Source organism: Acanthochromis polyacanthus, chromosome 1 (assembly GCF_021347895.1).
Source record: "Acanthochromis polyacanthus isolate Apoly-LR-REF ecotype Palm Island chromosome 1, KAUST_Apoly_ChrSc, whole genome shotgun sequence".
NCBI lineage: Eukaryota > Metazoa > Chordata > Actinopteri > Pomacentridae > Acanthochromis > Acanthochromis polyacanthus.
In genome coordinates this window covers 34,175,203-34,462,957 of record NC_067113.1, presented here as the reverse complement: position 1 = coordinate 34,462,957, position 287,755 = coordinate 34,175,203, and the positions used below count along the sequence as shown (strand labels likewise).

Sequence of the window (287,755 nt, the reverse complement as noted above, 5' to 3'; positions counted from 1 at the left end):
TAATTTTAATTTTAATCATTTTCACCTTTTTATTCGCCTTGTATCTTTGCAGCAAGTTTTCCACATTATTTCAGTAAATATTTGAGATATTTAAGTAAAAATAAAAGCTTTCCCGTATGGAAACAAGCAGAGTCCCATCAACTTCAGACATTGTCGTTTATTCCCCTTTTGTTCAGCGACAACAAAGAAATCGCTCATTTTTTGACTCCACATCTGGAAATTGGCATGTTTCCTGTCTTCATTCTCCGCCTCGGACTTCTGATATGTCGATAGTAAAAACAGCTGGAGGAAATCTTCATCCTCATCCTCCCTGCTGGAGCTGCTCTATAATTCATAAACTAAGTCCGGATGTTTTCCTGAGCATCTGCCCTGAAGCCTCCAGAACTACCTGAATGTTTATTTAGAAACCAGTTAGTAAGAAGGAGTCACCCTGTAAGAGACGCAAGAACTGGATTCTAATTTACCTAAAATTTATTTTAAAAAATAAATAAACTGAAGGGGTTAAAAACTGTCCACAAAAATGTTATATTAATACAAATGTTAGATTTAAATGAGCTAAAAAATACATAAAAATCTAAACTTTACAGATACTTTTTATTATTTGAAAGGAAAAACAAGTCTGTTAAGGATTTAAAATTAAAAGATTTTTCTCTTTTGTTAAATTATTAATCATATCTAATGAATATCCGGAGGAAAAAATATTGATTTTCATATTGACTGTAAAAACAAACAAACAAACAAACAAACAAAAACATGCAAAGCCAAATGTGTGACTAAAATTCCTTGTTTTTAAATTATTCCATTTTAATCAGGTCAAAATATAATTATTTTACAGATATGCACTGTTTTTTAATGTGTTTTGTTCCACTTGCAGCCACATTTTCGCCATTTTCCCCCCAGATTTGATCATTTCTTAGCTGTCAGACATGTTAAAGATGCGTCAGGCTGGAGGCTCAGTTCCTCCTGAACGATGTGACTCATAGAGTCTCCCAGAGGAGGAAACGTTGCTCAGGTTAGATCCTCGGTGGCTTCATGGCTTCACATCGAGCCTCCTCCTGCCGGCAGCCCCCCACCCGCCCTCCGGCTGCAGCCCGACAGGAAGCTGTAATGTCAGGAACGATTAGGACGGCGGGGGTCTCTGCTGTCAGGAAGATAACAGAGGTCTCAGATAGATCACCTCCTCCATGGTTCTCCTAAAACCTCCTAATTCTATCATCACCTTCAGGGGACTCCTCAGCCTCGTCGAGATCTGCATTTACCTTCTAGTGTTAGAAGATAAATGTAGTGTTAGAAGATAAATGTAGTGTTATAGGGTAAATGTAGTGTTATAGGGTAAATGTAGTGTTAGAGGGTGAATGTAGTGTTAGAGGGTAAATGTAGCGTTTAAGGGTAAATGTAGTGTTAGAGGGTAAATGTAGTGTTATAGGGTAAATGTAGTGTTAGAGGGTGAATGTAGTGTTAGAGGGTAAATGTAGCGTTTAAGGGTAAATGTAGTGTTAGAGGGTAAATGTAGTGTTATAGGGTAAATGTAGTGTTAGAGGGTGAATGTAGTGTTAGAGGGTAAATGTAGCGTTTAAGGGTAAATGTAGTGTTAGAGGGTAAATGTAGTGTTAGAAGGTAAATGTAGCATTTAAGGGTAAATTTAGCGTTTAAGGGTAAATGTAGCGTTAGAGGGTAAATGTAGTGTTAGAAGGGAAATGTAGCGTTTAAGTGTAAATGTAGCGTTAGAGGGTAAATGTAGCGTTATAGGGTAAATGTAGTGTTAGAAGGTAAATGTAGTATTAGAAGGTAAATGTAGCGTTTAAGGGTAAATGTGGTGTTAGAGGGTAAATGTAGTGTTAGAGGGTAAATGTAGCGTTAGAGGGTAAATGTAGCGTTTGAGGGTAAATCTAGCGTTAGAGGGTAAATGTAGCGTTAGAGGGTAAATGTAGCGTTTGAGGGTAAATGTAGTGTTAGATGGTAAATGTAGTGTTAGAAGGTAAATGTAGCGTTTAAGGGTAAATTTAGCGTTAGAGGGTAAATGTAGCGTTAGAGGGTAAATGTAGTGTTAGAAGGTAAATGTAGCGTTTAAGTGTAAATGTAGTATTAGAGGGTAAATGTAGTATTAGAGGGTAAATGTAGTGTTAGAAGGTAAATGTAGCATTTAAGGGTAAATGTAGTGTTAGAGGGTAAATGTAGTGTTAGAAGGTAAATGTAGCGTTTAAGGGTAAATGTAGCGTTTAAGGGTAAATGTAGTGTTAGAGGGTAAATGTAGTGTTAGAAGGTAAATGTAGCGTTTAAGGGTAAATGTAGCGTTAGAGGGTAAATGTAGCGTTAGAGGGTAAATGTAGCGTTTAAGGGTAAATGTAGCGTTTGAGGGTAAATGTAGTGTTAGATGGTAAATGTTGTGTTAGAAGGTAAATGTAGCGTTTAAGGGTAAATTTAGCGTTTAAGGGTAAATGTAGCGTTAGAGGGTAAATGTAGTGTTAGAATGGAAATGTAGCGTTTAAGTGTAAATGTAGCGTTTAAGGGTAAATGTAGCGTTAGAGGGTAAATGTAGCGTTAGAAGATAAATGTAGCGTTTAAGTGTAAATGTAGCGTTTAAGGGTAAATGTAGCGTTAGAGGGTAAATGTAGTGTTTGAAGGTAAATGTAGCATTTGAGGGTAAATGTAGTGTTGGAGGGTAAATGTAGTGTTAGAAGATAAATGTAGCGTTTAAGTGTAAATGTAGCGTTTAAGGGTAAATGTAGCGTTAGAGGGTAAATGTAGCGTTTGAAGGTAAATGTAGTGTTAGAAGGTAAATGTAGCATTTAAGTGTAAATGTAGCGTTTAAGGGTAAATGTAGCGTTAGAGGGTAAATGTAGTGTTAGAAGGTAAATGTAGCGTTTAAGTGTAAATGTAGCGTTTAAGGGTAAATGTAGCGTTAGAGGGTAAATGTAGTGTTTGAAGGTAAATGTAGCATTTGAGGGTAAATGTAGTGTTGGAGGGTAAATGTAGTGTTAGAAGATAAATGTAGCGTTTAAGTGTAAATGTAGCGTTTAAGGGTAAATGTAGCGTTAGAGGGTAAATGTCGTGTTAGAAGGTAAATGTAGCGTTTAAGTGTAAATGTAGTGTTAGAGGGTAAATGTGGTGTTAGAGGGCAGGATTCACTGGGGCTCCACAAGCACTAAAAGATGGGGAAAACCAGTCTTCTCTCCATGATGTCAGTAATTATATTGCAGATCAACTGTAGTACCTGTTTGGTCCACAAGGTGAAGCCTAGAAAATTTTCCACAATTTGCATCTTTGATGTTCTGCCACAGTTTTTTTTTTTTTTTTTTGTGTGTGTGTGTAGCCACACCAGTCTGTTAAAAATATCTTGTTATCAGCCACCAAGACACTTATTTCTCAGAATTAGCATTGTGGAGGTTTAGCTCGCAACGGATAAAACCAAATTCCCATCAAGCAGTATTGTGGACGACTTCTGTTTGAGTCAATGATGTTTTCTACAGATTATAAGAAAATTAAAGGGAAAAGATCAGTGTCAACTATTTACACTTAGTCTTACTTTTGGTCAGGTGTTTCACTTTTGTGTTGATTTTAAGGCTTAGAAATGAGACAAACGCCATCTTCTGCACATTAAAAGGCCATTTTCAGTAAATCTGACCTCAGTCTACATGTTAGTTCACAGAAAACCAGTTCAGATCCTAAAAATGAAGCAGAATCTTTGTCTGAACTGACCCAGTGTCAGCATTAATAACTTATTCTCAATGATGGTGGCTTCTGATGGATCAGAGTCGCAGGTTTCAACCTTCCAACCATATTCAGTTCTTATCAGAATGAACTCACAGAAAGACTTTGATATAAAACTTTAAATGAAATATGCATTTTTAATGATCATGAATATTTCAGCTGGGTATGTCTTGGTAATAATCAGCTTTAGTTTTTGGGTTTGTTTGGTCAAAGGTGACTTAGCATCGTCTGTGGTTTTCAGAGTTTCTGTTGTTTTTATCTAATCTGTGGTTCAACTTTGACACCACGTCTAATTTGTGATTATTTATGTCTTTTCTTCACTGCTGCCACTCAGTTAAAAGGTGAATAAAGCTCCTTGTTTGCGTCGTTTCACAGATTTCCCCCCATTTTTCAGGTTTATGTCAAATTTGGTGTGGACAATATGTCGAATTTTTGCTCTTTTTCTGTGATTTTCCAAAACAAGGAAAATCTGTAAAATAACGCTTGTTCCAAAAAATTAGCGTTAAAAATGGAGCAAAAGGCATTTTAATTTTATTTTTAAATTACAGTGCATTTTATCTTCATCTAAATGTAAAAATGACCATTTAAGTTAGATTTAAAAATAAAAAAATTCAGCGTTTGTGAAAGCCAGAAACTGTCAAACCAGAAAGACGATCCAACAACCAAACCTGGGATTAAAAGAGGAGAAACTCTGCGACAACAACAGATTGTCAAAAAATGACATGTTGCTAAATAATGTTCATTATTGCAGTGTTTAATTACCTGTTGAATTTAACAGCAATGTGTCAATAAAACCTGATTTTTGCAGCCGTTTTTAAAGCTCAAAGGTATGAAAAACATCGAGTCAGATAACTGAGTTCGATGACTCTGCCAACTCTGGTCGGCATTTTTTACACCTTTGATAACTCCTCAGTCACACGTGAGCGCTCAGATATTATCTAAAACCTCTACAATCATGTGAATAACGCCACTTAGAGCTTTTCTTTCTTCTCTAACCAGTGGGAAGTTCTGCTCAGGGCCCTTAATTAGCGGCTAACGAGTGGTTGCATCGTTAGGCTCCATCAAAGACTGATTATCCCCTCAGACTTGTTATTATGTTGATTACGGCCGTCGCTTTGTTTATGAAGAAAAGTTGCTGAGGGGAGTTGGGGACAGATTTCAATAGTTTAACCATCTGAACCCTTAAAAACCAGCCAGAGGGTTTGGAAAGCATGTTTTCTTTGGTAAAAAATGACCTAATTTATCAGAGTCGGGAACTGTAAAAACATAAACAATTGTTGGATTTTTAACTATTAAATGGTTATTTTAATAAAAATGAACCAAAATCTACTTAAAAAATAATAGAATCTGAGCTTAAAATCTTAATATTACATCTAAATTAATTTATTCTGCACTTGTCTTTTAAAATTGGAGCAAAATAAACAGTTTGCACCAGATTTTAAGTGTTCTTGGATGAACTGCAGGCAGTGCTTCCACAGAACACATGACAGAAAACCATTAAGGAACTTACCAGTAAAATGATCTATATAAATAAAAAATAATTAAGAAAATACTAAATAATTTCCATCAAGACTGAAAAGATTTATTTTATAATGTATCATAAATTATAGAACAATAAAATAATTAATATGAATTCGAAATACATTGAAAATATAATTAAATTAATTATCAAACGATTAAAATGTTTCATTCAAGATTAAAAAAGATTTAATTTAGATTATAAATTATGGAACTTAACAATAGCATTTTATTGTAGTAAAAAATAAAAACAATTCTAAAATTATTTGAGAAAATATAAATTATCCATTTTTTAATAAAGTATGTAATTGATTTTATTTTTTATTAGATTAAAATGTTAAGTTCTGTAATTTATCATCTAAATAAGATAAATCTTTTTTCAATTTTAACGTATTATTTTAATAATACATTTAAATGAATTAAATAATAATTTATCGTAATAATAATTTTTCTTTAATTTTATTTTTTTTCAATGTTATTTTATGATCTAAATAAGATAAGTATTTATCAATTTTAATGCAATAATTTAATAATACATGTATACAATTAAATGTGTCAAATAATAAATAATTAATAAATAATTATAATAAATAATAATTTCTTATATCTAAATAAGATAAATCTTCATTAATCTTGAAGGACATCTTTTAATTATTTCTCTAGTTTATTTTCTTTTATTTTTCATTGATTTTTAAAATAATTTTATTGTTATATTCCATCATTTATAATGCATAATATCCTTAATCCAGAATAATAAAGTTTAATCTTCTGTTTTAATGTATTACAATTAATAATACGGCAGTAAAATCATCTGTTTATAACGAACCGTACATTAGAACCACCATTAAAAAAGACCAATATTTAGTATATTTTATGATTTTGTTTATTAAAAAGATTATTATGAGTATTAATTCATCCTGGTACCAAAACAAAGAATCCAAACAGCAGCATCGACTGAACCCCAGTTCATGAACACGTCGTATTTCTTTGTGTTTCCTGTTTCATACGGAGGTGATGCACTCGGTGGTGCTGGTCAGACAGACTCCACAGTCACACCTGAGGGCCACCGGGTAGCTGAAGGTCGGGTCCACGTTCGGCTGGCAGTTTGGGAGTTTGACCGAAGCCACTCGGGTTTGATTGTAAGTACAAACCCTCTGATGGGACTCGATGAACGGGGGCTCCAGGACCGGCTTCTGGAGGCCAAAAAAACACAAAAACATCTTCAGACTTGAAAGATTATCTCCTCTACAGACGGAACCTTCTCACCAAACATCTGACAGTAATATTATTCTGTTTTTAACCGTTTTAACTCGAGTTTTTGTTGGCTGGAATCTCTTCATTTTAAGATATGTTTTTAAGTTCTAACTGGTCTGAATAAAGTTTAGTTGACTAGAAATTTGTCTGTCTGTCCAACCTGCTGAATCTTATTCCACCAGCAGGATAATTTCATTTAGAACAAACTTGTGAGAGCTGATCTTTTCTTCCTCTCCTGTTGGGTAGATTTATTCCTCCTCACCTCCCAGGTCTCGCAGCGCCCCCAGCAGGCGTCGGTGGTGACGTGCAGCCCTCCACAGCCCGGTTTCTTGGCCAGGAAGGTGAACTCTCGGACCGCACAGCCGACGAACCGCCGAAGGTTCACGGCTGAAACTCTGCTGCTGGTCTGGAGGCAGAACCAGAGCAGGAAGCAGCTCAGCAGCAGGATGGAAACCCTGGAGGTCAGAGGAGAGATTAGTCAGAGCTGAGGAGGAGGAAGGAGGTCAAGAAGGACTTCAGGAGAAAGGTGAAGGTAAAGAAGCAGCTGGGAGGCTTTAATTCACTGATTTGTACAAGAAGAAATAAGAATCTCCACCAGCCGGAAATTTAAAAAAGACATTTTATAGGAGGAATGAGTTTCTTTAACACAGTATTAAGATTTTCAACCCTGTCAAAAAATATTTGTTTACAAAAAGATTAAATAACATAATATTGTTTCCCCAAAATTGTGAAAAAAAAGAAATATAATAAGAAAATAATGGGATACTATAGCTTTCATGAACTGTAAAAAACTGTGAAAATAACTGAAAAATATTAAAAGAAAAAAATCAATTATTAAATAAATTATGTATGAAAATACAGATTTTGAAGTTGACTTTAGTTACAGTTTTGTCAGTTTTTTGTTTTGTTTTTTACTGTTAACATGTAAATTAATATTTTTTATCAATGATTTTACAAGATGTTATTTGTTATTTAACAAAGTACAAAATAATTAAATTAATTATCATTATTTTATTATTATATATTATTTTCTTTTTTACATATTCCTTAAATGTCTGAAACTGCAAACGCGCTTATACAAACACTATACGCCGATGGAAAGCTTAGATTCTCATGAATCCGCCGGTATAAACCACTTTCAGATGCGATTACCACAGCAGGTAATATAAACACATTTGTCCGACAAACAACGAATATTCATCCATCCGTTCTCTATACACGGCTTCAACGCACACAGTGCGACTCACATTTCCGGGTTCATTATTACACACAGATGAAAATATTCCACAAAAAACGGCCATAATCCAACCTTGGACATCCAGACGAAACAAGCCAGTAACATATTTTGTCCAAAACATGTCCTGAAGTCGGTATATAATCCACGAATAGGTCGTTTTTGAGGAAATGCACCTCGCGATGCCCGTCCAATATTCCCTGTACTTCTAGTCATATTTTTATTTACAAATAAAATATTAGCGATTTTTTTTTGTACTGAAAATGGCTGGAATTGACTGCACCTTATAGGGCTAATATACACTATTTTTTTTCTCTTCTGTAACAGTAAATATCTGTAAAATAGGAATATTTTTCTAGTTTAAAATATAGTAAAACTGTCTAAATTCTCTATCAAATACTGTAAAAGAACTTTTTTAAAAAGATATTTCAAGTTTTTCAGTTTTGACCTGCTTTTTTATAATTAATTAGCAAATTAAAACTCTTTTTATGTGATTCAATTTTTGATTATGAAACAAAATTGAACAAAACAGGCAAAATCTGTGTGATATTTGTGAGTAAAAGGCTCAAGAAATTACAGTTAGAGAAACAAGCAAAACCTACAAAGTTCTTTTTTTGACAGTGTATGTACTTCATGTTATCTCAGAAACTATGATTATTTGAGTTAGAACAAATGTTTACCATTTTTAATCCTTCAAATTCCTCAAAATAATTACACATATTTAATAATATTTTTGCTAATGTAAATAGAGTTAAGAAAAAAGGTGTAGTTTCACGATTGTACTTTGTAAAAGAACTTATAAACATTTATGTGTACGTGATTTAAAGATTTTTTGACCGTGTATAATCCGTAAACATCAGCAGTTTATATATTCTCTTTTTCTGGATTCACTCACCAATGTGTTGTTTTCCTCTGAAGTTCCATCTCAGCTCTGATTCTCAGTTGAATCGAACAGTAAAGCTAAAGTTTAAGCAGCTTTTTTGCCGTCTTCTGAGCAACCACGTTTACTTCTTAGCGCTCTGACAACTAGAACCTCGGTCCTTGTCGCTGCTCTGACTCTGCTAATGGATCTGACAGGACACGTCGAGGCTCTTTATCATCCGGTTCCATCATCCATCCTCACCTCTCCGACGCCCTGAATCCCCCCGAGGCTCCTCTACCTGTCGCTGCCCATCACATCCAGCCACCAGCCTCCATTAGCTTGATTAGGGAAAGACTCTGGCCTTTTGTTCGCAGTCGTTGGAATGGAAAAAGGGGGAACAACACCGTCAAACGGAGCTTCTACCTGAGTCAGTTAGCTCCTGTTTGCACATGCTCACTGCAGCGATTTCACCCCCGAGCTGGTGGAGGGTTCTGTTCAACAAAGTCGAGTCTTTCTGAGGGTTTAATGCAACATCTGTCAGACCAGAAAGACGGAAAACATAATCTTTTACAGCAGAGCGGTTGGAGGTTTGTAGGCGTCTTTAGTTGGTTTCCAAAACAGACGAAGGTTCCTCCGATGCACATAGAAAGTATACGCCCCGAGAAGAAGTCATCCATGTTTACTGTTTCTCAACATTGACTAGTGGTCAGTATAAACAAAAAAGAAAGACTTTTTCAAAAAGTGACTGCAGTCGTATTTACCTCCTTAAACTCAGTATTACATAGATGAACCTTTAGCTTCAGTTCCGTCTTTGATCCTGTTGGTCTCCATCAGTCTGAACATCTAAACACCTCAGTTTTACCTCATTCTTATTTCTAAAACTCTTGAAACTGTGTCTGCTTCCACTGGAATCATGGAGGGAACAGAACTTCTCTAATCCTTAGTTGTATTGAGGTCTGAACATAAGAACTTCCATCTTATTGTCTTCAAACCATTTCTGAGGATCTTTGTCTGTTTGCTTCGATTCATCGTCTGGATGAAAAACTGATCTTCAAGTCTCGGTTCTCTTCAGACTGCATCAGGTTGTCCTCCAGGATTTCTCTAGACTTTGCATTCATTTACCCTCTACCTTTACAAGCCTTCCAGGACCTGCTGCTGAGGAACATCATGATGTTGCCGCCACCATGCTTCACAGTGGCGATGGTGTGTATGTGAGGATGTCTGCCAAACATAACGTCTAGTCTGATGACCCAAAAAGCTCCATTATGGTCTCCTCAGACCAAAGATCCTTCTTCAGGTGTCTTCAGAGTCTCCACATGTCTTCTGGTGAACTCTAGTCCAGATTTACTTTGTGCTTTTTCCAACAGAGTCTTTGTCTTTGTCTCCATAAAGCTTTGACTGGTGAAGAACAGACAACAGTTATTGGATGAACAGTCTCTAACATCTCAGCTGATGGAGCTGGAACTCCTTCAGAGGAGTCATAGGTGTCTTGGTGGCCTCCCTCTCTAGTCTCTGTCTTCTCGGTCTCTGTTTTTGAGGACGTCCTGCTCTAGTCAGATTTATTCATGTTCCATCTTCCTTCCATTTCTTAATGATGGATTTAAGTGGACTCCAAGAGATATTCAGGAATTTGTAAATGTTCCTGTATTGTCTCCAAACTGATGCTTTTCAACAAACTTTTCTCAGATTTTCTTGGAGTGTTCTTTAGTCTTCATGGTGTATTTCTATCCACCAGAGACTGGACCTTCAGGATACATGAGTCTTTATACTACAATCACGGAGACACATTCACTGACCTCAGATGATCTTTATTTCCCTTAAAGGAATCATTTTAAAGAGTTGTCTTCTTCTGCCACCTTTTCTCATTCTTTCCATTCTGCCTTTCCAGTAACATTCAAGACGTATCTTCACATCTTCAGACGCATCTTTGTCGTGACAGTTGACAAAAGATGGAGAGCGAAGATGTGGAGATACAAAGGAGGTAGATGAACTGATTTGGTTGAATAAACACAACATATAGAAATTTCCTCCGTGAGAGGCCCTGAAGGCGGCGTATAGAACCACCGGAGCAGAACGGCTCTCAGTGAAATGAGTCTTTAAAAGTGAAGTCGAAAGTTGAGGCCAAGCAATTAAAGTTAGATTAGAGAGAACGCTGAGGAAGATGAGTCAGGGATGAGTTCACCCTGCTTCCAGACAGAGAATTACTGAACAGTGAGCGGGGTGTGGAGTAACACAGCGCTATAATTGGATTACTCTGGTGATTACAACGAGGTTAATTGTAATCCAGTACAAAGGGAGCAAAGCCGGGATTTACGCAATCCGGCTTTTCTGTAATTACTCCAGGAGTGTTAATGAAAGACTCTTTTCTTTTCTTCCTGTGAGGAAACTCATCGTCTTCATTAAATCCACCAACCGAACAAAAACCAGGAGCCAGGTTCACTTCTGAGGCTGGAGTTTACCGTAAAGACCTCAGTGAGGAAACAGAAAGTAAAAATGTAGTTTTTAACCTGTTTTTATTTCCATTTTTTAGATTCTAGAAGACATCAGTGAATAAAATGAAAGGTTTTTTTTGTTTACTGCAATTTTCTTGAACAATTTACTTTTATTCTGCAGATTTTTGTTAAATGACAGATAATAAAAAAGTATTAACTTACATCTTAAGTGAAAAATGAATAAAGTAAATAATTATATCTTTTTTTCAGGTGACATGTATTACGTATATTGTCAAAAAATGAATGTTTTTACTGTAATTTTATGAACAATTTACTGTTATTTTGCAGATTTTGTTAAATTACAGAAAAAAACTAATAAAATGACAGAATAATCTATTAATTTAAAGCTTAACCCTCGTGTTGTCCTAGGGTCAAACTGACCCGGATTAAAGTTTGAAAATGTGGGAAAAACAAATATTTTCACAGTGAAACTTCTGATGTCCACATTTTCAACATTTTTGGGAAAGTTTTGAAAATGTCTTGATGGAAAAAAAGAAATGTTAAAAAATGTTTCTGTAAGAACATTCGGAAAAATTCAACCAAAATCCAGTGAATTTTGCTGGATTTTGGTTGATTTTTTCCCCGAATGTTCTTAAAGAAAATATTAGAACCTTTACTGATATATCTATACATGTGGAATCACTTTAGATATTTTTAGGATTTTTTTTGAACATTTCTACTCATTTTAAAAAAAATATTTACAATTTTTATTTATTTTTTGCTGAAGTTTTGGATTTTTTTCAGACAAGGGAACAATTTTTTTGGTGACCGTAAATGAGGACAACTGGAGGGTTAAATCTACTAAAATGTCAATATTTACCAGATATCAGCATTACTTTCACTACTTTTTACAGTTACAGTGCTACAGCATTCCACCGTTTTTAAACATAAATATTTATAAGCATATAATTTAACAAAACATATAAAATTTGATTAAAAAAGTGGAAAAGGTTAAAAAATTCGGTTAAATACTAAAAAAAACAACATTATTTTCTTGCAGTATGGTGCTGCCGCGGTGATTTATAAATCCCAAAGCAGATAAATAAAATATACTAATTTAATAGTAGATATAGTGTGTAAAATAATAGAATAAAACAAGATTAATAAGAGATGATAAAGCTTTCTAAATTCAAAAGACCGGCCTAAACCATGGGACCAAACAAAGAGCATTTAGTGGGAAAAATCAGCGTAACTTCACTGCTTTTTAATCACATTTCTAAATGAAAGAATTCTCAGGTCTGCTATGTTGCTGCTAATGAAGATTTATTTCTGTTTGTGGAGTTCAGTTACTATACAAGCTTCTGATAAAATCATGACGAGCTGCTGGGCTTTGCCTGCAGACAGTAAAGCGATGCTGTGCTGACCTCTGCTGCTCACTGCTGATATTGATAATATAAAATAATAATAATCTGTGAGCAAACTATTGACTGACACAGAGATATAACTTCTCATAGAACATATTCAGGTTTGCAGAGGTTGATTTTGACATTTAAAGCGTTGAAATCATGCAGCATGTGTTCTGTTGTGTAGATGCTTGTGTTGAGCATCATACTTTAACCTTACAAGGGTGTGAATTACCTTTAATTAGCTGTATATCAGTGTGTGAAGAGAGGAGATCTAGTCCAGAATTTTGCAGCTTTAACTTGTCAGGACTAGGGCTAGACCCGAATATCCGAATATTCGTTCGCCGATCGGACGTCGGACGTTACCGGGCAGAAAGAACTTACTGTCTTCCCTCCGCCTTCGGCCCACATCGGCTCATATCGGCTCATCCCGTCGTATGATCACATAAACATATACACATATGTCTATGACATATACACATATGTCTATGTGACACCCCCTCCTCCCCCCAGACGAAAATATTCGGAGCTCGTCTCTTCCCTTCACCTTCGACCCACTTCAGCTCATCCCACCGTGTTCGACTCATCTCGGCTCCTTCATTCGTGTTTCTTACCACCACCCGAATGGCCGGGTGGCTGCTGACTCTGACGTCACGCTTCACTTCGTTGCATAAACACAAGACAAGATGATGAAGACCTCCGCTGTTTGGGAATTCTTCAGTTTAACTGAAGACAAAACAAAGGCAAAATTTGCACCTGGGAGACCAGATGAACGGATCCGAATATTCTGGCCGTCTCCACCACAAGCATGAAAAAACATGCTAATATAAGGTTGGCAGGGATTTAAAAAAATTATAAAGTATTCGACATATCAAGCTAAAATTTCACCCATATCTTTGTAAATAGAAATACTTTATGCTCAGGCGACTCAGAAATGGTCATGAATTTTAAAAATGGCTGCAGGTGGCGTCCATCTTGTGGTCCGCTACGTTAGCTTGTGGCTAATTAGCGTGCTAGCTTTCATATACTAGTGGCCATTTTGAAAAATGAATTTTCAAATGGCTGCAGGTGAAGTCTGTCCTTGAGGTCCAGAGGCAACCAAACAAAATTTGATAAACTTTTCTTTCGTCGAACACTGTAAAAGGAATTTTAATCTGTTTTCTTGTGTAAGGTTGTCAATATGCGATACCGAACATAACTACTTCATAACGTGAGCTATTTTCTGTGTCTGTGAAGCCTTTAAATTTTGTAAAGTTCGACCAATGCCTAAAAGTTTGCCACTGTAGCTCGTGGCTAATTACCTTGTTAGCTTTTTGTAAGAGGATAGCAAGTTCTCTGAAAGATGATGCAGTAGTATTACATTTTTATATCTAAATGTCATGTATACTAACAAGCATTTATTGTATAATTTCTTTTATTTTACCCTAAACAAAGTCAATACATTTTTTTAGAAATACAATTAATTTTCAAAATGGCATCAGGTGGCGTACATACTGAGGTCAACAAGTGGGCGAACCAAGACGCAAAAACCTTTCCATCAACAAAAGTGGGGTAATGTGAGTTTTATTCTGTCTTGTTTTTATTGTAGGTTGTTAATGTTTGATATATCAATTGACTGCACTCATTTTTAATGTTTGGGAAGCCGTTACTTTTTTTGAAAAGTTTGACTAAAGGGTGAATTGTTTGCTACGTAGTACAGTGGCTAACTAGCTTGCTAGCTATCGCCGACTAGCATAACAGATTCTCTAAAAGATGCCGTTATTGTCCCCCACCTCCACGAAGTGGAAAGGGGGGATATAGGTTTGGCCTCCGTCCGTCCGTGCGAGATGAAGGGGACAGCTTTTCTCGGAAACTATTACAGCTAGGATTACGAAATTTATTGTGTAGCTTCACACCATGGACACCTTGATCAAGTTCGAAAATGAGACCTGTGCGATAATATTTAACAGTTATGGCCCTTGATCACTATTTTGGATATAGACTCGTAGACCACATGTGGCGGGGGATATTGATGACCATGTCCTCTTGTTGTGTCTTAAAACTACTCTTTAGGTCTCTTGCTGATATTTTATATCTTGTAGTGCTTTTCCAGTTTTACAGAGGAGATGTCACATTGCCAGGTTTGGATGTTTTCCCACCATCTGCTATCATTTTATTCAAGCTAACTTCGGTGCACTTGTTGCGGCCGGACCTTCAGCCCAGGTGACGGCCACAAGTGCCAAACTGGAACGGGAGGTGTGGGAGTGTTTCTGTGACTTGAACCATGACTGGTTTCTATATTTAGAGCCGCACTGGGTTTCCTGCTCGGCCCCCGGTATGGCTCAGGCTTCTCCGGTGACAGTCTGGTCCGTCCTGCCCGTCCTGCGTTCTCCAGATCTGTCAAAGCCCGCTTCAGGTTTCACCGAACACAGCCGGACCTGCTCCTGCCCGGCGGAGCTCCATCTTCACCCGGACAAACACACCTCTTCTGCTGCACGTAAGTCTCTTTTTCAGAGTTATTATTTGCTTTTAAGTGCAGAATAAACGAGCAGCATGTGTGAGGAGTGCACCGGTTGCAGGCTGCGGTGTTGAGGTTCACATAATCCGGCTGTAATTGATCCCAGGTATCACCGGTAATGTTACCGCTGTCATCCCCGGTGTCTCCCCTCATTACAGCCTCCGTAAACCCGCAGGGCAGCCGCCTGTTGTCCGCCTCATTAAAAAGTCCTCTGGTCCTCCTCAAGGACTCATCATACTTGGCTGAGCTGATCTGAAAGCAGCAGCACACACGTGTTCCCAGCTGCTATTTTTGGGCCAAGACACAATCTGACATTCCTGCAATCAAAGTGAGAGCACTTAGTAACACTTCAAATGTACAGCAGCAACACAACAACTGGTGAAATGCAGTAAAACTGGCTTGTATTGGCTGCATGGTGTATTTTTTTGCAATGCACAGAACTAACTGCAAGTTTGAGATCATGCAAATGTGAAACACTTAACACCTCTTGTCTAAAAATGGAGTTTTTCCATTTTATGCCAGTAAAAAGTAACACAACTGGTTAAAAGTTGTAAAACTGGCTTGTATTGGCTGCATAGTGTATTTTTTGCAATGCACAGGACTAACTTTGCAAGTTCTTGTTAATGCAAACAAGCTAAACCTGGAATATTATCTCTAAAACAGGGAGTGTATCCATTTTATGCCAGTGAACAGCAACACAACAACTGGTTAAATGCCGTAAAATTGGCTTGTATGGGCTGTATAGTGAATTTTTTTTTGCAATGCACAGGACTGGCTTTGCAAGTTTGAGGTCATGCAAACATGTAAAACTTAACGTCTTGTCTAAAAAAGGTAGTTTATCAATTTTACAGCCATTTCAAGTCTCATTAGTGGGTATTTTTTTGCATCTCGTCTTGCTTTAGACTGTTATGACGGAAATGTAGCGAAGACACAAAAAATGTTAAATCAAAGGACTTAAAATGCATGACATCGACACAACTGGTTACATGTGGTAAAAGTGGCTTATTTTGGCTGCATAGTACATTTTTTACCTCTGAGTGTACGACTAATGTATGTTTTAGTGTTTACTGAGAGGTGATTTATCTTTTCCCTCACGAGTTGTTTTAGAGGCTTTTTTAATCTCCGTCTCATTTGAGGATTTCAGCTGAGCTCTCCAGAGACGATAACGGATCGAGTTTGTTTCAGACTTCACGGTTCTCCTTGATGTCGCTTTAAATGCACAGAATCTTGTTTGTACCTCGTGGTCATTGTGTTTTCAGATTTTTAGCGGCTGCAAACAGTGTTTGTGGTTAAAAAAACAACACCGAAAGTCGTTTTTTTCTGCCTTAGATGAGATTTTCTTTCACGCCAAAATGTCATTCTGTCGGTGGGGATTCAAAGCTGGAGTTTGTGTTTTTTTCCTGAGAGACTAATGCGGTATTTCTGCCATGTAAGCCAACATTTAGCAGCTTTAAATGCAGATACGACGCTGACACACTTCATCTATGCAGAGAATCCTTTTGTTAAGTCCATTGGATTATAAATACACACTGGTACGTAGACTAATGTGACCTGGTTTGACTGGTGTCACACTGAGGAATATCCCAAAGGTGAAAAGTCAGAAACATCCAGGAAAAACTGCATAGAAACTCACTGACTCCTGTTTTAAATTAAATGACGTCTTACTCCACTCTGATGGGGATTATTTACCATGTTAGAAAAAAAAAATCTGGTAAATTCCTGACGTTTGTTCCTTTGAAACCCTTTTTTTTGTTGAAATGTTCCTCATTCAAACCGGGAACCTCCTTTTTCTGCATCATTTGCAGCCGAGCATCCTCAGTTAACTTAATGTAATTCATCATAATGCTACATTATTAGTCTTTGGTGCATTTAGAACAGGCGTAACCTGTTTGATTCTCAATTTCTTTGTAGACCAGTACAGCTATCTGTATTTTCTATCCAAATATTTTATGTTTGTCGAAGAATCAGTGCAGTTTTAGTGTTTTTCTACTTCTTGAACAACCCCATGCAATGTTATTTTACACATTCAATGGAATCTGTGCACCATGGAGATTTTCTGCATGTGGCACAACATCAGCAGTATTTTTCTGTTAATGTTTCCTGCATTTTTTGCACAGTTCTCTTTGCTGCACTGCAAATTTCCTTGTGTGATCAATAAAAGATGACCTTATCTTATTGACAAGAGTTAAGACTTACACACTATTATGATATAAACACTGAACAAAATCAGTTTTTAAAGGGGTTTTGTTGCAGTTATGACATAAAAAAAATGTATATATTGAAGAAAAATTAAATTTTCCAACAAAATGAGCAATAGTGACGGTTTCTAAATGAGAAAAGATGGAGCTTTAAAACTAATTTTACACCAGAGGGATGTTATTATGAAGCAAGTTCAACATTTCCAGGTTTTTTTCTGTGTTAAAACACCTTTCTTTATTGATTTGGACGGGACAGTGCATATTAATCTCAGAAGTTTGCACAAACAGACGTATAAAAACAATATAGTGTTGCACCAGATATCCAACAAGTGGATTTAGGTCCGACTCTGTCCTATAATGAATGTGTGGACATCTCTTTAGTTTTTCCCCTGGGATGTGAAACCTGCACTTTGTCTTTATTATATCTTTAATTTTACCCTTATTGTACTTGTGTAATTGCTTCTTCTGCCTCATCTGCATGTCGCTGCTGTAAATTACCCTGGTGAGGAATCATTGAAGCTTATCTTCCTGCTTCAATTGCATAGATTAGTTTAATAGGATTCCTAATGTTCAGCTTAACAGGTTTTGTCGATAAAACCTCAGCTGAGAATCTCACAGAGAGACGCTTCTTCCAGCCGATTTAACTCCCAAACATCCCGAGGCTAGGAGAAGATCCACCTGTGTGCTAAAAAACTGTGACTGCAGGCTCCTCATACCTGCTCACACATTAATCTCTCTTCGGCTGCGCTTCGTTGCACCTGTGGTCACACCCACCTGAGATATTAAGAAATAATCAAAGAATCAAAGATAAATAAGAGTTGGATCTGTTTCCTGTGGATCTTTGGGGTGTCCAGCCCGCGGGCCAAAAATGGCCCCCCAGAGGTTCCAATCCGGCCCACAAAGTGTAAAAATTACAGAGAAGTTCATCGTTCGTTGTTGTTGTCATTTTGTCTCATGTTTTTGTCGTTTTGTTTCTGATTTTTTCGTTTCCTTTTTGCCTCGCTTGTGTATTTTTCTTATTTTTTTTCATTGTGTGTTTTAGTTATTCATTGTTTTGTGTCGTTTTGTGTTTTTTTTTTGTCTCGCTTGCGTTGTTTATCTACTTCTGTCGTTTTGTTTCTCACTTTTGTCATTTTTGGTCTCATTTTAGTCATTTCTGTAATTTTTTCTCTCGTTCTTGTTTTGTTTCGTGTCATTTTCTCCTTTTTTGTTGTTTTGTGTCTCGTTTCTGTAATATTTTATCTTGTTTTGGTTGTTTTTTTAAACTCTTTTCTTGACTGACTTTAAATGTGAACATTTTCAGAATGTATTTTTTGCACTGGAACACAGGAAACATTTGGAGTTGTGCTTATTTATAGGTTGTTGTTCTGTGATTTTACTTGTCACTTGAGATCGAATGTGGCCCCTGAACTAAAATGAGTTTGACACCCCTGTTTTAGACGCATTTTTCTTGATTTCTAGTGGCTGTTCTGATTTCCTTACTGTATATCTGAACCTCATTATTATACACGGATATTAAGATCCATCACGACAGCCTCCCTGCAGGATATTTGTCCCGTGTTGTCCTCCTCGCTGTTTGTTCGGCTAAATGAAAGCAGAGATTTGCTGCTCCCTCCTGCTATTATCATGTCTTTGAGGGCGTGCCTTTTAAAACTCGGTGTGACGGGTTCAACAACACCGACTCTGTTGACTTATCATGCAAACAAAGAGCACAAAGGGCTGCCGAAATCATTTAATCAAGGTGTTGTTGCACAGATATGCACAATACTGAGGTAGCATCAGGTCACGCCTCAGTCTGTACAGGAATGTGGAAAGTGTTGGTTAAAAATCAGCTGCACAAACTGGATGTTGGAGGGTTTGTTTGAACGCTTTGCGTCAGTATAATTCAGCTCCAGCTTGTTGGAATTGGTAAGTTTGACCTATTTATGTTTTTATAGTCGACTCCTGTATGATTTTTTTGCTCAAAAATGCAGAGAAATGTTAGATTTTGGAGAAATATTCTGTAAGTTTCAACCTGAAGACGACACTGAAGCTGCTTGTAGTTTTGCACATATAATACCAACATGAAGAACACCAGTTTTTGTGGTCCCATGAAAGAGTTTGTCATAATTTTGTCTTTATTGGGGAAAAAATGGAAGACTGGCTTCAAATACTTGCCATACGTCAAATTCCATTGATGTTAGAGCCTTGGAAGTTGGTGAAATGTCAACCAAAGACTGTATTTTTAGCAGGAATATAGATCCATCCATAAATACACACTTAGAGGAACTTTCTGGAGACACAAAACCACCTTGTATTGAAAATGTTGCACTTTCTATCATTTTAAAGGGTAGATATTTAATCACAATTGTCATTTTGTACAATTTTAATTGTTTTTGGACTAGTGTTTGTGGTTTTTGAACAAATTTCTGTGATTTTTTTTTTTTTGCACAAATTTTGAGTCATTTTGAATGAATTTCAAGTCAAAATATCTCAAAATTGGAACCTTGTTTTGTAATTCTTGCCACACATTAAATTCTACTGATGTTAGAGCATCAAAAGTTGGTGAAATGTCGACTAAAGTCTGTAGTTATAGTAGAAAAATGGATCTGTCTGTATGTTATCACTTACAGGAACTTTAAAGGGGCACAGAACCACTTTTGATTGGAGATTTTGCAGTTTCTATCATTTACAAGGGCCAATACTTAATCAGTATTCTCATTTTGAACAATTTTGAACATGGTTCAAGTCATTTTGGTGAAGTGTTTATGATTTTTTGACAAATTTTGAGTCATTTTGAACTAGTTTTAAGTCAAAATATCTAAAAACTGGAACCTTGTCTTGTAATTCTTGCCACACGTACAATTCTACTGATGTTAGAGCCTCAAAAGTTGGTGAAATGTCGACTACAAACTGTATATTTAGAGGAAATATGGATCCTTCCGTAGATACATACACTTACAGGAACTTTCCGGGGACACAAACCACCCTCGAGTGAAACTATTCCACTTTGTTCCATTTTGAAGAGCCACGATTTAAACATTTGCCCTCTGCTGGAGGAAATATGGACATCAGTATAATTCAGCTCCAGCTTGTTGGAATCAGTTAGTTTGGTCTATTTCTGTTATTTTAGTGAACTTTCTTTTGATTTTTTTGATGAGAAATGCAGAGAAATGTTAGATTTTTGGAGCAAAAAATGGCTTTAGACTGTACACGATGCAGTAAATGTCTGCATGCAGTCTTATGTTGTCTTGCTTTTGTGCCATGAGACGCATTTTACAAAGAAACTGAAGTGCTTTAATTAATTTGATTAATCTGTGGCTGTTGCTGTACATTCTCGCACAGTGCAGGTTGACATAAATGCGGATTTATTCTTTCTTTGATTGATTCGTTGCGTTTTTGCCCAACAGCATTCCAGTTCTTTGGTTCAGTATGTGCTCGGTTGCTTTTAGTGCTTTAATTTGTCATACTGAAAGTAGCTGGGTTTCCATTACATTTTTTCGCAAAATAAAAGCGATATTTCTAAAATTTCGACAGTGTATTTGCGCTTTGAACGTGTTTCCATTGAAGGTTGTTCTGGGCAGAAGCATCGTAACTCTCGTAAAATATCATCCTGCGAGATTTCACTGCAGGAAGATGGACGCCCAAAACCTGTTTCTATCTCCTTCTAACACTCTGCATTCCTCTGCTGTTTGCTGTCTAGTATGGCTGTGATGTTTTTCTCAAGAATAATGGCAAGAAAAGTCTCGGTCTCCTCTTCTGTCCACACGTACCGCGCCATGTTTACTCCGAGAGAACTGGTCATGTGACCAGGTACGTCACGTCCGATGACGTATAATTGCGGAAAAAGTGTTTCCATTGCGCTTTTGCGATATTTCTCAATATTGAAACGTCTGAAAAACCACCTCATGAGAGCGTAAAAACTTCTTAGCGATATTTTAGTCCTTTTTCGAAATTCAGGTGTTTCCATTACCAGTTTTTTATTGCGCTATGTACATTTTGCGCATATCTAAGGGTAATGGAAACGCAGTTACTGACAGGGCTTTATTTTGAAAGGGAAAATCAACTTAGAGAATCCCTAAATGTAAATTAGCGTGTTTATGCTGCTGCTGTTGCATTTTTATGAACTTTTCCTGATGCTAAGTTAATATTAACAACTTTCTGATGGGAGGACTCTTATTCTCTTTTGTTTTATGCTAACTAGCCATTAGCACATGTTATATCTGCCACTGTAACCATTCTTGACTTAAGGCTATGCTAACAGTTGCCAACAGTAGTTAATGTGTTTTCATTCCTACTAAAGAAATATTTAAACCTCTGGCTGCTTTCCAGATCACATACTTTCTCTTTTTACTTTCACTACGTGCTGCAGCTGTCACTACAATGTACTGTACTGTGTGACTGTTGAGTTAGTTCATGTCACTTATTTTGGTCAGAGTCTACGTATACGTTATTTGGAGCCCAACAGTTAAGTTCTGTAAAATATTTTGGGTGACCTTGGAAAATTGCAAATGTTTTCAGGCCACAATGTTGTTTTTTTCACTTCATTTAGAAGCTTCAGCAACTCCAGAAATAAACATCTAACAGCCATGAAATTTAACAAAGATACAGACAGAATAGTTTTCAGCAGATATGAATAATTAAACGGATCTATCATCGGACAAATTTTTAATTATTTGGCCCTTGAACGTGGTAGAAAATGCAAAATTTCCAATCAAGGGTGATATTGTGGCACCAGAAGGTTCCAGCAAGTGTATATAAACGGATAGATCATTATTATGACTAAAAATACAATCTTTGATATTTCACCAACTTTTGAGGCTCTAGCATCAGTAGAATTCAATGTGTGCTAAGTATGGCAAGACAAGGTTCCAGTTTTTGAAATATTTTGAGGTGAACCTTGTCCAAAATCACTTAAAATCCTCCAAAATGACTCAAAATGGGTCAAAATGACAATAATGAATAAATACTGGCCCTTGAAATTGAAATAAAGTCCAAAAAATTCCATTTTCAAGGACCAATATTTAATCGTTACTGTCACACTGAACAATTTTGAGTAGTTCTGGACAAGGTTCAAATCATTTTGGAGAAGTGTTTATGATTTTTGGACACATTTTGAGTCAGTTTCATGTCATAATATCTGAAAACTGGAACCTTGTCTTCTAATTCTTGCCACTCATCAAATCCTACTGATGTTGGAGCCTCAAAAGTTGGTGAAATGTCGACCAAAGACTGTATTTTTAGTTGAAATATGGATCTGTCCTTATATATACACTTATAGGAACTTTCTTGGTTCACTATACCACCTTAGGGGTCAATACTTGGTCATTTAGATCAAACTTGTGTCATTCCGGACAAATGCAGTTAAATTTTTGGGCAAATTTTGGGTGATTTGGTCAAATTTCATGTTAAAATATCTACAAACCAGAACTTGTCTTGTAATTCTTGCCACACATTGAATTCTGCTGATGATAGAGCCTCAAAAGTTGGTGAAATGTTGACCGAAGATTGTAGTTTTAGTAGGAAATATGGATTTTTCCATAGATATCTACACTTATAGAAACTTCCTTGGGGATGCAGTACCACCTTTCTATGAAACTGTTCCACTCTGTTCCGTTTATAAGGGCCATTATTTAACAACAACGTTCACTGCTGGAACCCTTTCATTTTTTATATCTGCTGGAAACTCTTCTGTCTGTGTCCACACTAAATTTCATGGTTGTTGGACTTAAATTTCTGGAGATATTAAACTCTAAAAATGGCTTTCCAGGCAGGAAGTTACATTTGAGCGTGAAAATGCTACAATTTACAAGTCTGAGGATGTGAAATTCTCAAAACTGAGCCAAATAAAAATCAAAGTTCTGTCTTATTTTGCACAGATTGACCCCGTTTCCTAGCCGAGCCGCGCTAGACCCATGTTCTGAAGGCACAAGGGTCTAGGGCCGCTCAACAGGGAGGGAGGCGGGCTAAAAGGTTGTCTTTCAAATCACTCTGCAGCAATTGGGTAGGTATACAACCAATCAGCGTAACGAATAGGCTGACGTAGTTCCTGGAGCGCCGGATTGTGGCTAAGTCCCATTAGCTTCCCAACCAGCAGAGCCAACTGGTATATTAAGGATTTGCCATATCCCGTCGGCATAAGTCCAAATACGTCTTTCTTCTCAATGAAACACTTCAGTGCCGTCCTTTGTTTATCTTTCAAGTTGAATTTTAGCTTCAAATCTTTAAGGGCTGTGGCCAAAGCCGAGTCAAAAGATAACTGTTTATTGTGCGCCGGTTGTTTCTGTCAGAATCGTCACGCCTCTGTCGTCACTTAGTTACGCCCGCCTTCTGACTCTACACTTCATGGTGATTGGTCCGGCCAGTTTTAGGAGCATCCAGCCTCGAGCCTTATGGAGGGTAACTAGACCCACCCTGGCAGAGAATTAAATTCGTTGCCGTGGGTTGTCTAGCGCGGCTAGGCTACCCGTTTCCTGCAGTATTTGCACAGCTGGGAAATGCTAATTCGTCGTATTATTGCTCCTTAAGCTTTGACTGTAGGTGGTGTGAAATGAGCTGTCGTCTGTCTGTTTGCTTTCGACAGCTTAAGATTGTTAATAACTAGAAAAACGGGTTGCTAATGGAGACATGTGTGACGCATCTTCCAGAAAATCCACACCAACATCCTGGTATTGCTGGTGCCCTACATTAACATCTAAACTGGGATAAACTAAGTCTTTTTCTGGCGTATTGTATGGTACTGATAGTGGAATCACCCTTTAGAGGTAGTATTTCGTATCTCTTCAGTGCTTGACTCCAGACTGCAGTTGTAAATAATGATCTGTAAATAGTTACCTGGATAAATTCATCTGTGGAGCACGTGAAGCTGCTGTTGTCTCCTGACGTCGCCCCTCCCGGAGGTTTTTCCACCGGCTCCCTTGTTTCTACTATTAGAGCTGACCGGGCTGACTTGTGACTTTGACTCGTGGTCTCTCTGGTCTTCCTGCTGCTCCTTCATTCCCATAATGCTCTCTTTATTTCACCCTTTTAAAGATAATTTCTGGCCCGTCATGGCTCTTCTGGGAGGATTATGTATGACTGTAAATGCAGTTTTGCAGAAATCTTTGCGTTTTCTTGTTGTTTCTTACCATTTGATGAATAAAATTGTCTGCTACGCTTTGTTAAATGAAACCTCTGTCAACATAACTGGTTTTAAAACTTGAATTACTCTTTATATTCTTAATTCTTTTCACTTTGGAGCAGCTGATTTCCTTTTAGCTCCGGATAAAACCTGTTTTGAAGCTTTACCCAATGTTGAACTTTATTCTTGTTTTGTCTGTCGTGTCTTGCTGGTCTTCCTCAGGTATTACAGTAGAAAACTATACTTAAAAACAGCAACAGCTGCCAACGATATGGAGAAAAGTAGGGATGGATTCAGGCGTGTTCGTAATAAACAGTTGGCATGATGAGTCTGCCCACAGTAGAAGCATTGGGGCTGCATTTTCCTGTTATTTCTGACCATTTGATCAAGAAAAATGTTGATTACAGTTGAGGAAATGAACAGGTGAACAGTTATTTTGCGTTAATCGTCCTAAAATGTGACCTCTGACCTTAAAAGCTGCAACTAATGATTATTTTTATTGTAGATTAATCTGTTGATTATTTTCTCAGTTGGTTGTTTGGTCTATAAAATGTCAGAAAATGGTAAAAAATAAAATGTGACTCAGTGTTTCTCAAAGCTCATGATGATAAATGTCTTATTTTGTCCAAAATTACATTCAGTTTATTGTCATCGAGGAGGAAAGAAACCAGAAAATACTCTTATTTAAGAAGTTTGAAACTGACAGTTTAGACCTTTTTTCTTTAAAACTTACCTGAATCAATTTATTCATTGTCACTTTAATGTCCGTAATCAATTATTGGTTGCAAACTGTCAAAAAATTCAGTAAGTCAAGTAAAAAATGGTGAGTGTCTGGCAGTGAGGGTGCAAAAAACATGAAAAATAATGGTTGAAAACTGTAAAGTGTTGGTAAAAACCCGACAAATATCTGTAACATAATTATGTTTTTAGTATATTTAAATACAGTGAATCTGTGTAATTTTACAGTCATAAATTTAAAAGGAAAAAAATACAGATTTTTGTTGTGGGCATTATTTACTTTTTTTTTTTGTCGTCAGTGTGTAAATTAATATTTTTTCTGTGATTTTACGAGTTATCTAGAACTCACCAAAACAGGAAAAACCTGGAAAATAACAGTATTTTTGTGCTATTTCTCACTTCTTAATATACATTTTTTAAAGTACTGCGACATATGTGTAAAATATTTGTATTTTTAAATACAGTAAAAATAGTTCAATGTTAAATTATTATTTATCAAAAAAATGCAGATTTTTGAAGTTTAAGCCTTTTTTCCATTTAAAAAAATGAAAGTTTAATAGGTATTTTCAGGACAAAATACTTCCCTACCTGCCTGTTAAAAAATCAATTGACCATTGTTCAGTCTTTATATAATATATAATTTTTCTGTCAAAAATGACAAATACATGGAACAGAATGAGATTTTTTTTTCCGTTTTAAATATAGTAAAAAAAGTAATTTTGCCATCAAATACTGTAAAAATACAAATGCTTCCTGTCGACAATATTTACTGACAACTGTTCATAAGAAAATTATGACTTTTTCTGCAGTTTTACTAAATATTATCTGTAACTTAAAACAATATCAACAACATATCAATAAAATGCTCAAAAACTACAATTAAATACTGGTTAAAATTAAACAAAAGTTTATTTTTTTTCCCATTACAGCTCGACTGATCAAATGACAACAATCAGATTTGCTAAAAAAGACTCGCGGTGGCGTACTGAGGATCGTCTGCCTTTACCTCGTAGATGTTTTCCTCCTACAGTGTGTTGCTTTTGGCCTGACATCTTTCTATACATACTGACACCTTTACAGAGTTTCTATTATTAGCTGTGGACACGAGGAACACAGAAGTAAAATCTGTTGTCTTTTCCCTGCAGTGTTGGAGCTGAATGTCGTGTTTATTATTTCCAGCACTTTCCCCGTGTGCATCACCTCCCCCTGATCCGTCGCTGTGCAGCTGACATGAAGCTTCGGATGGCTGGGATTCCTTACTGTAGTGCTTCCATCCACCCCCACCCACATACAGGCACTCGTGTCGCTTTATTAGAGCGTGTCGCGTTAACATGGCAGTGCTTCAGTGGTGGAGTTTTTAGAAGCTGCACGTGCTCAGTGCTGTAGAGGTTGAACCGCACCGTGACGGTAACCTTGGAATCAAATAGAGGAGTTTAAAGGCCAAACAGACCAGCTGGCTTATCAGATTATCTGATTGTACGCTGGTGTTGGTGGATTTAAACTCTGAACTCAGGGCAGTTTGTGGTTGTTTAACATCTTTCTTCACTGTGGCTAATTTTTTTTTTACTGCAGTATAATGTCCTGTTAGCCTAGCCGCGCTCGACCCATGCTCTGAAGACGCAAGGGTCTAGGCACGCTGGACAGGGAGGGAGGCGGGCTAAAAGGTTGTCTATCAAATCACTCTGCAGCAATTGGGTAGGTATACAACCAATCAGTGCAACGAATAGGCTCCTAGAGCGCCGGAAATCAGAGGATGCGGTAGTTCAGTGAAGCCTTATTTATACAGTCAATGGGTGAAGCTCAAGTATATTACAGACATGTTAACAGAAAGATTATTCAGAGTCGGTGCTAATGGAGCTCAACGACTGTTGTCGTTTTTGTTGTCGACCCTGGCAGAGAATTAAATTCGTTGCCGTGGGTTGTCTACCGCGGCTAGGCTAGTTGTTTCTGGTTGTTTCTGTCAGAATCGTCGCTTCTCTGTCATCACTTAGTTACGCCCGCCTTCTGACTCTACACTTCATGGTGATTCGTCGGCCAGTTTTAGGAGAATCCAGCCTCGAGCCTGATGGAGGGTAACTAGACCCACCCTGGCAGAGAATTAAATTCCTGTACCTCTGTAGATATAGAACCACCATGAAGAAGAATCAGTAGAAGATAAAACATGGTGTAGATGGGCTATTTGACTGGATGTATGCACATTTTTCAACCTAAACAAACTTCCTGTTTTTCAGTCATTATCATTTATCTTCACATTGAATCACGGTCAGATTTCAGCGTTAACATGTGTTTAAGGCAGCTAAAGTGGTATTTTATAGAATTTTAGTAGGGTTCTCATCCCTAATATGTAAATTAACTGAATAAAACCCCACCATAAATAACAGTGTATGCTCTTAAAGATTTTCAGTTATTTGTTAGAATTAGTTTAAATATTTGTCTCTTTTTGACATTGTTTCATTATAAAGCATTTTGTGCCTTTAGAAATTGAACCATACTGTTTGTTTTTTGTTTGTTTTTTGTTTACGGTTTTCCTTAGTTTCCTTTAAATCTCCTTTGTTGTCTAATCAATGCTCTGTGGAGACACAGACCCTACAATAGCCAAAAACTCACAAGTTTTGTTTTTTTTTTGTGCTGGTTTATTTTTTACAGAATCTTGAGCAAGTGGTTAATTGTGGGGTAAAATTTAAACAAGACATGCAGAATAAACAGATTTTTGATGAAATATGACATTTTTTAAGCTGAGATTGGGTCAAAAAGTTGATTTACAAACATTTTTCAGTTCTTACAGCCAGTCAGCTGTGATTTCAAGACTGTACTAAGAAAGCAGATGATTTTTATTTATTAATTTATTTTAACAAAATCTGGTCTAAATCTGGGCCATATATATATTTTTTTTAATTTTCATGAAATACCACAACTTTAAGCTTATTTTTGACTATTTTAATACAGTTTGGGCTGTTGAAAGAAGAAAAATCTGACAATATTTTCAGTTTTTGCAGCTTTTTGATCTCATAAATGGCATAATTTTGATAGTTACAAGAAAAAAATGTACTTTTCTTAACCTGCTGGTGGGTTTTGGTGCTCAGAGAGTTAAATATATTTCTTGTGGTGTGATTAATATGATATCATCATTTGGACCGGCAGCAAACGACTCCGTCTGAGATCTGATAAAGCTGTAAGAGGAGGAAGTTGACTTGTGATGATGAGGCGATACTATAACACTGCTGCTGCCCACCACTCATAAAATCACTGACGAGACGGAAGGCCGGCCAGCTCAGTCACCCCCTGAAGCGAATACAACAGTCTGTCTGATTAACCTGTAGTAATACCGAGCTGACAGTGGTGAGTTTTGACCTTTCAGATAATGTAAGAGTCGCTGTTCTGTTGTGGCCTCCAGGCTCTGCAGCAGCTTAATGAGTCAGAAATGTCCCAAACAGCACCTGTAGCGTCTTAAATGAGTGCAGACATGCCTTTTTTTGTACTGTTCTAGTATCAGAAATCATGTTTTTGTCTTGATTTGCCCAGTAACAGTTTGCATACGCTCTTTCAAACCGGCAGACTGCATGCAAAATCTGTGTCTGACTCCAGGCGTAGTTGAAGAATTTGCTGATCAATACTGAACTAAAACTGGATTTGACGTGCAGCAAATGGAAAATAAGCGCTCTAGAATTCACAGAACAGCTATGAAAGTGACAGAAAAGAAAGAATACGAGCCCATATAGAGCCGGTTTGAGCAGACAAGCAACAAAAATCACTTTTAGCCTTTACGTTTCTCTGTACGTGACCCTGTAGCATTGAGAAAAATGCAAATCAAACCACTTGAAGCTACTGTATAGTTTGTTCCAGCCTCCATTAAGACTAGTGAAATATATCCACAAGTTTAAAGTTTCCTTTGTGTTGTTTTGTCTAAAGTTTTTGTTGTTTTTATATATAGTTCAATGTGTTTTTATGAGACTTCTTTCATGCCTAAATGTAAAGCAACAGACTGTTTTCTCCCTCATGTCTGCTCCACTAGTTCTTTGTTTTATCTATATATGACTTTGACCTTAAAGGCTCACAGCACAAAGCTAACATGCTAATGTTACAACATAAAGGAAGCGTTAGATTTTGGTGAAATACCCTGACTTTCAGCTTATATTTTGCTATTTTTCGTGACAGAGGCATGCATGATGCATTTACAGACTGTTGGAAAGTTAAGTCTGATGCTATTCTTCATTTTTGCAGTTTTTGCCCTGTTAAACTGTGAACCCAATGCCATGCTAGCATGCTAATGCCACGACACAAAGGAAGCATTGGATGGTTGATCAATAATCATACTGATTTCGATTAAATATTAAGATTTTTTTAAACTTATTTTGTGGCTGTTTTTTTGATAAAGGCCCACACGATGCATTCACAGACCATCGGAAAGTTACAAATCTTATGCTGCACTTAATTTTTATAGCTTTTTACTTTTTGAAATTGTGTAATTTTGACAGTTTTTATGGCAAGAGCATGTGTTACAGCCTGCTGGTGGCTTTGTTTTAACACTATATAGCGCTGACATTTAATGCCCTCATGTCTGAACCCAAAGCTAACGATAACCTGCTAATGCTACAACAGAAAGGAAGCATTAGAAAGCTAATGAGGTGTGATACTGTTTAATTTATCCGTCATATCTCATCTATGTGGCCGTACAGACGAGTGAAAACACCCAAGCGGCTTCTCTTTGACCTGATCTGACATGTGCTCTGACATGTTGGTGCTCTGCTCTTTCGCATCGTTTTATTTTGGGCCCTCTCACCTGTCCGTCCTCCTAAACTGTCACGTCGCTCGCCCTAAGACGTCCCTTACCGTTTTTTTTCTTTTCTTTTTTCCCCCTCCATAGCGTGATTTGTGTCGGCGGGGACGTGTTTGGAGAGAAATCTAAATGTCACGCGTTTTTCTCGGTTCGCTTCTTCATATCCCAGAGCGAGACTGAACAAGACGCCGCACGGTCCAACAGCAGCTCTTCATGTAGCACTCTGATGGTGTCTCATTGCTCTGTAAAACTCCATAAACTCCCTCTGGACTCGGTGCTGGAGGCGTTTTCTGCCTTTTGTGTTGAGGTGTTGGTGGACGTTTGAGACTTCGTGTCTTTGAGCGATGCAAGTTCCAAAATTTGGGTCTTTGGTGATTTTTTTTTTTTTTTTTTGGGCTTATTTTTTTCTTTGTTTATTAATTATTGTTTTGTTGCATTATTAAACACCTCATGAGGGTTTTCAACAAATGTGGTCACAGCTGAGAGGTGTTGGTTTCGTAGTTACACGAAAAAGTTGCAGAGTTTTTAGGTTTTTACAGGATTTTGTTGTACAATTTTAAGGTTATTTTTGACTGTTTCTCTTGATGGCCACACATGATGCATTCACAAACCGTTGGAAAGTTAAAAAATCTGACGTTGCTTTCTGTTTTAGCGGTTTTTTGCTCTCTTAGATGGTGTAATTTGGAGATCACTGAGTCAGCGGTGGTTTCTTAGTTGCACTAGAAAGCTGCAGAATTTTTATTTTTTCACAAAATCTGCTGCACATGGTTTGTTTATGGCATACGTTTTTGGTCATTTTGATGAAATTTCAGAATTTTAAGTTCAGTTTTGACTATTTTTCTTGACAGACACATCATTTGAATCATTTATGGTTCCTTAGTTGTACTGAAAAGTTTCCAAAACTTTGTTCGTCTTTTAATGAGCAGGACTCTCATCAGACGTGTCCCAGTGCGATGTTTTAGTCTCAGAAGCTTCACTGGAGTCCTCTAACTTTGATGTTTTTCTTTCCAGATCGGTGAAATGCTGCTGGGAGTCTGTGGATGAGAAAATATGTCGTCAGACTTCTCCTACAGAGATGATGTGGGGGACCGGGGGTCCATCCCCCTCGACATCGACAACGTCCACATGCTGCTGCAGGGTCAGTCCCACTTCACTGCTTTAAACACTGAAATACAGAGTGTCTGACTTAACATGCAGTAAAATTAACTTCTCTATCATGAAAGAAGGGCAGGCACTCTATGTAGGGCCAGAAATACTGGTCAATTACACAAATTATTCATGTTTTATTCTTGTGTTGAATATATTATGCAGCTGCAGACTGTATATAAAAGATGGATGTAGCCTCCAGGTTTGAAAAGAACAAGGAAAAGCCTGAAATCTGCATTTCTTCTAAAAACAAACAAACAAACAAACAAAAAAAAAACAGCAGGAGCAACTCCGGACAGCAAAAAACTAAATTCAGTTAAAGTCTACATTCAAATTAGTCGATTCTCGCTTGATTTGTTTCCTCAGTAAGCATTTTTCTAACGAGTTTATGGTTTTGATTCGTATTTTTTTTTAGGTCCTCTTTAATGCAGCATGATGCCTATTTTGAAAATCATGGTCCCATTTAGAGGGAGATGTGGCAGCTTTCCACTGCATAGCAAGGTACAGACTTGATGAATTACAAACGGAAAACAGAAAAAACAACAATCCCAAGTTTCCTTTGGATTCCCAATGAGTGATGGTGGGAATGACTGAAAAAAAAAATCTAGAATGTAGAGGGAGGAAAAACCCTCAGACAGAACCAGGGCATCTGGCTCGACTGGTTGGGTGATGTGGGGACCTACCTCCTTCCTTACCTACCTACCTACATAGACATGTTCTGTTTCAGTAATCATTATTATTTAAATAGAATAATTTACCTCGGCTACAGTTAAAGCTGAACTGAGTGAGTGTTCTCTGTTTCTGGTCTCCTTTTTCTCTGAGAAAAGTCTGAGGTAATGCGAGTGTCGACAGAGTCTATTTCAGTTACCATGGCGACGTAACTGTTTAGCTTCAGTTGTGTTTCTGACTCGGGGGAGCAGTTTGATGACCTCGGCCCATTGTTGGCTCCATCTTGTTTCACTTTTATTCCAGTGTTTTTTTTTCTTTTTTCTGCTGAAACCGAATCTGTGAGTCATTTTGCAAAGAACCTTCCGGAGGCAGGAAGCAGGAGGGTGGAGGGAGATGATGAACGCCGCTCGCTCATCATCTCGCCGTCTCCCAGGGCGATTCTCCACGTCTGAAGCCAAACTTTGATGCATCGGGGCTGTCATCTGACTGTGCTCTCAATATTACGAGTTATCTTAAGATTTTGCAACTTATCTCCTGTTTAAGTTTTTTTTTAAACTCTCAGCCTGAGTCATACACTAATGTGGTTTGTTCTTATTAAATTATCAGTTATTGATACACAGAAAGTTTTGAAACTAGATCCAGTATTTCATTTCATCAACATCCTCCAGTTCCAGTGACTCACTTGACATTTTGCTGCTCATACACTAAATGCTTCTGGATTTTTGCAGTATTAATGAGACATTATAGTCTATTTTTGTAGTTTTGAGGCACGCTTTTGGTAGCCTAGCTGCGCTAGACCCATGTTCTGAAGACGCAAGGGTCTAGGACCGCTCGACAGGGAGGGAGGCGGGCTAAAAGGTTCTTTCAAATCACTCTGCAGCAATTGGGTAGGTATACAACCAATCAGCGTAACGAATAGGCTGACGTAGTTCCTAGAGTGCCGGATTGTGGCTAAGTCCCATTAGCTTCTCAACCAGCGGAGCCAACTGGTATATTAAGGATTTGCCATATCCTGTCGGCATAAGTCCAAATACGTCTTTCTTCTCAATGAAACACTTCAGTGCCGTCCTTTGTTTATCTTTCAAGTTGAATTTTAGCTTCAAATCTTAAAGGGCTGTGGCCAAAGCCGAGTCGAAAGATAACTGTTTATTGTGCGCCGGTTGTTTCTGTCAGAATCATCGCTCCTCTGTCGTCACTTAGTTACGCCCGCCTTCTGACTCTACACTTCATGGTGATTGGTCCGGCCAGTTTTAGGAGAATCCAGCCTCGAGCCTTATGGAGGGTAACTAGACCCACCCTGGCAGAGAATTAAATTCGTTGCCGTGGGTTGTCTAGCGCGGCTAGGCTAGGGTTTTGGCATTTTAAAGCCTAAATAATTAGCTAATTAGTGTACATAATCACTAGTTAAAGCACTTGTTGACTTACTGATTAGGGCCTTTTGTAGCCCTGTGACTCTGGAAGGTTTTTTTTAGAGAAACATCTCCTTGTATTGTCTTCCAAAACGTATTTGTTATATAATATTTACTGTTATACATCTGGGTTTAGTAACTGAAAGGAAAAAAAAATGACCCAGACCTAACTTAACTTTTTTCCACACAGCGCTGGTGTTACAGATGTTCAGAGACTCACAATTGTAGCATAAAACATCTGTTATCTCTAAAAATGAACACAAACAGCGCATTTTAACACTTTAAAAACACACAGACTTTCAGATTAACTTCTCCACTGGCAGCACTGGTGTCACCAACTTGCTCAGTTTCTGGAACATGGATTGGTCGCTCCTCGCCACTTTCTTTAGTGCAGGATTTGGTTTTATTCTACTTTGAATGCTGATTAATAACCTTAAGACTTGATATTTTCTCAATTGTTGGTGTATATTCAATCAAAAAGTCGTGTGGCTCTGTCTAGGGGAGGTAGGGAGAGAAGTAGGTAGGGAGTCGTGGTGGGTGGGTAGGTGGGTACCCATTCTACTTTGAATGCTTATTAATGGCCTTAAGACTTGATATTTCCCCTATTGTTGTATTTTCGATCAAACGCCATGTGTGGCTCTGTCTAGGGTAGGTCGGAACGTAGTTGGGTAGGCAGATAGGTTGGTAGATACTTTATTCATCTCCTTTGGGAAATTCACGTTACATTTCAGAAGAATTCTAAAAAACCAAGGGCAAATCATGGTGGTAGGAGAAACAAAGGTACACAACTGTGCTGATATTTTATAATAAAAAGAATATTAGCGAGTTTAGATACAGTATAACTATAAAAATGCTCATAAGTATATAGAAAGAATCTGTCCATCTTTCACTTCTTTTTGTTGCCACCCTCTGTCCCAGTCCACAGCACTCGATTTAGATGGTCGCCATTTGCGACTAAAAACCGATTTTGGCGACCAAAAATGACAAAAAACACGCTGGTTAGGGGCCCAAATATTTTGATTTGGGCTACTGACCTCCAAATCCAAGTTTCAGGGATGGCAATTTTCCGCAGATCCGCGGATTTCCGCCGATTTAATTTCAAATTTGAACACTTTATTGTCACTGATGTTAACGTCGTTAACATCTCGCGGACTCCGTCGGATCCAGAACCAGCCCAGAATGTGGTGGCGGCATCCGGAGGACAGCACCAACTGAGCCTGAGCACCGCGAACGGAAAGCACCAAGCCACCGGAGCTGTCATTTTTAACTCTGCGGGTCTGCTGACTGCTCTACCCGGTCACACACTGCTCTGACTCCCGGGCTGGCTAGCTATCCCCCGCTAGCTGCTCGGCTAACACCTGCCGCTCCTCGCCGCTCATCTGCCCGGGACAAACCGCACCTGTTCCGGCTGTCAACGTCCCAGTCGCCCGCCAGGAGCTCCGGACAATGCGCTGCTCATTCGTGGGTGACTTTTCACGGCCGTGGGGGGTTTTAAGGCACACTTTGCCAAGCGACCAGTGATAACTCGGCGGCTCCAGCTAACAAGTTGACGTGGAGGAGGAACTGGACCCCCCCCCCCAAAAAAAAAAAAAATGTAGGATTAATTTTTTTTGGCCACTAAAAGTTGATTTTGGCTTCTAAAAATGTCTAAATTGACGTATGTTGGTGGCCCAAAAAATGTCATTTGGGCGACCGGACCTCTCGGCCTTAAATCGAGCGCTGAGTCCATCTCTTATCTTATCCACACTCACATCTTATGAGCAGAAATCCAACTCAAAGTGCTTTACGGCACAATAAAAACATAATGAAGGACACCCACTAAGGATCTAAATTAATGTAATCAGAAATAGCAGAACATGAATTTTGTGAAACAGTTATCTAAACCTAAGTTCATATGATTTTTTCAGTCATTACAGGGTAGAGTTAGAAGTGTAGAAAAGTTTTGTTGTTAAATGAATTTTCTGTTTAGTTCTTTCCACTTGTTTCTCCACGTGTTCTCCAGCTTCCTCTTTGCCACTTTTCTCTCAGTCCTTCTCAGTTTTTGAGTTTGTTCTTGCAGATTCTCCACTGGACTATTTTTTTAGTGGCATGTTTTTTTTTTTTTAATTACAATCTTGTAAATGTTTCCTCGGCAATGTAATTTCCAGCTGGTACGACTTGTTAACTAAGAGCAGGAAAGTCATTTTTTCCCTCTGCGCTCATATTTGAAGTGGTAATGATGAAAGAATGCCTCTAAAAATAACCCACTATGAGCTGCATAATGTGTGAATACGGCCTGTACGTAATGTTTGCTTTTACTGGATAGGAAGGACGTTTCCTGGTGCACGTAATCTGCTCTTATTACCTTATACATTCAGTTTGATTTAATGCGAAACAGGTTCACAGTCGTTGAATAAAAGCACTAAAAATCAAATATGCTGCACGATAAATCAGAACACAGTATTTTGGCCTCACACGGTTAAACACGTGATTTACTGGGATTTGCCTCTTAGAATAACCGCCTCTGTAGATGAAATATTTGGTTTAACCGTGAGTAAATCTAACATTAGAATGGCTTATTTTCTAATCAAAGTGTGCAGTAACTGATGGAGACTAGAAGCTTCTCTGTGCACGATTAGCCTACCTAGCATCTACTTTAGCCTGCATATGAGACGTTGAAGGGGCATCGGTAAATTGTAGTGCTTGTTGATTTTTCAAGCGTTTTAAACAAAATTTAATGCATATTTTTGCCTTTCGGAGATATTTTGAATTGAATGTGATTATTTTAAGTCTTATTTTTATACAGATTTAGCAGCGATCCATTAATTTTAATGCAAAGGTGCAATAAATGCATTTTGCACCTTGTTGTGTAAATATTTGACACACAATGTACAATAACTACTGTCTATGCAAAACAACTATAACTCTACACTATGTATTATATTTGTATTTTCATAGTACAATGAACATTTTTGCATTATATGCTTATATTTTTTGACTTGCATTTATATTTTTAGTACAAATCTTTCTACTTATGTTTATTCTACTACTTAAATTTGAATGGAAGTAACTGTTATGTAAGTAATTTCTCTTTGCGGCTTAATCAAATATTTCTAATTATTATTTTGTTAAATGTAAAGGAGCAACAACAAAATTCTGTCCCTAAAATCAATTAATAATCATAATCTCAAAATTGAATAAAAAACAAAAGGATTAGGATCATTTTGTAAAGCCGACTTTATCGTTATAAACACATTTTTTAAAATTTTTATCAGTATTTATCAACTCTTTTATATAGAATCAAACAAAACTGCATCATTATTTACTGACAAAGACCATGAGGAAGCTTCAAATTCAGATTTTCAGTAGTATTTTTTAAAAATGAATTGCATTATTACCTTTTAAAATAAATGAACTGCATTATGTGACATTTTATTTCCATTTTTTTCATGTAAATGCAAAAACCCATCAAACAATATTATTTTATTGATATCTTCCTGACTTTAGCGTTTTAATTTCTACATGTAACATATAACTTCTTCCTGCAAATGAGCTCAAAACTTGATAGCTGTATTTAATTTGCATTTGAACCCAGGGGAACAAAATACTGCAGATTTAGACAAATTATTTAAACAAATCTTGACATCAGTGCAGTGATTTTGCAAAGTAGAAAGCATCAGTCTGTTTCTTCCAGTTATTTTCCTTCTTATCTCTCACTTCAGAGGCTTATTCATGCACAGAGGTTAAATGAGGTCGAGGATCTTCACTTTCAATCATCTTTATGCTGATTTTCCAGCTTATTTTAGCGTGAAGCGCTCGTGATGCTGCAGGACGACGAGCTGGTTGCAGGTCGAGTTCAGGCAGGTCTGAAGTGAAAGGAGGCGGAGCCCACCTGAACTCACCTGCTTCCCTGCAGGCTAGAAGTGCGAGGCTGTCGGCCGGTTAGACGAGAATTATTCCCAAACTGATTTCATATCGGCGGTTTCTGCAACCGTGGATTTGCAGCGTTCTTATTCTCAACAATGTGTTCGCTGGAGAGAGAAGTTTGGTTTAAAGTGATGTTTATCAGCGTTTACTGAGCTGGAATCAGCAGCAGGTTTCCCATCATGGGTGAGTTCTGAGTTTATTTTACTTCTCTCATTGACTTTCATTGGCTTAGAATCAAAGTAGAAGGTAGAATTTAGCGTAAAAGCACAGCAGAGTCTTGGATATTCTTCTCAACATATGAAAATCTTAACCGTAAGTGGACTGCTGCAGTTCAACATTAGATGTCCAGACACACCAAAAAAAAAAAACAGGGAAAGTGTTTAACATCTGTCACTTCAATGTTAAATATCTCATTTTAATACCATCATCAGCTGTAATACTTTTGCAATAAGTTCCTCTCAGAAGTGAAAAACATGTTTGTGTTTTTATCACCAAGCAAATCTAAAATCAAACACAGGCTTCTCCTTCTTTTGAATTTGCTCTTTGGGCCGGGTTGCGTTTTGGATTGGATTAGATGTAAATATTTAAACACCCAGCTTACTAGTGTAGTAAATACAACGGCATAGATTGCACTTTTCTTCTGCTGAACTCTTAGGGTTATCATGATGTGAATGACGGAGCATCGACCCAGATTTTAGTCTGACTCACTGGTTCTGGACTTCAGGTATCAGCCTTTCTAATTCCCTTTCACTGCGAGAATCAACAACCACCTCCAGAACCCAGCCTATATAGATTTCAAGTCTTGCAGTGGATTTTGATTGTGCAATGAGGCTGCCCTGTTATTCTTTTGTTAAATTAGCCTTTTTTTAACCCTTATATCGTCCTGCGGGTCAAATTCACTCGTTTTAAAGTTTGAAAATGTGGAAAAAAGTAACATAAAATCCACAGTGAAACTTCTGATGTTCACATTTTCAACATTTTTGGGAAATTTTTTTGGACATTTTTGGTGGAAACAAAAATGTTAAAAATGTTTCGCGACGGAATTATGTGAGGATTGGCGTTGGTTTGTCCGTCTGTTAGCAACATTACTCAAAAACAGACTAACGGATTTGGATGAAATTTTCAAGGAAGGTCAGAAATGAAACAAGGGCAAAGTGATTATATTTTGGTAGTGATGCGGCTTATAGTCTGGATCATTGCGAGATAAGTGTCACTTTCACGATGGCAACAAGTGATCGCTATGTCAGTGGACACATTCTATGTTGCCGTAATTTCTGATCATCAATTACTGATAAACAAATGGAGTACTGCGTTCTCTGGGTACTTTTCTTGTTATTATTGGCGTTATTCAGCTCAGTAGTAATACCAGGAGTCTCCAGCAGGAGGTGCTGTTCACTACAACACATAAAAACCATGAAAACGACTAAACCGACAAAGTCTTGGTGGTTCTGTAAATTGTCAGTAATGGTATTTTCCATTATTAAACATGTTGAGGTCAATCGGATTAATTTTAGGTTTTTATAGCAGCTATTAAAACAGCTATTTGCTAATTTGACACCTTCTAAAGCACCTTTTTGCCTCTCATTCGGCTATTCACACTCCACAGTTTAAAATAATTCTCCTGGCAAACACTCAAGTGTGTCACAGCTCTCCAGTTTCTTCTTCCTCTTGACTTGCCAGCTAAGAACTCTTAATAATTTCAAGCTGCTCATCGTTTCTGTTTGATTTGAAGATTAGTGATCAGTGACGACGTTAAACACCTCGGAGGGCTGTTTAATAAAACCTAATCTCCTCCTCTTCTCTCTCATCTCTGTTCGATCAAAGCAGATTAATTATAATCAGAAATCTGAGCGGTCGTCGGGGCTTCCTATGATTAAGAATAGACAGCAGAGGGACTGAAGCTGGAGGTGGCCTGCTGTGAAAGATATTAAGGCAGAAAATAGTCTGTAAAAGGTCCGTTAATGCATCTCAGAGGACCAGACGGCTTGAAGGAGGAGGAGGACTGGGAGATTGTTGGGTTGAAGTTCAACTGGATTTTAGTAATTCTTTAAAATCTGAGCAATGAAGCAGATGCAAAATGAGCTACGATAGTAATAATTTGAATATTTAGCTGTTTGTAGCTTGTAAATGGAGTTTTTAAGAAGTTTTGTGACAGTTTTTTCACCTTGCAGCAACTCAATTGAAAGTTTGAAGATGCTGCTTAAGGACAGATTGTTTCTGGAGGTATTAATCTGACAGCAGTGATATTTATTTTTATTTACATACTCTTTGCTGTTCATTGAGTCGGTTAGCTATAAGGCTAATGGAGAATGAGGACTGGATCATATGTGAGACTCTTCACTCTGTCACTGACCTGAATGACTTCATTGAGCTTTATAATGGTGAGTTTTGGCCACTTTACTCACTAAACTTCTGTTAACACACAAAAGCGTCTGCTAAATGAAACTGTAGAATTGTAGAAAGAAAAATCAGATATGTGGAGCAGGAAGTGAAGAACTAGTGTCTCGATACAGATCATCTGATGTTTGGAGATATTTTGCCTTTAGGGCAACTAATGTGTTTTTGCTCAACATAAATCAAGAGAAACTTTGGATTAATTTGGGTTTTTCTTCCTGATTTTTGTAAGATCCTCATTTTACTGTCTGAAATACCTTGAGATGATGAATGAATTTATATTAACAGATATTCAGCAAAGACAAATCCTATTCAAAGAATGTTCAATGTTCTGTTAGCTAGAAAAACTACAGAACTGCAGCACATGAAGGCTAGCATTGCTAACATTACCTCACCGAATCCACAACGACATCGTACTGTGTGAAACTGAAAGCTTCTCTGCTAATTTAACTCATTTCATAGCAAGTTTTGTAGAGTTTAATTTATATTTTGCTTCAGAGAGATTCCCTTTAAGGACCAGCTGAATATGACGCAAACATTTGTACTGGAATGTAGCTCAATCTCTACTTAAATGTGAACGTGCAGTAAACGTGTTCGATCATTAAATTCATAAATAACTAATAAGTAATCACAATCTGTATTCTTTAAAATAATGGTGACAGTCATTTCTGTGTATTTAAAAGTACTTTAAAGCTAAAAAAAGTGGTGTCCTAAATGAAAAACATGCAGAATAATTAAAAAAATAAACCATGTGAGATGCTTGTTTATGCATTTCTTTTACAGCTCTGTTTGTGTTGAGTGAGTTTCTGTGGTTTTATTATTTCACTGAGGCTTGTTCAGGCAAAACCGAATGCATCTGTTCAGGTTCCTGCCCAAACCGATCAGCCAAACCTTTGGGTGTTACCTAAAAATAAGAATCTGCTTCTGAATGCCAACGCTGTCATAGTTATGAATGCTTTGCTTGTCTCATAGGAGGTTTACAAAACTTTTACTGTCTGCTGTCAAAGTTTTACTGTTTCAGTGAGTTATACTGTGAAACCCGGAGCTGCTTCTTGAAACATTTTCTTACCTTATACACTTATTTATTTGCCATGCAAATGTGAAAGTGGTCTAAATAAACATATTTCCTAAGATTTTAGATGATGGTTTTAATGTTAGTGTTTTTCCTGCATCAAAGGCTTTTTGATGAGTTTTTGTCCAGCATAAAAAATGAAAAGAACTGTAAAAAAACCCATATTTTTTCAATCATATTTGTTGATTTAGGTTGTAGTTATGCAAACATGATGTAGTAATTATGTTATATAATATTAAAAATTGTATGTAAGTTTTGTCTTCATTGGTTAGATTCTCTTTTATAATAAAAATGGAATCCAATTGTTGAAGTTATTGCTAGTTTATAAGGAATTTAAAAGATCTAATGGCGGTAAAAGAGGCTAAAAATTATTCTGTAAGAAAAGTGAGAGAAACCAAGTCTTTAAAGCACAACTACTTCTTTCATTCTTTTGTTACGCAAGCATAATAGACTGTTTTGTTTCTTAAATGGTCTAAAATCTCAAGAAAATGCAGATATGTCTCGTTATCTTTACTTTACCTGAGGTGATTATGCTTACTGTCATGTTTAGTTGTCTAAAGGTGTAGTCTGAACCTAGAAATAGTTTGGTTATCGAGAGATTTTAATCAAATATTGATTCAAACAGATGTGACAAACTCTGGATGTGGTAATTTCTTAGCAAACAGTTGTTTCTGTAATTTGTCTGCTGTTTAAAACTGTCGCCAAACAGCGCAAGTGTCGCTGATGGTAACGTTAAAATCTGGGAGTGGAGCCAACTGTGTAAATAATTCATGTGCAGCATGGAGACCTGGAGGGTTTAATGTCAGAATGTGCCGTAACATAATTTAAAAAGCTGACTGTTGAATGTTTTTTCTTCTTTTTCTACAGTGGAACAAGAGCAGATTCAGAAGAGGACCTTCACTAACTGGGTCAACGCTCAGCTGGCAAAGGTGAGACCGATTAACCCGACAGTGTTTGTGATTCATGAGGACTGTAAGCTGCTTTATTAATGATAAACACATGAAGAAAACCTCTATACACCTGCATCATGTTGAAGAATTTGTCCACATTAGCAGGGTTTCAGACAAGCATCCCAGTTGATGATCTATAAAGCCATAAATTCCCCTGAAAAGCTGAGGGTGAATCAGCTCAAATAAAAAACACATAAAGGATTGCTGTAAGTCAATTATTGCCGTAAATCCGGTGAAAATGTGAACAAAGCCGTTGGGTGCTTCACAGTATCGATCAGTCCTTCGGAGAAGTCATGTTCCAAGTGTTTTATTAAATCTAATTTGACTTGCGTAGAGATCGCTGTCCTTTTCTTCAAAGCACTGCCGTCAGTGCACTTGGAAACCATAACGAAGGGCAAAAAGTTAACGAATGTAGCATAATCCAAGGTGGCGTACAACTGGAGAATGGAAACAAAGCCGTCTGACAGCGCCGTGTGACGACGTATGTCTGCTCTACTTGCCAAATGGTTCCAAGTAACCAGTTCTGACAAAACGCCGTAGGTCGAGGACCCCTTACACTTAAATTCAAATCATGTAAAACTGCTTTAATTGATCAAAAATATTACAAAACAAAGAATAAAACCCAACCATGCCATACCCAGCACTGTCACGACCAACAGGACTATTAATTAGTATGCTTCTTTGGATGTCTAATAAAAACCATTAAATTCACATTTATTGTCTTTATTATTCAATTACTTTTCATGTTTTTATTTTTCTCTAGTCGGACTGCATAAGTAGATAAAATGACTTAAATTTGACATGAGAGCAACTTATTTGACTCGTTTTAAGCAAACTTTTGGTCTCATACCTGTTTGAGCTGCAGTAACTGAGTGGAGACTAGAAGCTTCTCTGTGCACAGAAGACAAGTTGTTTTTACCAATACACGTGAGGCGTTTAATGAACATCTGTAAACTGCAGTTTGTACTGATGTAGCTTCAGAAAACAACTTAAACTTTAAACTGCGTTAGTCTCATTTTAGTAGAAGTTAATGCCATGCCTGTCGAAAACATTGAGATGTCACCAAACGGATAAAATCACTGATCTGTTAGAAAGGTTAGAACCAAAGCACGGATGGAAACGGAGCTGCTGCTGTCCAAACACAAACGTAACAAGTTAAAATGTTAAATAAGGACATTGTCTAAAAGAAACTTTTCCTGAGGAGGTGGAAATGATTCTGACTTTTCATGCTGCGTATGTCACCAAAGAAGAGCTGCCTTTGACCAAATCCCAAATCATCTAAAATGAATAAAACCTTTGTCTGCATCACTCACTTCCAGTGTTAATCCAATTACCAATTTATGAAGTTACTGACTAAAGACATAAGACTTAAAAGTGGCAATAAAACTTTTTAAATACACCCCAGTTATGTGTTGACCAGTTTATAGCAGTGATGTCACAAAAAAGGACAAATTTATATAGTTTTTGATGCAAGCATTAAACCTGAAGTCACAATATATCTATATATCACATCAATGCGAAATTAGCGCATACGAAGACAAATATTAACATGCAATTTAATGTTGATTAATACATTTTACCAAAAAAAATGATGGTGAGGTGCAACAAAATCATGTTCTGGTCCAGTTCTACCAGTGAAAGTCAATCTGGAGCCCCGAAGACGACTTTCATCATGTCAGTAGCTTGTATTTAAGGAAAATTTACCAAAAACATGAGTCGGCAGCCAACTCTGTTTCCGTTGGTCAGCTGTGAGTGTGACGTTGGAGGTGTTTGTGGCCATAAATATAGAACTGAGGAGCAAAGTTCACAGCTGACAGACAGCAACAGAAGATCTTAATGCTAACCACACCCCAATATAACCACCAGTACACGCCCCAATACTCCCCCAATACACCCCTCAATACTTACCCAATACGCCCACCAGACATCCAACCAGAGAGCTGACTAGTGGAGATAATTGATGATCCTTAAAGTGGTTTCTCACATTAGAGCTCACATTACGACAGAACCTCGTGCCACATCCAAACAGATTTTTTTTGGAGGCCTCTGAAATACAAAAATCTGCTTCCATTTAGGCTTTTGTTGCAGTAAATAAGAAAAAGCCTTTAGGACTAGTCTATAATGTTTATTTTGAGGGTTTTTACATCTAATAAAATCCTCTAAATTAGAACTTTAAGCATTACATTTTCAAATTGACTCCATTTATTAAACAGAATTGCTGATTTTTAAGTAGAAAATATCGTACTATCCAAATCAGCTGCACGTAAACAGTGTTTAAGTGCTGCTAGATGTCGTGCAAGGTGTTTATTCAAAGCCTTTTATGGAAGGATTTATAGAAGTGCTGAGATTTCATGGTTCTTGGAAATAAAAAAGCAATCATTGTTGAAGTCAGGAGGCATTTAAAACCAACTACAGTGGGAATAAGTGCACCAAACTGTCTTTGTAAAAGGAATTTTCACTGTCAGGTTAAAAGTTTAAAATATAGTTAAAAAAATACATTAAAATAACAATAATGTCGATTCCACTGCAGGATAAAACAGAATTTCTCCACAATTAGTTAAGCAAATATGCATATATTGGACAAAATGAGTGAAAAAATATCGACACATTAAAATAAAATAAAGTGCATCCTTTAAATTTAGTGTTTATTTGCTTAAATAAGAATCAGACAAGGTTTGCATCAACATAGATTACGGGAATGACCTGAAAACACTGCTAGTGCTGTTAAATGTGTTACTAAACATGCTGTCAGTAGTATAAATGATATATATTGAAATAAACAACATTAATCATCGTTGTGTGGACAAGATTTCCCTTCTTCTAAAGGTCATCTTCTCAGGAACCAACAAACAGTCGTGCTTTTATCTTCATTACCACACATCGAGGTTGGATTAACCGATTTAGATCACAAGGACCAGGTCGCAGCGCAAGTTAAATGACAAGCAGATTAGAAAAAGATATGGAACTCACAGATTTCATACAACACTTTGTCATGTTTTCTGAATAGTTTGTTGTCTAAAATTGTTACTGAATTCTTTTAAAGCCCTAAATCTGACATCAGAAATGGTTTCAGCTGTTTTCCTTCATCATGCCAACACTTTCTAAGACTAATAAATAAAATATCGTTGCTACAGAGGAGGCCGCCATGCATGATCGTGGACCTGTTCAATGACTTTCGCGATGGCACCAAACTTTTGGACCTGCTGGAGGTGATGAGCGGCCAGCGAATCGTGAGTCCGAACTTCATTTTTCACTTTAATAACATGTTTTCCAACAAAAAAACAGAAAGTTGCTCTGATTCGACTGACCGGTTTTGTTTTTCAGAGTCGGGAAAGAGGCCGAGGAATGTTTCAGCACCGGAGCAACATTGAGAAAGCGCTGTCGTTTCTGAAGACGAAATCGGTAAATGACACACTAAATGGTTCAGAAAACATTCAGGGAAATTATTATTCATTTAGTTAAACCATTACACAAACACTGATATAGCTTCAAGTCAAAAATACTGTGATTGTTGCACCAGATGGCTGATTTTGACATGAATTTGCAGCTGGTGTATCCATTTTTTTAGAGAAAATAATGAGTTTATTGATGCCAGAAACCCCAAAACCCAAATGTAAGCTTGAAAAGATGTAAATCAGAAAAGAATATCACCATCATAGCACAATTTTTGACAACCAGAAGCTGTACAACCATAAAAGTTCTCTGCCTTTAGCTTTTCTGATGGTCTGTGAACTTATCATGTGACATTTCTTTTGGAAAAACTAACCAAATTTAAGCTTAAAATTGTAATTTTTTAAAAATCAGAATCACTTTGTTCTACATGCTGATATTTGCAGAAATGATCAGAGGCTGTAAACATGGATAGACCCAGTCAAATATCTGAGCTGTACCATGTGGAACCTACTTTTTCCAGATTGGTAGCATCTTTGGGCACCAGGAACAATGTGTGACATATTGATTCCATTTTTTGTTCAGATTTTTCTAAAAGAATTAGGAATAACATGATTTATGACATTTTAACTTAACTTCAGAAAAACGGGAGCAAAAATCACCGAAAACTGCTTGAGTTTCAAACGGTTGCATTTCTTTAAGGGTTTGTTTTCTTTCTAATGTCTCAGAAGGGATTTTGTAAAAGTATAACATGTCTTCCTGTTTTGTCCCCAGATCAAACTAGTCAACATAAACATTCCTGACATCATCGATGGAAAACCGTCCATCATCCTGGGCCTCATATGGACGATCATTCTTCAGTATCACGTGAGTTTACTTTCCTTAAAAATAACACAAAAACAAACAAGAAAAGCAAGACAATAGTCAGCTGTTGCTATGCTAGTGATTAGACTTGTCCCAGGTGAGTTTGCAGTTTGCGATTTCACTAATTGCAAACATTAACGCCTTTAGTCTAAAGGAAGATTCGGAACACTTAGAGCCGTTTCATACACAGGCGTCCACTGCAAATTGGGATTTATGAGTTACAAATTGGTTTCACAGATGCAAATTGCTCATCATTCAGACACGAATTATCTGACATTTTAAAGTCATATGCTTCCTGCGTCTGGGGATTTTAAGCAAAACAGCAAGTTAGAAGAGTCTTCAATAAATGCTCACAAGTTTTGCCCTTTTGCTGCTTATCAACATTGGATCACCGTCAATATAGATCGGCATTTTGGACAAACATTTACTGGAATATGACTCTTTCATGGAAAGTGAGAGCCACTGTTGAATAAAAGCTTGACAAAGATTCATCAGAATACTAGTGGAGACTCGAAGCCAACTGGAACAAGGTTCCTTAGTTTGATGAGACCAAAATAGAATTTTCTGTCAATTAGACTACATGCACTTCACAAGGCAGCATCATGATGTGAAGCATGGTGGTGGCAGCATCATGATGTGAAGCATGGTGGACGCAGCATCATGATGTGAAGCATGGTGTTGGCAGCATCATGATGTGAAGCATGGTGGTGGCAGCATCATGATGTGAAGCATGGTGGACGCAGCATCATGATGTGAAGCATGGTGTTGGCAGCATCATGATGTGAAGCATGGTGGACGCAGCATCATGATGTGAAGCATGGTGTTGGCAGCATCATGACGTGAAGCACGGTGGACGCAGCATCATGACGTGAAGCACGGTGGACGCAGCATCATGACGTGAAGCACGGTGGACGCAGCATCATGTGAAGCACGGTGGACGCAGCATCATGACGTGAAGCACGGTGGTGGCATCATCATGACGTGAAGCACGGTGGACGCAGCATCATGTGAAGCACGGTGGTGGCAGCATCATGACGTGAAGCACGGTGGTGGCAGCATCATGACGTGAAGCACGGTGGTGGCAGCATCATGACGTGAAGCACGGTGGACGCAGCATCATGACGTGAAGCACGGTGGTGGCATCATCATGACGTGAAGCACGGTGGTGGCATCATCATGACGTGAAGCACGGTGGTGGCATCATCATGACGTGAAGCACGGTGGTGGCAGCATCATGACGTGAAGCACGGTGGTGGCAGCATCATGACGTGAAGCACGGTGGACGCAGCATCATGACGTGAAGCACGGTGGACGCAGCATCATGACGTGAAGCACGGTGGACGCAGCATCATGACGTGAAGCACGGTGGTGGCATCATCATGACGTGAAGCACGGTGGTGGCATCATCATGACGTGAAGCACGGTGGACGCAGCATCATGACGTGAAGCACGGTGGACGCAGCATCATGACGTGAAGCACGGTGGTGGCAGCATCATGGCATAAAGCACGGTGGTGGCAGCATCATAACGTTCAGTCTAATTGAGACCAACACAGGAAAATTTCTTGAACTGCAGCTTTTAGATAATTGATTTTACTTTGTAGAAATCAATTTTTACTTTGACATTTCTTGTAAAAAAAGTCAAATAAATCAACAATGATTCAATGTTGAGACACAATAGAACGCTAAAACTTTCAACAGGAGTGAATGTTTCCACTGTCTATATTTATATAGTGTATTTTCATTAATATGTGCAAAATTGACATTTAAATGTTATGAGTTAAAAATTGGTTTCACAGATACAAAAATCATTCATTTAGAATCATATATTTTATTAGCCACATGCTCCTTAGATTTGTGAATTCTGTGTAAGACACAAATAAATGGAAATGAGCAAATATATTTCCATTAAAAATGCTAGGTTGAAGACAAATAATATGCAAGTTCCATCTTAGATTTACCGACACAAATCAATCAGCATTTATTCATCAGTTGTGGTTCATGAATTCCAGATATGAAACATGTGAGGATGTTAGCTTAGCATTTAGCTCAGCTTAGGTTTCTCATGTAGTTTGTGTAAAATTAAGCTTCTGACTTCATGGATTCCCAGTTTCTCGTCTTTTCTTTCTCCAGTTTAGTTTACATGTTTGATTGTCTTAATATAAATGCCTGAAATGTGAAACGGAACCTGGTGTCTGGTTTTCTCAGATCGAGGAGTTGGCCAGCTGCCTCTCCTTCGACTCCCGTCAGTCCTCCATGGAGTCTTTGGCCAGTCTGGACACTCGGTCCACCCTGTCTAGTCGGTCGGCCAGCAGCAGCCCGGTCCCTCCCAGAGGTTCACCGCTTCACAGTCGCTTCAGGGTGTCGGCCAAGAAAGCTCTGCTGCTCTGGGTCCGAGAGCAGTGCCACAAGTAAGAGCTTTAGATGTGTTGGGTTGGGTCATTTCTGAATGTTGGAGCTAAATATTTCTGCCAAAACACTGACAAACATCTAGTATGATGTAAGGAGTTGATGCTTCCTCACAAAGGGAGCTTTTAGTCATTTCCACATAAGGATTTTACTGCATTTCTATTTTTATTCTCTCCTGTTCAGGTTAGTTTATTTAAGCAACAATATTTAGTTTTCATGCATATTTACGTCTTTTTTCTAAAGTGTTTTTCTTACCTGCTTCATGTCAGATCAGAGTATATTCTGTGTATTTTGTGGTATGAAAATACATTTTTGTTGCAGCACTACAGTTTCCCTTAAAAGAAAATGCTGTGAAGTTTTTGTGCACATAAATGTTTTAAGTTAAGTTTTTACTTCACTAAAATATTGTAGTCGGCTTATAATTCGCTAAAATCTGTTCTGTTTTCTGTTAACTGTAATTTTGATTATGGTTTCATTTGAATTTTTACTCTTTTACTGTTTGCCTGTTATTGATCTGAAAGCATTTAAGTGTAGGATGTTAACTTTTCTAAATTTGTTGATCAGCGTTTATCAGACTGCAGTCGCTCAATCAGACTAATATGAATTCCATTTATTATAGCAGTAATTAATCAGAGCAGAATCAGCTTTAATGGCCAAGTATGTACACAACAGACAAGGAATTTGGTTTCAGTTAAATTAGGTGATTTGTTTCCCTCAGAGCCGGCTGTACGATAAACGTCAAAGACTTCAAGGCGAGCTGGAGGAGCGGAGTGATTTTCCTGGCAATCCTTTATTCTCTACGACCCGACCTGGTGGATTTATCGAAAGCCAGAACCAGGAGCAACAAGCAGAACCTGGAGGAAGCGTTCCGCATCGCAGAGACGGAGCTGAGGATCCCCAAACTGCTGGAACCTGACGGTGAGGAAATGAACTTCAGTATTATTAGAGGGTAAATGTAGTGTTAGAGGATAAATGTAGCATTAGAGGTAAATGTAGTGTTAGAAGGTAAATGTAGCGTTAGAGGGTAAATGTAGCGTTAGAGGGTAAATGTAGTGTTGGAGGGTAAATGTAGTGTTAGAAGGTAAATGTAGCATTAGAGGGTAAATGTAGTGTTAGAGGATAAATGTAGCATTAGAGGGTAAATGTAGTGTTAGAGGATAAATGTAGCATTAGAGGTAAATGTAGTGTTGGAGGGTAAATGTAAGTTTAGAGGGTAAATGTAGTGTTAGAGGGTAGGATGTAGTGTTGGAGGGTAAATGTAGTGTTGGAGGGTAAATGTAGTGTTGGAGGGTAAATGTAGCGTTGGAGGGTAAATGTAGCGTTGGAGGGTAAATGTAGCATTAGAGGGTAAATGTAGCGTTAGAGGATAAATGTAGCGTTAGAGGGTAAATGTAGCGTTAGAGGATAAATGTAGCGTTAGAGGATAAATGTAGCGTTAGAAGGTAAATGTAGCGTTAGAGGGTAAATGTAGCGTTAGAGGGTAAATGTAGCGTTAGAAGGTAAATGTAGCGTTAGAGGGTAAATGTAGCGTTAGAAGGTAAATGTAGTGTTAGAGGGTAAATGTAGCGTTAGAGGGTAAATGTAGCGTTAGAGGATAAATGTAGCGTTAGAAGGTAAATGTAGCGTTAGAGGGTAAATGTAGCGTTAGAGGATAAATGTAGCGTTAGAGGATAAATGTAGCGTTAGAAGGTAAATGTAGCGTTAGAAGGTAAATGTAGCGTTAGAGGGTAAATGTAGCGTTAGAGGATAAATGTAGCGTTAGAAGGTAAATGTAGCGTTAGAGGGTAAATGTAGCGTTAGAGGGTAAATGTAGCGTTAGAGGGTAAATGTAGCGTTAGAGGGTAAATGTAGCGTTAGAAGGTAAATGTAGCGTTAGAGGATAAATGTAGCGTTAGAGGATAAATGTAGCGTTAGAAGGTAAATGTAGCGTTAGAGGGTAAATGTAGCGTTAGAGGGTAAATGTAGCGTTAGAGGGTAAATGTAGCGTTAGAGGGTAAATGTAGCGTTAGAGGGTAAATGTAGCATTGGAGGGTAAATATATTGTTAGAGGGTAAATGCAGGTTTAGATGGAAATAAAATATTTTCTTTGGAAATATACTTGAAGTTGTGAAACATGCAGCTGAACTGTTTGTGACCCAAATCATGTCTGTTGACGAAAACAGGGATTTAATCACAAGACAGTCATCCATTATGCCCAGTTTATGTCGTGAATTAATCCATTATTGATCAATAACGCTGCTGATTTTTGATTTAGAAAGTTCGTTAAACTTCTCACCCCCAACATCCTGCAGCAAATTGCCTTTTTTAATGTCCAACACCAGCATGAAAGCTAATGTAAACAAAGATTCAGATCAGAAAATGCTTATTGTTTGTGTGTATTTAGAGCATTTTTAAAGCTGCACCGCTCAGGATTAGTTGGCTGCTTTTTGTAAACACGACGTTTAAACTCGACTCCTCCTCGTTGGATTAATTATGAGACTGCAGCAGAGTGAATGACTGGAGGGAGCGGCAGAACAATGCAGTGAATCAGGGAAATAAAATCTTTTTCTTTCCTGATGTTTCACGGTGGTGACTTTGTAAAGCGAAAACCACACCTCGTTTAAAACCCTGCAGCTGAACAGAGCCTCGTCCCGTCTGCTAGTTCGGCCACACCTCGACGTTAAACCGACCTGCAGCTCCTTTATACAGCAACAAAAAACAGAGGAAGACGATTCAGTTTCAGTGCTGCAGAACTCATCACTTTTCTCAGAGTTTATATATGTTTGTCCAGCAAAATATAAATATAAAAGCTCAAACAATGCACCACAGCACTGAAAACCAAGTTTGGAGCAGAATTTCCTCGTCAACACCATTCACTCCTTTTAAGTCAAGAAAATATGGAGTTTAAGAACTAATTTTACATTTAAACTCATTGGTATTTCATGTGAAAACTGTCGTAATTACGGTTAAACTCGCCACTAATTTATCGTCCTCTATGCAGACGACACTGTCTTTAGAATAGCTAATAACTGGAAGAAGCTGAAATTCTTCTTCAAAATGGCGTCTTTGGAGGTTGAGTAGTTTTTAAGTTTTAAGATTTTTTTCAAGCTTCAAATGCATAGCTTACTTATTTTTTGACAGCATTTAAATCCCACTTGGATCTTTTTGTTAAAGAAAAAATCATGGAAACCACAGTTTTGAGTCACGTTGGACGAGTTTCAAATAATTTTTCCAGTTATTTTGGACAATTCTTTGGTCAATTTAGGTAATTTTCTGTTACTTTAGACAGGTTTCAAATAAGTTTTTGGGCAATTTTAGATTAAACTTTACACTAGAAAGACTTTACTTTTGAGACTCAAAATTGGGGTAAAAATTGTCCAACGTCGTTTTTTAGACAATTTTTCATTAAACTTTTGATGCGAGATAAACTCTAAGCTACTGCAACAATAAAATAAATGCAGCATGGCTCAGAAACGGTGAACAGAGGAACATTCAGCATGGTGAAACAGCTTTCTACAGCTGATGAGCAGAGACTCAAAAATCTGATTTTTTTTTTTAGTGTGACTTGTTTTTTTTATAACTTTTTTACATGTAATACATGCAAAGAATTCAGTCAGACTTCAAAAATAAGTACATTTAGCTTCATTTTTGCATCAGAACTTTCTCTTTAGCAACAAAAATATTGATATCAGTCAAAAAAAGTCTTCCAAAGCAAAACAAAAAAAGACTTTTAGATGCCTTTGACACATTAACAAAGGATTTGTCAGTTTTTTAAAAGATTTTTTTTAGTTTTCAGTGGATATGGAACACGGACGGACGTCGGCTCTGCATCGTGCATACATAATACATGCACGATGCAGAGCCGACGTCCGTCCGTGTTCCATGCTGCGGTCGGACGCTGATTTCTGTTGCATTGCGCGCTCACTTCCACTTTTGATGAAGTATCGTGCTCAGACGATTAGTCGACGAGTCTTTAGTTGCAGCCCTAGGAACAATATTGGTTTTCTAACATTTTGCAGCCTTAATCCAGTATTTTACTTGTATTTTTGTGTGATTTTTCTCCATTTTCTTGTTCTTCTGCTTACTTTTTTCCCTCCCAGATGTAATCCCAAATCAAAATCTTGCGCTAATAAATGTGTTTTTGCAAATTCTAGATAAAATCGACCCTCTCTTATCTTCAAATCCTGATTTTAATGAAATTGGGACGTTGTGTAAAACGTAAATAAGAACAGAATACCGTGAGTTGCAAATCTTTTTCAACCTATATTCAATTAATACACTACTTTGTCATGTATTCAACTGAATATAGGTTGAAAAAGATTTGCAAATCATCGCATTCTGTTTTTATTTACAACGTCCCACCTTCATTGGATTGGGGTTTGGTAGCTGCCTCATGAAACATGTTTAAAGAGCTTCTTTGTTATTTTTAAATGGTGACAAGCATTGGGCGCCATTTTTGTTTTGGTCTCTTGATTCAGGCCTCCAGGGGAGCAATAAGAGGAGTTTGGAGAATAAAAACGTTCCCTTCAGAGTACAAGGATGTTTGAATAGCTTCCTCGTCTCGTCAGCGGCTGTAAAACACACTTCTGTTCGGTGGTTATCGATCCTTTCATGTGTTTGGACTAAATGTGAATCTTTGTGCGAGGAGCCCGAGGGCGAGAGCGATGACGAAGCGACCCGGTCTGCTGACTCGGTGTCGGCACATAAAACCCTCGTTTGTTTTCCCTTTTCCGCCCTGCCTGTTTGGCTTTAAAGGCACCAAAAGCTACACCTCCATTCCTCAGATTCCTCTTTATCAAAACTCCACCTGCCTGTTGCTCGTGTGTTAGTCTCCAGTCTGTTTGTGATCATGGAGGACTGTGATGTTGATGCAGATGTGGACGTTCGAGACCCGGACGAGAAGTCCATCATGACCTACGTGGCCCAGTTCCTGCAGTACTCCAGAGACCTGCCGGTACCGGAGGAGGAAATGCAGGTCAGTATGGGTTTAAAAACGACTTCTGCTGTCACCCAGAATCCAAAATATGATGCTTTGTTTACATGTATTGCAGCATGCAGTCATTTAAAGGAGCAAATCTACAAAACAATCTATATCTCAACAAAGATGCAGATCTAAACGTTCTTCAAAGCTTTCTGGGTTCTTTACCTCTTAATTGCTCCATTTATTCTAAACTGTTGCCAGAATCAGTGTTTTTATGAGCTTTGTGTTCATAATTACACTCGTGTTCAGGCAGGAATCCTTTCAATCTGGTCATCAGCGGCTTGTTTCTGAACATAAAAACCAGCGGCGGTGTGTTCTGCAGTCAGACAATTAACAGATTGTTCTAAATTCGTGCTGCAAACTGTCATGTAAACACCGAAGGCTGCTTTGAAGATGTTTATCGCATAATTGTTTTCTGTTTTTCTACATGCATATGCAGATAAATCTATGCAGAATTTATAGTAACTCTCCGATTAAGAGATTTTTGAAGCCGTTTGGTTCCAATATTGAGATTTTATGCAATGAAAAGCTACATAATGTCATTTTAGCATCAAAATTGTGAAGTAAATTTACTCAAACATCACGCTGCAACATTTTTGTGGCTCATTCTGAAAAGAAACTCCACTCTATTCTCATTTTTTGTGACAAATCTACAAGAAAAGTCTGAAAAAAGCATCGTTTATCTTTAGTCCACAGATTATTTTGTTTATAACTTTATTTAAAAGACTTGATGTCAACAAACTGTGTGTGTTTTGGCTGCAACAAGGAACCAGTTATATGGAAAACTTTGAAATATTTTGACCACAACAAGGAATATGTTGACCAATAACAGGTTCTCTGTTGGCAGCGTTTTGTAATTTCTACCAGGAAATAAATCATTTAACAATTCAAGTCAGTCCAGTTTAAAGACTAACAAATTATTGAAGATGCTTTTGTAAGAGTTGCATCACGTGTTTTTTTAAAATTTTATTTGATTTTGGATGCAAATGCACTCCCCTACAATCTTTCTGGAAGGATTAATTCTTATAAATGCAATTATTATCCCCCCGCCACCACAAAGTGGAAAGGGGGATATAGGTTTGGCCTCCGTCCGTCCGACATGAAGGGGACAGCTTTTCTCGGAAACTATTACAGCTAGGATTACGAAATTTAGTGTGTAGCTTCACACTATGGACACCTTGATCAAGTTCGAAAATGAGACCTGTGCGATAATATTTAACAGAGTTATGGCCCTTGATCACCATTTTGGATATAGACTCATAGACATCACATGTGGCGGGGGATATTGATGACCATGTCGTCTTGTTTCAGTCGGTTTTCTCCAGTAGCGTGCACTAATCCAGTATTTCTGCGCTATCTACATGTGATTTCACTTTAATGTTTCGATCTTTGCTTCATTTCTTTGCTTCCCTTTTGCTTTTCTTCTGTGCTTCTTCCCTTTTTCCTCCCAGACTCAATACCTGACTCCACCTAAGACTCCTTCTCCCATCAACCTTCCCGTTCACTACACTCCCGCTATTTCTGCTTCACCTCTTCGACAGGTAGACGAAGCCGTCGCAACCTGCACCCGTTTTAATCTTCACCTTTCCTCTTCCTACTAATCCTCAAGAAATCGGTGACATGTTGGATGATAAACCTGTTTACATGATGACAGAACTCCCTGTGAAGTTAGATAATAGATGGATGGATAGAATACTTGTGAGACTCGAAATTGGATTCAAAATTGTCCAAAATAACTAAAAACTTGTCCAAAATCTTTCAAAGATTTTGAGTGGATTTTGCATCATTGCGGAAAAAATTCATGAAAGTTTGGACACTTTTTGAGTTATTTTGGACACATTTTAGTCTGAAGCTTAAATAAAGAAACCAATTTGATCAAAAAATAGTCAGCATGGCTCAGAAACAGAGAACAGAGGAGCAAGTTGATGAAGATACATTCATCATGGTGAAACGTCTTTCTACAGATGATGAGCAGAGTAGCAAGAGAGGCTGGAAACAAGAATAGTTAAATATCTGTAGCGTGTGGAGCCTCCTTCTTTTCCTTTACTTGTGAGACTTGTAATTGGATTCAGAATTGTCTACAATAACAAAAAATGTGTCCAAAGTCAATAAAAATTTTTTTTATCTTGAACAAATATTGAGTTGGTGCAGGCAAGATTTGTAATATATTGGACAGTTTTAAGTTGTTTTGGACAATTTTAGAGTTTAAAAAATAAACAAACGGTGAACAGAGGAGCAAATGGTTGGACGATGCATTCAGCATGGTGAAACGGGTTTCTACAGATGATGAGCAGAGTAGAGAGGAAACATCTGTAGAGGCTGGAAACATGGAAATGATCGATAAATAACAAAAAACGTGGCCAAAGTCACTTAAAAGTGGTCGTTTTGAGTCATTGCGGACAGGTTTGCCAGTTATTTTGGACAATTCTTGAGTCAGTTTAGGTAATTTAAGAAGATTTTAGGTATCCAGTAGCTCACTTATGTGGCATTTAAGAAAAAATAAGGACACCAGTGCACAAAAGAACATGCAAATGAGGTGCAAATCATGCTGGTTGAAGAAATAAGGTGCAACAGTTGTTTTAATTTACAGTACAGGTGCAAATTTGCTGTTTTTTTACAGTAAAAAAACAGGCTTTAAAGGTTATATGTGGAATTTGCTTTTGATAAGTAATGCATAGTTTTAGGAAGTAACAGTATGAAAACACAAAAACTGTAAATGCAAATGTTATGAATCATATCCCCAAATAATGAACAATAAATCCTAAATGTGATGCCACAGAAATTAAATTCAAGGTAGAAATGCTTTAGAAAGAAGAATGTCACAATCAAACTCCCACGCCTCCATCGCTGCTTTTATTTAAAGTTCGTTCTGCACGTTTGAAACCCCCTCTGGCTTCACCGCCTCATTACTGTCATGTCTCACGGCGTAAGTCGACGCCCACGAGTAGCTCTGCATTTTCACCGTCAGGTTGTTTATCTGTCGCTCAGAGCCAGAGATTACTGTCGGATCACGTGGCGGTTTGAAGCAGGACCGATCACGCAGCGATCAACTCGTTTGCCGTGTTCTCTGGGAAAAGATCCAAAGCCACGGCGAGGGCGTGTTCCTCTCAGCAGAGTTCTCATGGGGTGAAATAATATCTCCTCGTGACAGATCGGACAGAAACAAAGCAGCTGTTAGCTCAGGTTTCCAGCAACGTATCGCTGCACTTTTTAATCTGGCCCGAGGAGTCCTGCAAGAGTAAATATGTTTAAAAATAGAGGCTCTCGCTCCTCATAAGGGATAAAACTGGAACAAATAATCCTTAATACTGCAACACAAAGAGCTCCTTACACAGGAAATCTTTTGCTCAGCTTGTTTGGGCTGGTGCCTTTTGTTGACGGTGTTTTTAACAAGAAATTCACACTTGTTTGCATGTATTTTAGGAACAAATAGTCTTGGAAAGAGTAAACCAGCTCCTCTTCTGCTGCCCTTGCTTTGCCTTTATCTTTTCTACGTTCACTTGTAAAGTTTGTCTTTTTTTTTTTTTTTTTTTAGCTAAGGGGCTTTAAAGGCATTAGAGGAGATTTAATTTCCTACGACTTTGAACGTAGCATGCGCATATACAACCTCTCCCTCACCCCCCTCTAACCTCCCCCCTCTTAACATTTACGAAGAAACGCCCCCCCTCCAGAAACTTGCGTAGGACTCGTGAAGCTGTCTTTTACGGCTGGGTCCCCCTGGATCTTTATCTGCCATTATGTAAAAAAAGATGAGCAAAACAAGTCGCCAGCTAACTACGAAGCTATACCAAAGCAACACATACAGAAAACACGTAAGTCCAAGGCGTACGTAATCTACGTAACTAGGCCTGAGCCGGAAGATTTTTGATTGACAGGAAAGGGAGCAAACCAAACGCCTCGGTCCGAGCGCGTTGATTGGCTGATGTTTTTCAGGTCCTGCCATGTCCACAGTTATTTTTTTTTATTTTTTATTTTTTTAGAAACCATACATACAAGTCCACTAAAGGTCAGTATATTCATTTTATGTGAATCAGACAAATTAAACACAAAAAAACATCCTCCATAATGCCTTTAAGAGACATGTTTTCTTTAAAAAAAAATGGCGATATGACACATTTATCAGCTAGAAACTGTAAAAACAGAAAGAATCAGAAGTCATACATCAACTTTCTTATGTTCCTGAACTAATCGTCTGATTCCATCGAGAAAATTAACCAAATTTAAGCTTAAATAACTGATATTTGAACTAAATCGCTTTATTCTACATGTTTCATTCAAAAAATTGTCAAAAATAAAGAATTCTGGGTTCCTCACCACAGCTGAGGTGTTTCCACAAAGAAACAGAGGAAAATCAATCCTACTGAGGTTGAGCGGAGACTCAAAATTGTCCACAATGACTTGAATTTTGCCGTTATGAGCAAATTTTGAGCCATTTCGAACAAGTTTCAGGTAATTTCAAACAGCTTACGAGTTACTTTCTTTTGTTAGTTTGGACCAATTTTGTGTCAGTTTGATCAATTTTATGTTACCTTGGGCAAGTTTGTGTCTTTTTGACGAAACAAAAAACCATCCGAGGCCAATCAAATAAATGCAGCACGGCTCAGAAACAGTGAACAGAGGAGCAAGTAGTTGGAGATACATTCAGCATGGAGAAACATCTTTCTACTGATGAGTGGAGAGAGAGGATTGTAGCGGCTGGAAACATGAAAATACCAAATCGACAACATGTAGAGCCTCCATTTTTCCCAGTATTTGTAAGTAACTTAAATTTTTCTTGTCTTCAGGCGACTCCAGAGCGTAAAGCTCAAGAGGTGACCTGTTGGCTGGTTCAGGCCTACGACGAGCTGCTGGAGGGATGGGACTCCACCGCGGGAGAAAGCTACTCGGAGAGATACCACGTATGTTGGCGAAAACCGGTCATAATGTCTTCACTCTGCTGTTTAAGTCGACCTCACCTGGGCGTTGTCCTTCCTTCAGGTGTTTCAGACCTTCCTGGTGTCCTTCAATGAGCAGCGACGACCCATCATGCCTCTGTTAACGGCCATGAGACGAACTCCAAAACTGAGCGATGAGCAGCGAGCGCTAAGGGAGGCCTGGGACACGCTCACCGAAAAGGTTGGATCCCTTTACCCTTAATACAACTGTTATTTTACATATATACACTTAAACTGTTTATGCTAGATATCCCTATAGGCTTAAAACAGACGTGGTTTTGTTTGGGTGGTCTGTTGTGAAAAAGGTTGGGACATTGAGTAAAATCCTAATTGTCCTTTTGGCCGACCTTCCATTAAAAATCAATAGTTCCTTCCAACCAGACCTCCTCAGAATCAGCTGGTTCTTCATCTCCAGTAACTTTATTTAATGATCAGAGTTGTACCTTCATACTGTGAATATTTCCATAGAGGTGGATTCAGATTTATCACCTTTTTATGGACTTTTTCCATCATTTCTGAGCCTCAGAACTTCATCAGTCCAGCAGGTAGAACCATGACATTTAGGAGGAGAAACATCTGAGTTCTGGTAAAAATTGACACCAGATCAGTTTAAATCCATCCAGGTGTCACAGTGTAAATGGTAAAGCTGTTTATATGATGTCTATTAGATGATCCAACCATCGACATGCTGATATGAGCCTTAAAGTTTACCCAGAATGCATCAGAAAACAGAAACACATCCAGGAAACCGATGATTGTTTCTAGGACTCTGTGTGTGCTTAAGTTTTGTGAGTCTTTGGGACAATTTTTTCTCGTTGTGGGCATCTTTTGTTGTTGTTTTTGCCATTTTATGCCTGTCTTTTCCTACATTGTGTCTCGCTTTCCTTGTTTTGTGTTATTTTTGTTCTCGGTGGGACATTTTGATTGCGTTGCTTGTCTTTGGGACAGTTTCGTCTCTTTGTGACGTCCCAAAATATTGGTGCTCAAAGCTGGTTATTGAGAAAATGAACAGAAACCAGATTTAGGCTTTAGACTGACACCTAGATGGATGTAAAACTGATTTAGTTGGTAATTTTGTGTCTCCTTTTTGGTTGTTTTGTGAATCTTTGGATCCGTTTTTTCTCATTGTTGTAATTTTTTTGGTGTTTTTTGCCATTTTGTGTTGCTTTCCCTGTTTTACGTCTCGTTTTTCTTGTTTTGTGTCTCGTTTTTCTTGTTTTACATCTCGTTTTTCTTTTGTGTCTCGTTTTTCTTGTTTTGTGTCTCGTTTTTCTTGTTTTGTCTCGTTTTTCTTGTTTTTCTTGTTTTGTGTCTCGTTTTTCTTCTTTTGTGTCTCGTCTTTCTTGTTTTATGTCTCGTTTTCTTGTTTTGTGTCTCGTTTTCCTGTTTTGTGTCTCGTTTTTCTTGTTTTGTGTCTCGTTTTTCTTGTTTTGTGTCTTGTTTTTCTTGTTTTGTGTCTCGTTTTTCTTCTTTTGTGTCTCGTCTTTCTTGTTTTATGTCTCGTTTTCTTGTTTTGTGTCTCGTTTTCCTGTTTTGTGTCTTGTTTTTCTTGTTTTGTGTCTCGTTTTTCTTCTTTTGTGTCTCGTCTTTCTTGTTTTATGTCTCGTTTTCTTGTTTTGTGTCTCGTTTTCCTGTTTTGTGTCTCGTTTTTCTTGTTTTGTGTCTCGTTTTTCTTGTTTTGTGTCTTGTTTTTCTTGTTTTGTGTCTCGTTTTTCTTCTTTTGTGTCTCGTCTTTCTTGTTTTATGTCTCGTTTTCTTGTTTTGTGTCTCGTTTTCCTGTTTTGTGTCTCGTTTTTCTTGTTTTGTGTCTCGTTTTTCTTCTTTTGTGTCTCGTTTTTCTTGTTTTGTGTCTCGTTTTCTTGTTTTGTGTCTCGTTTTCCTGTTTTGTGTCTCGTTTTTCTTGTTTTACATCTCGTTTTTCTTTTGTGTCTCGTTTTTCTTGTTTTGTGTCTCGTTTTTCTTGTTTTGTGTCTCGTTTTTCTTGTTTTGTCTCGTTTTTCTTGTTTTTCTTGTTTTGTGTCTCGTTTTTCTTCTTTTGTGTCTCGTCTTTCTTGTTTTATGTCTCGTTTTCTTGTTTTGTGTCTCGTTTTCCTGTTTTGTGTCTCGTTTTTCTTGTTTTGTGTCTCGTTTTTCTTGTTTTGTGTCTTGTTTTTCTTGTTTTGTGTCTCGTTTTTCTTCTTTTGTGTCTCGTCTTTCTTGTTTTATGTCTCGTTTTCTTGTTTTGTGTCTCGTTTTCCTGTTTTGTGTCTTGTTTTTCTTGTTTTGTGTCTCGTTTTTCTTCTTTTGTGTCTCGTCTTTCTTGTTTTATGTCTCGTTTTCTTGTTTTGTGTCTCGTTTTCCTGTTTTGTGTCTCGTTTTTCTTGTTTTGTGTCTCGTTTTTCTTGTTTTGTGTCTTGTTTTTCTTGTTTTGTGTCTCGTTTTTCTTCTTTTGTGTCTCGTCTTTCTTGTTTTATGTCTCGTTTTCTTGTTTTGTGTCTCGTTTTCCTGTTTTGTGTCTCGTTTTTCTTGTTTTGTGTCTCGTTTTTCTTCTTTTGTGTCTCGTTTTTCTTGTTTTGTGTCTCGTTTTCTTGTTTTGTGTCTCGTTTTCCTGTTTTGTGTCTCGTTTTTCTTCTTTTGTGTCTCGTCTTTCTTGTTTTGTGTCTCGTTTTCTTGTTTTGTGTCTCGTTTTTCTTGTTTTGTGCCTCGTTTTTCTTGTTTTGTGTCTTGTTTTTCTTGTTTTGTGTCTCGTTTTTCTTTTGTGTCTCGTTTTTCTTGTTTTGTGTCGTCTTTCCTGTTTTGTGTCTCGTTTTTCTTGTTTTGTGTCTCGTTTCCCTGTTTTGTGTCTCGTCTTTCTTGTTTTATGTCTTGTTTTTCTTGTTTTGTGTGACATTCTGATTGTTTTGCGTATCTTCTGTCTGTTTGTGACATGAAACTATGATACATCCCATAATATTGATACTCAAAGTTTAAAAAAAAAAAACAGATTTAGTGTTCAGATTGTGGCACATGGATGTAAAACTGATCTGGTATCGGTTTATACCAGAACTCAGATGTTTTTCCTCCTAAAGCGTCATCTGTCTGTCTGCATTGATGAAGTTCTGAGGCCATAAAAAATTCATGAAAAGTCACAGATATTACCTCGACATACTCCAAGATCCTGAAATGTTTCATGGCTTCACTGAATAGACTAAAGTTGTTGTGTGAATAAAATCAGCTGATTCTGAGGTCGTCAGGTTGGGACTGTTCCAGATGTAATACATTTTAATTTTTCTCCACAGCGTGTTTCCTGTCTGCTGAAAGAGTTTACTTGTAATGACTTCCTGTCTGTGTTTCCATTCAGATCCGTGAATATAAGATTGAGTTGGATATGAGTCTTGCAGCTCCTCTGGACTCTGTGGCTCGCTGGCTGCTGAGGACAGAAGGAGTTTTAGGTGAAGAAGAAGGAGATCCTCAGGACCACGTCCGAGCTGCTGACGAAGCCAAGGAGAAGCAAGAGCTGCTCAAAGTAAACATTCACCACCTTTATCTATTAAAAAGTGTGACGTTCTTCAGGAAAAACGGGTTCTTCAAATAGAATTGACCAAATTTAGGATAAAATAACCTCAACTTATTCATTTGTTCAGAGAAAAAGATGAACAAAATGCTTGAGATCCAGATGTTTGTGCTGATGTTGCTGCAGGTTTGTTTGGAGGAGATGCCTCAGCAGGTGAAGACCTTCCAGTCCTTCCAGAACATTGACGAAGATGGAAACATGATGGTTCCTACAGACAAGATGTACGAACTAAAGACGAGGTCGGTTTTTCTTCTCAGTCTCTTTTTATTTACTGCAGACTTCTCCTAGTCATTTGTTGGCTTTAAGCGACATGTTAAAGAAATTAATAAAACATCAGAAATTACACCATTTTTCCACCAGAAGCTGTAAAAACAGAAAGAATCATGCTTCATAAATAGTTTCTTATGGTCCTTCCACCAATTGTGTGGATTCATCGGGAAAATTGACCAAATCTAAGCTCAGATATGTAGTATTTATTAAAATCACTTTTCTCTGCGCGTTTAATTCAGAAACTTGCTAAAAATCAGGTGAGGTCAGTCATGGTGCTGAGGTGCCATGACTGACTTCCCAATGATCAACAATCACGTGGCAAATATTCAGCAAATATTCGGCTGAACTGCGGTCAGTGTTTCCACTAAACTAAGAGAAGATGACAAGGGAGCCCAAAAGGACAAAAAATATGTCCGAAATTACTTTAAAATTGTCTTGTTGAACGAATTTTGGGTCATTTTGAGCAAGTTTGAAGTAATTTAGGACTGATTTCGAGTTACTTTTGGAGAATTCTTGAGTCAGTTTGAACAAGTGAGGAACTGCGAGAGAAAAATCAAAGCCACTGGATCAATAAATAAAGTCAGCATGGCTCAGAAACAGTGAACAGAGGAGGAAGATGTTGGAGATACATTCAGCATGGAGAAACATCTTTCTACTGATGACACGAAGCAGAGCCCTCATTTTTCACAGTTTTATTTAAAAAAAATAGCACTAAAAACGTTCAATTTTTGTATTAAAAAGAAATTAAACTATTGTTTTTCTCTCATTCTTTTATTCTGATTTAATTCTAACTGTGCACACAAGACGAGTTACCTGCCTTCTAGACATAATTGTGCTTTTCCCAATGAAGTTCAGGGTTTTAATATATTTTCTGCACCACAGGGTGTGAGTTAATTTCTTATCTGACCTGGAGCTGCTCATAATTTAAAAAATTTCTTAAGCACTGAAAAGCATCTCAAACTGCTACACGCCCAACACTTAAAAGTGCATAAGATTAAGTTTGATGCTCTCCAATAACGTAGCTTTTTGGCACTGTCTGAGGCTAAATGCTAACGTTTAACCCTCCGTGGACCAGGTTCACCAGCGTCAGAGTGACGTCCAAGTACCACGGCATCAAGCTGGAGTACCGCGAGCACCGGCACACGGTTCTGGACCTGTTGGGGCAGATCAGGACCAAACTCCGAGTCTGGAAAAGACCTTACATCTCGCCAGAGGCTGTCAGGGTGTTGCTGCAGGAATGGCATGTGAGTAATCCTCGTTTAGGTTTGGAGCACACCTCAATAACTGGGAGCGGTCAGAATGAAGTGGTTTGTTGATGCCTTCACACATGGTTTGATTTTGGGTAAAAGTCATTTGATATCGTTTTTTTGTTGGCGTGAAGCTGCTGGGAGGACTGCCATGAAACATTTGCTGCAGGAATTCATGATGCCAGAGGGTGAATTTAAACCTTCAAGTGGAGCTAAAAAGCTTGTCGGACTTACTGGGTGCAGACTTTGGGGATTAATCTACCATTTCCACCATGCTTTGTCCTCTCCTTCCACTGTTGACCTTAAAAACACAGTCTGAAAGTAACAGCCTACATACTGAAAATGGCAAGTCTTGACGTGGTACGATTTACTGTTTTCAAAATTCTCTTCACTTTGGGGAAAAACAACCCAAGAGCAGCAGCTTACAAGCTTAAAAGAGCAAATTTTGACATGAATCATACAGTAAAGCAGCCCTGTTTGGTTCTGTCAGTCAGTTAGCAATTGTAATATCAGCACTCACCTTTCAACGTGCAAAACAATTCCCACATCACTATTTTGTTGGGGCACCACCACCACATCCTGGGCTGAGCAACGCCTAAGACAATCGGGATTGGTTTGCTTTGGTGGTCACCGCATTAATAAAGTTTTTCTTGCAGCTCGGGCCAAATGATAATATATGATAATATACGATATGGCCAAAAAAATTAAATCTCGATATTTTTTTTAGTCATCTTGGACGATTACGATTTTAATCGATTTTTGTTGTTTCATTGCGGTCTGGTTGCTATGGCTAGTGCGAGCCATGCTGCACTCGTAGCTGCAGCACTCTTCCCATTCTTTAGGATGCCTCTGCTGGAGGTGCTGAAAGAGGTTAGTTGTGCTGCTACTCTTCATTTTCACAGTATTTTTGCAAACCTTGCACATGACTGTAGTTTGCTCTGTGTCAGTCTTGTCAAAGCCGAACCACTTCCATATAATCGATGTAACATGAGGCCCTTTTCTCGCGACCAACTCTTTGTCTGCTGTTCTGTCCGCCATGACGGGGGTGTGAGTGTTTTGGTGGAAGGAGATGAGAGGCGGAAGCAAATGCCAGTGCACAAGTCGTGAAAGGCAGAAGAAGAATCTGTATTGTTATATATTTAAGCTCGCCTCGATTTTACGATTTGGCAAATTTTCAAATCGTCAGGTTTTAAAAAGGCGAATTAATCGAGTTAATTTGATTTATCGCGCAGCCCTAGTTGCAGCTGTTGATTTAAAATGGTTTTTTCCCTGTGTGATGAGATCTAACATTAACTTAAAATCTTTTTTTTAATTTATTACAGGAGCTGGTGAACACACAGGAGCTTCCTTCTTTGTTGGAAGCGGCTCTTCGAAAGCTGAAGCAGATTTCTGAGAAATATTCGAGCAAATCTGCCCTCGGTCAGTTTCCTGCCACTGCAGGACCGATTAAATTAAAGCGTATTTACATGTTAAACCGCTCTTTTCTGTGGATTTTAAGGCACTGATGCTGGTGTTTTCTCCTCAGCTGCAGATTACCATCAGGTGAGCCAGCAGGCCAAGCAGCTGGAGGAGGAAACCGCTGCTGTTTTGCAGGAAGTGACGTCATCTAAAACCTCCATGAGTCGGGTTCTGTCGGCCTGGGACTCGTACAGCGACTGTCTGAGCTCCCTGCAGGCCTGGCTGGAACAGGGATCTGCAACACACCGGCATGGACACAGGCCAGAGGTATGAATGACATTTAAGTAGAAATATTTATTGGTGTGCCTGTGGCACGGCAAGAACATTTCATCACCTGGCTGGTTCCCCTCGTCTTTCATCTCTTAGGGTAATATAATTATAGTGACTTTGACTGATCAGACTGAACATTAACAAAGGTAAATCTTTACTGGAGCAGCTCTGAATTTGGAAGGATTTTTGTACAAGTATTTAAAAATCTCTCACATTTTACTGAGAAATACTGTATCTCCTACCTGCAAACTAGGTGGGAAAAAATGTAAGTATCAACCAGATTATTTAAGAGAATAAAGGGAAAATGTGGCTTTTAAAAAACTGAGCTACTATTAAGCTTTTTTGTTTGTCATTCTTGGAGGTCATAATGCAGCTTTTTATTAGTTCAGGCTAATGTAAAAAAAAAGGTAAAAAAACCCAATATAATCATTATTTGTGGTGAATGTCAGCGGGATGTTTGGTTTGATGATCCAAAGCTGAAGCACGGAAGGTTCTGTACGGTAATTGTAAATATGTTTTTAGGAATCCCTGGATCCATTTTCTCTGTTTCTTTGTTTTTTGTATAAAAAATAAGAAAAAATGTAAAAAAATGGCCTGGATACACACGTGGACAAAATTGTTGGTACCCCTCAGTTAAAGAAGGAAAAACCCACAATTCTCACTGAAATCACTTGAAACTCACAAAAGTAACAATAAATAAAAATGTATTGAAAATTAAATAATCAAAATCAGCCATCACTTTTGAATTGTTGATTAACATAATTATTTAAAAAAACAAACTAATGAAATAGGGCTGGACAAAAATGATGGTACCCATAACTTAATATTTTGTTGCACAACCTTTTGAGGCAATCACTGCAATTAAACGATTTCTGTATTTGTCAATGAGCGTTCTGCAGCTGTCAACAGGTATTTTGGCCCACTCCTCATGAGCAAACAGCTCCAGTTGTCTCAGGTTTGATGGGTGTCTTCTCCAAATGGCATGTTTCAGCTCCTTCCACATATGTTCAATGGGATTCAGATCTGGGCTCATAGAAGGCCACTTTAGAATAGTCCAACGCTTTTCTCTCAGCCATTCTTGGGTGTTTTTGGCTGTGTGTTTTGGATCGTTGTCCTGTTGGAAGACCCATGACCTGCGACTGAGATCAAGCTTTCTGACACTAGGCAGCACATTTCTCTCCAGAATGCCTTGATAGTCTTCAGATTTCATCGTGCCTTGCACACTTTCAAGACACCCTGTGCCAGATGCAGCAAAGCAGCCCCAAAACATTACTGAGCCTCCTCCATGTTTCACCGTAGGGACAGTGTTCTTTTCTTCGTATGCTTGGTTTTTGAGTCTATGAACATAGAGTTGATGTGCCTTACCAAAAAGCTCCAGTTTGGTCTCATCTGTCCAAAGGACATTCTCCCAGAAGCTTTGTGGCTTGTCAACATGCATTTTTGCAAATTCCAGTCTGGCTTTTTTATGAGTTTTTTTCAGCAGTGGTGTCCTCCTTGGTCGTCTCCCATGAAGTCCACTTTGGCTCAAACAACGACGAATGGTGCGATCTGACACTGATGTACCTTGGCCTTGGAGTTCACCTTTAATTTCTTTGGAGGTTGCTCTGGGCTCTTTGGATACAATTCCAACGATCCGTCTCTTCAATTTGTCATCAATTTTCCTCTTGCGGCCAAGTCCAGGGAGGTTGGCTACTGTCCCGTGGGTCTTGAACTTCTGAATAATATGAGCCACTGTTGTCACAGGAACTTCAAGCTGTTTAGAGATGGTCTTATAGCCTTTACCTTTAAGATGTTTGTCTATCATTTTTTTTCGGATGTCCTGGGACAATTCTCTCCTTCGCTTTCTGTTGTCCATGTTCAGTGTGGTACACACCTTTTCACCAAACAGCAGGGTGACTACTTGTCTCCCTTTAAATAGGCAGACTGACTGATTATGAGTTTGGAAACACCTGTGATGTCAATTAAATGACACACCTGAGTTAATCATGTCACTCTGGTCAAATAGTTTTCAATCTTTTATAGAGGTACCATCATTTTTGTCCAGGCCTGTTTCATTAGTTTGTTTTTTTAAATAATTATGTTAATCAACAATTCAAAAGTAATGGCTGTTTTTGATTATTTAATTTTCAATAAATTTTTATTTATTGTTACTTTTGTGAGTTTCAAGTGATTTCAGTGAGAATTGTGGGTTTTTCCTTCTTTAACTGAGGGGTACCAACAATTTTGTCCACGTGTGTATATACATCTGTCATCCTGATTATGCATTAAAGCACTAAAAATTGAGATAGTTCCTCCTGGCCGTTCACTAAAATTACCATTAATTAAAAGTTATCAAAATGAGTATTAACCACGCCTGACGTGTACGTCAGCGGGGTAACTGCATTCGCTTCAGTATCTGGCTGGGTATGTGTGTATGTCCGGTCAGATATCTCTGCAAGTGCTGCAGTCAGGATAATCAAACTTGGCACTGAAGATCGGTCTAAGGTCCCCTGCTCAGTTGTGGAGTTAGAGGTCAGCAGATCAAGGTGAAGGCCACAGGGGTCACTAAGCACATTTCTTGCATATTGCATCATTTGTATAGGATATACGTAGGATGATCAAAATTGATACAGAGTATCATGCATGGGCGTGGTTCTACCATCTACTGAGGGCTTTTCTAGTTTCCAGTGCATACGTATGATTCTAACTGCAAATGATCACAAATAAGACTAATTGAAGTCACGTTGTTCACAGAACCACTGCTGTACATTTACTGTGACAGTAACGTAGAACATTATGGACACAGACACAAAATTTATCTGTAATATTGTGACTTTTTTGTGTTCTTTTACAATGTCTAGTTGTTGCACGGCCTTAAAGAACAGCCGCTTGCACTTGAGACTCTTGAATCTTGACTCGGAAGACACATTTTTGTTTGCTTTTCCTGGAAATAACTAAAAAATTAGAAAATGATGCGAGTATGGAGTTAAAATCTGAACATTTGCAGAGTGAGCTGAACCTCAAATGTGTTAAAATTCCAAACCTGAGTGGTAATGGTGTTTTAATCTACCTCCACATTGTGAATGTTGTGGGTAAAATTATCAAAATTCCCCCCAAAAATCTGCAATCTGTTCTTTTCCTGTTAGTTCCCAATCTCTAAATGTTCCAAAAGGCTTCGTTTGTCTTTTAAAATCAGTAAAACTTTAACCAGATTTTGCATCTTGGACCTTTTCCAGGACCCCAGATGCACTTCACTGTTCCCCGTCTCTGTAATTTAACATCTCTGTGTTCGTGTTTTCGTTCAGGTGACGTCCGAGTCGGTGGACGAGTGGGGCTCCCGGCAGGCCCACCTGAACGAGGTCGGAAACTTCCTGATCGAGTCGACGGATCCTCAGACCAGCCGGAGCCTCGCCGAGGAGCTGCGAAGGCTCAACATGAACTGGGCCGAGTTCGTCAAGAGGAACACGTTTGTGAGTTGAAGAGTGAGAAAAACCGGAGAAACCAGACGGTGTTCGATCGATGACATTTGTTTGCTCTGTAAGCATTGAAAGTGTGAAGCTGCTGGCATTTTAATTCAAGGTTCACGGGTGAAGACGTGCCATCTTCAAGACGTCATGAACCGAGGACCTCCTGTACATACGCAAAATTTACTTTCTCTTGATATAAAGGCTAGTATGAAAAGCCTGCATGTATTATCTTATCACATGATGGAAGGTCTGGATAGCCAGGACTGTTCTGAAAAACAAAAACAAGGTACCGCATGCATGGCTAGCTTCTATAATGACAAAGACAAGAGCTTAAATGTAGAGATGATAAAATTACGCTGATAAAACCCCGGTGCTCTGAGGGTTAATGTCTCAGGCCTTTAGCATCAAAGCTGTAATCATCCCGTTTATAAAAATAATTCCCACGCGTTAAAACCAAGGAGCGGCTTCAGGTTTTAAATTAGTGCTCCACCTCCACTTTTTCTCTGCAGGTGATTGTGGGACTTTACAGCCTTTGAGAACAATGATTGTTATTGTTGTTTCATATTAGAGTTACAAATATGTCAATGAATCATCTGTGAAGGATGAAATCTGACTGTTGTGTTTGCAGACAGTCATTGAAATGCTGCTAGCTCCCATTATTTACTATAAAACTTAGCTTCTTGTGTTTTTTTTTTACTTTTTATTTTGCAGGAAGGCATGGCTGAGGCCGCCGCAGACGTCCAGACGCAGCCGCAGGACCTCCAAGCTCTGATCAGAGAAGCTACTCTGATTCTCAAAGAGCCTCTGGAGGCGATGGCAGCACCTCTACGCACCTACAGGAAACGATTACAGGTAGAACCAACAGAACCAAGAGCCAGACGTCCCTCTGTGAGAGTCAGTTTACGCTAAATGATTAAGTTTGACCTGACTGTTTGTTTTCTGCTCCTCAGTTCATCATGAGGAAGATAAAAGAAGTGGATCTGGAGGCTCTGAATCCTTCCCCTGAATGCACAGCGGATCAGTTACAGAAACTGAAGCTGGCGATACCTGAAGTATGCACATTTTATCTTCTTTTTAATGCTCAGCTGTGTTCATGAGAATTGAAGTTGGTGTGATTTAGGATAAGAAAAGATAGAACTTCAGTAGACGAGAAGGAAATTCTACTTTAGAAAATTACATAACACGACTATAAATGCAGTTTCTAATAGTAAAAACATAACGACATGTAAGTGCGATACATCACTGAAAAACAGAATTAAGTAGCTAAAATAAGACTAGACTGGAAAAATATAAAGTTACACTGACAGTGATACTGAAGTAGTAAAATAATACAGCACATGAAGATTAAATATTAAACAGGAAAGAGAAATTTTGTACATGGAATTGAAATATTTCATATGGAAATGAAATATTGCACACATTTTAATATTAAACAAGAAATTTGGATATTTCACATGAAAATTATCACACTTGAAATCAGAATATTGTACGTGAAATAGGAGTACTACATGTGAAATTGAAATTTTGCACAAAAGCATGAAATATTTCACATTAAATTGAAATATTGCATATGAAATTAAATATTATATTATAATTACCTTTAAAAACAGCATTCACAAAATGCTTTGACAGTCAAAACATGCAACAGACAATCAAGCAAGCCATAAGGAGACGAGGCAGAGCAGTCAAATAAAATAAATAGTAAAAATGATAACAAGTTAAATGAATAATTAGCTAGATTAGCAGATATCAAACAAGGGAAGTAGGCGGTTTAAAAACAAAAGAATAAGATTGAAGGTTAAAAAATTAGAGAATAAAAGAATTAGAGACGACATCACACCGAAGAACCAGGCAGCAAAAATTAAAATAAAACAGGAGAGAACATAAAAAATATACAGGACATAATACCAAATGGAACAGTAAAACAAATTAAGGCTAAAAGTAAACTTCACATAAAAGCAAGTCCATAAAAAGTGAGTTTTCAGAAGTGATTTAAAAGAAGTTACTGACTGCATATTGCACATTTAACTGAAGTAATGCAGATGTAATTTACAGTTTACAGATGTTTTGATGTTGTTGTTCAGATTTAGTTTTTGATGTTTCAGCTGCTCATACCTGCAAGAAAGGGCAGGAGGAGTTATACAGTTAGATGGTAGAAAAGACCTTCTGGGACATTTTTTCTTTTTTCTACAAAATATCCACTTGTACCTCCCATTTTTGAGTTCATCAGTTGCTTTCCAAACATTCTTCTATGGTAACCAGGTGATGCAGACCATGTTTGAGGCTGAACAGGTGTGTGCAGAGCTGCAGCACAGTGTATCCGGACTGAACAGCCGACTAGCCGAACTCCTGCTCTGGGAAACTGAAGCCAGGGAGCTTTACCAGCTGCTGAGGGCCGCAGGTCGACAGAAAAAACAACAGAGCCAGGACCCAAGAGCCCGGGTATGATTAGGTCGTCTAGCTTTACGTCCTTTCATAAAGAAGCCTTCACTAACCCCATGTGTTTCTGCAGGCCCTCATCTCCCGGGGTCTACAGCTGGAGGGTCAGGTGGTCACAGAGGAGCAGGACCTGCAGGTGATGATATCGACGAGTCAGAAGAACTCTCCCATCCAGTACCTCCATGCCACCGCCATGCAGGACCGAGTGCGAGCTGCCGTTGCTCAGGCGCAGGTTAGTCAACTTTTCGCAAACAGACTGCAAGGACACAGCCACAGAAAACAAGCATGGAAAGTTACTTTTCTCATCATGTAATTTCTATTCCAGGAAGCTGTTGGTATGCTGAGCAGCCTGGGTGCCAGAAGAGACCGAAGCAGGAGCCCTCCAGAAGCAGCACCTCCGTCTAAAGTCTTTATCCAGACTGAAGCAAAGCCTCAACATCTGCGACAGACAGACACCAAGCAGCAAACTTACCAACCTGAGGCAAAGTTAGTTCTTCATCACAGTCATGAAACCTTTGTGCCGAAGATAGTGGTGCAGGAATACCGAGAAGAAAAGATGCCGTCTCCTCCGATGCCATACAGCTACGCACAGGCTGTGACAGGGACCAGGACGAAGTCACCACCAGAAGGCTCGCCTCAGGCTTGGCCAGACACCGCTGCACAAAAACCACCAGAGACTGAGGAACAAAGAGTGTTTCCACAACAACAGCTACAGCAACAAGGACTTGGCAGACAGACAGAAACACAGCCAGGACAGCAGGAACTTAAACATGACCAACCACAGGTACAACAACGGGAGTATGTGCCAACACAACCACAACCAAGCCAACTCAAACAGGAACAAGAAGTGTTACCACAACAGCAGCTCCTGCAGCAAGGACTGAGCAGACAGACAGAAAGTCAGCTAGAACAGCAAGAACAAAGAGAACTCAAGCAGGAACAACAACGACGGCTGGAGCAGCAGCAAGTAAACATGAGCCAATATGAAGTCCAACAGTGTGTGGTAACTAACGTACAAGTCGAAACACAAGTTAAACAAACAGCTGAGCCCCACAAGCCAACTTTACCTCAACAACCAGCTGTGAAGAAAGCAGCTCTGAGTTCCCAGGAGCTTCAAAGCAGAAAGGCTCAGGCCGCGAAGAACCGGCCCTGGCTTCAGAAACCAGCCCAGGGGAAACAGAAAGCTCCATCTCCACATCCAGACCAGGACTCCCCTCAGGATCCAGTTCCGATTAGACAGATCCAGTCAAACAGAGAAACAGTGGCATCAGTTCAAGTGGCTTCACAACAGACAGCAACTGCAAGGCCACAACCTGAGGCACACGCAAAAACTACCAAGAAACTTCAACAAAAACAAACACAACAACCTAAAAATCTGGATGAAGAGCGGCAACAACAAAAGGAACAACAAAAGCAACTGGCTCAGCAAAAACAGCAGCAGCAGCCTAGTGTAAGACAAAAACAACCAATTTCAGATGCCAAAACTAAATCCCAGAAAGTAACTGTGAGTCAGTCCCAATCACAGACAAAGACACAGAACCAGTCACAACTTGACACGACGGTTCAGTCGGTTGTCCAAGTGCAAATGCAGTCCACAAATGTGACTCAGACTACTGCAGATAGCAAACAGCCACACATTCTTCGACAGCCTCATAGTCCTGTGAAGATGCAGTCCCCAACCCAACCACAGGCACAACTACAGCCCCAGTCCCAAACATACATCCCAGCTGGACCTCAGCAGTCTGGGCAGCCACAGGATCCTGCCCATAACCCCTCTGTTGCTCAAGTTCAGACATGGGCTCAGGTCAGACCTTCTTCCCCGATGCAGGCTCCACTGCAAGGCCAAATCCAAGCTCCTGCGCCAACCCACGTACAGCTTCGTACTCATCCACAGTCATGGGCCCCTGTCAGGCCCCCTTCACCTAAGCCACCAACACAGACCCAGTCGGTTAACATGGCTCAAACTCAAGGTCAGCCCATGGTTCAACCTCAAACCCAGCCTCAACCAAAGACACAATCTCAAATCCATGCCCAGTCAGTGGGTCTGGGTCAAACCCATCCCCAGTCCATGGTCCAGTCCCATCCCCAGTCCATGGTCCACCCCCAAGCCCATCCCCAGTCCACGGTCCACCCCCAAGCCCATCCCCAGTCCACGGTCCACCCCCAAGCCCATCCCCAGTCCATGGTACACCCTCAATCCCATCCCCAGTCCATGGCCCACCCCCAATCCTATCCCCAGTCCATGGTACACCCTCAATCCCATCCTCAGTCTATGACCCAGGCTCAACCTGTCGTCCAGCTACAAGGTCAACCTATGACCCAGTATCCCATACATGCTCAACCACCAGTCCAGCAGCAAGGCCCCATCTCCCAGGGCCAGTTGCAGTCTTGGTCTCAAGTTAGAGCATCATCCCCAATGCCTATCCAGCATCCACAGGGTACAGCACAACCTCAGCTTTTCCAGCAGGGTTACCCCCGGGGTCAGTCTCCATCCCAGCAGTGGACTGACAAACAAGAGCCACCAAATCAAGGCAGTCCCCAGCACAGACAACCCATTCCCCAACCATACCCGCAGCAACAAGGCCAAACTCCCCCTCAGGTGTATCCAGCAGTTCAGCCTGTGCCACAATGGGCCCAGCAAGCTCCTCAGATTGGGCCCCGTGGCTATTCTCACATGGGGTCTTCATATGGTCAACCTCAAATGCCGCCTCGGGCACAAACCCCACCCTGGACTCAAACACAACCCCAAATGAGGCCCCAGAGTCCCATGCAACAGCAGCTACCCCAGGTGGGTGCTTACAATATAGTTCAGACACAACAAGGCCAAGTTCAGCAACAGACTTGGGTTCAGGGACCCCCACAACTACAGTCCCAGCAATATCACCAGCAATGCGTACAAGTTCAGCATCAGGCTCAGGTGCAACCTCAGATGCCTCTACAGGCACAACCACTTCACCAAGCTCATCCTCAGCCTCAACCTCAGACACAGCCGATGACCCAAGCAAAACTCCATGCCACGGCTCAACAGCCTCAGTCTAGCCTCCAGTTCCAGAAACCCACTCCACAATCCAAACAACAGTCCCACCTCCAGGCACAACCGATGGCTCCATTGCCTACTCAGCTAAAAGGTGAATCAACTCCACAGCCAAAATCTCTGCCCCAATTAGCACCACAAGCAGAAGTTAAATCGCCAGCTCAGCCTCAGGTTTACTCACCAACCCAAACCAAGCCTGAGCCACTGTTCCAACCTTTCCCAGGAGCCCAGTTGTCACCAAAACCTATGGCTCCATCACCAAACATACCCAAGATTGAATCACCACAACAACCTAAGATACAGGCCCAAGCTACACTACAACCTGTGGCTCAACCTCCAACTCAACCCAAAGTTCAGTCACCAACCCAAACCAAGGTCGAATCACCACCACAACCCAATGTGCAGGTCCAGGCTGCCTCACAGTCTGCGATTCAAATGCCAACTCAACCCAAAGTTCAGTCACCAACCCAAGCCAAGGCCCAATTAGTGTCACAAACCAAACCTGAACCCCAACTTCAGGCTCAGTCACCACCATTACCCAAAGCCCAAACAACACCACAGTCCCAGGCTCAGTCACCTCCACAGGCCAGACTCCAGACCCAGCCACTTCCTCAAACAAAAACTCAAACTCAGCCTCCTCTCCAACCAAAACCTCAACAGCCCCAGACCATTGCCCTCTCTCAGGTCAGTGTGTTGCCTCAAACCCAGGCTGAGTCACCAGACCTCTGCATTGTTCCTCCTGCTCTGGCCCAAGCACCTCCCCAGGCCTACACAGAGGCCTACATTAAGGCCCAGGCTTTGGCCAGGAACGGCTTTGAGGAGGCCAAGGACTGCCTGCAGGCTCACATCCTGGAAGCTATCAATGTCTTCAAAGACAAACGCCTATCAACTGAGCAAGCATCAGTGAAAGAGGTAAGTACAATCACTGGTAGTGGCTATTGGTGCTTTCACATGATATTAAAAGAATAACCTGAATCAGTCTTTTTAAATTTAATGTTGTTCATGAAATTAGAAGTCTGTTTGACAACATTTCATGGCTAGTTGTCTTAGTTCATGTAAAGTGTCCCAAAATGAACAAGCTACCTCTTCTCTTTAACTATTACACCACTGAAGTACACAGATTTGTAAAGAACCATCCTGCACTTCTTAGTGCTTCAGTAGAGGACAGAGACTTCTTTTTGGTTCTTGAAGATGCTTTTTGCTCTCATACAAGAAGCTACTTCCGTTCTTAGTGACTGGTGGGGAGTCTGAGGTATCTATGCATGGTTCAAATCTTGTCAGCAACCGGTGTCTCACATGACATAAAGTGTTAAAACTGGTCAAACTGTTTGGAAAGAAGAAAATCTCAGGACTGCATTGTAAGTACTTGATAGGTGGTAAACCTACCCCTGTTTTTGGGATGGCTCTTCCAGTTTAACACTGGGCTTTTCAGTGCAGAAACTTGTGGCAGATAAAATAAGAATGATCTTGGAATAATTTTTTTTTAACCTCTCAGTTTCTGTTTAGTGTAAAATCCCAAACCACAGTGGCACCATACTGTTCTATGAGCACGTAGATTGTCCAATAATGTAGGTTTGCTATGTTACCCTGTATGGTGAGTTTTATGATGAAGAGGGCTTCAAGAGGGCAAAAATATGTCAGTCGTCAGTTTTGCCACAGTTTCCTGACAACAATTTGAGGAGCAAATTAGCACCATCAGTGACCCTTTCGCTAGCAGGAATTTCAATTTTGAAAATCTCCGTCTTCCACAGAAAGCAATTCACCAATGTTTGCTTCAATCCAGGTAGTCATTGACACCTTTGCAACAGTTTTTTAGGGTTGTTTAGATGTATCCACTCTGGAATAGATACTTTTTCTGCCACAAAAATAAGCCTGATAAAGATTCTGAAAGGGTTTTTGTTCTTGTTGTCGAACATGCACAAAAGCTCAGGCCGACCTAAAATTACCCCAGAGTTCTTGTAGTATAAAACTGGTCGTAGATAGTACCCTCAAGTCCTTTCTCAAACTATCTGGCATCTCTAAATAGAGGATGTGGTCTAAGGACTAGGGCTGCAACTAATGACGCGTCGACTAATCGTCTGAGCACGATACGTCATCAAAAGCGGAAGTGAGCACGCAATGCAACAGAAATCACCGTCCGACCGGAGCGTGGAACACGGACGGACGTCGGCGCTGCATCGTGCACATATTATGTATGCACGATGCAGCACGGATGTCCGCGTTTAGATACAGCTGTATAGTAAATGCTGACATCCGTGTTTACGATAGTGATTTCTGTTGCGTTGCGTGCTCACTTCCGCTTTTGATGACGTATCGTGCTCAGACGATTAGTCGACGCGTCATTAGTTGCAGCCCTACTAAGGACATGACTTGCCTGGTACTTATAATTCAGTCCTGAGATGCTTCCACAGGCAGTTTTCACACCATAAGCACCTTGAGTCTTGCGGGATGAGTATACATACCTACAACTGAGGAAGCCTTCTAAAATTTGAGGTGAAACATCTTCAAGAACCTAACAGGACCAAAGAGGTCAAGTTATCTTCTACCCACAATCTCAGATCTCTTGTATGTCTTCCGTGAACTGGAAGACATACAAGCATCCTGTATTCACATCTTCTCCTCTCTCTTCAGGAGACTCTGAGGACTCTTGACCCAGAGTTACTGGAGGAGTTCTTGAGAGCAGCGAAGGGCATGGAGGCCTTTTGTACTGCGTCACAGCTCAGAGACATGGAGTTCTTCACTCAGTCTGTCAGGACACAGTGGGAGGTTTGTGCTGTTGTGTAGGACTATAATTGCTGTTAATAGACAGGCGTGCACAATTGTTATTTCTTTGAGGTTCAGTTTATTAAAATAATTGCTTTTGCATATCTTGGAACCACAAATGGAACTCATTCTGTCTTCGTCAGCCTTTTCAAAAATCTAAATGTCAGCGAGTTGACACACATGTGAAGCATTTATACTGCAATCCTTTATGTTCTATCGTGTCTTTTGTTCTTTAAATTAATTTTATGTTATCTCCCAGGCCGTGAGAGACGAGATCTCAGGCTTTTTGCCGCAATTAAGGTTTGAAGTAACAAGGAAAGACTTTAACGCAGCAGCCCTACGGTGTGAGATGCACTTAAGCTCCGGCTTAGAAAACCAATCCCAGGTAGCTAAATTCCAAATGCTAAACTCATGGCAGGTGCGCTTCAAAGGATGGGCTGGTTCATCTGCTCTGATTCTTTTACTTTTCTTTCCTTCTTCTTTAAATGCCTTCGAGGAGACGGTTGGTGGGACTTGGTAACTTTTTTGGTTTCGGGCTTCCTTTTATAAGACAGTGCTGCTTTTGTTCGGTTGTGGGGAAAATACAAACTCGTCAAAGTCATGACCAGTGTCCTTAATAAAATATGTTTTAGTGGTTATATGACCACATGTTGAGTTTAGAGATAAAAACAGCATTCTTTTGGGTTTTTCCATCTCGAATCATCAGGGGAATTCTGCTCGACCAACTCTGATTTGCTTGAAACTTTTATCATCAGCTGTGAAAGTTGAGCTTTATTTATCAAACATGTTGAGGTAGATGTCCTTTTGAAAAATGTCGACCCACTTCTGTGATGGCCGAAACTGCAGATCTCAGGTTTACATGGATCAGATTTTGTTCCAATATTGTCGTTTTTGTGGGACCTACTTGCTCGATTAGCAATGCAAATTATTTTTTTGTGTTGTTTTTGTAACTAATTATTGCATATTAACCAGTTTGCTACATGTTTTGTTTTGTTATTGTCACTTGCAGTTAAATATAGTTCAGAAAACGTCACTAGTTGACTGCTTTTTGATCAGTTTTTTGTTAATCTGAGCTCAAAGATGAGACTTTTCCTGATGACTTCATTTTTTTTGGATAATTTAACTCAGCCATATTTTCAGATGACTTTATCTACTTGTCTAATATTACAGATTCTTAATTAATGACATGATGATAAATAACTGAACATTTTAGGTTTTCAACTTCAATACTTCTTGAGATATTAAAGTTAAAACAGCCTCAAATTTTAAAGTGGAAAAAACGCATTAAAAGTGGGTCGACAGGAGCTTCTAAACTTTCTAGTATTTTAAGCTAAAATTTCAGAAATACCTTTTAAAAACGCCACATTTTGTTTTGAAATTTCAGGCAAATCAGAGATGGTTGAGCAGAAATTGTTTTCAGGATTGATCGATTTTGTGTTTTTGGTGCAGTACATCTGTTCTCTGCTGCCATCTAGGGGTTGGCTTATGTGTTGCACTGTTCATGAAGCTATCTTTACTGAAAAATGTACAAATATGCACTTTATTTAATGTTGGATGCTAATAAGCAAATTAGGAAGGTTAAAATTCTCCTGTTTCTTTCATGGGTAAACACAAAGATTCTGAGTTTCAGTAGTTTTGAGTTAATTGATCGTCTGTATTCTGTATTCTGACTGTTTTCCGTGTGTCGACCTCCACCAGGCCTGTTTCTCAGCGGACTACTCCGAGGCCGGGCAGCACCTGGAGGCCCTGAAGGAGCTCTGCGACACCCTGAGCCCAGAGGACGCCCACCGCCTGGCCCAGACTCAGCTCAGGGAGTGTGAGAAGAGGCTGGCCGCCATCCACCGGCAGTTCAGCGGAGACCAGGAAGCCCCGCTAACGGACTCCAGGTAAGAATATAAATGTAGGTTTCTGAACAAAAAGTGAGCAGGTAGTCTTCAAAAAGCTGGAAAAGTCTAATGTGACGGGGCATTTAATCTGTTAGAGTCTAAAATTGTCTGCTTGTGTCATTTTCGCAACAAAATAAATTAAAATAAGCAAAAATATCCAAAATTCTTTTGGATGTAAAAATAAAAATACTGCACTGTTTCTTTTATGAGAAGAAATACTGAGACAAGTGTTAATATCACACGTATTTTATCTATATTGCTCAGACTGCATCATTTTTTCACAGATTATTATCTATGTTGCACCTATTTATATCTACATTGCATATATTTTATCTGTATTGCAGATTTTTTATCAAAATTGCACCGATTTGATTGATATTGCACATCTTTTTTCAATATTACACATAATTTTATCCATATTGCACAGATTCTATTGTCATTTCACATATTTTTATTTATATTGCACCAATTTATATCCATATTGGATAGATTTTTGTCGACATTGCTCATAATTTATTGATATTTCACAGGTTTTATCTATATTGTGCAGATCTTTTTCGATATTGCACATATTTTTATCTGTAATTGCACAGATTTTTTATCTGTATTTCACAGATTTGTATCTATATTGTAGATTTTAATTTACATTGCACAGATTTTTTTTTGATATTGCACAGATTTTATCTTCAGTGTATTTAGTGTTGGTAAAATTCTGATATTGCACTGATACTGGTTTATGTTGAGATATGATACTGATAAATATGTGTTGATAATTAAAGAAATGATAATTGCTTCCGTTCTGTAGGATTCCTGTTTCTTTCACGGAGGATCTGACTGCACTAAAAGAAGCTCCAAAACCAAGTGACAAACCTCAAGTCTCTGCTGAGGTACGGCTGTTAAAACCAACACCTCTCTACAGCTAAACTCCTATAATAACGATAGTAATAATCTATAATATGCTGCTGCTGTTTTTCCGGTGACGGTGAAGACGCTAACTGTGGAGAAGAAGGAGGTTGAAAAACAGGCGTCTGTAGAAGAAGTCACCAAGAAGGAGGCTTTAGACCGGTAGAGTTGCTTATATAGCCTTGGTATTGGAAGATATTGACAAAAACTGTCTTAGTGGCTAATTTTGGTGCTTTTTGTTTTATTCTCCAGATATGAGAACGCGAAAAGGACTCTGCAAACCCAGCTGGTTAAAAATGAGCAGAGCATCAACGAGGTTCCGTCTGACTCGGTTTCTCTGAAAGGTCTGCACACAAGACTCCAGGAAATACAGGTAAAATAAATTTATAGGTTTGTACATTTAAGCAGAAGCATTGTGTTTTTTTTTTCATGCACCGTCCTGTTTTGATCCCTCATCCACATTTAAGTTTATTTTGCTGAGATTTGTGTGTTTGTGGCTGTATCTTTTGATTTAAAGTTTGTTCTCCTCATCTGAGCCAAAAATCTTTTTTTTTTCCAGCAACTTTTACAGACATTAAGCTTATTTATGATCATATTATTAAAGTTTTACACAATGTACAACTGCACTTCAGGATTAATATCTCCACTTGCTTATTATTTCTAACTTTTTGTGACTTTTGTGACCCTTTTTCTAATTTTTTAATTTTTTTTAAGCATTTCTCTGTTTTAAAGTCTGATCGTTCTTGCACACCCTACAAAAGTCACTTTGCATTTCATTACACATACTGTACGAACATGTTTTATTCTTAAAAACACGATGAAAAAATGATTTTCTGACTAATGGAGTGATGATAACAAATGTCCCAGAGTTAAATATGTGTACAGGATGAAATAAAACACTGGAACTTTGAGAATTTTTAGATTTGTTTTCTGAAAATTAATGCATTCTTGCTAATAGTCAACTGGGGAAGCTTCATGTTGACTCTGTTCACCTGCAGGTTTTCCAATTAAATTCTAGTAAAAAACATGAATATGGATTAAATTAAGTTTAACTTCGTTTTTTTCAACCTGGGGTCTGTTTCCATATGTCATGTACATGTGAGTGATGGAGAAATGAATTTTCAACATAGCTCCAGTATTTAGCCAGGCAGGCAGCTTAGCAGCTCAGCTTAGCAGCTCAGCTTAGCAGCTCAGCTTAGCAGCTCAGCTAGCAGCTCAGCTAGCAGCTCAGCTAGCAGCTCAGCTAGCGAAAAGTATGGGGCAGCTGACCCCCCGCATCAAAGTCCGCTCTAACGTGCTTTTTTCCCCACACTGACCGGCTCAGATAGTCTTAATGAGTGTCCCACAACATACTAGAGATGAGAAGTGAAAGAAAACCTCCACATTATATGTATGGACCTTGAGTTTGTTAAATAAAATAAATAATAATAAGAAGAATTACCTGGTGATCGCTCTTTGTTGTGGTCTGTATCCAAATCTCAGGATGCTAGAAAGCAAATCTTGTTCCGAAATCGCGCGATAGCTTGCGCCAAAACCCCGGTGATGGCGCAAGCTATCGTGCGATTTCGGAACAAGATTTGCTTTCTAGCGTCCTGAGATTTGGATACAGACCACAACAAAGAGCGATCACCAGGTAATGTGGAGGTTTTCTTTCACTTCTCATCTCTAGTATGTTGTGGGACACTCATTAAGACTATCTGAGCCGGTCAGTGTGGGGAAAAGCACGTTAGGGCGAACTTTGACGCTGGGGGGTCCAGCTGCCCCATACTTTTCGCTAGCTGAGCTGCTAGCTGAGCTGCTAAGCTGACTGCCTGGTTAAATACTGGAGCTATGTTAAAAATTCATTTCTCCATCACTCACATGCATGAAATGACATGAAAACAGACCCCAGGTTGGAAAAAAACGATGTTCCCCTTTAAGCCTCTGGAGTTGATCAGACAACATCAAAATACACCACAACCAGCCAGTAATCATGAGTTAAACTCCTTTCTTGCAGTTCTTGAGGCAGGAGACGGAGTCTCTGTGGTCCGACTACACCAACCAGTGCTCCCAGTTGGACGGCGGCTCGTCTCTGGACCAGGAGAAGGCCGAGCTGCAGGACCAGTGGCGCCTCCAGCAGTCCAGCCTCCAGCGGAGAGGAAGTTCTCTGGGAGCTGCTCTGAGGCAGATCGACTCCACCGAGAACCACATGGTGGACTTCACCGACCGGCTGGACCGATACCTGCGGCAGCCCAAAGACGTCACGGCGTTCAGTCTGGCCAACAGCAACATCCTGAAGGACATCAAGGTCAGCACTCAGATGTATTCATGTTTGTTTAGCTTCATTTTAACCACAGATGTTACCTGTGCAGGTGTTCTGAGGCTCACGTTTATGAGAAGTCAAATGCAGATAAAACAACACAATATGTGTCATGAAAACAACTAACAACAAAGCTGTAAATACTCACATAAATACAGTACTGATGCAGCTTACATCCTGTGTTGTTTATTTTAGATTCATGTATTTGACAATGTGAAAATATAAATATAAGTAGAAAAATATGACCTAAAAATGTAAACAAAATATGTCCAAAAATATAAATATAAGTAGAAAAATATGACCTAAAAATGTAAGCAAAATATGTCCAAAAATATAAATATAAGTAGAAAAATATGATCTAAAAATGTAAGCAAAATATGTCCAAAAAATATAAATATAAGTAGAAAAATATGATCTAAAAATGTAAGCAAAATATGTCCAAAAATACAAATATAAGTAGAAAAATATGATCTAAAAATGTAAGCAAAATATGTCCAAAAAATATAAATATAAGTAGAAAAATATGACCTAAAAATGTAAGCAAAATATGTCCAAAAATATAAATATAAGTAGAAAAATATGACCTAAAAATATAAGCAAAATATGTCCAAAAATATAAATATAAGTGGAAAAATATGACCTAAAAATGTAAACAAAATATGTCCAAAAATATAAATATAAGTAGAAAAATATGACCTAAAAATATAAGCAAAATATGTCCAAAAATATAAATATAAGTGGAAAAATATGACCTAAAAATGTAACCAAATATGTCCAAAAAATATAAATATAAGTAGAAAAATATGACCTAAAATGTAACCAAATATGTCCAAAAATATAAATATAAGTGGAAAATATGACCTAAAAATGTAAACAAAATATGTCCAAAAATATAAATATAAGTAGAAAAATATGACCTAAAAATATAAGCAAAATATGTCCAAAAATATAAATATAAGTGGAAAAATATGACCTAAAAATGTAAACAAAATATGTCCAAAAATATAAATATAAGTAGAAAAATATGACCTAAAAATGTAAGCAAAATATGTCCAAAAATATAAATATAAGTGGAAAAATATGACCTAAAAATGTAACCAAATATGTCCAAAAAATATAAATATAAGTAGAAAAATATGACCTAAAATGTAACCAAATATGTCCAAAAATATAAATATAAGTGGAAAAATATGACCTAAAAATGTAAACAAAATATGTCCAAAAATATAAATATAAGTAGAAAAATATGACCTAAAAATGTAAACAAATATGTCCAAAAATATAAATATAAGTGGAAAAATATGACCTAAAAATGTAAACAAAATATGTCCAAAAATATAAATATAAGTAGAAAAATATGACCTAAAAATGTAAACAAAATATGTCCAAAATATAAATATAAGTAGAAAAATATGACCTAAAAATGTAAACAAAATATGTCCAAAAATATAAATATAAGTGGAAAAATATGATCTAAAAATGTAAGCAAAATATGTCCAAAAAATATAAATAAAAGTAGAAAAATATGACCTAAAAATGTAAGCAAAATATGTCCAAAAATATAAATATAAGTAGAAAAATATGACCTAAAAATATAAGCAAAATATGTCCAAAAATATAAATATAAGTAGAAAAATATGACCTAAAAATGTAAGCAAAATATGTCCAAAAATACAAATATAAGTAGAAAAATATGACCTAAAAATGTAAGCAAAATATGTCCAAAAATATAAATATAAGTAGAAAAATATGACCTAAAAATGTAAGCAAAATATGTCCAAAAATATAAATAAAAGTAGAAAAATATGACCTAAAAATGTAAGCAAAATATGTCCAAAAATATAAATATAAGTAGAAAAATATGACCTAAAAATGTAAGCAAAATATGTCCAAAAATACAAATATAAGTAGAAAAATATGACCTAAAATGTAAGCAAAATATGTCCAAAAATACAAATATAAGTAGAAAAATATGACCTAAAAATGTAAGCAAAATATGTCCAAAAATATAAATATAAGTAGAAAAATATGACCTAAAAATGTAAACAAAATATGTCCAAAAATACAAATATAAGTAGAAAAATATGACCTAAAAATGTAAACAAAATATGTCCAAAAATACAAATATAAGTAGAAAAATATGACCTAAAAATGTAAGCAAAATATGTCCAAAAATACAAATATAAGTAGAAAAATATGACCTAAAAATGTAAACAAAATATGTCCAAAAATATAAATATAAGTAGAAAAATATGACCTAAAAATGTAAACAAAATATGTCCAAAAATACAAATATAAGTAGAAAAATATGACCTAAAAATGTAAACAAAATATGTCTAAAAATATAAATATAAGTAGAAAAATATAACCTAAAAATGTCAGCAAAATATGTCCAAAAATATAAATATAAGTAGAAAAATGTTTTAAAAGCATAAACATGAATAGAAAAATATTTTATAGAAAATAAGTTGATGGCAACAACTTTTCCCTCCTAAATATCACCATCTGTGTCTGTAATGTATTTTATGCTCATTTTTGAAGTATAAAATCAGGAATAAGTTGATGGAAATCGTCGTTTGCAATCCCTTGATATTCGAGTATGAGTATGATTTTTGCTTTTTGTACAAACTCTTAGTGCTCCGTGGGGCTCATCAAACATCTTTTTAGAATAAGTTCTGACAAAACAAACTTTTAATTCATGTGACTGATGAATTGTTTGTTTGTTGTTTTTGTCTCTTCACATCATGAAACAAAGAATAGTGGCAACTTTTCCCATTTTCTCTTGCAGCTAGAGAAAGTTTAGTTTTTATTTAAGTTTTTTTAGTAGATGGCAAAAGCCTGGTTTTGTTTCTGTCTTTGACCTCTCCAAATTTTCTCCAAAATTTTCTTGCCACATTTCAAAACTTCACCTCAAATTCCCTTCATAGTTCTCAGAAAACGTCTGGTTCTGTTTGCTTATTTTAAAGTTTGTTGCTCAAACAGTTAAAAAACTAAAAATTACGTCAATAGCAGTTGATCACAGCGATATAAGTTGTTTTGTTTTTGCCCTTCAAACCTCAGATCACGTGGATGAAACACTTTTTGAAAGCCAAGATGTGAAACTTTTAAGCTTTATCATCAACTTCCACTTAAAAGTTTACTATTTCTGCTGTTGATTTGTGCGTTAATTTAAAAAGATAAAAAAGAAATGACCAAAAAATTGGTGATAAATCACTAAACTGTTGAGGAAAAGGGAGGAAAACTAACAGAAAACTGCAGAAATTTGCTAAACTTGATTAAATTAGATTCAGCTTTATAGATGCAACATTTTACTAACACAATAAAATAGTTTAGCATCTAAACAGAAATACACAAGAAGCAGTAAAGTACATTATTGACACTAGAAACAGAATTAACAGATTAATCTAAACATACAGGTAGAAATAAATAGTGGTTTAAACAATATGAGTAGTAGATTTAAGTGATCTTATTACATAAAGACTAAAGTTCTACGGCTATAAATAAAAACTGTGTGAATGCACGTAGTTTCTGTTTATCAGAAATCTTTACGTCTTTTATTCTGAAGGAGCTGGACGAGAACATCCAGAGTGAGCTGGACCAGTTGTCCCGCCTGGACCCAGAATCCAACGAGCTGGACCCCAGAGAGTGTTTCCCTCTGAGCCGGGAGGTGGAGACCCACAGAACCAGCCTGGACCAGCTCCGCCAGCAGGTCCGGAAGAGCGAAGCCGCCGCCCGAGCCCTGGACCGCTTCCTCATGTCGCTGCGTACGGTGGACGAGGACATCTCGGGGGTCCAGGGCGCCCCCTGCAGCGACGCCGCGGTGCTGCAGGACTGCCGCTCCAAGCTGGCCCTGATCCGGCAGAGCATCGACAGCCTGAAGGAGAAAGCCCCTCAGCTGGACCTGCTCCTCCAGGGGGCCCGGCTGACGGTGACCAGGGAGGGGGTCCCGGCCTCCTGCCTGGACATGGTGACGGCGCTGCTGAGGAGGCTGGAGGAGGCAGACGGCGGACTGGCCAGCCAGCAGAAAGGCCTCCAGAAGGAGATGCAGAGCAAGTCTCTGGGCCTGAGGATGAGGACGATGCTGGGAGAGATGAGGAAGCTGCAGGAGACCATCGAGAGCCAAGGACTGAAGGAGCCCACCATGCCGGCAGTACAGCACAGGTGAGTGATTATGTTGGTATATCAGTGATTCTGTTTCATTTTTATGCTTTTATTGTGAAGTTTTCTTGTTTGTTTAATTAAGATTATGATTTTTTTTTTTACCATTCCTTTTGCCCAAACTAATAACTTCACTCTTTTCTTCTGTGTTTACTTAAAAATGTTTTATAAGATTTTACAATAATCTGGTGTTTCTGTACTTAACGTGCTCTGATAATACACACGGTGCGATCAAAAATTACAAAATGTTTGCCTTTAAAAGTCAAAAATCATACTCGATTTAAATTAAGTATCTACTAATATATCACCCAGACTTGATTTATTTCAAAAATGTAACACAACATGCTTCACAGATTAAAATGGACAAAAATGGAATAAAACAAAACACAATACCGCCAAAATAACACAGGAAAAACAGAAACACCAGATTAAATAAAATGAAATAAACTATGATTAAATAAAATACTGATAAATAAGATATTACTGAATGATAAATAGATAGATAGTAAAGGGCAGCTTAAAGTCAAAATTCATGAAAATACATAAAAATGAATTAAGTGATACATTTGATGAGCTAAATATGAAGATAAGTGAAAAAAATCAAAATCCTAAATAGAATGATTCCCAAAAAGAGTAATAAATAAACAGAATCCCCTAATTCGATCAAAAATCTGACAGAAGAGATTCAAAACACCAAATGCTGCCAGAAATAGTCGTGTTGCAGCAATGCTCTGCTCCAAGTGCTCCTGCAGCACTTTGAACTCTTCCTGTATGTCCCACGATGGAAATATGTCAAACATCTGATTCAACTTTAATTTTCATTTTGGGGAAGAGGAAGTTTCACGGAGACAAATCCAGCAAAGGGAGCCGAAGGAAAGCAAGGATTGCCTCGCTGTGACCAAAAAAACCCACAAAATTATTCTTGATTTTTGCGCTGAATGTTCTACGTGAGACGCCTGAAGTTGGTCTCTGCGTTGTTCGTCTGACTCTGGAGGTGGAATTCATGATGCAGAATGTGAATGTTGAAGCTTTTCCTTTGTGGAAAAAGGTTGTTTCTTCTCCTGATGGTAGCCTGAAGGTTGAAGGAGATCCACGGTGAAATCACAAATGTGTCCCCACAAAAACATCTGAACACGCGTCCTGATGTTTGTATTCTCCATGAAGAGTCCCAGGACTTTATCTTCTGCAGGATTAAACCTTGAATTTGTAGACTAAAGTCTCTTATGTTGTGTTTTCCAGACTCCGTGCTCTGACAGATCTGGAAGGTCAGATTCAGGCTCAACACGCGGAGCTGCAGAACCTCAGAGAACTTCAGGAGAAACAAGGAGGAGGAGAAACCGTCCTGCAGGAGCTGGAGACTCAGTGGAGGGACACTCACAGAGCTTTTTCTGACGGGTAGGGTTGGGTCAAGAACAACTTTGACCTCAGATAAATAAAAAAACACCACCTGGAAACCAGAAACGCTGCCCTCAGCTGGATGAAGGCTGAAGGTGTCTTTGTTGTTGCAGGAAGAAGCAGTGCAGCTCTCTGCTGGAGCTGCTGAAGAAGTTCCAGACCTGCCGGAGTCACCTGAGCAACACCGTCCAGAAGGCCGAGCAGACCATCAGCGACCGGGCGTCGTACATGGGCAAAGACAACCTGCAGAGGAGCATCGCAAAGGTGCAGGAACGTTCACCTTTTATCTCAGATTCTCAACACAGAAACCCACCAACGCCGTACACAGCAGCAGGATCAACCTAAAGAGGAGATAAATGTTCATGTGTTTAAATTTGTGTGCGCTTATTTCAGGTTGGGCATATTAAAGAGGAGCTGGCAGGTCTGAGGGAGCAGATGGAGGAGATGAGGGGAGTTTGTAAGCAGCTGCAGACCGAACTGAAGAAGATTCCAGACATCAGCGAGACGCCGTTTGAAGCCGAAGCCGAGACTGTGATGGACAGCTGGCTGGACGTACGCAGCTTTTAATTTACTTCATTTTTATTACACAAAAACGCGGAAAAATCCACCTGAATCTGTGGGTTTAGCAGGGCCACGGAAGGAGCTGATAATGTTAGAATAATAATAATAATAAACTGTATTTCTGTCACACTTTTTAAAACAACAAATAAACGACAAATTCATTTATGTAGCACGTCTGAAAACCACCGGAGTGAACCAAACTGCTGCACATGTTATCAGACAGGCAGCAAAAAAGCAAAACACTGCAAACTTAAAAAAGACCTAGTAAAGCTAAATAAGATATTTATGTATTTAAAATATTAAAGCAGGCAAAAGCTGGTAAGATCAGTTTGTAAAATCGAAATATTAGACCATTAAAAGCAGCTGAAAGTATCAATAAAGGAGGAAAATTAGTTTGAAATGAAATAAGAACAAAAGTAAAATCAGATCACAGATAAAATAAGTCTAAAAATATCTAATTAGCGATGATCTAATTATCTAAATCAAAGCTGATGCCACATGGTTCCGACAGCTTTCAGTTGGATTCTTTTTTTTTTAAAGTTTTATTTCATTTTTATTGGATTGGACAAGTCAAGTTAATACAGTCTTCATTGTATATTTTGTTTACAATAATGAAAAAGGTCCTTATTTCTGTTGCTTTTCCAGAATACCCTTTATTGCATGAGAACGACAGAACTGTGGAGGCTGGTTTGTTCTGATCTTCACATCATGCAAAAAGCAAATAGAATTTCTAAATTTCACTGCAAATTTCTAGTAAATTTAGTCAAAAACAAATAAAAAGAAAAGCAGGTGAAGTGAGCTGGTTTTATCCAATTCCAGGTAGATCCAAGTGAAATCAGGCTTCATGGATTTTATATTCCCTGTTCTCTTTTTACGCTAATCTTTTTGCTCTTTTAGGGATAAATGGTTCTATTTCTAAGGTTTTTTTTTTTTACAATATATCACCCAAATTCATAATCTTGCATTTTAAATAAATGTTCACGCCAAATACATTTTTAACTCATTCGCTGCCATTGATGTCTATAGACGTCAATCATGTTTTTTGACTGGGGGGGGGGGCTGCAGGACAGTCTGTCGGAGAATGTCGGTGAAAATCCTGGAGTTTTGGAACGTGAGAGTGTTGCGCTGGGCCAAAAGAATGACAAAGACAGTGACCATGGTGGGGCGACGGCAAAAAGCACCGTTACTAACAGCCGCTGGTGATCAAAGCCGCGCTAGGTTTCGGTTTCTGTTTCACCACCACCGCTCTGTTGAGCTCATCTGACGAAGCCGAGTCAGATGAGTTTAGAGCGAGCACACACACACACACACACACACACACACAGACACACACAGACACAGACACAGACACACACACAGACACACACAGACAGACACACACACACACACACACACACACACAGACACACACACACACACACACACAGACACACACACACACACACAGACACACACACACAGACACACAGACACACACACACACACACAGACACACACACACACAGACACACAGACACACACACAGACACACACACACACACACACACACACACACACACACACAGACACACACACAGACACACACACACACACACACACACACACACACACACACACACAGACACACAGACACACACACACACACACACACACACACACACACACACACACACACACACACACACACCTAAAAATATTTTGTTTGTTTTGTAAGATATATTGTTCTGAACCAAAATGTTGACTTGTGTTGTGTGTTTGTAAATAAATGATTAAGCTAACAAAAGGTTAAAAAGTTGACCTCAAAATGCTTTTTCCGAGTTGTTTTTGTTGTTTCATTTGAGTAAACAACTGTTCAGTTGTGTGGGATGTCACTAAACCAAAAAATATTGGCATCAAAGTGATTGATGTGCCTCTCTGCAGAAAAAGCTCGTTATCTCTGTTTTTTGGTCAAAAACAGGTGTTTTTGCTGAAACGACCCTATGTTCTGCTGCCGATAACTTTAGAACCGAAAATGCTAGAAACAAACTTTTTTTCCTGATGAAAGAAGAGAATCTACACTTTCTTTCAATAGTTTCAATGTTTATGTAGTCTTAAAACTTGATATTCTGTAGATCTTGAAATATCTGTCAAAATTCTTAAAACTCTGGCAGTAGGGGCTCTTTGCTCTGAAAACAGCTGGCAGCCAATGGGTTAATATATTCATGGACATATTTTAAAAATTAATTTTAACTTCTGACAGAAAAAGTTACACCTCCAGAAGTTCTCCGTGTCAGTCTGACATTTGTGATTACAGTATTTCCAGCTCTGTTTGTGGAAAGAAGTGGAATTAAAAGTCAAATTTAAACCCTTGTTGGAACACTGTTTTAGCTGAATGTGACTCAGTGTTGCTGCTTCTCGGTGTTCTCAGGTAACGGAGAAGACGGACTCCTACATGGACAACCTCAGAGTGGGTCTGGAGCTGTGGGAGAAGCAGCTGATGCTGGGTGGGGAGGTGGACAGCTGGGCTGGAGCCAAACTGGCCACGTTCGCTGAGAGTCACCCCTTCAGCAACGAGCAGCAAGTGCTGGCCATGAGGGTGAGAACAAAGCGATGCAAAGAACGCTGCAGCTCTGTGGAAACACCTGTAACAGCTTTAACTAGAAGTAGAGAGAACTCAGCGTCTTCTCTGCAGTAAGAATGATGGAAATCATAAAAAAGACAAATTGAAAGTGCAATTTCTTTGATTACATGTAAGAGATATTTTACTACTTCCTACAGTATTTTTTACAGCCTCACTGCTAGAAACATGTTCCACCGTGCTGAATGTATCCTCCAACAACTTGTTCCTCTGTTCACTGTTTCTACATTGATTTTATTCATCAAATGTGTTTTGTTTTTATCTAAAAATAACTTGAAACCTGCCCAAAATAACAGAAAATTGACCAAACTGACACAACACTGGTCCAAAAAAGTCCAAAATAACTAATAAACTGCTCAAAACTACCTGAAATGTGTTCAGAATTGTCCAAAATTTGTTTAAAACAATAATGAGTCATTCTGGACGATTTCCAGTCTCTGCTCATCATCGGTACAAAGATGTTTCTCCATGCTGAATGTATCTCCAACTACTTGCTTCCGTGCTGCATTTAATTATGGATCCATTAGCTTTGATTTTCCTCAAAACACGACCTGCAGTTCAACCAAAACTCTGAATTTTTGTCACCAGACTGTTGGTCACAGCTGAGTCAATCATGGCTTTTTAGTTGCGACAAGAAGTGCAGAATTTTTTGTTCTGTACAGGATTTGATTAGATTAAAAGGTTAACTTTGGGGAAATGTTTAAATGAAACGTGTAGAATAAAGTGATGTGGATGAAATGTTACAATTTTAAGATTGGTTCTGGTTAATTTTCTGGACTGAAATGCATGTTTCACATGATAAATGCAATGATGATTCCTATTTTTGCAGTTTCTGGAAATGATATTAAAAATAAATAATAATTATCTATGCTTTTATTCTCTATTATTTTTGTATGCTTTACTGTTCTTTTCTAGAAACAAACTGTGGGTTTTGGGAAACTTCACTGCCATTTTCCCAACTTAAAGGCAGCTTTCATAATTTTTAAAACCTAATTTTTAGTGTTTTTTCCAGTGACACTTTAAGATCTGTATCGAACATGAGAGTTTAAATGTTTACAGTATAAATGTCGTTTTGTAGGACGAGATCAACGCCAACGAGGAGAACATTTCTCACTTCCACAAGAAGTCTGCAGAGATCCAGGAGATGCTGCAGAGTCAGGAAGCTCCACTGGAACTGCAGGTGAGTGAAAACATTTGTAGATTTTATTCTACGGCGTTCTCGTGTGTTTTTACGAGACTGGACTCGTCTCCTCTCTGTGGACCTTCTAGGTGATGGAAACCCAGCTGAGGAAGAGGATGGAGCAGGTGAAGGAGCTCTTCACCGACTGCACCGACGTCTTCGAGGAGCTCGTCGCCGTGAAGAAACATCTCTCAGAGAAGATGGAGCAGTGCCAGTCCGCCGTGGAGAACATCCAGACCTGCCTCAGTAAGATCGACGCTGCAGGACCGAGGGTGGAAGCCCAGATTCAGGTACGAGGCTGGTTCTTCTCCCACCTTTACTGACGATGCTTCCACCCACTTAAACGATGGTTAGCTTAGCGGTTTTACTCTCCAGGAGCTGAGCGACGATCTGGAGTCTCAGGAGGAGCAGGCCGAGGCCGTGCTGAAGGAGGTGGGGATGGTTTCCAGCGTGGCCAGTCCTCAGGTTCTGGAGGTTCTGGAGGTGGACTGCAGCCGGCTGAGGGAAGCCATCAACAGAACCAAAGACATGATCCACCTGAAGAGGGAGGAGCGAGACAAAGGTCTGCTCAAGGTTCTCAAAGGTTCGTGTTTGGTTTGAATGTCCGCTTTCAGAAGAAGCTACAGTGAGGAAAATAACAGTGGATGTTCTAGGAAGAAGTGATACAAAACGAGGTTCTGACCTTAACATGCAGTGGGTTTATTACATACGCTAAGAGTCAAAAGTATGGACATGTCTGCTCATTTAGTGTTTTAAAGGAGGAAGAAAGGAAGGAGGGAGGGAGGGAAGGAAGGGAGGAAGAAAGGAGGGAAAGAAGGAAGGAGGGAGGGAGGAAGGAAAGGAGGGAGGAAGGGAGGGAAGGAAGGGAGGGAGGAAGGAGGGAAGGAGGGAAAGAAGGAGGGAGGAAGGAAAGGAGGGAGGAAGGAAAGGAGGGAGGGAGGAAGGAGGAAAGGAGGGAGGAAGGAGGGAGGGAAGGAAGGTGGAAAGGAGGAAGGAAGGAAGGTATTAAGGAAGGAAGGAAGGTATTAAGGAGGGAAGGAAGGAGGGAGGAAGGAGGGAAGGAGGGAAAGAAGGAGGGAGGAAGGAAAGGAGGGAGGGAGGAAGGAGGGAGGAAGGAAAGGAGGGAGGGAGGAAGGAGGAAAGGAGGGAGGAAGGAAAGGAGGGAAGGAAGGAGGGAGGAAGGAAGGAAAGGAGGGAGGAAGGAGGGAAGGAAGGAGGGAGGAAGGAAGGAAAGAAGGAGGGAGGAAGGAAGGAAAGGAGGGAGGAAGGAAGGAAAGGAGGGAGGAAGGAAGGAAGGAGGGAGGAAGGAAAGGAGGAAGGAAAGGAGGGAGGAAGGAAGGAAAGGAGGAAGGAGGGAGGAAGGAAGGAAGGAAAGGAGGAGGAAGGAAGGAAGGATGGAGGAAGGAAGGAAGGAAGGATGGAAAGGAGGGAGGGAAGGGAGGAAGGAAGAAAGGAGGGAGGGAGGAAGGAGGGAGGGAGGAAGGAAGGAAGGAGGGAGGGAGGAAGGAAGAAAGGAGGGAGGAAGGAAGAAAGGAGGGAGGAGGGAGGGAGGAAGGAAGGAAGGAAGGAAAGGAGGGAGGAGGGAGGGAAGGAAGGTGGAAAGGAGGAAGGAAGGAAGGTATTAAGGAAGGAAGGAAGGTATTAAGGAGGGAAGGAAGGAAAGGAGGGAGAAAGGAAAGGAGGGAGGAGGGAAGGGAGGAAAGGAGGAAGGAGGGAAGGGAGGAAAGGAGGGAAAGGAGGAAGGAAGGAAAGGAGGAAGGAAGGAAGGTGGAAAGGAGGAAGAAAGGAAGGTATTAAGGAAGGAAGGAAAGGAGGGAGAAAGGAAAGGAGGAAGAAGGGAGGAAGGAAGGAGGAAAGAGGAAGGAAGGAAGGTATTAAGGAAGGAAGAAAGGAGAGAGGAATGAAGGAAGGAAGGAACGTAGGAAGGGAGGAAGAAAAGAAGGAACCTAAACCCAATCCAGATGGTTTGGGATGAGATGGACCACAGAGTGAATGCAAAAGGACCAACAAGAGCTCAGCATCTCTGGAACTCCTTCAAGACCGTTGGAGAACCATTTCAGGTTCTACCTCATGAAGCTCATGGAGAGAATAACAAGAGTGCAAAGCGGTAATCAAAGCAAAGAATCTAAAACATAAAACATGTCTGACTTATTTCACGCTCTTTTACTCCATAATTCAAACTGTTGGTTCGTAGTTTGATGCCTTCAGTCAGAATCTACAAAGTAAACAGTCATAAAGATAAAAAACCGTCACATGAGAAGATACGTCCAAACCTTTGACTGCTGGTGTACATGTTAAACTTTACATAAATTAAGCTACAGATGCACTCTAGAGAAAACCTCGGTAATATTCGTGAATCTTCTTGTTTTCTCAGATGAAAGACAATCCTTTGAGGGATGGTTCCAGAACTTACAGCTGGCCGTGAACGAGTGCTTCGAGAACCCTGAGACTAAAGCCGACGTGGAAACATTCGTACAGAGGCTGATGGTAAGTCGACAGGTGGATGGAGACGCTGTAGATCGTTGTTTGATGGATCCCACTTCACGTTTCCTCTGGTGTCCTTCAGGCTTTCCTGAAGTCTAAAGATGCAGAGCGACGTCTGGATCAGCTGAAGGATCATCTGCAGAGAGGAAACCAGCAGCTTCCTGCTCAGCAGCTGTCGGAGCTCAGTGATTGGCTGAAGGAGCAGCAGGAGGAGGTGGCCACGTTCAGAACCCACTGTGAGAACCGGCAGGAGCAGATGGAGGTGCTGCTGAACGACCTGAACAGGTAGGCATCGTTTATAGAGCCGTGCTGCATTTATTTATTCATCCAGTAGCTTTGATTTTCCTCCGTCTCTGTATGGACACTGCCTGCAGTTCATCTTAAAGCTTTTTTAAAATGTTTTTCTCATGAGTTAATCACGGCTTCTTAGTTGCACAGAATTTTAGTTTTTTACAGAATCTGTTCAGAGCAAACACTTAATTTCAGACATTTTTAAATGAGACATAAAATAAAGTGATTTTAATGAGATGTCATGATTTTAAGCTTAGACTCGGGTCATTCTCTTGACAGAAATGCACGTTTTTTTTAAGCTTGTCCTTCTCTTGTGGCACTTTCTCATGAAATCAACGTACAAAGAGTTCCTTTGTCTTGTAATTCGGGGATGAACAAAGTGATTCTGATTCTAATTTTAACTACAATAAGTGTTTTCTGACTTTTGTATCTCGTTGTTTAGTCTGCAGAAGCAGCACGACAGCTTCCGCGAGTGGCTTCAGCACAAAGAGAAACAATCTCTGGTGTCGGAGAAAATCAAAGCTCTGCTCAAAGAGCTTCAGGACGAGAGGTGAACTTCAGCATTCACACACACAGACTGAATGACTCCAAATAAGCTTAAAATGGCAAAAATAATCTTCAAATTGACGAAGAATTTGTTGAAATGAACTTAATATTGGTTTAGGATGACTAAAAATCTTCAAGTTGACTCAAAACTCGCCCAGAATGATGTAAAGTTTAAAGAAAATGACTCGATTGGTTTAAAATGACCAAAAAATCTTCAAAACGACTCCAAATATGCTCAACATAACTCAAGATTTGTTCAAAATGACAGAAAAATTCGATTCGAAACTTGATCACAAAGATGCAAAATTTGCTCAAAGCGAATCAAAATTTGTTTAAATTAACTTAAAATTGGTTCAGAATGACACAGAATTAGTTTAAAATGACTGAAAAATAGACAATACATTAGAAAGTATGATGCTAATGTCTGTACGGGTGGATGTTTGAGAGCTTTTTACTGTAAGGAGGAGTTTGTTTCTGGTTAAAACTGTCTGAACAAACTTCACACCAGGACAGAATAAAGCCTCAAACGGATTCACTAGATTTAGCGTTTATCTCCTAAACCTTCTGTCTGTTTTTCCAGCAGCAGATCTGGAACCCTCAGTGAACTTTTAGCTGCGGTTCGAAAACAAGGAGTCCGAGGAGAAGCTCTGCTGAAGGACGGAGATAATTTAATCCAACGCTGCAGAAACCTGGAGGCTCGACTGCAGAAACAAGCCGAGGCTCAGGACGTCCTGGAGGGAGAGTTGGATCAGTTTAACGTCCAGAACGACAGAACCAGAACCTGGATCAGCGACCTGATGAAACCTCTGAAGGCTCCAGGACGAGTGGAGGACATGAAGGACAAAGCTCTGGTTAGTGGACGGAGTTTACGCCTCATCTGGTCGATAATTACGTTAAAAAAACAGATTTAACCTTCACTTCTGTACTCTACTGTCTGTGAACTAATCAGGATTTTAATTTCTTCTCAGTTTTTTGATTCTTTGTTTTTATTTTTTATCAAATCTGAACTAAACGAGAAATCCACCATCTTTAACCAAATTATGTTTATTACGGGATTTTGATGTTTCTTTTCCATTAGTCTGACATTTTATGGAAGAAAAATATCCCCCAGAGTGTTTTTTTTCTTTACTGTGTTCACTTAAAGTTAGAGTCAACTCGCTTGTGTTTTTATGTGTTGGAATATTTGTAAAATTAAGTTTTAGAGGCTTTCTGTCATGAAGAAAAGTAAAATTTCTAAATCACCAAAGCGTCTCTTAGCATAGAAACAGGAATAACACTGGAAAGTATTCGGAAAATCATCAAATTTATCGATAAAAATACTCAAAGTTCAGTAAAATAAACCTCTAAATGTTAATCTTAGACGTCGTTTTGCAATAAAAAAAAGCTTTCGTCTATTTTTCTTTGTCTCCAGGCAAAATTTCACTAAAAACAAGGAAAGGAAACTTAGAAAACAACAGATTTATGGATTCGAAATGATCAAAGTTCAGTAAAATAAGCATCTAAATGTGGATTTTGGACTTAATTTTGCATTAAAAACAACACTTTTGCCATTTTTTTCTTCTTCTCCAGGCCGTCCTGAGCTTTTGACCTTCAGAATACAGACAGAAATAAGACTTAGAAGGTTTAAAAGTGACGCTAAAATGCAGATTTGTGGCTCAGAGTAGGAAAAGAAACAGATGTACAGATGCAGATACTCGTAAAAAAGCATCTGAATGTGGATTTTGGGCTTAACTTTGCATTAAAAGCTACACTTTCACCTGTTTCTCTCTCTGAATGTTTAAGTTTTTTGCCACCAGACCCTCCTTAGCTTTGACCTTCAGAATATTGACAGAAATAAGACTAGAAGGTTTCAAAGTGATACAGAAGTGTGGATTTCTGGCTCAGAATAGGAAAAGAGACTTAAAAAATACACATCTACTGATGCAGATGGTCAAAGTCAATAAAACAAACCTCTAAATGTTCATTTTAGGCTTCATTTTACATTAAAATGCCACTTTTTCCTGTTTTTCTCCGTCTCCAGGCCGTCCTGAGCTCCAAACCCGATGGAGACTCCAGACTGAGCGACCTGAGGAGACAGAGTGAACGTCTTTGTGATCAGGAGGATCTGGAGGAAACCAGGAAGCTGAAGGTCCAGCAGACGGTCAGAGAGGCTGAGAACCAGTGGAGGGAAACTCTGCAGGCTGCCGAGGAAACTCTGAGCACGGCCGAGAAACGAGCTCTGGTGGACAAAGACCTGGACGAGTTCCAAACCCAGAATGAGGACCTCCAGTCCTGGATCAGAGCCCAGGACCAGAACCTCAGGTCTCTTGGAGGCCACATGCAAGTAGAGGAGAAGCTGCAGGTAGCTCAGGTGAGTTTAATGAAGCTCGATAAGTTTCTTTCAGAATAAATCTGTATCTTAAAGCCACATCTTCTTCTTTTCAGTCGGTCCTGAGCTCCAGACCCGATGCAGAGTCGAAGCTCCAGAAGCTGAAGCAGCAAACCAAGACTCTGTGTGAGAACCAGAACCTGGAGGAGACCAGGAGGCAGCAGCTTCAGGACTCCGTCAGGAACACAGAGGATCAGTGGAGGAACGTCCTGCAGGCGGCCGAGCAGAACCTGAAGCAGGCGGAGAGCGAAGCTGCAGCCGAGCGAGACTTGGACGCTTTTAAAAGAGAAAGTGAAACGGTCCAGTCGTGGATCAGAGACCAGAAACAGAAAGTGATGGGACTCGGGACTCACCTGCAGTTTGAGGAGAGACTTCAGGCGGCACAGGTGAGATCAGGTTTCCTTATTCTGACTATTCCTTTAATGATGGCCGAGTAGTTAAATAAAATTAGAAAATGAATCTTTTTCTATCCCAGTCTTTTTCTGATTTTTCTGGTTTTTGCACGAAGCAAACATCTGCAAAGTCGTATTTTTAGTGAAGCTAAATACAGTAAAATGGTGTAATTTTATTGTTTCTTTCAAATAGCTGAAAAATAATGATGTTTTTTGTGTTTTAACGAGAGTAAAAAAACAGAAAAGTTACTACTATATAAGGACCATGTGTAAAACAATTCCGTATATTTATTTTTGGCTCATTTTCTACAGTCTACATTTTTGTCTTTTTCTGTGATTTTAATGGATTTTATTTGTAATTGGAACAAATTTGGGAAAATATTCTAAATTAACTTTCAAAAATAATCCCTAATATAAATGATTTTCCTGTCCAAACATCTGTAAATTAACGATACTTTTGCTGATTTAAACACAGCAAAATGGTGTAATTTTGTGGTCACGTAAAAAAAAACAAAAAAAAAACGGAATTACTATTTGTAAAAAAAAAAAATAAATAAATAAAATGTCAACATGTAAAATAATATATTTTTATATATTTTTACTATTTATACTATATTCATGCTTCGCCTTTTTTCGGAATAAAATATTTTGCTTTATTACTCGTTTATGACATTTTTATTTTATACTCTTTAGTATTTTATCTTTGATTGATTTTTAATGACTGCTTATTGACTCTTAAATTGACTTTTTATTTATAACTCTTGTTTTATTTATTTTTTTGTATTTTATGTACAGCGTCTTTGAGTTACTTGTAAAGCGCTTTATAAATCAAATTTATTATTATTATTAATTATCATTTATTACAATTTATTACTTAGAAAATACTTTCAACAGACAGAAAAAAAAACCCTATTTTCGTGATTTTTTTTTTAGGAATAAAGTTTTTTTCATTGCTGTTTTATCCCATTTTTTAAATTTTATTGATATTTTTATTATTTTATTCAATGCATTTGTCAGAAAGTACTGTCAACAGAAAGAAAACAGCAATTTATCTAATTTTTTAGGAGTAAAATGTTTTGTTTTATTGCTGTTTTATTCCATTTTTATCTTATTACTGTTTTTAATATTTTATTTAATGCATTCAGAAAATACTATCAACAGCCAGAAAATAGTAAAATGTTTCATATATCATTTATCAGTCAAAAGAAAAATGAATTGCTCCAAAAAACTGCAGCTAAAACTGTTCAGAAACCTTTGATAGTGTGGATCGTTTTTGTTTCACTGAATGTCCTGCAGCGTGGATCAGTCTCAGGTTTGTAATCGGAGTGAAGCGCTGCTGTTGGCGCTAACATTCCACATCAACTTTTTCTGCGTCTTTGCCTTCAGGCCGTCTTAAATTCCAAACCTGAAGCCGAGTCGAAGCTTCTCGACCTGACGAGGCGTTCTGAGAGTCTGAGCGATCGGCTGGACGACGCCAGGAAACCGGAGGTGGAGCAGCAGCTGAGAAACGCCGAGCTCCAGTGGACGGCGACTCTGCAGGCGGCCGGACAGGCGGAACTACGGAGTCTGTCGGACGACTTTGAGGCTCAGAGCAGAAACACTGAGTCCTGGATCAGAGAGCGACAGAAGAAGCTGCAGTCTGTCGGCGGCAACGCGGCGCCTGAAGAGAGAAGCAGCACGGCTCAGGTGTGTTCCAGCAGAAATACTGTGTGAAATCACAGCGTAATAACCTAGAAATAACTCCAGTTTACCCGTCGTTTTAGAGCAAAAAAGTACAATTCCGAACAGTTCTTGGTCATATTTTTGTAGCAACAGATAAAAACAAGAATCAGACGTAGATTTGAGCCAATGAAGACCGTTTTAAAACCTCTGATGTTCACAGGCATCCTTAAGAATAATTGTTAGTTACAGAAAAAGTAAAAATGTACAGAAAAGTCACATTTTAAATGATTCTCGTGTACATGTGGACGGGTTCCAGGTAGTAGTTTAGTTGGGTTTTGAGCACGATGCTAAGCTAAGAGAGCTAACACTAATGTTTAGTTAAGATCTTCTGCTTTTAAACCTCCTTCATTTGAAGAGTTCATTTGCAAAAACGGGTAACGCCGTTTTCAGAAAACTCATTTTTTTGATTGTTTACTTGAGATAAAAAAAATAACACTAATAATTTATTTTTTCTCTATTTTGTCATGTATTTTTCTACTGAGTCAAATCCACTCAACTTCAGTTTGATTCATATTATCTGAAGTAAACAATAAAAAAAATAGTTTTCTGAAAATTTATCAAAACAGAGTTCTGTTTTTGCAAATGAACTCTTCATTTACGGGCACCAAAAAATAGTGTTTCCTTGTCTGAAAAAAATCCAAAATTCAGCAAAAATAATCTCCAAATTTCTGAAAATTTGCAAAACCTTTACGAAGAAAATTTCAATTTTCCTTAAAATTTTTATTTTTTAAAAAATCCACCAAATTTGGCAAGAAAATTCTTGTTTTCAAAAAATGAGTGAGTCTTATTTTTTAGAAGAGCTTTACTCATTTTTTAAAAAAGCTTTAAAAGAATTTTCTTGCCAAATTTGAGGGATTTCTTTAATAAAACTTTTAAGGAATTATTGGAATTTTTTCTTGAAGGTTTTGCAAATTTTCATAAATTTGAAGATTTTTTTGCTGATTTTTTTTTTTTTTTTTTTCAGGCAAAGAAACAATGTTTTTTGGTGCCCGTAAAAATGAAGACAACAGGAGGGTTAACTAAAAGTCTGATTATGTAACTAGCAGTAGCTGTTTCATTGGATGAACGTTGTTGTTTTTGAAGAGCGTCCTGACATCCAGACCTGAGGGCGACTGTCAGGTGAACAACCTGAGGAGACGAGGACAGAGTCTGTGCAACCATCCAGATGTTGATGAAGGAAGGAAAGTCCAGGTTCAGCAGACGGTGAAGGACACCGAGGAGATGTGGAGGTCGATTCTGCAAGCAGCAAAACAGACGGAAGCTGCTGCAGGAACTGAGATCGCCCAGAAGGCCGAGAAGAGGAAGGTGGAGGTGGGAGAACGTCTTTAGATTTTAGCGTTTGTCAGTTAAGGTCGGGTAATAAAGGCAGCAAGTATAGTTACCTCTAAGTGTTCCTCTCTCTGTGACTCTGTTCTTTGATAGCTGTCGTTATTTTTACACCTCACCATTAGTTTTTTTCTGGGGTTTTTCAGCTGAAAGAATTCGATTCCCATCAACAAGAAACTGATCGCTGGCTTCAGGATCTCCGCCAAAACCTGGACTCTCTGGGAAACCAAACCACTGCCGAGGACAAACTACGAGCTGCACAGGTGAGCTGAGAGCTACGAGCAGGGAGGGCTGTGTTACAAGGAGAAATGGCAACAAAAGTGGAGCATTTAGCAGCTAAAGAGCAGATTTTTCCCTCAGGACCAAGAAAATGGTCAAAAAATGTTCATCCATGTTCCCTGAAGATGATAAATGTCTTGTTCTTTGAAAGATGTTCAGTTTACTGTCACTGGAAGGAAAGAAAACAAAAAAATATTCATATTTAGGAAGCTACAATCACATAAAAATGACAGAAGTGGTGACTTTCTTCATCTCACCCCCAGAACATAATGAGCTCCAAGCCTGAAGGAGACTCCAAACTGCAGAAGCTCAAGAGACAAAACCAGAGTTTGTCTGCTCAGGACCTCGACGAACACGAAAAACAAGAGCTTCAGCAGAAAGTGAGGAACGCCGAGGAGCAGTGGGCTAAAATCCTGCAGGACGCTAAGCAAGCCGTGGGCCAGGCTGAGCGTCGGTGCGCTCTGGACGGTCAGCTGAAGGACTTCCAAGCTCTGAAAGAAAGCACCAGAACCTGGCTGCAGGAGAAGCAGCAGAGCCTCGACTCTCTGGACAGTCAGACGGACCCAGAACAGACGATAAACACCGCACAGGTCAGTGTGAAGAAGAAAAAGGAAGGAAAGACATGCACAGATATGTCTGATATGTGTCTTATCTAACGTTAATAAAGTATATTACTGCAGGTGCATCTCATCTAATTAGAATATGGTGGGAAAGTTTAATATTTTTCCAAAATTGGTTATTCTATGTAAGGAAAATAAAACTCGACAGACATTTGCATGATGTTCTAAAAAAATCAACATGAAAAAGTCTCATAAAAAACAAATTTATGCAGCTAAATATGTAGGAAATCATGCAAGTGAATGAACTTAGATTTAAAAACACAAGAAAGACTAAACTGCATATTTAATGTTGATATTGACTAAATCTTACAACTTGAATACCTTTTATGCTATGCAGGTGCATCTTTTGTAATAAGAATGTGGCGGAAAAAGCAAAATATTTTTCATCAAACATTGCTCAAAGTGAGAATTATACATATTCTACACTAATTATACATAAACTGAGATATTTGAAGACTTTTTTTGTTTTACAGTTCACCAAAATATGTCTCAAAATATTAATATTTCAATAGATTCATTAAAATAAGGATTTTAATAAAAACAAACTGCGCTCTTTTCAGAGCTGCGAGGGAGTATCTAGAGGATCTTTAGTAAAATATTCCAATATTTGAGATTGGTTTCATCAACTGAGACGTTAAAGTCAAAGTTAGAACAAAAAAAGGCAGGAAATATTTCAGTTTTTGCAAAATGAGTCTACAAAATATAAAATTTTTACTTGGAGCAATGTCTGATGAAAAATATTGAACTTCTACCACCGTGCTTTACTTGATGATGACACCATGCTTCACAGAGATGCTGCCATATTCTAATTATGAGATATTAAAGGCATTCAAGATTTTAATTGGCAAGATTTAGCCATCATTAATATTAAACATGCAGAGTTTGGTCTTTTTTACTATGTTTTTGTGAGTCTTTTTCATAATGATATTTCAGAAAAAGTAAGCAAATGTCTGTCGTGTTTTATTTTCTGTGTCTGCCATCGTAACTGAGATTTATGTTTTACCTTTAGACCATTCTGAGCTGTAAACCCGAGGGAGACTCCAAGCTAACGGAGCTGAAAAGACAAAGCCAGAGTCTGTCCGACCAGGAGGACCTGGAGGACAACGCCAAACAGGAGGCTCAGCAGACGGTGAAAGACTCTGAGGAACAGTGGAAGACGGTTCTGCAGACAGCTGAGAACGCTCTGCAGAAGGCCGAGGTCCAGTACTCGCTGTCCAGGGAGCTGGAGGCCTTCAGTGCCCAGGCAGGAAGCACCAAAGCCTGGGTGGAAGGTCTGCGGAAACGGGCCGATTCCAAGGGCAGCGGAACTCAAGGCAGCAAGGCTCAGATAGAGGACAGGCTGAACACAGCACAGGTAATTCATTAAGTATAGAAATATGTACAAAATGTTGTATGCCAGAATGTTAGGCAAGTCCATTTAGTCTACTTACCGTGCCTTTAAAAAGTATTCACCTCTTTTTGGGAGAGTGGCAAAGAGGAAGTCACTATTGGAAAAAGCTCGACCCTCCGTGAAGCACGGTGGTGGCAGCATCATGATGTGAAGCACGGTGGAGGCAGCATCATGATGTGAAGCATGGTGGTGGCAGCATCATGATGTGAAGCACGGTGGAGGCAGCATCATGATGTGAAGCACGGTGGAGGCAGCATCATGATGTGAAGCACGGTGGAGGCAGCATCATGATGTGAAGCATGGTGGTGGCAGCATCATGATGTGAAGCACGGTGGAGGCAGCATCATGATGTGAAGCACGGTGGAGGCAGCATCATGATGTGAAGCATGGTGGTGTCAGCATCATGATGTGAAGCACGGTGGTGTCAGCATCATGATGAAGCACGGTGGTGGCAGCATCATGATGAAGCACGGTGGTGGCAGCATCATGATGTGAAGCACGGTGGTGGCAGCATCATGATGTGAAGCATGGTGGTGGCAGCATCATGATGTGAAGCATGGTGGTGGCAGCATCATGATGTGAAGCATGGTGGTGGCAGCATCATGATGTGAAGCACGGTGGTGGCAGCATCATGATGAAGCACGGTGGTGGCAGCATCATGATGAAGCACGGTGGTGGCAGCATCATGATGAAGCACGGTGGTGGCAGCATCATGATGAAGCACGGTGGTGGCAGCATCATGATGAAGCACGGTGGTGGCAGCATCATGATGTGAAGCACGGTGGTGGCAGCATCATGATGATGCACGGTGGTGGCAGCATCATGATGAAGCACGGTGGTGGCAGCATCATGATGAAGCACGGTGGTGGCAGCATCATGATGAAGCACGGTGGTGGCAGCATCATGATGAAGCACGGTGGTGGCAGCATCATGATGAAGCACGGTGGTGGCAGCATCATGATGAAGCACGGTGGTGGCAGCATCATGATGAAGCACGGTGGTGGCAGCATCATGGTGAAGCACGGTGGTGGCAGCATCATGATGTGAAGCACGGTGGTGGCAGCATCATGATGAAGCACGGTGGTGGCAGCATCATGATGAAGCACGGTGGTGGCAGCATCATGATGAAGCACGGTGGTGGCAGCATCATGATGAAGCACGGTGGTGGCAGCATGATGTGAAGCACGGTGGTGGCAGCATGATGTGAAGCACGGTGGTGGCAGCATCATGATGTGAAGCACGGTGGTGGCAGCATCATGATGTGAAGCACGGTGGTGGCAGCATCATGATGTGAAGCACGGTGGTGGCAGCATCATGATGAAGCACGGTGGTGGCAGCATCATGATGAAGCACGGTGGGTGGCAGCATCATGATGAAGCACGGTGGTGGCAGCATCATGATGAAGCACGGTGGTGGCAGCATCATGATGTGAAGCACGGTGGTGGCAGCATCATGATGTGAAGCACGGTGGTGGCAGCATCATGATGTGAAGCACGGTGGTGGCAGCATCATGATGTGAAGCACGGTGGTGGCAGCATCATGACAGCATCATGATGTGAAGCACGGTGGTGTCAGCATCATGATGAAGCACGGTGGTGTCAGCATCATGATGAAGCACGGTGGTGTCAGCATCATGATGAAGCACGGTGGTGTCAGCATCATGATGAAGCACGGTGGTGGCAGCATCATGACGTGAAGCACGGTGGTGGCAGCATCATGACGTGAAGCACGGTGGTGTCAGCATCATGACGTGAAGCACGGTGGTGTCAGCATCATGACGTGAAGCACGGTGGTGTCAGCATCATGACGTGAAGCACGGTGGTGTCAGCATCATGACGTGAAGCACGGTGGTGTCAGCATCATGACGTGAAGCACGGTGGTGTCAGCATCATGATAAAGCACGGTGGTGTCAGCATCATGACGTGAAGCACGGTGGTGTCAGCATCATGACGTGAAGCACGGTGGTGTCAGCATCATGATAAAGCACGGTGGTGTCAGCATCATGATGTGAAGCACGGTGGTGGCAGCATCATGATGTGAAGCACGGTGGTGGCAGCATCATGATGAAGCACGGTGGTGGCAGCATCATGATGAAGCACGGTGGTGGCAGCATCATGATGAGAAGCACGGTGGTGGCAGCATCATGATGTGAAGCACGGTGGTGGCAGCATCATGGCAGCATCATGATGTGAAGCACGGTGGTGTCAGCATCATGATGTGAAGCACGGTGGTGTCAGCATCATGATGAAGCACGGTGGTGTCAGCATCATGATGTGAAGCACGGTGGTGTCAGCATCATGATGTGAAGCACGGTGGTGGCAGCATCATGATGTGAAGCACGGTGGTGGCAGCATCATGATGTGAAGCACGGTGGTGGCAGCATCATGATGTGAAGCACGGTGGTGGCAGCATCATGATGTGAAGCACGGTGGTGGCAGCATCATGACAGCATCATGATGTGAAGCACGGTGGTGTCAGCATCATGACAGCATCATGATGTGAAGCACGGTGGTGGCACCATCATGATGTGAAGCACGGTGGTGTCAGCATCATGATGTGAAGCACGGTGGTGTCAGCATCATGATGTGAAGCACGGTGGTGTCAGCATCATGATGTGAAGCACGGTGGTGTCAGCATCATGATGTGAAGCACGGTGGTGTCAGCATCATGATAAAGCACGGTGGTGGCAGCATCATGATAAAGCACGGTGGTGGCAGCATCATGATGTGAAGCACGGTGGTGGCAGCATCATGATGAAGCACGGTGGTGGCAGCATCATGATGAAGCACGGTGGTGGCAGCATCATGATGTGAAGCACGGTGGTGGCAGCATCATGATGTGAAGCACGGTGGTGGCAGCATCATGATGTGAAGCACGATGGTGGCAGCATCATGACAGCATCATGATGTGAAGCACGGTGGTGTCAGCATCATGATAAAGCACGGTGGTGGCAGCATCATGATAAAGCACGGTGGTGGCAGCATCATGATGTGAAGCACGGTGGTGTCAGCATCATGATGTGAAGCATGGTGGTGGAAGCATCATGACAGCATCATGATGTGAAGCACGGTGGTGGCAGCATCATGATGTGAAGCACGGTGGTGGCAGCATCATGATGTGAAGCACGGTGGTGTCAGCATCATGATAAAGCACGGTGGTGGCAGCATCATGATAAAGCACGGTGGTGGCAGCATCATGATGTGAAGCACGGTGGTGGCAGCATCATGATGTGAAGCACGGTGGTGGCAGCATCATGATGTGAAGCACGGTGGTGTCAGCATCATGATGTGAAGCACGGTGGTGTCAGCATCATGATGTGAAGCACGGTGGTGGCAGCATCATGATGAAGCACGGTGGTGTCAGCATCATGATGTGAAGCACGGTGGTGGCAGCATCATGATGAAGCACGGTGGTGGCAGCATCATGATGTTTCTCAGCAGCGGTTCCTAAAAGACTCAAAGGTTGACGGTAGCTTGCGTTGTTAAAAACACCAAATTAAATTGACCATAGTTTAGTGTTGAAAAGTGAAAACCTGGCTTATGTACTTACAGACTGATCTGCTTTATTTTCTTCAACTAAAGAAAAGATAAAACACGATGAATGTCTTACTTTGGATTCATATCCAATAATATTTTTTTTTTCAGGCCATTTTGAGCTCCAGGTCCAACGGTGAGAATCAGGTGATGGAGCTGAAGAAACGAGTTCAGAGTCTCTGTGACCAGAAGGACTTGGAGGAGGACAAGAAGATGGAGGTCCAGCAGACAGTCAGAGATGCTGAGAAGCAGTGGAGGAAAGTCCTGAAGACTGCTGAAGAGACGCAGAGGTACAGAAAGATGGTTTAATATTTATTGTTTAACTAATGTAGAGCAACTTTAACTCATTTTAGGGCAACTTTTAGCTCATTTTAGAGCAACTTTAACTAATAGAGCAAGTTTTAGCTCCTTTAGAGCAACTTCTAGCTCATTTAAAGGAACTTTAACTCATATAGAGCCACTTCAACTAATATAGAGCAACGTTAAGACCTTTTAGAGGAACTTTAACATCTATGGAGCAACTTTAGCTCCTTTAGAGCAACTTTAAGTCATTTTAGAGCAACGTTAACTAATACAGAGCAACTTTAAAGCAAAAAGCATCGGACTTAATTCCTAAAAATCGTGTAAACCAGCAAAATAATCTGTTTTTCTGAGTGTCATTTCCTGCAAAGGATCAGAAATCAATCCGTAAAGATCTATCAATCCAAATATATCTGTATTCTATAAATATAAATGGTTTTCAGAGCATGTTTTTCCCATTAGGCAGCATGAGTTCTGAAATGCTGCTGCTGGTTTGACTTCCTGGATTTTAACGTCACATTAGAGATGTTTCTTCAGAGTTTTTACGACAAGATCGACCCGTTTCTTTCTTTCTTTCTCCTGCTGGCTTTAACCTCTTAATTTCCATCTTGGTCCCCTCAGACAGCTGCAGGGCCTCGTCCATCGTCTGGATTCTTGTCAGTTTCAACGAAGTCAGGCAGAAACTGGTCTGGCTGAGCTCCAGAAGCGGACGTCCTACCTGCCGAGCCTCTTCCCCTGGCCGGGTTTAGGAGAGCGACGGCAGGCGGTGGAGCAGGCCAGGACCCTGCTGGACCAGACCACGGCTCTAGCTCCGGTCCTGTCAGACGTCCGCACACAGGTGAGCATCTGCCTGTGTTTACTCCTGATGGGTTATTAAACACATACTGTACAGATTGAAGCATCTTCTGTGTTTTACCGTCTTCTTCAAGGCTGCAGAGCTGTTTGGAATCACGCAGGACCAAAGCTGGTCGGATCCGTCCTGGAAAAGTAAAGAGGAATGCATCCCTGTTCTGCTTAAAAAACTGACTGTAAGTTTACAAATATGTAGAAGCAACACATACAGCACTAACAGAAAAACAGAAAATAATAATAAATGTTTTTTTATTAACGATACGATACAGAAAAGTGCAGTGTTGCAGCAGCAAAAGGATTAAATACACAGAATAAATGAAAGTAATTTGAAGTTTATCACTTTTTTGATTCTCGAAGGTAAAACGACTGTTGATGATGGATCAACATGAAAAAAGGACACGTAAACAAAAAATATTGTGCAAATAAACATGCAAATTGTCCTGGAAGAAGAAATCAGCTGTAAAATCGTGCTAAAAATCAGTATTAAGAAGTCTAACTGCAGAAGAACAGTGACAAGAAATATTCTAAAAAGCAGATAATAATAATGATCATATAAAATGTGAAGAAATTAAAGCTTGTGAAATGGTCTTGGTGTCTTTTAAAGGTTAAATAAACTGTATTTTAGAAATATTTCTAAGAAAATAAAACATGATTGCACAGGTTTCTGCTGCTAGAAATTCTCTCAACATGATCTAATTTTACTCCTTATTTTTGTTCAGTTATGTATTTAGAACAGTATAATTTATATTATTACACTGAGTGTGTTCTCTTCTTTCCTTGATTTAACTTTTTTTAGTGAACTTTAAACATTTTGCAGCCTCAGACATAAAAATCTCCTCCTGTCCACTCTGACATCCTTTAGTTTCCCTTTTAGAAGCAGAACTTTTACTTGATATGAATCTGTTTTATCCGGTATTATAATGATAATAACTGGACTAAGTTCTTCCGTCTGCTGCTGTTTTCTTTCCTTCCAGGATGCGGTAACCAGCCTGGATCAGGGCATCCTGACGGAGCGTCAGTGCACCCAGCTGGTGGAGCAGCATGAAGCAGCTCAGGACTGGTTGAGGGAACAAGTTAAAGGTCTGGAAGCTCCTGCAGCAGATAGGAAGAGTCTGCACAGCGCCGTGAACACGCTGAAGGTCAGAAAAATAACACAAATACACAAAAAATACAACACGCTGAAGGTCAGAATAATAACACAAATACACAAAAAATACAACACGCTGAAGGTCAGAATAATAACCCTAGATACACATAAATAGACAGAAAATACAACATCAATGCACATAAATAGATAAAAAATCCAGCACATGCTGAAGGTCAGAATAACAACACAAATACACACGTAAATAAATAGAAAATACAACATAGCACTCATACAAAACAGGAATCTTTCATATATTTTATATTTATTAAAACATAATAAAGGTGTAGCTCAAAAAATTTGGAAAACTGAGAGAAGTTTTTTTCTGTAATTTAATTCCAAAACCAAAACCTTCATGTTTTCTATATTTGTCTTAAAACCTTTAAACGTTCAAATTTATGTGTGTATATATATATATATATATATATATGTAAGTAAAAACAAAAGGCAATTTTTTTTTCAGTTTATGAAAAAAAAATTTTTTTCAATTTTAATTCCAAAATGAAAATTTGCATTTTTTTCTATATTATATATTTTTTTAAATGGCAGAAAAAAAATTGTTTTGGAAATTGTGAAAAAGTAAATTTTTCCTTATCTATTTATTTTTTCTATACCTTACATATTTTGTATATTTATTATAACATAGGTGTAGCTCAAAATATTTAAATATCGTGGGAAAAGTTCTTCTTTTGTGAAGCACTGTCTCAGGGTTTTAATCACTGTTTGTGTCCTCCAGGCCCTGCTGCAAACGGTGGACCGGGAGCAGAGGGAGATGAAGGAGCTGGACTCGGCCAGAGACGTCCTGCTGGGTCTCTGTACTCCTGGAGGTCGGGACGCTCTGACGCTGGAGGTCGGCCACCTCCACGACCTCTGCTCCGACTCGGAGCAGGAGGTGAGGCGGCGTCTGGAGGCCTGCGAGGCTCAGCTGGAGGACCTGGACGCCCAGCAGGCCAGGAGGGCTCAGGGCCTGAAGGACCGAGCTGCAGCCCTGCAGTGGGAGCTCCGGTCTCTGGACCAGGCGCTGAGCTACAGCGAGCCGCTGAATAACATCGCTCAGCTTCAGCAGCGCTGGAACAGCCTCCAGGTTAGTCAGTTCTTATCCAAGAACACTGCTTCTGGTTTTAGTTTCCGCTGTTTGTTCACTAAATCTGAACAATATCAGGATTATTTCAGTTTTTATTTATTCATTCTGGACAATTTAAAGGATGAACTTAAAGAAAAGATTATTTTCACTTCCCAACTCGAATCAACTAAAAGTGAGTCGACAGGAAATTAAAAAGCATCATTTATCTCAGAATATTTGATATATCAAGCTGCATTTTCACTAATTTCCTCATAAATGTCTTTATTATATTTTTAAAATCCAGGTAAATCTGAGAAATTATTCTAAAAAATTGGAGATTTGAGATGGAATTTTCACATGTAAAAGTTACACAGATACAATTTCAAACCTCTATAATTTATGATAAAAATGATGATGATTTAAGATGTATTAACCCTTACAATGTTGTTTTCTGTTAGAACTGTGAAAAGTCGCTGAAAGATCTGGGTGTGAAAGTTGAGGATCTTCACCAGGAGGTAAAATCGTCGTCCAACGAGCTGCCAGCAGAAATCATCAGCTCGGTCGAGTCTTTATCCCAGCAACACTCCAGGTATCCCCCTCTTTGTTTTAACCACATTTGTTGTTTTGTTTGAGGTTTAAAGTTGTTTGTTTGAGCAGAAAACCGACAAACTCTGATGCATCTTTAACTGTAAGCAGATTTTTCGTGGCTAATTCTCAGCTGGCAATCCTGCATTTCAATTTACTTTTCAATTATTCCTACATGGCAGCAAATGCCTCAGAGGGTCACTCTGCCCTTGATCTGTTGCATTAAAACAGAGTTCTTTTATTTATAGCCTGTTTGAGACGTTCAGAGATTCATCTGCTCTCTTGAACTACGCAACACAAATCACATGTTCTCTACTGTCATGTTATTGTAATGTTAACCGTTTTTAATGCATTTTATGTTGTTCTTGACATGTTGCACTGTGGAAAATCTGTTGCATTTACAGTAAATGTGACTTCATCCTATCTGCAGCTTAAAATCCAGACTAACTGATCACCAGAACAGCTGCTCCACAAACACATCTGGCTGTCTGATCGACTGTCTTCAAGCTCTGCAGCAGTGGAACCACAAAAAACCATCAGAGTCTATTTCTTCTGTGCAGGTTATTTCTTTTAATGCTTTTCTGGCAAATATACTTCTTCAGTATCACCCTTATTCACACGTTGTCTCGTATATCTTCTGCTGATAAATTGCACTAAATGTTTTATTTCTGCATACAAAAGTATTTTTTTCCATATCTGGATTTATTAATGCCTCTCTTCTTGAATTGTGGTTGCTCAGACATTATAGATAATACAGATGTAAGAAGGACTTGAGATTACGTTAAAATTGAACAGTTTTTCCTCATTTCAGGTGAAGTTAGAAGAAGGTGCAAAGCTACAGAGTGGCCTGCAGGAGGCGCTTTCTCACCAGCAATTTCTGAAAGCCTGTCTGACTCCAGACATGTTTGAGAAACTAGAGAAGGAAGGTTCAGAGACACTAAAAGAAGCAGATGCACAGAAAGCTTCTCTAAATCAGAACTTAAAGGTATTATCTTGATTTAGTTTGTTTTGTTAAAAAACACATCAGTTTATCTTTAATGAACAGTTAATTGTGCCTTTGTTGTAATTAAAGCTTTTTTCCTCTTTTGATACCAGGAACTTGATCAACGCAGTAAACAAAAGCTGCCTGACATTCAGTCCTCTGATGTCCCTCAAGACAATCTAGAAAAGACAAATACCTCTATAGTGGCACCACCACGAAAGAACAAATGCTCACCTGAGAAAAAGTCTGAAATGCAATCAAATGTTTCCCTCACAGAAAAGTCTGAATCTACTGAAGAACTGTCGGTTTTAATTGAGACTGTTGAAGGTAAGACTAAATCTGTTGTGACAGCAGTCATGAAAGACAAAACAAGCACTGTTGTGGAACAAACCACAATTGTCCCAACAAAAAGAACATCTCAGAGTGAAACGTATATTTCAGAAACTGTTACAGAGCCAAGTTCTAGTGCTTCTCAAGAAACACAGATCAGAAGCGTTAAGCTAGGTGCCACAGCTGACCAGTCTGCACCTGTTCTTAGTACTGAGACTACACCTGTACCATCCAGGAGAAAGTCCAAGACTTCAGCTACTAAAGCAGAACCTGCCCAAACCAAGATGCAGTCTGAAATGAGGAAACCTATTACTGCTCAAACATCAGGAACAGGGTTGGAAGAAGCAACAGAAAAAGCAACTACTAATCTAGATGTCCCAGGAACAACCAATGCTGCAGGTGAACCCACCAGCAAACTGCAGGAGACAGTGAAGTCCTCTGAAGCTAAGTCAGTTTCTGAGCAAGCTGAGACCAAAGATATTGATGCAAAAACTGCACAGATCAAGGACGACTCTGAGAATCTCATGTCTCTCCCAACTCCAAAACCTGAGTCACCTGTTGAAGGAACCACAAGTGTGATGAAAGAACCCGAGTTTGTGCCTGGGCAAACAGAAACTGCTGCTTTGGAACGAAGTGAAGTTTTACCACCCAGACACAAGTCAAAGAGCCCAAAATTTCCCCTGAAACATCCCGACCAGCAGGCAGCGCAGATGAAGGAAGAACCTGAAAGTCAAACGTCTGTTTTGAGTTTGAAGGAGAAAACTGAGAGCACCGTTATGGAAGAAACTAAACTCGTACCAACACGAAGAAAGTCAAAGAGTGGTGAGCCTACCACATCCCAGTTAGTTGTTACCCAGAATAAAGCTACTGATGTGGAACCTGACACTCTAAAGTCTTCTTCAACTCCACAAGTGGAAAGAGAACCAACAGAAACTGAAACTAGTATTCTTGTACAAGACACTAAAGTTATACCAACCAGGAGGAAGTCCAAGAGTCTTGATGTTTTCACAGGTCCAGAGCCAGTGTCTCCTGTTGGTAGAGCTCCTGATGGGGAGCCTAAGGAAACCCAACAAGGAGGACCAGCTGCAACCACTGTTGTTGAAAAAAGTCCTTTTCTGCCCCCCAAGAGGAAGTTAAAGAGTACAGAAGTTCCTGAGGGACTTCAGATAAAGGACAATCGAGAAGGTCAAAAATCTTCTGTAACTGTTGTTACTCAAGAAACAAAGCTTGTACCCACCAGAAGAAAGTCAAAGAATGGTGACCTTTCTACAACTTCTGAGACAGTTGTTACCCACGTTGGAGCACCTGATGTGGAGCCTGAACAAAACAAGAAAGAACCTGCTGTTCAGACATCTGAAAGTACTGTTGTGGAAAAAGGTAAAGTTTCACCAACCAAAGCAAGGTCAAAAGGTCTGGAACTCTCTAGCAAGGAGGAAAAGCCTGACAATCAGATACCTGAAGCTGCTCTTGTAGAAGGAACTAAGGTTGTAGCGACCAGGAGGAAGTCAAAAGAAGGCCCTGGAAGTCAGAAGGCATCTGCAACTACTGAGGTAGTCACAGGAACAACAAAGACTCCTGCAGTGGAAAAAGGAAAGCTTTCACCAACCAAGAGAAAGCAGAAAGGTCTTAAACTTTCACCAGAGCTTACTACCAAGGAGCAGACAAACACCAAAGATAAGCAGGCCATTCATACGCCACCTTCAACTCCAGAGGGGATCAGAGCAAAGACTGACACCGCTGTTGTTGAAAAGGGAAAGCTTTCACCAACCAAGAGAAAGTCAAAGGGTCTTAAGCCTTCACCAGAACTTACTACCAAGGCGCAGACAAGCACTAAAGATGAGCAGGACCTTCATACGCCACCTTCAACTCCAGAGTTGGTCAGAGTAACGACTGATGCCACTGTTGTTGAAAAGGGAAAGCTGTCACCAACCAAGAGAAAGCCAAAGGACCTTAAACTTCCAGTAGAACTTACTACCAAAGAGATGACAAAGACTAAGCAAGAGCCAGATGCTCAGACGTCACCTTCACACCTAGAGGTGGTCACAGCAACAACTGATATCACTGCTGTGGAACAAGGAAAACTGTCACCAACCAAGAGAAAGCCAAAGGACCTTAAACTTTCAGTAGAACTTACTACCAAAGAGATGACAAAGACTAAGCAAGAGCCAGATGCTCAGACGTCACCTTCACACCTAGAGGTGGTCACAGCAACAACTGATATCACTGCTGTGGAACAAGGAAAGCTGTCACCAACCAAGAGAAAGCCAAAGGATCTTAAACTTTCACCAGAGCTTTCTACAAAGGAGTTGGCAAAACCCAAAGATGAGCCAGACATTCAGAAGCCATCTTCAACTCCAAGAGTGGTCACAACGCCAACCCATATCACTGCTGTAGAACAAGGAAAGCTGTCACCAACCAAGAGAAAGTCAAAGGACCTTAAACTTTCAGTAGAACTTACTACCAAAGAGATGACAAAGACTAAGCAAGAGCCAGATGCTCAGACGTCACCTTCACACCCAGAGGTGGTCACAGCAACAACTGATATCACTGCTGTGGAACAAGGAAAGCTGTCACCAACCAAGAGAAAGCCAAAGGACTGTAATCTTTCAGTAGAACTTACTACCAAAGAGATGACAGAGACTAAGCAAGAGCCAGATGCTCAGACGTCACCTTCACACCCAGAGGTGGTCACAGCAACAACTGATATCACTGCTGTGGAACAAGGAAAGCTGTCACCAACCAAGAGAAAGCCAAAGGACCTTAAACTTTCCCCAGAGCTTTCTACAAAGGAGTTGGCAAAACCCAAAGATGAGCCAGACATTCAGAAGCCATCTTCAACTCCAAGGGTGGTCACAACAACAACCGATATCACTGCTGTAGAACAAGGAAAGCTGTCACTAACCAAGAGAAAGCCAAAGGACCTTACACTTTCAGTAGAACTTACTACCAAAGAGATGACAGAGACTATGCAAGAGCCAGATGCTCAGACGTCACCTTCACACCCAGAGGTGGTCACAGCAACAACTGATATCACTGCTGTGGAACAAGGAAAGCTGTCACCAACCAAGAGAAAGCCAAAGGACCTTAAACTTTCAGTAGAACTTACTACCAAAGAGATGACAGAGACTATGCGAGAGCCAGATGCTCAGACGTCACCTTCACACCCAGAGGTGGTCACAGCAACAACTGATATCACTGCTGTGGAACAAGGACAGCTGTCACCAACCAAGAGAAAGCCAAAGGACCTTAAACTTTCAGTAGAACTTACTACCAAAGAGATGACAAAGACTAAGCAAGAGCCAGATGCTCAGACGTCACCTTCACACCCAGAGGTGGTCACAGCAACAACTGATATCACTGCTGTGGAACAAGGAAAGCTGTCACCAACCAAGAGAAAGCCAAAGGATCTTAAACTTTCAGTAGAACTTACTACCAAAGAGATGACAGAGACTATGCAAGAGCCAGATGCTCAGACGTCACCTTCACACCCAGAGGTGGTCACAGCAACAACTGATATCACTGCTGTGGAACAAGGAAAGCTGTCACCAACCAAGAGAAAGCCAAAGGACCTTAAACTTTCAGTAGAACTTACTACCAAAGAGATGACAGAGACTATGCAAGAGCCAGATGCTCAGACGTCACCTTCACACCCAGAGGTGGTCACAGCAACAACTGATATCACTGCTGTGGAACAAGGAAAGCTGTCACCAACCAAGAGGGTGTCAAAGGATCTTAAACTTTTGACAGAGCTTTCTACAAAGGAGTTGGCAGAACCCAAAGATGAGCCAGACATTCAGAAGCCATCTTCAACTCCAAGGGTGGTCACAACAACAACCGATATCACTGCTGTGGAACAAGGAAAGCTGTCACCCACCAAGAGGAAGTCAAAGGGACTTAAACCTTCTGCAGAACTTCCTAGTATAGATTTGCCAGAGAACGAGAAAGAAAATGAATCGATGAATGGCAGAGAGCAAACTGGAGTTATTATTTCAGAAAAGCCTGAATTTGCACGCACAAGGAGGGAGTCGAAGACTCTTGCAGACTCCAAAGAAGCTGAGAAAGAAACTCAAGGTGGAAAACCAGCTGTAAGTTCAACGGTGGCCACAGAACCAACCAAAACTGTTGTTGAAGAATCAGGTAAGCTTTCACCAACTAAAAGAAAGTCAAACGTTTCCTTAGAACCTATGAAAAAGGATGAGATTCCAACCGAGAAGGACTCTGACAAGGAGAGGTCCTCATCTCCTTCCACAGAGCGAACCAGTGTTGGTGTTTTAGAAGAAGCAAAGCTTGTACAAACTGCAAGAAAGTCAAATGATGATGAACTCTCTACAGTTCCAGAGTCGATCCCTACCCCTGGGAAGCTTACAGATGTGGAGACTGAATGTACCAAGAAACAACCTGATGGTGTGAAAACTGCAGTTGTGGAGAAAAGTGAACCAGTACCAACAAGGAGAAAGTCAAAGAGTCCAGAGCTTTCTGAGACTTCACAGATTATTGATGTTGCAAGTACAACTAGTCACATGGGCCCCGAACAAACTGAGAAAAAGTCTGAACATCCAGAACAGAAAGAAGAACTAGAGAAGTTTACTGTTCAGGTTGGCAGCACTGATGATATTAAGGACCTCCAGGGAAATAAAGTGGTCATAGTCAGTCTTGAGTCTGTCATTCAGCCAATTCAAGTGATGTCTTCCAAATCAGAGGAACCTAAAGACAGGTCAGATAAGGCCCCAGAACAAACAATTTCCCCGTCGACAGAAAGACATTTAGTCACAGTCTCTCAAACACAAGCACCTCTCTCTTCAGACACTACAGACACACTGTATGGACTGGATTATATCGACAAACTGTGGAAAAACACAGATGAGACTGAGAAGAGATATCTGGTCCTCGATCTGCCGGACGTAGGAGTCACCAGGACATGGGAGATAAAGTCAGATCAACCAGAGGCAAAGATTTTTTCTGAAACGGATTCTACTCAGCCTATCTCTGCTGTTTCCTCAGTGTCGCAACCTCCTCATGAGGGACAAGTAAGTCCATCTGATCAAGAAATTAAGAAACTAACTGAAACTATGAGTCAGCTGAGTCTGTCTCCATGGGAAGCACAGCAGAATACACTTAAAGAAGATGGTGTCCAGAAGGAGCAAACTATAGTGTCAACACAAGGCTTACAAGATTTCCCAGAGAGCCAGAGCCAATGGACTGTTCAGAAAATCATAACGGGGCCTGAAATACGCATTTTGCAACTAGATATAGAGGAGAATGTGACGATACCAAAGGAACCAATGGTAGATGTTGTCGAACCAAGTGTCCAGATTGTGTGCGAAAGTAAAACTGAAGTTCCAGACAATGTGACTCAACCAGACTCTGCTCAGCCCACTGCTCCTGCTTCAACAACTCAACCTCAGGCTGGAATAGAATTTATAGAAATCAGCTTGTATGAACAAAAACCAACCCAAACTCAGACTCAAGTATCCAAAACCAAGGTGGTCCAAGAACAGCATCCTGACATGGACAGTGCACCTAAAGGTTTGGATGAAAAGTCTGTTACGATGGAGGAAGCTCAAATGGAGCCTAAAGTGTGCATTCTACAACTGGATATACAAACCAGTCCTGAAGAACAAGGAAACACTTCTGTCACAGGAGCAAATCAGCCACAGATAGATGTTTTTGAAGGAGATGTCCAGACTGGAAGAGAAAAAGATAAGACCACTGATATCATGTTAGGGAAAGCTGCAGCTGAGGTGACTAAGATAATTATTCAAGAAAGCATCACTGAATGTCAGAAAGACTCTGCTCAGCCCACCTCGCTTGTTTCTGAATCACTACAACCATATGAGACAAAAGTTATAGAAATAAGTTTACCTGGACAAGACATAGTACGACTAAGCCAAACTGAAACTAAAATGGAGGTGCTGAAAACCACAGAGGTCAAGGAACAAGGTTTCTGTGAGGAGAAACCAGCACTGGGACTAGATGATGTACCCAAGAGCGTGGATGGAAAATCTGTTGAGATGGAGAGTGAGCCCAAAGTTCTTTATTTACAACTGGATATACCGACCATGCCAGAAAACAAAGATAAAACTACAGCTGATGTTCACCCCAAGAAGACGCAAAGAGTGGACGTGCAACAGATTAGCACCGAAAAGCCACAAAAAGTGTCTCAAAGTGATACTGCTCAAGCTCCATCTGCTGTTATTGCATCAGTGCAGCCAAGTAAAGCAGAGAAAATTTTTGCAGAAATAAGCCTGTCTGAGCAAGATTCTGTTGAACCAGAAACTGTGAAGAAAGTAGATGTCTTGAAAGCTGCAGAGGATAGACCGAAAGAGGTCAAGGATATCAGCATAGAGGAAGATGTTAAAGTCTCTAAAAAAGATGTTTATGATGCACCAAAAAGTCAAGAAGACAAGTCTGTTACTGTTAAAGAAAGAGCTGAAGTTCCAGTTTTAGAACCACAGAGACTGGCCACTGTACAGAAGTATGAAATCTTATCTATTGCATTACCAAAAGTGACAAAATTTGACAAAAATCAAACAAGTATCCAGATTGGAACGGTGACACAAAACCAAGAACTGATTTCTGCTAGCGTTCAGCCAGAAAAGACTGAGAATGTCGAGGAACTTGGTCACAAAGAATTTGTTGAAATCAGCAAATCTGAGCAAGACGCTGCAAAACCAGAAAGTGTGAAGAAGGTGGACATCTTGAAAACCACCCAGGATAGACCGAAGGAGGCGAAGGAAGATGCACCACAAAGCCTAGATGAAAAGACCGTCACTATGGAGAAAATCCACAAAGCAGCTGAAGTGCCTGTTTTGCAACCAGATAAACCAACGAAAGAGAAAGAAATCCCATCTGTTCCTGCAAGAAAGAAATCAAAGATTAATAAAAATGAAACTGATGCTGCAAAACCAGAAACTGTGAGTAAGCTGGCTGTCCTAAAAACCACAGAGGATGAACCCAAAGATGCCAAGGCACACAGCCTGGAAGAAGGTGCTACAAATGTCTATGATGGACCCCAAGGCCTGGTTGAACAGTCTGTTACAGCAGAGAAAATCTCCAAAGGGGCTGAAGTACCCATTTTGCAATCAGATGAACCAGCAAAGGAACAAGAAATCTCATCTGTTGCTGTAGAAAAGGTGCCAGAGATGGAAAAATATCAAGCAAGCATCCACCAACACCCGACTTCTGATAGCGTTCAGCCAGAAAAGACTGAGAAAGTCGAGGAACATGTTCACCAAGCATTTGTAGAAATCGGCACATCTGAGCCAGATGGTGTAAAACCAGAGACTGAGAGTATGGTGGACGTCCTGAAAGCCACAGAAGATCAACCCAAAGACACCAAGGATCACAGCGTGGATGGCGATGCTAAAGTTTCCACAAAAGATGTCCATGATGCACCACAAGGTCTAGATGAAAAGCATGTTACAGTGGAGAAAATTTCCAAAGGGGCTGAAGTACCCATTTTGCAATCAGATGAACCAGCAAAGGAACAAGAAATCTCATCTGTTGCTGTAGAAAAGGTGCCAGAGATGGAAAAATATCAAGCAAGCATCCACCAACACCCGACTTCTGATAGTGTTCAGCCAGAAAAGACTGAGAAAGTCAAGGAACATGTTCACCAAGCATTTGTAGAAATCGGCACATCTGAGCCAGATGGTGTAAAACCAGAGACTGAGAGTATGGTGGACGTCCTGAAAACCACAGAAGATCAACCCAAAGACACCAAGGATCACAGCGTGGATGGCGATGCTAAAGTTTCCACAAAAGATGTCCATGATGCACCACAAGGTCTAGATGAAAAGCATGTTACAGTGGAGAAAATTTCCAAAGGGGCTGAAGCACCCATTTTGCAATCAGATGAACCAGCAAAGAAGCAAGAAATCTCATCTGTTGCTGTAGAAAAAGTGCCAGAGATCGAAAAATATCAAGCAAGCATCCACCAACACCCGACTTCTGATAGCGTTCAGCCAGAAAAGACTGAGAAAGTCGAGGAACATGTTCACCAAGCATTTGTAGAAATCGACATATCTGAGCCAGATGGTGTAAAACCAGAGACTGAGAGTATGGTGGACGTCCTGAAAACCACAGAAGATCAACCCAAAGACACCAAGGATCACAGCGTGGATGAAGATGCTGAAGTTTCCACAAAAGATGTCCATGGTGCACCTCAAGGTCTAGATGAAAAGCATGTTACGGTGGAGAAAATGGCCAAAGGGGCTGAAGTACCCATTTTGCAATCAGATGAACCAGCAAAGAAGCAAGAAATCTCATCTGTTGCTGTAGAAAAAGTGCCAGAGATGGAAAAATATCAAGTAAGCATCCACCAACACCCGACTTCTGATAGTGTTCAGCCAGAAAAGACTGAGAATGTCGAGGGACTTGGTCGCAAAGAATTTGTTGAAATCAGCAAATCTGAGCAAGACGCTGCAAAACCAGAAAGTGTGAAGGTGGACGTCTTGAAAACCACCCAGGATAGACCGAAGGAGGCGAAGGAAGATGCACCACAAAGCCTAGATGAAAAGACCGTCACTATGGAGAAAATCCAAAAAGCGGCTGAAGTACCTGTTTTGCAACCAGATAAACCAGTGAAAGAGAAAGAAATCCCATCTGTTCCTGCAAGAAAGAAATCAAAGATTAATAAAGATGAAACTGATGCTGCAAAACCAGAAACTGTGAGTAAGCTGGCTGTCCTAAAAACCACAGAGGATGAACCCAAAGATGCCAAGGCACACAGCCTGGAAGAAGGTGCTACAAATGTCTATGATGGACCCCAAGGCCTGGTTGAACAGTCTGTTACAGCAGAGAAAATCTCCAAAGGGGCTGAAGTACCCATTTTGCAATCAGATGAACCAGCAAAGGAACAAGAAATCTCATCTGTTGCTGTAGAAAAGGTGCCAGAGAGAGAAAAATATCAAGCAAGCATCCACCAACACCCGACTTCTGATAGTGTTCAGCCAGAAAAGACTGAGAAAGTCGAGGAACATGTTCACCAAGCATTTGTAGAAATCGGCACATCTGAGCCAGATGGTGTAAAACCAGAGACTGAGAGTATGGTGGACGTCCTGAAAGCCACAGAAGATCAACCCAAAGACACCAAGGATCACAGCGTGGATGGCGATGCTAAAGTTTCCACAAAAGATGTCCATGATGCACCACAAGGTCTAGATGAAAAGCATGTTACAGTGGAGAAAATTTCCAAAGGGGCTGAAGTACCCATTTTGCAATCAGATGAACCAGCAAAGGAACAAGAAATCTCATCTGTTGCTGTAGCAAAGACGACAAAGACTGCCAAAGAAGAAAAAGTGACCGAAAAGTTGATTTCTATTGATGTTCAGCCAGGAAAGACTGAGAATGTCATATTTCAACAGGGTTTGGTTGAACCAAGCCAAAGGGATACTCCAGTAGAACCCTCTAAAACTGCACTGGAAAACCTCAAAGAGACCAAAGATCCTGAAGTTCAAGAAAAACAAGTGTTGACGGTTGACGTACAAGATGTACCTAAGAGCTTGGACAAAAAATCTGTCAAAAAGACAGAAATCGATACAAGTGCACAAGAATACAAAACTGTCACAACAGAAAAGAAACCACAAGTTGAATCAAGTGTTCAGTTTGAGACCGTTAAAGAAAGCAAAGGTCTGACTTTCACTGATGTTCAACCAGAGAAGTGTACAGCTGAAGTAGACGTGCAAAGAAGCTTCAAAGTCCAAACAGAAAAACAAGCATCAGATGCAACAAAAGGGAAAGAAGAACAACCACCAAAGGAGAAGATCCAGGGACAGGAAAGGGAAACTATCAGTGTAGAATTACCTCTGCAAGTGAAGACAACCACCGCCACCAGTGAAGCGAGGGTTGACAGTGTGACTGCGCCACAGGTAAGGCCTAACAGTGAACTTTAAACTTATCTCAAGACTAATTTTTAGTTGGTTTTTGAATGTCACTGGTCCTCTGATTGTCACGTTGCTTAACTGAAGCACCTTCCTAGAGAAAACAACTGCAAAACCTAATTTCAAGCAAAATTTTGGCTTTCCACGTTTAGTTTTGATGAACTGATGTCCCAATGGTTAACACCAATGTCTTACACTGTTTCTTCATAAATAGGATAACTTTTTTGTTCTTGTTTTATTAATAATTGTGCCTTATTACCTGCAGAAGCTGCTGTTACACATTGAGACACGTTTACAGCAGACAGAATGAGATCCTTTTTCTTGCTCCAGGGAAATCATACGTGTGCATCATTATTATTCATGATCTCCTGCACCTGCTTGTTGGAACATGTTGTGAAACATTCTTTAGAAACAAAGCGGCGACTTTTCAAATTCCCTTTAGAATTTATGTAAAGTCCTACAGTTGTCAAAAGATATACCATCAGTAGTTAGTGCTAAACATTTCTACGTTTTATGATGATTACATGCAAAGACAGTTACAGCTGTGCTTCTGAAGGTTTCAGAGCCTCGGGGTAGGAATATGAGCGACCTCATACATCATAGCTTTATCTGGCAATTCATTGGTAGTAACACCTGCAGGCTTAGAGTTCAAATGAGATAAACCTGTTTCAGACGGAGACAGATGGTTCTTTTCTTCACTCGTTGAAACTGTATGCATTAGAGCTGTCAGGTTTTTATTCCGTTAATGTCGGTGTTTGCTGTCCACAAAAGGAGCAGGTGTTCGGTTCTGACAGGACGTCGCCAGCGTCACTCCAGGCGCTTCGGAAATCACCGACTCGCTGTATCCCCGGTGAAATAAGCCATGTGGAAGGAGCGTCGCCTCAGGAACAGAAAGCGGATGTCGTAAAGTCTGAGAAAGTAGTTCTGGAGGCGCCGGACGGATCCGCCGTGAGGAACGTCTTCACGGAGATCCAGCAGATGGCAGGAACTGGACCCAACAGTCAACTCATAGAGGTACCACAGTTAATGTTTGTTTTCAACGCTGCCACGAGAAGTCACCAAAGTTAGAAACTCCTACTTGTAGAAACGTAACCCTTTAAACCCCAGGCAGCTTCTATGTCACATTTATATATAATATAGATGACAACAGAAAGTTCTGCACCTTTAAGGAAACAGAACAACTGTTGCTGGAAGTAGAGAGGACTCACAAATGTCTTTGGTGTAGATTAAATTCTATAAATCCTAAAAACAAACAAACAAGGGAATTCTTACAAAAACTAAAAATCTCCATCCACAGATGATAAAATACTAGAAAGTGTTGACTCTGCATAATATAGTTATTTTACTGCTATTTAATGTGTTTTTCTCTCTTCTCTGCTCATCTGTACAAAGATGTTTCTCCATGCTGAATGCATCTTCTAACATCTTACTCCTCTGTTCGCCGTTTCTGAGCCGTGCTGCTTTTATTTTTCTTACTAATTCTGGTACAAATGCTTTATTGTTGCAGAATTTTTAAATGAGATATGTAGAATTTGTGGATTGTTTTTCACAACGTTAAGCTCAAATTTGGTTCATTTTTCCCAACAAAGCTACACTTCACACATGATTAGTTCAAGGACTGCTTTGAATTAGAAAATCTATCATTTCTTTTTTTACAGCATCTGGCTCTGATAAATGGTGTAATTTTTGATTTTTTTTTTTTTAAAGAAAAACATTCTTGTAGGGTTTTGGGGTTCAGATGGGTTTAAATACAAAAGAAAAACAGTTTGAGAATAATGCTGTGATGATGGTTACCATCTACTTTATGATCGTCATCTGCCTTTCTCTCTTGTACGCTAACTAAATTCAATCCAGTTTATTTACAATAGAGAAAAATCCTTTATTTACCCAACAGTTGCAAAGAAACTCAACTGCTTCAATATCTCAACAGTAGTAAAGAAAAAAACTCCTTCCTGTTGCTCTGTTTATTAACAAATACACAGTGAACACACATTTATATTCTTAAATGGGCTAAAAGGACTAAAACTTGGATGATATTAAATTCTGTGATGGTTTTCTGACTATTATTTGATCTTCATTCTGTTGTGTGTCTCTTTATCTGCAGAATAAACCAGTGGAAGACGCTCCAGAGGCTCTGATTTCTCCCACCAGTGATCTAGATGTTCATCTCAGCCGGCTGGTATCCAGAGTCCTGAGCTGTAAGAGCTGCCCAGCCGAGCTGAGCCCGGCTGCCATGGCCCGGCAGCTGGAGGAGGTTCAGGTGAGGCTGCGTGACTCACCAGAGAAACATCAGTGATTTATAGCAACAGCTGGATTTGTAGGTACCAGTGATTATGTGCAGTAGGTTGGCTTAACATCGGTAGAAACGCCAAAGTGCCTCCAGTGGTAACGTAGCAAACACATTTGCCAAAAATAATTACACAACAAGCCCTTAATTGGAGTTTTTGAGACACACCACTCAAAGAAATGCTCTGTAGCAATCAGATAAACAGAGTAAACACGACGTCTCTGCGTTAAAAACAGCAGCTCTGAGTCACTCTGTTTGCCGTTTTTTGAATGCAGGAGTGCAGAGAAGCAGCCCAGGCTCAGGTGTCGTCGCTGTCTCAGGTGAGATCCGCTGATTCTGAGAGCAGCAAGGCTCTGGAGTATCTGGAGGACCAGTGGACCACCGCTGCTCAGGATGCTGCCGCTGTCATCCAGAATAAAGAGGCTCAGCTTCAACTGGTGACCGACTACTGCGACCAGATCCAAGCAGCAAAGACCTTGTTGGAGAACCAGGCGGCAGAACTGGAAGCTGTGAGAATGTAAGTGTTCTCATCAGGGTTTTCTTTTAGTCACTTAAAGATAGATTTTAAGGAACTGTAAGGTAGGACGTGGCGATAAACAATAAAAATGGTGATAAACGCTTAATTAAATGCTCCTTTGAGTCTGATGTTTCTTCACCGTTTCTCTTCCAGGTCTCCAGATCAGAGCAGCTCCAAGGAGGCAGAGCGACTGTGTTCCTTACAGAGGAACATGGAGGAGAACCGAACGCTGCTCGGAGAACTTCTGCTGACCCACAGTAAACTGATCCCCCTCCTTAGCCGGTCTGAACGAACGACTGCACAAACTGAGCTCAAGAACCTTCAAGACAAATGGAGAACCCTGGAGAGAACCGTGGAGAACAGCGTCCATCGGGCAAATGTCCATTCTCAGATCAGCAGCGGTGTTCTGGCGGAGTTGAAAAACCTGCAGGAACATTTGGAAGCACTCAACAAAGGCCTGAAGGCCAAGTCGCCTTCTGAGTGGAACTGTCAGAAGGTTCAGCAGCTGATGGAGGCGAACGCTGAGGTGAAAGCAGCCCAGCAGCAGGTCCTCCATTTAGAGCAGCTGTCGGAGGCGCTGGTCCCCAGTCCAAGGTGGGAAACGGAAGCTAAGGAGATGCAACAGGAGCTCCAGAAGGTCAGAGACAAGCTGAGCAGCACAGAGGAGCTGGTTTCCTCCCAAACACTGAACAGCAGCAGCCCCATCATGGAGAAGATCATCGTGGTGATGAGGGACGGCTTCGCCTGGGCCAAGCAGACCGAGAGCGACATCGAGGGCCGGAGGAAGAGGGTCGCTCTCCTCCCTGAGGAGGTCCACCGGCAGCTCAGAGACCTGAAGAAGCTGCAGTCGGAAGTGATGTCCAAACAGGGCCAGCTGGAGGTTCTGGTGGAGGAGGTGACGGAGCTCCTGCCACAGCTGGACCAGGCTGAGGAGGTTCCCATGGTTCAAGCATCTCTGGAGTGTTTGGTTCAACTCTCGCATTCCACCACTGAGAAGCTCTCCAAGGCAGAGAAAGAGATGGAGTCAGGACTTCAGACCAGGGAGAAGCTGTCAGAGCAGATTGCTGATTTAGACTCCTGGATCGTAGCTCATCTCCAGAGAGAAGCTTCTAGAAGCGCCGACAGCGAACTCAGAAGTCCTGCTGAGTTCGATCGCAGAGTTCGCCAGATCCAAGAAACCCTCAACGAGGCTGAGAAACAGGCCGCCGTCTGCGAGTCTCTTTTAATGAAGAGCAAAGACATCGCTTCAGAGCTCAGTGTCGCAGAAAACTGCAAACTCTTCGACAAGCTGACCAACCTCCAGGAGGACATCACGGCCATCAGCAGCTATGAGAAGGCCAACAAGGAAGAGCTGGATGACCTCCTCCAGAACGTAGATTCCAGCAAGAAAAACCTGGTCACGGTGGAGAAAAGCCTGAGGCAGATGTTGGTGGAGCTGAACAGGTACAGGTTCCCCATCACCAGAGAGTCTCTGCAGGCTCTGGAACCTTTCAAACACCTGATCCTGGAGCACAAGTCCCAGGTCGACCATCTGCAGCCCTGGATCCCTCAGGAAAAGACAAGAGAACTGAACTCGGTTATTTCTGAGCTTCACAGTAAGATGGTTCTCCTGCAGACCAAAGCTAAAGACCACGAGACGTACCTGAACCTGAGGCAGTGTGTGGAGGATCTACGGGAGAACGTCCAGGAGCAGGTTCTCCAAACCAAAGACGACAGCAGAGATGTGGAAGAAAAATATAAAACCTGTGAGACCCTCCTGGTCCAGTTTCCTCTGATGAAGATGTTGTGTGAAGAAGCTGGCTCCAAACTCCAGTCGATCTCCGCAGATCTTTACCCGTCACAGCTGACTGTGGAGCGCCAGAGGCTGAAACAGAACGAGGAGAGTCTGGACACCTGGGAGATGACGCTCCGCAACAACCTCAGCATCATCGAGTGGAGCCTGCTGAAGGACCTGGACCTGGACTCGGAGAGGAAAGCCGTCCAGACGTTCTTCTGGTGGTCCCAGCAGGAGCTGAAGAACTTCCTCGTGATGGAGCCGAACGAAGCAGCGATTAACAAAGAATACCGGAGAGTCCTGTCTGTGAAGAAGGCCGTGGAGTCCAGGATGAGAGCGGTGGAGGTTCTAGAGAAGAAGAAGGGAAAGAAACAAAGCTCTCGTCATCTGATGGACTTCAAGAACGTAGTCCTCGGCGAATGTAACTCACAAATGGTAAGTTTGTAAGAAAAGTTTGAGGTACGAAAGAGACGCATTCGAAGGTTAGTTTACTAAATAATTCTTTCTGAGAACTTCCAGATGTTGGATTATTAGTGTGATAAGACCAAGTCCAAGAACATTTCTGCAAAGATCAGGTTCAAATCGTTTGACTCCAGTTCAGAACCTGAGAAGAAAACGAAGTCAATCCTTCACCAAGACTAAGATCCTGATAAAAATTCAAATTATTTTTTCAAACATTTTAGACGTGTCTGCAGTACAAGAACAGGTCTGATAGGACAACATGAGGAATTATCAGCATCTCCAGACTTTTTTTTCTCCTGCCAAACATAATGCACAACCTTCTAAACCAAGCAGTGAAACTATAATAAAAATGTATTATATAGTAAAAAGTACAGAAAATCTTACGGTTTTAAAATAAAAATAGTGGGAGCTCAATCAGTTGTGAAAAACGTGTTTTTGTCTTTCAGGAGAGCATCCTTCAGGCCCGAGAGTCTCTGAGGAGCTACACCGGCACCGTTGGAGAAGCGGTGGACTTTCTGAGGGACCTGGAGGTCCAGCTGCTGCCTCCTCACGGTTCTGCTGGGTTCTGCTCTCAGAGTCTTCAGGGAACCCGGCAGGCTTTAGATTCTCTGCAGCAGCACTTCCAGACCCACGTGGAGAAGCTCCAGAACCAGGCGGCGCTGCATCCCTACCTGTCCCCACAGAAGGTGGAGCAGCTGCAGGAGAACATCCTCAGCCAGCTGCTGGTCCGCATGTCGACCCTGCAGGCGAAGGGTCACGTTAGACTGGAGAGACTCAGCAGGTACCAGGATCACAATCAGATTTATGATTTTATATTATCAGAGATGAATAAAGACTCCTACACTTTATTCATATCAGTCTGTAAAAGCGTTAAAATAAAAGAAGTCCAAACAGAAGGACAAAGACTAGAAATGAATCGATACGCCAAATAAATAACACAATTATTGTTATTATTAAACAATAAATAACATATTTGCATTTATAGGCAGATAAGATGTTACATAAAAGTAGATTAAGCTTTTTTTTTTGGCATTTAAATCAAAATCGTCTTATTTTGCACACATTTAAGGTGTTTTTTATTTTGCCTGGTCTGTCATGATAACAGTTTTTCATTGTTTAATGTTTATTTAACCGGGAAATCCTTTGAGATGAGCGTTTCTTTTTTTGAGAGGGAGCTTTTATAAAATCAAACTTGTTCTGATAATTCTGATTTAAATATTGAGGTTAAGTCCTTGTATTGTTCTTTATGATGTCTTTTACCGGATTAATTTGCATATTATGATTTTAAAACCCTTAAAAACTATATAAAATACTACCTTACTTGACTATAATACCTATGAAGGATGTCTGGCATGAAAATATGTTAATTCAGCGACAGGAAGCCTTTGTTCTGCACAGCTGTAAACAATATTGGCCAGAATGAGTTAGAAAATACTGAATTTGTACAAAAATCTATTATTATGCTTCATTATTTGGAAATATTTTATATGTGAATGTGAAATTAAAAGTGCAAAAAAAGTGACCAGTGCTTCTTGCTTTGAATTAGTTCAGATCCAAACTGCATATTTACTGTTCTGTTCAAAAAATACACTGAAAAAACTAATAATTAAGAAATGCGGTGGGAGTAATATAATACAAAAAACTCTAATTACACTGCAGATTACCAGTATTTGGTTATTAGTAATTATTGAAAAAGAAAAATGCACCACTTGCTAAAGACAAAATCCTTTAAATGTTGACATTTTCCGTCTTTCAGGTGTGCAGAACAGCACAGAAACTACATGAAATCCCAAGACGAACTCATCCTGAATGTGAAAACTGCAGAGAACCGACTCCTGCAGCTCATCTCTCAGAAGGTCACCTGTCTGGCCGACTGCACCGACCAGGAGACGAAGTACACAGTACGTAGAAATCTGCTTGTTTACGATATTACAGCTCTGGAGAGTCGTGTTTTTCATCTTTACTGACACAGTTAATCTGGTGTTTGTTGTCCAGGCTCTGTGTGAGGAGATGGAGTCTCTGCTGAGGCCTCTGGAGGAGCTGAAGGAGTTTTGTTCAGAGCAGAGCTGTAGAGGAGGACGGGAGGCCGTCGTTAGCACCCTCTGGAGGAGATTATCGAGGCTGCGACGCTGCACTAAGGAGTTAAAGATACGAAGCAAACAGAGAATCACTGAATGTGAAGACATCACAAACAGCGTAAGTAAAACAGGAGTACAGTCATAAAAAACAAGCTTCACCTGTCTGGGATCTGAGACATTTTCCCTTTTACTGAAGCCTCTTTATATATAAATATGTGTATAAGATGAGATGACACTTTCATCATCCCGGAGGAGATTCTTTTGCCAGATACTGCTCAGTAAAAGCAAAATGACATAAGAAATGAAGTGTCTAGAAAGAGAAAAAGCAACAACATAGAAGTACCATACATTATTGAAAATAAAATAACAGTATTTATTGAGATATAAATAACATTAGTAATAGACATGTTCAAATTCAGAGGCTGCATCCTTCATAGTATGGGTCCTTCTCATCCTTTATAGTACGAATCCTTTGTGTCCTTTATAACATGGATCTTTCTTCTCCTTCGTAATATGGATCCTTCACAGGATGCAGCCTTTTTGTTCCATTACAGCCCAGGAAATACCACTCCAATAAAATAAGAAATGTGTGGGCTCCTTGCTGTCAGGTGGAGAAGGCGTCTGCTGTCCTGGAGCAGGTGGAGGCGGAGCTTCCCGAGGCCTCCAGGGCGAAGCCGTCCACCGAGGAGCTGCAGGACCTGCTGCAGTCCTGGGAACAGTACCAGGACCGGCTGGACTGCGAACACAGAGCCTTGTCTGCACTGGAGCTGCGAGCTGCACGGCTGCTGGGAGTCCCCTCCCACCTGGAACAGGCTCCGCCCATCCTACTGTGTCAGCAGCTGCAGAAAATGCAGGGACGATACGGCAGGTAAGTAACACCTGGAAGTGGTTGAAACTCTAGCCGATCACCACAGTTACATCAGGGTTCATTTACATCACTTCCTTTGGGTTCAGGGTGAGTTGTTGCACCAAATGAATGAATTTAAGAGTTCCTAGGACTTGTTCTGATTGGTGATAGATTGGTTTAAGGTTGGTGGTAATGCACACTAGGGGTCAGACTGGCATTGTTTTGAGTAGAGTGCCTGTATATCAGAGTGGCGACAACTGGGGATTTGACGCCATTTTGTTTCCATTCACTCAATATGGGACGCGTAGCTCGAGGTGCACATTCACAAAACTACCTATTTGTGGATTGTTTACTGATTTCAAGACATGTTTTGGAAGAAATATTTTACTGGCTTGTTTTGTCTGGATGTCCAAGGTTGGATCATGGCCGTTTTTTGTGGAATATTTTCATCTGTGACTAGTTTTGAGCCTTCAAAGGTGAGTTGTGCTGTTTACATTATTTGCTGTTTGTTGGACAAATGTGTTTATATTACCCGCTGTGGTAATCACATGTGAAAGTGGTTTATACAGCCAGATTCATGAGAATCTAAGCTTTCCATGGGTGTATAATGTTTCTATCATCGAGTTTGCAGCTTCGGTCAATTTAGTAAAATACGTTTGCACGTTTGTATTTCATGCATCTCCATGCATGAAAATGGTCAAAGTCAAAATAACCACAACTGCCTAAAATCACATCAAACTTTTCTATCTGTCATTCACCCATACATCATAACATGAAAGTACATACATGGACTAACCTGGCACAAAAACGACGATGAAGTCGGTTTCCATCCCACTCTCCGGACTTTATTTTCCCACAGTTTCCTTCTTTCGCTATTACTGGGAAATCTAAACATGTGTAATCCCTTCTTTGATCGATTTGTGCACCCAAAGGCACAACAGCCCGTCATTTTTCAGGTATTTAGGAAGCGAAAAAGGACCTAGAATTACTCTCTGCGGTGTAAACGTTAACAGGAAAACCCGGCATTCATGAATTGGAAACAAAATGGCGCCTATAGATCATGTGACCAAAATTTTTTGGACCCATCATGTCGCCACTCTGATATACAGGCACTCTAGTTTTGAGGCATTATTGTGAAATTTAAGAAAGTTGTGATGCTTTTCCAACAATTTTTTACTGTTTTAGTCTATAAATAAACCCTCCTCATAATTAGTCTGCTGACACAAAGAAGTCAACTACCCATAATACCTGGTGCTCCTGGAAAAGCCATCGGTCAAAGGGGGTCGGACAGATGTTTGAGTTTAAATCCTCCGTAGGTTGAGCTCAATCATGTAGTTCCTGTTCAAATGTGTGTTTGTACGTTTGTCAGGGTGAAGCAGAGGAGTATGGAGGGATTAATGGCCACCAGGATGGAGCTGGAGGAAAGAGAAAAGATCCGAGAGGAGCTTCAGGGCGTCCGGGTTTGGATGGAGGCCGCAGAATGTGTTCTGGTGGAGATGGAGAAGAGCAGCAGCACTCAGCAGCTACAGGTGGGTTTGTGTAGATGAATGCTCCTCACACCTGCAGCTGGTTTACTGAAATTTAACAGAAAATAAAAGATCTGATGGTGAGTTTACAGCTAAACGGAGGTCAATTTTGACGAAAATATATACGATTTTTGGCCATTTTGAATCCCTTTTTAGTGAGTTTGGATCCTTTTTTGGTCATTTTGAATCTTTTTTTAGCCCTTTTGTGTTACTTTCTCGTCATTTTGAATCCCATTTTGTTATTCTGAATCACTTTAATTTTATTTTGAGTCACTTTTTGATCATTTTAAATTACTTTTTGTTGTTTTTGTGTCCATTTTTTTTGCCATTTGAATCAATTATTGGTCATTCGTAATAAATTTTGGGTTATTTTGAGTCCACATTTCGCCCTTTTAAAACCCTTTTTGATGACCATGGATTCATTTTTGGTCCTTTTGAGTCACTTTATGGTTATTTTAAAGTCATTTTTAATCCCTTTTTGCACTACTACTTTGTACTTCAAGCCTCATTTTTTCTGTCTCTTTGTGATTGAAAATAAGACTTTTATTATAAAACCAGCCACTCATGCACACACTGTCATCTTAGTGGACAGGAAACATTGGTTAAATTAAAATATTTCCCCACTGGGTGTCTCCAGGTCCAACTTTGGGAACCAAACCCACATCACTGAGCTCACAGTTTGTTTGTGTGTCTGCTGACCGTTGGAGTTGAAATAATGAGCCTCTAATGAGACGGGACAGTTTCATTATCCGAGCTGAAAAAACAATGATGTGTTTGTAGTCGGTGTAACGTCATCGGTGCTGCTGTGTTTATAGAGACGTCCTCAGTCTTCAGCTGATACTGTAAAGATATTTGGCTTGGTTTGGTCCGAACGTTAAAACAGTTAACTGCTCTCTGGAGTTGAATTTTTTCTCGTCGAAACGCTCCTTTCACATCCGCATCGTCCCGTCTCCAGGACAACTAAGGTCAACTATCATGTGTATGAAGTTTCTAATTACAGATGTCTGCAGTTTAGCTGCAAATATCCACAAATGAATCTCAATTCTATTTGTAATTACAGTTTCAGACATCAGAATTTAATTCCCCTCAATCTAACATCTACCTTGTCCTCTTTTGATTCTTAAGTTTGAACCGGTCAAGATCATGTTTTATAAATCCCTAACTGGAGCTAGTCAAAATGAATATTTAGCCTTGCTTGTTGACTGTGTTTAAGCGCCTATAGAGGCATTTGACAGCCACTTCACCTCTCAGATATGAGTATTGTGAGTTTTCAAGTGTGTCTGAAAACAAAGAAATAACAATGTGCTGTAAATTTCTACTGCTAAGCTCATCCAGAGGAGTTTGTGTAAAACAAGAGCTTCGTTCATCACAGATTTGTGGTAGAAATCTTCTAGAAATTCATCCTCAAGCTGATCTAACACAACAATAGTATATTTTTAAAGCAAGCTGGCTCCCACTTGCTGTAGTTTCTGATATAACTACAGATATGAAAGAATTTTATGTGGTTGTGAAGGAAGTTAAAAAATAAAAGACAAGAAAAGAGCATCTAGACTGTCTTTGGCCATGGATTGAATGTTATCAACCCCAGCAATCAACCAGACCTAGTTTGAGATTTTGATGAATCCATTCTGAGTTACAGATATTTTCCTGTTTTTGACTGATCAGAATAATGTGAAAGATATCTGAAATAACTAAAATGTTGTTTATCAGTGGTGTTAACTCCAAACTGTCAAACTCAGCTTTAAATGTTGAGTTTGACATTTTAGACTTGATCTTGTGTTTGTCTTGTTTCAAAACTTCAACTTCTTCTCTGGTAATGAATGTAGACATCGGCAGTTGTTGTTTAATTGTGTCCTAAAAGTGTCCAGTAAATATGAAGAGGTCTGAATCCAACCGTCTGCTTGGCTTCGGGCCCAGAGACCGTTTGGTTTCACCTCCATGAACCCAACGACCCAAAAGAATCGCTTCGCTCTTTGTCCTGAAACCTGAGCAGAAGCCAATGTCTCATCCAGACTTTTCCTCCCCTGAAAGACCCCAAACATCCCCCCATCAGTCCCCCATTACTCAGCCCTCCACTGGTACCAGACACCTTTTGTTCTGGTCTGTAAGTGGATCTTCAGGTGGCCTTTGTAGCCGAGTCATTTCATGGGAGAACACAAACACACTCCTGCTTCTGCACTTGTGAGGACACTCGTTGACATTATGTATTCCCTTTGGCTCTAACTGAAGTGTTTAACGGAACTGTTGACTGTAAAACCACATTTCAACCTTCAGTTAATCCTGTTAAAGAAGAGAGCACTGGAGAAAAAAATACAAAAATGTCCAGACATTTCTTAAAAGGTGCTGACTTGCTGGGGTGCTTTTGCCAACTAAAGAAGAACTTGGTCGAGTGAAATCATGCAAACTCTTCAGCCAGACAATTTGGTTGTGAGGATGACTTAAATAAGTTTCCGTCTACGTCATAGATGGATAGGTAGATAGATACTGAGGGAAATTCAAGATTCATCATTTCTTGTATAGCATGCTGTTTTTCAAGGAACAATCTTAGTCATTGTTCCACACACATAACATGCTTTACATATTCTTTTAAAAGAGGGTGAAGTTGACAATACAGAAGATAATATAGAGCATAATTGTCAGCAACGAAAGGCATTAAATCACTTCTTTGTTACAATAAGTAGACACTTCCGAATCTCACTTGGACATAACTGTTTTTCTACCAACGTTCATGATTTTGCCAATCATTTGTCACGTCTTTCACATCGTGACAGTGATAATAAAAAACTGTTTGAGCAAGAAGAGGTGTTTAACCAGCAATGAATACACAACTTTTATTAACTCTATATCTCATCTTCTGTCTTAGAGATTCAACTCTTTTCTCCAAATTAAACTCTTCTTGAATTACACACATTAGAGCTGTAGTGAACATTGAAATCCTCCTCTTCAACCAGTCCATTGGTCACACTGCTCAGTTTCAATCTAAGCCATCTTTCCTTCCATAAAATGATGATTTTTAAGTTCTGTTTTTCAAAGAACTATCTTATCTTCAGCAATTTCACCAGTTTTCTACAACAAAAAAACTCAGATTAAATTTCTTTCTGCTCTTAAACCAATTGAGTCGTCATATTAAGAAAAAAAGCATTCTCAGTTAATCTGTAGATGAACTAAATGTTCCACAGAGCACAGAGTTCGCTCAACCTGCAGCCTTTTTAGCCTAAATTAATTCTAAATCAACATACAAAGTCAGTCTCTGCAGCATATTAAGTCACTGTAAAATGGTTGTTTTCTACTGAAATCACTGGAAGCAGAGCAGCTGCACATTTTCATCTGATTCCTGAAACTATATCAACTGGGGATTCAGCACAAAAATGATGAAGACAAATTGGCTGCTGTTTGTAATGTTTAGACTTGACAAACTGATGATTTCTTTGACATATTTCCAGTTATTTTGGAGTCAGTTCCCAGTTAATGTTCATTCAATAAGTTCGACCGAACAGTTTCCATGACGTTGGACCGGTTCAAAGTTGTGAAAACGCGTTCCTTTGCTGCCAAAAATAGTGGATCAATCCTGATGAAGAGCTTTTCTTCATTAGAAATAACACCAGAGATTGTCCAACCAATGAGAACTGGGTTAGATGGATGATGACCAATTAATTGACTGGGACGATGCAGGCTTGTTTTGATAAAATTCAGTTCAGTTTAGTTGTATTCATGTAGCACTGATTCACAGCATGTCCTCTCAAAGCACTTTACACAGTGAAGACCACCAATTTTATATAGCGAAAGTGTTAAATATTCCCATTTTTCTAACACTTAGACTTTCCCAACAACATTCTAACATGGAAATGGTAGTTAAAAGTTTCATAAAATGGCCTAAAAACTCTGCAAAAACTAACATTTTCCAACTATATCTGATCTTTTGCAAAATGTCTGGATGCTCTGTATCATCTTTGCTGTCTGAAGCATAACAGATTTGCTTAATAAAGCTTCTCAGTGAACCAGTCCTCACAAATATAGCTACAAACAGATCACACCGGTCGCTCTCAGCTCTCTGGTGCAAACAAACCTCGTCGTCCTCCGTCCTTTGAACAACAAGCTCAGTTTCAGGGTGATAACAGGATGCTCCTCCCTGTACAGCAGAGCATCGGACGCTGTCAGGACCAGGTCTGTGTTAACTCTCACTTTTTACATCATTTTCAGTCTTTCCTTTTAAGATAATGTAGGTTGTTATTGTAAAGTAGTGGTTCAGTGAGGTGAATAGAGTTCACTCTTTAAGTATTGTGCAAATGAAGGGCTTGAAGTTGAAGATTCTGGAGTGAGTGTTTACTGCGGAACAAAGCACTGGGAGCTTACAAGCAGTTTCTTTGGTAAAAAGTGTAGATAAGATTAATGCTTTGTTCCAGAAAAATAAGATTTCTGCTGTTTACAATACTAAATTCAATCTTTTTCTTGAAAATACTCTTGCTGAAGTTGGTGAAAGGAGCGTTGATTCTAATAAACGTCAAGAAAATCCATGTATTGTAAATGTTGTTGTTACAAAGGATGTCCTGATCAGCTTTTTTTTGCTCCTGATCTGATCAATGATGTAATATTTAGCATCTTCCACGACACGATCCTGAGATAATACACACCTTAAGTATTGTAGATCAGTTGCAGTACCTGGTTGTTCCACCAGATGGAGCTCTTACTGTTTAATATTGTAGCGACCAGAGGAAGTGGTGACTTCTGTGTTGGCAAGAAGAGAGCATTGTGTTTTTTTCCTTTAGCTAGCCAATGGGCCCCATGACACAGACTTTTATGAGGTTTAAGGCGTGTGTTCATGCCACTACCGATCAATTAAAAATGAACAGGACGTCCCTAATTGTTGTTGTTGCTGGAAAATATACGAGATGATCAACAAGTTCAGACACTGAGGATAAAAATCAGAAACTGTACCTGATTTTTACATTTGGCTGCCGTTGTTGTCAAAGTAGCCTCCTTGTGCAGTGCTGCTCTGCTCCCAGTGCTTCTGCAACGCTTCCTGGAGCTCCTGTTGTCTGAACGTGTGATGAACCAAATCTTCTAAAACTAAACACAACCCTTCGACTTGAATTAGACTTTTTGGAAGATGACAGTCATAAGGAGAGGGCATCTAGAGAGTGACGACTGCTTTTGTGACTAAAATAATAGTTTGTCTTTAGAGCATCCACAAACCACCACATTTTATGTCTTTCGCACCTGATGTTTGCCTTACAATGTTGACAGTCCAACTCTGGGGGACAAATTAAAAGTGCACAGCAACCAGCATGCTCCAGATATTCCTGAACTGACACCTGTCTATAGTTGAGTCCAGTTCCGAACTTGGAGATTGCAGCTCTTCCATTGTTAAGCTGCTGTTTCTTCTCCTGATGGCAGCTGCAGACCCTCCTGTGGTCACCATGAGGATTCTCCACATGAAAGTTGGATCATCCAGCTGCAGAAAGTGAAGTTTTCTCTCTTTGGAAAGTTTGAACTCCATGGAGAAATCACCAATGTCCATGTAGAAGTGGTTACAAGAAGCAGTTAAAGATGTTGACGATATGGCGTCTCCCCTGACTCGTAGCGGTTACTTCCACAGGTTGGAGATGTCTAGGTTGTAGTGGTGCAACGGATCATCATTGATCCGTGATCCGTTCGGATCGACGTCATCGGTTCGGCACACACATGACCCGCGGATCGATTTCTGGAAAAAAAAACAAAAAGTTGTGCTCCGTCCGCACGCAGCTTGTGGTGAGTGGAGAAAGGAAGAGGGCAGATATGGCGAGTAGGGCTGGCCCGAAAACTTTGCTTTCGTTTTGTCTTCAGTTAAACTGAAGAATTCCCAAACAGCGGAGGTCTTCAGCATCTTGTCTTGTGTTTGTGCAACGAAGTGAAGCGTGACGTCAGAGTCGGCAGCAACCCGGCCATTCGGGTGGTGGTAAGAAACAGGAATGGATGAACCGAGATGAGCCGAACACGACGGGATGAGCCGAAGAGGGCCGAAGGCGAAGGGAAGAGACAGCTCCGAATATTTTCGACGTGTATATGTCATAGACATGCTGAAAATGATCCGATCCGTGACTCTTGATCCGAGGACCGATCCGATCCGTTGCACCACTACGAGGTTGCGTCTTTTATTTACAGGATCTTTTCTGTCTGTGCTTTCAGGACCTCTACAGCCAGCTGTGTACCCAGAAATCTTTACTGCAGCGCATCATGGAGAGTCTGAAGATGAAGTACTCGGACATGTACTCTCTGGTACCAGTAGAGGTCGACAGCCAACTAAAGGAAGTCACAAAGTCACTGCAGGAAGTCGAAGTAAAGGTACACAAGACTTTAACTCTCAGAGAAGGAACTGCTGACGTTTTATCCTGTAGACAGAATGGGGAAAAAAGGCTGTTTCCTGGTGTAATAACTGTTGCTGTCTCTGATTGGTCGTTCAGGTGGGCGAGGCGGTGTCCAGGAGTGGTCCGGTCCATAAACTGGGAGCGAAGCTGTCGGAGATCCAGGCCGGTCTGAGATCAGTTCAGAACCGACTGGAACAGAGAAGTCCAACGGTGATCGAAGCAAAGGTCACTCAGAAGGTACATAACAGTTACCGTTTATAAAGTTAAAAGTATTTTAAGTGTTTTTCTGCCGTCCTGTCTCCGCAAAGTACATTTTGGCATCAGAATAAATGAAATAATCACCCGTAAATCTTCATTTGTGTGTTTTATTTCTACTCAGCGTGTCTGGGACGAGCTGGACGTCTGGCATTCCCGTCTGGCCGCTCTGGAAGTCGACCTGCAGGACTTGGAGAAGCCCGAGGAGGCTTTAGTCCTGACGGAGAGGCTGGTGGAGGTTCAGCAGCATCACTCTTTACTGGCCAAACAGGCGGAGCAGAGGACGACGTTACTCAGCAAGGTGAGTTTTTACATCTAAAGGTTTGTTTTCTCTCTAAATATCTGCCTATTTATGGTTTTCTCAGGCAGAATGAAAAGCTGTGGAGTCTCCAAATGTGTTTGGTGTCAAACAACAAAGACATAACGACTGTTTCTGTGCTTTTAATTAATGTTTATTCGTTTGGTGGCCTCAAATATCACAGCTCAGTAAAGGAGTGTGAAAGCTACTTTTTCCACTCAAAAAGGACTTTGTTGGGTCGTATGTGTTGTGAGTTGTAATGTATTTTCACAGTTAATATTCTGTTTTCTCTCTTGTCCGTCATATTTAGACTCAAATCCAGAGTTTAAAAGACATTTTTGGTTTATTTTAATCTAGAATTTTTTCCATTAATGTGACAAATACAATCGGTCATGTTAACTTCACACGCTACGACTTTGTTGTAGAGATTCAGGGAAATGATTAACTGCACTGAACAGCTTGTGAACAGCATTTAACAGTTATTTACAGTTTGTTTTTTTAAAAATCTGACCCAAAGGAAGCACAGAACCGCTTAGAATGGACATTTTTCTAACTGCATGAGGCATCTCCAGCATTCAGTAAGCTTTCTACCTCCCAAACTCAGCTCTGAAAATGTAAAAGTAATGTTATTTTGGACAATTTTAGACTAGGAGGAAAATAAAACTACTTTCTACTCCTTCGTGGTGGTTCTGTTTCCATTGAGGCGCGGGACTTTCTGAAAAATGAACCTCAGTGACGACAAAACCAGAAATTTCTTTGGTCCTTCTCATAACTGGTAGCTTTACAACAGAGATCAGGCTTTGTGTGGTTGTACTAAAAGTGTTTGTCTTCAGATCCACACGTGGCTCCAGGAGCATCAGGAGATGATCAACAGCTCTAAAAGTTGGATGTCTGAAGCTCAGTCGTGGCTCGCTGCTCCCTGCACCTACACCTCGGCTAAATGTCTGGGCAGCCACGTTCACGCTCTGCAGGTCGGTACGCTGCACCACGGCACATTTCCACACTGCTTTTTCACATTTTTAAACTAAACTAACGTCCTCTGTTTCTTGGTGTACAGATGGTGCTGGACGACTCGGCCCAGATCCGAACCACTCTGCAGAACTTCAGCTCCGTCCTGAAGGAGATGTCGCAGGTTTGCGACGTCACGACTCTGCAGGAGCAGCTGGTGGAAGCCGACCGCCAGGTGGCCGACGTCCAGGACAGTTTCACGGCTCCTCTGTCTCAGCTGGAACATGCCGCTGCCGTGAGTCTTAATATTCTAGTTCTTCATCCGTGTGCTCAGACTGTTCTTTACCTTCCTGAATGTGCTGATTGATTTCCAGGAGGTGGAGGCCATCGAGAGTGAAGTCAGGAAGATGGAGAGCGACGTGGCTGAGATCAAGACTTTACTGTCTTCTCCTGAATCTTTACCGAGCCCCAGAGAGGACAGCCTCAAGGTGAGTTTGTCTTTAAGTTGTTCATAGTTGTGAGCCAGGAATACAAAATAAAGTGCTGCTAACCATCTTTTTCTGGTTTTCTTGATGTTTTTTTTTTTTCCACAGACGGTTGAACAGAGGATCCAGTCGATGAGGAGGACAGTAGCTGAGATCCAGAAGTGCAAACCAGGACTCTGTCTTCCAGAAAAGGCTGAAGAGACTCTGACTGTGTTCAGTGTTGTGGATCAGCTCCAGACTCTGCTGCTGGAGCTGGAGAAGGTCGGTTAATCAGTCATTTAATCACTCAGATAGTTTAACTAAAAGTGGAGTTTACTGAATCTTTTCCTTCAATGTTTTTGCAGAAGGTTCCTGCTCTGTTCATCGCACAGCCTCCGACTCCGGTCCAAGCCAAAGCTCAGTCAACCAAACAGACGACGTCTCAGCCTCAGCTGCAGAAATCTGCTTCTGGAGAGGCCGAGGTGAGTTTGGTCCAAATTAAAAGAACTTTAAAATGTTTAAAAGGAGAAAATTTGTGCTTAAGCTTCAGTCAATTCCAGCCATTTACAAAAAATCGCTAATATTCTATCTGTAAATAAAAAATATGACGAGAAGTACAGGGAATATTGGACGCAAGGTGCATTTCCTTGAAAACGACCGATTCGTGGATTTTATACCGACTTCAGGACATGTTTTGGACAAAATAGTTTACTGGCTTGTTTCGTCTGGATGTAAAAGGTTGGATTATGGCCGTTTTTTGTGGAATATTTTCATCTGTGTGTAACAATGAACCCGGAAATGTGAGTCGCGCTGTGTGCGTTGAAGCCGTGTATAGAGAACAGATGGATGGATATTCGTTGTTTGTCGGACAAATGTGTTTGTATTACCCGCTGTGGTAATCACATCTGAAAGTGGTTTATACCGGCGGATTCATGAGAATCTAAGCTTTCCATCGGCGTATAGTGTTTGTATAATCGGGTTTGCAGCCGTCGGACATTCTTTAAATTCCTATGCAAATTAGTAGGTGTACCGCCGGCGGTACACTGAAGCTTAACGGGTTAAATGTCGGAAAATGTCTCCTGTGTGTCCTTATAATGAATTCTATGAGGTGTGATCAACAAGTTTTGAATCAGTGATACTCTGCTCCCTGTGCTCCTGCAACACTTGCTCCCTAGAAATGCAGTTATGAACGCTGAATCTCCTAAACTGTCTCAAAACGGCAAACCTTCAAGTAGAGTGGAAACGGCTGTTGTTACTTCATAGCATGAACCATAAACCTGAAATTGGAATTAATTTTTTTGTGGGAATAAGACATTGCAGAGACAAATCTAGAGAGTAGAACAGATAAGGAGTGAAAGTTGTAATGCGTCGTGCCACAGCTGAGGTCATTTGCGGCAAAAGTTCTTCCTCAGACATCTCAGGACGTTATTCTAAGTGCAAACCATGATGTACATCCACATGAATGTTGAAGAAAACGGCAAACGTCACTCGACTCTGCTTCCTTGGTCGTGGAGGTTGCAGCTCTTCCAGCATTAAACTGTTTCTTCTCCTGATGGAAGCTGCCAGCCCTCGTCTGGTCACCATCATGATCCTCCACATGAAAGTTGCATCCTCCAGCTGCTCACTTTGACAAAATGTGATGTTTGCTGTCTGACAAAGTTTAAATTCCACTGTGAAATCGCAAACATGCACAAACAAACATTACAAAAACGTCTGGAACTCAAGTCTTAATGATCGATGATCGTGCGCAGACAGTCCCAGAACTCTTTGATTGCACCTCGTCCGTCCATTATGTGCTGCCCCAAAGTTGTTATATGTAGAGACCAAGAAACAATCCGTTTAACAAAAACTACACTTTGCTCTTTCCTTACAGAAGGAGGAACAGGGTCAAATCAGGATCGTCCACGTTGAAGAAGACGTTCTGAGGAGAACCGGAGCCACACTGCTGACAGTAGAACGAACCTCACCTGAACAGAGACAGTCCTGGACACCTGAAAGCACTCAGGTAAGAAAACCTCATCCTTCGCCTCTTTTACAGACAGGAAGTGAGCATCAGTTGATCAGAAAACCAGAATCTAGCTTTAAAAAGATGCTGAGTTTGGTCTTATGTGTCGCACGTGCGGTTGATCTTCCATTTGTCATTAACAAAATGTAAAATTATTACAATTTTACTTTCTTTTTTTCCCCCTCTGCATGCTGAATGCTACTAATTTCTCTGCTCGAAATGTTTTTTGTGATGAATCCTGTTAAAGTTTTGCTTTGCACTAATTAACAGAAAAAAACATTTTCAGTCAACAAGCTTCACTTAAACCTGGAGAAGATCCCAACTTTTTCAAAACGTACCAGGTATTTCCTTCAGAATTTAGAGGGAGGTTTGTATAACATTTTTTTCAAGATATTTAGAAATATTTCTGTTTGATTTAGAGGCATTCCAGCTTCGATTTCCTGCCTCTAAATGAAGTAAAACAATTTAAGCGAGTTCATGAGAGAGAAATATGTTAAAACAAGAAGTTTTGCCAAACTTGGACCGCCCGGCGACAAAGATGACCCCTGTGACCTTGAAAATGAGGTCACGGTCACCAAATGCGAACTTGACCTGTGTCTTATTATGGTACACCTGTGTACCAAATATGGTGAGGCTACATCAATATTTTATCGAGTTATCGCACGGAAACCAAATTGTTACAGACAAACAAGCAAGCAAGACCATGCAGCTGAAAACAATACCTTCCGGAAAACGCAGTTTTGCCGGGCGGTAATAACTCAATAAAAACACACCAGATTGATTAAAAACTATCCTGACATCCAACAAAACGACCTCCTTGTGGAGTTAATAAAGCTTCAAAAAGAGAACCATGATTCCAAATAACTGTCATGGCAATTTAACAAAGAAAATGTGGGTTAGTCTAGTTTTCATTCATTGCTTTGGTGTGACTGTAACTAAAGATGATTTTCTTCGCCGATGACTCTGTTTATTTTCTCATTTTATCGGTTTTGTTTTTTTTATAAGATGTCAGAAAATGGTGAAAAATATTCAACAGTGTTTCGCAAAATCCCCCAGATATTCAGTTTACTGCATATGTTGCCTTTTAAGAAGCTGGAACCACAATCTGTTTATACATCATTTTATAGAGCTTTGAGTTAAGACCTGGGTCAGTGATGGTACACACAGTGCAGCTAAAGAGAACATCCGGTCATCCCAGTGTTTGTATTTTGACTTACGTATTTCAAGCAGCTGCTGATCAGATGACCTCAGAGCTCTTTTTTTTTTGTACTCAGTTTTTAAAAAGTACACCAGATGTTTCCATCTGCATTTAGAGGGAGGTTTGAAAAACATTTTTTTGCAAGAAATTTAGAAATATTTCAATTTGATGTCTCGAGTTTAACTGTTTTATTTAGTATAGGCTTTGCAGCTTCAATTTCCTGCCTCTAAAGGAAGTAGAGTTGATAAAAAGAAATTCCAAAATAAAATGTGGATTAGCCTCGTTTTTATTAATTGCTTTGGGGCGGCTGCAACTAACAATGATTTTCTTCACCGATGACTGTCTTATCGTCTCAATTAATCGGTTTGTTGTTTTGTCTGTAAAAAGTCAGAAAATGGTGAAAAATATTTAACAATGTTTTGCAAAGTCCCAAAAATATTCAGTTTACTGTCATATATTGACAGCTGGAATCACAAATTTTTTCCTGTTTTCTTAAAAAAAATGACTGAAACCGATTAATGCATAATAAATAGTAGTTATTTAATAATAGACAGCTGATACACTAATCGATTAATTATTGGAATTTAGTTATTGAGTGTTGCTAAAGGTGGAGGTAAATGCTTTACAGGCACCTTCTAACCTACTAATGCTGTTACCATTAATGTCTTCCAATGCAAAACTTCAAATATGTGCGTTAAAAACACACAATAAGGAAACAAGGCCAGAGTTAGCGAGCCAGATGTTTGCTCCCAGATGTTGTGACTCTGCACATGAGCGTGTTTTCATGTCAGCAGCGTGAGCATCCAGCTGCTGAAGGCGAGCAGAGAGTGGAAGAGTTTGGAGGAGGTGTTTTCTGGTGGCTCTGGGATGCTTTCCTGGGCACTATGCCGGAGGTAAAGAAGATCGAGGAAAATCCATTTTCAGCCGTTTTCTTCCTCTGTTCATACACTGCTTTCATTCAGCTCCTTTCATGTTGCAACCCACGGTCAGGGAGGACGTTTTCCACGATTAATTCTAAGAAATTATAGGAAATTATGTGAACATTTGATGAAACACCTGAGACCCGATTACTGATCCAGCTACGATTAAAGCATTTATTGAATGACTAATCTCTGACCTGGGTCACTCTGCTCCCCATCACCTTCCTCACCTCTACTACCACCTCCCTACTCGTCGTAATAAACCCCTTCCTGAATCTCCATGCATCTCTTCAATCACTGCACTTCCTTCTTTCCTCTGTCAGCTTGTTGTTCTTCCTCTAGAGGGCAGTATTGGGTTTGTAATCTATGAGTCAGTAGCATTAACTCTCACCAGTTCACTAGCTGTATTTTTTCTGTCAGCCTTACAGCGTTTAGGTTTGGCAGTTTTCTATAATTTGTCTCGTTGATTTCAGGAACCTGCTGTTGTCGCCTCAGAAGAGGCTGAAGCTGCTGTTGGACAAAAAACTGAACCGACTGCCGCAGAAAACAAGGTAACTGAACTTTTATGACATGTTTTATTAGGACAAGTCTGATAATGTTTCTTACAAAAAGACGAGAATGAATCGATCCTACTAACATACTGTCTGGGTGACCAAAAAAAAAAAATCCCTGGTGCTGAAAAATTAAGCCGCAGTTCCTTAAATGTCCACTAGAGGCTGATTCCAAAAACAAGTCAGCTCCATGTTAATGTCCAACTTTACATTAAAAACAAAAACAAGTTTAAAGCCTGCAACATAAAACAGTTTTGGTCTCTATAGTTAATTCCCACATTCATGACAGCTGCACAGGGTCTGAATTTTGTTTAAACCCAAGTTTTTAAATTAAGGTATTAAGGCTTCAAGTTGTTCAAAACTAAAGGTGTGGCTGCTTTAAATTGGCAGGGGAACACTTCAGATGTTCCAGATCTTCAAAATACATGCTTTTCTTAAAATTGTATTTTCAATTTTTAATAATACAATAATTGTTTTAAAACTGTCATTCCTCAAATGTCCACTAGAGGCTGTCTGCAAAAGTGAATCAATCGCCATAGACCTCCATGTTAAAATGTCCAACTTTACAGCAGAAATAAACAAGTTTCTAACCTGAAACAACAACAGTATCTGCCTCTATAGCTAATTTTACTGTTTCTGACAATTGTACAGTGGCTAAATTTTTATGACTTACCCATTTAAATTGAATGATGGCTTGAAGTCGTGCAGAATGGTTTATTTACAGTATTTAGTTATAACACAATATTTTGAAAAAAAATAATGAAAACAGATGAAAGAAACTAGCAGACAAAATCATTGAAGGCTGCAAGTTTTTTTTTACAATGTTAATAAATAAGTTATACTAATTTTCTTTGACAAATTTTGGTTCTTATGGCTGCTGCATTGTAGCAGAAAGGGCCTTTGTGGTGTTTTTTTCTTAAATCTATATTTATGTAGTGGGTTGAAAATGTGTGTTTTGATTTTCATCTTTTATTGCATTCCTTCACAAAAACTCAAATCCAGAATATCTCCAGACTTATCTTTAAATTAACATTGGTGATATGTTTCATAGACCTTTTGTTTCTCGTTATAAACTACTTACAGTATAGATTGGTTTATAAGTCTGAGCTGCATGTTCACTTATGTCTGAAATAGTGATCTAGTAGCAACAATAATAATGGAAAATGTAGGTTTAGGTTATTTTTACATCAATAACACAAGGTCTTATTGACTCATCTGAAAATAAGTGTTATAAACAGTAAATAATCACAATTTGTTCAGAATAACAGAACTCAGACATGTTTAACATGATGTGACGTAATTCTTAACAACGTGGCTGAGTAACTGTGTGAAGTATGTAACGGACTGACCTGACTGATCTTCTAACCTGCTCATGTTTCTTTAGGATGTTGAGGTCTCCACTGACACCACTGAAGCAAGTTCATCTGAAGCTTTATCAAAACCCCTGGGCACAGTCAGAACTCAGTCACTGCCCGAGAGCATGGTAAACACTGCCTCCACCGTAAAGGCCTCCAAAGCCGACTCTGGCTCCCAGCAGAAATGTGTAGTCTCCTAGATCTAGATCTTCTCAACCTAGAACTTTCTAGATCTGTGTCAAAAGTCTTCAAATGCCTTTCAGAGGAAGCCTAGATTCCACTGCTTCTTGTAGAACAAACCTTACATTTCTCATTTCTTGTCTGAAATCAGTCCTAAAGCTTCCGACCTGCTCTCGAAACTGTTTGGACTCACTATGGTTCTAGAATTAAAGTGCAAATCTGCCAACAATTTGTCCAACTTCTTCTAGATCAGACATAAAACTTTTCTCGATTCCAGTTGAGATTTAAATGGAATCTTTAAGATCGAATCCTGGAGCTCCAACTGTTTCTAGTTCATATTCAACTCTCCCTTCTTCTACCAAACCACAAAGTCTGTGGTTCTTCTATAAGTTGGACTCTAGAACCAAGAGTTTCACTATAACAAGCATCCTAATTTCTAGAACCAAAGCTAGAACACCTACATCTCTTACAACCTACATAAAAAATCCAGTACTTCTAGATCCACCTTTTGGGCTCTCATTGCCTTCTAGAATCCAATCTAAGTCTACACCCCATCTGGACATCCAGATGTTAAGCTATTTTCTGGAGCTCAAATTGTTTTTATACCCCCCCCCCCCCCCAAAAAAAAAAAAAAAAAAAAAAAAAAACCAAACAAAAAAACTCCTTCAACTGACTTTTGGAACCAAATCTAGAAAAGCCTACTTCTTCTACAACCTATGGAAAAAATCCAACCTTTTCTAGATCCTCTGTTTGAGCGCTAGGTCTGGAGCCAACCCTTGATTCCAAGGACCCCTGTAGAACTCTTGCAATGTAAACCTCATCTAGAACTCTAGATGTAGAGCTCCTGTTCTAGAGTTCCCCTTGTTTTTAGACAGCCAAAAAGTTAGAACTCCTCCAACTTCCAGAACTGAATCTAGAAACACTACTTCTTCTACAACCTACATATGAAATCCAACTGTTTCTGGATCTTCCCTTTGAGCTCTAGATCTAGAATCAAGCCTTGATTAATCCTTGTATTCCACATCTAGAACTCTTTTTTTTTTTTCCAAGAGCTCCAAAAAGAGAAGTCCTCAGAACATAAATTTCTCCTGTAGCCTGGTGCATATGCACCAGTCTTTTTTAAGATATTCTCTAGAATCAACCAGGCTTCTAGAAAAGTCTTCTGAACAAATCTTAAGAGTCTTCTAGAACAGGTCGTGGAACTTCTACTTCTTGAAGTTGGAATTCTTCTAGACTTTCTGGAGCTAACTGTAGAGTTCATTTATGAGAAATCAACCTAGAACACCCATTTTTTTCTAGAACCATCCAACCATAGAATGTCCAACCTCCTCTAGAATCCAGCTTCGTTTTCAGCAACCTCTGGAACCTCCTTCTGACTTCTCTAGAATCACTTACCATACGACCAAACTCGTACCTTTCTTGTAGAACCTTCCTTTCTTCTAGAAAATCAAGCCCAGAGCTCCCGATGATTCGTAGCTCCAGACGTCCTCTAGAAACGTGTCCCTTTAAACGTTCAGTGCATTTACATGGCAGAGGATCGAAAACCTTTTTGTTTACATTTTAAATCTCGGCGTTTCTAGATGAACTGCGATTAAAAAAAATAAACTAAAACGCAGCGAAAGAACAAAATCAAAGCAGATACGTGCCAAAGATTTTCCAAGTTTGTGTTTACATTTAAGATTACCGAGCTCACTGAGAGTCATTTAGTGTTTTGGAGATGATCTCGTAGTGAGAAGTGTTGATTCACCAAAAAATGAAGGCAGACTGGTGGTATTTAGCATGCGGGGTGGACGTTTGGCAACAATCTGTATTAAGCTTTTTGCATGGACCTTTTCTCTGATGTTTTTATAAAAGTGTATGAATAGACTTTAATGTGAGCCATGTTTTGTAATAATGTATAATATAGGGGATGGTGGTTTTAAATGATTGGATCCAGAGCACATCTGTTGAAATGAACACCTGTTTGCTCGCTTCTGTGCATCTGCTGTTTGTATTCTCAATAATCTGAACATAAATATATCTATAAATAATATAAATAAAGTGGGGTTTGTTGTTTTAATTGTTACTTCGATTCCTGCTTTTGGAACGTTCATTTTTCACTTCCGCAGTACAGGTTTTATATTTAAGTACCTTTTTAAGAGCCATGAAAATGCACTACTTTGATTGATCACTGATTAACACGCCACTGTTAACGGATGAAAATGACGGAACTCCCAGTTTAGTGGTAACTTTAGCCTTATTTCATGTAAGATTAGCTGCCAGATATTCAATTAATCGCCAAATATTATAAATATTATCTGGTCTCTTCCGTCCTGTATGTTTATAAGGTGAAAATCTTTGAGTTGTGGACAAAACAAGACAATCGATCTTCATTTTTAAGATGTTTTAAAGCCCAAACAACTCATCGATCAAGTAAAAAGATACGTAAAAGCATCTTTAAAGCTACCACTTTGGGAAGTTCGAGGTTTCTCCTGGAAGCAACTCAGATGTCTTACATTACTTGGCATGTAACTGTTCCACTTGTTGTCTTTCTGTTATGTCTGCAAAGAAACCAAACACAAATAAACCCACAACGGTGATCCACTCCTCCGTCTCTTTTTCTGTGTCAGGAACTCGTGAAGGGACAGAAGGGGGGCGTTAATAAACAGAGTACACATCAATACTGCATTTATACCTGCATAAAACATAAAATATACATTTAAAGATTTCAGAGAGGAGCTGTGAGGAACCTGGTTGTTTTTCTGAGGAATCTCAAAGCTCAGTTCTGCAAACATCTGGACTAAAATCCTCCAAAAGTCCTATAGAAACAGTAAATCTGCCATAAAAACACACAAAATCACATTTACCACCAAATATCCAGCATGATTCAAACCAAAAGCACCGTCCTCCTCCTAACTCTAACCCTCAGAGGTTTGACCGACAGAAAATAACCATCGACTGATTTTTATTTCGTGATACAACTCTGACGTTTGCGCTTTTGACTGCACTGAATGCATTTATCTTAAATGCAATTTTTGTTTATATTTGAATTTATATTCACACAAAAAAACAAAGCAGAAAAATAGGTGCACAGATTGCATGATTTGTGCCCATTTTGATGTCTAAATTGAGTCATTTGTACACTTTATGACTAAAATGTCCCATAAAGCAATTTAATTCAAGTCCCTAACTTTGCTGTCTTAAACATTAAACTAGATTCTGAGTCCTCTGTTCATTACAGTTTGTATAAAACACATTAGCTCTTGTTGGAGGTCATTAAGCATCACAGAAGTCATGGTGCTCGTTGCTAGCTAAATCCCCACATCTCCAGAATAACTCAATTTTTTCTGGTGCTCAAACCTTGTTCAGAAATATCAGAAAAACGTATTGAAACTTCCTAAAAATTACTCACATTTTGTCTAAATGACCCAAAATTTGTTCAAAATTACTTCAAACTTGTCCCAAATCATAATAAAAATGTCCAGAATGCCTCAACATTTCGTCTTCGTCATGGTGCCCATTGCTAGCCAAAATAATAGTAAGGATAAATTCTGTCTTAGTCAACTCCAGTTTGTCTTGAACACATGTGCTCTAGTCTGAGGTTATTAACAGTCACAGAAGTCTTTGTCATGGCGCCCCTCTCTACAGTACTACATAGTTAGAGGCTCCACCTGGTGGAATAATCGGAAACTCAAAAACTCTTGAAATGTCTCCAGAGTGACTCAAAATTAGTCTAAAATCCCCAAAATTTGTTGATAATTTCTCAGAATTGTTCAAAATGAGAAAAAAACTTGTCAGAAATATCTGAAAACTTTTCCTAAACTACTCAAATTTTGTCTAAATTACTTAAAATTTGTCCAAAATGCGTTGTGATGCTGTGATGTGAACGTTGCTCCATTGACTGAATCTGCTGTACTGCATTTATCTTGAATGCATTTCCATTTTGTAAAACAAAATTTGGGAATTTATATTCACAGAAAGGGCAGAAAGTAGGAAAGAGGGTGCATGGGTTTGAAAACAAGTGATTTGTGCTCATTTTGATACTGAAATTGAGTAAATTACCATTTTAATCCATAAATTACAGAAAATGGCCTCTAAAACAGCCTAAATCATGACCCCAAAGTTTTTTTAAGTCCTCTGTCTTAGCCAATCACCGTATTAAACACACGAGCTCTGGTTGGATGTCATTAAGCATCACTGAAGTCTTTGTCATGGTGCCACTTGGCTAGTTAAATCCCCACAATGGTCTGTTTTAAATGCATTCCCATTTTTTTTGTGAATTATATTCACAAAAAGCCCCAGAGGTGGCAAAATGACAGCATGGATTGCATAAATGAGTGATTTGCATGCATTTTGATAACGAAATTGAATCATTTGTACTCAAATTTTTATTTTAATCCCAAAAATGACTAACAATGTGCCCTAAAACAGCCTAACTCATACCCCCAAAGTTGTTCTCTTAGACATTCCACTGAATTCTAGTCCTTTTAGCCACGGTGTTAAATACATGAGCTCTATTTGGAGGTCATTAAACATCACTGAAGTCTTTGTCATGGTGCTCCTTTGCTAGCCAAACCCCCACAATGCTTCATCCTGAATGCATTCCCATTTTTTGTTTGTGAATTTAAATTCACAAAAAGCCCAGAAAGTAGCAAAGCAGAGATACTGATTGTGAAAACATGTGATTTATGATCATTTTGATACTGCAATTGTGATTTATACTCTTAGATTAGTATATTAATCCCAAAGAATACTAAAAATGGCTTCTGAAACGCTAAAGTTTCTCTCTCATACATTCACTGCTTTCTAAGTCCTGTCTTAGCGAGTCACATTTTTAAACAGTATTTGTCACATTAGCTCTAATTATAAATCATTAAACATCACAGAAGTCTTAGGCATGGCGCCCCTTTGCTAGTTAAACCCCCACAATGATCTGTCTTGAAAGCATTTTAATGTTTTGTTTGTGGATTTATATTCACAGAAAGTCCAAAAATGAGGGCATGGATTGCATAAATGAGGATTTGATGTTGAAAATGACTCATTTGTACTGTTTAAGTAATACTTTAATCCTGTACTTTGCTAAAAAATGGCCTGTGAAGCTGTTAATCTGTGTCCTCATTCTGTTTACGACGAGGTAAGTTGATATCTGTTTAGTGTTGACACCTGGACTTCCTGCAAAACAGACCGAGGAGTAAAATTATTTAAAGAGTGTGATATTTTCAAGCCGTGTGATTATTTCTGACATTCAGAGCAGGTTTGTTGGCTCTGTGAGTCCTTCTGCAGCTGAGATCAGGCACTCGATGCCAAAAGAAAAGTTAAAAACAGCTAAAGGAGCAGGGCACCAGAATCAGCAGATATAATTCAAACAGAGTCATCCATCATGTGGTTGTCAGGTGAGGCTGTCTTTATTTGGCAGCAGGTTGTAGGGAGGTGTTGTGTTTACTGCCGCTCAGCTCCACCCTGCAGCCCGAAGCCTCGTTTCTTTCTTTCTGTCACTGGAGAACCAGGAAGTAGTTTGAGCTGCAGGTGGGTGGAGCCGGGAGGTAAAGAAACAGAGGAAGCACAGAGTTAGAAATGTCAGTGTAGACCAGAGCTGGAGCTTCCTTGGATCTGCAGCCCTGGAGCTCCGAGGCTCAGCCGGGTTTGTTGTGTTTCAGGGACCAGGAGACGTCTTCCATGTCTGCCTGGACAGAGTCGCCCAGCTGGAGTCGTGGCTTCAGGAAGCCCAGAAGATCCTGACAGCCGCTGGACCCGACATGCAGGACAGCATGGAGCAGCAGCTACTCACCTGCCAGGTACTGTAAGCCCCGCCCACCAAAGCAGGTAGCTGTCAGGAGGTAAAACGAGCTTTACACGTCAGCTAGATCTGATAAAACCACCGTTTAACTGATTGGTGTCAGCTTTATCTTTTGTTTTGGGTCTGCGGTCACTCAGGTGTTGTAAAGAGGAACTGTGACTCCAGGGATGCAAATCAATCAGTAATCAACTATTTGATCACAGCGATCGTTTGTCCAGTGCTGGTGCTCCACAGACGCATGACTTAGGCTTTAAATATGTCTTTTCTTTCATATATTGAGATCTATAAGCACTGTAGTTTGTTTTAAACACTTAAACTGTGGTCAGAGGTCATTAACTACCACAAAAGTCTGATTCTTTGCTTACATCTGCCATCACACAGGCGCCATAAAGAGAGCAACAATTCTAGGAAGGATGCTAATTTAGCCGTGTTATGAATTGGTGATCACTTATTGGTACTTTATCTTTTGCTGTTTTAGACATATGACTCGGGCTGTGGTACATACAGTATATCCCTGACATGTAGTAACGCTGTCATGATCAGCCCCAATTTGTCATAAACCAGTGAGTTCTGGTTAGAGGTCATTAATCGTCACAGAAGTCTTTGTCATGGTGCCCCTTTACCAGCTAAACCCCCACAATGATATTGTTTACCAGCATGAACTGTCAAGATAACTTAAGATATTTTTGTTGTTTACACCCAGAATTGTTGGAGTGCAGTCTGAGTGACGCCTCCTCTGGTCTCTACAGTATGAAACAATAAGAGGCTCCACCTGGTGGAACAACCAGGAACTACAGCTAAACTCAAAAACTTCATCAAAACGACTCAAAATGTGTCTTAGAATCTTCAAAATGTGTCCAGAATTGTCCAAAGTAAGAAAAACTTGTCCAAAACATCTTGATACTTCTCTAAAATTACCTAAAAATTGTCCAACATTATCAAAAACTCACCAAAATGCATTGAAACTTGCTAGATGAACCTCCACAATATTCTGCAACAACAAGATAATATAGGTGTATTTCTTCTATCTTAAAATTTACGTTGTACTATCAAGTTCAGGGTTAAAATATCTTTTAAAACATGTCATATGTGACATAAACAGCTGTTATTAGGAGCTTTATTCTGCTGTTTATCTTCATTTTCATCCTCAGTGATCAGAGTTCATTAACTGTCACCTGCTTTGCGTTTATTACCGCTACAGTTTCCTGGTGGGTCTCAGTAAACATTAAACCAAACAGTCTGATAGAGTCAGACTGCAGGGCTTAATGACACATCAGGTATTCATTAATTATGCTTGTTTAGTTTCACTACAGCCATAAAAATACGATAGAAACTCACAAGTTCAGAGTTCACAGTTGGACCAACAGTAAATTGTCTGCAGCAAAGATCAGGACGTCTGTTTAAACGTTTTACAGCCGAGTTTGGAATTAAAATTACACAATTACAGATATTTTTTAACTCTCTTTTTACAGTAGTTTATTGAACAAATTTGTGTTATTTTGCAGCTTTTGCCTGTTCTGTTAAACTCCAGATAATATCTTAGTAAATAATATCCATTAAAAATGTAGATTTTTATAAATGGTCATTTGTTCTTTATCAATCTTGGACTGTAAAGTTATTCTGTTTTCTTGTATTTAAATCAGCATGTCAATCTTTATAGACTTTTTAAATTATTTAAAAGAAAAAAATGCTTAATGTTTTTAAAATTGTTTATAAACTGTTATTTTACAGATTTTCCCTGTTTTTTAGATTGTAGATAATATCTAGTAAAATTAAATTTAAAAAAGTATTAATTTAAATGTTAGCTTCAAGAAAACAAGACAAACTTGTTAATAAAATCGACATCACTGTTTAAATCCGCTGAAAAATGTAATTTTAATTTACAGATATTTCCTGAAAAAAAGCAAATGTATATTAAGGACTGAAAAATGGTTAAAACATTATAAAAAAATAACGTTAAATTACAAATAATATCTCTGAAAATGACAGAAAAAATATTAATTGTAAAAAAATAAATTAAAAAAAATGTTAAATAAAAAATAAAAAGCCGACCAGAACTGTAAATAGCATCCACACTTTAAAAAAATATTTTTACTGATTAAATAATTTGTTTTACAATGTGACTGTAAAGTTATTGTTTCTAAATTAGCTAGAAATGTTTTTCATTTATTGACATTTGCTGATATTTTTATTCATTTTTTTTGCATTTTTTTTCCTTTGTTTTTTTTACACTGTAGTTCCTCAGAATTCTGTTTTAAATCTCCAGTCTTTAGTGTTTCCATTTCCACTTAAACTGGGCCACTCTGAACAACATTTGTCTTTCATTTATGTCTGTATGTTCAACAGCTTTTATTCTCTTCAGTCGAGTCCCGGCAGGCTTCACTTTAGTTTTTATTCAAACTTCTCTGTTTTTTTTCCTCTTTGAGCCGACGGTGAAACCTGAACCTCCGTTAACGTTTCAGAGCTTAAACTGCTCTCAGTCAGACGTCAACGTTTCTATGAAGCTCTGTGGGAAAACAAACAGATCAGATCTGGTCTCCTATTCAAATATTCAGTGGTGATCCTCGTTTAACGTGCAGCTTCCTTCACAGCTGACCTGCTTTAAAAGCTGCTTCTGGTACAACAGAGGCAGGAAATGAGGTCAGAGATATATGATAAAAGCAGCTGCACTGGAAGCAACAGCTGAATAAAATGTTAACATTTAAAGCCTGAAACTCTGAATCATGATTGGCTGCTGGCTGTTTAAGAGGTGGAGCGTGATCATAATACAAAGAATGTTTTGAACAAAACAGAAAAACTAACGAACAAGAACTTTTTTTTTATATAAAAACTATTATTAGAATATGATGTGAGCCTCTGAGCTGCAACTAAATCACACAATTATTAATGATAACAGGAAGGGATGAACTGTTTCAGTCACAGTTTGCCTTAAACATGTAAGTTCTGGTTGGAGGTCATTAATCACCACAAAAGTCTTTGTCATGGTGCCCCTTTTACCAGCTAAACTCCCACAATGCTCTGAACTGCCAAGAAAACTTGATATATTTTTGGTACTGACACCCAGAATTGTTGGAGTGCAGTCAGAGTGACGCCTCCTCTGGTCTCTACAGGATTAAACAGCAAGAAAAGCAAACTGAACCAAAACATCTTGAAACTCTCCAAATAGTTGCTCCCATTTTGCATGAAATGACTCAAAACTTGCCCAAAATTACCCAAACAATTGTCCAAATTTGTTTGAAACTTGTCCGAAATGTCTTGAGACTTCCCCAGAATGACTCAAAATTTGACTAAAATTCTTATAACTTGTTCATAGTTTGTCAGAATTCTCCAAAGAGAGAAAGTTTGTCCAAAACATCTTGAAACTAAAATTTATTTTAAAAAAAAAAGACTCAAAACTTGCCAAGGTTACTTCGGAATTTTCCAAAACATTTTGAAACATGCTAAGTCCTTTGTGCTTGCCAACGTGAACTTCCTGTAGTCTGAGTGACGCCTCCTCTGGTCTCTGCGGTATTAAACAGTCAGAGGCTCCACCTGGTGGAACAACCAGGTACTGCAGATCATCGACAACACACTTTACCCAGAAGGCAAACTAACAGACAGATAAAAAGGTTAAAATGAGAACATTTTATCAAAAATAATTTTATTCTACCTGTGTCGTTGCTGAAAGTAACCCAGATACTGTAAAAATAAATGTAAAGTTAGATCAGGTGCAAATATTGAAAGGAGCTGAAGTGTCAGTTTAAATAGAATGTTCTTGAATAGAAGCTAAATGCTAATTAAATTTCTCACTAATTAAGTAAAACAGTGAAGTGAAAACAAAACAAAAGAGCGTTTTAGTTTGGATCCTGTAAACAGATGAAGTAAACTGAAGTGTTTGTCTGCAGGAGATGTTCCTGGAGATCGAGCAGAAGATTTCCAGTTTGCCAGCCTTCAACCAGCAGCAGCATGAACTGGGAGCTGTGGGATCCCAGCGGGATGAACTGGGAGCTGTGGGATCCCAGCGGGACGAACTGGGAGCTGTGGGATCCCAACAGGATGAACTGGGAGCTGTGGGATCCCAACAGGATGAACTGGGAGCTGTGGGATCCCAGCAGGATGAACTGGGAGCTGTGGGATCCCAGCGGGATGAACTGGGAGCTGTGGGATCCCAGCGGGACGAACTGGGAGCTGTGGGATCCCAACAGGATGAACTGGGAGCTGTGGGATCCCAACAGGATGAACTGGGAGCTGTGGGATCCCAGCAGGATGAACTGGGAGCTGTGGGATCCCAGCAGGATGAACTGGGAGCTGTGGGATCCCAGCAGGATGAACTGGGAGCTGTGGGATCCCAACAGGATGAACTGGGAGCTGTGGGATCCCAACAGGATGAACTGGGAGCTGTGGGATCCCAGCAGGATGAACTGGGAGCTGTGGGATCCCAACAGGATGAACTGGGAGCTGTGGGATCCCAACAGGAAGCTGCTGAACTTCTAGCCTGCAGACTGGAAGTTCTGAAGAAGAACCTGGTTTGTTTCCAGAAGCTGCTGCAGGAGAAACATCAGGAGGACGAGAAGACGAACCAGAGAGAACCTCAGCAGCTGGTAGACATGATATATATAAATGTTTATATACTGTATAATAATATATTATAAATACACTGATGAGTCATAGAGAACCTCAGCAGCAGGTAGACATGATATATATCCTGGGTATTAATGTAATAATGTATAAATAAAGACACTCTGATCAGCCACGGAGAACCTCAGCCTTGTAGACATCGTATAGACTAGGGCTGGACCCAAAAATCCGAATATTCATTCACTACGGCGGTATCCGGATATTCATTTTGGTATCCGAATATTCGGACCCCCCCGGTCTGACGTTACCGGGCGGAAAGACTATTCGGTGTTACTGTCTTCCCTCCGCCTTTGCCCACATCGGCTCATCCCGTCCTGTGATCTCATAAACATACACACATATGTCTATAACATGTACACACATGTCGATGTGATCACCCCCTCCTCCCCCCAGATGAAAATATTCGGAGCTCGTGTCTTCCCTTCGGCTCATCCCGTCGTGTTCGTCTCATCTCTGCTCCTCCATTATTGTTTCTTACCACCACCTGAATGGCCGGGTTGCTGCTGACTCTGACGTCACGCTTTGAATGAATATTCGGATATTCGTCTTTAATAGGGCCCGAATATTCGGAGGCCAGAAACCACTATTCGGGCCTGCACTAGTATAGACTCCATATAGATTCTTTATAGACGATTGTACACACGTGGACAAAATTGTTGGTACCCCTCAGTTAAAGAAGGAAAAACCCACAATTCTCACTGAAATCACTTGAAACTCACTAAAGTAACAATAAATAAAAATTTATTGAAAATTAAATAATCAAAAACAGCCATTACTTTTGAATTGTTGATTAACATAATTATTTAAAAAAACAAACTAATGAAACAGGCCTGGACAAAAATGATGGTACCTCTATAAAAGATTGAAAACTATTTGACCAGAGTGACATGATTAACTCAGGTGTGTCATTTAATTGACATCACAGGTGTTTCCAAACTCATAATCAGTCAGTCTGCCTATTTAAAGGGAGACAAGTAGTCACCCTGCTGTTTGGTGAAAAGGTGTGTACCACACTGAACATGGACAACAGAAAGCGAAGGAGAGAATTGTCCCAGGACATCTGAAAAAAAATTATAGACAAACATCTTAAAGGTAAAGGCTATAAGACCATCTCTAAACAGCTTGAAGTTCCTGTGACAACAGTGGCTCATATTATTCAGAAGTTCAAGACCCACGGGACAGTAGCCAACCTCCCTGGACGTGGCCGCAAGAGGAAAATTGATGACAAATTGAAGAGACGGATCGTTGGAATTGTATCCAAAGAGCCCAGAGCAACCTCCAAAGAAATTAAAGGTGAACTCCAAGGCCAAGGTACATCAGTGTCAGATCGCACCATTCGTCGTTGTTTGAGCCAAAGCGGACTTCATGGGAGACGACCAAGGAGGACACCACTGCTGAAAAAAACTCATAAAAAAGCCAGACTGGAATTTGCAAAAATGCATGTTGACAAGCCACAAAGCTTCTGGGAGAATGTCCTTTGGACAGATGAGACCAAACTGGAGCTTTTTGGTAAGGCACATCAACTCTATGTTCATAGACTCAAAAACCAAGCATACGAAGAAAAGAACACTGTCCCTACGGTGAAACATGGAGGAGGCTCAGTAATGTTTTGGGGCTGCTTTGCTGCATCTGGCACAGCGTGTCTTGAAAGTGTGCAAGGTACGATGAAATCTGAAGACTATCAAGGCATTCTGGAGAGAAATGTGCTGCCTAGTGTCAGAAAGCTTGGTCTCAGTCGCAGGTCATGGGTCTTCCAACAGGACAACCATCCAAAACACACAGCCAAAAACACCCAAGAATGGCTGAGAGAAAAGCGTTGGACTATTCTAAAGTGGCCTTCTATGAGCCCAGATCTGAATCCCATTGAACATATGTGGAAGGAGCTGAAACATGCCATTTGGAGAAGACACCCATCAAACCTGAGACAACTGGAGCTGTTTGCTCATGAGGAGTGGGCCAAAATACCTGTTGACAGCTGCAGAACGCTCATTGACAAATACAGAAATCGTTTAATTGCAGTGATTGCCTCAAAAGGTTGTGCAACAAAATATTAAGTTATGGGTACCATCATTTTTGTCCAGCCCTATTTCATTAGTTTGTTTTTTAAATAATTATGTTAATCAACAATTCAAAAGTGATGGCTGATTTTGATTATTTAATTTTCAATAAATTTTTATTTATTGTTACTTTTGTGAGTTTCAAGTAATTTCAGTGAGAATTGTGGGTTTTTCCTTCTTTAACTGAGGGGTACCAACAATTTTGTCCACGTGTGTATTTGCCTTATAGACGCCACATTAATGAGCACAACTTTCATGAAAGTCTTTTAAGCAAATTAAATTTTTTGGATGCCGTTTAAAGCTAAACTGCACTGAAAGGAAGTGAAATGAAAGTAAAAATGCTGAAATAAAAAGGAGCTGAAAACTGAGGAAGTGAATTAGTTGAAATCAAATTATTTGAAAAAGAACTGAAACAGAAACACTATAAAAAATTAGCTGAAATTGGAGGTAAAATTCCACAATTCCTCCAATTTTTTGCATTTTTTTTGGACGTTTGTGAAACTGTGTTAAAGTAGAGCTAAATATCAGGTTATATAATGATCATTATGTCTTTGGGATCTCATTGATTTGTGTTGGTAAATTTACAATAAATTCTTCGTTTCAGACTGTGGTTAGCTGAATCTGTTTCTGCTAGAACTCAGTTTAAATGTCCTCTTTAATTTAAATGATCACTATGACGTTCATGATCTTCATCCTTGTGTTTGTTCCTCTGTTCTTCCTCAGCGGTCTGTCGTTCCGTCAGAGCGCCACCATGAGTCCAGACTGAAGCGCAGCAGCAGCGTTCAGGAGATTTTCTCTTCCCCCAGAAACAAACTGCTCAGACAGAGCAGCCTGCAGCAGCAGAAGGTGGAAGACAAAGATTACAGCCACATCGTTTTAAGTTATTTTAAGATCTCAGGCAGAGAAAAACTCACTAATAAAGTCATAAATCAGCTTTACATTTTCTGCTTCTGGGATGAAATAAGAACATTATGATGCAGGAGGATTTTCTTCATAAAAATCTGTAGTTTTTTTCACATTTATTTTCCATTTTCTTCAGGTTTTTACAGAACATTTAGAGAAATGCATCAACTAGAAAACACAACAATCAGTTTTTATCTCATTCAGCTCATTTGTTTTATCACTTAAATACTCTGATTGATGTTTTTATCGTGTCTTTTAGTATTTTATTGCAAAGCTTGTTGAGTCTCAACAACATTAATCTGTAAATATTCTTCATTCCTGCTGTTTTTTTGTGTATTTTTTTGTGTATTTTCTATCCAGGAGTTGGAGCAGCAGCTGTCAGAGCAGAAAGGTTTGACTCAGGCCATCGCCAGGCAGGGAAGCAGAGCGAGACTCTGCAGCCAAGAACCAGGACCAGGACCAGGATCAGGACCAGGATCAGGATCAGGATCAGGACCAGAAGAAACACACAGGTGGTTTTATTATATTTATTCAAATTAATACTGTGTTTCTAATCTTTTTTCCCAACAGGATCTTTTTTCTTTCTAGACTCGTAAACCTCCTGTGAGCTCTCAGTGTTTTTAATAAAATAATAATAAAACATCACAACATGAAGGAGAGTTTATTATTTGGAGCAGCTTTTACTGACAGACACAGGCGTTTAATGATTTATTTTCTAGTTTTGTTCAGTTTATTTTAATCAGTTGTTTGTTTGTTTGTTTCCGTAAAAAAAGATAAAAAACTCACTGCTGTTGACATTTTTAAAAACAAAATGAACGTAAAATTCCCATCAAAAGAAAGAAAGAAAGAAGGCAACAAAACAAAGAAGAGTTTTAGTTTTTAAAAAATAATCTTTTATTCACCAAAAATCCAATCATCATTTATAATAAATGCAGCAAAAGAAATAAAACTAGAACTCTAAACTAACTAAATTACAGCTTTGTTTTAGTTTCCTATTGAGCAGAATTGAAATTTTAAGAAAGAAAATATAAATAAGCAATGAAAAAGAAACAAAGCAAGAACAAGTGAAAAAGAAGAACAAATTAACAAACAAAGGAAGAAAAGAATAAAATAGAAAGGGACATGAAGATGGACTGGAGCCAACAAAGAGAAAAGAAAAGTCATCTTTCATTCAGATAATAATGATTCTACAGTTATAATAATACAGTTTAAATTATCAGCAATGAAACAAACAAAGCAACAAAGAAAGAAAAAACAAGAATAGAATAAGAATTTATATAAAAGACAGACTGGAGGCAACACTAATCTTTTCTTTAGTCACACATCCGTCTTTGATCAGTTTTTCTACTTTGAATGAACCTGAGGTCTTCAGTATGACGAGTTCCTCCTTCCTGTCTCCAGCTGCCGTCCCGCTGGTCCTGGTTCTGGTCCTGACCCTGCTGTGGACCAGGACCAGGCTCTGAGGAGGTGGTCGGTCCTCCAGAGCCGGCTGCAGGCTGCCTGTCAGGTGATTATCATCTCTGTGAGGCGTGTGATTATCACCTCCTCCTGGTGCCGGGCGTCCTGCAGCGTCTGATTAGAGGACATGTTTGTGTGATTGTGAAGGTGACAGACTCATCTGGGAGCAGAAGCAGCGCAGCAGCAGGACGCATGATTATCACCAAGAACCTGAAAGAGCTGCAGGGCTTCATCAGCCGCCTGAGAGAGCTGAGGCACACATCAGCCCAGACCCTGAATCAGGTGAGGACGAGACACTAAAATACTCACTAATACCTCTAAATCCGCTCCATCATCAGCCTGTTATTAGATGACACGCTACCTTTATGTGGAGAAATATGAGATGTTCATGAGCAAAAAGTTTCCCCTTTGTCACTTTTAATATCGAAGCATCGTCAATGGAATTTGTGGTTTTTTGACAACAGTTTATAACATTTCACTAGTTTCTCACTTGCAACTCCTTCAGAGGAGTCATAGCAGTCTTGGTGGCCTCCTTGTGTAGTCTCCTTCTTGCTCGGTCACTCAGTTTTTGAAGACGTCCAGCTCTAGTCAGATCCTCTGAAGGAGTCAGAAGAAAGAAGCTCATGAAGGAGGCCACTAAGACTCCTATGACTCCCTCTGAAGGAATTCCACAAAAGAAACTCGTGAGGGAGGCCACCAAAACACGTATGACTCCTTCAGAGCGTGAATACTTATGAAATCACTAGTACTAGGTTTTTCTATCCTTAATTATTTGACATTACTTTGACATGAAAGAGTCTTTTTTGTGTATTCTTGTCAGAGAGTCATAGGTGTCTTGGTGGCCTCCCTCACTGGTCTCTATCTTGCTCGGTCTCTCACTTTTTGAGGACGTTCTGCTCTAGTCAGATCCTCTAAAGGAGTCACAAGAAAGAGACTGGAGAGGGAGGCCACCAAGACTGCTATGACTCCTCTGAAGGAGTTGCAAGCTTCATCAGCTGAGATGTTAGAGACTGTTGTCTGTTCTTCACCAGTCAAAGCTTTATGGAGACAAAGAGAAAGACTCTGTTGGAAAAAGCTCAAATTAAATCTGGACTAGAGTTCACCAGAAGACATGTGGAGACTCTGAAGACACCTGAAGAAGGTTCTTTGGTCTGAGGAGACCAGGATGGAGCTTTATGGCCATTAAACTAGAAGTTATGTTAGACATCATTACAAACGCACAATCCCCACTGCGAAGCACGGTGGAGGCAGCATCATGTTGTTTAATTAAACTGACCATGATTCAAAGTTGAGAAGCAATAAAAGGGGAAAGGAGACTGAGATTGGTTCGGGGGCAAAACATCCTGAATTGGTCCATTCTTCGTGGTTTAATTTGTTTTTATGACACACTTTAAGGAACTTTAGGATCTTTGCTGAAAGTAGAAACTCCGCCTCACGTGTTTCTGTGATCGTCCAAAAAGTTGAGGGAATAAAATCATCAAACATCAAAGCGACACGTCTGATTCTGCTCTTTGTGGATCAGATTTCAAAGCTCAGATGTTTTTTTTTCATCCTTCGTCGCTCCGCTGGACACACAACTCGACATCACACTTTATCTGAAAGGAAAGAAACAACAAACATGAAGAGGAGCGATGCTGGAGGATGAAGAGGTGTCATCCCTCCTCCTCTTCCTCTTCATTCCCATCATCTCCTGATGAATAAACTCTGATAAAAAAAACATTTCTAACTGAATTCCTGCAGCTCGTTTCTCACTTTTCTGTCTGATCTCTGTTATTCTGCAGGATTCCTGTCAGACGCTGGACGAGGGTTTGTTTGATTTGCTGCACGGCGTCTCCCTGTCGCTGTCCTCCATCCTCAACCAGCTGCAAACATCTGCAGACAAAACAGATGAAGAAGAAACTCGGCTGGAGCTGCTGCAGCTGCAGGTTGGACCAAGAAACTTACAGGGTCCAGAATCTGGTTTTTACGTCTTTTTTGTGCATTTAGAAGATCCGAAACTTTAAATATCCACAACAAAGAGAGGGTTAATTTATTTGGTTTGAAACTAAACCATAATTCAACCAAGTTTAAAACTAATTCCTTGTCAGTGAAACCAGATCAGAATTTGGTTATTTCTGACATTTGAATATTTTAGAGACAATTATCACCCTTTGAACCTTCTGCCCACAAATTTTCAATTTCACGTGTAATATCCTGTCACTACTGCAGCATAATCACCAAAATTACTTCTTAAATTTCTATTCTGGTCCCATTTTAGCTCGCTCATTTTGATTTTAATTTAGTAATTCTGGCTAAACGATAAGAAAAAGACCAGAAAGGTGGGAAAAAAATAGTTAAATATGGTGAAAGATTCGCAAAATATATTAACACAACACCGATGGATGCAAATTAAATGAGAATACTAAAAAACAAAAAGGCCACATCATACTAAAGAATACGAACAAGTAGAACAAAGAAAATTGGGAGTAGAAACCATATAAGCAAGTGTAAAAATAAAATAATGATCATATTTTTAAAAGAGAATACAAAAGATGATTCATCAAGTAAAAGCAAATGTATAAAAATGGGTTTTAGAAATTAATTTAAAAGACAATGCTGATCCTATAGCTTCATGTCCTTGATTCAAGCCTCAACGTATCTAATCTCAGCTTAGCTTATCATAACTTAGTTTATGTAGTTTATCTTAGCTGAGTATAGCTTAACTTATGATACCTTGATCTTAACTTAGCTTCTCTTAGCATATCTAGCTTACCTTATCTTAGCATATCTAGCTTAGCTTATCTTAACTTAGCTCATCTTAGCATACCTAGCTTAGCTTAACTAAGCTTCTCTTACCTTAGCATATCATAGCTTTTTCTTTTCTTAGCTTCACTTAGCGTATCTAGCTTAGCTTAACCTAACATAGGTTTACTTAATCTTATCTAAATTTAGCTCATCTTAGCATACCTAGCTTAGCTTAACTAAGCTTCTCTTACCTTAGCATATCATAGCTTTTCTTATCTTAGCTTCACTTAGCGTATCTATCTTAGCTTAGCCTAGCATAGGTTTACTTAATCTTAATCTAAATTTAGCTTATCTTAGCATATCTAGCTTATCTTAGCTTATCTTAATAACTTATGCTAGCATATCTAACTTATCATACCTTATCTTAGCTTATTTTGGTTTACCTAGCTTGTCTTAGCATAGCTTAACTTATCATTAATTATCTTAATTTAGCTTATCTTAGCATATCTGTGTTATTTTAGCTAATCCTAACTTGATTTATTCTATCTAGCTTAGCTTAGCTTCTCTTAGCTAGTGTATTATGGCTTATCCTAGTTAAGCTAAGCTTTTCTTTGATTATCTAGCTTATCTTAGTATATGTAGCTTAACTTAGCATATTTAGCTTAGCTTCTATTTTCTCTATGGTTATCTTAGCTTATCTTAATCTCACATATTTTAGCTAATTAAACTGAGCTCGTCTTAGCTTAGCATATCTGATCTTAAATCTGAACCAATTCGTTTCAAGTAAAATCTCTCCAGAGACACATGAAGAACCCAAACTTTCCTCTAACCAGAACTTCCTGTGTTTCTTCCAGAGTCTGTCGACTGAACTGAGCTCTCTGGGTTCTGAGCTGATCTCTCAGGGCTCGAAGGTCGGCCTGGTTCTGGGTTCAGATCCGGTCCAGAAGTGTTTGGATGGTCTGAGTAGAATCCTTCATCTGGTCCTGGATCAGCTGAGCAACAAGGAGAAGCAGCTCAGGAACATTCTGGACCAAACTGCACAAAAACAGGTTGGATTTCACCTCCAAAGCTGATTTATGAGTAAATATTTCTGCTCCTGTGGTTTGTTTTGATATCCGCATGCTGTTTCCTGTCTGTAACTGACCTCCTCATGGTGTAAAAGTTTGTGTTTACTGTAGATCACAGTGTGTTTTGTCCACAGAAACAGCTTAAACGAGTTGCATGCCGCCTTCACCTCTAACCAGTCGACTGTTCACCAAATCACTAACGACTTCAGAGGAGATCTGGGTCTAAACGAGCAGCTGCAGGTACCGTTTCCATGGAGATAGCCAACACTTACACTCCAGAACTGGTAAAAATGGGTAAACACTAAAGATTAATAACTGGAATGAGGAACATTTGTTGGTGTTTTATGTGCATTTCACATCTTATGCTTTAATGTAAGTATTTAATTGGCTGTTTCTATACATTCTGAGATGTGACATTGGTTAATAATGACAAAAGTCTTCTTAAAGTTGTAAAAGCCTTCTTACTCTGTTGGATAAAACATACTAACTGTACAGTTTGACGATTTTTTACCAGATCTAAGCTACTAAACAACACGACAAGTATCCAGAAACACACAAAAAAGTGAATTAAACAATGTAATACTGTATAATTATCTATATTTACGTGTTTTTATTGTTCCAGGTTGGTGTCCAGATGCAGGAATCTCTGCAGCAGCAGGTCCAACAGGTCAACTCTCTGCTGGAAGAAGCCGACAAACAAAACCTGCCGACGTCCGTCATCCAGCAGGCGACACAGCTGCAGGTAGGTTTACTGGATGAAGTGTTTTCCTAACATTTTTCTTTACTGTCACTCATTTTTCACTGCAATCTAAAGTCCTGAACCTCTATGGAAACAGAACAACCATGAAGAAGGAGAAAACTGAATTCATTGCATTTATTTCATTGATCCAGTAGGTTTGCTTTTCCTCCAACTATAAGACTGTCAAAAAAATACTAGAAACTTGCACAGATTTACACAAAAGTGGTCCAAAGTTACAAAAAAGTCAAAATTGACTGAAAAACTGTTCAGAATGTGTTCGAAATTACTCCAAAGCTTGTTAAAATTTATAATATTTGCGTTATTATGGACAATTGGACTCATTCTAGACAGTTATGAGTCTCTATCATCATGTTTCACCATGCTGACTGTATCTTCCAACAACTTCTGAGCCATGCTGAATTTATTTTATTGATCCAGTAGCGTTGTATTTTACTCTAAAAATGTCCAAAATTATTTGAGACTTTTCTCAAAAGAACTGCATTCAGTTATTTAAATAAAAAGAGTAATTTCTTCTCTTTTTACAATTCCTGGCTCCTATTTTGTTATTTTGGTGATTGTTAAATGACAAAAAATCACTACAATTCAAATGTTGGCCTGGGTCTGAATAATTTCTAGTTTAAATTTGTTTTGTTTGAAGAATTGAAATCTGGTAACAACAGTCATGTAAAAAAAGTCATGTATTTCAGTGAAAGAAGAAACAATGGAAGGTGTTGATGGAAATCCAACCTTATAGGTCAAATATTAAAGCTTGTCAAACACAATAATAAAATGATGGTAAATACTGAATATTAGTTTAATTCCTGTGTGCAGGGTGAGCTGGACTCGGCACTTGGTTCCGTTGGTTCTCGCTGTGAGGATCTAAAGAGCAGAATGGATCTACAGCAGCTTTATGAAGGTCTGGTCCTCAACCTGGAGGAGCTGGTCCTTCTGGGCTCCAGACGCCTCCAACAGCAGCCCGATATGGAGCTCCAAAGCAGGGATCATCTCCAGCAGCAGCTCAGCAGACATACGGTCAGTGTAGGAATCTAAAAACATCATATTTTACCTTTAAAACTAGACTTTATCATGTTATTTACAATATTTTCCCTTTTTTAGAAGTTCTTTCAGTTCCTCGGCCATCATTTTCACACCCTGCAGCTCCTGACCAGCAGAGGTCCAGATGTCGCCCCCCAGAGGTGGCAGGAAGTAGTGAAGAACCTGGAGGACGAGGTGGTCCAACTACAGCAACAAGGACTGGATAAAGGTGTTAGGATGCAAGAAACGCTCCAGGTAGGACATTAAAAACTGATTATTGGTAAAGTAAAAATGTAAAAAAAAAAGGCAATAAAGTGAATTAAAAAAAATTAATTCAAGTTTTATTTAAGGAGATCATCTGAGAAGGCTTAGATGAGATGTTTAAATCCAAATCCTGAGTCCTGTGGTGTTCCACAAGGCACCATCTTGGGCCCAGTTTCATCTTTGCTTCAGTTTAGTCAGATTATAATTAAATTTGTAGCTGCTTCCAACCGCTTCTATGCTGACGATATCCTCCTGTGAGTTAGTGCCTTTAAAAAGAAACTTCAAGCTTCATTTTATTAAACTTTCTTTCATCTCAGCTGTAAAAAATAATGATTAAGTCAGATTATACACAAAACATTTATAGCCGTTTCCAGACGCTTCTATGCTGCTGATATCCTCCTGTGAGTTGATGCCTTTAAAAAGACTTTTTTTGTTTAAACTTTCCTTCATCTGACCTGTAAAAATAATGATTTAGTCATCTAATAATGTACTTATTTCAGTTTGGCCATCAGCTAATATTTTAGTTTCTAAGTCATACAGTTTCCCACCATAATGGTTGTGATCTTTCTACACAATCTCTGCTACATGATTATAAAAATACATTTGTACTGCCAACACTTTATGGTGAGATACATGTAAAAACGCAACAATTTCCTAATACAAATGGTCTTTTGCCTTGATATCCAGGCTAATGTTTAAAAAATTGAGGTATTATTAATTCAATTCAATTCAATTTTATTTATATAGCGTCAGTTACAGTCAACTCGTCTCAAGACGCTTTACAGAACCCAAATGCCTGACCCCCAGAGCAAGCCCAAAGGAGACAGTGGCAAGGAAAAACACCCTTTTAACAGGGAAGAAACCTCGAGCAGAACCCGGCTCTATATAGGGGGGACCCATCTGCCTGCTGGCCGGGCGGGTTGAGGACAGAAGAGGGCAAGGGGGAGGGATGGGAGAAGAGGGAGGGGTGGGAAAGCAAGGAAAACACAACACACATTTGGATACATGCATGACAGGATATGTGGCACAGACAAAGTATAAGCTAACATTGAAAACTGACTCATAGTTTACTCTGATGATGTACGGCTCTGACATTAAACATACTCCATATATAGCTAGCAGTAAAATTCAAACAGTATGTAAGTTAGCATAACAGTATAGTGAAGGCGATACAGAGTTGACTGGTGGAAAAAGGGGAGTTGGAAGCAGAGGGCTGGAGGAAGGTCAGCAGCAGCATCCCACAGTGGACATGGTGGAGACTGGACCAGCTGGTGGAACATCAACCGCAGATCTGAAGCATCCAGCTCTGGGACCAGGGACACTCGGAGAAATAGCACAGGGGGAAACAGAGTGAATGTACTGCAATAACGGTATACATATTAAATGTAAAGGTAGATAGAGAAGGGCTCAGTGCGTCAAGAGAAGTCCCCCAGCAGCCTAGGCCTATAGCAGCATGACTAGAGGCAGAACGAAGGGACGTCCAAGAAGGAGTCAGCTGTGCAATGAAGACACAAGCCGAACCCCTGTGGGTCACCCAGTCAGCCCCAACTATAAGATTTGTCAAAAAGGAACGTTTTAAGCCTGGTCTTAAAAATAGAGAGGGTATCTGCCTCCCGAACCCAAACTGGGAGCAGGTTCCACAGGAGAGGTGCCTGATAACTGAAGGCTCTGCCTCCCATTCTACTTTTAGAAATTCTAGGAACAACAAGTAAGCCTGCAGCTTGAGAGCGAAGAGTTCTACTAGGATAATAAGGTACTATCAGATCTTTAAGATATGATGGAGATTGGTTATTAAGAGCTTTATATGTCAGAAGAAGGATTTTAAATTCTATTCTGGATTTAACAGGAAGCCAGTGAAGAGAAGCAAGTATAGGGGAAATATGATCTCTTTTGCTAACTCCTGTCAGTACTCTCACTGCAGCGTTTTGGATCAACTGTAGATGTTTGAGAGAACTATTTGGACAACCCGATAATAAGGAATTGCAATAGTCAAGCCTGGAAGTAACAAAAGCATGAACTAATTTTTCTGCATCACTCTGAGACAGAATGTTCCTGATTTTACAATATTACGCAGGTGAAAAAAGGAAGTCCTTTATTATATAAAGTGATGGATGATCTGCATAGTTTAGACCATTCTGAAGAAAACAACACACAGAATGTTCAGCTAAACCTTAGAATGATCAAGATGAGAGCTGTAAAGTTGGTGAAATTACCCTAAAAATGGGGATTTTCTAAAATTCTTCTGTAGCTTTATGAGATAGCTTTTAAATCTACAGGCATGAAGTTTAATTATTCAACAAATTGAGGTCATTTGAAGCATTGGAAATGACAAAAACCTTCTACAATGATCTGTATTGACCATGATATCTTCTTCTTCTGCCTCAGCTTTGGTCTCAGTGGAGGAGGACAGTTCCTGGTCGGATTCTCTGCTGAAAGACGTCGAGATTTCATTTCCCAAGATGCACCAGTGGTCCGACTCTGAGCAGCAGGTATCGGAGAAGCTCTCGGTCTACAGGGTAAGTTTTTATTTATAAAATAGAAGATGCTCTTTCTGACCAGCTCATTTAGAGGATAAAGCAGATTCTGCGGCGCTCCGCTCGGCTCATTTGGACTCTCTCCACTCCGGTTCTTCCACTCAAAAGCTAATTGGCTCAATTAGCTGTAGCCGAACAGGTTGTTTTTCTGCAGAGGAACACGGTGTTCTTCTGCTTTCATGAGCTGAGAGGAGACCTGCAGATTAATCTCATTTTAGGTTCATGTTTCCTCATGTTCTGCTCTATTAAAATGGAAGATATTGTCACTCAACTAGTGGTTTCCAAAGTGTATTTGGTCAAACTCTAAGTGAAAATTAATACGCTATCGCCAGACACTGTTTAAAACGCACTATACTGCTGCTTTTACCGCTGTTCTGTGTAGATATGGTAAAAATATTCTAATAAAATCTGGTGTTATAGAAGCATAGATTTGATCCAGTGTTACTGAAGTTAATCCAGAACCAGAATCCACTGTTTCTCTTGTGACTTTTAGAGAACTCCCCCACAACATTATCTGGCATTACCTGCAATTTCTACAAGTTAGAAAATGGTAATGTGAATCTAATGTTTTGATGTCAACATTTAGAAGATGTTGTCAGGAACGCAGATCAGAACGTTCTCAAATCAGAAGTCAAAGAAGGTTTTCCAGATGTGTTTTGTATGAAAAAAGTTCCTTTAATGTGATATATCAACAGAAATGGAACGTTCTACCTGCAATGTTTTATGGATGTTTTGGGGTTGTTGTTGAGGGAACATATAGAACAGTCTTCTATAAAACATTTTTATAATAATTACAAAGGAAGACATTATCAGACCAACACTTCTAAAGTAGTTCTCCAGATTTTATCAAGGCCTCAGACCTGGGCATCGTGGCCACATCCGGACTGGCCCGTATGAGGTCATTGGAAAATATTAAACGTCAATGCAAATACAGGGTGACACAAAAACACGGGAACTTTTTAGCAATCCAATAAAACCAAGAGTGATGGAAGAAAAATATTTTATTCGTAGTAATTGAAACCTTAAAACATAGCATTTAAGAAACAATGATGGAATTTTCATTTTTTAAAAAAGACTTCCTGTAGATGGCGTCCTCCTGTACGAACGCATTCCTGAAATCTGCTGTTGAGATTCCTCATTGACTGATGCAACATCTCAGCTGGGATACTGTGAATTTCATCCTCCACCAAGAACTCTGGATGAGTTAAAAACAGAGAATTCAGGATGAAATTCACAGTATCCCAGCTGAGATGTTGCAGCGGTCAAGGAGGAATCTCAACAGCAGAATTCAGGAATGCATTCGTGCAGGAGGACGCCATCTACAGGAAGACGTTTCACCAGGTGAACGGACTCCTCTTGTAGGTTTTTCAAGAAACTTTCTGTCACCTGGTGAAACGTCTTGAAGAACCTACCAGAGAAGTCCAGTTGATTTCTGCTGAAGCTCCTACGGTTGCCATGACCTGAAAGACCGAGAATCTACAAAGACTTATTAGTTGTGTGATCTATTTGAACTTGACCTCATGCAAGAACTACTTTCCGCGGTATATCCTTCATGTTCGTCCTTCATGTTCGTCCAACAGGAGCTTCATCACATCCTGGATTCCAACAAGTCTCGGTTCGATCGGCTGCTGGAAGCCGGCTGGCGGCTGCAGAGTTCAGGATGTCGAGGAGTCGGAGAAACGACCTGTAGACTGGAGGCTCGATGGAGAACTTTACATAAGAGGCTGGAACACGAACAAACCAGCTGTGACAGAAAAAGGAAGATGAAGAACAGGTGAGAGGCAGGAAAAACTGCATTTCAAAATCAGAGCTCGTTGTAAGTTTGGATGGTAAAGTCTCCTTATGCTTTGTGCTGGACAGAATGAAAACTTTCTGAAATGCATTTTTGAACGTTATCCTTACGTACATGTGTCTTTTTCCATTTTCTTAAAATAAAACTGTTTTACTTTGGCAGATGCTTTAACCAGTTTTTAAAATATCCACTTGTCATCCAATGGTCAGGTTTCTTTGTGACTCCGCGGTGCTTTCTGATTGGATGTCCAAAGCCAGAGAACTGATTGATAAATGGAGTCAGGTGACTGTTTCGTCCAGTCAGGAGACGGATGTTGAACAACGGCAAGACAACTTCCTGCAGTCTGTGGTGAGTTAAAACAAAATAAGAAAAAACATTTAAGCCTTCATATATTTTACAATCTAAGTCTTCTGTGAATGCAAATCAGTTATTTATAAAATGAGTCTCTATTCGGTAAAATATAAAGAAAAAAGAAACCACCAGGTGTTTTGGTTTTAGGCCAATTTTAACCTAATTGTGTCGATCAGTGACCCTGACCAGCAATGAGAACAGACCATGACTTCATATTTCAGGCTCTGACCAAAGAACTGGAGGTTAAATCTGACCTGAAGGTGGCGCTGGTCGGTTCTGCTGCCCAGCTGGTTCAGCTGATGGAGACTGATGGAGATCTGGAGGACAAAGAGATTCAGACGTCCGTCGATTCTCAGCTCAGACTGATAGAACAGAAGTGGAACGTTCTGCTGACTGAGGTTCCTGCCGTCCAACAAGATCTACAGAAGGTGAGGAGGTTGAACTGATGGACTGAGATTTACATAAAGTAAATATGAACCACAAGAGTCACTTCTCAAAACTGAATATTTCACTGAGAACGTTCTTTATCATAAAACAAAGGATGGAACTTTGTTGGAATAGCAATCCCCAAGTCATTCCTAGAACACTACAGGAACGTTTTGTAAAGAACGTTCTGTCATCTGAGGACTTGATAACACTGAGGTATGAACACACTAAGTATATAAATATGGTGTAATTGTTGTAGATAACCAATTAAAGATGGATAAATGCACATTTATTACCAGTACAAACAGGACGGACGGTGTTTGAGCTGCTCAAATGGGGAAAATTGTCAAATCTGAGCCAGTTCACAAACAAATATTCCAGGTTTCTTCATCTCCGTGACCTAAAATAACTTAAACAATTCAAAGATTAGCCACAACTTTAAAAGCAGGCTTGTTCTGGTGCAGTTTAAGGCGTTGTGTGAGCTCTTGTTCGGGTTCCTCGAGTCATTTCGAAGCAATTTTATTGTTGCAGTGACAAGATTTCCTAGCAAATTATCAATGTTATCTACTTTGTCTGTGCATGTTTCTAAATATCAGATTTGTCCTTAAATCCAGCCGTCGTGTTCAGTTTTAGCATCTAAAATCATGTCTTCCTGCCACCAATTAGCGTTAAACTTCCCACTGTGCAGCACAGAGCAGCTTGAGGACTCTTCTCTTCTCGCCTTCATCCATCGATTCTCTTATTCCTTCATCTATTCCTGCCTTTCTAGCATTCATCCTCTCAGCTCCTCCTCCATCTTCTTCATTCCCTCTCATCTTCCTCTTCCTGCACCTCTTGTTTTTTCTCTTTTGTGTCATCACTTCAGTTTTAGTCTGGTTTTTAGGTTTCTCGTCTTGTCTTTTTCCACATTTCCGGGTAGAATTTACCAAAAAAACTCACCTCAGATCAATAAATTTCTCACTAGCAGCATTTGCAGGCTCATTAAACTCTGAATTGAGTAAATCTGTAATTTTTGCTGTTATTTCCTCCTCCTTAGCGGTGGATGCAGACATTGAGCCAGCAGGTGGCGCTGACGGAGCTCCAGGTTCATGTCGGAGCTGCTGAGGAACATCTGAGTAGAACTAAGCAGAACCTTTGCAGCAGCACCAACCTGATGCAGCTGCTGAGATACTGCAAGGTACAGATGGGCGATTGCCCCATTTTAGGTCAAAATTGCACCTGTTACAGCTCAAAGGTGCTCAGTAATCAATTAAAATTGCCCCATTATAGTTCAAAGTTGCCTAATGTTGTATCAAAGTTGATCAGTTGTAGCTCAAATTTGCCCAGTTTTATGTCAAAGTTGCCTCATTATAGGTTTTGTGTTTGTTCCTGAACACACATTTTCAGAAACTGTTGCATTTATTACCAGAAACAAACAGAAACTCATGATATTAACTTCAGTTCTGCAATAGAGAACAATCAATTTGTCTGTTGACTCGTTTATCTGTATATTTATTTCCCTCAGGACTGTCAGACGGAGCTATCGGCTCATCAGACCACTCTGGACTTTGTGAATCAGCCGCTGCAGACCTGCAGTTCCGATGACGGCCAGAGGAGGCGCTACGAACACAACCGGTATTCAGAGGAGCAGGGTCGGCTCAACCACCGGTGGCTCAGTCTGCAGAAAAACCTCAACTATCAGGTGAAGATAAAGCGTCAAAATCCAGTTTTAATGGTAGAAATAGTTGGAAAAAACTCAGCGTTTGCTTACGAGTTTTTCTTCTGGACCTTTCAGACACGAGACAGTCTTTATCAGGTCAAATTTCAGTAAACAAAGCAGAAAATTCTGCATTCATTCTTTGCAACTGTGAAACTCTGAGACTATTTGGTTGAACTGCGGGAAGTGTTTCCACAAAATCAAAGCTACTGGATGAATAAATAAAGTCAGCACGGCTCAGAAACAGTGAACAGAGCAGCAAGTTGTTGGAGATACATTCAGCATGGAGAGACATCTTTCTACAGATGATGAGCAGAGTAGAGAGAACAAAGTCTGTAACGACTTTAAACATGGAAATAATTAAATATCTATCGTATGTAGAGCGTACAATTGTTTTCCAGTGTTTGTAACAACTATGCGACTAAAAATTGGACCTGAAAAGCTACTAAATGACCCAACGATTATTTTGAACAAATGTAGATTTTGTTTTGACGAAACAAGTCATTTTGGAGAGACTTTGAATCACTTTGACCAGATTTCAAGTAAATTTTGACAATTTTGGGCAGAATTTGGGCAGAATTTGAGTAATGTTGGACCCATTTTGAGTAAATATGGACAAACTTTTGTGATTTTATACAAATTTTTAATAGATTTTCGAGCCCTTTTGAGAACTGAATGCATTTTGGAAAAGTTTGAAATTATTTTGGACGATTTAGACAGAAATAAAATAAAATAAATGCAGCATGTCTGAGACAGTGGTTAATTGTAAAGTTGATATTTGTGGCGTCCAGGTCCAGGAGCTGCTGCAGGAGCTGAGGAGCAGAGCGGAGCAGGACACCAGACTGCAGCACATCAACAGCTGGATCACAGAGCAGAACATCTGGATGGACTCGGACCAGAGAACCAGCAGCTGGACGGAGCTGCAGAGGAGCATCAGCAGCTGTCAGGTGAGGAACAACATCTGGAACAACATCTGTATCAGATAGTTTTGATTCCTTCCTGAGTCTGTAAGTGGTCAAGAAAGTAATTTTAAATCTTGTTTGTGTGTCAGGAGCTGGAGGAGAAGATCAGGCCGAAGTCTGAAGCTCTTGAGAAGTTAAAAGATAAAGTTTATGGAAGAAACGGAGAAAACGGTGATTTTATCTGTCAGACAGAAGAATCCATTCAGGCCTGTTCAGCTCTCACACTGAAGGTAAGAAACACAAGTTTAATGTCTGCCAGCACTGTTCTGGTCCATTAATGGGACTTTTCCAGTCTTTTTACAGCTCTTAATCGTCTGTTAGTTCATGTAAATATCCAGATATTTAACAGGTCATCTCATATTTTTATTCAAACTGCTTACACTGTGAGAAAGGAATGTTTTTAACTGTAATTTTATTGAAAAATGTACTCTAACTTTGCACACATTTCTCTGTTTTGTTAAATTACAGATCAGAAGTATTTATTTTCAAGTTAATGTCCACATCATGACAAATACTGATTAGTTCTTTTACAGCATTTGGCTGAATATTTTAAAGATATTTACCACTATATGAAAGAAAAATTCTGTATAATAACAATTAAAAAATGGTAAATGATTTTCTGTTTTCTGACTTTTCACAGATTTCCCCTGTTTTGTTAAATTACATATTAATCTACATGGCAACTGCAAAAGAAAAAATAAATTAATTTAAAAACTGTAAATAATGTAAACATAAAAAACGTATATTGCAAAGAATAAGCATGTGTTTTTAGAATAATAATTAATTTTTTTACAGTGTTTGACTAAAAACTACAGTTTTTTGAATCGGTTAAAATTTTGTACAGTTAATTTACAGATATTATTTAAAAAAGACATATACACATAAAGCATTGAAACATGGTCAAAATTTGTGTTATTTTACAAATTTCACCTGTTTTGTTAAATTGCAGATAATACCGAGTAACAATATTTTATTTTTAAATGAAAATAGCTAAAAAAAATTTCATATAAAAAAATGTTCTATTTGTTTAGTTTGGTATTATTGTGACCTGCAGCTACATGTGGTTTGTAAAATATTACCACAAATATTAAAAATGATATTTTTTGTTTATGAGCTGAGAGTCTCTGTGTTGCAGATTTCTCTTTAATTGCACTGAAGTTCTACTTAACAACTAAAGTCCCTGCTACAGATCATGATGTAATTCTTCCACCTTCTTCAGAATAACTCAGTTAAACAGAAGCTGACTGAGACTCAGAAGCTTTGGGACGACGTGGAGAAGAAGCAGAATCACCTGATGCTGAAAACAGCGAGAACATCTCAGACTCTGGATTATTACAGCAGCTGTTCACTTTCTCTGCAGGCTCATAGATGTCAGCATGAAAAACTGCAGGTATTTCACTCATACCTGCTTTATCTGGAGTCTTATTATTGGATGTTATAGTGGAGAGCAGTACTAATGTTGGCTTCTTGTTTGGATTTTGAACTTTTGCTGACTGTCTGTTGGTTGCAGCTTCTTCATGAGGAGACCAGAGCTTCAGAGGGTGAATGGGAAGAGCTGAGTCAAACTGTCGTCTCACTGAAGGAAACCATCAGTCCTGCTGCTGCCGTTATCATCACTGAGAGGCTGGACAGACAGAAGGACAGGTAAGACACACCTGGATATCTAGAAAAAAGTATTCACCCCTTTCACCAGTCAAAGCTTTATTGGAGACGTGGCAGCATCATGACTTGAAGCACGGTGGTGGCAGCATCATGGCATGAAGCATGGTGGTGGCAGCATCATGACTTGAAGCACGGTGGTGGCAGCATCATGACTTGAAGCACGGTGGTGGCAGCATCATGATGTGAAAAACGAACTTCCAAGATGCTGAATACTTTCTATATTCGCTGTATATCCTCATATAAACTCTAAAACGCTGGTTTTCTGTTTTTCAGTTGGGCTGAAGTGTTGGGAGTTCTGAATCAGCGGCTACAGAAGAGTCAACAGATCCTGCAGGTTTGGGAGGTTTACTGTCGACTGGCCGGATGTTTCTCTGAACGACTACAGAAGTTGGAAAACGCAACTAAATCTGAGCTGAGCGACTCTCCTGGACCAGACAACACCGTGGAGCAGGTTACCATGAAGATACACAATGTTCAGGTGAGGAAACAAACAGAAATCTCAACAATAACGCAAAGACAAGCAGTCAGAGCATCAGATAGTTCATGTTCTGTAATCTGGTTAACATCGTGATGTGAAGCACAGTGGTGGCAGCATCATGATGAAGCATGGTGGTGGCAGCATCATGATGAAGCATGGTGGAGGCAGCATCATGATGTGAAGCACGGTGGAGGCAGCATCATGATGTGAAGCATGGTGGAGGCAGCATCATGATGAAGCATGGTGGTGGCAGCATCATGATGAAGCATGGTGGAGGCAGCATCATGATGAAGCATGGTGGAGGCAGCATCATGATGAAGCATGGTGGAGGCAGCATCATGATGTGAAGCACAGTGGTGGCAGCATCATGATGAAGCATGGTGGTGGCAGCATCATGATGTGAAGCACAGTGGTGGCAGCATCATGATGAAGCATGGTGGTGGCAGCATCATGATGAAGCATGGTGGTGGCAGCATCATGATGAAGCATGGTGGTGGCAGCATCATGATGAAGCATGGTGGTGGCAGCATCATGATGAAGCATGGTGGAGGCAGCATCATGATGAAGCATGGTGGTGGCAGCATCATGATGAAGCATGGTGGAGGCAGCATCATGACTTGAAGCACGGTGGTGGCAGCATCATGACTTGAAGCACAGTGGTGGCAGCATCATGATGAAGCATGGTGGTGGCAGCATCATGATGAAGCATGGTGGTGGCAGCATCATGATGAAGCATGGTGGTGGCAGCATCATGATGAAGCATGGTGGAGGCAGCATCATGATGAAGCATGGTGGTGGCAGCATCATGATGAAGCATGGTGGAGGCAGCATCATGACTTGAAGCACGGTGGTGGCAGCATCATGACTTGAAGCACAGTGGTGGCAGCATCATGGCATGAAGCACGGTGGTGGCAGCATCATTACTTGAAGCATGGTGGAGGCAGCATCATGATGAAGCATGGTGGTGGCAGCATCATGGCATGAAGCACGGTGGTGGCAGCATCATTACTTGAAGCATGGTGGAGGCAGCATCATGATGTGAAGCATGGAGGTGGCATCTTCATTTATTCTTTTCTCTTGTTTTGTGTTTTTTGAAGAAGTAACTTTTTTAAATGTGGCACTTTTTCAATAATAAACATATATTTTTACATTTTATTTTGAAAATCCCAGACTTTAATATCTGTTTGGTTTGCTAAAGAAAAATCAGCCACCTTATTAGTAATCGTTATAATGGTTTTTCAAAATAAAGTCCTCAGATTTCTTCATCTTCTCCTCAGAGAGGCAGAACAGCTGCACATGTTCTGAATATTTAAGTGACATTAATGAAATCTACACGTATTCAAGCTGGATTTTTAAGTTTTACAGGATCAAATAGTAATTTTGCTGAAACTTGTGCAGATTTCTGTCGTAAAACGCACCAAAATCGATCTTTCTCAACCTTTTTTTGAAGCATTTATTCATGTAGAATTTTTATTTTTATATAAAAGAGTCTATGTTGAAGGTGGGAAAACAGGATTTTAAATTCAGTGACGGTGAAAATCCTCATTTACCTCCAGGGACTCGTCTATTCTTCTCTCACCACTGAAGGAAACCGTTTTAAAAAAACTAAATCTGTTGTATTTTTGAAGACTTTTACAGCTGTCAGACACATTCATGTCTCATTTTTTTTTAGTGTTTTGGTGTTTTCTCACCCTAAAATCTGAGTCCTGATAGACGTCCTGCAGCTCAGATATAAAACACACAGATCAGATTCAGCTTTTGTTATGCTTTTCTAACTTTTCCACTCTTGAAAAACACAAAATAATGCTAATAACACCTCAAATAAAATCCAAACTAATGAAGAGACGCCCTCATATTGTCAGATTACAAATTAAAAGTCCTGTTTTGGTGTTTATGCTGCAGTTTCTGTTGTTTTTATCACCTAAATACTTAAATTTTAATGTAAATTTGACAGAATTTCTCACTCAAAGTCCTCTTACTAGGTTTTTTTGAGCTCTCTACCACATTTCATGGACTTCCTCAGTGAACAGATTTAGCTAAGAGCATTAAAAGACAGTTAAAGCTTTTAAATCGACCTTGAGTTCTGTTTTATCGATCAATTTATTGCATTATACTACAACAATTAATCAATTCATTGCCAGCTATTAAATTACTCCCCATTTGGAAATTAATAAATCAATAAATTTCTCTCATTTTAGCTTCTCAAATGTGAATATTTAGTTGTTTCTTCCCTCCTTTATGATATTAAACTGAATGTATTTGGACAAAACAAGACTTTTTAAGCAATTTTCTGACATTTTAGAGACCAAACAATGAATCAACAATGAAAATAATGAATGCTTTTTATTTTTGGCAGCATCATGACTAATATTGTTTATTTTTGTTTACTTTTTAATGACCTTATTTGCACATTAATCTAATTTTCTATTGTAAACAGATGATGAATGTTGGTTAGCAGATTTCTGGATTTAAATTCAGTTCCTACATTCATATTTTTGCTTTTATTATTTTGAATTTTCCTCTTTATTTCTTCTACTTCTGCTGACGAAGCCTGAATAAATCATTAAATTGAGGCAGAGACTGTCCTCCTCTTTAACGTTCTGCTGCTTTCTGCTGCAGAACCTCCTGGACAGAACCTCCTCCCTGCAGTCGGACCTGGAGGAGCTGCTGGACGCCTCCAAGAGCCTGATTGGCCACCTGGAGCCCTCAGCTCTGGTCCAATCAGAGAGCCGCTTGTTGTCACGTGGCGTCCTGCAGCTCAGCGAGAGGCTGACAGGGAAGCTGGGTCAGCTGCAGGTACGACTTTATGAATGAACCAGGGGGTTGTGGGTTTGAACTGGACTTTTAAAGTGAAATAATTGAATATTTGAGACTCTTAAAGACTGACTTCCACATTTAGATTCCAGTTCTTTGAGGTGAACTCGCTCCAGAGCAGGAAGCGTTGAATGAAACCTGGATGTGAGGCTATTTGTGGAGCTGCTGTTGGTGTAATCTGGCAGCGTGGCGCCACACTGACCTATCAATTAACTCCCAGATGGTTGTTTCTCAGGAGGAGCTTAAGAAGCTGCAGCAGTTTGAGGAAGATCTGGAGTCACTGGAGGGAAGTCTGAAGGTTTGGCAGCAACGTCTGGAGTCTGCAGCTCAGACGGACGACCAGGTCAGTTTATCAGTCAGTCAGTAGATCATTTAGTCAGTTCATCAGTCAGTCAATGAATCAATGAGGAGCTGCTTCTTCTCCTCAGAAATCCACCAAACAGGAGACTTTAATATACAGAGTTGTTAAATGTGTTCTAGTGGACATCTTTTCTTTTAATTATTCAGGATGTTTCCTGAAATTGCTGGAATTTTTTCATGATTTGAGCAGCTTCTGTTTCTTATTTTTCCCTGATATTGACGTTTTAAAGCTTAATTTCTTTAAAATTAGCTAAAATAATTTAATTCAAAGGCTTAATTTGTAGCTTGAGTTGTTTTCTTTAAATCTTTCTGGATTTTTCCAGAAAAAAAGTGACATTTTCCCCCGATTTAAGCAGTTCTACTGTCATATTTTGACTCATATTGATGTCCTGAAGCTTAATTTGTTTAAAATCAACCGAAATAATTTGGTTATGAACTGTAATTTGTAGCTGGATGTGTTCTCTTCAAAATATTCTCAAAATAAGTGGAATTTTTTCTTGATTTAAGCAGCTTCTGTGTCTTATTTTGCCAAGATATTAACTTTCTGTAGCTTAATTACTCTAAAATGAGCTAAAATAATTTAATTTAAAGGCTTAATTTGTGGGTAGATGCGGTTTCTTTCAACTATTCTCAAAACAAGTGTCACTTTTTCTTGATTTAATCATCTCTTATGTCATATTTTGGCTCATATTGACATTCTGAGGCTGAATTTCTTTAAAATTCGCCCAAATAATTTCATCACAAGATGAAATTAGTAGCTAGAAATGTTTTCTTTAAATTTTTCAAGATTTTTCCAGAAGCCAAAGTCATTTTTTTCACAAAGCCAACAGCTCTTCTGTCATATTTTGATGTTCTAAAATCTAAATTCTGCAGAATTAGTCAAAATAATTCAATAACAAATGATGTAATTTGTAGCTGGACGTGTTTTCTTCAAACTAGTCGTATTGTTCCTGAATATAATGTTTTTTTTTTCATGATTTTAGCAGCTGCTGTGTCTGATTGTGCCTCCTATTAATGTTCTGAAACTTAATTTCTTTAAAATTAGTCAAAATACTTTCAATCCAAGGTCTAATGTGAAGCAAGAGTTATTTAAACTATTCATGATTTGACAAATAAAATGTCGCTTTATCATGATGTAAGCAACTTTTGTGACATGTTTTGCCTCATATTGATATTCTGAAGCTTTATTTCTTTAAAATCATCCAAAAATAATTTAATTAAAAGCTGTAGCTTGTAGTTGGATGTTTTCTTTAAACTGTTCTTGAAAAAAGATGATTTGAGCAGCTTCCGTCTTATTTCGCCTCGCATTAATGTTCTGAAGCTTAATTTCTTTAAAATCGGCCACATTTATTTCCCCACATGATGTAATTTGTAGCTAGCATAACTATTTATGATTTTCCCCAAAACAGCTGTCGTTTTTTCTTGATTTAAATCCGCTCTTGTGTCATTTTTTTGCCCTAACATTGGCGCTTTGAAACTTAATTTCTTTAAAATTAGCCAAAACAATCTAACCATAAGGTCTGATTTGATGCTGGAAGTGGTTTCTTTAAGCTGTTCACGGTTTTCTCGGGTCATACAGCCTTCATTTCAGCTTTTATCTCTTATTTTGTTGCGTATCAACATTCTAAATCTTAGTTTTTGAAAAATTAGCCAGAATTACTTCATCACAAGGTCTTAATCTGTAACTAGGAAAGTTTTCTTTAAATTATTTATGATTTTTCCCAAAACAATTCTCACTTTTTTTTGTCACTTTAATTTTATTCATTTATTTAGATTATTTCGTATTATTTTATTTATTTATTACCTTTTTCTGTGACTTTATTGTACACATTTTAAACGGAGAAATCCAACAAATCCAGAGTGTTCTTTAGATTCCCTAAAATAGAATCACATTAAAGACTTTAATTTGTTTTGTTTTCACAGAACCAGCAGGTGACTTGATGCACGATTAGTGTTCATTTTAATTATTCTGAAGGACACGGATGATTAAAAGTTCCAGTTTACTTTAAAGTGCAGCTGATTGAACCTGAAGAGCTTCAGACTGAATGAGGACAGGAAGTGGCCCGACACGCCTGTAGCGTGTGTGCAGCGTGTAATCTGCAGCGTGGACTCATGTGCGTGTCTCCATATGTGCAGTCTGACCTCCTGCAGCTCAGCGGTCTGTCTGCTGACCTCGACGTCCTCCAGGATCTGAGCCGTTTCCTGACGCTGGGCGACGCTGCAGCTCGACGTCTGCAGAGAACCGGCCGACGCTGGAGTGAAGCTGCAGCCAGAGCCGAGGAGGCCTGCAGGTCGGTCAGGAAGGGAAATGAACCAAGAATTCTGCATGATTTAATGTGCAGCCACAGTTTTTATTAGATTAGAAGGTTTACCGACTCTTTGTCTCTTCACAAGCATCAAATAAAACTGAATAAAAGACGCACTCAAGCTAAAAGTTCTGTTTTCTGATTATATTTCTGTTTTTTTAATGCTACACATCACTTAAGTACTGACATTTTTATGCATATACTTCATTTTTGCAGCAGCTTGACAGAAAACTCCAGACTCAAGCTCCTCTTATGCCCTTGTTTTCTGACTTCTGTTTTTGATCTTTTTTGCTGTTCTGACCTTTTTCGATGATTTCACAAATGTTTTCTTTTGTTTTTCTTTTAATAATTGTGTCGTCATCTTCTGTCTTAATGTCTTTGTAAAACACTTTGAGTCGCCTCGTTGTTGAAATGTGCTGTATAAATAAATTTGCCTTTGCCTTTTTAGAGCTCTCAACCACATTTCATGGACTTCCTCAGTGAAAACACTGAGCTAAGAGAATTAAAGTTCTGTTTTTTCTGTCACATTATTGCATAAAACTGCAATAATTAATTGATTCATTGTCAGCTGTTACATTAGTCTCCATTTTTGATAATTATTTAATCATTTTTTTAAAGAACAAAGTCAAATGTCTCTAATTTTAGCTTCTTAAATGTCAGTATTTTCTGATTTCTTTCCTCTTTCATGACAGTACACTGAATATCTTTGAGCTAATTTTGTTAAATTGTTCATTAAGGTTTGGGTGATTTCCAACAAATTTCAAGTCAAAATCCGTAAAAACTGAAACAGACTTTTAAAATGTAAAATTCTGCTGATGTTAGAGACCAACAGTTGGTGAAATGTCGACTAAAGACTGTATTTTAGTAGAAATATGGAGCCGTCCATATACAGAAACACTTAGAGGACATTTCTGTTGACACACAATCACTTTTGAATGAAGATTTTGCTTTTTTTTTTTTTTTTTTTTACCATTTTCAAAGGCCAAGAATTAAAATTTTGTCCTCTGCTAGATCCATTTAATCATTGGAAGCTATTCTGTTTTTAAATTTCTGTAGATAACGAACTCTTACTACGCTTTCTTGGCTAAAATATCTTTTTAAAATTCAAAGTAGAGCATTCCCCAGTTGTGGAAAGTCAGAATCTGAGCTGGTGCAGCTACATACTTCCTGGATTCTGTCTGATTTGACTCAGAATGACCAAAAAAACACACTAAAGCGCTAAAAACCTCCAGTTTTAGTGAAATAATTCACAAAATTCAGGATGTGATCACATTTTTAGCAGTGAATCGTTGAGTCTCTGCTGAACTGTAAAGCAGAACTTTGCAGCTTTTCTGTTTCGTTAATGTAAAATGAAGGATCTTTATTTATTTGTGGTCTTTGTGCTCAGTGAGCTGCAGACGGAGGCGCTGAGGCTGCAGAGCTTCGAGCAGAAGTGTGAGAGCTGGATGTCGTTCCTCCAGAGGATGGAGGACGGTCTGACGGTGGACGTAGCCGCATCTTATGTCGGCCTCAGACAGCAGCTCTGCACACACAAAGTAAGAAACTTTATTAGCAACAACAGCTGGAGAGAAACCCTCCAAACACACCGATGTAACCCTGATGCTTCTGGTTGTAGAGGTTCCAGGCTGAGCTCTCCATCGGACACCAGATCCTTCATTCAGTCATCGCTGAAGCTCTTCATCTGCTGCAGAGAGGAGAAGTGGAGGACAGGTGGGAAGATGCAACAATCAAGATATAAGTCTAATAAAACAGAGTTCATTCAACACTTGATAAACATCTGGTCAAATCTTAAAGTATTACAGTGAAGCTTGGTTCAGATTATGTTGTTTCCAAGAGGCTCAGTCCTGAAAACTTTGGTGATCATCTAACAGTTCTTCAGATTCCAACACAGATTTTACTGAATTTCTTTCAAAGTACACTGAAGCCGTAGAATTCAACTCAAATCTAAACTCTGTTTCTGGATGTGTTTTCTGACATTATTTTTACGGTTTCTGTCTCCGTTTTTGACAAGCCTTCCAAACCTGCCAGTAGGTTTTAGGGTTCAGAAGAAAGAAGTGTTTAGCCTGTTTTAACTTTTTTATTTTCACCTTTACAATTAATTTCTGTTTTGACTCAAGTTAGATAAAGTTGACATTGTACTTATACAGCCCCAGTTTAAAGACAAAAAAAAAAAAAATTGGGGTTTTGTTAACTTGGAAATTCAGTTATTCAGTACAAATTTAGAAGTGGTACCTGGATGATAGTGGAAATTGGTGTAAAGTGGTAAAAGATGGCAGTAGTTGGTGCGTTTTGGTAGGATGTTGGTGGATGTTGGTGAATGATGGTGGATGTTGGCGAATGTTGGCGGATGTTGGTGGGTTTTGTCCCATGTTGGCAGGTTTTGGTGCTTGTTGGTGGATGTTTGGGGCATGTTGGCAGGTTTTGATACATGTTGGTGGATGTTGGTGCATTTTGGTGGATGTTGGTAGATTTTGGTGCATGTTGGTGGATGTTGGTAGGTTTTGTCCCATGTTGGCAGGTTTTGGTGCTTGTTGGTGGATGTTTGGGGCATATCGTTCCATGTATTAGTATTTAGTTTGAATTTCTTATAAAAGTCCAGAACTTCCTGTTGTAATTTAATGCCGTCCTAATATTCTGTTCTATCCAGGAGTGACTTCATCCTGAAGCTGGCCCAACTCCGGGAGCACTGGCAGGGGGCGGTGCAACGGGCCGACCAGCGGCGCTCCCTGGTGGACGGTTTGGTGAAACACTGGCATTTGTACAGCCGCAGCCTCAGGAAGCTGCAGAGGTTCCTGTCGGACACCCAGAACCTCCTTCCTCCAGCCGGACCGGTCCGATGCAGCCTGCAGCAGCTGAGACGGTCGCTGCAAGACCTCCAGGTAGGACTGGGACTGTCAAGGTGGAAATGTGGAACATTTAGAACCAGCACGTGTTGGGGAACAGCAGCATCTCAGCTCAAACACATGGGCAGATTTTACCCACCATGAACATGCTAGCATCCACCAACATTCACTAAACCCCCTTTTCCATAGGGCTGGTTCAGGTTCGAAGTTGGAGCCAGTGCCCGACTTGGCACCGTTTTTTTGTTTTTCCACAAACGATGCTCCAGGCTCCAAAAACTGGAGCTTTTCAGGCCTCAACTCATTGCTGGGCCAGAGTTGAGAACGGAGCACGTCACTGGCAGGGGCAGGGATATGGTGACCAACGATCAACGGTGAAAACACAGAACCGCCATTTTTAAACAGCCGAGTGGGTAGTAGTAATATTTAGTGACATATGGACATTTTTTTTTCTTTCTGCACGAACGAGCCGTGCGTAAATGAGACGCTTGGAAATCCACACGAGAGACCATGTGTGCATTTATACTCCATGCGACATCTGCTCCCAACCTGCAGGGGGCAGTGTATCGCAAACACATGTCTACCTGGTTTACTATAGTACTGAACTACAGAAAAAGAAATTTTCCATTTTTTACACTACTAGCAACGTGGCATTTTACCAAATGGCTACATTTCAGCAGTTAGTTTTAATTTCACACATGAATTGTTCATAACCCGGTTACCACGGGGGTGTGGGGCCAAAAATTGTGCAATTTTTCCGCATAGAGCTGCACCAACCTCGTGGAAGCGGTAAGCATAAAACAAGCACGGTGATGCCATGACGCGGCTCCAACTTGGCTCCTTGCCGATGGCAAAGCAAACCGGTTTTTAGGAGGCACGATATTTTAATCAAAACAGCGCCGACACTTGCCTTGAACCAAGGTTCTAACCTGGTTCTCTTTGGTGGAAATGAGGCTAACAGGTTAACATCCACCATAACAGGCTAACATCCACCATAACAAGCTACCATCCCCAAACATACTAACATCCACCAACATGCTAACATCCGTTAACATGCTACCATCCACCAACATGCTAACATCTGCTAACATGACCAACATGCCACTATCCACCAACATGCTACTATCCACCAACATGCTACTATCCACCAACATGCTACTATCCACCAACATGCTAACATACGCTAACATGCTACTATCCACCATAACATGCTACCATCCACCAACATGCTAACATCTGCTAACATGACCAACATGCTACTATCCACCAACATGCTACTATCCACCAACATGCTACTATCCACCAACATGCTAACATACGCTAACATGCTACTATCCACCAACATGCTAACATACGCTAACATGCTACTATCCACCATAACATACTAACATCCACCAACATGCTAACATCCGTTAACATGCTACCATCCACCAACATGCTAACATCTGCTAACATGACCAACATGCTACTATCCACCAACATGCTACTATCCACCAACATGCTACTATCCACCAACATGCTAACATCCGCTAACATGACCAACATGCTACTATCCACCAACATGCTACTATCCACCAACATGCTAACATCCGCTAACATGCTACTATCCACCATAACATGCTAACATCCACTAACATGCTAACACTAACTTGCACTAAAATGCACTGACATGTACCAACATGCATTAGCATCAACTAGCATATAGTAATATGGATCAAAATGCACCAAAATCTGTCAGCACTGACAAGCAGCAGGAAAATGCACCAACTTCCACCATCTTTGACCAATTTTCACCAGCTTCCACTAAGAGCTACCAACATGCATCAAAGGAAAAGAAAAAATGAGAAATATCATACACCAGCATGAATTAGCATGCACCAACACCCACCCAACTCTACAAACATGCACCAGCATATAGCACCTACATGCATCAACATGCTCCAAAATCATCATTACCACCAACTTCTACCGAGTTTCACCAGTTTCCACGAACATCCATCAAAATGCACCAACATGCACTAAATTGCATGTCCATCAACATGCAGTTGTTGTTTGCTGCTACATTAATGCTGTACTTATGTTTAAAATCTTACATTTAACACTTTATAGTTACAAACACTTCCTGCATCCGATGATGGACTTCAGTCTGACTGGTGAAACTGAAACTACTGACCTGAGAGTCTCTGAGATCAAACTTCAATAGTAATAGAGTCAAACTGTGTGTTTTAAAGTCAAAACTACACATTTCTGGACATTTACAAACCAAGAAATGGTTGTAATTATGTGTGCATGGAGAAAACTTTAAGAGAAGAGTAATAGTTAATTCTGATCATCTTTACTACTCAGATAAGTGGTTTAAAGTGCTGCTGATTGTATTAGTGTCAAACAAAAGATAAGAAACTTTCTCCACTCAGACGCTCTTTCAGGCTTTTATTCCCGTCAGAGAAGAGTGAGGAGATTAAGTCTGAAGGTGTGAAGAACCATCGATCACCTCCATCCTCCAGTTAAACTCTAAAACAGCAGAACTAATCAGCCGGCTTTCTTTACTCGCTCCTCAGCACACCGAGCTGCTGTTCCAGAGGTACCAGAGCAGCTTCATCCACACCCTGGAGGTCGGCCGGCAGCTCTTCTCCATGGGCGACGAGGACACCCAGACCCAGCTTCAGACGGAGCTGGGAACCCTGCAGGAGGAGTGGGAGAACCTCCACAGTCTGCTGGGTCGGAGGATGGACCTGACCGAGGCCATCATCAAGGTAACCACACGGGGTTATAGCGGCTAAAAGGATGTTTCTGGAAGAATTTCTGGATATTTACTGAGCGTTTCTGTGTTTTATCTCACTATGATTTCAGTATATTTGGTACTTTTTGGTTGTTTTGGCCTTTTGGTTGGTCTTAAAAGAACAATTACACCAGTTTCTGAGAGTTTTGGGAGACCATCTTTCTTCTGGTTTCTGACATTTTACTGTAACTCTAAATGTTAAATTCATTTTTAACCAGAGAGATAATTAAGAGGTTAATTTATAATGAAAATAATTAGCAGTTGCAGCCTAATAGCAGCTTACAGAGAACATTCTGGTGTTTTATTTTCTTGCATTTTTGTTCTATTAATTTAATTAATTTTAAGCTTTGGCATTTAGAATTATAAATTCCATCTTTTCATCGCAAAAACAACCGATATGAAGGTTTCTTATGTGTGGTTTTGGGTGCATTTTAGCTTGAAGCAACAATAAAAACATGTGAAATATCAAATCGCACAGTGTTAAAGATCTGTTTTGTATTAAAGCTGCATTTTCTTGTTCCATAAATCTGGATTTTTGGAGCTGAAACTGATTTTTATCGGCTAAAAACTTCAGACATTGATGTATTTTTAGTATTCTGTCTATAAATTCCCATACTGACATTCAATATGTTGGTTATGTTGAAATTAAAGTGAGTTTTTATTGACTTTAAAGCAATAAAATGCATCCAGTATCATAAATAAGGAGTTAGCGACTCTGTTTGATAAAACTATGACACCATGTGTCTTTTTCTGCAGTTTCATCTGTTAAAAATGCTTAAACACTCAGACTCTATGGTTAAAAATTGTATTTTTTTAATCTCAGGTGGGATTTTCAGGTTTTTTCTGTTGTAAAGTAAATTTTTTTGTTTAGATTTGACCTGTGAATTGTTGTCGCCGTGCCGTTGGAGGTTTGAAACCGGAGGGTCAGGTTCTACTGGAGGCACAAAATCAATGATTTCAGAAACTTTATCTGGTCAGTGTCACGGTCAGACAATGATTAAACCTCCTGAGGAAATAACATCAGCCTGCAGGACTGAAAACTGAAAACATCACTGAGGTTCTGTTGGAATCCAAAAAGTGTGACCAACATGTTAGAGTTTATCTGTTTCTATGATAAGATTGTTTACTCATTTGTTGAGCCAAAACTCTGTCTGGTGTAGTTTTGTTCATTTTTAATTAAATTTGACAGGAAAAAAATGTCATTTATCAGTTTGTAGTGATTAATTTATATTTAAAGTAGTTGTTGATGTGTTTAACTTCAGTCAGATAAGAAAAGTGATTATTTTCTAATAGAAACACGTCAAACGAGCATCAAAACCTGGATCTTCGCTTTGCAGATACGAAAATAATTCTGTTTTAATAAGATGGATGTCCCACGTTGTTCTTAATGTTATAATTGCTGCTATAACTTCAGTTTACTAGTACTGCTGTCAGACTGAAAGCTTTTTTTTTTTTAGCTCTTTGTTCATTGAACTCATGTTTTTAAGTTCTAAATTGGTCTGACAATAAAATAAGAGACATCTTGAGCTCACTTAACCAGAAATTACTTTAAAAAAATCCTCTTTTTGAATTAAATCAACCAGAGCTGAATTCCTCTGTGGTGTTTGTGGATGTGATGGTTGAGTTTGGATCCTCCATCTGTCTCCTCGTTAATCCAATCTGATCTAATTAATGACACGTTCAGGAAGTGGGGGACGGAGGGCTCCGATTGGCTGTCCTCTGAGCCAATCAGCGGGCTAAGCTGCCGTCCCACTGATCTGAGTGACCGATGAGTTTTGTTTGGTTCCAGAACTGGGAGCGCTGCGAGGCCGGGCTGGCCGACAGCGTGATGCAGCTGAAGGACATGAAGACCAGACTGAACCAGTCGATGCCAGAGAGCGACGACGAGCTGCGGAGCGCCGAGAAGTTCAACAAGGTGAAGAGTCTGAAAACATGTCAAAGATGTTTCTAACGTACAGAGCGTTAAAATACAATGAGTGAATTAAATCACAGGTTTTTAACTCTCTGGAGGCCTCAGTGATCTAATCAGTCTGTGGAGTCAAACACCGATTTTCTGCTGAGTCATTGTAACCGTGGATCCTTCAGAGGTGCTTTTCTGAGATTAACCCCAGTTAGAAGGATTATTTCTGCCTCTTCAGCAACTGTTTATCTTTTTAAAAAAATATATTAACTTTAATGAATTTACTCACCTGATCTCCGCAATGTAGCACAATTATAAACTAGAAGAATTATGTTTGGAGTTCTTGACCTTTTGAACCCCATGAAGTCATGTTAGTTAAAAAATAATCACTAAAATAACATCATTTATCAGAACCAGAAACGATAAAAAAGCTAAACAAAAAAAATCAAATTTTCAGCTTTCTAATGAACATTGAACCTATTATCTGTGACATACAGTTCAGTCATGAAAAATAAACAAATTTAAGCTCAAAACTGTTAATTTTTATCTAAATGTCTTTACATGTCTAAAAGTTGCTTAAAATATAATTCAATAAAATTAAATTAAGTGTAAGAAATAATATAAACAAATCAAAAATCACCAAAAGACCCCATTTATCAGAACCAGAAACTGTAAAAACAAAGAAAATGAACAGATTTTCAATTTTCTAACTGTTTTTGAACGCATCGTCTGTGACATACAGTTCAGTCATGAAAAATAATTAAATTTAAGCTCAAAACTGTTATTTTTCTTCAAAATCATTTTACTCTACGTGTCTAAAAAGGTGCCAACAACAAACTTTTTGCATTAAAGTCTGTAAATAAAACAAAGTTCTCAGCTCCTTGAGTAATTTTCAATGTGAGAAAAGATCTGTTGGAAGCAGGTTGACTTACCTCTGAGTAAATATTTGATGTGTCAACCTGAAATATCTTCAAAAGCTCCAAACATGAGGAAACAAATAATCAATGAACTACAAGAATTAGGTCCCTCCTGTCTTCTCTTGTCTCCTCTGGTCTTCTGGTCCCTCTAGTCCCTCCCGTCCCCTCCTGTCCCCTCTAGTCCCTCCCGTCCCCTCCTGTCCCTCTAGTCTCTCCTGTCGCCTCCCTTTCCCCTCTGGTCCCTCCCGTCCCCTGCTGTCCCCCTCTAGTCCCTCCCGTCCCCTCTAGTCCCTCCTGTCCCCTCTAGTCCCTCCTGTCCCCTGCTGTCCCCTCTATTCCCTCCTGTCCCCTCTAGTCCCTCCCATCCCCTCTATTCCCTCCTGTCCCCTCTAGTCCTCCCATCCCCTCTATTCCCTCCTGTCCCCTCTGGTCCCCTCCTGTCCCCCAGTCCCCTCTGGTCCCCTATTGTCCCTCCCGTCCCCTCTTGTCCTTCCCGTCCCCTCTAGTCCCCTCCTGTCCCCTCTTGTCCCTCCCATCCCCTCTAGTCCCTCCCGTCCCCTCTAGTCCATCCCGTCCCCTATGGTCTTCTCTAGTCCCTCTGGTCCCCTCTTGTCCCTCCCGTCCCCTCCGGTCCCCTCTAGTCCCTCCCGTCCCCTATGGTCTTCTCTAGTCCCTCCCGTCCCCTCTTGTCCCTCCCGTCCCCTATGGTCTTCTCTAGTCCCTCCCGTCCCCTCTTGTCCCTCCCGTCCCCTATGGTCTTCTCTAGTCCCTCCCGTCCCCTCTAGTCCCTCCCGTCCCCTATGGTCTTCTCTAGTCCCTCCCGTCCCCTATGGTCCCCTATTGTCCCTCCCGTCCCCTCTTGTCCTTCCCGTCCCCTCTGGTCCCCTGCTGTCCCTCCTGTCCCCTCTACTCCCTCCCGTCCCCTCAGGTCCCCTCTAGTCCCTCCCATCCCCTGCTGTCCCCTCCCCCTCCAGGCCCTGTCCCCTCCCCCAGCCCTCCTGCTGCCTCTGCCCTCTAATCCTGTGCTGGGCAGAGGGAGGGAGGGAGGGAGGGACGGGGACAGAAAGAGAAAGGCTCGGTGGAGCTCAGTGTCTCTGACAGTGGGTTGTGGCATGCAGGAGAACGAGGACGTCCTGGAGGACTGGGCTGAGAGCCTGACGGAGCTGAGCGCCATGAAGACGGACCTGAGTCAGTACATCATCGCCGACGACGTCCTGCTGCTGCAGGAGCAAGTGGAGCATCTGCACTGTCAGTGGGAGGAACTCTGCCTGAAGGTGGGCCACAAACACAACACACTTATTATTATTTATTATTTAGAGCTCCATCCTACATCCAGCTTGTCTTTTACACATGATTTAATTTAATTTAATCAGGGTTTCTTTGAGTTTTACTCCAGTTAGAAGGATTATTTCTGACTCTGACTTTGTTTCAGACTTCATTTTTCTCTTAAATATAACAATTTAGTACCAAATTTGAGCTTAAAACTGTAATTTTTAATCAAAATTGCCAAAAATATACTTTTTAAAATAAACTTTGACTATGAACGTGTCATCTCTGGTGTACATTTAGGCCGTTAAAATAAATTATGAAAGGTTTTACAATTTTTTTTCTAAAGTATATTAGTCTCTTAAGTAGCTCTGGCTCTGGCTTGGAGTTTTTTTTTCTCTAAAAAATATCAGCTTTATTGGGATGTTTATGATAAAGCAACACAGCTAATAATTACCTGTGATTTTAATGACAAATCCTTAGAACACCTGAACTTTTAACGTGTCTGAACCCTAAAACATATCGGTAGGTTTAAAAGACACGTTGTCTTTTAAAAATCACCAAAGTAACGCCATTTATCAGAACCAGAAACTGTAAAATCAGACGGAATAATCAGATTTTCAACTTTTGACCGTCAACAAACATATCACCTTAGGAAAAATACCCAAATCTAGACTTAAACCTGTGATATTTTATTAAAACCACCTTATTCTGCATGACATTTTGCAGTCATATCCTCGTTTTGGTGCATCTTGACCAGTTTAATCCCTCATTTTATTCTTAATAGTGACGTCAAATGCATGACAGGCAGTGGTTCCTTATTCATCTAATTCATGGTAAACCTAAGTCCAGTTGGTTTTTCATAATGTTACAGCTAAATATGACCTCTAGAGTTGCTTAAAATGTTAAAAACGAATTGCAAAATCAACACAGGAAGTCCTTGGCTGCTGCAATCAGACATTGTGGCTTCATAATTATGTCTTGAAAACCAAAAGAGTTGATGTGAACACCACAAGGAGACAGAAATCACCGTCCATCTGCCGTCAGCTGACTGTGTCTCTGTTAGTCTAATCCATTAACGGGGGGTTAGTCGGTAAATCTTTGGAGGGTCTCTGAGGGGAGGAGAGGGGCATTGTGGGAAAGCAGGGGACAGATGGACAGAAATGTAGTAATGAGCTGAGAGGAGCTTTTGTATGAAAATGAGTTTTCTAGAGGGGAAGGGGAACTTTCACTTTCTGCTGTCTGAGAGGAGGTTTGGAGGTTTTTACATCAGAGTTAGAAGGTTTCAGGAGCAGATTAGTGACAACCATGGAATTATTCTGTGTTTCAGGATTTAGGCTCTTCTTCTAACTCTTCTTCTACTCTTCCTCCTCCTCATCATCATCATCTTGTCCTCATCCTTCTTCTTATTCTTCTACATCTTCTAAGTCTTCTTCTACTCTTCCTCCTCCTCCTTCTTCTTCTGCATCATCTTCTCCTCGTCCTCCTCCTTCATCTTCTCCTTTTTTCTTTTCCTCTTTCTTCTTCTACTCTCCCTTCTTCCTTTTCTTTTGTCATCCTTCTTTTCTCTTCTCCACCTTCTTCTTCATCTTTCTTTTAGTCTTCTTCTTCTTTCCCTCTTTCTTTATCTTCTACTAAATCTCCATCATATTGTTATGAACACAGCAGTGCTTTGTAAATTAGATAACTGAATAAACTATTTACAAGTTTTTGACCTTTACAAATAATAAAAGAAAATTACAGTAACCCTTAACCTGAATTTATGGACCTGTTTTTCCCCCAGTATTGTCTTCTTTCTACCTTTTAGGCTACTTATTTCTTCGTAAGATTTTATTTCGTCATCATTGTTATTTCTGTTTACTGATGACGACACCTTATGCTTTTTTTGTGTATTCTGCTCGGACAAATTTTGATGCATTTCAAACAGTTTTCGAGTCACTTAACTATTTTATGGACGTTAGAGGAATATTTGTAATTTTTGACAATGTTTGAGCTGTTTTGAGGTGTATACATGAAGTTATTATTAATTAGTTCATATGTTGATTGACTATTGAGTAAAATACCACAACAAGTTTTATGTTCTATGAAAGAGGAAGCCGCTCCAAGCAGTGTTCTACTCTGAACCAACTAACTGTTAATGTTGACGTTTCCTAACCAGTTGAGTCTGTGTTGAATGTGTTGTGGTTCTGATCTGCTGCAGTCTGAGTTAAATGTATCTCCATTATGCTCCATCTATTCACCATAAATCAGATTAGAGTGACATTAAACTGATGCTGCATCAGCTGCTGTTCAGCCACAACAATACGACTCAGATTAGACGTTCATAAGCACCTTAGAGTCATGGATCTGATCTACCGTCCGTCCTCTTCAGGTGTCTCTACGTAAACAGGAGATCGCCGACCGACTCAATGCCTGGATCATCTTCAACGAGAAGAACAAGGAGCTGTGTGAATGGCTAACCCAGATGGAGAACAAGGTGGCCCACAACTCAGACCTGAACATCGAGGAGATGGTGGAGAAACTCAAGAAGGTAAACACATGTTCACAGTAATGGAGGGAGGCCATCAAGACACCTATGAGTCATCTAAAGGAGTTACAAGAAAAACACTAGTGAAAGAGGCCACCAAGACACCTATGACTCCCCTGAAGGAGTTAAGATAAAAAAATAAAATTAAAAAAAAAACTTGAGAATTTTGTCTTTTCTTCTTCAGAGGCATCATAGGTGTCTTGGTGGCCTCTTTCACTAGTCTTTTTCTTGGAACTCCTTTAGATGACTCATAGGTGTCTTGGTATCTTTCACTACTTTCATATTTGTAACTTCTCCAGAGGAGTCATAGTTGTCTTGGTGGCCTCTCTCACTAGTTTTTCTTGGAACTCCTTCAGAGGAATCATAAGTGTCTTGGTTGTTTCCCTCGCTAGTCTCTTTCTTGTAACTCCTTCAGGGGAGTCATGAGAGTCTTGGTGGCCTGTTTTGCTACTTTCATATTTGTAACTCCTTCAAAATTAATCATAAATGTCTTGGTGACCTCCCTCGCTAGTCTGTTTTTCATCCTTCTTCAGACGAGTCTTGAATGTCTTGGTGACCTCCCTCGCTAGTCTGTTTTTCATCCTTCTTCAGACGAGTCTTGAATGTCTTGGTGACCTCCCTCGCTAGTCTGTTTTTCATCCTTCTTCAGACGAGTCTTGAATGTCTTGGTGACCTCCCTCGCTAGTCTGTTTTTCATCCTTCTTCAGACGAGTCTTGAATGTCTTGGTGACCTCCCTCACTAGTCTCTTTCTTGAGGTTGGCCTAATTTAGTGAGATTTACTCATGTTTCATATTCTTTCCATTCATTAATTAATTGAAACTTTTGATTGTAAAATGAGATTCCTCAACGGCAAAATCCCAAACTTTAGGTCGTTGTTAGCAGAGTCGAATTTTTAGCACTTTTATTGGATGCTTCTTACTGAAACTCACTTTATGGAGTTATCAATACTGTGCTGTATTAAAAGGTACAGTCTAAGGCTTCATCCACACTAACATGTTTCATGATCTCCATGCAGACGAGTCTGTAATCTCCATTTTAGATACAATCTTTGTACAAACACACCTGACAGCACACATCACATGACCATTCATGCGTACTGAACATGAGGGCGTAAACATGAAGCAGATAGATGGTTCGGTAGTCACAAATGCTACGGATGAAGAGCAGCTGCTGGCAAAGACGACAAGGTCAGAAACAACTGACATTTATCAATGTTTGTTGAATAATGGAGGCTGTCTAAAAACAGTCGTGATCAGAGAACGAAGGAACGACACGCTGCAGATTGAGATCCAATCTGGAAGTGGACATGGGAGTCCAATTTATTGTTCCTAGAAGTCTCAGTTTGAGGTTTTTGGTGTCCTGAAACTCCAGATCAGTCTGGATGACAGATTTGTGTTTTTAAAATGCAGATCTACTCGTGTGGCTGATGTTCTGCATTTTTGTCTATCCAAGCTGTGGAGCTCCTTATAGGTTCACTACAAGTAGGAGAAACTTTGTCGGCTGCAAACATCATATCTAAGAAATGTGAAAGTTATTTTTCCTGCTGCGTCAGACGTCTGGGTGTCGGTCTGGTCCTTTCTAAACGCTGTGATTGTTAACGAGTCGACAGCTGTTTGTTCCCGGCAGGACGACGGCCGTTTGTTCAGCGCTGAACTCTCGGCCTCCTTCATTTGTTCCGCTGTGAGGGGAGAGACTGGGGAGGGTAGAGGGCAGGAAAACGCAAACTTATTGCCCCGGCAGGGGGTTTTAAACCTTTACAGCCCCCTGAGCTTTAAATTTAGTGCTCTGACCAACACTCTGACTGTTGTTTCACTCTCTGGCAAACATCCAGAAACAGGAGCTTTTGTGATTTTTAGGACTAAAAGTAGAGTTTAAACCAGAGTGTGCCGGAGCAAATCACATTTAAAGTGCAGATTGATGCTTTTTTTTGTGTTGAAATGAGATAAAACTATTAATCGCAAAGGAAGTATGTTTGTCAGCTGTTGCTCAGAAAGTAAAACCATATAACATGAGAAATACTCGTAAAAAACAATAACCTAGAAGCAAAATACAGTTAAATAAGACTAGAATAGAAAAGTAACAACTTGATATAGAAACATGACACGTCAAATTGAAATGTTGCACCAAAAACTATGAATATGACATATTGAGCAATGAATTCATATATTACACAGAAAAGAAGAATACTGTACCAGAAAAATCATATTTTGTTTCACAAAAACTTGACGTTGCACATTGAATTGAGATATTATGTATGAACGTGGAATGTTGCACCAAAAATTAAAGCAACATTTCACCAGAGAAATGAAATAATTTCACTTTGAATGGAAATACTACACCTGAAATTGGAATGTTGAACCAGAAAAATGTAATATTATTCATGGAAATAGAATATTGCACAAGAAATGTGTTGCATATGAAAATAAAATATTACACAGCACATGTATGTTGTTTCACAGTTCAAAGTTTTGGACTTTAGATGAAGTGTTCATGTGAATGTTGGATTTGCTTTGCCTCATAGTCGTTACTGAATGTGAAGTCTTTTTTCTTATCTTTAGTTCAGCCCTTTTCCATTCTTTCTGTTTGTTCCTCATCAGGACTGCATGGAGGAGATCAACCTGTTCAGTGAGAACAAAACTCACCTGAAGAAGCTCGGAGAGCAGCTCATCACCGCCAGCAACAAGACCAAGGAGACGGAAATAAACGACAAGCTGAAGGACGTCAACGACCGCTGGCAGCATCTGTTCGACCACATCGAGACCAGGTAGGAAGAAAAACTCAATAAAACAAGATAGAGGATGTGAGATGGTGCTGATTGAAGCACAAGTTTGGATATGTTTTGTAGTGTCACAGCAGTGGAGCACCAGTGGACTTTAACATCCTTTGGCTTGGTTGAATTTCAGGTTGTGATGTTAAAATGCAGGTTTATGGGAACAGTGATTTTAGAGAAATGATGCTGCAAAAACATTCTACCGGAGAAACAGTAGTTAGTGGATGTACGTTTTTGAAATCAGAAAAAAGCTATCCTGTTATTTATTTGGACACATTTCTGTCAACATGCAGACAGGATTTGATCTTTACCTGCTAGCTGATGTCGTTAGCATGCATTACTGTAGATATTAGCATGGTCTGGTAGCATTTAGCATAGCAATATTAGCATGTATCCATAAAGCAAAGCTGAGTCTAAGGCAGAGAGACGTGTTGCATTTAGCTGCCAGACTTTAGTCTTTGTTGTTGGCTCTGTGGCTTTTTTTGTTTGCTATTATTAGCATGCTAAATTGCTTGAATAGACAAGGATTGAGGAGGTTTTGTTGACATGCTAACATGCGCAACACTACATGCTAAATGTTTGCATGTTATTGTGTGCGCAGTGGTAAAATTACCCTCATGTTCTTTCAGCATGAATACATGATTTGATCTGTAGCAGTTAGCTAATGTTGTTAGCATGCATTATTGAAGCTGTTAGCAGGGTTGGGTAGCGTTTAGCATAACAACATTAGCATTTACCCAAAGAGCACAGTTTAGTCTAAAACTGACATGTCATTAAAGGAGGCTAAAACGTTTTTGTTGTCTTTTTATTCATTTTTATTCATTGTCTGTCCTCTTATTTGACGTCTGTTTGACTCTGTTGATCAATAACTGCTATAACAAGCCTCTGAGACGGGACTTGATATCTTCAGTCGGTACTTTGGACTTTTACTGCTTCTTTCAGCTCTAGAGCGGACTGATGTTATTCTGCTTTGCTCCAACACTGTTAAAGCAGCTCTGGATTATATTGTGTAGTTGGTGCAGCATGTTGGGTAAGACGTCACGTTTTGATGCTTTTTTTTTTGGTCAATCTGCTGCCAAAAGTTAATTTTTGTGGCTGTAATTTAACTGTTTGTCAAATGTAAGGCCTCAGAACTGGAGTCAGTCGATTATTTCTGCTTTTCTGAAACACGTGCAACCGATTGGAGCTCATCTGTTGTAGCTGCAGATTAAAGCTCAGAGGATAGACTGATATTATTATTAATCCGTGAATGCAAATCCATCAGAGACGAGTCGCTGAAACGTTGAGGCTTAGCGCCACTGTACTGCTGATACACAGCAGAGCGGCATTGTGCTACTGAATAGGGAGTAAAATGGTGAATTTATATCAAACAAACCAGTTATTTTACCCTCATGTGAAGGTTAAATCTATTTATTCACCTAAAGGTTGAGTTAAAACCTTCCTCAGCCTCCATGTCTGACTGAAAGCTTCCATCTCTGCAATTTATCACGTCAAAGCTGAAAAGACTTTTGCTTTTAGGACGTTTTTACACTCAAAAAATGGTGCAGTAGTTGAATGAAAGAGGGAAAAAGAAGCTTTCACACCTCTGAACACGACAACAATCGCTGAACTGTCAAGGCTCGATAAATGTGAGAGGTGATTTTAGAAAAAGTAGTATTCCTGCTACATGAAACAATATTGATTTTCGTCGAGTTGGGTCTAAATTGCGTTTTTCCTCGACAATCACACGATCACGTCAACTCTCTACAAAACCTCCTTCCATTGATCATTAACTCATTGCAAAATCGTCACTATTTTATTCATTTTTTTGCAATTTTTGCTTCGTATTTAATGCTTTCTCGAGATACCTTTGAATCTGAACTGCACCGCCGTAATGTAATTTGAAGACTTTAGCAAATTTAAGCAACAATTTTCTTTCAAAAACTTCTCAGAAGACACAATTTGAAAGTCACATAAGTCCTTTCTCATGAACTTTGCAGCTATTACAAACTGAAATATCCGTAAATATCAAACTATACTGTGGTTAAGACCCATCAGATTAACAAGACTCACCGATATTTAACGTAATCCAGGTTTTAACTGACATTAAGTTTAGTTTATTTCTTCCAGTTGTTTAAGACCATTTCCTGAGTTTATTAAACATCTGCAGCATCTAAAAGCAGCAACTTGATTAATTATTTATAATTTTAAAAAAAGCCATCCTTGCCAGGCAGATATGATTTATCAGTATCTAACAGGAGTTTATCAGCTGCAGGTAAATTATTAGTTTGGTAGAGATTGTCATCGAATGTCATGAACTCCATTGTAGCTGTTGGGATATTTAGGGCCTGAGCGCTGAGCAAGCGATTAATTTTTGCTCAAAGGAATCACATTTTTAGGCCGAAACATGCTCGAAAACTCGTGGATATTTGCAGACAAATCAGAATTGGTGAAAGATTTGATATTTTATGGGACTTGGGTGTAAAAATGGCTCCATAGCGCCCCCTGCAACATTACAACGGGCAGGACAAAGAAGCCTTTAGGAGCCATACCCGAAACCCAACAGGAAGGCCACTATTTTGCTTTAATTGTGAGATTTTTTTGTTATTTTTGCTCATTTTCAGGAGTTAACTCCTGCTACAGTGTAACTTCAAGAGATCTCAGATTTCCCCAGTATATAAAACAAACCTTAAAGAGGAAAACTTTTCAAAAATTTTCCCCAAAACTTTAAAGATGTTGCCATTGCGGTTCCATGAACTTTGATGCTTCACCATGAAACAGGAAGTACTGTCTAACTACCTTGTACTTGTTCCAATCTGCCTCAAACTTGACATGTTTGATCAAAGTCCTGCCCTGATCACGCCCAAATACCAATATCCATTCGAAGTCATAGCGCCACCTGCTGGCTACAGGAAATGACATGTTTTACACAAATGTCGTTTGAATGTCAAAGATTTTGACATTCAAAAACTTAATCATAGTCACAGGAAATTACAGGAGGAAGTTTGCACGTACCGTTGCTGGAAATCTTGACATAATCCTTGATATTGGTCGTGCACTACGTTCCAACATGCGTGGGTATGTGAGGACCCGTTCAACACTGCTGCAGCTTTAATTATGATTTATCATTTATTTTTCATTGATTAACTAACTCTTCAATCTACGACAAATATTGCATATCTGAATGAAGCTGTTGACTCCAAACTTTTCCAAACTAAAGAATTTACCAAAATAACTTGAAAACTGTCCAAAATTGCTTTAAACTTGTTGAAAATGACTCAAAAGTTGTCCAAAATGCTAATTGTACAGTCATTTTGGACACACATTTTGCCATTTTAAGTGGCACGGTTGCTATAAACACCTTTTTCTCTCTGCTCTGCCCATCAATTATAGAAAGATGTTTCACCATGCTGAATGTATCTCCAACATCTTGCTCCTCTGTTCTCTGTTTCTGAGCCATGCTGCATTTATTTATTGATCCAGTAGCTTTGATTTTCCTCTCAGTCTCTCCAAAGTAGTTTAAATAAATCCACTGGACTTTAAGAAAGTTCCTTGAAGACGTTTCACCTCTCATCCAAGAGGCTTCTTCAGTTCTGGTGGTGGTTGGTGTTGCCCCAGCTTTTAAACCTCTGTGAGGTGTGTCCAGGGCTGTTATTCCAACGACCGATACCAAAACTCATCTGACTACTCAACGATGATGGTCGTTGTGAGTATCGGTGAGAGTCGTTGAAATGCACAGATGTCACTGAGCCCTCGTGTGCTAATGGTGGTCATTAGCATGAGTCTGCTGAGTAGTTCTTTTGGGGAGTTTTGAAAGGACTTGATTGTAAATTGGCAAAAGATGATGTCGCAGACCACCACTCATGTTTTATTTAAACTACTTTGGATAACCATGACCTGGATGAATGAGAACCTACACAGACATCTCTCAGTCTCTCTTTGTGGAAACACTGCCTGCAGTTCAACCTAAGTCTCTCTAAATTTCTTTATTTTTGTTATAAACTCTAATGTTAAAGTGACTAGTGTGTGAATTACATAATCAGTCATTATATCTTCATTGTCGTTCTGTATATGGAAGTTATTTGACCAAAAATGTGATCACAGTAGAGAGTTTTTACGAGACAGAAAGTTGTTTTGATGGTAACAGAAAACATGAACATTTAACTTTAAATCCTTCTATTAGTGCGGCTTCCAGCTTCAGTCTGAAGGTTGTGACTCGGTTTTCTGGATAATTACGTGTTCCTCCGCTAACAATGTTGATCTCAGCAGTGAGCGTCGTGCGTTAGTGGAGGTTTTTTTTCTTGTCCTCTTTGCTCTCCTATTGTCAAACAGTGCGGCAATTACTGCAGCAGAGTGCATCGTAATTACAGGACGGAGAGTTGAAACCGACGGCTGAATTCTGTTTCTGATAACTGCCTGTTTGGTGGGAATCTCAGACACGTTCGTAAACTCCTCGCTGACCCGAGTCGGACTTTTTATCCGGACACAGATGGGTTAAAGCAGCGTGGGAGGTGGCTTAGATCTGCCATATGGTGGCCGGTTACTGATCTGTTGGTCTGTCGCAGAGTCTAACTTTAACTTCTTCATAAATATCTGAATTTTTGATTACATAAACGATAGTTTAACCTCAAGCTGCCCTCCCTGTGCTCACCAACAGATATTTTCTGATTTATCCTCTACAGCAATGTATTCTGAAGTGCTTCTGTAATAGATGTTCTTCATTTTTCTTTGGAGGCTTGAGAAAAGCGGCTTTTTCTCCATTTAATTTGAAGTATTTCGATGTAGTCGAGTGGAGAAAATGAAAGTGGACGATGCTGTGACCCAGATGATGTTTAAACTTGACCACATGTTGCCACCAGGATGTTTGTTCAGAGAAGATTCACTTGTAGCCCCCTGAACTACGAGCTAATTTGGCCTTTTTATTTGCTCCTGTTACATTTTTCACTGCGATATGAAGTTTTGTACCTCTATGGAAACAGAACAACCACATATAGAAGTAAGAAGTAACTCAGAAAAGGTGTTTTGTTGAATATGAAACAGTTAGAATGCCATAATTCGTATAAAACAGAAACAAAAGCTGAATTTCTTTATTTGACAAAGATCCACAGGTGTTGCCAATACTGGAAAACAATTGGATATTACATACCATACTCCAGATATTTAACTTTAACTCCATGTTTACGACTCTATAAACATTCTCTCTCAACTCTGCTCATCATCTGTAGAAAGATGTTTCATCATGCTAAAGCTATCTTCCAACAGCTAAACTAACAACTTTATCCATTTGATTTTTATCGAAAAATACTTGAAACCTTCCCAAAGTAACATAAGTCGACCAAATTGACACAAAAGTAGTCCAAAGTAACAGAAAAAAAACCCCAAAATGACTAGAAAACTGATTGAAATGACCTGAAACGTGTTCAAAATAGCAATATTTGAGTCATTATGGACAATTTTGAATCCCTGTTCATCATCTGTAGAAAGATGTTTCTCCATGCTGAATGTATCTTCCAACAACTTGCTCCTCTGTTCACTGTTTCTGAGCCATGCTGCTTTGTCCAAAACTATGTAAATCATGTCTAAAGTAACACAATCTTGTCTGAACTGACTCCAACATTCTCTAAAATAACTCAGATTGCCCAAAATTACCTAAAACTCGTTAAAATTGACTCAAAAATTGTTAAAATTGACAATTTTTGACTCATCATGGACTTTTTTGGGGGTTTTTGAACAATTTTGAGTCTTTTGTCATCTCCACTGCCTACAGTTCAATCTAAAAACATTTGTTTACAAGACCTTGCACAGATGTTTTTTTCAGCAGATATATTAGTAAGACATCTAAGAATGAAGTGATTTTGAGGAAATATCATTTTAGGCCTTGATTTGTTTTATTTTTTCATTGTAAGTGGACTTCACACATGATGAGTTCAAGGACAGTCGGGAAGTTGGGAATTCAGCGGTTCTTTTTGTTGTTTTTGCAGTTCCTGGCTGATAAATGGTGCTTTTTTTTTGGTGGTTTTAAGTTGATTTTCTCAGTTTGGTGTGGAAGAACTGATCTGTTCAGGATCTTTTAGACTCAAGGTGGCTTTAAACCAATCAGAAACCTTCATTTTCTGCTCCTGCGGTTTAATAATATTCATGTTGGAGGGCGGCAGCAGCAGATTCCTTCACAGCTTCGTGCCTCAGCAGCAGCAGCTCATTAACAGATTATCCTTGTTGTTGTCTGAGGAGATCCAGATTCTTCTATGTTAAACCATCAAGCTGCCAGTCATGATAAAGACCCTCAGCCTCGACCACATGGATGATCCAATCTGGATTCAGACTCTCTGGTTTGATTGGAGGTTCTGTTTACTGAATTTAGTCCTTCTATAGTACAATAAATATGCAAAATTATTGGAATAGATCAACTTATTCTCTCAATTTAAAGCCTCAGTTACACATTTAAGGCCATTAAAGTCCATTAGAGAGACCCTGTGATGAAGTCTTAAGCTGAACTTTCCTTGAAGCTTTGGGTTCACTCATTCTTATACACCCCAACATGGACAAAGGTTTGCTTTGAATAGAACATTTTTGCATTGATGCTGGTTTTCGTGCTCCTTTTCTGCATCATTTTATGTCTATATTTATGTGGAGGGAAAAGACAGGTGACAGTTCAGAATATAATGTGATAAATGTGGATTTAAGTGTGTTTTGTGGTTGTTTTTGAGCTCATAATTCCTATTTTGAAATCAATGTGGGTCAAGAGCTATCTCTTTTTCCATTGACTTTGGATCACTTTTGACTCATGTTGTGCATAAAAAGGTTAAAAAGACTGAGTTGTGGAGAAAAAGAAGTCCCTGTCTGAAGCATCTGATGATATTTTAGTGTTTTCTTGTAAGTACAGACCGTCTCCTTCTTTTGTCTTCTTAATTCTGAAATCTGCACCTCATATTTTCTAAAAAGTTTGAGCTAATAGAAGCTAGCATTTTAACAATCAGTCGTGTGTTTATTCCAACTTCCACTTGTGCTGTGTCCTAAAGCACCAAACTACTAAAACCTTCTTTGAAAACACAAACAACCGCTGGACTCACAACTTTGTGAGAGCCAGTTGTTAAGATTTGTTTATATTAACGTGAGAGACTGACGGTAAACCATGAAGTATGATATGAAAGTGTAGACTCATCATGTTGTTGGATTTGAGGCTCAGGTTGCCTCCTGCAGACTGAACTGAGGGTAAAAAGCCTCTAAGCTGATAAAAGTCTCTCCATTGGTCAGTTCAAGCAGCTTAGCATGATCAGGAGATGCTTTAACTTAATATGATGCCACCTGTTCATACCTGAACCATAACAGAGAATTTATGAAGCAGGAAACAGGTGGAACACTGATTTACCTCCAAGCTTGAAGTTTAGCAATGATGGCTAATTTCGTAGGGATATTTAAAAAAAAAAAAAAAAAATTGTGTCTGTATGTGTGAGAGGAAGCTGTCTGTGGGCTTCAGCCTCACTTCACCTCCTGTTTGCTAATCTGGTCACCCACAGACCACACATGAGAACTGTTAGAGCCAATAAAACACACTCTGCAAAAGTAGAATTAAGCTGCATAGAGAAACATCTTTCTACAGATGATGAGCAGAGTAGAGGGAATACGTCTGGAGTGACTGGAAATAAGTAAATATCTATCGTATGTGGAGACAAAACGACCACACAGAGACACAAATCAGACACACAATGACAAAAACAGACACAACTCAGACAGATAACAACAAAAAAACAAGCCAAATGACAGAAATGAGACACAAAAGCACAAAAATGAAACTGAAAATGACCGAACTGAGACAACAGCAGAAAAACAAGACAAGAGGAGACACAACATGGCCCAACCGATACAAAAAACTGCAAAAATGAGACTGAAAATGACAAAAAGGACAAACTAACAACAGAAATAAGACTCCAAGTGACAAAAAACCGAGACACAAACGAAACACAAAAGCACAAAAATGAGACAAAAAAGGACGAATGCACCTGTTGACACTTCTGCAGTTTTTATGATATAAACAATCAAAGAAATGTAACTTTTACTTTACGTTTTATCTGATAACTGCCTTTCTAACTTTGTCATACTGCACAATAAACACATTTTGGAGGTTCAGGACTTTATATTGCTGCATAAAAAACGAAACATGGAGGAAAAAATCCCAGAGTTGAACAGCAGAAACCCACTCTGCACGTTGCTGATGCTCATCATTGCTTGCCGGAGCTGCGCTGACTCAGATTTCTGCTGCACTGAGTCACTTGTTGACACAGCAGCTGGTTCCGAGTGCATGATGATGCCTCCTCCCTGCTTTTGTCTGCATCTCGCCTCAGTAGCTTCCAGCAGACGACGACGGAGGTCGGCCTCGCGGAGGGATTAGGGGCGTTGACTCTGCTCGCTGCTCGTCTTTGTCCTCCAAAACAAACTCCGTCGTCACCCAGCAGCTGCCGTCTGCTGACACGAGCCTTTGTGGGGACGAGTCCTCGGCTTCGGGGGCCACCGGAGGGCCACCGTCCGCCCCGCTCATTGTCTGGATGGACGTCTTTAAAACTCCTCACACCTGCACAGATTCTGCAGCTAATTACGAGTGCAGCGTTATTTACTGTCGCGTTTGTTTAGAAAACAAGAAAGAAAACAGAGATTTTACGAGCGTTCGCCTCCAAGAGGTCGTATTTCTGGTCGCCATGGCGATGCGGCGGCGATTGGTCGGGTTTGAACAAGGGACTGAGAGACCAAAGATGGACTTGTGTGGGAGTTAATGTGTCCTAATCAAACAGCAAATAGGATTAATGCGTTTAGGAGGGTGTTGCTTCTCTACACCTGCAGAAATCACCGCCTGCTGCTGATAAAATGGTTTTTATTACACAGGAAGTAGTAAATGAGCTGCAACTCGACTAAAGTTTACCTTATTTATCAGCTGATGTCACAGATTTTTAGGTGTAAGGCCTCAAATGCAACAACTTTCAGAAACAGAGCTCTTTATTATAACGGTGCAGTTTAATTTTAATTTTTATTCTGTTTTTTTCAGCATTTATTTCATCGATCCAGTTGGTTTTATTGTCCTTTCAGTCAAAAATAACTTAAAATTTCTCCAGATTAACAAAACAAATGCCCAAACTGAGTGAAGAATTGTCCAGAATAACTTGAAATCAGTCCCACATTTCTGTAAAGTAGTTGAACATTTGTTATATTTTGTTTGAAAAGGCAATTTTTAAGTCAGTTTGGACATTTTTAGTCCAGTTTTGAGTCTCCAGTCATCACCTGTAGGGCTTTTTTTAATCATTTTGAGTCTCATTTTTGTGCTTTTTCATCTTCTTTGGGACATTTGTGTCTCGTTTTGTGTTGTCTTTTGCTGTTTGGACATTTTCAGTCTCATTTTTGTTGTTTTGTGTCTTTTTGTTGCCGTTTTGTCTCCATATACTACAGATATTTAAATATTTCCGTGTTTACAGTATTTTCCTTTCTACTCTGCACATCACCTAAAGATGTTTCTCCATGCTGGATGTATCTCCAACAACCTGCTCCTCTGTTCTCTGTTTCTGAGCCATGCTGACTTTATTTATTGATCCAGTAGCTTTGATTTTTAACTCTATTCTAAGCTTTACAAAATTTCCTGAAGCTTGTCCACAGTGATTCAAAATTTGTTCAAAATGACACTTTTTGAGTTATTTGGAACAAGTTGAATCCAATTTTGAGTCGAAGCTCAAAACTGAACTCAAAATGACTCAAGTTGTCCATTAGGACTCACCTGTTGTTGTTTTGAACCAGTTTCAGGGTCATCTTGAAGACAATTCAAGTAATTTTCAGCAGTTTTTCAGTCATTTTATACATTTTTTTGTTACTTTGGAGCAATTTTGAGTCAATTTGGGCAATTTTATGAGACTTTGGGAGAGACTGAGAGGAAAATCAAAGCTACTGGATCAATAAAATAAAGTCAGCACGGCTCAGAAACAGAGAACAGAGGAGCAGGTTGTTGGAGATACATCCAGCATGGTGAAACATCTTTCTGCAGATGATGGTCACAGGCTCAAAATTGTCCAAAATGACACAAATTGTCCATGAGGACTCAAATACTATCATGTTAAACCAATTTTGGGGTAATTTTGAACAGATTTCAAGTACTTTTCAATTTTTTTTCAGTCATTTTAGATATTTTTTTGTTATTCTGGAGTAATTTTGGGTCAATCTGGGCAATTTTATGTGACTTTGAGAGAGTCAGAGATGAAACTCAAAGCTACTGGATGAATAAAATAAATGCGGCTCAGAAACGGAGAACAGAGGAGCAGGTTGTTGGAGATACATCCAGCATGGCTTTGGGCTTCAGAGGAAAAAACAAACAAAAACACGCCACTGCATCCATCACATGTTTAAACCCAGACAAAGCAGAGACAGACTCCCAGTGAATTTAGTTCAGGAGCAGATTCCAGGTGCCGGTTTTAGATCCAGACCTCGAACACAAACCGCCGACTGGGCGACACAGACGAACCCAGCAGGAGATCAGACTGGAAAACCTCCATCTGCCGCCTCCTCAGGTCGTATTTTACAGGTCTGAATGATGACCGGAGGAGACGACAACAGGTGGAGACAGAGGAGTAAATGTGCCGGCGTGTTCTGTTTGGTGAAATGAAGCTTTCTGGGTCTGTTATGTAAATGTTTGATTAGAAAAGAGGCACCTGGTCCACGAGAAGGAAGGTTTAGGGTGAAGAATAAGCAAGGACATAATATAAAGGAGTGTTTTCTGATCTCACAGGCTGCAGGATTCATGGATTTTAGATTTAGTTTGCTGCTGAATCCTTCATTAATTGGATTAAAACGAAATTAGGGTGACTTTTAAGCAAATTTCAAGAAAGTTTTTTAACAGTTCGGTCATTTTTGACACTTTTTTGTTATGTTGTGTAAATCTGGACAATTTTATGTTACTTTGGGAGAGACTGAGAGGAAAATCAAAGCTACTAGATCAATAAATTTAAAAAAAACTCATAATTTTATGACAGTTAAGGGTTTCTAGTAAATATTGAATATTAAATATTTTAATTAAGTGTTAGTGTTATTTAAAGTGTGCCTGAGTTAAAATTATGATTAATATTACTAATAATTAACCTGGTTTTAATACATATTAAGGTGTTATTATTAATAATAGAGTTTAACATAAGTAATGCAGTAATATAGCTGCAGTGTTATGAATTCAGAACTTCACCTAATTAATATAAACACTAAGACTTTAAAGTTTTATTAATTATTGAGGTTATTGTTGCTAATTTAGATAAAGCCTAAACACAACAAAATCCAACACTTTCTCTCCATCCACTGTGAGCAAAACTTGTTCATATTGTGCTTTTTGAAGATTATTTTGCATTTTGTTTCATTTTATAGCATTTTATGTTTTATAGTATTAAGTTTTCATCGCCACAGTGCAGAATTAGCTTTGATTTTAGCCGTTTAGGTGATTTATCGGGCTGAATATTTTAGAAATCCTGCATCCTGGAGTGAACCTGCGTCTGCATCCAGCTGTTTGTGGAGGCTGGATGGATGGGGGGGAGGCTGGATGGATGGGGGAGGTCTGCGTAGGACGGTGAGGGAGGGAGGGAGTGGAGGATGGAGGTGAGGATCCGGCTGCAGCGGTAGCAGCCGTCGCCGTGGAGCTCGTAAGTACCGCCGGACCCGATCGGAGGTTCCATCCCGGCCGACGTCGGGCTGAGAGGGAAGCAGGTCGCTGGTTTTGTTCTGATAACGAGGGAGGAGGAGGAGGACGGAGGGGGGAGACGGGGGGGATGGTCAGGCTTTCCGTCGGAGCTTTCAGGCAGCACACGGCGCCTCATTCTGCAGATTTTCTTCAGCTCTGGTGTCTTATTGCTGCTGCTGCTCTGTTGGTGCTTCTTTCAGCTGCGTTATTTGACTTCCACTCTGCAGAAACATCCTTTAGCTCTCAGCTGCAGACAGAAACAGAAACACCTCCTCCTGCTCCTCCTGCTGCTGCAAAACATGCAAGTTAGTGGTGGAATGAATGAAGCTTGTTGCTGCTTTTATCCCGTCATGAAGCCATGTTGGCTGACGTGGACAGCAGAGATCCTGGATAGTGTTGGAGCTAGCATGAAGCAGCTGCACTGTTATAGCTGTTAGCTGTTAAATGTCTGAGAAAAACATGAATTTGCATGAAGATTCGTCTAAAAATTGGGTGTTTTTTGCCCCTCAGAGCTGCAGATTTTACCAACAGAAACCATAACCGTGTGTTTTCTGCATGTTTTCCACAGAGGATCATGTTCTAGCTTCTAGCAAAACAGCAGCAAATACAGCTTATTGTCGAGTCAGAAATGATAAACAATAACACCGCTTCAAATTTGGAAGCTGCAGGAGATGATCTTGATGGAAAAAAGAGCAAAACATTTATCTGCATTTTCATTCCTGTTTCCAGTCGGTTACAAAACATTGTTAGAAATAAAGAGTGTGAACACTTCTTGCCTTTAAAATGCATGAATCTCTGCTTAAACATTGGTTTCGCTTCACCACACATGAGCTAAAACATTCAATAATGGGCATTTTTAGCAAAACGTGCAGCTAAAATATGGATTAAACAGAGCGCTGATGTTCTGGATTTAAACTTTATAGAGCTTCAGCAGCAAACTAAAAAGTGAGAAATGATCATAAAATTGAACACTTTCTATAATTTGGAAGCTGCAGTAGATCATCTTGATGGAAAAAGAGCAAAGCATTTATCTGCATTTTTATTCCTGTTGAAGGTGTAAAGAAATGAAGGATGGGAGGAGAAATCAAATCTAAAAGTTAAATATTTTGGGTTTAAAAACCGAACCTGTGAATGAAACCATAAATTTAGCAAATTACAGTTGAAAGTATTGACTCTGAGGGTTCTCTGGTGAATGTTGGATTTTTCAGGTGGTTTGTCCAATTAATTAAGGATTCAGCAGCAAAATAAATCTGAAATCTGTGAATTCTGCAGCCTGTGACATCAGAAAATATTATATCATCATTTCCAGGAGACTCTTTAATCATCTAACATTCATCAGGACCAGAGTCTGATCACACATGTACAGTTTCATCTACATCACTTCCTGTTTCATGGCAAAACATCAAAATTCCGTTGGTCGCCATTTCCACACTCTCAGACTTCTGCAGAGCATTTTACTCGCTTTTGGCCACCCATGCCTGATGTACATTCCTGCCAAATTTCAGCTTTGTCGGGGTTAGCCTGTTTGAATTTCTATCTTCTGAAAACCTGCAGAAATTGGTCCAAAATCGTCCAAAATACGACACAGAATTCAAAATGGCCGACTTCCTGTTGGGTTTTGGGTGTGTGTGCAGGAGGCTTTTTTATGCATCCTGATGTGTTGCAGATGTGTGCCAAATTTCATAGCTGTAGCTGAAATGTGGTTTGGGGGTTGTGTTGTCATATTATTACAGGGGGCGCTAGTGAGCCATGTCCCTGAAAATATCAGATTTTTTGCCGGTCCTGATGTGTGTGCAAATTTAAAGAGAGTAGAAGAGAAAAGCCCATGCATTACAACTGGGAAAAAAACACAGAAATGAAAGAATTAGCAGCAATAAGGAGAAATGCTGGTGATTTTATTGAGCTGTTAAGTAGTATGAGTTTAAAGTGTTGTAGTCGCATGTTGTCGTGTCCCGCCTCCTCTGCTGCGTTGTGTTGTTGTGTGCAGAGGAATGAGCTGATGTAGGTCAGAGAGCTGAACTGGAATGTGGACGGCCGTCAGATGTAGGTCGGCCGAGGCTCACACGCCACAACGAAGGCAGATTCCCAGACAGAAGAGCAAACCTGCTGCAGATTTAATCTACGGGGAGGAGCTGAGGGTTAATGACGGCAGGGAGGAGGCTGAAGCTGGACGTTTCTGAGTAGTAATCACATGAGATGCAGAAAAAAAAAAACTGCACTGAGGCATTTCTGAGGCGTGATCTTCTTGGAAATTATTTATTTTGAACACTGGAGTCAGAATCTTTGAGAGCTGAGAAACTTTTTGCCATTTAATAGCAAAAAACATTTAATTTGCAATGATAATTAAAGCTGCAAGTATCTGATTTTGTAAATCAGATACAAAAAAATGAACTGAGACGCTTTTATTAACACTTCCGAGACATGATCTTCTTAGTAATTATTTATTTTGCACAGTGGAATCGGAATCTGTCAGAGTTGAGAAACTAGTTTTTCCATTTGATAGCAAAAAATAAACAAATGTTGGAATAATAATTAAAACTGCAAGTAGCCATTAGCAAGCTGGATGTCACAGTAGAGTCCAGTTAGATGAGATTTGATGCCAAAAAAAACTGCACTGAGACGCTTTTGTCAACATCGTCCTGTAGTAAATTGAGTTTTTAAGACGGGATCTTCTTGGAAATGATTTATTTTAAAAATTGGAATCATAATTTGTAGAAACTGAGAAACTTTTTTTGGCATTTTACTTCAAAAAACATTTAATTTGCAATTATGATTAAAGCTTCAAGTAGCAATTAGCAGGCTGGATGTCACAGTGGAGTCACAACTACATTACATTTGATACAAAAAAACGGACTCATTGACATGCAGATGTGTTCATGCTGGAGTTTTTATTGGATGTTTGAGGCAAACTGGACAAGTTTTATGACATTTTGAGCAAGTTTAGTGTTTATTTTTCTGTGCTGAGGCTCTAATATGAGACAAAATAATGTAGAGAAACATAAATAAACTTTACAGATCTTATTGTTGAACAATGTGCTTGTTGATTCTGAAAACTAAAGGAATTTGTTGGACTGACGTGATTAGCAGCTGTAACATTAGCGTTAGCTGCTGTAGCTAGTTTTTAGCCTACCTGTTGATTCAAAAGTCTGTTTTAATGCAGGTTTAGATCTTACTTCTCCATATTTTTTTATTGATTATTGTATGTGAATCCCTCTGTGCCACAAAAAAACTATTAGAAACACATCCATGTACCAGATATTCTCTAGACAACCAAATGTAGATTCATCCGCCGCTGAAAATAGTCCTAAACAAAAGCACAGTTTCTTGCAGAGACTTTCTCTTTATGTCTGCAGAAGAACTTGAGTTTTGGTGTTTTGGATTCATTTCCAACCAGAAAAACATAGAAAAGACTACAGGAATGAATAAAATGACATGTTTAGATGATGGTTGAGTTTTCCTGATGTTCTGTTTGTCTTCAGGGTGAGGAAGCTGAAGGAGACTCTGGTGACGGTTCAGCAGCTGGACAAGAACATGAGCAACCTGAGGACTTGGTTGTCTCGGATCGAGGCCGAACTCGCCAAACCGGTGGTTTACAACGTCTGCCACAGCGACGAGATCCAGAGGAAGCTGGCCGAGCAGCAGGTGGGTCGAGATAAACGTTGATTTTAAGTTTATTAAGACGTTGGAGCAGCTTTTGGTGTGAAGAATGACGTCCACTGGACAACTTTTTGTAGAAAAATTTCCAGTTTTGCTAAAAACATCACGAGAGTTTTTCCAGATTTGCTTCATTAATGTTGATCATTTGATCATAAAACTGAGCCTAGCCTAGGGGTTGGTGGAACCAAACATGAAAAACCAGATCCGATATCCGTGCATAACGTACACATGCATGACACACGCCTGTACTCATTCTGTTTGTGGATACATCCATTAATGGACACATTCTGCCACAGATTCTTTTCAAGATTTCATCCGTTGGAAATGATACGACAGAACAGCCTTGGAGGAGTACTGCTCTCTGAGTGCTGCTCGTGTTATTTTTAGTATTTAACCTTTATTCTTACATGCAAATCATTAAGAGCAAATTCTAATGTACTGAAAAAAAACTGAAACCTCTTGAGGAAACAGGGAAAAAGCTAATTTGTTCCTTCCATAATAAAGTATCTATCCATCCATCTATCATCCATCCATCCATCTGTCCATCCATCCATCTATCATCCATCCATCTATCATCCATCCATCCATCCATCCATCCATCCATCTATCATCCATCCATCCATCTGTCCATCCATCCATCTATCATCCATCCATCTATCATCCATCCATCCATCTGTCCATCCATCCATCTGTCATCCATCCATCCATCCATCTATCCATCCATCCATCCATCCATCTATCATCCATCCATCTATCATCCATCCATCCATCCATCTATAGTCTATCTATACATCCATCCATCCATTGATAGTCCATCCATCCATCCATCCATCCATAGTCTATCTAAACATCATCCATCCATCCATCCATCCATCCATCGTCTATCCATCCATCCATCCATCTATCATCCATCCATCTATCATCCATCCATCCATCTGTCCATCCATCTATCATCCATCCATCTATCCATCATCTATCCATCCATCCATCCATCTATTATCCATCCATCTATCATCCATCATCTATCATCCATCTATCCATCCATCCATCCATTGATAGTCCATCCATCCATCCATAGTCTATCTATACATCATCCATCTATCCATCTATCCATCCCTAGTCTATCCATCCATCCATCCATCTATAGTCTATCTATCTATACATCCATCCATCCATCTGTCCATCCATCTATCATCCATCCATTTATCATCCATCCATCCATCCATCTATCCATCCATCCATCCATCCATCTATTATCCATCCATCTATCATCCATCATCTATCATCCATCTATCCATCCATCCATCCATTGATAGTCCATCCATCCATCCATCCATCCATCCATAGTCTATCTATACATCATCCATCCATCCATCTATCCATCGTCTATCCATCCATCCATCCATCTATCATCCATCCATCTATCATCCATCCATCCATCTGTCCATCCATCTATCATCCATCCATCTATCCATCCATCTATCCATCCATCCATCCATCCATCTATTATCCATCCATCTATCATCTATCATCCATCTATCCATCCATCCATCCATTGATAGTCCATCCATCCATCCATAGTCTATCTATACATCATCCATCTATCCATCCATCCATCCATAGTCTATCATCCATCCATCCATCCATCTATAGTCTGTCTATCTATACATCCATCCATCCATCTGTCCATCCATCTATCATCCATCCATCCATCTATCATCCATCCATCTATCCATCCATCCATCCATCTATTATCCATCCATCTATCATCCATCATCTATCATCCATCTATCCATCCATCCATCCATTGATAGTCCATCCATCCATCCATCCATCCATCCATAGTCTATCTATACATCATCCATCTATCCATCCATCCATCCATAGTCTATCCATCCATCCATCCATCCATCCATCTATAGTCTATCTATCTATACATCCATCCATCCATCTCAGAATAGGTAAATTTCATTTCACTGCATTTAAAACGACTAAATGTCCATGTTGTGCCCACATGAGTATAATTCTGGTTTCAAAAGAAGCATGTAAAGTTAAAGACAGCAGCATATGTTTAAAAAGATGAAATTGCACTAAAATAACAGAGAGGTTGTAGTTAAAACATCAAGAAAACAGCTGCATGCATCAGCAGAAACGTCTTTAAAGGCTGATTTGTTGATGAATTTGTCCAATTTTAATGTTTTAGATTGCACCACTTTAAAGTCTTCTGGTTGCATTTTTAGCAGGAAAGATCATAAAGAAAGCTTAAAAAATGCATTGTAATGAAACTAAAAGGTGAATTCCACAGATTTTTCATGTAAAGTTGAGTTTTGGTGTTTTAGTGGATGGAAGCAAACAGTAACATAGACTTTTAAATAAACCAGTTTTAATCAGTTTATTTCCAGATTCTGCTTAAGAGATGAATTAATGAGGTAAATATTGTTTAATTTTTCACCTTATTGGTTGCAGATTGTTGCTGGTTTGGTATCTAAAGCGCTTTTTATAAAGAGGAAACTGATAAAACTTCAAATAATGAAACCCAACAGAAGACTCGTGTGTTTCTCTGCAGCAGAATAATAAAGAAAAACTTTAAAATCCACAAAATAGCAGCACTTTGCTCGTCTCTAAAGCCGCCGAGCTTCTTCCAGGTGGAGGAAAAAAGCCTAAAAAGCTCTTTTGGGGCTTCACAAAGCAGAACCGGAGCCTTTATTTCCAGCAGAATAACGGTAATGAGAGCAGCAAAGTAAAATCCCAGCGAGGAGGACGACCATCCTGCTGGGTTTACGGAAGCTAAATGTACGGAGAGGCAGAGCTCATGAGGAGGTCCAGAGAGGCTCCAGCCCGTCGTCCATTTACAGAAAAACTTCCTGGTTTGGAGGAAAATATTCAGCAGAACATGAAGCCGGTTCAGACTCAGTTTGAGGTTTTCTTTCTCGGCTTTTAGCAGAAGTCTGATTCCAGTGTTTACGACTAAAACTAAGGTATTTATTGTGTTGATTAGAAACCTTGAACCTTTAAATTTAAAGCAAACTTTTCAGAAAAAAATCTGAAATTTTCTGCACTCTAATCCAGTAAACCAATTAAGAAGTTAATTAAATGTATGTTTGCAAAACTTTAGTGATTCCGATTAAACTTTTAAAGTTGCCAACACTGATTTGCTGAGTTGTGGCGTTAATTTTTACACCAACTTAATATTTAAAACTGACATTTCTGTGTTATTTGATTTCAGACAAAATTCAAATTGTAGTGAATTTGTTACATTGGGTCCGTAAATCAAATTTTCTGCAGGATTTTAACAATTTTAGAACTTTAAAATGTTTCTGTGGCACCAATTATTAAATATTTGGTCATTAAAATACCACTTGGTATAGAGGACTACCTCCAATAATTTAATATGCAGCTAAAGAGAAAAATATTTGAAATATTGTGGAATTTTAGGAATTTTTAACTCTAGTTTTCTTGGGAAATCTCGAATATTTTGTATTATTTATTCAAAAAAAATTAAGCTAATAATAATGTATTATTATTAAATAAATGATCATGTAATCTTAATCTTTTGTATTAAATGTAAAAATTCCTTCCTGTGTTAAGAAGCACTTTGGAAATATTTTTGCCTGAAATTTAATTTTCAAAGTGGGATCATAACTTTGTCCTCAACTGCGTTTTTTTTTTTTTTTTTTGATTGAACATAAATTTATTAGAAATTGTCAGAAATGAAGACAAACAGAAAAAGTTTAAATAATTTGCCAAACATTTTAATAATAAATCAATCGATATGAGTAACTTATGAAGGAAAAACTTTCAGATTCCAGCAGCTTCTTTCTGTTTTTCCGTGCTGTCCTCATCTTTCAGCTCTGGAGGAGATTTTTCATTTGAGAAAACATTAAATATTTCTTTCTAATAATTTTCCTCTATTCAGACTCTGACAAATCTCACAGTGGCAGGAAAACTAGACTTTAAATGTGCAAACCAAATTGTCGGTGAGCTGCTGTCTGGTTTTGGACACGACGGCGTCTGAAGGGAAAAAAGCTTCGGCGTGACGAGAGAAACGCTTCCAGGCACTAAGGAGGAAATGGAGACAGATGACAGACAGATGTGGAGAGTTTTTGGGCTGAAAGAGCCGGGACTTCTCCTGTTCCTCCATTAGAGGACCAAATGAGTCCTGCTGGATGGGCTCTTTAAGCTTTCACCCGTCGCCATGGCAACCCCACGGAGAGGGGCGACTTGGAACGAGACGAGAGGCGACGAAAAGTGCTGCAAAAAGGAAAAAACAGAGCTGTGAACGCCCAGAGACAGAAAGAAAATCACAAACAGAGTCGATTATTGAGATGTTTGGTTTTTATTCAGTGGAAGGAAGCTCTAAGTTGTTCTGTTTCCAAAATAAAAGCTCCTAAAACAGACGTCTAACGTTTAAAACTAAAACAATCTGTCTTTGCACTGGATTTTTTTGCACATTATGAAACAAAATCAACACGAATGACCAGAAAATAGCACACAGATACATTACGTTATTATTGATGCTGGTAAACTTTATAGATTAACATTTTTTATTAAGATTTAATCCTTAATTTGACTCTTTTCCAAGTTTAATCTGTAGCCGTGACTTAGCTCAAACTAAATCAAATCAAGAAGCAACAACATTTAATACCGTTTTTCCAATTCCAACTTTTTCTGTAGTTTTTTTTGTGTGAAAGAAAAGAAATGCTTCTCTAGAAGTAGTTTGTAGACTTTGAGAAACACTCATCTAAATTTTTTCACCATCAGTCTGAGCTTTAAATGGTGATATTTCATCAAAATCACTTCATCCTATGTGTTTTATTTAAACATTTAATGAAAAATAAGTCCAGTATAATTCTGTAGCTGTGGCTTTAATTCTTCCTATTAAAAGTTAATATTGTTTTTGCAAGAATTCTGAATTTTTGTGTAATTTTAGGACCTATTTTGTTTGACAACACTCCATTAGCTGTGAACACACTCAAACCTGTCCATCCAAAATCACTTGAAAATTGCCCAGAATGACTCAAAACTAGACCATTAGTTGAAACATCTTTAAAAAGGATTCAAATTTGGTTCAGAAGGATAAAAGCGAGTCCAAAGTGAGTTTAAAATTTGTCAGCAATGAATTAAAACATCCGAAAAATTTGAAACATCTCCAGAGTGAGTCAAAATTACCAAAAATGTCATAAACATGTTGGAAATAAGTCTAAAAATTGTTTAACGTGTCCACAATGATCCGTAACTTACCCACAATGACTTAAAATGTGTTCAAAGCGACAAAAACTTGTCCAAAATTAGTTGAAAATTTGTCCAATGGGTCTCCATTTGTCCAGATTAACTTGAAAACTCACCAAATGTTCTGTTGTTGGCATTAAGAGTGTCCAGTATGAGTTGAAAATTGTCCAGAATGACTCTAAACAAGACCAAAATTAATTGAAAGGTGTTGGTCCGCAGTGACAAAAACGTGTCCAAAATGAGCTAAAAAATTGTCCACAATGAATTAAAACCGGTCGAACATGTTTTAAAATTGTCCAAAGTGACTTCCCATACGTCCAAAATGACAAGACCTTCGCCAAATTGTGCAAAATTTGTTTGAAATTTGTCCAAATGACTTGAAAACTATCTGCAAGAGTGAAAACAAGAGTCTTCAGGAACAGAAACCTGCCCAAGATGACTTTAAAATTAGTCTTAAAGTACTTAAACATGTTCCAAAGTAAATGAAAATTTCAGAATTTTTCCAGATTGACTTGAAAACTCTAAAATATCTCAACCATGAACAAAACTCGGCTGCAAGAGTGAACACAGGAGTCTTCATGCACTGAAACCTGTCCGTCTAAAAGTGTATTTTTGCGGTTTCAGGACCTACAGCGGGACATCGAGCAGCACACCGAGAGCGTAGCGTCGGTGTTGACGTTGTGCGACGTCCTGCTTCACGATGCCGACGCCTGCGGCAGCGACTCGGAAAGCGACTCGATCCAACAGACGACCAGAAGTCTGGACCGACGCTGGAGGAACATCTGTGCCATGTCCATGGAGAGGAGGATGAGGTGAGCGCTGGACGGCTTCATTTTAACACCAAATGAACAGAAGCCTACCTAAAAAACCTCATTCCCTAGAGGGCATTTCATCTAAAGAAAGGTTTTACCAGGTTTCTCAGTCAACTTTAATCATGACAAATGGATAAAAAGTGCCGTTTCCTGTCTTGTTGCCCTCAGGATCGAGGAAACATGGCGTCTCTGGTGTAAGTTCCTGGATGACTACTCTCGGTTTGAAGACTGGCTGAAGTCGGCCGAATTCATTGCCGCTAATCCAGACTCGTCCAACGTCCTCTACACCTGTGCCAAGGAGGAACTCAAGAAGTTCGAGGTCAGGAAACTTAGTCTGAGTCTGTTTATCGTCTTGTCACGTCTTTACAGCACTTTGGTTTGGTTGTCCTCATAACTGAGACCTAAAACATGAAGCTTATTCTTCGTAAGTAGGTTCAGATCAGGAGTTTTTAGGTCTGTGCTCTGCAGGTTTTACTGAAGTTGGTATTTCAGAATGAAGACGAATTTAGAGGAAAATCAAGCATTTAGACTTTTAACAGGTTGATTCTCTGGATCATAAATGCTGGTTTTAAGGAAAACTGCTCAGTAAATCTACAATTTTTTCCAATAAACTGACTTATACAGAAGAAAAACCTGAATTTACTAAGTAGTTTTGTTTACAAATTGTCATTTTTCAAGCAAATTGGTCGATAAATTTGCATGTTTCTCTTTTCCAAGTCAATGTAAAAGAGAAAATGTAAATTTCTCAAGCATTTTGCTTTAAACTGATAAAAATCTACAATTTTGTCCTTTTCTTTAACTTACAGAGAAAAACATTTTAATTTATGTAGTTTTCCTTAAAAAATGCCATTTTTAAAGCAAATTTCTCATTAAATTTCCATTTTTCTTCTATGCATTGACTTAAAAAGAATAAAAACCCAATTTTCATTTTCCTTAAAAATTTCCATTTTTAAAGATGTATTTAAATTTCACATTTCAACTGAAACTGCAACCGTAGATCTAATTCTGACTGTGAGGAGCATTAATATCTGCTGCAAATGTAAAATATATCCATCAGGCAGTTGTTGAAAATTGCTCTAAAGATCAATATGAACATCTGGAACCAACGATGAAGCAGAAGCTTTAGTTCTTCTCTTTACTTCCTGTTTGTCTTTTACTTGGTTCTGCTTCAAATATCATCATCCTCAGATGTTTCTAATTCGTCAAACTCTAAATGAAAGCATGTCCAGAGCTGCTTCAGATCCAGGTTCAGGTGTCTTGTTGTGCTGAGACTCAGCAGCAACCTTTGATGTGTCACTGTGGATTAGAAACCCAGATTAGTGTTGGTTAATCTGCACTCTGCCTTCATCCCTACAGCAACAGGGATCCAGAGTAAATACCGCTGCTCGGTAGATACCAGTGACCTATATGTGGTGTTTTATGCTGGCTGTAATGGAAGCTGTGGGAGAGGAATCATTAGAAAGATTCATAAAGAGACTGGAAATGACTGTTAATCCTCCTGAGAAGCACCGGTGGAGGTTTGTTGTGGGTTGAGAGCAGATCCAACATGTCTGACTGGAGATTAAAGACGGTTTATGAATGTTAGACAGATCATTGTAACTGTCCGAGGTTCCTTCAGTACAACCTGACCACAGAAAGACTCAGAATAGCCTTAAACAGACAACCAAAATGACATTAACCCTTTAAGCTTCAGTGTACCGCCGGCGGTACACCTACTAATTTGCATAGGAATTTCAAGAATGTCCGACGGGTGCAAACCCGATTATACAAACACTATACACCGATGGAAAGCTTAGATTCTCATGAATCTGCCGGTATAAACCACTTTCAGATGCGATTACCACAGCGGGTGAGAAAAACACATTTGTCCGACAAAAACAAATATTCATCCATCCGTTCTCTATACACGGCTTCAAAGCACACAGCGCGACTCACATTTCCGGGTTTATTATTACACACACAAAAAAGATTCCACAAAAAACGGCCATAATCCAACCTTTTACATCAGATGACACAAGCCAGTAAACTATTTTGTCCAAAACATGTCCTGAAGTCGGTATAAAATCCCCGAATCGGTCGTTTTCAAGGAAATGCACCTCCCGATGCGCGTCCAATATTCCCCGTATTTTTCGTAATTTTTTTTTATTTAAAAATAGAATATTAGCGATTTTTTGTACTGAAAACGGCTGGAATTGACTGAAGCTTAAAGGGTTAAAGAGACACAAAGCAAATTTTTAGACACAGAACAGCCACAAAGAGACAAAATGACCTCAGGTAGACACAAAATTACATGAAAGAGACAAAAAAATTTCATCAAAGACACAAAACAACATTAAAGAGATGCAAAAAATCACAAAAGAGACAGGAAATGACCACAAACGGACACTAAATGAAAGTAAAGAGATGTAAAATGACCACAAATACATAAAAAGATACAGCATGACCACAAAAAGATGTCAAATAACCTCAAAGAACATAACCGTAGAAGATGTAAAATGTGTAAAAAGTGCTTACAATATTCCATAGTTGATCAGAATCTGAGTCATACCAACCATTTCTAGATGAAATCTCTGAAGTAGAATCTTACAGAGCGTTTTAATCTTAACTTACTGTGTTCTGCTGAACATGTCCAGTTTTAAACCTCTTTAAATGCATCAGTGTAGGACTGTTGTGTTCATCTGTTGTTTGTTCTTTTGATGTCCTTTTTTCTGCGTGTAATTCAACACCTTATGTTAAAACACTGGTCTTTCTTGAATCGTTTTGACTAACTCTTTCATTCATCTCCTCGCAGGCATTCCAGCGGCAGGTCCATGAACGTCTGACTCAGCTGGAGCTGGTCAACAAACAGTACCGCCGTCTGGCCCGAGAGAACCGAACCGACGCTGCCAGCAAACTGAAAGTCATGGTGCACGAAGGGAACCAGCGGTGGGACAGTCTGCAGAGGAGGGTGGCGGCGGTTCTACGGAGACTAAAGGTGAGAACGAAGGTTCATCTATAGAAAGCATAGACACTAGGGCTGGCCCGAATAGTGGTTTCTGGTCTCCAAATATTTGGGCCCTATTAAAGACAAATATCCGAATATTCGTTCCGCCCCGTAACATCCGACGGGGGGGATATTCGGATCCATTCGTCTGGTCTCCCGGACTGGAGGAGACCTGCCTGAGTATTTGGATCCATTCGTCTGGTCTCCTTACAGTCCTTTTATAACCTCCTGAAGAATTGTCGTGGACATCTTACTGAGCACTCAGTGTTCAGTGACAGAACAGAGGAGTCCTCTGCTGCACAGTATTTCCAGTTTTATGGCTACCTCTCCCAGCAGCAGAGCATGATGCAGGACCATGTTCGGACAGGGACTTACCAGCGGGCTATTCTCCAGAACCACACCGACTTTAAGGGATGAGCTGAAGTGGGGCGAAGGGAGGAGACCAGCTCCAAATATTCCTATTTTCGTCTGGGGGAGGAGGGGTGTTCACAGAGACATATGTGTATATGTATTAGACATATGTGTATATGTTTATGTGATCACACTACGGGATGAGCCGATGTGAGCCGAAGGCGGAGGGAAGACAGTAACGCCGAATATTTGTTCCGCCCGGTAACGTCCGCCCGGGGGGGCAGGGGCGAATATTAATGTCCGGATACCGCCGAATCGAACGAATATTCGGATATTCGGGTCCAGCCCTAATAGACACCTCTTGAAAGTTTTCCAATATGGACCAGCAAGACCACTATGACTTCTCTGATGCAGTTACAAGGTTGAGTTGACCAGTCAAAGCTTTATGGAGACAAATAAGACTGTTGAAAAAGTTCAAATTAAATGTGGACTAGAGTTCACCTGAAGACATGTGGAGACTCTGAAGACACCTGAAGAAGGTTCTTTGGTCTGAGGAGACCAGGATGGAGCTTTATGTCCTTCAGACTAAACACTGGACATCATTGCAAATACACCATCCTCATCGTGAAGCATGGTGGTGGCAGCATCATGATGCACTATGGTACTTATGCAGTCACTTTTTAACTTTTATATTTTTTATTAATTCCTTCATAGAATCTAGTTTTCTCTTTGACATGAAAAAGTCTTTATTTTGGTAGAAAAGCCAAACTACATTGACATTTGAAAGGTAATAAAAGGGGAAAACTTACTGGGCAGATGAACACTTTTTGTGTAATGTTCAAGACAGTAAATTAAAATGAGGACATTTAAAGCGGCAAACGATGGAGGCGGTAATGTTCTTTTATACGATGGAGACAGGAATCAGGAATCAACCGTCAGAGCGTATCTTTGAGCCGATCTGTTTGTCATCTCACCGCTCTGGGCTCCACTTTAAGCCGTCAGGATTGAGGTCGCCTGTCAGACGGTGACGAAGCATCACGTTTTCACAGGGAGGCTTTTGTTGTGACATGTGGCGGTGAGCAGATGGAGGATGTTGGTCTGTAGCGGTGGAATGTGATCAAAGAAGTGGCTGCTGGTTGACCTCCCAGAAAACAAACTCACATTGTGGGTAAACAGAGCCGAGCAGCAGCTTAATGTACGAGTGAAAAACAGAAATTCACACACGAGGGAACCTGTTGTTATTGTATTCAACTGTGATTTTTTTTTTAAACAGTTTGCTGTTGTTTTACAAATTTCACAGTTTTGTTAATTCCAGGTAGTAGCTAATAAAAGCATAGGGAAAAATATTAATCACCATATTAACACTAAAAATAACACTGTGAACATCAAAAATCAATAATTTCTTCTTTTGCATCATTTGTTTATTATACTGTCGTAGTATTTAAATTAGCAAAATAACATCTATTATTTATATTATTTTACAGATAATTGCCATTATTTTAAAGGAACTGTATGTATACTAACTAAAAAATAACAATAAAATAAGAAATTAACTGGAAAATAGTAATTTTTTTTCAGCTGTTATTTTAGATATTTTCCTCTTTTTCTTAACTCAGATAATATCGAGTCAAAAAAAACACAACACACCAAATGGAACATTTTATTGTATCTAAATCCACAAAAAACAACAAAAATATAAATTCTGTATAAAGTTATTTTACAAGTTTTTTTTCTCTCGCTGTACTGTTAAATGTTAGAATATTACACCAAATTTGGCACCATTTATTTTCAGGAATTTTCAGGATTGTATATATATATATATATACGTGTGTGTATTATGTTTACCAACATCATGGAGACTCCACTTACCAAAAATATATAACTATATTTTTACAAACTCGCTGGTTTTCCCACTAGTCCAGAGAGCTGTTTCACCATGCTGAATGGATCTCTTTCTCTGTTTGTTCTCCTCAGCACTTCACCTCCCAGAGAGAAGACTTTGAGGGAACTCGTGAAGCGATCCTGGTCTGGTTAACGGAGATGGACCTTCAGCTCACCAACGTGGAGCATTTCTCAGAGAGCGACATCGAGGACAAGATGAGGCAGCTCAATGTAAGTTTTAAAACCTCCTTCAAACTGAAAGATCTAAAGTTCCCACATGTTTACATCTGTCTGGTTTCTCCTCGTCCTTCAGGGCTTCCAGCAGGAAATCACCCTCAACACCAACAAGATCGACGCCCTGATTGTGTTCGGGGAGAACCTGATCCAGAAGAGCTCTCCTCTGGACGCCGTTCTGATCGAAGATGAGCTGGAGGAGCTCCACTCGTACTGCCAGGAGGTGTTTGGGCGGGTGGCTCGATTCCACCACCGGCTGGTCAACAGACGGCCGGTAGGTAGAACCAGTAGAGGTCCAAACAGTGCAGGCTGTGACACCAAACTACTCTTCTTGGGTTTAATTAATCAAATCATGCTGAGAAGAAGCTGTAAACACAGACAATGAACTCACTAAACTTACTACATATGAGCGTACACGCAGTTCAGTTTTTATCATCCTCCCTCAGGTTCTGGAGGAGGACCGGGAGATGTCGGACCGAGACACCGACCTGGAAGACTCTCCGGATCTGACCAACAGTGCTTCCTGGACGGAGACAAGGAGGAAGAAGGAGGAATATGAAGCTCCGGCGGTGGTGGGCGGAGTCTCAGCGAGTCGACAGGTTATGTGTCACCTGTTAGCTCCTCCCTTGGAGCGGTCGGGCCGAGAGACGCCGGTCAGCGTGGACTCCATCCCTCTGGAGTGGGATCATACGGTGGACGTGGGAGGCTCTTCATCGCACGAGGACGATGAGGACGCCACTTTCTTCAGCGCTCTGTCAGGTAACTTAGACCCTCTGTTTACTGTTGGTTATTCAGTGTTGAAGCCATCATGTGAAGCATGGTGGAGGCAGCATCATGATGAGCATATAAAACACTTCAAATATGAAGTACGTGGTCACAAAAATGCTGTTTTTTGTTGGACTTTCATAACTGACAAATTGTAGCAAAAACACAAATATTGATAGTTTATCCAAGTAGTGGAATTTTAAAATAGATTCTCCAAATGAAAGTCAGAAAATAATAATGGCTTCAATGCTTTTTTCTGATTTAAACACACACATTATTTGGCAATTTTACACACTTATTATTTCTATATTTTCTATGTATTTTTCTGTGTTTCTATATTCCACTCGATCTCCTCTACATAACTATGAAAATACATGTCTACAACCAGTATTCTGTTATAAGAGTTCTGTAAAAACACCAAAAAAATCATAATAATGAAAGTCTTTTTCCTTGATATAAAAAAATCTCCAGATGTTGTCATATTAAATGATGTAAAATCTGAAAATAATGACAAAGGTAAGAGCAAATACTAAAAAAAAAAACAGCTCTAAATTATTCAGGTCAGTTTCCATAATTATATATCAACGCTGTACGGTCTTAATAATTATATTTGTTGGGTTATATTCTTAAATAGTAAATATGTATTATAGTCTGTTGAAGCGCGGTGGTGACGACATCATGAAGCTAAAATTCCACTACAATCTTGTTCCAGGTAGATCAGAGATGAGGAGAAATTGTTCTAAAAATGTAGTGATTTAGGCTGGAATAATTGTCCTGCAGATCCTTTAATTTCAACCATGATAGTTCCTTTCTTGCCTTTTTCATTCCCTTTTCTAGCATCTACTAATATTAACTTCCCAAAGTTTCCGACCTTCTCTGATCCTTCAGAGCAGCCGTCTGTCCACTAACCTCCCTCTTTATTCCAGATGTGAAGGTGACAGAAAGCTCAGAGAGTTTCGTTGAAGCGACTGTCACGGCGGCGAGAGCAGCATCTGGTAGGCGAAGCTGCCTCCTGCATGTCTGCTGCATCGCTGTGTGGTCGTTTGCCCGCATCCGTTTTGTCCATTTTCGGACCACATACTAAACTATGAGGTTTTTCTTCCATTTTCAGATAAAAAAATGACTTAATTTTTCATTTTCGGACCGCATACTAAAGTATGACATTTTTTGCCCATTTGCGGACGACGTACTAAACTATGACATTTTTTGTCTTTTTCGGACGACATACTAAACTATGACGTTTTTTTTGTCCATTTTCGGACCACATACTAAATTATGACTTTTTTTGTGTTTTTTGGACGACATACTAAACTATGGCATTTTTTGTCTTTTTTGGACGACAGGCTAAACTATGACGTTTTTTTTGTCTTTTTCGGATGACAGACTAAACTGACGTTTTTTGTCTTTTTTGGATGACATACTAAACTATGACGTTTTTTTGTCTTTTTCGGACGACAGAATAAACTATGACGTTTTTTTGTCTTTTTTGGATGACATACTAAACTATGTCGTTTTTTTGTCTTTTTCGGACGTCAGACTAAACTATGACTTTTTTTATCTTTTTCGGACGACATACTAAACTATGTCGTTTTTTGTCCTTTTTCGGACGACATACTAAAACTATGACGTTTTTTTGTCTTTTTCGGACGACATACTAAACTATGACGTTTTTTTTGTCCATTTTCGGACCACATACTAAATTATGACTTTTTTTGTCTTTTTTGGACGACAGGCTAAACTATGACGTTTTTTTTGTCTTTTTCGGACGACAGACTAAACTGACGTTTTTTGTCCATTTTCGGACGACATACTAAACTATGACGTTTTTTTGTCTTTTTCGGATGACATACTAAACTATGACGGTTTTTTGTCTTTTTCGGACGACAGACTAAACTATGACGGTTTTTGTCCTTTTTCGGACGACAGACTAAACTATGACGTTTTTTGCCCATTTTCAGACGACATACTAAACTATGTCGTTTTTTTGTCTTTTTCGGATGACATACTAAACTATGACGGTTTTTTGTCTTTTTCGGACGACAGACTAAACTATGACGGTTTTTTGTCTTTTTTGGACGTCATACTAAACTATGACGGTTTTTTGTCTTTTTTGGACGACATACTAAACTATGACGTTTTTTGTACTTTTTCGGACGACAGACTAAACTATGACGTTTTTTGCCCATTTTCAGACGACATACTAAACTATGTCGTTTTTTTGTCTTTTTCGGATGACATACTAAACTATGACGGTTTATTGTCTTTTTCGGACGACAGACTAAACTATGACGGTTTTTTGTCTTTTTTGGACGTCAGACTAAACTATGACGTTTTTTGTCTTTTTTGGACGACATACTAAACTATGTCGTTTTTTGTCCTTTTTCGGACGACATACTAAACTATGACGTTTTTTTGTCTTTTTCGGACGACATACTAAACTATGACGTTTTTTTTGTCCATTTTCGGACCACATACTAAATTATGACTTTTTTTGTGTTTTTTGGACGACATACTAAACTATGGCATTTTTTGTCTTTTTTGGACGACAGGCTAAACTATGACGTTTTTTGTCTTTTTCGAATGACATACTAAACTATGACGTTTTTTTGTCTTTTTTGGACGACATACTAAACTATGGCATTTTTGTCTTTTTTGGACGACAGACTAAACTATGACGGTTTTTTGTCTTTTTTGGACGACATACTAAACTATGACGTTTTTTGTCTTTTTCGGATGACATACTAAACTATGACGTTCTTTTGTCTTTTTCGAATGACATACTAAACTATGACTTTTTTTTGTCTTTTTCGAATGACATACTAAACTATGACGTTTTTTTGTCTTTTTCAGATGACATACTAAACTATGACGTTTTTTTGTCTTTTTTGGACGACATACTAAACTATGTCGTTTTTTTGTCTTTTTCGGATGTCAGACTAAACTATGACGTTTTTTGTCTTTTTTGGACGACATACTAAACTATGACGTTTTTTTGTCTTTTTTGGACGACATACTAAACTATGTCGTTTTTTTGTCTTTTTCGGACGTCAGACTAAACTATGACAGTTTTTTGTCTTTTTTGGACGACATACTAAACTATGATGTTTTTTGTCTTTTTTGGACGACATACTAAACTATGACGTTTTTTGTCCTTTTTCGGACGACATACTAAACTATGACGTTTTTTTTGTCTTTTTCGGACGACATACTAAACTATGACGGTTTTTTTGTCCATTTTCGGACCACATACTAAATTATGACTTTTTTTGTGTTTTTGGACGACATACTAAACTATGGCATTTTTTGTCTTTTTTGGACGACAGGCTAAACTATGACGTTTTTTTTGTCTTTTTCGGACGACAGACTAAACTATGACGGTTTTTTGTCTTTTTTGGACGACATACTAAACTATGACGTTTTTTTGTCTTTTTCGGATGGCATACTAAACTATGACGTTCTTTTGTCTTTTTCGAATGACAGACTAAACTATGACTTTTTTTTGTCTTTTTCGAATGACATACTAAACTATGACGTTTTTTTGTCTTTTTCGGATGACATACTAAACTATGACGTTTTTTTGTCTTTTTCGGACGTCAGACTAAACTATGACGTTTTTTGTCTTTTTTGGACGACATACTAAACTATGACGTTTTTTGTCCTTTTTTGGACGACATACTAAACTATGTCGTTTTTTTGTCTTTTTCGGACGTCAGACTAAACTATGACGGTTTTTTGTCTTTTTTGGATGACATACTAAACTATGACGTTTTTTGTCCTTTTTCGGACGACAGACTAAACTATGACGTTTTTTGCCCATTTTCAGACGACATACTAAACTATGTCGTTTTTTTTGTCTTTTTCGGATGACATACTAAACTATGACGGTTTTTTGTCTTTTTCGGACGACAGACTAAACTATGACGGTTTTTTGTCTTTTGGACGTCAGACTAAACTATGACGTTTTTTGTCTTTTTCGAATGACATACTAAACTATGACGTTTTTTTGTCTTTTTCGAATGACATACTAAACTATGATGTTTTTTGTCCTTTTTCGGACGACAGACTAAACTATGACGGTTTTTTGTCTTTTGGACGTCAGACTAAACTATGACGTTTTTTGTCTTTTTCGAATGACATACTAAACTATGACGTTTTTTGTCTTTTTCGAATGACATACTAAACTATGATGTTTTTGTCCTTTTTCGGACGACAGACTAAACTATGACGTTTTTTGCCCATTTTCAGACGACATACTAAACTATGACTTTTTTTGTCTTTTTCGGACGACATACTAAACTATGTCGTTTTTTTGTCTTTTTCGGATGTCAGACTAAACTATGACGTTTTTTGTCTTTTTTGGACGACATACTAAACTATGACGTTTTTTTGTCTTTTTTGGACGACATACTAAACTATGTCGTTTTTTTGTCTTTTTCGGACGTCAGACTAAACTATGACAGTTTTTTGTCTTTTTTGGACGACATACTAAACTATGATGTTTTTTGTCCTTTTTCGGACGACAGACTAAACTATGACGTTTTTTGCCCATTTTCAGATGACATACTAAACTATGACTTTTTTTGTCTTTTTCGGACGACATACTAAACTATGACGTTTTTTGCCCATTTTCGGACGACATGCTAAACTATGACTTTTTTTATCCTTTTTCGGACGACAGACTAAACTATGACGTTTTTTATCCTTTTTCGGACCACATACTAAACTATGACGTTTTTCTTCCATTTACCCGCATCCCGTCTCGTAGCAACCACAAAAATCCATCCAGCCGCGTTCTCCATCACATCCAGTCTTTGATTATTCTAATAAATTCATACCTGAAGTCACAGATGTTCTTCTTGCACTGCAGCAGGAATGAAGTTCATGACACCTGCATGATGCTTGTGATGGATTTGAGTTTTTTTTGCATGTTATTGACAAATTCTTTATTTTTTGCACAAGTCCAGTGTTTGCCAAAAGACACTTCACCTTCTGTCTTTCCATTATTGCTCAGTTTTTGATCTTTGCGTGTTATTTTGCTTTATTTTTTTCACACTTGTTTTGTATTTTCTGTCTCCTCAGTGAAGTCGGTGACCGACCCACCCAACTGGCACCAACCGGGTTCTCCGGAGAGGAAATGGGTTCCGAGAGAAATCATCCGAGGCATTAATTCATCCCCAACACACACCAGCACTCCATTCAACCAGCAGGGCTACGTAAGAACAGATAGAACACTTGGAATCAATGGATATCTGTTGTAAAAAATTAAAATGTTGCTTAAAAACTGAGAAAAACACAACCAACACAGAACTTCAAATCATCTTGTTTTTTTCTGTTTTACATGTTTAATTAAAAGAAAAAACAATAATAGTAACTCATTGCCGTCATCTTTGCGCCATAGTACACAACTGACCAGCTCTACATGGTACAACTCTCAGCTCATTGTAGAAGGTGTGATGCTAGATCTTTTCCATATCGTCCCAGTTGGTCACACTACCGTGCTCAATGGGCTACTTCAGGATCAGGATGCCCTCTTGTGTTCATTTGCTGCACCAGAGTCAAAAACAACACATTTAAAATTTGATTTATTTCATCGATATCAGTTAAAATCACTAATAATTGGAAAAAAATGCTGACATTGGGACCTTAAATGGCTTTAGGATAGCAGTGAATGTGTCTGTTTCCAGGTGAAGCTGATGTCGGAGTGCAGCGGCAGCATCGACAGCGTAAAAAGAGTCAAACTGATCCTGAACGATGACGAGGAGTTGGAGGATGGAGGTCTGACCAGCAGCATGGCCAACAAACAGACCAGCACAGGTAGAAACAGAACGACACTCAAGTATCACCTTTAAATTCACTGGAATGTAAAGTCCTGCAGCTCTACGGTAACAGAACAACCATGGAGAAGAAGAGAGAACACCGATACAATGACAGAAAGATCTTAGAGATATTTAACTATATCCATGTTTACAACCTCTACAAACTTTTTCTCTCTGCTCTGCTCATCATCTGTAGAAAGATATTTCACCATGATGAATGTATCTATCAACAACTTGTTCACTCTGTTCACTGTTTCTGAGCCATGCTGCATTTATTTATTGATCCAATAGGTTTTTACTTCCTCTCACTGTGAAATTGTTGAAAATAACTTGAAAGTTGTCCAAAGTAACATAAAACAGACTCTAAATTTGCCCATATTAACTTCAAACTCCTGTAAAGTAACAGGAAATTGTCTAAATTGACTTAAGAATTGTCCAAAAGAAGTTAAAAACTGTCCAAAATTACATTCAGCTTGCCGAAAATTACGGCTTACCGAAAGATTGCAATTTCCAAGTCACAATTTAAGGAATTTTGGACCAATTCTCCCTAATTTTGGAGACTTTAAAGACAATTTTTAGTCCCTAGGTGTCCACATATTAACAATGGAGGTCGTAGAAAGATGTTTCACCATGCTGAATGTATCTCCAACAACTTGCTCCTCTGTTCACTGTTCCTTAACCATGCTGACTTTATTTTATTGATACAGTAGGTTGGATTTTCCTTTTATTGATCTGCTCTGTGGGCATACTGCTTTCAGTTCAACATTGAAACTCTCTGAATTTTAGTCGCGACTGTTGGTCACAGATGAATCGGTCATGACTTTACAGTTGCACCAAAGCGTGGAGAATTTTTTTTGTTTTTAACAAGATATGGTTGATTCCAACACTCTATTTTCGGTGAATATTTGAAGGAAACATGCAGAAGAAAGGGATTTTGATTTTAAGGTTAGATTTGGTTTATTTTTTCTGACAGGGTGTAGGTCAAGGACCATTGGAAGGACTTTTTTTTTCAATTTTTACTGGCTTTGGTGCTAATAGTTTCTTCTTTTGATAATTTTAAATAAATGTCACAATTAACAAAGGGTCAACATGAGCATGAAAACTATATTGGTTAGCTAACATAAGTTCAATCTTGGAGGGGTTCCACGAACATTCTTTAAGACTTGATTCAGTTGTGTTCGTGTTCATCGTGTTTCCTCAGCTGTGATTGAGCGCTGGGAGCTGCTACAAGCCCAGAAGTTCTCCAACAAGCCGGACGTGAAGCAGGACCTGGACCAGTGGCAGAAGTTGAACTCGGACCTCTGTGGTGTCACTTCCTGGCTGGGTCGAGTGCTGCCTGAGCTGGAGAGGCTGCAGAGGATCGCTCCATCCACCAGCATCCGAGATATCGAGGTCAACATCATGAAGCTAAAAGTAAGAGAGGCTGCCTTTTACGAAAACTGAAATGACTATACGACAATGTTTTGACAACGTTTTTGATGACATACTAAACTGTGATGTTTATGTGATATTTTTGGACGACATGCTAACCTATGACGTTTTTGGTGAGATTTCGGACAGCATACTAAACTATGACGTTTTTTTGTCCCATTTTCGGACGACATACCAAAGGATGACATTTTTGTCCATGTTCGCACGAAATACTAAATTATGACTTTTTTTGTCCATTTTGGAACGACATACTAAACTATGACATTTTTGTCCATTTTCGGACGACATACCAAAGTATGACGTTTTTGTCCATTTTCGGACCACATACTAAACTATGACATTTTTTGTCCATTTTTGGAAGACACACTAAACTATGACGTTTTTTGTCCATTTTTGGAAGACATACCAAAGTATGATGTTTTTTGTCCATTTTCGGACCACATACTAAACTATGACTTTTTGTCCATTTTCAGATGACATACCAAACTGACGTTTTTATCCATTTTCGGACAGCATACTAAACTATGAGGTTTTTTGTTAATTTTCGGACCACATACGAAGCTATGACTTTTTCTGTCCATTTTCGGACCTCATACCAAAGTATCACGTTTTTTGTCCGTTTTCAGACGACATACGAAACTATGACATTTTTGTCCATTTTTGGACATCATACGACGTACGACGTTTTTTTGTCGATTTTCTGACCATATGCTAAACTATGATGTTTTTTGTCCATTTTCAGACGACATACTAAACTATGACGTTTTTGACGATTTTTGGACCACATACTAAACTATGACATTTTTTGTCCATGTTCGGACCACATACTAAACTATGACGTTTTTTTTCCATTTTCGGACCACATACTAAACTATGACATTTTTTGTCCATGTTCGGACCACATACTAAACTATGACGTTTTTGTCCATTTTCGGACGACATACTAAGGTATGACTTTTCTTTGTCCATTTTCGGACGACATACCAAAGTATGACGTTTTTTGTCAGTGTTCGGACGAAATACTAAATTATGACTTTTTTTGTCCATTTTGGAACGACATACTAAATTATGTCGTTTTTTGTCCATTTTCAGACGCTATACTAAACTATAACTCTTTTTTTTTTTCCAGTTTCAGATGACATACTAAACTATGACGTTATTTGTCCATTTTCGGACGACATACTAAACTGACGTTTTTTGTCCATTTTTGGAATGACATACCAAACGATGACGTTTTTGTCCATGTTCGAACCACATACTAAACTGTGACGTTTTTGTCCATTTTCAGACGCTATACTAAACTGTGACATTTTTTGTCCATGTTCGGACCACATACTAAACTATGACGTTTTTGTCCATTTTCAGACGCTATACTAAACTATGACCTTTTTTGTTAGTTTTCGGACGACATACCAAAGTATGACGTTTTTGTTCATTTTGGAACGACATACTAAACTATGACGTTTATTGTCCATTTTCGGACCACATACTAAACTATGACATTTTTTGTCCATGTTTGAACCACATACTCAACTGTGACGTTTTTGTCCATTTTCGGAGCACATACCAAACTATGACATTTTTTGTCCATGTTCGAACCACATACTAAACTATGACGTTTTTTTGTTAGTTTTCGGACGACATACCAAAGTATGACGTTTTTGTTCATTTTGGAACGACATACTAAACGATGACGTTTTTGTCCATTTTCGGACCACATACTAAACTATGTCGTTTTTTTGTCTTTTTTGGACGTCAGACTAAACGATGACGTTTTTTGTCCATTTTCAGACGCTATACTAAACTATGACCTTTTTTGTCCATTTTCGGACGACAAACTATGACGTTTTTGCCCATTTTCGGACGACATACCAAAGTATGACGTTTTTTGTCAGTGTTCGGACGAAATACTAAATTATGACTTTTTTTGTCCATTTTGGAACGACATACTAAATTATGTCGTTTTTTTGTCCATTTTCAGACGCTATACTAAACTATAACTCTTTTTTTTTTCCAGTTTCAGATGACATACTAAACTATGACGTTATTTGTCCATTTTCGGACGACATACTAAACTATGACGTTTTTTGTCCATTTTTGGAATGACATACCAAACGATGACGTTTTTGTCCATGTTCGAACCACATACTAAACTGTGACGTTTTTGTCCATTTTCAGACGCTATACTAAACTATGACCTTTTTTGTCCGTTTTCGGACGACATACTAAACTATGACTTTTTTTGTCCATTTTGGAACGATATACTAAATTATGATGGTTTTTTGTCCATTTTCAGACGCTATACTAAACTATGCCCTTTTTTGTCCGTTTTCGGACGACATACTAAATTGTGACATTTATTGCCCATTTTCGGACGACATACCAAAGTATGACGTTTTTTGTCAGTGTTCGGACGAAATACTAAATTATGACTTTTTTTGTCCATTTTGGAACGACATACTAAACTATGACGTTTATTGTCCATTTTCGGACCACATACTCAACTGTGACGTTTTTGTCCATTTTCGGACCACATACTAAACTATGACTTTTTTTGTCCATTTTCAGACGCTATACTAAACTATGACCTTTTTTGTCCGTTTTCGGACGACATACTAAGGTATGACTTTTCTTTGTCCATTTTCGGACGACATACCAAAGTATGACATTTTTGTTCATTTTGGAACAACATACTAAACTATGACGTTTATTGTCCATTTTCAGACGCTATACTAAACTATGACCTTTTTTGTCTGTTTTTGGACGACATACCAAAGTATGACATTTTTGTTCATTTTGGAACAACATACTAAACTATGACGTTTATTGTCCATTTTCGGACCACATACCAAACTGTGACGTTTTTTGTCCATTTTCAGACGCTATACTAAACTATGACCTTTTTTGTCCGTTTTCGGACGACATACCAAAGTATGACGTTTATTGTCCATTTTCGGACCACATACTAAACTATGACTTTTTTTGTCCATTTTCAGACGCTATACTAAACTATGACGTTATTTGTCCGTTTTCGGACGACATACCAAAGTATGACATTTTTTGTCCATGTTTGAACCACATACTCAACTGTGACGTTTATTGCCCGTTTTCGGACCACATACTAAACTATGACCTTTTTTGTCCGTTTTCGGACCACATACCAAACTGTGACGTTTTTGCCCGTGTTCGGACGACATACTAAATTATGACTTTTTTTGTCCATTTTGGAACGACATACTAAATTATGTCGTTTTTTTGTCCATTTTCAGACGCTATACTAAACTATAACTCTTTTTTTTTTCCATTTTCAGATGACATACTAAACTATGACGTTATTTGTCCATTTTCGGACGAAGGAACTTTAAATATTTGTTTTCCTCAGTCAGTTATCCTTCATATATCAACTGTCATCTTTCCTTTGTGCAGGAAATGCAGAAGACCTTCAACAGCTACAAGTGTCTGATGATCTCCATCAACCTGAGCAGCCCTCACTTCCTGCGAGGCAACAGTGCTGAGCTGCAGGAAGCTCTAAGCTCAGCCAATCACAGCTGGATGCAGTCCTGTAGGGGTCTGGAGAGCTGGGAGAGGAGGTTGCACTCTGCACTCATGCAGTGTCAGGTCAGACAAAGAGACAACTGGCATTTCTTGTTTATTCAACATAGTTACATTATGTCTTCTATTTGTTGGTGGGGCTCCTTTTTCTTTTAATTTGCAGTTTGTTCTTTTTCTTATAGTCAAGGCACTGTACACACCTCATCCTTGGTCCTTTGGCAGGGCTTCATCTACTGCACACTTATCCATCACATCCTGAAACAAGCACAATGTTCTCCTTCAAGTTTTCAACAAGCATGTCCTTGCAGACAGAGTAGCCTCTTTCTATTGCTGCTTGTCCATGAGACATTTCATGGTGCCTGCTTCCTGATTTTCTTCTTCGGCGTTCTTCTTGTGTGGAATGATTTGCATGGAATTTCATAGGTGAAATTACATTTATTGTCTGGTTCTATTCTGTCTTTGGGATGGACTAGTCGCTGCTGGAGTTTTTTTTATGTGGTTTGTTTTCCTTTGGTTTTGGCCCGTCTGTTATGATGCTGGTTCTGTGAGGGTTTGTTCACAAAGGTTTCGTACCCATTTTTTGTTGTAATGAATTCTGCTTCATGTGTATGTTTTAAGTGTGAACTTACCTGTTTTTGGTGGGCCACAATCAAAGACAGAATAGGATTGGACAATAAATGTAATTTCACCTATGAAATTCTGTGCAAATCATTCCACACAAGATCACTAAAAGAGAAAGCTGAAGAAGAAAATCAGCCATCACAGATCACTGCAAAGGAGAAAAACGTCAACAAGGACATGCTGGTTGAAAACTTGGAGAGTCTAACAGCATTGTGCTTGGTTCAGGATGGGATGGATTAGTGTGCAGTGCCTTGACTATAAGAAAAGGAATAAACTGCAAATAAGAAAGAAGGCAAAAAGGAGCCCCATCAACAAATAGATGTGAAACCAAAACAGAAAAAAAATGAAGAAAAGCTGAGATGACACATTTCTCAACATACACTCACAGCAGAAAGAGTTTTACCCAGAGACACAATTAGTAAAAACAAAATGAACCTAATCTAACACATTTGAAACTGTCTATCACTACCCATTTTGTTTTGTCCAAAAATTACACAATAAACGCAAATAACTAAGTGACAGCTGTTATGTTAAATGCAGGTGGCATGGCTCAGTGGGTAGAGTGGCCGTCTTGTAACTGGAAGGTTGCTGGTTCAATTCTCGGCCTGGTGGGTCGTGGTTAGAGCCTTGCATGGCAGCTTCTACCATCAGTGTGGGAGACGTATCATGTAACCTGCTTTGGATAAAAGCGCTTTATAAATACAACCATTTAAATCACATTCAGGTCTGAAAAGTCACTAAATGTAGCAAAGTCAATTAGAAGAACAGCTCTAAGCAGAAAACCACATTTGATTGGCTGATTGCTTCTCGTTGGCACAGCAGCCCAAATGACACTGAGAAGCACCATTACATGCCAGAAGACAAGGTGACAACAGACATGCATGCATAGAATAATAATGTAACGCATTTGCATTAACAGTGGGACAGTACAGATGCTCTGCACTCAGCCCCTCCTGTGGCATTGTTGAGTAGGGATGGCCCTGGGTGTCAGTGAGGTGAAGCTCTGCCTCTTCAGTGATAGTCTTTGGCTCCTTGTTCCTCCGAAACCTCAATGACTGATTCTTCAGAGCCTTGGCAGACAGATAGTGAACATCACAGTGTGTCATCCAAAAATGGACAAACAAAGTTTACTGTTGTCAAAAAGTCACCATGTTTCTGCTTCATCAGGAGTTCCATGAGATGCTCCACTCTCTGCTGCTGTGGCTCGCTCAGGCTGAGAACAAACTCTATGCTGTGAACGTTGGAGATGTTTCAACTTCACCATCTGTCCTGATGGAGCACCGAGACACTCTGATGGTGAGGATGGAGTTCATCAGGGTTCTGGGATTTAAACAAAGTCAGTGTTTGCAAGAACTTCAGTCAATCAGAGCTTTTTTCTATGCTGCTGTAAAATACATCTGATTTTTAACCAAAGTTCTGTTAACATTTGCAGCTTCTGCATCACTATTCTAAGACTTAATGCTGCAACATGGAAAGTTTATTGAGGCATTAAAACTCACCGTCATGGCAGCATGTCCACCCTCCATGGTCCAGCTGTGTCCTGACTGCTGCTCTCTGTCACCCCCTGCTGTAGACTCTACAGGAGGAGCTGCGTGGTCGCTGTGGGCAGGTTTCTTCTCTGCAGGAAATCTCCTCCCAGCTGCTGCTGGAGGCCACGGCTGAGGACAGCGTGGAGGCCAAAGAGAAAGTTCACGTCATCGGAAACAAACTGCAGCTGCTGCTGAGGCAGACGGCCGCCGATCTGGAGACGCTGCAGGGAAGAATGGTGGGTTTACCAAATAGATAGAAGTACTGTTAGTCTGACAGGATTTATACGAACACACGTCTCAAACTGCAGCTTTTCTATGAAACTGTTCAAATGTGCAACGATCATATAAAAGATGCAAATTACAAAACCAAAATGACGGTAAACTTACTTATTTTGTGTGGTCAAGGTTTTAAACACTTTACTTATGGGTTTCTCACTTCTGAATACTTTCAAATAAGTTATTTTTAAACTGTCCTTTAGGTGATATTTTAGTCAGAGCAGCTCAGCAGGAAGAAGAGAAAAGTCTCTGCATTTCTAAAATTAACAGTAACCTTGTTATCATCAGTATCTGGATAAAAAAGCTGAAATTAGTCCAACTGTAGAAAATAAAGCCTCTAAAGATCAGCGAGTAATGAGCGAACGCCCACCGTGGTTAAGAGGGACGACGTTTCTCTGATTCTTTGCAGGAAACTTCCAGGGAATAAAAAAGGAAATCATTTGGTAATTACAGAACAGTTTGATTAAACTGCTCAGTAGTAAAAGTGCTGACAGTTTATGAGAATCTTAATACACTACAGCTCAGTTTTGGGTGGATTTAGTCCTCTTTACACTAAACTGTTTCACTCACGTTTGTGTCTTCAGGAAACCCGTTGGACCGGTTCAGAGCTGGACAGTATCGGTCTGGGAGGCATCAGCTCACCGCTGCAGAAGGCACGACTCAGTTTGGTTTTCAATCTGGAATAAAGTCACATTAATTTACAGTTAAACAGAAGGACTTATTAAAAATGTAACAGTGTTCATTTAAACATTCAGGCAGCTACAAAACAACACACTCAGTAACTGGTAAAGTTCCATTGGAGTGGCCACCAGGGGGCGAAATACTGACGAGTTTTTAATGGAAAACCATGTATTTAAAGTTACACTCACTAAGTAGAATTCATGCATGAAAAACATGACATTGTTTGTTTTCCTACAAATTGGTGGCTAAAGTTGAGTTGGTCGGTTTTTAGTAGACAGCGAGTTTTAAAGCTCCTGAACGCAAAACTGTAGAAAATTTACGTGGCCACTAGGGGGAGCCAGATTTTGCAAATTGTAGCGGAAAGACAAATTTTACAGTGGAAGAGGAAAAATTCTAAATGTGTATTTAAGTAGTTAAAATACTGCTTTAGCTAACATGGCATTGTTTATGCTCTTCCACAACTGAGCCGTTAATTTCTGTTTTAGGGTCCTGAGTTTAATATTTTAGCTTGTTAAGGACATTTCTAACATCCATTTTGTTTCATGTTTGGAAAGCACTTCCGCTAACAGCTGTACTTTTAATTGTGCAACATAAATCCCTTTTACGTGACAGATTTGTCCACTGGTTTTAGTTCTGACTGAAAACTGATGTCTGTTTCTGTAGGAGGAAGTCGGTCCACAGGCAGCAGCTGTCAGGTAACATCTTCTCTCTGTGGTTTAACTTTGTGTTACTGAATGAAGTTGTCGTTTGCTCTTCTCACTCTGGATTATTTACATCATCTTACTGTCAACAGTTTGCACAGGAACTGTTTCTTTAGCTGAAAGTAGCGCTAATGAGATGATAATAAGGGAAACTTTTGGAAGCTACACATGAACGGCCACAACCTGAAGAAATAAATGGAAAAAAACATCTGCTTTCAAGTGCAATCAGCGACTAAAGCCTGTGGATAGCTGAACCCCCACAAGTAAAGCCTTTGTCTTACTGGTTAATATCTTTTTTTAATTGGCTAAATCTGTAAAAGTAACACCCCTGTTCCAAATAGAACTTGTGTCTATACCTCTGGGACAGAAACTGGGTCACTCTGAGGATAAAACAAACACAAGCTGGACAGTGAAACCAAACTACTGCTAATTAAGGCGTAACACAGGAAACGGCCATTTAGCATGTAAAGGACATCGACCACCTTGAGTTGCATGAATTCAAAATAAAAAATGTCCCATGGATGGTCTACAATGAACAGTTAGAAGTGAAGGAAGCCTCTTGATTGGGGAACTTCAACAAAAAGCACTTAAGAGTAATTTAATGCCTGTTTTCTAGTCTTCAAAGTTCAATTTCAAGTTTTCCAAGAACTTTTTTAAACTCATCTCCCCATCATCCTCAGTGGAAGTGTTGAAATGTCCTCCATAAAGATCATGTACTCACCGTGGTGTTTGTCCAGGGAGGAGCGGCGGGAGTCCTCCCCACACCGACCATTCTTCTACCGGGTGCTTCGAGCCGCCTTCCCCCTCCACCTGCTCTTCTTCGTCCTGCTGGTTCTGGCCTGTCTGGTCCCTCTTTCAGAAGAACACTACAGCTGCACTCTGTCCAACAACTTCGCCCGGTCCTTCTACCCGATGCTGCGCTACACCAACGGCCCTCCGCCCACGTGAACACTGCCGAGGAAAAAACAAACCGACATGAAGAAGCAGCAGCGCCTTCACACCCGAGGGACGCTTCATGTTGTTGTATTTAAAAGTGTATTTATTTATTGCTCTGAATAAGAAGCCATATCACTGGTTTGTTTTGAAGTTTTTTTTTTTTACATGTAGATTTTGCCAGTTGACGTCCTGCCGAACAGCTTCAAAGGAAACAAAAGTCACCAGATTTATTTTTAAAATCTATATTTTGTACACTCGCAATAATAATAAAAACAAAAGGACGGTTGTTACCAAAGCACCCACAGATGGAGGAGCCATTTTCTAACAGTTTTCCTCAGAAACAGCCACTTGATTAGCACATTTTGTACAGAAGATCAGGTTTTTTTTGTTCGATTTAGAGATATTTAAGGTTTCTTTTTGAAAATCGATGGCAGTGACTCTTCTTCTGCAGACATGCCTTTATCTGTAGCCAACAACTATCAGAATGTCTTTTAAATGAATCCTGTACATAACAACAAACTACCGAGAAGGTAAATTATCGTTTCTGAGCACGAGAATGAAAGTAGCCGTAAATAAAGTAGCTCAAGTCACGCTGGCTTGTTACTTTTTGGCAAAATTTTCCTACAATTTAGCAAAAAACTGTGGATTATTTCAGCAAAATGCTAAAGTTTCTGCAAGGATCCTAAACTTAAAGCTGCATTAAGAAGAGAGTTGCAGTTTTTGTGTTAAATTCCTAAGGAAATAAATTTCACTTTATTCCCAAGCTAGCCGCTAATTTAGCTCGTCTAATTTTTGGTTGGTCTTGGTGACTGTGCCGCCTTAAAATCAAACAATAAAAAAATGGTGCTAAAAGCTAATTTATTGGTCCTATGTAAAATTCAAAGATGATATATTTGCTTAACGGAGCTTAAAAGTTGAGTCGCAACCAACAATTACTGGTTTTGTCCAAAGATATTCAGTTTACTGCCATAGAATCGGAAAGAAACCGAAAAATATTTACATTTAAGAACTGGAATCAGCTTTTCTTTCCTACATTAAGTTCCTCAAACTGATGATTTGGTTGACAAAGTTGTTGGCGACTAGTTCATAAACGGTTGCAGCTCTACTTTAAAGGGATTTTTGTTTTAAATTTGTACTATAATACTGATGTAGCATTATTAGCTGTGACTTTATGTCAAGAAAATCTATTAAACGTTAAATTATTAAGAGTCGTTACTCACCCAGCACTGCCAGATTCACTCGAAACCCTGAAAATATCAAACATTTAACAGGTTAAAACAGAGATTTGTATAAAAAATGTATTGATTTTGGATGTAATCTTATGAGCAGCGGGTGCCAAAAAGCTAACAAGCCGGACATGGAGTCGAACCTGAATGTAAGAAATCCTGCGAGCAATGAATGTAGCTGCACAATCAAAGACGTACTGTTGGTGTTTTTAACCCTAATAAAGGTTTCTGTGAACGCGCTGTACAGACACTCCGCTCAGACGGCCAACACAACAGGAACAAACAACAGGAAGTGTGTAAAGTTTGATTTATTTTGTGATCTTATTCATGGGATGTATAGATTGTCTTTTTTTTTTGGATTGACAATAAAACCGTGTTTGCCACGATTGTGCCGCTGCTTGCATGTTTTACTGAGTGTGTTCATGCATGTACAAGCCACAGACATCAGGAAAGAAAGGAGAGTAAACATGGATCCGTCTATCAGCAGGTTAGATAACGGGCTGGATCTACACGGCAGCTCTGTGGCACGTTTCACCCACCGGACGTCCAAAAAGCATCTTAACGGCGCATTTGGGACGATTAATTTAAAGCTCTGGAGCTGTCTCTGTTTGTTGGGCCGGATGAAGACATTTGAGTCTTTTTGAACCAAATTCAGCAAATGAGACCAAAAAGGGTTTCTACATGTGTAAGAAGATGAATAGTTTGAGGTCCGAGAGCTAAAACGAAGAAAGAGATTCTGGAAGGATGGTGATATTCACTTTAGACGATACAGCAAAGAAAAAAAGATTTTTAGTTGGACAAGGTAAACAAAACCAGACCAAACACACAGTTAAAAAATTATTTGTCTAAATCATCAGCCTTTTAAATGGGGAATTGCTCAATAAATAGCTTTGATTTAGAGCATCTGGGACCTTTTTAATTTATTGCAATGGTCACTAAAAGTAAAATATGAGAAAACCTGTAGGTTTACTTTGAATTAGCTAAAACCCATCATGCTCTGGCTGATTACTTTATAATATATAAAGGGCACATTTACAAAAATTATGCAGAGAATTACACACATTTATAAATTGTCAAGTTAAGTACAAAATATATGCTCATTCTATAGATGTATTTAAAAATAACATGTAACATTTGACAGCTAAAACAAGGTGAAACTAGCATGCTAACAGACATTTTATTCTGAAAATGTTTAGCATGTTTCTTAGCATGGCATTTTGCTAGCTTTGGCATGTTAGCACAATAGGGTTAATATTTTAAAACAGCTAAGGCTATACTTTGATAGTTTTTTTAAGTTTACATAAAGTACACAAGCATTACGTTCAGTGAATGTTATCTTGGCATGTTAGCAGGGCAATTTGCTAGCTGTGGTATGTTTGCAGTTAAGTTAGTTTTGTAATTTCAACATTTTAATACATCTAAGGCTAGAATTAACTTTCTAAGTTGAGTACATAAGTATTAGGTTTGGAGAATGTTGTCTTGGTATGTTAGCAAGCTTCTTAGCTTATCATGCAAACTGCGTGTATGGAAATAAGCTTGACAATTTGCTAGTTTTGGCATGTTAGCACAATTAAGGCTAGCAAGATTTCACTTATTAGCTTTTAAGCTAAGGCAGTAACTTTAGTGGCCGTTTTGTATCGCTTTATAGCGTGTTTTTCAACTTACGCTCTACTAAAAGTTAGCATTGTAGTGTTAACATTTTATTAAAGCTAAGGCTAGAATTTGTTAATTATCCAAGTTTAAATTGAGTACACATGAAGTACTTAAGCATTAGGTTCACTGAATGTTTTGTCTCCTGTGTTTCTTAGCTTAGTTCCTTGTTAACTGTGTACCTGACTGTTAGCATGCTAATTTGCTAGCTTTGGGATGCAAGTACAGTTAATGCGAGCAGGACATCATTTACTAGTTTTTACATTTTTACATGAACATACATACAGTAAATAAGCATTAGGTTTTGTCATGCTTTGTAGCAAGTTTATTAGCTTATGTTAACTATGTGTATGAAAGCTAGCATGACAATTTGTTCGCTTTGGCTTGTTAGCACACATAAGGCGAGCAGGACTTCATTTAATAGCTTTTAAAGTTTAAGTGAAGGATACATATAGTAAATAAGCACTCGCTTTAGTGACCATTTTGTCTTATTTGCATGTTTCTTACCTTATCTTAAAAGTGCACATAAAAGTTAGCATTGTACTATTATTATACTATTATTATTATTGGCATGGTAATTTGCTAATTTTACCATGCTATCATAGCTGGCAGCTGTTCATTTATGAGTTTTTTAGCAGTTACATAAATACAGTAAATAAGCAATAGATTTAGTGGCTGTTCTGTTTTGCCATGCTAACATGTTATTTGGCTTATTATTCTGTTGGCATAACAGCTAGCATGGTAATTAGCTAGTTTCATAAGGCTAGAAAAACTTCATTAGTTTTTGTAGTCGCTTTACGTATAAATAAAGAAGCTGTAGCTTTTGGGCCAGTTTTGTCCTGGCATAATAGCACGCTTCTTAGCCTATTATGCTAACTGAATACATTATGGTTAGCATGGCAATTTACCAGGCATACCATGGTAGCACAGCTCAAGGTACAGTTTAGCTTTATTAGGTTTTATAGTTTACACTAAGTAGTCATACAAGAAACATGAATAAATTTCTCTTAGCACGCTAGCACAATTATTAGCTTATTCTGTTTGCATAAGAGTTTGCCTGGCAATTTGCTGCCATTAGCAATTTAGTGCATCTACAGTCTAGCAGCAGTTCATGTTTTTAGTTTCAGTGCACATAAAAAACATTTGAATAAATGTTTCGTCTCTGCAGGTTCGTACATTTGTTATGCTAACTGTAAGCATAATGGTTAGCATGGCACTTTGCTTGCATTAGTATATTAGCATAGCTGACTCTTGCTGACTGCTTTGCCTAAGAATTTTAGCATACTTCTTAATCCATAACGCTGTTTACAAATCAGGAGGAAATTTGTTAGCTTTAGAATGCTAAGGCTAGCAAAGCTTCACTTACTAGTTTTTAAAGTTCACAGTAAATATTCAATTTTGAAACGGTTTGTCTTCATATTAGGGGTTTCTGAGCTCATTATTCTAAAAACTAATGATTAGCATAGGAACTTGCCATCGGTAGCATTTTAGCACCACTAAGGCTATCAGTACTTCCCTTAATTTTTAAAGCTTAGACATACAGCAAGTAAACATTAGATTTTGTAACTGTTTAGCAGGTTTATCCGCTTATTATTCTAAAAGTTAATGGTTACCACAGGAACTGGCTAGCCGTAGCATTTTAGCACAGCTGAGGCTAAACTTTGTAGTTTTCAAAGTTGACAGGATATACAGTAAATAAACATTAGTGTGATTGTTTATTGTGTTTTGCTGGTGCTGAGTGATTAAATTTTGCAAAGCAAATATGCTAACATGTTATCATTTGGGTTTGCTTGATATATTTTATGTTCATCGACAATTTAGAGAAAATATTTTTTTCTGGCATATATTTGATAATGCTAACAGTTTGCATATCAGGTGGCATGGCAATTTGCTAGCTTTAGCTACATTTACTAGTTTTACAGTTTAGACACAGTATGTAAACATTACATTTTGTAGTTTCGCAGGTTTTTGAGCTCATTATTCTAAAAGCTAATGGTTAGCATAGCAACTAGCTAGTCATAGCATTTTAGCACAGCTAAGGCTAAAGTTTGCATTTTGAAACTTTTGTGCATAAAATAAACAAACAGTGTGATTGTTTATTGTGTTTTGCTGGTCTTGAGTGATTACATTTTGCAAAATAAACATGCTAACATTTGGGTTTGATTGTTATAGTTTATGTTCATCATATGGAAATGTGACAATTTGGAGGTAATATCAAATTTTTCTGACATATTTGACAAGCAAAATCTATTTTTTGAAGTCAACTATCAAAATGTTAGCATATCAGGTGGTAATTTGCTAGCTTTAGCTACACTTACTAGTTTTTAAAGTTTAAACACATACAGTAACTACTCATTAGACTTTGTAACTGTTTTAGCGTCTGAGCCAATTATTTTAAATGTTAATGTTAGCACAGGAAATTTCTAGCGGTAGCATTTTAGCACAGCTAAGGGTAGCAGTACTTCATTTAGTATTTAGATTGCTGGTGTTCTGTAAAACAAACATGCTAATATTTGGATTTGATTGCTAAATTTTATGACTTCTATGGAGATGTGACAATTTAGAGAAAATATGAAATTTTTCTGACATATTTGATCTGCAATAAAAAAAAAAAGTCAAACTGCATTTCAGCATCTAAGCACGACCACGAGGTACCGAGAAAAGTCTATCACACAAGGAAAAAGACATGAGTTGGTTAAAATAAATGTCATAAATTGTAGCCTTTATTAATTGCACTATTTCAAACGGCAATTTAAATTTTTAAATAAATGATTTTTTTCAGCCATATGTGAGCATGTTAGGATTATTAGCCTGTTTTAGAGCATCTTGTTATTGGATATTTGCTTTAAACTGGTCTCCATTTGCTGGTGTTTGGGAGTAAAAGGAGCGGGTTTGCGCCACGTGACGTCGTGTAAATTCAGCCTCAGTTAAACCAGACGAACAGAGAACAAGGTTAACAGTCATTGTGATAAAAAGGCCACATACTGCTGCTTCTCGACTCCATGGACAGTTTATACAAAGAGTAGAAAAATCCGAGTGGAACACCAAAGAATACGGCAGGTAGAAGGAAAAACACCACAGGGTGACGGAGAACAGCGTGGAGGTGAGGAACCACATGCTCCCTTCAGCACACGGCTTGTTCTGGATGTTAACACCAACGTGAAAAAAAACAACAAAAAACATACAAATACCGGATATCAAAAAGAGCACAGGGCGCCTGGCAGAGGTTCAGCGATGTTCCTGAACACCGACTGTAGTGCACATTCACAAGAGGAAACAGTTACGCGAAACAAAATATACAATCGATCAAAAATGTTCTTTTTTTGTTTATTGAAAGACTAAAAACATTTCGACGAGAAAAAAAACTTTACCTCACGACAGCACTTTGTTTAGCTTGTTTGTGTTTTTTTTTTTTTTTTTAATTTTTCCTTTTCTGGATCTTTGGGGGTAAAAGGTTCGGTGTCAGTGTTTCAGTTCTGTCACTAATGAGGTTTCCATCGGATCAGGAATCATGAAGGACGTTGGTTCCACTGACGGAGCGACGCCACGAGTGTCCACGGCCCACTGGTCTGCTGAGATGTAGCTGCAAGACGAGAAAATACAGCAATTAGAGGAAAATAATAATACTTTATTAATGCCACGGCTGAAAACGGTGACTAAAAATGAAAGCAAACAGCTTATTGTGACCAAAAAAATGACTAGAAACAGTGAATGAAAATTAAAATACTGACTGAATTTAATTACAAATAAGAGAAAATTACTGAAAATAAAAGTAAATACTGAGCGATTAAAAATGAAAATGACTAAATTAAACAGCGACTGAACGGGATGAAAAACAGTGACTGAAAATGAAAAATGTGGACTGAATATGAAGGAAAATAACTGAAAATGAAAGCAAAAACGACTGAAAAGGCAGAAGACAGCGACAGAAAATGGCTGAAAATAATGAATTGAAATAACGGAACATGAAAGTAAGCAACGACTGAAAAGGACAGAAATCGGACTGAAAATGACTTTAAAGGACTGAAAATAACTGAAAATTAAAGACTTTTATTTCATTTTTTATAGGGAAAGGTTTTAATTGTTGTATTGTGATATAGTGTTGATGAAATATCCTGAAAATTTTCACAGCTGAAAACTATTACACAGTTTCTGTTAAATGGGGACCTTTTGGCGATTTCTGTTAAAGATGAAAAGCTTTTAAAACTGCTGGAAGGTTTAGTTTTCAAAGGCTGTAACTAAGTTAACTATTAAAAAAAGCTGTCTTGAACTTGCTGCTAATCAGTGGAACTTACTCATTCATGTGAGACTCCACCAGACTCTGAGAAGGGGGCGGAGCCTGCAGGTGTCTGTCCAGCATGGCGGCGTCGGCGGCTCCATGTGGAGGCACGGCGGCGGTATTATCAGCGGATTGGTCCGATCCCGGCGGGACGAACTGCTGCTGGTCGGAGAAGCTGTCTGAGGTGGGAGAGGACGCCGCCGTCTGGCTGCTGGACGTGTTGGCGTCCAACATCTCCAGCAGAAGGTCGTACACCAGAACCACGTTCTTCCTCTTCATGGTGGACAGGTGGTCCATGCCTTTGTTACTAAGAGAGCAGACAGCAGTCAGGACCAGAGGAAAGTCGACAAAATGAAACAAATCTGCAGCTTCTCTACAGTCTGCAGGTTGTTTTCAGTCATTTTTTACCTTCCACATAAAGCTACAAACTGAGAACCAACACCTGACGCTCTGTGCTGCCAATCAAAGCTGCTTTTTGCTTTTTATAAACCCCACAGATCATTTATTCATTCATGCTAACGGTGACAGAATACGATTTAAAACGACGGAAAACAGCAACTGAAAACATAAGAAAACATCAAAAACGACTGAAAACAAACATCTAAAAAATGAAACTAAGCAGGCACTGAAAATTCAAAAGAAAAACTGAGAACGGTGGATAAAACTAGAAAGTACACAGCAAGTGAAAAAGTCAGACAACGACCAGACAACTGAAAAGGACTAAAAATAAGAGAAAAAAGCAGCTAAAAAATAAACTAACTGAAAATGACTGAATAAAACAGGCACGGAAAATAGTGCAGAAAAACATGTGAAAGGTAAAGATCCCAAATAAAGTCAGCACGGCTCAGAAACCGTGAACAGAGCAACACGCTGATGGAGAAACATCTTTCTGTGGATGAACAGACTCAAAAACGGCCAAAATGACTCAAATGTTGCAGCTCTGAACAATTTTTGGGTCATTTCTGACAAGATTCAAGTAATTTTGAACAGTTTTCAAGTCATTCTGTCCGTTTCAAACACTGAAAAGTCACTGAAAATAAAAAAAATGTGACTGAGAATGAAAACGAACAAGTGAAAATGACTGGAAAAAGGTGTGTACAGCTCCTGAAGACTAAACAGTGACTGGAAACAGAGGAAGCAAACACATCAATGCTCAATATCAAAGAAAAAAAAATCTAAAAAAATGGGTTCATCCATTTCATGTGACGGTTCAAACTGACTGAAAAGTTCATTAATTGTGTGTGACAATAGTTTCAATGAACCAGCTTTGCTTTTTCTTTTCACTTTAACTGTGTTTTCCGTTTGAATAAATACTACGATTCAATAAAAACAGGTTTGATGGATTCTTTCTTTTCCTCTGCGTTTCCACATAAACATGACAGAATGAACATGTGTCCTGCATCACGTGTGGCTCTGCTTGTGCTCCATACCTGACGTGGCGGATGTGTGACAGCAGCATGGTGAGGTGTGTGAGTCGGAGCGTCTGCTGCTGGGTGGACAGGCCCAGTTTGGAAATGGCCCAGACCAGAGCGTCGATCACAGAGTCCAGCAGACGGAGCAGCTTGTTCCTGCTCTCCAGCTCCTCAGCGGTCTGAGGGGAGCTGCTGCACAGATCTGGAAGAAAAAAAACAACAAAAACACTTTAATTACAGCTGTACACCTGCTGCTCCTATGGAGCTCCACAGATATTACACACATTCTGTTAGATTTAGCAGAAAAATCACGTTAAACCTCCAGCATTTATTCTAAAGTTCTTCATTAGAAAATGTGCATTTGGTTCAGCTTTTTACTAAAGATGTGTCACATTGTAGCTCAATATATCAAATATTTTCCAACAAATACACATTTTCTTTGAACAAATATACAATGTGTGGGTCATTAAACAAATCTAAACTTACTCTTGTGACATCTCATTAAGATTATTTCTTTGGGCATCTTATTTAAAAACAACCAGGAATTGGCCAAAAATGAAGAAACAGCTACAAGTTTAGACCCAAAACTAGGCTACAAATTGTCAAATTATTTTAAAATTTGCCTTTTTAAACTAAATGTAACTAATTATAAACTCATTTACAGTAATTTAGGACAGTTTTCAGGTTATTTTGGACAATTCTTCAGTCAGTTTGGACTTTTTCTGCTACACTGGAGGAATTTTAAGTAACTGTAGATCAGTTTGGGAAATGTTAGAACAAACTGGATCAATAAATAAAGTCAGCACGGCTCAGAAACAGAACAGAGGAACAAGATGTTGGAGATACATTCAGCATGGAGAAACATCTTTCTACTGATGATGAGCAGAAGCTCAAAACTGTCCACAATGATTTGAATATTGCCATTTTGAACGCATTTCAGATCATTTTCAGCAGCTTTTCAGTCATTTTGGACTTTCTTTTGTTACTTTGGGCAGGTGTCAAGATATTTTTAGATGAAAACAAAACAAACTGGATCAATAAATAAAGTCAGCACGGCTCAGAAACAGAGAACAGAGGAACAGGCTGGTGGAGACACATTCAGCATGGAGAAACATCTTTCTACTGATGATGAACAGAGACTCAAAACTGGACCTAAAATCGTCCAAAATCACTCAAATATTGAAATTCTGAACATTTTCTGGGTCATTTTGAAAACTTTTCTTGTCATTCTGTCCATTTTTTGTTGCTTAAAAGCGATTTTCTGAAGCTTTGAAGAGACAGAGGGAAATGAAGAACACTGGATCAATAAAATGAGTCTTTCTCTCCCTCTTCGTGGTTGTTCTGTTTCCATGTTTATCTCTCAGTGAAAAAACGAGGCCACAGAGCGGACAAACGAGCTAAATCTGCCCAGAACCTGCTGCTCAGAGACCAGAGGGTTAATTAATGTTTGCTGACATTTTCTTTCCGTCTTCAGCTCATGTTTGACTTCACAGAAACCGAAGAGGATCTACAACCTTCTGCAGGTTTCTTCCATTAAACTTGGAACCGATCTGAACCAAACCGTGACATTTATAAGTGTGTATTCTCTCGAACCATCTGGCTGCTCTCTGATGAAACACTAGAGGACGGTAGAAGCTGGAGATCCGTCTGTGGATCCATAAATCTGAAAACTTCCTGCTTGTTTGCTCTCCAACTTTTCACTTTCACTTCTTACACAATTGGTTCTTTTTTCGGACGTTTCCAGCTGCGGTTGGAGCGGAGTCAATGGAGAGTTTGGCAGACGATCGAGTCAGAAAGGAAACTTTATTAAACCCGGCGAGGACGTTTGAAGAGGTCGCTCACCTCCACCAAACCTGTAGCGTCTGCAGGGACGACGTGACCGCTGGCAACGCATGAAAGATGGAGAAAACAAACGCCGCAGAGCAATAAAGTCCATCCCAATCGGTTCTGTGGGAGGATCCGCAGCATTTCTCATGATTTAAGGACGCGTGCTTTTATTTTATTAGAAGATATAAAACCTCCATAAACTTTGCTCGAGTGAAATACTAGAAAACTACAAAGAAACGCGGTCAGAAAACACTAAGTTATTTCCCTGCAGTCAAACACACGTCAGAGGAGAAAACGATGACTTGAATTTCTGTTCAGCCCTTTTGCAAAAGTTTCTGTGCGTTTTCCTGCTTCTGTCTCATTTTCCCCTCACGGTTTTCTCACTTTCTACGACAACATAAAGTCCTCCACAAACAACGATGAAGGAGGGTAAACTCAGGAACGCCTTGTGTTCAGTATGACAGTTAATGTGTCAAAAAGACAAAAAACAACATGAAGAGATGCACAAATGACACAAAAAGACACTACATGGTGTAAAAATGACAGAAAAAAAATAGCATAAAGACATAAAAACACACAAAGAGACAGAAAAGTGGCAAAATAGTTGCAAAAATGAGACTAAATTATGAAAAATGGCCAAAAAACAGGCAAGGATGACACTAAATGATGCAAAGATTACATAAAACGTCATTCAAAGATGTAAAAGTCACAGAAATCTGAAAAAAATGACACAAATTATGCAAAAAATTACACTCCAAGATGTAAAAATGGGAACAAATAGCAAAAAAATTCACTAAACGCAAAAATTATACAGAAACTCAAAGATGCAAAAACTACAGAAAAAAAGCAAAAATGACACTAAATGTAAAAATGACTAAATGAGAAAAAATGCTAGAAACAGTTTCAAAAGTGATAAGATAATCCTTTATCTTAATCTTTAATACTAAAAAGTGACACTAAAAGATGTAAAAATAGACACAAAAATATGTAAGAATGACAAAAAGTTGCCAAAATTACACTAATCAATGCAAACATTATATACAAAGAAGCAAAAAGAAATTACATTAACAGAAAAAGTAGCAAAAAAAGACACTAAATGATGTAGAAATTGCAGAGCATTAAAGGATAAGCAGCAAACATGACAAAAAGATGGAATAACGACTGAAAATGACACAAAATGATGCAAAAATCAAAGAAAAGGACACTGAAGACGTAAGAATAAGAGAAAAAAATGCAAAAATGATACTAAATGACTCAAATTTGAAAAAAACGACACTAAATGATGTGAAAATGACAAAGACATTCAAAGATGTAAAACTGAAAGTAAGGTTAGGAAAAATGACACAAATAGATGCAGCAATTCTTGAAAAATGACAGAAAAAGTTGCAAAAATTACATAAAAACACTCAAAGATGTAAAAAAAATGGGAGAAAACAGCAAAAGCGACACTGAACGATGGAAAATGTGAGAAAAAGTCACAAAAAGACGCAAAAATGTCAGAAAAAGTTGCAAAAATGACACGAAATCAGCAGTTCAAGGCTCATCGAGAAGTTAAAAATCTAAGGAACAAAAAACTAAAAACTGATTATGTGCAGTTTAGGGAATTTATTTATTTTTTAAAGTGACTGTTTCACTTCATATTATTGGTAATTTAACAAAACTAGGAAGCGATGCAAAATTAGAGTTTATTTGCAGGTTTTTGGGGTGTTTTTTTCTAAATAGACAACATGTAAATTAACTTTTTTTTTCTGTGAATTTATTTTTTTATAAAATAACAGCAAACTCTCCAAAGAAAAATAAGAGTTAAAAAATGTAATAAATTGTCTTTAATTGTTCCATTGTACAAGGACTTATGTTTATTAAGTTTTCATTGTTATCAGAGAATAAAAACTGTTTGGCTGCCAGTTCTAAACAGCTCCTAAGCTAACAGTGATAACAGCAGCTGTATTATCCAGTCTGAAGCTCAGATATGCCACGTTTGTCTCTGACCCACTTCAGTGCCAGATTACTGCTTCAGCAAACATCCACAAACTTATCGGCGTTATGTAAGAAGCAGAAAAACGGCCCCTGTCCTGCTGATTGGACCCAACGCTGACCTCGCTGTGCTGGACTTACTGGAGTTGAGGAGGATCATGGCCTTCAGACAGACGTACTCTTCCCTCTGCAGCTTCAGCTCACGGAACCGAGACGTGGCGGCGAGCAGCATGTCAAAGATCTCCATGATGCCTTCAACGCAGTGGCCTTCCTCCCTGAAGAGAAACAGAACAGATGGAGGTTTAACCCTTTAAGCTTCAGTGTCCCGCCGGCGGTACACCTACTAATTTGCATAGGAATTTCAAGAATGTCCGACGGGTGCAAACGCGATTATACAAACACTATACGCCGATGGAAAGCTTAGATTCTCATGAATCCGCCGGTATAAACCACTTTCAGATGCGATTACCACAGCGGGTGAGAAAAACACATTTGTCCGACAAAAACAAATATTCATCCATCCGTTCTCTGTACACGGCTTCAACGCACACAGCGCGACTCACATTTCCGGGTTTATTATTACACACAAAAAAAAGATTCCACAAAAAACGGCCATAATCCAACCTTTTACATCAGATGACACAAGCCAGTAAACTATTTTGTCCAAAACATGTCCTGAAGTCGGTATAAAATCCCCGAATCGGTCGTTTTCAAGGAAATGCACCTCCCGATGCGCGTCCAATATTCCCCGTATTTTTCGTAATTTTTTTATTTAAAAATAGAATATTAGTGATTTTTTTGCACTGAAAACAGCTGGAATTGACTGAAGCTTAAAGGGTTAAAAGGAGGAAAAACTCAGTTCAGTAACACCACAAAATGCAAAAACCTCACTAAGACGACGACAAACTGACAACCGAAAGCTGCTTGGAGAAATCAAACACGACATCTAAAAGTTTCACTCTGTTTTCTTTTCACCAGGACACGTTTAATGCTTCATTTCATGAGAAATAATTCTAAAATGTATATTCATTTTGAAAATATGGACAATAACTGAGCTTGAAGTTCACATATGAAGTGCAGAAATTAGCTGAAAACAGAAAAAAGAAAAGGCAGAAAAAAGCGGTACATCTGGACGGATTTAAACTGATCTGGTGTCAGTTTTTAGCAGAACTCAGATTTGTTTTTCTTCCTAAGTGTCATGGTTCTATCTGCTGGACTGATGAAGCTCTGAGGCTCAGAAATGATGGAAGAAGTCCATTGAAAAGTGATAAATCTGGACCACCTCTATGGACTTCAAGGAGCGGGAAGTCTGGAAATATTCGTCGCATGAAGACAGAACTTCACTAAAGCTGCTCTAGATAAAGAATCATTATGAGGAGGTTTGAGGGGAACTTATTGTTATCTGAAATAAAAGACTTCCACATCATCGCTTTCCTGCTTCTCTTTGCATCTTTAGCACAAGCCGGCTGTACAAGGTTAAACTACTGACTAACGAGGTGAAACTGGAGATAAAAGGCTGATTAGATGGAGAGCACGAGGAAGTGTCTGCTGCTGGATTTGCATCAGGATGTTTTCCAGCCGCCGGCATCAGAAACACGACAAGCTGTTATGAGAACAGGAGGAGGCCAACATAAGCCTGTAGTGACAGTTTCCCTGACAGTGGACACAGAAAGGTCAAACATTGAATTCAACCCACCGCCGTCCTCACGCTAAGGCGCTGTCAGTAACTCTACATCCTGATGGTTCACCTGAGAGCAAAGCTGCTTCCAGTAAAGACCAGAAAAACACCAAAAACAACGACGACTAACAAGCAGAGAGGGGATCCAAAGCTTTAATACCACTGAAGACACATGAATGAGCCACACAGCTGCACTAAATGTGGATTAATCGGCCAGTAAAGTCGCTTCCATCAAATATTTGCAGAAAACTTAAGGTCCCAAGACACTACTGATCCTTTTTTAAATACAAAAGGATACGGAAATGACAAATTACCACCAGACTGAAGGCAAACAACAGAAAATGTTTTATTAATTATTATTTTATTACCAATTACCAGAGCAAGAAACTGTACAAACTGAGAAATGTGTCAGATTTTCAGCTTTCAGACGCTCCCTGAACTTATCATATTCGATGTTTTTTTAAGTTGGGAAAATGACTAAAGTCTGAGCTTAAAATTATGAGATTTCTCAAAAGTCAGTTTAAACCGACTGCGGGTTAGAAAGACGTTGTTTTTACAAAATCACCAAATGATGCCGTCTTAGAGCCAGAAACCGTAAAAACACAAAGAATCATTGGATTTTCATGGAATAAAAACACCAAATCCAAGCTTAAGTTGTGATTTTTAATTTAAGTCCCTTTATTCTACACGTCTCATTACAAAAGTTGTAGGAAAAACAAACCATTTATCATCATTTTTTAGCCATTTTTAATTATTCTGTCTCCATTACTGGTCATTTTAAATCACTTGTGGCCATTTTTGAGTCCCTTTAGGTAAAATTTAACCCTGTTTTGTTCTTTTTCATTCTTTTAGAGTCATTTTGAGTATCTTGACTATCCTGAATTCATGTTTGCTTGTTTTCAACCCTTTTTATTTTCAATCCATTTACAGCCATTTTAGTCCCTTTCATAAATATTGTGGCACCATTTTTGGTCACTTTCAATCTTTTTTTTTTTTGGAATTTGAGTCACTTTTGACTATTTTGAATTCATTATTTTAGGTCGTTTTAAATCCCTTGTTGCCCCTTTTGATCATTCTCAATCTATTTTCGATTCCCTCTTGGCTATCTGGAATCCATCTTTTGACATTTTCAATCCTTTTGGTACTTTCAGCACGGTCAAACATCTTTCTACAGCTGATGTGCAGGGTAGAGTTTTTTATAGTTGGTCATTTTGAGTCACTTTCTGGTCATTTTCAATCTTTTTTGGTTATTTTGATTCATTTTTATAGACATTTTGAGACATTTTTAATTATTTTGAATCCATTATTGTTCATTTTAAATCACTTTTTGGCCATTCTGAGTCCCCTTTGGTAAAATTGAGTCCTTTTTTTTTTTGTCATTTTGAGTCCATGTTGACAATTCTGAATTCATTTTTGGTCGTTTTAAATCCCTTGTGGCCATTTTGAATTCATCTTTTGACATTTTCAATCCTTTCTAGACATTTTGATACATTTAGCACGGTGAAGCATCTTTCTGCATCTGATGAGCAGAGTAGTTTATTGTTATTAATGTTTGGTCATTTTTAGTCCCCTTCTGTTCACTTTCAATCCATTTTTGGTTATTTTAAATATTTTTACAGCCATTTTGATGATTGTATCTGGATTTCCACTCTCTGGCTGCTACATGTGTCATTTTAGTGATTTTTGATGTTATTTATGGGATTCAGGAACCGTCTATCCAGGACATTTTTATATGCATCTTGAAAAATGAGGCCTCATGGTGGCGCTACAGAAAGGTGAAGGGTCTGACCTGATGTATTAATGTTTGCATAAAGCACATCAGCTCGTTAGAAAACTTTCTGCACGACCAGCTAAACCCATTCCAGCTCAACTCAACCTCGTTTTCTAACTTCTGCTGCTCTACAAACACCTGAAAGCAAACGCTGCTTCAATGTCCATTAAATATTCCTCTGAAAACTGTGATGATAAATTAGACGAAGCTCACTGCAGTTAATGAGGAGACTGGAGGTAAAGCAGCAGCCGAACTGCAGCGTGTTTACCGAGAACACAAAGGCTGAAGCAGACCAGCGCTGTCTGACCAAAGTTGAAGGTCGGAGTCGAAGGGAACAGCGAGAGATAAAAGATTTTTGGCATGAAAAACAAGCCGCCAGCGCAGGAGAATCTGAGATAAATGAGCTGCTGATATCTGCGGTGAGTCAACTCCCGTTTTATTGTGTGATGTCCACTCGTCGTCTGAGTTAATAACAAGGCAGCATTAAAAGAACAGAGCAGCTCAACAACCATAAAACCATTTAGCTGGAAGACGGCCTTTATTTACGACAAACCATGACAAGACACAAATTTATTCCCAGCTGAGTCATGTTCTATTAGTAGAGCTGCACAGTTAATCACATATTAATCATCAGTTTTGCTTTGTGCAGTTAAATGAACTTAAACTGTAAAACTGAACTGTACAATGCTCCGTTCATAGAAAACAGCTCGTGGAGTTAAATCAATCAGATCTTTATTAACAGGCCAGGAAATGGTGAAAATCAGCAATTCTCTAAGTCCAGGACGACCAAAGATAATAATAATGGATTAGATTTATAGAGCGCTTTTCTGGGCACTCAAAGCGCTTCACAATGAAGATAATAATTTTACTGTCATAGAGGAGGAAAGAAACTAGGAAATATCCACATTTAAGAAGCTTAAATCAGAGAATTTAGAGCTTTCTTTTCTTAAATAACTCAAACTGATTGATTACTCAAATAATCTGTGATAAATTGAATAGCTGACAACTAACTGAACAACTGAATCCATTACCGGTCATTTCAAATCACTTTTTGGCAGTTTTTAGTTGACTTTGGTAAAATTAAATCACTTTTTGTCATTTTTGAATCCATTTTGAGGATTCTGAATTCATTTTTGGTCATTTTGAGTCAATTTTTGGTTATTTTCAATCCATTTTAGCTATGTTGAGTCCCTTTTTTTTAATTATTGTGAAATCATTTTTGGTCGCTTTTAATCTTTTTTAGCCATTTTAAATCTGTTTTGACTATTCTGAAATCATTTTTGCTCATTTTCAATCCCTTTTTGGTTATTTTCAATCAAACTGGGGTTCATTTCAATTCATTTTTGACCATTTTCAATACATTTTTAGCCATTTTGAGTCCCTTTTGTAACTGTTGCAGCTCTGGCTTTAAAAGCCTCCCTGGAGTTCAAAGAAACATGCTGTACAGGTGTATACAGGGAAGCCTTTTCTGTGAGCAAAAACTAAAAAGTCACAGTCTCTATTAAAAACCTGCAAGCTGACCAACTAAACAGAAGCCTCAAGAGCCAAGACATATGACAACAACACTTCCAGTCCAGAAAACTCAGCTTCACCACACCTGTACGTTGCTACCAAAACACATGCTAACGTTGACAATATAAGACTCTGCTGGTGTAAAATGGTGCCGTCTCACCTGTTGAGCTTGAAGTCCGGAGAGAAGATGAGTTTCCCCGGATGGTCCACCGACCTCCACATCAGGCCCAGCATCAGGATCTCCAGCCAGCAGCACTTCAGCAGATGGATCTGGTCTGCTAGACTCAGCTCTACGAAGCCTGATGACGAAACACAAAGGCAAAAATAAAGATTCAGATTCAGAAGCATCGTCAGGAACATGTTTCAACGGTTTACTAAAGACTAAATTCACCTCAGAGGGAAATGGCTGTTTGAGAAAAAAACTCCTCAGTGGTCAAAAAGAGCATTTTAGAGGAGGAAGATGCTCCTCCAGAAACCAGTTTACAACAAGTAAACATCATGAAAACCAGTGCAAGGGAAAGTTTACAAAAAGGTTTAGTGTCCTTAAAGTTTAAATTTACGATCAAGTCTGTTCTTTTTGAGGTGTAGCTGAAATTTCATAACATTTTGTACAGTTTCATGACTTCCTTCTAAGCCCAGAACAACAATGACAGAGGAAATGCACAGCTGTATATGAGACTGCAGGTTGTCTGGTCAATCTGCTGAACATCAATAGCTTTGGTTGTTAATATTTTAATCATAAATATACCCTGATCAAGTTCGTTTTGGGCAAGTTTTGAGTCATTTTTGGACATTTTTCTAGTACCTTTATGACAGTAATTTCAGATAAAATTTGAGTCATTTTGGAGAAGTTTCAGATACTTTCTGATTTTGGATAATTCTGAGAAATTCTGAACCAGTTTTGAGGATTTCAGACTAATTTCAAGTAATTGTACGGAAGTTTTAAGGTGTTTGGCTGCAGGACATGGTTGTTCTGCAAGATGGACAAAGCAAAAGCCAGGTAGAAATATTAAGAATATACATTATGGATTATTGGGCCACACAAAAAATAAAGGAGACCAGGCACAAACCATCCAGCATTCAACATATATTACCCCTCAGTTAACTCAGAGCATTCTGATGTAAAACATTCTGATAACACCATAGTTAAACACTCTTACTGATCTGTAGAAACTAAATAAAAGGAGTGATTATTCCAAACCAGCATGTAGAATAAAGGAGTAAGCACCAGTCAGATCCCGCCAGGTGCAAGAAATAAAAAGCAAACAACAACTAGAAATCGGAGAGCGCAGACCTCTGCCAGGCCATCGCTCAATTGTACAAATGACCAATCGGAGTTTGTTTGTCTGTCCGTTTGTCTGTTAACAGCATAACCCAAAACGTCATGGACGGATTTAATTTAGTTTTAACACAAAGCATAACATGCATGTACAGTGTAACAGCACAGTGTTTTGACGGCGGCGCCGCCACACGCACGTGACGGTACAGTACGCGTCGCCGCCGCTTCGTTTCGTCGGTCCCGACTCGCTCGGGCAGCCCGAACCGGCCGCGCGGAATTCGGCCGCCGCCTGGGATCGATCCGTCGACCTCTGTCTGTACAATTGTACAGACTCCTTCAAAACAATCTTGGATCCAGACGGTGATCCGGATCACCTCCAAAATCTAATCGATTGTTACTTTTGCTCTTCCGGACATCCTGTAAAAATTTGGTGAAAATTGGTCCATGACTTTTTGAGTTATGCTGTTAACAGACAAACAAACAAGCAAACAGACAGACAAACAAACAAACTCCGGTGATTACATGACCTCCTGGCGGAGGTAACAAACGCAAAGTTGTTCCTCCTCTACCTTTCGAGCTGTTCCATCACCTCTCTGGTGGCGGGACGGTTAAGGTTAGCTCTCTGTTAGCCTCATTTAAGAATGCTAAACGGCCCTCGACTTGATTAAAATGCTCAAAATTTCGGTCACCTTTTTTTTTTTGTGGCCAGTGCAGATCACTTCATGTCATCCCAGCTTCTTACCTCGGTCCTCAGATGTGTCTAAGTTTTTTTAAAGCTTGGGGGCCGCCTTCTATCGGTACTAGCAGGTGCGTCGTTGTAGCCGTTAGCCTGGTTAGGTAGCTCGCTAGCCATCGCGTTAGCTTCGGTGAAACTTGAGAATATCATCGAATTTCCGCATTTCTTTTGCCCTCTCGTGGGGTACCTTACTTTACATATTCATAAAAGTGCATGTAGCCTCGAAACTCTGCGTCTTTGCGAAGTTAATTACAAGTTTGTCGGAACGAAGAGCAGGGCAGCAGCTTCCGGCCGCCATCTTTGCCGTCTGCATCACGTCACTCCGCAGATTGTAGTTTGTAATATAAACTTCGGTCAACCAGGAAGGTGTTTCTCGTGGCACATGAGCAACAAGATTCACAACAACCTACAGAACATTAAAGAACAGCTCTGATATGGAAATGCATTTTCTTCTGAATGCTTTTGCATCGGATTTATTTTAACAATTCTAATGTATTATTGATGAAAATGGTATCAGATTGGTACTCTATGTGAGCAGATACTGAATATTAAATGACTCAGATCAGGATTCTGTGATTCTCTCACAGGTAAACTACGAAGTCACATGACCCTAACCTGCTTCTGTTTATGCCCGAATGATCACAGCTAATGTTTCTGAACAACACATGGCAACAAATCCAACAGGACATGGACAACATCAAAGTGGATACAAGGCTTAGGAGACATTAAGATTGAAGAATATAAACAAAACAGTAATTTTACAAGACATAAAATCTGAATTTGTAGGTTAGTAGTATAGTAGTATCCCTTTGTGAAAAAAATACAATGTAAAGTGCAACTTCGTGCAAAGACGAGAGGCAACAAGTTCATTAACCATCTTGTATCCATCTATTTTGATAAATATTTAGTCATTTCAGATCTCTGTGCGAATTTTGTAGTGTTTTATCATTAATTTTAAGGAAGAAAAAAACTACACGCATGATGTATTTTCAGTTTTTTTCATGCACATGCACTTTGAGGCTTTTTGCTTCCATAACACATTAGAAAACATCCAGAATTGACATTAATTTTTTTTCACAACATTTCGTCTATTTCTATCTATTTCAATTCTAAAGCACATCTTCTAAGGCCAAGATCAGTTTATTCTTTGATTTTTAAAATCAGAAATTTCCACTTCAGCAGCACTTTCCAATTTTGTTCCTGTCCATAAATCTGAAAGATTACAAGTTTTTAAGGAAAATTTTGAGAATATTCACGTTTTCATTGCGTATGAATTTGACGATGAGGACAAAGTATAAACAATAGAACAAAAGTTGAAACTTTCACATTTTGTTGCCGTCTCTGTTTTGAAGAGGATGTATTTAACTCTATCACAGCTTAATTTATATATTTTATTCATATAATGTGGCAAAAATAAGTAGAGATATCCAAAAAACTTCCCATTCAGTTCAGAAGAAAGAAGAATTTTACATCTTTCTTCTCTAAATTCATGCAAATTACTAAATATACACCAAAATACTTTCTTTAAATCTATATTTGAGGACATGAAAGGCACATTTTCTCCTATTTAAGCTCGATTTATCCTGCCTTAAACTAAACGTACGAGAATCAAAACACCATCAATCTTCTCATATGGCTCCCTGTAAAGTAAATTAATTTTTTAATGCAGTTTATCGACCAACACTTAGACAAATAACCAACCTAAATGCTCTAAATCTCCACGTCATCCGATTCTGCAACAATGAGCTCATTTAGCAGCTTTATTTTAGTCCTTTCAGCCTCCTGCTCACCTGCTCTGCCTCCTTTCATACGGCAGACAATGAACTCTCATTTTCACCTCAGACTAAAGCAGAGAAGAAAACGTCTGGAAATCAGGAAAGATGTCCTTTTTTAAAGGGGGGGAAAAAAACTGGGAAGACGGTCTTTATTCGGGGAAAAAATAGTCTTTGTGATGCCTTCATGCTAACACCTCTGCCGAGAAGCTACCTGCTGAGCCGAACACAAAGAGGATGGAAAAGAAAGCAACGGAGGCAAAAGGACCAGACGGCAAAGGAGAGGGAGGAAGAGGGAAGCTGAATCTGATGGAAATACAGACAAAAAAATGAAAGAAAGACAGTAATGGCAGCTCATATATGCAAACAGAGCAGAGAAAACACAAATTAATGCTCAAACCTCTACAATTATGGAAATATCAGGAGCTGATTAGTCGAGACAAACAGCTGCAGATTCTCCATTTGAAATGATGCAGTAAAATTATGTACTTAAAAGAGCAGAAGGAATAATTTAAACATAAAAATGCAGAAAACAGAAAGGTTCAATGCGTTAATCCAAGGAGTGAAAACTCTATAACAACTTGCTCCTCTGTTCACTGTTTCTGAGCCATGCTGCATTTAGTTATCGATCCAGTAGGTTTTGTTTTCCTCTCAGTCTAAAATTGTCCAAAATTACGAGAAACTTGTCCAAAGTCACATACATTTGTCCAAACTGACTCAGAACTTGCCAAAACTATCTCAAGAATTGTCCAAAACTGTCTAAATGACTTTTAAAGTGTCCAAAATGACCAAAAGTTCCATTTTTAGGCCTGAGCCCCTGGTAGCCCAGGGCCTATTGTTTTTGCAACACAGACAACGACTAGCCGAGTGCGCAGCTCTCCAAATGAGCTGAAATTTAGCTGACACCATCTGCACAAGTAGACAAATAAAAGTTATCCAAATTGTAAAATTTCATTTCACGGTTTCCGCGTGGCAACGCCTCAAAGTTGATGTAAAATTTTGCGATTTTTTTGTGCGTGATAAATGGCTGCCATTCGTACATAGCGACTCCAATCCACACCAAATTTTAAACACTGATTGACCCTTCCTACCTGGACACATTGACAGTGAAATTTTGACAATCGGCGTTACAGTGCCCCCTACAGAATCAAAATAAGTAAAATAAAATAAAATCTGTATGGGGAGTAAAATTATTAGTTTGTCAGAAATGAATGAAATTTGGGTGACTATTCCTTGATGTGGTCCCGATCAAAAAACCATATTGTAACCATGTTGTAATTTTAACTGTGTTGCCATGGTGATGGCTGAATTTCCCAATGTTATTCTAATGGGCCCAAGTAAAAAAACTCCCATTATATCAAATTTACATGTTACCATGGAAACGTTCCAAATTTGGCACATACATTCTGACACACATGCAGGTCAAAAAAGTCAATGGTATCCATGCAGTATTTTTGACGTGTTGCCATGGCGATGGCCAACATGTTCCATATTATCCCAATGCAGATTTGACCAAACTGTGAGCTATGAATGCTAATTAAATAAACACTTATTAAACACACTCAGGCCTAAAGATTTTTGAGAGAAAGTTTAAAATTAGAAGGGGCAGGTCAGGTCGGCAGCCAGCGAGGGCCTTTTGACACCGCTTGCAGCTTTAATTTTTTTTTTTTACAATTTTCAAGTACTTTTTGGACACTTTTTTGCTGTTTTGTTAGGTACAAATAAGATTTTTCTCTCTTCTCTGTTCATCATCAGTAGAAAGATGTTTCTCCATGCTGAATGTATCTTCCAACACCTTTCTCCTCTGTTCACTCTTTGAGTCATGCTGAATTTATTTATTGATCCAGTAGCTTTGATTTTCCTCCGTCTCTCCAAAGTAAAAAAATTGCCCAAATTGACTCAAAATCGGTCCATAGTAACAAAAAATGTCAAAAATGAGAGAAAAACTGTTGAAAATTACTTGAAACTTGTTCAAAATGACACCTACATTGGTTCAAAATGAAAATATTTGAGTCCTAATGGACAATTTGAGTCATTTTAGACAACACCGAGTCTCTGCTCATCATCTGTAGAAAGAGGTTTCTCCATGCTGAATGTATCTTCCAACTACTTTCTCCTCTGTTCACTGTTTCTGAGTCATGCCACATTTGTCTGGTTTTGTCTTGTTTTCAGTCTCATTTTTGTGGTTTTGTGTCATTTTTTTTGTCATTTTGAGTCTTGTTTTCCATTGTGTCTCTGTTGTGTCTTTTTGAGGATATTTTGACCTTTTGCTATTTGCTCTTTTTGACATTTTAGAACCAGTTTGGGTCTTACCGGGGATCTTCTTGGCCCAGCTGATCATCAGAACCAGCTCCTTGTCGGCCAGGTTGGTGAGCGACATCATCATGCTGGCCTCGGTGAAGGGCTTCTTCGGGTCCTCCATGAGGTAGATCTCCGGCGGCTCGGCATCCATGATGCGGGAGATGAACTCCTCGGGGCTCATGGCCGGGCTGTGCTGGTGGGTCGCCCGGGGCAACGGGTACAGGGGCCCCAGGTGGAGGTGGCGCTGAGCCCGGGAGCCCAGACCGACCCGGACCAGACCCCGACCGGCAGCATCCCGAGGCTGCAGAGCTCCACGACGGTGACGAGCTCCTCGGTAGCTGCAGCGCTCACGTCTGACACCTGCAGGACGAAGACGGAAACAGACTCAGAACAGCTGGAACATGGGCTTTAATTCAGGGAAGAAGACAGGAAACAGTATTGGCTCATGAGCCTTTATGTGAGCTTTTAGAAATGCATGGTTTTAGTATTATACTCTTGTTTTTATAATCATTATTATTGCTTAACCCACTTTTTTTGGATCCTGACTCTGATGTTTCCTTGTTGCTTTCTCATTTTTCACTGTAATCTAAAGTCCTGCATCTCTATGGAAACAGCACAACCATGAAGAAGAAGAGAGAACTCAGAAATAACTTCTGTGCTGAATGCCTCATTTAGAATGACAGTAATCATAAATAAAGTTTAATTATCTCTTTTACAAGCCTGGAATCAACACACGCACCATTTTGTAACAGCCCTCAAGTGTTACCAACACGACAAAAAACTGAAGCTCTACATACTATGTACATTTAACTTTTTGTCATTTAGATTTTTATAGTCTCTACAGTTTTTGTTCCTCTCTGCTCTGCTCATAATCTACAGAAATGTTTCACCATGCTGAATGTATCTTGAAAAACTGACCCACAAGTTGTCAAAAAGTCCTTAAAACTAGTTAAAAATGACACATTTTCATGTCATTATAGACAATTTGAGTTATTTTATTAAAGATTAAGTGCAGTTTTGAATCTCTGTTCATCATCAGTAGAAAGATGTTTCTCCATGCTGAATGTGTCTCCAACAACTGTTCACTGTTTCTGAGCCGTGCTGCATCCGTCTTGTTTCATCTTGTTTGTGTAATTTTCAGTCACATTTTTGTGTCTCAGTTAACTCATTTTTTTGTCATTTCGTCTTGTTTTTTGTTGTTTTGTGTCTTTTTTTGTCATTTTTGTTGTTCTGCGTTATTTTTTTTGTCATTCTGTGTCTCATTTTTGTTGTTTTGTATCTTTTTTTGTGATTTTGTTTTTTTGTCATTTTGTGTTTCATTTTTGTTGTTTTGTATCTTTTTTTGTGATTTTGTTTTTTTGTCATTTTGTGTTTCATTTTTGTTGTTTTGTATCTTTTTTGTGATTTTGTGTTTTTTTGTCATTTTGAGTCTAATTTTTGTGATTTTGTGTCTTGTTTGTGTCACTTATGCTTCATAATCTTATCTAACCATCACATATTTGGCCTCATTCTACTGTTTTGGTTTCAACTTGTGTCTAATTAGTGTCTGAATGTTTTTTATTTGCATCTGATCACTTATAAAGCACTTTCAGCTTCACTTGATTTGTTCAAAATGAATAAAATTTGACTGATAGAAAGGGACACAGTGTTTATTTAATGCTTTCTAAACTGCATAAAGCATAACAGGATCAATTTTAGACATCACAATGAGAAGCTATGAGCCTAAATATGTTGGATTTGCACATCTGCAGCAGGTTTCTACCTCAGAGTGAGTCTTCAGCTGGAATTTAAAGCAGAGCAAAGTCAGTAATAATCACGGCGGTCCTCCAACACTCTACGGTAACAGAATAAGTGTTTACACGTGTCAGAGAGATCTCAAAGGGACTCAAATTATGCTTTCAACAAGTGGAGATTTTGCGGAAACTCAACCACAATTGGTGTTTTTTCAGGGCGGTTTGCCACCATCAGGACTCAGCCTGACAGACTTATTCTACATTTCTGTCAGCAGCCGCTTTAACCTCCTGGAGCAAACGATTTAGGTTTTTATTGTGCACAATCCAACGTTCAGTCTGGTTTCTTTGGAGGAACAAAGCTGATCATGGCATCAGAAATCCCACATAAGTTGCTGTTTTTAGGGTAATTTCACCACCTTCACCTTTAAAGCTCATTTCTTTCTCATTATTAGCTCCAGACATCTTTTTTTTCTTCAACTAAAAAAATAATAAAAATAAAAAATGCTGCCACTTGTATATTTTGATTTTTTCTATATTATATTAGATATGCATTTTATTCTTATTTCATTTTATTTATTTTTATTTAATTTTAGTTTAATTAAAGTTTAATTATATTTAATTTTTATATAATTTAATTACATTTTTTAATTGAATTTGATTAATTAATTCACTTTATGCCCCGATAATCTGTACTCTTTAAAAAAAAAGGTCACTCTTGTATATTCTGTTGATTTTTCCGAGATTACATTTTAGATATTTTTAATATTATTTCAATTTATTTAATTCAATTTTAATTTATTTTAATTCAATGTTCACATAATTTAGTTTAACTTTTTTAATTACATTTTATTTTAATTTAATGTTTACATAACTTAATTTAATGAAAGCTTTTAATGTTTTTTAATTTTCAATTAATCTTATTTTTAATTTTTATTTCATTTTACCTTCACTTTTTACCCAAATATTCCATGTTGTCATATTGTTTACCCCTTTACTGAATACTCATGCTGCTGTAACAATTTAATTTCAGTCTGGGGATTAATAAAATCATCCAGTTCTAAGTAAGGATGTGAATTTAGACGAAAAGGCCCTCTGTCAGTGTCTAAGAATTAACAGAGTCCCATTTCATGTGTGCTTTACCTCCAGTACCAAACATCACGTATAACATCTGGGTAATAACAAAAACAGAGGGACGCCTACCGCACTTCATCATTCCCACTTCGTAGCATTTGCGGAGGCGGCAGGCCTGGCAGCTTTTACGGCGGTTCTTGTCGATGGTGCACTGGTTGGTGGCCGGACAGATGTAGTCGTTGTGCCCTGAAGAGGGAAGAAGAAAAAGAGTTATTTTGGTTGAAGTGGAGGAAGAGGAGGAGACGCTGAGGAGACAGAAGCCCACCCTGGATGCTCCTCTTGAAGAACGCCTTGCAGCCCTCGCAGGACCAAACGCCGTAGTGGTATCCGGACGCGTAGTCGTGACAAACGGCGCACAAGTGCATGTCGGCTTTCCCCACCGTGGACGAACACGAGGACGACTTGACTCCGTCCAGCCCGTCCTCAGACTTCTTCCCCAGCAGCTTGTTACAGCCGATGATGGAGCTGCAGCGGGAAGCAGGAAGAGGAACAACTTGACATGAAGGGTTTCAGCTCGTCATCCAGCTGAGAACGTCTCAGAGGGAAGGAAACCGAACCAGCTCCACGTGTGGATTAATCACAGAAAATAACACGACGGCCGCTGTTTCTCACAAAGACACCAGGGTTCTTCAGCTTCCTTCTGTTGGGAACCTTATTATCATAAATGCTCAAAAAAATGTAATAAAAAAACTCTTTCTGAGATAATTTGCTTCAAATAATTGCCTGTCAATTTACACAGACTTATCTTGGAACGCATTGGACGTATCAAGCTAAAATTCCGCTAAATCCTTCATAAATATTTAGATTTTATGCTGTCAAACCTTCAGGCCAATCAGAAACAGTCAAACAGAAATTGCTCTGAGAAAATCTTGTTATTTAAGTGTTTTTATGATCCTGACAGCATCAATAAGCTTAAAAATTACTTAAAAGATGTTTGCTACTCCATTATGAGTGTAGATTATTCAGATATTACTGAGAAAAACTAACTGGCAGAATGTAATGCATTGACTAAAAAGTAGAAAAACAATAAGATAAAAGTTCATTGCTGAAATAAAAAAGTGAGATAAAAGAAGCTAAAATAGAGCAGTAGAAAGTCATGGTGGCAAATATACTGAAGTAATAATATTGCTAATCATAATGAAATTAAATATTGCACGTTTCATTTAAAGTATTTTGAAGGTTCATAGAGGTTTACTGTTGCCAGAATCAAATTCTAAGGTGTCAAAAATGTATGAGATAATGTTAATGTCATAAAAATTAGACAATCGAATTGGAAAATATTTTTTTTTAAAAATATGGCACCAGTGTCGGCCATCTTGAAAAATGGCTGCCAAGCTGAATATTTGCATGGTTAATGTTGATTATTTACTTAATGTAGATGCCAGATTTGATTCTTGTATGACCATTTGAACATTTGAAAACTGAATACTCAAGTTCAAAGATGTTTTTAAAAAATATCCAAAAATATGGCGCCAATGTCCACCATCTGGAAAAATGGCCGCCATTCTGAATTTGCCAAAGATGCCAAACTTGATGCACATATGACAGTTTGAGAGATGTTTCAGTGTTTTTGGCGTGTTGCTGCTGTATCATGTCGGTGTGGCTGGTCCTACCTGCTGTGGCCTTTGGGCTCCAGCCAGGGTGCATGGGTGCTGGGTTCGTTGTAGACCAGAGGCTGGGTGCAGTGCAGGGTCAGCTGGGGGACGTTGGGGTGAGCGTGGGAGGGCCAGAAGGCCGACGGGCTGAGGGGGGCGCAGAGCGAGGCCGGGCTGTCGCTGATGCTCGGCCGGGCGTAGCTCAGCATGGACGGGCTGTAGAAGGCCAGCGCTCCGTGGCCGAAGTCGTGGCCGCCGTCGGTGTACGGAGACGGGATGCAGACGGTGTGGCCGTCCACGCCCAGCGGAGGGCTGTACATGGCGGGCAGCAGCCCCGGGGAGCTGGGCCTCTCTGGGGCTTTGCTGGAGTCGACCTCCTGGAGCTGAAGCAGCGGTAACGGATCGGCGTCCAGCATGGGGGAGGAGGCCATATCAGGGGGGAAACACCGAGGACGATAAGATACGACGATGCAGCTGCTTCTTCTATTGCATGTTCTTCTGCAGACAGGTCCTGAAATACAAAAGAAGATAATATTAACAAGAAGCAACAAAGAGAATCACATCACTCCTCTTTACACGGACTCCCAGTGCAGTTTAGGACAGATTTTAGGATTTTATTCTTCACTTTTAAAGCCCTTCATGGCCTTTCTTCTAGTTGTAATTCAAATCTTTTACTATCTTCAGGCAAACGTATTTTGTCTTTTGTTCCAGGGTCACAAGAGCCTGGATCAGATGAATTATTTATCTCTTTTAAATCTCTTCCTAAGACGCTTTTATCCGAGAGCCTTACCTGATCGTATTTTAGTTTTAATTTTCTTTGAACTCCTACTTATTTTAATTATTCCTTCATCTCTTTAACTCTGTCAGTTTTATAAACTTTGCTGTAATTTTGATGTTCTTATAAATTCAGAAAATGACTTGTCTGTCATGTTTGATTCCCTGTGAGGCTCTCTGTAACATGGATTCTATAAATTAAGATTATTATTGTTAAGATAACGAAACAAAACTGCCTTTCAAACGACAAAACAAACATTACAAAGCTGGGGTGCAAATTTGAGCTATGAGCAGCTTCATCAATCAATAACTAACCATTAACACAAAATACACTCAGTGCTCATTATTTCATGTTCTCATAAAACTGCATTAAACACACGGAACAAGTTGCTCTAATGGTGAAAACAATTAGCTACTAATCCACAACGATGCTGTCTTTGAGCATCTTAGCTAGGCTATAAGACAAGAACTCTGATTAGTAGGCATTAAGCGTCACAGAAGCCTTCGTCATGGTGCTTCGTTGCTAGACAAACTACAATGCTTTGTGCTTGCCAGCATGAACTTCTTGTAGTCTGAGTGACACTTCCTCTGGTCCCCACAGTATTAAACAGTCAGAGGTTCCACCCGGTACTACACCTAAACTCAAGAACTTCACCAAAAACATCTTGAAACTTCCAGAGTGATTTGAAATTTGTCTAAAAATCCTGAAAATTTGTTTTGAATTTCTTAGAATTGTCCAAAATGAGAAAAACTTGTCCAATACATTGTTAAAATTTGCCAACACAACTTAAAATTTTGTCTAAAATGACTTAAAAATTGTCAAAAATACCTTGAAATTTGTCTAAGATGCATTGAAACTTGCTAGCTAAAACTCCTCTGGTCTCTAGTGGAACAATCAGGTACTACAGCAAAAAAAAAAAAAGCATTATGGGGTTAAACTAGCAACGGGCAACCATGACAAAGACTTCTGTGACATTTAATGCTCTCCATTTCATATTCCTTGCATATCCTTCAGCTTTTTCTATATCGGTTAATACATTTCTAACTGGTTCCGTTTCCATAGAGGTGCAGGACTTTAACTTGCAGTGAAAAATGAGCCCACAGTGAATAAAAAACACTCAAACTGCTTCATGTTCAGGGGGTTAAGAATGGCTCTAAAATGAGTGTTAGCTTAGCAACATACTGCTAGTTTCCTCAACAAACTTCACAGCACAGCCTGAGTGTATATACTGCTATTTTTTACTTAATCAAATTTAAAGAATACAGGATCTGTTTTTGAAGAGTTTTTTGCTGCCCCCAAAGCACAAAATTCAGTGACTGTAGAACTCTGTATTGGAAGGGAGGCTGCTGCTGTTGGCAAAACACATACTGAGATATTTCATGAACACATCGAGGCATTGAATTTATTTTCTTAAAAAGCACGCACCATGTCGTCATGTCTTAAAAAAAACAGACACAACAAGACCAGAGAGGGAGGCAGCTTCCGGTGATGGCGTTACTGCTATTCAAGGACAATGGAGAAACCACAGAGCAGCACGAGATACTGGGATGGTTTTCCTTTAAAAGACTATATCAGAGTTAGAACGAGATTCCGCTGCAGCTGCTGCACGTGCAGACGACAAGACGTAACCTTACCAGGAAATTTACAGCTGGAAACTAGAAAGAACACAACAGAGGCGTGACTGCAGATTTATCCTCAGTTTATGAGGATAAATTATTTATCTTGATTTAGCTGTTGACTCCTCAGTACCTGAAACTATCCACATAATAAACAGTAAAAGACATAAAATCAGTCATAAAACAAACCAAATGTGCCAATTCTAAGCTATACACTCATTAGCCTGAGGTCTTTTGCATGGCTGGATAATGTAAATTAACTTCATGTTTACAGGTTTAACCACTGAGGTGTGAAACGTTCCCACAGACGAAACTGTGTCGAAGGTAAAGAGAACATCTCGATCTATTATTGGCGTATATAAACAACAAAAGGTTCGTGCCAGAGTATAAAAACAGAGGCCCATCTGACCTCACGTCGGGTACAAAAGGCTGCATCCAAACGGTGCCGTCGGCTGGTTAATCAGTGATAGAAGCTGCAGCAGAAACAAACTGATGCTTTTTTAGGGTTTCCAGGGAGATTTTAGCTGAAGACGCATCAAAAACACTTTGTGGAATCCTGAGTGTTGACAAAACGCTGCACATTTATGTTCTGAACCAACAGAAATCCATATTTAAGAGACAATACTTGATGGAGAGTGGGTACAAACCACAATAATGGACAGCAAATGGTAAAATGGTGGCACAAGAAGAGGAAAAACCCTTAAAGGTGATCATCAATAAAATCACATGAGATCTCAAGTTCACCAATAAACTCCTCGTCATATTTAATGAAGTAAAACTGCAAAACTCCTGTTAAAGTTAATCAAGGCTGCATTTTATTCTGCAATGTCCATTGTCAATATGTTGTTTTTTTTTATTCACTGATTAATTGCTGGATTGTTTGTCTAAAATAACTAGCTCCATCAGCTCCACCAATATTTAGCTCCAGATTGAAGATTATGACTTCCGTTTCTAATTTCTGATACACAGAATCTGAAGTTTCTGCATCCACAAGTATACCAGTCTCTCTTTAAGGATTTATTTTACTGTGACGTGACCAGAAAAATCTAAAATTTAAAGAAAAAGTAGTGCCAAAAGTGCTTCCAAAAACAATAGAAAACACACAAACCAGAAAACCAAATTAACTGAAGCAGCTTCAGAACTTTCAAAGTTTAAAGCTGCTGTGAAATAATGGCAGCAGATCAATCAATAATCTGTTAATATCTGAGGTCGGGTCGAAGTGGCCTCGAGCGAAGCGACGTACAAACTCAGAATTCAGAGAAACTTCACAACGTTTTATCTAAACTGCATGTGAATCTGTAAAAGCAAGCTGCAAGTGTTGGTGTCCAACCAACGAGTCCACATCAACGTTCAGTCTAAATATCTAAAAAGTGGAACCTTCTCTTGTCCAAAATGACCCTGGAATTGTTCAGCTGGACTAATATCATCAACATGTCAAAACAGTAAAAGACTGGAACCTTGTCTTGCCATACTACCCACACATCAAAGCATACTGATGTTAGAGCCTCAGAAGTTGGTGACATGTCGACCAAAGACTGTATTTTCTTAGGAAATATATGGGGCCACAATATCACACTGGTTTGGAATTATTTCACTGTTTTTTTTCTACTGTAAAAAGTAAATAGTTCAAAGTTTGGCCTCTGCTGGATCCATTCAATCATTTGGATCAGCTGGAAACAACGTTATTTGTGTCCAAAGTAACTAGAAATGTTTCCAGAATGACCGAAAACTTCTTCAAACTGACTCAATGTTTGACAAAAAAAGGGTTAGAGTTAGTACTAACCCAGCTGAATTTAAGATTCCTAGAAATGCAGCTTTGATTGTGCCTGAATCTGGATGTTGTCACTGATAAACGACGCACCAGCCGGACAGCTGAGCTGACAAAAGTTAAACCTCCACATGTTATTAATCAGAGTATTAAACACAGATTTACAGATGCAGCTTCAGCATTTATCAGTTGTAAACTACTACCTATAGGTGCCAGTTTACCCGCCTTAAGGATGAAGTTGGAACTCTGAGTTTATTTAAGTTTTTAAGGTGTTGAATTTGGTGGCAAACTGGTGAGTTTAAGTTATCTGAAGGACTCATACTTCCCAGATTGAGCTTTGAAACATAGCTGATGCCTGATGTGATGAGCAGCTTTCACAATGCGCAAAAAAAAATCTGGGAAACAAGATAAACAGCCGGAGACCGACGCCGTTTTACTGGGGCAGCATCACTGCATCCGGGGCTCAACTGGGCCTAAAACAAAATAAACTAATCTGACCATTTCCCACACTTTTTTGGAAAGTTATTCTGCCCCCTAGTGGTGCAAAAGATACCTAAAATTGTTGGGTTTGAGGTATTTTGAAGCAGTAACAAAACCTTCAAATAAAAAGGGCAAAAGCCTCGAAAAAATTAAGGTTACTGAGCATTTTAGCACAAAAAAAGCACCACATTTTCCACCAACACAACAAAACTTCCCAAAACCCCATTTGTTTTCTGCTCATAAGGTTTAGTTTGTCCATTGTTGGACTTGCTTTGAGCATCTGGAAGAGGATGTTGGTGTAAATTGCTGAATAAAAACTTTATTGTGTCCGTGAAAATCGGTTTAAACGACGAGTCGGAAAGGAGGATTGAGGAACTCAAACTCCTGCAGAACACAAAGACGCATGACATTATACACCTGAAGATTCTCTCAGATTTGGTCATTAAGCACCACAGAAGTCTTTGTCATGGTGCCCGTTGCTAGCTAAACCCCCACAATGCCATTGCAAGACCTTGTTGCCGAGTTATGCTGCCCCCTAGTGGTGCAAAGTCAAATCCGCGGCTTTAAGTTGGTTTGAAGCTCGATTACTGGATGGCAAGAAAACTTTCAAACAGGGTTCAAGCCGATAAAAATTTACGGTTAGTGAGCATTCTAGCACAATAAAGTATCAGAATTTCCACTTTCAACAAAAACCTAACAACATGTTCCAAGAAGCACTAAAACCAGATTTGGCTTCCTGTCGCAACGTTCAGCTTGTTCCGCTGTTGGATTTGTTTTGAGCATCTGGAAAAGGTTGTTGGCGTAAAATCCCTGGATAAAAATGTTATTCTGTCCGTAAAGATCAAACTGGGTGAGCTAAAACACGAGCTGATCAAGGTTTAAACAACGAGCCGGAGGGAGGATTCAGGAAATTAAACCTCTGCAGACGGTAAACACAAAGATGCATGATAATAGGAGTAATTATAGTAAAACTAACCGCCTACATCCTGACATTTTACGCCTGAAGATTCTCTCAGATTTGCCAGAATTCAACACTCAGAACCTCGATTTACTTAATTAATCGTGCCTTTTCGAACGCCTGGATTTAAACATTGTTTCAACAGAAGATCAATGACGCACCGGAGAACTTTATGAGGATTTAAAATGCGTTGAAAAGGTCGACTTACTTGTGGAGGTTGAGTGGATTCTAACCAGTCACTGTTTAGTTGGAGAGTCTGTGCTGAAGACTGAGCTTTGGACTGACTGGTGTTGATGGCAGCTGTCCATGGCAAACCACCAGACAGCAGCAGGTGAAAGGACACGTTTTTAATGCGACGCCTCCTTTAATTTGTGATGCTCACGTCGCCAACAATCTGGTCTTTAAACCGACACGCCTAAAGGAGCGCTGATGGGGATCAGTTATTAACTATCAAAACTAGTAAAATTAGGGCTCCGGTCCAAAAAAAGGGGAAAAATAAGAAAATCTTAGCGGAGTTGAAGCAAATCCACTCTAATACATTCTCATTTTAAGAAGAATTTCATTCAGTTGTGCCGCCATTTTAAGAATGATCTTCATGAATACATCAAAATCCATAAAAAAAAAAAACTTCAGGTAGCAAGTTACAAGAAAAATAAATAAAATTATAAAAAAATGATAAATTAGTTATGTTCTAAAACTGCAAAAACCATGAAAAGAGCATTTTTAATTGATTTAAATTCAGTAAAACTGTAATTTTATATCGTGGATATTTGAAATCTAACAAAACAGGGAAAATATGACAATAGTTATGTTATTTTGCAGATTTACAAATTATATACATGATTCCTCTTAGATGACTGCAATTGTCTGGACAATATTAATTTTATTCTGATTTTAAGACGGTAAAAAAACATACACACAAAAGATTACACAAAAAATGCTGAAATACTAAAATATTTTAAAAGTGTAAAATCCATAATAATAACAGCAAATATCTGTAAATGTCGATGTTCTGATTTAATCTCAGCAAAATTGCAATTTTATATCATACTGTATGTCACGTTGTAAAAGAACAAATACCTTTTTGAAAAAAAACAACACATTTTTGATGTGGATAAATTAATATATAATTATAAAATATCAAATCATGATGTGAAACATGGTGGTGGCGGCATCATGATGTGAAACATGGTGGTGGCAGCATCATGATGTGAAACATGGTGGTGGCAGCATCATGATGTGAAGCACGGTGGTGGCAGCATCATGATGTGAAGCACGGTGGTGGCAGCATCATGATGTGAAGCACGGTGGAGGCAGCATCATGATGTGAAGCACGATGGAGGCAGCATCATGATGTGAAGCACGGTGGTGGCAGCATCATGATGTGAAGCACGATGGAGGCGGCATCATGATGTGAAGCACGGTGGTGGCGGCATCATGATGTGAAGCACGGTGGTGGCGGCATCATGATGTGAAGCACGGTGGTGGCGGCATCATGATGTGAAGCACGGTGGAGGCAGCATCATGATGTGAAGCACGATGGAGGCAGCATCATGATGTGAAGCACGGTGGTGGCAGCATCATGATGTGAAGCACGGTGGAGGCAGCATCATGATGTGAAGCACGATGGAGGCGGCATCATGATGTGAAGCACGGTGGTGGAAGCATCATGATGTGAAGCATGGTGGAGGCAGCATCATGATGTGAAGCACGGTGGTGGCAGCATCATGATGTGAAGCACGGTGGTGGAGGCATCATGATGTGAAGCACGGTGGTGGCAGCATCATGATGTGAAGCACGGTGGTGGCGGCATCATGATGTGAAGCACGGTGGTGGAAGCATCATGATGTGAAGCACGGTGGAGGCAGCATCATGATGTGAAGCACGGTGGTGGCAGCATCATGATGTGAAGCACGGTGGTGGAAGCATCATGATGTGAAGCACGGTGGTGGAAGCATCATGATGTGAAGCACGATGGAGGCAGCATCATGATGTGAAGCACGGTGGTGGCAGCATCATGATGTGAAGCATGGTGGAGGCAGCATCATGATGTGAAGCACGGTGGTGGAAGCATCATGATGTGAAGCATGGTGGAGGCAGCATCATGATGTGAAGCACGGTGGTGGAAGCATCATGATGTGAAGCATGGTGGAGGCAGCATCATGATGTGAAGCACGGTGGTGGCAGCATCATGATGTGAAGCACGGTGGTGGAAGCATCATGATGTGAAGCATGGTGGTGGAAGCATCATGATGTGAAGCACGATGGAGGCAGCATCATGATGTGAAGCACGTTGGTGGCAGGATCATGATGTTCCTCAGCAGGTCCTGGAAGGCTTGTAAAGGTAGAGGGTAAATGAATGCAGCAAAGTCTAGAGAAATCCTGGAGGACAACCTGATGTAGTCTGAAGAGAACTGAGACTTGGAGAAAACCAGTTTTCCATCCAGATGATGAGTCGAAGCAAACAGACAAAGATCGTCAGAAATGGTTTGAAGAGAACAGGATGGAAGTTCTGGAGTCCAACCTCAATACAACTGAGAATTAGAGAAAGTTCTGTTCCCTCATGATCCCTGTGGAACCTGACAGAGTTTGATCAGTTTAATAAAGTAGAATGAGGTAAAACTTCAGCATCCAGATGTTCAGACCAACAGATCAAAGATGGAACTGAAGCTAAAGGTTCACCTACTAAATATTTGTGCAGTTACTAGTTTTTGTTTTTTTAATGTTTGACATGTAAGTGACAGTTTTCACTTTGACATGAAAGAATTCTGTTTTTCACAATTGTTTCTAAAAACTGCTCTTTTAGATTGTTTCACAATCCTGGAGATATGGAGGAAAAAAACGCCAGCTCACAGCAGGTCAAAGGTTTCTGACTGAGGACACGCTGCAAAAAATATCTAGAAAACCAGACCATGTTGTACGGCTTATGAGGTTCTAATTTCAAGGTAAAACCTGCCAGAAATGTGTTGGCTTCAATAAAAGAACCAGATTATTGGTAATACTGTTAAAATCTCTCCTTAAAGGATACTTTGAGTGACGTTTTCATTAAGCGTTTTAAACTTTTTGCAGCGTGGAAATGTCACTAATGGCACAACCAGCTGCCAGGACTGAGGGAACTCATGAGATTAAATAGTGTCTAAATGTTGTTTTAGCTCGGCAGCATCCTTCCAACTGCAACTGTAGAACTAGCATAAATCAAACATCAGCTTCAGAAGTATTGGGTTAATCAATAAAAGGATAACTTGGTACTACTGTAAACACACTTCACCTCAGATAACCCTGATTTTTAGATTCATTTCATGAACAAATGCAACTCAGACAATGTTTAATTTGGATGAAGTATCACAATATAAAGCTTAGATTTGGTTAGTTTTCCTCACAGAACTGCTCTTCACACACAAGTTGAAACTGAAATTCTTTCTGTTTTCACAGTTTCCTGTTCTGATAAATGCTGGGATTTTGGCGATTGGTGGGTTTTGGCGTTTGAAGGGTTGTCGAATAATTTATCACCTCTAAATCCTGCATGAAAGTCAGTTTTTCTATGCTAATCTTTAAGTGAATGAGTGCCATCGCTGAAACCTGAAATTTATAATCTTTGACGAAACTGACTGATATTTTTCCAGTGCTGCTCTCCATCTGACCTGTTCTGGACAAGAAAGAAAAACATTAACAAAAAAATACAAGTTGCATAACTTCATCAATTATTTGGAGAAGGAGAAGAAATTAGTGCACGAATCTCGACATTCGGTCCAAGAAAATGTTGAAATAAAACTGGCGCTGCGTGGTGTTTCATGAATGAACAACCCACACGGGAGCTGGAACACCACTCAGAAAAACAAACGCCGTCCAACACCCCGCTCACAATGGAAGCATTAGATATATTTCCCCTCACAATAAAGGGAACTCTCTGTTTCTGGACACATACGAAGCTCAGTTTTGCCACCTTTGGACGACAGTAGATGAGGTCAGGAACAAAAACATCTGTCGGAGCAGCACTTAAATAAAAATCAGCACTTTCAATCTGTGAAATGTTCCGGAGAGCCGCCGTTCTACAAAGCAGCAACAAGGAATATCACGAAGCCCAACGGTGGATGAAACTACGATGCGTTCCTGCGCACAGTGTATTAAAAACATGTTTATTTGTGGTGGATAAAGCGGCGTCTGCCCTCCTCCCGTTGGAACAAGGCTCCCAGCCAGCAGCACATACCGAAGCACAAAGACCCCCAGCGAAACCATTAGTCGGCCTCGAGTCCTTCATTCTCCGGGCCTCACAAAGAAACAAGGAGCCGCTGGAGGAGGGAGGCGGTGGTGGATTGAAGAGGTCGGCAGATTACATGGGAGCTGGACGGAGCAGCGAAAGGCGTCGGCAGGATGGACGGGCTGATTACAGAGTCAGGACGGAGAGTAATTTTACCTGTCAGCTGTCACTGCTGCCGCTCCGTCAAAAACTACTGCAGCACCAAAAAAAACCCCAAAAACATCCATTCAAAGCTATTTCATCTCCTTTTGGAGCCTTTAATGTTTCAGAGAACGTGATATAAGAGTGATAAATTCCTGACATGAAACAACTGATAGCATCAGGTGTTGAATTTCTATGTTTGAGGATGTTCAGAGTAGTCAAATGTACTGAAAATGTGGTTCTACTTGAAAAAGACCTGGATTCTTTAGGATAAATACTGTTTGGTACCAGATTCACATGACAAAGCAAGAAAGAGACTAGTGAGTGAGACCACCAAGACACCTATGACTTCTCTGAAGGAATTACTAGAAAGAGACTAGTTTAAGACAAGTTTCTCCCAAGGAAGGTTAATATAGACACCTTGACCTTAGTGATCGAGGCCACCAAGACTCCTATGATTCCTCTGAAGGAGTTCCAGCTTCAGCAGCTGAGATGTTAGAGACTGTTCATCCAACAACTGTTGACTGTTCTTTACCAGTCAAAGCTTTAGGGAGACAAAGAGAAAGACTCTGATGGGAAAAGTTCAAATTAAATCTGGACTAGAGTTCACCAGAAGACATGTGGAGACTCTGAAGACACCTGAAGAAGGTTTTTTGTTCTGAGGAGACCAGGATGGAGCTTTTTAGCCGTCATACATCGTGTTTGGCCAACACTGTCACAAACACACCATCTCCACTGTGAACCACGGTGGTGGCAGCATCATGATGACTATTATCACAAAAGTCTTTAGTTTTTGCAGCAACTTTCACCAATTTCTGCACACATGGCTACCAAAAAAACATGCTAATGATGTCCAAAACCCAAAAATACTCAGTTTATTGGGACATAAATAGAAAGAATCAGTAAATTGACATCACAAAAGTCTTCAGAAATATCCAATCACACTGCTTTTAGTAATAAAAAAAACCTCCCAAAAACATGCTAATAATCTCCAAAACCCAAAAATGTTCAGTTTGCTACCACATAAATAGAAAGAAAAGACAAATTCTGCACATTTTATGATGTTTTTCATCTAAAAATTTACTCAAACTGACCAAATTTGACACAAATTGAATAAATCACTGCAGCTTTGAATGTCAGTTTAGCTTCTTTAGCCGCAGTCTGAAGCCTCCCTGGTTTTCCTGGTTTTTGCCCCTATGAACTTAAACCAACTCAACAAACAGAACATCAACACAAACCAAAGTTTACACCAGAAACATCTGAATTAAATCTGCGGTTGTGTCCTCGGATGCTCTTCACAGCGGCAGCGGCACTAAATGTACAATTAGAACCAAAGCAAACAACATCAACACAAACCTCGGCTGTCCTCCGATGACCCAAAACCCTTTTAAACATCCAGAAAGAAAGAGTTCATCCGCAGGCGACCGTTTGTTATCGATGGAGATACAATCAAACCGAGACACGGTGACTGATAAGACTCTCATTATAAAGAAAACACAGTTAAAGCATCTCAGCAGAACACCTCGTTAAAGCTTCAAGATGCAAACAGCCTGAACTTCTTTAACCATCTTCTTCTTCTTCTTCAGCCATTAAACAACATTTTATTCCACATTATTGTCCTGAAATGAAAAGAAAGCATCAAAACAGAGACCTGCTCATCATTAAATTTTACATTTTAACCGTTTCCTGTTGATTTTACACGTCTAAATTAATGCTTTTCCCACGTTAAACGTCTCCTGTTTTGGTTTTTGTGCTGAAAAAACATGAAATGCACATGTATACATCAAAAAAAAGAGGCTAAAACGTAAACAAGCTCCTTAATTATGACCCATTAATTCAATTATTTCTGCATAACATCATAAAACACATAATGCCAATTCATTATTTCCTGCACTTCGAGACAGTGCTCAGTTTCTATTTATTTCAACCAGCTCCAGAAACCGGGCAGGTTTAATTAATTTTAGTCAAAGTTTTGCTTCCCTGCAGCTTCAAATGACAAAGATGTATCGAGAAACAATGGAAAAGGCATTAAATCACGGGTCCTTCTGGTGCTACGAGGTTTTCCGTCCCATCCGATGTTTATTCGTACAAAACCTCAGATGGCTGAATGATAAACCGCTGACTGAACCTGGAGATAATCAGCATTGAGGGCTGTAAAAATCAGCGTGGCACAAACCTCATGTCAGTTTGACCAGTGGGTCAAAATTCAACCGGATAGATTCAACCGGCCCCAAAACCAAGCAGCAGATGGCACCAAGCTCTTCAAAATAATCAACATCTGACACAAAAAAGCCATAAAGGTTCTTCAGATGTCGCTTGTGTCTTCAGAAGAAACCTGCAGCCTTAACATGAGGATTTAGATTCTCTTTTAACAGCTTTACTACTAGCATCACAGGGAATCCATTGATAAGTGGTTAAAGTTTAACAAAGCATCGTCAAACTGACACTAAGCTCTTCAAAATAATCAACATCTGCCACTGAAAAAGCCAAAAAGTTTCTTTAGATACATAGACAAACTTTATTCATCAACTTGGGGAAATTCAAAGTATCCAGGAGCTCACATATGATCAAATTAAGAAAAATGACAAAACTAATATTAATGTGCAAAAGAATCTACTAATTATGCTGCTAGCAGAAATAAGGTGCAAAGTTGTGCTGTTATTTGCAACAGTTACAGGTAAATATGAAGTTTAAGTACTGTGTGTATAAATAAATAAAAACAAATTCAATAGGACAGATGTTTGGGTTACTGGTGGACTCAGGATTATTGGATTTTATTACATATTTTACTACAAACTTCACTACAAACTGTAATTTTGCACATTTACAGGTGAATAATTTGCACATTTCTGCACATTAAGTAATTTTATTGCTTTCTATTATTTAAAATTCTGTTGGCTTGCAAAACATGCCCTTTTCCACTACAAAAAAAAAAAAAATGCTGAAAAATGTTCTATTTGTCAGTGTGTAATATTCTGCAAACCTAATCGGCGATAAACTGATTCTGACAAAAGTCGACCGCGAGTTTAAAATACAGTTAAGTTGCTGTGATTAGTCAACAAAGTCTGAAAACGCATAAATATCCTAAACTGACGCATTTTTTCTCAAAACTCTTAGCTAATTTTGCCAAACGTTCTTCTTCAGCATCACTAAGAAACTGCTACGATGTGACATCACTGGTTTGTGGCTCCATTCATTGGTTGGTTACAGACTGAGAAATGAAAACCAATTAAAAGTAAAAAGCTTACTTATTTTATCTTCAATTGTCACAAAACTGAAAGGTGATTTGTAAATTGTGCAAAGTTCCTTCCTTCACCGTTCTTCTATCCTGTTCTTCCTCCACTGTTCTTAATTTACTGTTCTTCCTTCCTGGGGCCTCATTTATAAAGCTTGCTTACGCACAAAACAGGACTAGAAAGTGGAGTACGCCACTTTTTACGCAAAGGTTGTGATTTATAAAAACAAACTTGGCGTGAGAATGTGTGCCAACCTTGATTCTTGATGCTTGCTTACACACAAAACAGGGCTAGAAAGTGGCGTAAATCACAACCTTTGCGTAGAAAGTGGCGTACGTAACTTTCTAGTCCTGTTTTGTGCGTACGCAAGCTTTATAAATGAGGCCCCAGGAAGGAAGAACAGTACATTGTGTACATTGTGATTTCTAAAACAAACTTGGCGTGAGAATGTGCGCACCGGTGCGCCAACTTTGATGCTTGCTTAAGAACATTTTGGAGACAGAGGGAACGGCAGTGCTGGAGGGTGAAGTGGTGAATTGAAACCAGATTGATCTCAAACCTTTATTGTTATCACATATTAGACTTGTAGAGTCGGATAATCATAAACCCTCGTTGTTGTAGATGTTCATATTGTGCACCATTCGGCCGACGACTGTATTTGCAGAACTATGTTCATATATCAAACTTCCATCTTCAAATGATACAGAGCGGTGAGCGGCACTGATTGATTGCTAATTTGGAAAAGGCATGTGACAATCAGTCCAATCGCTGATCAAGCGGATAAATAGCGGGTGACAGCCGTGCGTAATGTGGCACAATGGATGTGCTGGCATTGTTGGAAGATCACGTTAAGAATGGAGAAAGATTTTAGGGTCACGGGGATTTCCTGGACGATGACTGGCTAATAAGCCGATTCAGATTCCCTAGAGCAGTACTCTTGGATCTATGTGCTGAACTGGGCCGTCTTAGACAGACCCACCCGCCCAAAACCACACCATCCCGGTACAGACACAGGAGCTGACGACTCGGGGGTTTCCGGCTCCTTCCAGCGTTAAGTGGCCGACAGTGCTGACGCACAGCAGTGAACAGACTGCAGGGGGCGCTGTGTAAAATGCCGTGGATCAGCAGCTTATTTATATTCAGATACATTCATGAGTTACTTTGCATTGACCATTCATGGTAAAATGTGGGTGTGTTGTGGGGGGGGATGTGAGGTGGATCCACCTGTGCAATCTTCCAGCTGGTGTGTGATTATAAAGAAATTGCATGCAGCTGTGCTTACACACAGTTTTATAAATCAGGGGTGAAGGGCATACGCCCATTTCGGATTTTCGGCGTAGGCAAATTTTAGTATGGATCCTACGCAATGTTTTATAAATGAGGCCCCTGGTCTTCTTTGCTTTTCTTCCTCCGCTCTTCTTCCTTCCTGTTCTTCCTCCACTTTTCCTCCTTCCTGTTCTTCCTCCCTGTTCTCCAACTAGAAACCATCCTCTTTCTATTTCAGTTCCGCTTTCCTCTCCATCTCAATGGGCGCCCATGTGATCGGACCGAGCGCCGTGACCTTGGCGGGGTTTGAATGCTTTGGGAAGCGAGCGGAAGAGGACGTGCTCTTATTTGTGGCGGCGGCAGGACTTCCCTCCGTTCCTCCCCTCCACATACCTCCGACTCCCCCGCCGAGGAGTCGACGGCCAGCGGAGAAGGAATCCGGTATTTGGAAATCAGACCTACAGCGTCTCAAGGCTGCTGAATCACATCCTCAGCGAGCAGCGATAAACCAATCAGCAGCGCCGGGCAAAGATTAAAAATACACGGCAAAACACCTTTAAAACGGAAATCGTATGAACCTCCAGCAGCAGCTAATCTGATCTGAACGCACAGATTTACACCTGATGCTGGACTTTTTCTCATCTTTGACGCACATCAGCTGCAGAGAAATATCAAAATCTGTGAAGAAGCAGCAAAACAGTTGATAGAATTGACCTTTAATTGCAAACTAAACACCAGAAAAGATGGAAATAAGACGTAGTTTGTTGCATGAGATTAATTCAGTGCCACTTATCCTCTCCACAGACTTCCATAGCTTCATTTTAATGCTAAATATCGACTCGTTTTGACATGTTTCCTTTTCATTCATGCTCCTTTTTGGGGTTTTATCACATTATTTTTGCCAGCTGCAGAGAAACATGAACATATTTGAAATCATTGATAAAACTGACCATTAATTGTCAAATAAACACGAGAAAAGATGGAAATAAGATGTACCATATTGGATATCCTCTCTACAGACTTCCATAACTTCATTCTAATGCGAAATAACCAGTTTTTTCCATTTATTCAAGCTCTTTCTTGGGGTTTGAAGCACTTTTTTTGGCCATTTTCGCCATCTGCAGAGCAACATGAAATTCTTTGACGAAGCAGCAAAACCTTTGATGGAACTGACCTTTAACTGCAAACGAAACACGAGAAAAGACGGAAAGACGACGTAGTTCATTGGCTATCCTCTCTACACACTTCCATAAATTCATTCTAATGCAAAATGTTGACGAGTTGTCAGACATTTCCATTTATTTGAGCTCTTTTTAGGGTTTATAGCACTTTTTTGGCTTTTTTCTTTACTAAACATGAGAAAAGATGGAAATGAGACATAGTTTGTTGGACATCCTCTCTACAGACTTCCACAACTTTATTCTAATGCAAGATATTGACCATTTTTGATACCTTTCCATTCATTCAAGCTCTTTTTGGGGGGGATTTATAGCAAGTTTTTTTTTTCGGCCAGCCGCAGAAAAACATGAAATTCTTTGAAGAAACAGATAAAATCATTTATGAAATAGACCTTTAATTGCAAACTAAACACGAGAAAAGACGGAAAGAAGATGCAGTTTTCTGGATAAGATTAATTTAACGCCACTTATCCGCTCTACACACTTCCATAGCTTCATTCCAATGCAAAATATTGACTATTTTTGAGACGTTTCCATTCATTTAAGCTCCTTTTTGGTGGTTTGTAGCATTTTTTTTTCCAAATATGAATGAAAATGTTCACATTGGGGATGTTTAATCGATTAAAGACGCTGAAATTGACCACAAACCGATCTTTCAGTTGCTCGATGACTTTCCATAAACGTTTAATTAAAGCATTTTTCATTTTGCTGCAAAAAAAAAAAAAAAATCTCAACTTCCTTTCATCTGCAGGACCGAAGGAGGTGCAGCCAAACAAAGGAAGGAGGATTTTCAGTCGGATATGAAGCCAAAAATGTTCAAAATGAATGAATCCAGGCTGGTTTTCTTTCCACAAAACATTGCTTGAAGTCTTTTATACTGATTTGTCAGTGGTTCTTTTAAGCAAACATGGATTAAAAGTCAGAAAACTCTCAGAAAAATGGAAATTTCAATCGAACAGTCAATCTGTGGCTGAAACACAGGACAGATATGAAGCCAACAGGGTTCAAAATGAATGAATCAAGGCTGTTTTTCCCTCCCACAATCAATTCTTTATCTCTTCTAGATAAATTAGTTGCTGTGTTTTAAACCAGCATGAATAAAAAGTTGATAGCTGCTTGGAGAAATGGAAATTTTAGGGCGTAACCGCAACCAGAAGACGTCCAGAAAACAGGCAGGAGAAGACTGAATCTGGAAAGCGTAAATGAAAAATCTAAAACCCAGACTGACGAAATGCAGCAGAAGCAGAAATAAACGAGTTTCATTCATTGTGTTGCTTCTGAGTCACGGATCAACTGAACATCTCCTGCATTTACAGGAAAATAAATAAGATTTGGGTGGAAAATTTGAGTTTAATCCTTTTGTTAGAAGGAAATTCATTGAATCTATCCCTTTTTTGTTTTCATAAATGAGCATTTAACTGTATTTAAGTGGGAAACTGTGCAAAACATTCTTGGAAAATGGCTTTAAAAGCTCCACAAACTGTTTTTGTGAATAAAAAAACAAATTCTGCACATTGCAACCAGCTGCAGTCATATCTGAAGGAGCTTCATATAAATTAATGGCTTTTAAAGAGAACAGTTGATGGTTTAACTCAATTAAATGAGACTTTTTTTTGCAATAAAACTCCAACATAAAGACCAAAATAGACAAACACGTTTTAAACTTCATCCTGCATGAATTAAACAGTGAAGTCCTGCAGCTGCCTGAGCAAAAATCACCTTGAAGCAGGTGTTTCTGTCTGCGTTCACACTTTCTTAACTAAAAAAAACACCACAAACATGAGTTCAAGCACCGACCTGAGATCTGATCAGCAGATCAGCTGGACTTCTGTCGCGTCTTTGCGCCTCCAAAACGCGCCGCCGCCGCAAAAACGCTCCGCAGAGCGCAGGAAGCAGGGGAAACAAGAACGCGTAAAAAGTGAAACTAGACCCGCAGATCGCTTATTCCTCCGCGGTATTCCTCCCAGAACTTCTTCATTCCCGGCGTGTCTCTGATATTTCCTCCCATCTGCAGCGGCGCGGAGCAGCCCGGAGGTTTGGCCGCTTGGAGACGTCATGGCCCCGCCTGGTTGGAGAGCTGCCCGGCGGCGGCGCACCGAGGAGGAGGAGGAGGAGGAGGAGGGTCACCGGGACATATGGAGCTGGAAACCCCGGAATGAAAGGCCACACGCTCGATCTCCTTCAGCAGTCATAAAATAAGAACGATGATAAAAACCTGCTTGGTGATTTTACGCGCAAAAAAACCGTAGCTGTACTTTGTGATTTCTCTGCTGTTCAGCTGCTCAGAGTTAATGATTAATGAAGGTGGAACACAATCAAAGCAGGAGGCCAAGGGGGCTCCAGAGCACCGTAAAAAATTAGAAAAAGTAGGTTAAACCGAGTTGACACGCATCTCTTAAGAACTACGTCCATTTTCTATATAAAACTTGCTTCCATCCACTTGTAAAGATCATCCATGGCAGTCTGATGTTTCTAATGAGCCCTATCACTTTGTTATCTATGACGGAATCATTGAAACACACGAGCTACTTCATACTTGTCTTTTTTGGGTACCATGCGCAAAGTTTTCTACTGTTGTTTGGAGCAACATAACGGATGAGACCACAGTTATCCTCATGTGACTTCCTCTCTGCTTATGCTTAAAGGGCTTCTCTGGTTGGTGATAAAACCTCTAAGAACTAAACACTGTGAATCAAGTTACATATTAAGAAGTTTTTCATTAAAAATAATAATACAATACCTCATGGAGCTGCAAACAAAGTTAAACCCGGATTTTCAGTGGAGTTTACCTTTAAAAGTCAGTCTGTTACGTTCCTTTGTACACTTAAAGCTTGATGCTGCTGTAATTCTACTCAGTGGCATCAGGGAAATGGTCTTCTACCACATCTGACACCTTAATTTCCAATGAATCTTGAATGCAGGACAAGATTTTAAGCTGTTTTCCAGAGCTATCAGAAATGCCAGCTGCCTTAGCATAAAGAAAACTTATACTAGTCAACATTTGGAGCACTTTTCTTTGATTTTCTTTCCCTCCTTTGTTGGCATGGCCTTGAGTCTGTGTGGAAAATACAGCACTACAGTAGTCTAACAGAGTTGCAACACATTTTTGTATCCCGTCAACCCTGTGGTCGTTTCTGATTCTCTGCTGTGTGGTGTTTTTGTCCTGCGTTATATAATAGTGTCCATTCAGTGCTTTAAAGGTAACCAAAGACTGTTGTGACTCTAAAAGACGAGCAGTTAGCGATGGTAGTAACAGCGGCAGGTGTTTGTCATGGTTTCTTGGTAATATCTGCACATCTTCCACAAAAACTGTTAAAAAAAACAATAAACAGCCTTGGAAGAAACCTGATACCAACCATCGTGATATCCATCATCTCTGATTGGGGTTTAAGGTTTTGTTTGGCCAACTAACACAAAAAAAAACCTGGACATGTTAAACTTTCCGTACAGTAGTCCTCAGGTTGTCAGATGTGACTGATGAAGGTGTCAAACTTTGGCTTTAAGGATCAGTCAGTCAACTTTTTTTACGTGAAGTTGGTCGATTTGATTCATTTTTCATAAAGAAGTGGTTGAATTTTGCACACCAGAGATATGCATGAGCAACCTAAAGGTCAGAATAATGGATTTCTGTGCGGATATTTAAAAAAAAGACGACGCAAACTGCCACCAAAGTGATTGATCACACAACAGCACAGATATTACATCCCTGACTTGTTTTTGTGTTTAAGATAAGCTTTGATTAATCCCAAAGCGCTGTCGGTATCTGCAGTCTTACACAATAAAAGGGGATGGTGCAGAAATGTTGGAAATGAGACGCGTTCATAAGTGCTGTTGATATTGTTGGCCCCACACATGAACATGGTCACACTCTCAATCTTGTTGTTACTCATAGTCTTACTGTTTCTAACCTTGAGATTTGTGACGCAATTTTCTCTGATCATCTGCCTATCTTTTTGAAATCCCCCTGTCCTGTGCCGTAACCAAACCATGCGTGACTGCGTGTCATGGCCGTATGGTTAACTCCTCCACCGCTGCGCACCGCTGCTCTGTTCTGAACGTAGATCAGTCTGCTCAAACAGATCCATTGATGATTTTTGCGCTGGTTTTAATTCCACTTGCAGAGCTGCATTAGATATTGTTGCTCCTGTGAAACTCAGGCTGTCTAAACTAAAGCCTGATCCCTGGTTGAACGACGTTACGTACGCTGCCAGACGTGAACGCAGAAAGAAAATGGAAAAGGGAAAAGCTACGTGTGTCTTTTCAGAATCTGAGAGATAGTTGGCATTCCTATCAAAAAAACCATCAGATACAAAAACTAGTCACTTTTCTGACATCATTGTTTCCAACGGTAACAACCTACGTGTACTGTTTGATACAATTAAAACCATTCTCAGTGCTCCAGAACCTCACTGCCCTGAGGACCCATTGAAAATGTGTGAGGACTTTTTGTAGTTTTTCATTAGCAAAGTGGAGAGCATTAGAGCCCTTATCAGTCGTCCTGCGTATGACCCAGGCACTTCAGTAACTTATTCTGCTACTTTTAATCAATTTGAGCCTGTCAGCCTGCATCTTTTGAAACAAGTTTTTGGTCACATGAGAATTACAGGCTCCCCCACTGATGTGATTCCTCCTCGTCTTTTTAAAGAGGTCTTTCCGACATTGGCACCTTATGTCCT

The 287,755-nt window shown here is 39.3% G+C and overlaps 3 protein-coding genes and 1 long non-coding RNA gene across 5 annotated transcripts; 2 read left to right on the top strand and 2 right to left on the bottom strand.

Moving 5' to 3' along the window:
* Positions 1–6,152: 6,152 nt before the first annotated feature.
* Positions 6,153–8,891, bottom strand: gphb5 (glycoprotein hormone subunit beta 5). The gene is made up of 3 exons (XM_022191867.2): positions 8,878–8,891; positions 6,746–6,938; positions 6,153–6,422 (listed from the first exon to the last, which is right to left on the bottom strand). Exons 1-3 carry the CDS (start codon positions 8,889–8,891, stop codon positions 6,231–6,233), a joined length of 399 nt encoding a protein of 132 aa, XP_022047559.2. The 3' UTR covers positions 6,153–6,230.
* A 35,516-nt stretch (positions 8,892–44,407) lies between these two features.
* Positions 44,408–241,139, top strand: syne2b (spectrin repeat containing, nuclear envelope 2b). Its single transcript, XM_051946040.1, has 126 exons — positions 44,408–44,499; positions 44,594–44,671; positions 45,434–45,526; positions 47,731–47,933; positions 48,650–48,849; positions 52,785–52,885; positions 54,343–54,432; positions 57,676–57,789; positions 57,869–58,006; positions 61,145–61,309; positions 61,484–61,596; positions 62,703–62,871; positions 64,197–64,293; positions 64,400–64,599; positions 67,887–68,055; positions 68,764–68,900; positions 68,999–69,100; positions 70,311–70,490; positions 70,561–70,719; positions 70,813–74,433; positions 76,153–76,287; positions 77,983–78,170; positions 78,976–79,057; positions 79,159–79,235; positions 79,326–79,446; positions 81,070–81,360; positions 84,938–85,533; positions 86,770–86,925; positions 87,039–87,189; positions 87,319–87,477; positions 89,894–90,061; positions 91,182–91,283; positions 91,373–91,573; positions 91,659–91,866; positions 93,658–93,770; positions 93,850–94,052; positions 94,501–94,608; positions 95,185–95,455; positions 96,625–96,954; positions 97,029–97,358; positions 98,751–99,050; positions 100,170–100,397; positions 100,559–100,675; positions 100,955–101,281; positions 102,321–102,665; positions 106,346–106,524; positions 107,156–107,372; positions 107,464–107,562; positions 108,361–108,525; positions 109,267–109,614; positions 110,052–110,182; positions 110,609–110,738; positions 110,990–111,163; positions 111,274–121,359; positions 122,143–122,385; positions 123,476–123,631; positions 123,934–124,175; positions 124,329–126,384; positions 126,858–127,192; positions 128,168–128,312; positions 128,407–128,607; positions 129,098–129,357; positions 130,706–130,865; positions 137,028–137,183; positions 137,303–137,443; positions 137,586–137,762; positions 138,593–138,730; positions 138,817–139,002; positions 139,082–139,195; positions 139,301–139,453; positions 139,537–139,653; positions 141,045–141,176; positions 143,166–143,267; positions 143,768–143,845; positions 145,230–145,328; positions 151,017–151,154; positions 155,041–155,736; positions 158,554–158,676; positions 159,094–159,245; positions 160,135–160,255; positions 160,339–160,473; positions 161,973–162,116; positions 163,770–163,964; positions 164,094–164,222; positions 164,605–164,724; positions 165,553–165,753; positions 165,880–165,985; positions 168,406–168,536; positions 170,135–170,328; positions 170,556–170,694; positions 170,919–171,125; positions 172,160–172,300; positions 172,628–172,804; positions 173,611–173,766; positions 173,871–174,011; positions 175,001–175,171; positions 175,292–175,425; positions 175,717–175,921; positions 178,541–178,717; positions 178,971–179,078; positions 181,232–181,386; positions 182,789–182,936; positions 183,017–183,111; positions 184,049–184,280; positions 186,800–186,994; positions 188,810–188,935; positions 190,956–191,111; positions 193,475–193,633; positions 196,229–196,395; positions 211,552–211,714; positions 217,583–217,770; positions 217,939–218,089; positions 220,562–220,744; positions 223,079–223,216; positions 223,299–223,493; positions 223,666–223,978; positions 224,911–224,979; positions 229,064–229,197; positions 229,669–229,798; positions 231,002–231,213; positions 234,658–234,849; positions 236,572–236,700; positions 236,978–237,169; positions 237,794–237,862; positions 238,554–238,585; positions 239,329–241,139. Exons 1-126 carry the CDS (start codon positions 44,419–44,421, stop codon positions 239,537–239,539), a joined length of 36,912 nt encoding a protein of 12,303 aa, XP_051802000.1. The 5' UTR covers positions 44,408–44,418; the 3' UTR covers positions 239,540–241,139.
* Positions 49,228–49,963, top strand: LOC127533518 (uncharacterized). Its single transcript, XR_007941256.1, has 3 exons — positions 49,228–49,316; positions 49,697–49,772; positions 49,849–49,963. It is a non-coding gene; the product is annotated as an uncharacterized LOC127533518 (long non-coding RNA).
* esr2b (estrogen receptor 2b) lies at positions 241,044–285,114 on the bottom strand. Of its 2 annotated transcripts, none has more exons than XM_022191872.2 (10): positions 284,877–285,114; positions 267,422–267,914; positions 266,074–266,273; positions 265,878–265,994; positions 262,957–263,304; positions 257,017–257,155; positions 252,037–252,170; positions 248,113–248,296; positions 246,699–246,989; positions 241,044–245,986 (listed from the first exon to the last, which is right to left on the bottom strand). In XM_022191872.2, the coding sequence occupies exons 2-10, from the start codon at positions 267,832–267,834 to the stop codon at positions 245,866–245,868; spliced, it is 1,947 nt and encodes a 648-aa protein (XP_022047564.1). In that variant the 5' UTR covers positions 267,835–267,914; positions 284,877–285,114; the 3' UTR covers positions 241,044–245,865. The 2 variants fall into 2 exon arrangements, with proteins under 2 accessions (XP_022047564.1, XP_022047563.1); XM_022191871.2 differs by lacking the exon at positions 284,877–285,114 and adding an exon at positions 273,209–273,320.
* Positions 285,115–287,755: the final 2,641 nt, after the last annotated feature.

Coding starts and splice junctions, on each gene's coding strand:
- esr2b (XM_022191872.2), bottom strand. CDS start 267,834: ATGGCCTCCTCCCCCATGCTGGACGCCGATCCGTTACCGCTGCTTCAG. Junction 257,156..262,956: donor CTGGGCCAAGAAGATCCCCG/GTAAGACCCAAA, acceptor TTTCGTCATCAG/GCTTCGTAGAGCTGAGTCTA. Junction 252,171..257,016: donor CCGGACTTCAAGCTCAACAG/GTGAGACGGCAC, acceptor GTTTCTCTTCAG/GGAGGAAGGCCACTGCGTTG.
- gphb5 (XM_022191867.2), bottom strand. Junction 6,423..6,745: donor GGCGCTGCGAGACCTGGGAG/GTGAGGAGGAAT, acceptor TTTGGCCTCCAG/AAGCCGGTCCTGGAGCCCCC.
- syne2b (XM_051946040.1), top strand. CDS start 44,419: ATGATCGTGGACCTGTTCAATGACTTTCGCGATGGCACCAAACTTTTG. Junction 64,600..67,886: donor GGCATGGACACAGGCCAGAG/GTATGAATGACA, acceptor GTTTTCGTTCAG/GTGACGTCCGAGTCGGTGGA. Junction 139,654..141,044: donor CTGCTTCTGGAGAGGCCGAG/GTGAGTTTGGTC, acceptor CTTTCCTTACAG/AAGGAGGAACAGGGTCAAAT.